At 38.2% G+C, this 279,793-nt stretch overlaps 5 protein-coding genes and 1 non-coding gene across 13 annotated transcripts; 2 read left to right on the top strand and 4 right to left on the bottom strand.

Annotated features, from left to right (window-relative positions):
• Nucleotides 1–16,519: 16,519 nt before the first annotated feature.
• Nucleotides 16,520–20,021, top strand: MRPS14 (mitochondrial ribosomal protein S14). Its single transcript, XM_070940931.1, has 3 exons — nucleotides 16,520–16,598; nucleotides 17,496–17,654; nucleotides 19,649–20,021. The coding sequence occupies exons 1-3, from the start codon at nucleotides 16,524–16,526 to the stop codon at nucleotides 19,829–19,831; spliced, it is 417 nt and encodes a 138-aa protein (XP_070797032.1). The 5' UTR covers nucleotides 16,520–16,523; the 3' UTR covers nucleotides 19,832–20,021.
• Nucleotides 20,022–23,083: 3,062 nt separating this feature from the next.
• CACYBP (calcyclin binding protein) lies at nucleotides 23,084–31,710 on the bottom strand. The gene is made up of 6 exons (XM_070940930.1): nucleotides 31,585–31,710; nucleotides 30,647–30,842; nucleotides 26,507–26,603; nucleotides 25,679–25,778; nucleotides 24,722–24,816; nucleotides 23,084–23,411 (listed from the first exon to the last, which is right to left on the bottom strand). Exons 1-6 carry the CDS (start codon nucleotides 31,708–31,710, stop codon nucleotides 23,252–23,254), a joined length of 774 nt encoding a protein of 257 aa, XP_070797031.1. The 3' UTR covers nucleotides 23,084–23,251.
• Nucleotides 31,711–41,882: 10,172 nt separating this feature from the next.
• RABGAP1L (RAB GTPase activating protein 1 like) lies at nucleotides 41,883–248,758 on the bottom strand. 8 transcript variants are annotated; one of them, XM_070940921.1, is made up of 25 exons: nucleotides 248,618–248,758; nucleotides 238,987–239,170; nucleotides 236,667–236,877; nucleotides 234,921–235,095; nucleotides 231,970–232,130; nucleotides 231,047–231,157; nucleotides 221,674–221,740; nucleotides 220,234–220,336; nucleotides 219,723–219,889; nucleotides 210,448–210,592; nucleotides 210,045–210,138; nucleotides 208,598–208,748; nucleotides 141,567–141,680; nucleotides 130,849–130,923; nucleotides 129,764–129,889; nucleotides 129,237–129,380; nucleotides 121,268–121,309; nucleotides 95,397–95,525; nucleotides 67,569–67,661; nucleotides 52,593–52,703; nucleotides 49,935–50,039; nucleotides 48,714–48,797; nucleotides 47,720–47,791; nucleotides 45,780–45,974; nucleotides 41,883–43,277 (listed from the first exon to the last, which is right to left on the bottom strand). In XM_070940921.1, the coding sequence occupies exons 2-25, from the start codon at nucleotides 239,168–239,170 to the stop codon at nucleotides 43,122–43,124; spliced, it is 3,015 nt and encodes a 1,004-aa protein (XP_070797022.1). In that variant the 5' UTR covers nucleotides 248,618–248,758; the 3' UTR covers nucleotides 41,883–43,121. The 8 variants fall into 8 exon arrangements, with proteins under 8 accessions (XP_070797022.1, XP_070797023.1, XP_070797025.1 ...); XM_070940922.1 differs by having other exon boundaries at nucleotides 248,622–248,758; XM_070940924.1 differs by lacking the exons at nucleotides 238,987–239,170; nucleotides 248,618–248,758 and adding an exon at nucleotides 237,357–237,491.
• LOC139316065 (U6 spliceosomal RNA) lies at nucleotides 164,002–164,106 on the bottom strand. The gene has a single exon (XR_011600319.1). It is a non-coding gene; the product is annotated as a U6 spliceosomal RNA (small nuclear RNA).
• On the bottom strand, nucleotides 184,413–185,498 carry GPR52 (G protein-coupled receptor 52). The gene has a single exon (XM_070939222.1). The coding sequence runs from the start codon at nucleotides 185,496–185,498 to the stop codon at nucleotides 184,413–184,415; it is 1,086 nt and encodes a 361-aa protein (XP_070795323.1).
• Nucleotides 248,759–272,009: 23,251 nt separating the features above from the next.
• Nucleotides 272,010–272,402, top strand: LOC139315022 (histone H2B, gonadal-like). The gene has a single exon (XM_070941045.1). The coding sequence runs from the start codon at nucleotides 272,010–272,012 to the stop codon at nucleotides 272,400–272,402; it is 393 nt and encodes a 130-aa protein (XP_070797146.1).
• The last annotated feature ends 7,391 nt before the right edge of the window (nucleotides 272,403–279,793 follow it).

The following is a 279,793-nucleotide window of genomic DNA, read 5'->3' as shown; positions in this document are numbered from 1 at the left end:
TTAATCCAAAACAATGTTTAGATTGCCCAATAAATTTTCCACCTAAAAGCACTGCTTGAGAGAAACTTTAAAAAACAATTATTAGGATGACCAAATATGCTCTTTTCTCTTCCCTTCTCATCTCACAACATACCATTCTTCTGAAATAGCTTCTCTTCACAGCTATCCTGTGGTTTGGCTGGCTACTTGTCATCAAGGATGACAAGTATTTTATTTTCCAAACTTTCTCTCTCGCCACAGAAATTAGCTATCTCAGTGTGCCTCTAATTCCTAGTTTATTCTGAAAAACATTATGCCAAAACTTTGGATCTAAACTGCCTAAATGATTGCAATAAAGTGTAGTAAGGATGATCCATGATCTTATTTGGCAGTGTTTTTATCCAAACTTGCCAATTACAACAAGTCATTCATTTTTTAAAATAAACCTCCTTCCTTCAGTTTTGCCGCATGAAGTGCCACAAGCGTGACTTTGTAATTAGAGTTTGTCAGGGCCACAAATTGATTCCAGCTTTGCTTGTTGCCAATCCATCAGAGTAAAATTGGGCCTGACTTGGGACAAAGACCTATTATATAATGAATTCATTGAATCACCAGATATGAATTAAGGTAGAACCAAGAAATCTATTATTAAAGGGATGTGTTGCAGTGAATAATAGCAGAAAAATTGTCTCTTAAAAAGGAGGCCTATTGGGTTATATGTTGGATAGCCTCAGCAAAGTTTCTTACAGATACCAAAGAAAATTAATTGTTCCACAAGGTTGGATATACATTGTTTGATGTGACTATCACAATTATAATTTATATTATAATTTTATGAAAGGGCCACTCTGAAGAGAGGAACATTGGATTGCAATGAAAATGGCAGGAATCTTTGCCAACATCTGTATTGTTTTCTTTCGAACTAAATTGTCACCATATGTATTCCCTGCTTACCTGCGTGCACACATGGGCCTCAATCTAAAAGGCAACTGGATTTACATGGCATAACCCCAGGAGCTGCTTATTGAGATAGGGGTGGGAGCAGAGGGATCTCCCTATATAGCACAGATCCAATTTGCATATACTGTACAGGACAACTGGCATCAGAAGAAAGAAGTTCCTAAGTTTGTTCTTTCCTTCTTGCAGCCATCTACGGGGGCAAGATTCAACCAGGTACATAAAGACGAGGCAGGACTTCAACCAAGTGGCCATGCCCATCCTTTTGACATTTTCAGCCATGCACATTCTGCAGATTTTTATTTATTTATTAAATTTTTATGACACCCATTTCACAACAACTGAGCAACTCTCAGATACCCTTAATATCTTCATTTTTCCTGATAATCACTAGCAAAAAACATCTGTGTGTGTGTGTGTGTTTACCTTTTGGTTTACTTTGCAAACAAATCCAGTATTTAAGTAATTATTTTCATCATACATCTCTGGACTGTTCTCTGCAACTTGCTTTTCTTTATGCATAGCTTTTGAACTAATTTACAGGTTTACTTACTTATCTTTTGAACTAATTTGCAAATTTCAGTCCTTAGGAGTTGCACTAAAAATGGAAATTGAACAATCTTTCAGCCAATCAAAATAAAAGATTGTTTTTACTAACATCCTGTTTCAAGGTTATAATTATCAGTAAATTTACACCACAGCCATTTTATTTGTGAAGCACTATTCAGCCAATAATTCCCCATATGAAGTTTTATTATTGGATCATCTGTAATTATCCAAGCTTTACTCTTGGATAAAAGAAAGCATCGGACATGGGAGAAATTATTTGTCCTCAATCATTCATGCATACTGCAGCAGTACATGATTCAAACTACAACTATAATATAGTGCTGCAGTTATGAAAGGAGAGAAAATGATACGTGCTATTCTCAAGTTTCTAGAAAACCATCCAAAACCATCTCTGAATTAGTAGCCAAAGTGACATATTAGCCAGAGAATTTATATTTAATAGGATACCATTTTTGGAATAAGTCCCATAGATTCTCATCTGCTGTTTCCTCTGCCTCATTTGAAATATGGAGTCTACTGCAGTTGTTTTATTTTATAAGGTTATGCACAAATTGAAGATATGGTAGTACATTCTTTTAAATACTGTATAAATATAAAAATCATCTGAAAATGAGGCTTACACTATGCTGGAGCAAATACATAAGAATTCAAACTATTAAGGTGGTAGAAAGTATATATGTGCCAAACTTATGATAAATTAGGAAAATTACATTATTAATTGAAATTAGCAAATTGGAAAGTAATGAATTCTGGAACTATTAGAAAAGGAGTATTCCAAACAGGTTCAAAGTTGTTGGTTTAGACTTGGATTTAACATACTAAAGTATACTATGTTTGAGGCTACTTTGAATAATAAATATATTTTTGATGCGATCTACTTTTATCCTTATTACAAACAAGCATACAGTGCTCCAATGAAATATTTAAAAATGTTTCATTTGTATAACAATGGTGCACACAGGCCCTACACCAAGATAGAGAGTTCTGAACCGATCTTATGCATGTTTATTCAGAAACAATCCTACCTTGTTCAACAAGAATAACTTCTGATATATTAGGGGGGGAAATGAAACAAGGCAGTCTTTTTTTTTTTTTTTTTTTTTGAGATGACCACTTTCAATCAAATGCATTCATGTTCAAATCAGAATCAGATAGCTACTTTAAAAAAAAAACCAACCTAAGGACCTGTTGCTTGAAGGCTGCATATTTATTCCAATATGATCAATATTATACTAATTTTAATGGAACTTTAATACCTGCAAGATATGCATGGCAAGATACTAAAGGCAAGAAATAGCAATGGAGTGAGAAAAAAATTGTAGATCATTGGCCAGGATGCTGTTATTAAAGTATATTCCTCCTTTGGTACCTACAACCAAACCCCAGATGATCACACAATTACTATCTCAGATGTTTTTATGCTGTTTCAATCAAAGTACAACTCCCTTTACACCTGGCAGTTTGTCCTTAGATCTGCAAAAAGAATAGATGCGGAATGACCAGATTATAAACTTTCAAAAGATGGATAGATTGCTTACATCGATGCTGACCCTCAAAAATAAGGAGCCAGATTTGAATGTGAGTGTGGGTTCAATCTTGTAAGGTAGAAGGAAGAGGAAGAGTTAAGGAATACTTCTTCTTATCATCCTTCTGTGTATCATAAACTGATACACAGGTCCTGAGGAAAAAAAGAGACTAGTAGTTCCCTCAAATTCTGCAGACCAGAGAAAAGTCTTCCTTACCTTGGAGATGTACCTTTCTTCCAGGTGAGTATCAAGAGCTGTCTGGTGTGGCCCACACTTGCCACAAGGAGAAGCAAGCAAAGGGTCAGAGAGGGATGCCTTTTCTCTTCTCTCCGCTGAAGGTTTAAATTTCTTTGGGAACAGATCAAAGAACCAATAGAGTTACTGGGTGGTTCCCTTCTGGGTTTTTTTTTCCTTTTCAGATGGATGGAGGTGGTTTGAGGGATGGAAAAAGGAATGAATGTTTCTGTTTTCCTTGTTAGCACTGAAAAAATTGGGCTCTGCAAATGGATTCAAGCCAGTGGTGAAATGTAAAATTTGTTACTAGCAGTTCTGTGGGCGTGGCTTGGTGGGCGGGGGGTAATATGACTGGGTGGGCATGGTGAACTATTGTTTTTTTTAACTTTTAAAAGCATTTTTTCTACAACCTCTTCGGCCAAAGAGGTTGCAGAAAAAAATGCTTTTAAAAGCCTCTGACGATCAGGCAACTCAGCTGGGATCATCAGAGGCTTTTAAAAGCATTTTTTTCCCCTAAAACCTCTTTGGCCGAAAAGGTTTTAGAAAAAATGCTTTTAAAAGCCTCTGATGATCCCAGCTGAGTCGCGCGATCATCAGAAGCTTTTTTTTTTTCTACTTTTAAAAGCATTTTTTCGGCCGAAGAGGTTGTTAAAAAAAATGCTTTTTTAAGAAAAAAAAAACAGCCTCTGATGATCGCACAGCTCAGCTGGGCATGGGTGGGTGGGGTTTGCAGGGATTTTTGCTACCGGTTCTCCGAACCACCCACTGCCATCGCTACCGGATTGGGTGATCCAGTCCAAACCGGGAGCATTTCACTCAATTCAAACAGAGAAATACAAGCATGATTTTGCCCATTTAGGGTGGACCCAGGGGTTTGAGCTGTCTCTGCCAAGAGGAAACCTGGAATTCTATCTCTACTAAAGCATGGGCTTTCTGGGAAGGTATTGGCAAAATCCTGCTTCTCATCCCATTTCATGGAAAGCGACTCCAGCAGCCTACCTGAAAAATCAGTTCTGAAGACACATAACTTAGCTATTGGGGTTCTTATGGCTCTTGAATCTAAGCCATAAAACTAGGGCAACCTTTACTTCTAAATTAAACATACCATTTCTTCCTCAAGAAATTGGTGCCTTAAGCTAAATAATCCTAACATGGCACAGATCACTTTTAAAATAGCCAAGTTTTTTGTTTCAATTACTATTTCTTGAAATGGAGCTTTATGCTCTAATGATACGTAAGGTGATCTTGCACATCTTGGTTGCAGTCATTCACTGTTGCCAGAAATGAAGTGGTTGGTCCAACTCTACGGGGAGAATGCAGTCTCAAAACTAATTTAATGGTAAATTACAAAGGGCTTTAAAGGTTGCACTTTAAATTGCACCTGAAAACCCATTGGCCCATGGCAGACATGTAGTATGCTGGCTGCCATATAGGCAGCTGCACCTAGAACCAGCTGAAGCTTCTCTCTTTAAAGACAGCCCCATGTAGAGCTTCCTACAGTAGTCCATGTGGGTGGTGACCAAGGCATCAACTACTTGCAGCTAGAAATCTTTGTATTTTTTTTTTCTTTTTCAAAAGAAAAAACAAGAAAGTCCAGTTGCCTCCTGAAAAAGCACCTTTGGCACTTGTAGCCAGATTCCTTCACCTCAAGTAAGATCACAACCAGCCAGAACTTGGCAAAGCCCCCCCACCCAGCCATGACTTCCAGTTGGTGTTTCAGCAGGAATCATGTATTCAGGAAGACCACCAAATTATGGGTGTTGCGCTCCCCCATAGATACCACTGGAGCTTTTATAAACAAACAATAACTCCATTTTGCTAGGATTTAATTCTCATCTGTTTTCTCAGATCCAGATCTTCACAGCCTGCAGGTCCAAGATAAGACTTCAACAGCATCTCCAGTCAGGGTAAGTACCATCAGTTTACTGATGGAATTAAAACAAACCATCAGAGGATTGTTCACACAGGCAGATGAAGGCACCAATAAAGTCTTTTATTGCACTGCTAAATCATGACAGGTGGCCCTCCAGGGGTGTTCACTTCACTTTTCCCCAAACCAGCCACCCACAGTCAATGTAACACAGTCCCACCGGCTCAGTCCAATAGTTACCAGAACCAAGCCCCTAAACAGGAAGAAATGTGAAGCCTGCAAACCCAGTGCAGGGTTTGTAACAAGGTCTGTAAGCCACAATCCAAAGTCAGAGTCCTCAAAGCAAGGTATGCAAATCCAGAAGCTGAAACATTTGTTGAAGTTCAGAAGTCGAGGTTTCCAAAGGTCAGGAGAGTGAATCCTGAGACAAATGGTTGTTCCCAATGAAGGCATCCCACTAACCTCTGGTTAAATCACCACAACCAAGTGTTCCTTGTGAGGAGGGCCAGGGCAGCCTCCTCATGAACAGCCTCTCAGACTTCCTGAATTTCCCTCCGTTTCATTCTCCATGCCCTCAGATCAGGTGGGGGAGGCAGCTAGTCCTTGTCAGAGAGGAATCTATTGTCTCTCATCACCACTTCCTGTTTGCAGTAGATACTCCCCTGCATTTATGAAGGCAGGCAGTTCCTGTCCGGTTGACCACTTCTCCCAAGGGAAGCATTGTCGTCAGCCCTGGACTCTCCATTCCCCTTGAATGGTCCCAGTTCCAACTTCTCCTCTTCCTCCTCTGAACTGGGATCCGATTGGGGCCATAGCAGAACCTTTCTAAGAACTCTCCCCAATCTGCATGACACCTCTTGTGCATTCCCTTTAGCCCCCCCCCCCCGATCTACACAACACTTTTTGTGCACCATGGATTGGGAAGTGTGCACAGGAGTGTAAAAGAGGTGCCATGAGGGTCAAGAAGAGTGTATGAGGGGGTGCCAGTCAAGAATGGTGCATATGAGTCACAGTGGTGTGTAAGACATGATGATCAGGTCATGTAGGGTGTGTGGTGGGGGGCAGTACAGGTTAAGAATGCATAGGGGTTGCAGGAGTTTGTGGGAGGTGCCATGCTGGTCAGGATTGGTGTGGGGGCAATTGGTGTGGGTTTGGAAGGATGCCTGGGGGTATTTAGGAATGTGCAAGAGGTGCTGTGTAGATCAGGGATGGCACGCAGGATGAGGAGCAGAACAGATTTGGAGAGGTGGGGGGGGGATGCCCAACAGGTCCACATGGAGATGGTGAAAGAATGCAGGATGCAGGTTGAAGAAGGTACATGGGGGATGCAAGAGGTGAAGACATGCATGAAGTACACAAGTTAGAGAAAACCCATGAGAGGCAGCGTGGTTTGGGGAAGGTGCACTGCTGCAGCCCAGGTCAGGGAAGCATGCAGGGAACTGGCTTAACCGGGAAGAGGATGCAGGAGTTCTTTTCCTCCCACTCCCTCCCTCCTTGCCTTTTCTTTCCTTTCCAGCAGGAAGGTAAGTGTTGGATGTGGAAGGGAGAGATTGTGAGACTGGCTGGGAAACTGTCATGGAACTGAAGATCACATGCCTTCAGCAGCAGCCCAGCAGTACAACAGCAGCCAGTAGTAAGGAAGCAGCTTTCCCAAATGTAATTCCTTCAAGAGTCATGGCTCCTGGATTTTGGACACATTTTGAAAATTAACCCATTTAAAGTATCTTGGTTCAAAAATTGATACACCATTTTGCCCAGTTGAGTTTCTGTAATATATAGATGATAAATTCTAAAACCTCATTGACTTTAACAGAGTTAAATTTGATGCACATATACAGTCAACTAAGAAATGTGTTATGCTTTTTGCAAATTCCTGTTGGGCCCAAATAAATGTTGCTTGATACAAAATCTTCTGTAAAATGATCTTATTGGTTCATATACTGTTTTTCTGATGCAAATGAGATGAACCATGTTGTTGTCATTAATGCACTGACAATTGAGATAGTGGGGGGGGGGGAATTGTGATGGTACTGGCAGCAGCATCATGGATTCCATAGATCATCCTATGGATGGTCTTTCACTATGAAAACAAGGATTTCACTTCAACTCACTATCTTGGTTCCCTCCATTTGTAGTACTGAGCAGTAGCAGAGAGTCAAGACCATGGCAATATGTGCAAAGACACAGATGCAGCTGAATTCCAATGAAAGTCAGATGAAGAACAATTAAGCTAAAGTAAAATTCATAAAATCTTCCCAATCAGTTCTCAGGCATTCCTGTTTGAAAACCCAGCTTTACCAACCTTTTCATCCTAAAGGAATCACATTAGTTTAGTAAGGAATAAAGCTGTAATCACTGAATGTAGTAGGGCGCACTTTTGAGGAAATACATAAAAGGTCACAGTGCATCACACTGTGAGAGGAGAGCATAACAAAAAAGTATAAAACTATAAAGGGAAAGTTGACAAAAAGAAATTGTTCTCCTTTCGTATTGCTAGAATGAAATTGCCAGCAGGTGCAAAGCAGAGAAAAGAAAGATGCTTACTCAGTGGAAAGGCCACAAGAGTGAAGCTCTCCCACTGTCCCATTCAAACCAGGCACTTACTCAGAAATGAATCCCTATTCTGATGACTGTTTCATCCTCTACTTGGCCAGGCTTTTGGCAAATCAACACTTTTTCCCCCTTCCATATCTTCCATAATCATCAAGCCAAAAAGGGAATAAAAAGACCCAAGCACCTCTCCACCAGCAATCAGTACCAAGATGAGCATAGATTAACTTCAAGATTAACATCAGACCAACAATCCAGTAAACTATACCCAAATCAAGGAACTGCCAAACAAGCCAATAGTAAACGGCCCAAAGAACCTCTAAGATGACCAACACTGACACAGCAAGCCACTAGAATATTATAAACTGAGAGCAAACCCCACTCCTTATTAAAAGTGATGATGTTACATAGCTTAGGCAATGAAACATCTGCAAAAAAACAACCAAGTTCAGAGAACACCAAGGACTCCTCAGAATATATAGTGTAGAGAATTTTGCTCTTCCTCAAGGCCAGGATGGAAGTCATAACCATAGAATAGAATAGAATAGAATAGAATAGAATAGAATAGAATAGAATAGAATAGAATAGAATAGAATAGAATAGAATAGAATAGAATAGAATAGAATAGAATTCTTTATTGGCCAAGTGTGATTGGACGCACAAGGAATTCGTCTTGGTGCATACGCTCTTGTGTTCATAAAAGAAAAGATACATTCGTCAAGAATCATAAGGTACAACACTTAATGATAGTCATAGGGAACAAATAAGCAATCAAATCATATTAGGAAACAGTCAATATAAATCGTAAGAATACCAGCAACAAGGTTGCTGTATCATACAGTCATAAGTGGGAGGAGATGGGTTATAGGAACGATGAGAAGATTCATAGTAATGCAGACTTAATAACTAGTTTGACAGTGTTGAGGGAATTATTTGTTTAGCAGAGTGATGGCATTCGGGAAAAAACTGTTCTTGTGTCTAGTTGTTCTGATCTCCAGTGCTCTATAGCGTCATTTTGAGGGTAGGAGTTGAAAGTTTATGTCCAGGATGCAAGGGGTCTGTAAATATTTTCACAGCCCTCTTTTTGACTCGTGTAGTATATAATTTAATTTAATTTAATTTAATTTAATTTAATTTAATTTAATTTAATTTAATTTCCAATTTATATACCGCCCTTCTCCCTGAGGACTCAGGGCGGTGTACATCCAAGATAAAAACATAGAATACAAATATTAAAAAACAGTTAAAAATATATATAAATTTTGGCCCGAAAGTTAAGAAATCACAGACTGATTAAAAGAATTTAAAAATTTCTTCTTAAGCCAACCCGGCTTCCTGGAAAAGATGGGTTTTAAGGGAACGACGGAAGGCATTGAGGTCATGGATATAGGTCCTCAATGGAAGGCAGGTTGGTAGTAATGGTTATTTCTGCAGTTCTAATTATTCTCTGAAGTCTGAGTCTGTCTTGTTGGGTTGCAGAACCAAACCAGACAGTTATAGAGGTGCAGATGACAGACTCAACAATTCCTCTGTAGAACTGTATCAGCAGCTCCTTGGGCAGTTTGAGCTTTCTGAGTTGGTGCAGAAAGAACATTCTTTGTTGTGCTTTTTTGATGACGTTTTTGATGTTAGGTGTCCATTTTAGGTCTTGAGATATGGTAGAACCTAGAAATTTAAATATCTCTTCTGTTGATACTTGTTGTCTAGTCTTGTAAGAAGTGGTAGTATGGGAGGGTTTCTCTTAAAGTCCACCACCATTTCTACGGTTTTGAGTGTGTTCAGTTCCAGATTGTTCTGGTCGCACCATGAGGGTAGGTGTTCAATCTCCTGTCTGTATGCGGATTCATCATTGTCTCAAATGAGACCGATCACTGTTGTGTCATCTACGAACTTCAGTAGTTTAACAGATGGATCATTTGAGATGCAGTCATTGGTATAGAGAGAGAAGTGGAGAGAGCACACAGCCTTGTGGGCCCCCTGTGCTAATTGTACATCATATATGATGTGATTCTGCTTAGCTTCACCTGCTGCTTCCTGTCTGTTAGGAAGCTTATGATCCACTTACAAGTGTGGTCAGAATTTCTGGAATGATTCACTGATTGGCAAGGTGCAAAAACTCTTTTGCTTATATTTTTCACAACGGAAATGAATATTTTACTACAATTCACCATCCTGACAGTCAATGCACATGATATGAGGAGGGAAAGAGTGAGGTGTTCAACAACTTGGTGGTAGTCATGTTCTTCTCCCACATCTTAAGACTGCATCACTCCTCAAGTTGGGACAGAACTATATTGTGCATGCTTAGAAATTTCCTGTATGTTTTGACAGTTTATTTGGAACTCCATTCTTTATTCCTTACATACATTGGGAGAGAAGACCAGAAAGGAAAGAGGACAAAGCGGGTAATCGCAGTTTTCACTTTTTAGTGTATGGTATATAATAATTGGACTAGCATTATATATTAAAATTTCACCTATCAAACACAATAAAATATGTTAAAAAGATCTATGTTCAAATACCAATGCCTAGGTCAGGTGTCAAATCTGATCGCATCGCAGACCGTATATTGGGCTGTATCGTGACATATTGGGATGTTTTTTGCCTTGCAGAGGCCGGGGTGGGTGTGGCCTGCACAGGCCGGGGCCACCAGTTTGACAAGCCTGGTCTAGGCCATCTAACCATTGAAGTGCAGCATTGTTTATATGAAATAATCACATACTGGACCAGCATATGCCCTCAGTTTATAGCCAGTCACAATGTGATCTAGTTTGATGTGGACCTTGCACTCATAGGATACTATGCCCCATTTATACAGTTCCTGCAGATGCCATGTGACATACAAATCTTATTCAGGATTGTCCATTGTGACGTAATTCATAGCCTGATCTCTTTTTTGTGGGCTCAAAGTGATCAATTAGGCTTTCCATTGGGAATCAGTGTTAAAGTTGTTGAATAGATGGTGTGCAAGTGCCAGTGGGGGCTTCCTGGATTTGAGTCTTCTGGTTGATGTTGATGTGTACTGGTAGGAGTGAGTTGTTCATAATTTTTCCGTATTCTCTCACTAGTGCATCTTCACTACCCTTGGCTTTAATGAGGAAGTCCTGTGATCCATAATTATATTTTCCAAAATGATTGTGGTGTAAGAAATCAATTTGTGGAGATTCTAAGTGGAACAAAGCTTTTCTTTTTTTTTTGCAGTCGTTTTTTAAGTGTGGATTACTTAAAAAGTGTAGATTACTTGGAATTCAGCAAAATGCTTTTATTATACAAGTACATCCGACCTGCAATCCACAAGAATTTTTGTTATACATATTAACTATATTATGTATTTTATATGTGACTCAAGACAATTCCTCTTTACTCAGGACAAAAGTTTGAACAACCATGTTATACACTCACCTGTCTTATAAGACCAATATGGTATAAGGTCAGAGTTGTAACTCCTGCCATATTCTGCCCATGTGGGGTTTATGTACTGAACTTGTGGTGGCTTGCCAGTTCTCTAGGTCCTGATTTATGCTGTGTCCTACATTCAGCCTTCCAGAATGGCCAAGACAGGAGCCAATGAGATGGCAGCTTTCCTTAATTTTTTTTTTAAATTGGTAAACATGGCTTTTAGGGACTGCTTGGTGCCATTTTCATATAACTGTTTAAGTTTGTAATTCCCCACCCCCCTTAATTTGATGTATTTGCTGTACCTTATGATTGGCACTGCTCTGTAAATAAATCATTACCTATTTATCATTTTGTAGAAAAATCATGAATGTTTTTAGGACGAAGTACCACATGCTCAATCATGATCATGAAGGACTGAGAACTATGAAATGCTGTATTTGTAAACTGAGTTGTGGGCATACAGATAGGGATTTAGAAAAAAGAGGGAGGCTAATGGAGAAAGCAAATGTGCTATAATTATAGAACTGGAAGAGACATTGATGTCAAGGAGGGGAATGACCACATTTGTGCTTTATTGTGAACATTCCATAGTATCATATTTTCCACTTGGAAGTCCATCCCACATGTTTTTTATGAAAACTCCCATCCCAACCACCAGACCTCTGTGGTGTCTAGAAATCCTTACTTGAGGCTTTTGCAATTTCTACTAGCAACTGAATTCAATATAAAGGCATTTATTTGCACTGACATCAGCACTGGGATGAAATCCCTGTACATCGTAACCTATCATAATAAGTATTTTTTCTCTCATTCCATGAAGATGCTTTGAAGAATTTCCTAGATTTATGTATGTAAAGGATAAATAATAACATAATACTTTATTCTGGAATTTAATGTGTCTAGTAAGAGGGATACAGATTTTACATATTTTCCAAGTTAGGTTTACTCAAGTCTGGAGATGAATTTAGAACTGACTTTAGAATCCCAGTTTGTAACCTTGTTCTTTCAATTTGTAAGTTTCTTCTTTCTCATTGATTTAGCTATTCTTTTCAAATTAAAATTTGCTTTATTTAAAGAATTTATATGGCGATTTATCCCACAAAGTGATCCTAGGCAGCTGACAACTAATAAAAATAATAGAATTATAATACAATAAGTAGAGAATCAGAAGGGCCTTCTCTGCCATGGCTCCTGCCTTTTGAAAACTTCTTACCCTGAGGTATGATCAGTTCCCACCCTTCTGACCTTCCATAAGGGCCTGAAGACTGGCTCTGCCAGAGGGCTTGGGGCCCCAGTGGGGGAGCATCACATTGGACTTGGCTGATGTGTTAAGAGGCAATCCCACCTCTTCCTTCCTGTACATCCTACTCACTCACTCCCCATCTTTAACTATAGTTCCATTTTTATTGTAATTTTCATTCTCATTGTTTTAAAATCTCTTGTAATTTTAATGATTTTAATACTATCCTGTTTCCCTGAAAATAAGACATCCCCTGATAATAAGCCCAATTGGGCTTTTGAACGCATGCGCTAAAATAAACCTCCCCCTGAAAATAAGCCCTCCCCAAAAATATTTAAACACAGAGCTGGAAATCAGGTAAGACGGCAAGAGCCCCCTCTTGCTCCATGCGCCCCAAAATAATAAGACCGCCTCGAAAATAAGGCCAAGCGCTTATTTCGGGGTTCAAAAAAATATGAGACGGTCTTATTTTTGGGGAAACACAGTATAAGCCACCCAAAGTTATTTTGAAACAAGATGGACTGCAAATGGATATCAATCCTTCTTACCAGATACTAAAACAACCAAAGTATTAACCTTCTGACTAAACTCTTATCCTAGCTCAGTATTTAGGGAAGAGCCAGGTCTTTATGGTTCTCCATAAATAGTAAGTACACAGTATGTTCAGAACTGATAGCATTAGAAGGCTTCCATCTGGAAACATCTGGAGATTTTTTTTTATAACCCCTGTGTCTCAAAGTCAAGGCGGCTATTAACTCAAATTGAAAGAAAACAAATAAAGGCTTTGATGCTTATGCTAGTATTGGGTGAAGGGAAGATGTTTTACAATTTGGAGGAGGATATGTAACAAGACAGTAATTTTTCAAAACCTATCTTGAAAATTGTCTTTTTTAACATGTCCCAGTTAACATGGCAATTAATAGAGGTCCTAGGAATCAATTTTAGGAGAAGCTCAGAGAAGATAATAGGCCATGGCTAAATGTTTAATATTGAAATGAAGATTTCATAGAAGGAATTCTGCATTACAAATGGAAATAAAGTTTTGTAGAAGAACCCATGATGAAAATCAGGACAAACATCGGCTCAGAGTTTAAGAAGTTCTGCTGTCTATGAATGCACAAAGTATTGAAAATAAAATGATTTTAATGTCTTATACTAAAATGATTTTGGAAGTATAATTGAGGTAAATGGCATTACAGCAACTGAAGTATGTAATTGGTTCGAAAGGAACAGACCAATGCAGAAGAAAGCTGCAAAATATCTACACCTGCTTAAAAATGCAAAGGAATTATTTTATAAATGTTGAAAGCATCTAGGTTAAAGTATGGAAAGGAGTCCATAATAGCAATCCTATTGTTGGTATACTACCTAATGTAATTTTCTAATCGTTCAAAGAAATATCAAGTAGTAGGCACAAATTACACTGCCATTTGGTGGGAGTTCCAGTGCATTTCTTCACCTGTATCTAACTATAGTACACACATATCCCAGCAACCTCTTTTATTTATAAAATTTATTTGTTCTCCATCTCGTATCCAATGTCTTTGGGTGGAGTCCAGAGTCTTTACCTACCTTGTCTTCAAGTCATTGTCTTGTGAGCTTTCCCCTTTATCACACTTCACCAACTATTTTTCCATGGATTTTTCCATGGAAGAATCTGTCACACTTCACCAACTATTATGCCAGAGCTGCAATCAGGTGACCTAATGTTATCTATTAGCCACTTTCTGATGGTGTATGTCCCTTAGCTCAGCTCTTGTCCTTCATTTGGATAGAAGGAAGATGCCACATGATTCTGTCCTGGAAATAGTATTCTTTGTATTTTTATTAATGATCTAAGTAGTAGATGGAAGGAATGCTTATCAAGTTTGCCAGTATAGATGGAATTTGGGGAAACAGTAACAACACAGACAACAAAACAACATGCAGAATGATTTTAGGAGATGAGGGAAATTGATATTTCATGAAAATAAAAACTTGTACATTGGGGGGGTGGGGGTGGAATCAAACACCCAGATATTGAATGGCAGCTATCTAGCTCAGTAATATTATGTGTGAAAAGATCCTGGAATATAAATGGATCACTAATTGAATCTCAGCCACATGACATACCTGCAAAAGAGACAAGCACAATTTTAAGATGCATCAACACAAGCATTGTTTCCAAATGACAAGAAAGGTAGAAGATGAACATCTATCTGTTGCAGATTCTTTAATCTAAATTCATGAACCAAATTGATTGGGCCTGATGACTCTTATGATTTTGTGGTTTAATGATTCTATTTTTGGCAGTGATGGAATTGAAATGATTGCACCAACCCTCTAAAAATTCCCTCTTACATGTGAATACACACTACTTCAGCTACGTGAAGTCTAAAAGTCAGAAAACTGAGATTGTTAGTTATATAGGCTGATATAACAGCACTTTTTTTAAGTCACTAGCACCCCCTAAAGTACATTTTGATATTAGTGCCACAAGACTTAACTAATTTGAGTTAAGTCCTCTAATCATCTATATTCCTTGGAAAGAAGCAAATGTTCTGCTTTGGAAAAAAGTGTTCTATTGCAAAATATAATTAGCTGAAAAGGGAAGGAAGTAAAGTTTCATATATATTTAAATGTAGGTGGCTGAACAGACATCACCTTGACAGCAGAGTAACAAGGTTAATCACTTCTCTGATTAAAGCATAGTATCTGTTTCATTGAAATGATTGCAGTTATATATCTAGAATTTTTTCTTCCTTTCAAAACGATGGGGTGCTGCTGTTGCAACCTGAAGCAGCTCATGATCTCTGACGGTCTCTGCAGAAATCAAGGCTTTCTCAGCCTCCTGAACTGATCCTAAGGATGTCACTTCATCTTCTACTTTCCAGAGGAACTGCGGCCAATACAAGAAAGAATTTTATTGACATGTAAACGCTACTCAATTATTATCATATCCATTTTTGTGGAACATAGTCCATCAGAGACCCCAGAAATTTAACCTGAGAATTACACCCAACAAGTGGTGGGAAGGAAATGGAAAAGAGAATAGTGAAAAATAATCTTCAGCTAAATGAAGTTAAATGTGACACAGATTCTTACACCAAATAGGTAGCTATGTTAAGAATTGTGAAGTTTCAGCCTTAGTTTTATCTATGGGAAACAGTATCCTGAAAAACTCAAATCACCACTCATTTTTAATATTGTTATATTGCAATTTGTCTTACTGCTGGCTCATCAGGTCTGTCCATCAGCTCCATAGAATAACAATTTCCCAGCTATAGAAATCTTACTAGACTTATCCTTTTAAAGTTTATAGCTAGTTTTGTATAATCATTGTATTAATGTAATTATACTTTTCTAGTTAAACTTTATTTGGCCTTTAGTTTGATCTAGCAGTGTTACCTTCTCAATTCCCTATACCCGAGTGCTGAATTGTGTCAACTTCAAAAACAAGCATACAAACAAGAAATCCAGAATTCCATTTATGTATTCTATTAGTACATCGTATTAACTCACAATTATATGATTCTAGATTTGCTTAATTAATCTAGCTGTTTGGGTTGAAAAAACACCCTGGATGGTTCTTGAAAAGTAGCCACCCACATTTAGTTTACCAGTGCAGTTGAATTTTGTGAATTCAGCCCCACTGAGATTTGTTATGGATTGGTCTCTCAATAAAAGCTTCCAAAGAAACAAGACTTTTACCTGCTGCAATCAAAGTAGTCCTGTAACATCTGAACCACCAGGCAGAAATCTTAACACACAATTATTTGGGAACGCAAAGCTCAATCTAGCCTTGAGGATGTAACTTAATCCTATCTATATGTTTGTGCAAGTTGTGTGTAGATACGAATATACATACATACATACATACATACATACATACATACATACATACACAGTATGTATATATACACGGTATGTGTGTGTGTATATATATATACACACACACGCATATATTACTATACACACACGGAGAGGGAGAGGGAGAGAGAGAGAGAGATTCTATGGAAATAGTACAAGCTCCTACACTCACCTTTAAAAAAGCTAAATTCATAACAGCCATATTTTGTTAAATTTTGCCGCCCATTCCCACAAACCTCGCTCGCTACTTCCTCCCCTTCGGCTTCCCTTCCCTTCACGCCTTTTCCGGCATTTTCATGCCCCGACGGGGTTAACTCACACGACCTTTCTGTCCTATTGCGAGCAACGCATGCGCAGTTCAAATAGCGTTGCTATAGGGAAGATGGCGGCAGTAGCTTTGGCGCTGCGTTCGGCTCTTCGGCAGGTTAGAGTCGCGGCCGGGAAGGGCTGCTTTCCCTCTCGGCTGCTGTGCTCGTTGCGTCAACTTCGGCTTCTGCCCAGTGTTTCACCCCCACCCCCACCCCCACCAGTCGCTCCGAGATAAGCCCAGCCTTAAAATCTGGAATTTGAGGAGAATGAAAGGCTATGCACAACAAGCCTTGCCCTGTCGACCTCCCGAGAGTCCTGTGGCGGATTGGTGTTGCCTGCCCCTTTTCGGCCTTTCTAAAGTTCTTATATCTTGCTCATATTATGGCATTCTGCTAGAACTCGTTAACGGAAGGTGCAGCGGACAGGCTAAAACTAAAGCGCTTCTCTGTAGGCTTAGGTATTGCTGAAGTGCAGTCCCTGCCACTTCACATCATTGGCCATGGAGTCGTTAGTTGTAGTTGAACGACTTCTGGCGGTTCTCCGTGTATGTTTAAACTTTCTCTGTCTTTCTCCAACTTTTTTCTGATGAAGAAATAGTAGCAAATTGTTCTGTAAAACTCCTCTGCCCTTATATAACAGAAATAAGAGTTGGAAGGGACCTTGGAGGTCTTCTAGTCCAAACGCCTGCTGAAGCTGGTGACCCATCATTCCAGACAAGTGGCTGTCCAGTGTCTTCTTAAAAGCCTTCAGTGAATGAGTCCACAATTTCTGAAAGCAAGTGGATTAATTGTTCTCACTGTTAGGAAGTTTCTCCTTAGTTTTAGGTTGCTTCTCTCTTTGATTAGTTTCCATCCATTGTTTCTTGTCTTGCCTTCTGAAAAATAGGTTGACCAATATGATTGCTTTGCTTTTTTTTAAAGATTTCAAACATTAATACTTGGCATCAGTCAAGATTTAGACATGCATACCCATTTGCCTGAACAAAAAGCTGATTGTAATTTCTTTTTATTAGTTCTTCCCCCTGCCATGTGCTGGTCAAATAAGAAGTTATTATGTGGACTGGAGGATGGTACGTGATGTTAAGAGAAGGAAAATGGCTTTTGATTATGCAGATGAGAGATTACGGCTGAATTGCATTAGGAAAAATAGAATTTTGCCTAAAGAACTCCAGGTAAGAAGCATATTATTTTTGTCAAGATATTATGAAGTGAAATAACGAGAAAACATATTTGAAAATTTATCTCATACGCTTGATTTTGGCCAATTAATAGTGAAAAACTAAAATTAAACTAGCATCAACACCAAGTGTTATTTAATATTTAATATAACCATGATCAAGAAACAGGCTATATCAGAGCCCCAGGCTTGATGGCAAATCTAAGATTGTAATGTTTTGTGAAAGGCCAGCATGGTTGAGGCAAGTTTAATCTCTAATGGGATGTTGTTCCAGGGGCTAGGCACCACAGCAGCATCTCTTCCTGGGCCCCACCAGATGACAGTCCCTTGCAGATAAGTTTAAGAGCATGTCTCTTTTGCTGTATCCAACATGACAGGTAGACATCTGTGCATGTTAACACTAAATATATTTTCTATAATAATAATAATTTATAATATATAATATATAATAATATAATAATAATAATAATAATAATAATAATAATAATAATAATAATAATAATAATAATTTATTTCTATACCGCCCTTCTCCCGAAGGACTCAGGGCGGTATACAGCCAATTTAAAACACAAGACAAAACAATGATTAAAAATTAAAATAATTAAATAGATTTGGCCCGGTTTAAAACCCCGAAAATTTAAAATACCCCAATTTAAAATTATTATGTTGATAGCCCGGCCTGGCGGAACAACAGGGTCTTCAGTGTGCAGCGAAACACCCGGAGGTCCTCTTACACTAATTGTATTTATTGGGAATGTTATATTGTGCCATTCTGTTAAAGAATCTCAAATGTTATAAAGATAGATTGCGATGTTCAGACAGTTAAATTGTAATTCTTTTTAAGTTTTAAAAACTTATTTTCCTGCTTTAATTTTAATTAGTAGTATCTTTTTAATAATAAGTCTAAGCACTGAAGAATTTATGCTTTTGAGTTGTGGTACTGGAGAAGACTCTTGAGAGTCCTTTGGACTGCAAGGAGATCAAATTAGTCAATCCTAAAAGAAGTCAACCATGACTGCTCTTTGGAAGGACAGATACTGAAGCTGAAACTCAAATACTTTGGCCACCTAATGAGAAAAGTTGGGATGTTGGGAAAGATCGAAAGCAAAAGGAGAAGGAGATGGTTAGATAGTGTCAACAACACAATGAATATGAATTTGAGCAAATTCCGGGAGACAGTGGAGGACAGGGGGTCTGGTGTGCTATTGTCCATGGGATTGCAAGAAATCAGACATGATTTAGCAACTGAACAAAGCATCCTTTTTAAAATGTTTTTTATTTATTTTATTTATTTATTTATTTTTATATGCCGCCCTACTCCGGAGACTCAGGGCGGCTTACAATGCGTTAAGCAATAGCCTCCATACTATTCAATATTTTATACAAAGTCATCTTATTGCCCACACAAACCGGGTCCTCATTTTACCCACCTTAGAAAGGATGGAAGGCTGAGTCGACCTTGAGCCTGGTGAGAATTGAACTCACAGTAATTGCAGGCAGCTGGATGTTAAATGCTGCCTTAGTAGGAGGCATTAGCCTCCTACGCCACTCAGGCTCCTATTTTCTATTTAAGACACTTTAAAAGTTGGTATGTGTAGGCTATGAAAAATGCAAAATGTATTTTTTGTTGAGTAGCCATCTGTATATGTAATTAGAAAATTCCATGCAAAAAAAATCTAATTATTCAGAGATACCTTGGATATTTTAGTTGATAACAATAGTTCCACTTCCAATCTAATTCCTATTGGACTAGTTAACCAGTAGGATTACAGGACCTCATATGAAGAATTCAGTGTATTTATTCAGGGAAGAGAATAAATACAGATAAAAATCTTGTGATCCCAGATTCCCTACCATGTCAGTTTAGGATTGGCAGTTCCAGTTGAAAACAATCTGAGATTCTTCACTCTCACTCCATGTGATATAATTGTACACATTTTTGGTTAAGTATACGAGGGGAATTTTATATTTTTAAAAAACTTGTTCCAGGAAATTACCGATAAGGAGATAGCTGATCTGCCCCGAGATAGTTGCCCTGTGCGGATCCACAATCGATGTGTTCTGACATCCCGACCTAGAGGTGTGAAAAGGAGATGGAGGCTCAGCCGAATTGTCTTCCGCCATCTAGCTGACCACGCCCAGCTCTCTGGGATACAGAGGGCAATGTGGTAACATACAAGCAAGTAATCTCTTCAAACATGACAAAACTGTCCTAATTGAAAACTCCTGAACATGGAATGGAAGAATGAGAGATGGTGAATGTTAAGTATGTTGGCAAGAATGTCAGTCTGATATTATGAAGATGTGAACCTACTCTTGCAGCTCAGGAGAAGACATGAAAAATAAACTGTGACAGATTTGACTCTGGTTCATTTCTTGCATTTGAAGTAATTTTTTAACTTTATCATTACATTTTTAAAAAATAACACTGCATATTATAGCCTAGTTTACATATCATAACTACTTACAATAATTTCCTGACTTTTATAACATAAGAATAAGACTTCAGAAAAGATAGAGTTCTAGAAGAGTAGAATAGTATATGCATGGCCCAAAATAAGTGTTTAGAAAACTTGGGATTTAAATTGAGAGTACAAGTTGAAAGTAATGTATACTTCATCCAGTGCCTGCTCCTGCTGAGTTGGTGCACATCTCCACTGAACAGACATCTAGTCCATTTGAACTCCTCCCCCAGCAAGGGAGAATCCCCATTGGTTTTAGGCAGACTGTTCCATTGCTTAGCTACTGTTACTGCCAGAAAAATCTTCCCTCCCAACATATTTAAAATTGTTGATCTTTTGCCTGCTTTAATGTGACACCCATAAATATTTGTAGACCTTTATGAAATCCCCCCCTCCATCTTCCCTGTTTCAATATAACCACTTTAACCATTCTTCATAGGGATTGGCTCAACCTTATTCTCAAAGGTGAATGTGTTCCAGCTTCTTTTTTGTCCCTTTTATTGTGGTGCTCGGAAGTGTTCAATTTGCAGTTCAACCAAGAGTACAGTGACATCATTTGTCCTGAGACCTGGAGTGAATGCTTCAGGAGTCCCATTAAGAAATCCTGTGATGTACTTACTGTTGGTGGTCCCTGGTACACCTAGGTTTTTCTCACGTGCAGTGCCAAATGAGGTCATAGAATCCAACTCTTCGGTAGAGGACATCTAATCCAAATTGTCATTGTCCCTTTTGAACTGTGATGCCTGCAGCTGAACACAGGACTGCAAGTGCGACCTGACCTGGCTAGAGTAGTGTCTATATTCTGGACTCAGGGCGCTTATTAATGTACCCCAAGATAGCAATTTTTTTTAACAATTAGATCACACTGATGGCTTTTATTTATGGGCATTCAGATTCTTTTCACATATATTCCCACCAAGTCAAGTCTCATGAATTTTTTTTTCTGCCTTCCATTTTTCCTATTCACATGAAAAAAATTGTTTTGCATGTTAAATTCCATCCTTATGCCTACTGTTGAAAAACCTGTCTTTTTGAATTTTCTGTCTAAAACATTAGCCACTCCTTCCAATTTTGTGACATTTGCAAATTTTGTAAATGTCTCTCAACTCCTTCCTCCAGGTGAGTGACAAAAATGTAAAAAACAGCAGAGGTCCAGGATGGAGCCTTATAGCATTCCACTCAAAGCTTCTCCAAGCTGCGATGGATCTATTAATCACTTGAGTGCAGTCATTAAACCTACTGTGAGTTCATCTAACAGTAGCTGCATTTAGCTTGTATCTTACCATTTTAATGAAGGGGAATGTCATGAGGCACTCTCAAAAGGTTTTGCTAAGGTCTATGTACCTCTGTTCTTCGATACACTAAAGTAATTATCACAAGAGAGAGTCTAGTACCATGAGGGCAAACCTATGGCATGCATGCCTGAAGTGGCACACGGAGCCATGTTGCTTGGCACACGCGGCGTCACCCATTCCTCTTTCAGGTTTCTGGTGTGCATGCGCATGCAACGATCAGCTGGCCTTTGTGCATACAGCAGTGCCGGAAACCAGAAGAGCTGGTCTTCCATTTTCTGGCTTCCATTTTCTGGCTCATGCACGCCGGCCAGCTGATTGGTGTGTGCGCATGCGCGGCAGTAACCAGAAGACTTGCTGGCCTGCGCGCATGCACATGCCAAAAACCAGAAGTACCTTATCTGGCGCGCACATGCCCCCTGGGCAGCTCCTTTTCCTGATCACAGCCTTGATGAGCACGCACAGTGTTCCCTTTTTGGCACCTGGTGCTGCGCGTGTGCACATGTGCTCCCTTTTCGACACTTGGTGCTGAAAAGGTTCACCATCACTGGTCTAGTACAATTTGTGACAAACCCATGCTGGTTCCTCTTAATTGTACCCTATCTAGCCAAGTGCTGATAAGCATGCTGCCTGATCATCTGTTCAAGACTTTACCAGTATAGATGTCGAACTGGCAGGTCTAATTTATTGAGTTCTCCTTCACCCTGCATGTCTTTTTAGAGAGTTCTGCATGTATCAGTGCTGGCTTCAGATTTTTCTTGTTTTTCCTCATAGGAATTGTTTGCAATTGTTATCTTTATAATCTCATTTCATAGCTTTTCCCATTCTTCCTGAATACATCACAGGGAATTTAAACCACTAGAGGAGTCAATCTAGCTTCCTCCGTGTTTGTCAAAATCAGTTCTTTTGAAGATAGGTGCTATAGATTTGACATTTCTCAGCTCCTCCTACCCAACTCACCGTCTTCCCAGCCGCTAGCACTGGTATATACAGTAAGTCAAAATGAAAGCATAAGGATCTTCTCGTCAGATAGGGAATCAATTTTATATAATGTAGCTAATTTTCGTGTAGCAACAATCAAAATTTGTAGTTAATGAGCAAATACACTGAAAAATCTTTTTAATCATTACTGTCATTAAGCTGAACTCTTTTCCTCTAATTAAAACCACTCATCAGTTTATCAGCCTAATATTGCAGTAATTTCCCCTCATTTGTTGACAGTCAAACTACTAGTTTTAGCTGAGTTTTAGTCTTAGCCTTTAAGAATAAACTTTTATATTATATTTGTAGTATAGTATACTAGATCCAAATGTTCAAGAGCTCACATAAATTTGGTATTAACTAGTTTGTATTTGTTCTTCTATTGTATTGTGTTTGTTTGGTTGCTGTTTTAATCTAGCGATTGACTAAATAAAGGAACACACGACAGGATTTTGTATTTATAATTGTACATCATCCTGATAAGCCTGACCCAAAATTCAAATCTATTGCTTTCACTGAAACTGAAGGTTTCCTTTCTAGGCTAACCTCATCTGAGGAATCGGTATTTCAACTTTTGAGAGACTGGAATTATATACTTACACTTATTCATCACTGTGTACTTGAATATATACCAGTCTGGGAATTGCCAAGATGTGTTGGAAGGACAAACATTTAAGGAGACAGAGAAGTTTTACAGCATATTTTATTTCCCATCTCCAATCTGAAACATAAATTTTGTAGTTTTTGCTTTGAAGATGGTTATATAAAAAGCACATGTTCTCTGAACAGAATATTGCAGCAGAAACCTCCATAAATCAAATGTAGATTAAATTAGCAAGCACAATCTTCAACACTTGTTAAATGTCTAATGGCAAATCATCTTTGGATTGTTTTTCTCGGCTCTCCACCCATGCTTTGTTAATTGTTCTCTTCATCTCATCATCTCCTTCTGCATACATCTTTTTCAATAGATTCATCAGTCCTTCACTGGGGTCAGATGTATCATAGGAAGCTTTCCTAAAGGATATACGTGGACAGGAAATTATGCTGTTATGTATTGAGTTTGGTATATTCCATAACATGAGCCAAATGCCCAAATATTTAACATTCTAATCTTATGGTCTATGATTTATTTATCTATCATTTCTCTATCTCTCTGTCTGTATGTAAATGTATATATGTGTGTGTCAGTCCTGGAAGTCATCTTTTACTTTGGATCTTCAGGGTGCCACATTTAGTGCGTGGAAAATTGGAAGGGGGGATTGTATGGAGATATATAGCCATAACAACATTCCTTTCTTTGAGAGTCAAGGACATTCTGCTCTGCACTTGGAGTGGTATGATTGGGAGGCATCTCCAGTTGGGACGGTGCATTGATTGGACCATGTGATGGGCATGTGGGTCCTGGGGCAGGAACTTGCACTTTTTTTGGGTGGGGAAAACCTGGAAGCTTTCAGATTTGGGTTTTCCCAGATGTGCCAATATGACATCTGTAATAAAATGGAACTTTGAGGAACTTCTAGCCTCGGAGTCTTCTTTCGTTGGGGGTGTTACTTAGAACCCTGATTGTGTGTGTGTGTGCGTGTGTGCGCGCGCGCGCATATTCTTTTGAGAGCAGGCATCAATTTCATTTTTTAATCTGTGCCAGTGTGTTCACAGAAAAAAGGGACAATAAAGCTTATTTTGAGCACCTTTGCCTGATACTGAATTTGATATTTGAAAAAATAATTTGATTAAAATAAACATCATGGAATTTAACTACAAAGCCTATATTATTTTTCAATGCCTAACTTGTTTTTTCTCACAAATCTTCCAAAACCAAACTAATATAATAGCTCTGGAGATCTAGTAATATACATTAATTCATATACATTTGGTAAGATTAAAAAGTTCATTAAACTGTTTTCTGTACATTGTAATATACCAAAAGCTGCTAAAATACAACCAATGATAATTTAAATAATATCTAATTATAGTTTTCATTTCGGAGCAGAGTTCCAAAATGTCATCATGTATCACTCTGATATTCAATATAGTATTCAGTATAAAAATTGCCTGGTATAAAAGTTTTGGGTTTTTTAGTGAACATGTTTTAGCAACTGGCCATAAAATGCAATTTCAATAGAAATCTGGATTATTCTTTTCCCATAAAGTTTAAGAACCATAGTGAGCAAGAACAGGATAAGTATAAATACTTAAAATCTGTTCAACCTCCATGTATTACATGGATTAAAGGAATCTTGGTTTATTGAATTTTAGCTTGCAAACCTTTTTCAATAGTAACAGTAATATCATACTGCTGGAACAAGCAGATCATGTACACTTACTCTTTTTCCTTAGTCTCTTTTTCAACCTGCGTTAGGCATTCCCATTTTTCTTCTTGCTGCTTCTTACATAATATCAAGATCATATCTGTTTTGATCTGTAAGGAGGAAGAAAGTAGAGTTCAAAATAATGCAAGAAGCCAGAATTACCAGAAAGGAACTGATTTGGATTATTTTCAAAACCCAATGCAGATATATTAAATTATTTAAAATAACAAACTTACTTTTGTAATCTAATCTTGTAGAATGTTTCTTTTTTAAAACCCAGAGCTTAAGAAATTTAAATCATAAATGCTGTTCATAAAATTCAAAACCACGAGTTATTTATCTTCCTAAGATTCCCTTCTATATCTGTCACTGAATTTAACAATTGCAACATGAAAGCATTAGCTACGAGTCTCCATAAGTGATGATATTGGATTGATAAAGTTGTTCTAGACAGAAGAGATTTCCTATTTTCAAATCTGAAATTACATTTTCTAAGAACTCTGAACCTGGATGTGATATGAACTATTTTAGATTTTTTTTTTAATACCTTCGCAAGGTGAAGAAAAGTCTGCCAAGGGAAGCAGTACTCCAAGATAAGATTCACCAATTCACTCAGAATTAGGCCTATATTTAGCAGCTGGTTCCCTCTTACTCGGGACAAGAAAAATAGAAATGCTCTTTGGGAATAAGAACTGCAAAGACAATTACCAAAGTAAAAGACCATCTAGTGCTAAAGCTAATTTATAGGAAGACACCAGAAAGCTGAAACCAACTTAAAGGCAGGGTTTTGCCTCATTATAAAGCTTGGTTTCTTTAACCATTAATCATTGTATAAATCACAAATGCCAAGCTTGCACACCATTTTAAGCCAAAACCAAACAAAATATTTAATGAATAAATGTAATGAGTAGAAAGCCAGCCAAAGCATTTGTATGAACAGTATTAAAATTGACTACATCAGATAATACTGACCTTCCATGAGCTGCTTTTAGCTAAGATTGGTTTCAGAAGGTTGTTGAACGTCATTGTATAATTTTTGTTATTTAAATTTTTCACCAGCAGATGAAATGAACTAAGAGGATAAGAAATTGAATCAGAATTCTCTAATAAACAACCACATCAAATAAACATCAAGAAGAAGCCACCTTAATAGGAAAAAGGAGAAAAAGCTGTAGATTCATTTGGGCCTAAAATTTAATATAGCTGAGTGTTTGAAAAAGTCTTGTTAAATATGGATGGATAAGACCTCGGCAAGGATTGCATTGCTTTAAGACATCAATTTGAGTTGCAGTCACGCATTTAATCTGTTTTATATATAATGGGTCTATCAGAAATAAATTAAAAAGAGTTTGGGATAACCTAGTATCAAAGGAGACACGATCCTGGTCTTGAACAGAATTATCTCATTTCTTCTGGTCTTGTATAATGGCGCTCATGTAACCAACAGTGATCAGGATTATGTTAACTAAACAGTTGAACAAAAATAAAAATCAGTCATATAGCTAAGCTACTAGGATAGTTGATTGGTTGCTGGTAGTAGGACTCCTTTATCATGTTGCATGATGCTGGCTTTGTGGGTATTTTAGCCATGATTATGACTCTTCTGGCATTGTGGGCAAATATCTTAACCATGGTTATCACTAGACTAAGCTTTGTTTAATGAGCCAGTATACCTTTAAGAGAGAGATTATCTTTTTTCCTTTTTATAAATGTTAGCAGCAGCAGCAGGTACATGCTATCATTTCTGTAAAACTGTAACGGGAACAGAATCAAATCAACAGGATCAAAAACAAAACCTACCTTTCTGTAAAGTGCACCTGAATATTCTCAGCTGGCAGATGTTGAACACCACTTAATGTGACATAGATTTTCACAAATTTATCAGACTGATCCCATGCTAAAGGAATGAAAAGAAAGCATTTTGGATATTAAAAAGTGAATACCAGTTTTAAATAAATTATAACATTTCAATATGTTTATGAATAATTTGATTTGTGTGCCGCCCATCCCATCTAGATCTTGTGTCTAAATCAAGTTCTTCATTTTAATTCTGAAATAAGCTTTAAAATCCTATTAGGCATGAAAATAAAGATTAGAAAAATAACGGCTACCATACCCACAGAAATAGGATGATGTAAAACTTTGAAGAGATTGTTTTTTTCAATTAAGGTCCTTTCAAGGTTACTCTACAAAATGAATCACAGCCCAGAACCTATAAAAAAATTGAATAGCTCACATCACATTTAAACAGACTCTCTGGAGCTATCCTGTTCCACGCATATCTATCAGAAAACGTGTTTTTTATATACCTGCATTTAACAATTTTCACATTTGAATTGATGATTTAATTAGCCAGTCAATATAGTCAAGGCATATAGTGCTTTGTTAGCTGCGCTGGCTTGCAGAAGATTTCAAGGTTCAATTCAAACAATTTAATGTTTAGCACTTCTAAGGACAAAGTATAAAAAAGAATAAATTCCTCATGTGATTATTTTTCTGTAGGACACTTCCATTTTGGAAGACCTTCCAGTTATCTCTTTTCCCATGCTGAAACTATCAAAAGCAGACTCATGGATAGGTCATAGTACTGACAACCTATTCACTCATACACTTCACTCTTTACAAATCCTTACAAACTGGAAAAGGTCAATTTCAGGTTAATTTACAAGAAAGATAAAATGGATCCAGCAAATTATTACACAACTGATCACCTAAGCATAATAAGTAGATCATAATCAAATCATATTTATTGGACATACTGGCTGATGCAGGACAACATTCAGTCACTGTATTATGTCCCCCCCCCATTGGAAAAAATATTCTAGCCATTCTATAACATCATTTTTATCAATTTAAAAGCAGCATTTGATTCAATACCTAGAAATAGGGTATGGATAAAACTAACAACTAAAGTTATTGACTCTGTTTTTCCCTTTGATTGTGAAGACTGCATATCTCAATGCAGATTAGATATGTCTCTAGTATTTCAGTTACTTTTCTGTCCTAAATCCCATTTAAAAAGGATTTAAGATTACTAGCTTGCTTCAAAATTTTTGTATCCATTCTGTATTTCAAGCTCTGACAAAAACAGAATTCTCAAAAGCATGTTTCAGTTCTCTTTTATAGTGACAAAACAACCCTATCTATCACATAAATAGGCTTATATGGAGCCTCCAAACCCTTTCCTCATACAAGTAGTTACAAAGCCTTTTTATCAGCTTTGCCCAAACAAAAATAGTGGTTTTCATTTACAAGATTTGCAAGTTGGACCATTGCTGGAATATTTTTTTAATACAGAACACATCAAGGCATTTAAATATTTGTAAGTATATCCTAAACATAAGCCTTGAGGGGAAAGCCAATAATGCTATCACACTTCTGGCTTTTAAGATTACCAAACTATTTTTGAATTTGTCAACAGCACAGGCAGTAATTACGTTCTTGCTGCTATAACTACCTTTATAGAGTAACTGTTACAACCTACCTTTTCTATGACATGCAGTATTCTCACTACAGAGATCCAAGACCTCAAAGATCCAGTCTAAATTTCTAAGAACTATGGTATGAGCATCCTGGGTTCTTTTCTACTCCAACTATGTTCAGAATTTAGTCAAGCTTTTTCTGATAACTATTGGTTTTTTTCTTGAACAATAATTCTTCTAATTACTCCCTTGCCTCCCTGATCCCACAGAATATTTTTCAAACATTTTGGAAGAAAGATACAAAACTGAACCTACAGTTCTATGACTTGATGTTGAAAGAGAGCTGAAATGTTGTGTTCTTAGAACTGATCTTCAGAAATACCCTAGTACAACTCACACTTTTGTCATGCTGATTTTCTTGACTTTTTGTTCCATATAAATAGACATCAGACTGTGCTTTCTATGCCAATGTCAAGAAAATTCAGTAATTTCACAAGTTAGCATTAGCATAGCATGTATGACTGTTTCCAATGGAAAAAAAACACACATTTTATACAGTTTTAAGGTATAGATGTAATACCACTCCTATCTAATCTGTACTGGATTCAATACAAGTAGCTCATTTATCTTCAAAAAGCATTTTGTAACAATTATTAATCTCAATGCAAATCACCCCTGGATTGAAATGTAGGTTTGATTCAAGTTTCTAATGTATTCATTTCTCTTTCCCCACTTTCTTTCCAATAGGCACATAAGCTAATTTTCTAGAGGGCAAAGGGAAGAACGTCTGTTTGGATAAAAGGACACAAATAAGTATTTTTCTTCTCTCCCTTTGCTTCTGAATAATCTAATAAGTATTATATTGTCAATAGGGAACTATTTATAAGTATGGTCATATATGCTCAATTCTAAAAATATGCACATACTAAACTCAGTAATATGCATTATATTATACATAAATGTTACATGGTTTTTGCTTCATTCATTCTACATTTACTGGTCAGAGAAGCTAATACTGGAAGCAAACTTGAATTGTATCACTGTTCTTACAACCATAGGAATTAGCAGCTCCATGAAGCTGAATACTACGAAGAATTGTTTTCATTTACTTATATGTTCACAAAATACACTATATTACACATAATCCTGCCTATGACATATGCAACATTTTCTTACTGCTCCTGTAGATATACACAACCAACTTTTTCAATATGTGCTAGCTTGTGATACATGAGTGAAATAAATGCTGGATACTGGAAGTTATATCCTCTCGCCCCTCCTGTTCAACATTTATGTGAAGCCGCTGGGTGAGATCATCCATGGTTTTGGGGTGGAGTTCCATCAGTACGCTGATGATACTCAGCTGTACATTTCCACCCCAGACCATCCCAATCATGCCTTGGAAGTGATGTCCCAGTGCCTGGAGGCCGTGCGGGTCTGGATGGGGAGAAACAGGCTTCGACTCAACCCTTCCAAGACCGAGTGGCTGTGGCTGCCGGAGTCCCGGTATAGCCAGCTGACGCCATCGCTGGTTATTGGGGGCGAATCATTGGCCCCCACGGAGAGGGCCCGCAACTTGGGTGTCCTCCTGGATGCGCGGCTGTCTTTAGAAGAGCATATGACAGCCGTGGCCAGGGGGGCTTTTTGTCAGGTTCGCCTGATACGCCAGTTGCGCCCCTTTCTGGACCGGGACTCCCTACGCACGGTCACTCAAGCACTCGTCACTTCTCATCTGGACTACTGTAACGCTCTCTACATGGGGCTCCCCTTGGGGTACACCCGGAGGCTCCAACTGGTGCAGAATGCGGCTGCGCGGGGGATTATGGGAGCGACGGGGCGCTCCCATGTGACTCCTCTCCTGCGTGAGCTGCATTGGCTTCCGGTGGACTTCCGGGTGCGCTTCAAGGTGTTGGTGATCACCTTTAAAGCGCTCCATGGCTTAGGGCCAGGGTACTTACAGGACCACCTTCTGCCACCAATAGCCTCCCACCGGCCAGTTCGCTCCCACAGAGAGGGCCTCCTCAGGGTGCCGTCGGCCAGACAATGCCGGCTGACGACCCCCAGGAGGAGAGCCTCCTCTGTGGTGGCACCTACCCTATGGAACAATCTATCCCCCAGAGATATGAGTGATCTCTGACCTCCGAATTTTTCGTCGGGCCCTAAAAACTTATTTTTTTCAGTTAGCCGGTCTGTCTTGATTTTAGGGTTAGTTTTAAAATTTTAATATTGATTTTAATTGACAAGTTTTAAATTATGGGCCAAATTTATAAATTATTTTAACTTTATTTTTAACTGTGATGTTTGTATAGATGTTTTTATCTTGGCTGTTCACCACCCTGAGTCCGAAAGGAGAAGGGCGGTATAGAAATTTGAATAATTAATAAATAAATAAATAAATAAATAAATAAATAAATAAATAATATAAATAGATGTTTATGCAGGTTTTTGTAGTACTGTGATGGCTACGCTATTTTCTTCTACTACATTCTGTAATGAGGGAAAATAAATCCATTTCTACCATAATTGTTGATTTTCACTGTATATCCAGTGACTGTTGGTTTTTCTTCTTCAGATCCTTCAGCTTTTAGCTTGAGTGGTTGCCAGTTCTTGATTTCCCTCTCTATTTTGTTTTTTTCTGCCAGCAGAAAGTCATATACTCTCTTTCTTGTTGTCATTTTCAAAAGCTCCTTCACTTCTTCCAAATCTTTTTGTAGCTGCACAGAATACATTGAGTATACAAATTAATTAGCATTTCTATCAAATGTTCTATCAGCATCTCCTTGAGGGGCAAGCTTATAAAAAGTTAACAATAAAGATCAAATCACAGAGACAAACTAGGCTACTGACATTTAGAAAGAGTTACAAGAGCATTCTAGCTGCTTAAATAGAGCATAGCAACCTTGACCATTGTCTTGTAAAAAGAGAATTCACCCACAGAATGAAAGACTATGACAAGGAGATGGAAGTGGTTTAAGCTCACCTAAAATCTGAACCAGAGAGCCACTTTGGTGTAGTGGTTAAGGCACCAGGCTGACTTAGACACGAAGCCAGCTGGGTGACTCTTTCAGCCCCAGGAAGGAGGCACTGGCAAATCACTTCAGAAAAACCTTACCAAGAAAACTGCAGGGACTTCTCCAGGCAGTGGCCAGGAGTCAAGACTGACTGAAGGATTGGGGGGGGGGGGGGGAGTTAATAAAAATAATTCTGAACTAGAAACATTCTGGTTCTATCATCTATATAAATCGATATAAATTCTCGTGGCTCCACCTCTGCGCAAGAGCATCCCTCCGCTGACTTTTGCAGCATCCCAAGCCCTGCTAGTGCCCGCTCCTAAACCCAACCTCCAAGACAACCGGCCCAGGCCAGTGGAGGGTTGCTGCTGCTCCCCATCCCGCCAGCTCGGATCTGGGTCTCCCTGCAGGGACAGAACCGCTTCCCTCCCCTTCCCCTTTTCACCTCCTCCATGTCTGCGCCGAGCACCGGCTTATACGATGGTGAACTTCTATTCCGGGTCAGGAGTTGGCGCAGGCGCAGAGATTCCCCTCTCGAACTTTCCCGACGGTTCTGCCGGGCCTCCCGCATTCGTCAGTATTGGTCTGCTCGCCCAGCCAATAACGGGGCGCTTTCCTAACGGAAGCAGAAGAAACGCGAATTTAGCAACAAAGAGCTAGAAAAGTAAACACGAATCTCTCTCTTTCTTGTACAGCTTCCGGATTGATTGAAAGGTAGAGCTATTTAAACGGGTGATAGAGATGAAGTCTGAAGATTCCTGTCTTGCTTCCAAAACAATAATAAGGGTACCGAATAAGTGTATCAGCATTCGAGATCAGCGGCAGACATCCTGCCACCACAGGAATCAAAGGATGTTGTCACAATCGTTAAAATTAGGGCAGGAAGTTAACCTGGAACTTCGGAGCAACAAAGAAAAGGATGCTCACCTACATGAAGCAGAGGCCACCTACTCCTCTACACACCACAGGCCTCAAGCATCATACCAATGCCAGGACACTCACTGCCTCCCCTCCTCAACGGTATGGCACAAGCTGGCCTAAAGCAGAAGCACCAGGCAAGTATGATTACACACCACACTCACTCTACAGCAATGTGCCACCATCTTACCCATCCACAAACCAATCCACCTCAGATCTTGCCTAGTTCCTTGCTGAATATGACCTGATCACTAAAGGACTTGGGAGGTTTGACGATTGGCCAGAAAGTTACAGAGCCTGGTGATCATCCTTCCAAAGTACAATAAGGGATCTTGACTTATCATACACTGTGGAGATGGACCTCTTAAACCAATGGCTTGGGAAAGACTATGCTCAGCACACTAGGAGGATCAGGAACATTAACATAAAATGCCCAGAAACTGGTCTTAAGATGATCTGGGAAAAATTAGAGGAGTGTTACGGCTCAGCAAAGGCAATTGAAGATGCACTGTTTAAGAAAGTTGACGATTTCCCTAAGATAACCAGCAGGGGGTACCAAAAGCTAGAGAACTAAAGGATTTGTTGCAAGAGCTACAAGCTGCCAAAGCCTTTCTTGGATACGACCAGGGGGATTAAACCCAGTCTTGAAGGTACCTCCTGACTGACAGTAAAAGTGGGTTACATACAGGTTTAAGCATAAGACAAAATCCAAGCTGCCATTTCCACCATAGAGTGTGTTTGTAGACTTTGTCTCAGAAAACGAAGGTCATGAATGATCTCGGTTTTGACCTCACACTGGCATGCACCGAACCTCTTGATTCCAAGCTGAACAGATCACCGGTGGCAGTACATAAAACTAATATCTCCTCATCAGATTCTCCTTACAGATCACCAAACTCCTCTCACCCAGAGGGCAAAAGCGGAGACCCTGAGAAGCTATGCCTTCTACACAAGAAGCTGCATCCTTTCCTGAAATGTAGAGGTTTCAGAGAGAAGTCTCTAATGGACCACAAAGCCTTCCTAAAAGGGAATCACATCTGCTTCAGGTGCTGCTTATCCGTGTCATACCTCACCAGGAACTGTAAGGTTAGTGTATCATGCACGGAGTGCAAAAGTACAGACCACAGCATAGCACTACATCCCAGCCAAGCTCCTTGGTCCGACAAGACAGCTGATAATAATAATAATAATAATAATAATTATTATTATTATTATTATTATTATTATTATTATTATTTTATTTCTATACCGCCCTTCTCCCAAAGGACTCAGGGCGGTGTACAGCCTATTTAAAAACACAGAACAAAACAACAATTAAAAATTTAAAATCATTAAATAGATTAGGCTCAAATTAAAATCCCAGAAATTTAAAATACCCCAATTTAAAATTATTATGTTGATAGCCCGGCCTGGTGGAACAACAGGGTCTTCAGTGCGCAGCGAAACACCCGGAGGTCGGAGATTATGTATTTCCGGGGGCAGTTCATTCCACAGGGCTGGGGCTCCCACAGAGAAGGCCCTCCCCCTGGGTGTCGCCAGCCGACATAACTTGGCCGATGGCACCCTGAGGAGACCCTCCCTGTGGGAGCGGACTGGTCGGTGGGAGGCTATTGGTGGCAGAAGTCAGTCTCGAAGGTACCCGGGTCCTATGCCATGGAGCGCTTTAAAGTTGGTAACCAACACCTTGAATCGCACCCAGAAGACCACTGGGAGCCAGTGCAGCTCGCGCAGGAGGGGTGTCACGTGGGCGCAACGAGTTGCGCCCATAACCACCCGCGCGGCCGCATTCTGGACCAGTTGGAGCCTCCAAGTGCTCTTCAAGGGGAGCCCCATGTAGAGAGCATTACAATAGTCCAACCGGGAGGTAACAAGGGCGTGAGTGACCGTGCGCAGGGCGTCCCGGTCCAGAAAGGGCTGCAACTGGCGAATCAGGCGAACCTGATAAAAGGCTCCCCTGGCCACAGTCTTTCATATGCTCTTCTAAAGACAGCCGTACGTCCAGGAGGATGCCCAGATTGCGAGCCCTCTCTGTGAGGGGCAAAGATTCACCCCCAGTAGTCAGTGATGGCACCTGCTGACTATATTGGGGCGCCGGAAGCCACAGCCACTCGGTCTTGGACGGGTTGAGTCTGAGCCTGTTCCTCCCCATCCAGACCCGCACGGCCTCCAGGCAGCGGGACATCACATCAAGGGCATCGTTGGGGTGGTCTGGGGCGGAGATGTACAGCTGAGTATCATCAGCGTACAGATGACACTTTACCCCAAAACCACGGATGATCTCACCCAGCGGCTTCACATAAATGTTGAACAGGAGGGGCGAGAGGACCGACCCTTGCGGCACTCCCCATGCGAGATGCCTCGAGGTCGACCTCTGTCCCCCTGCCAACACAAACTGCGAGCGGTCGGAGAGGAAGGAGGAGAACCACCGCAGAACGGTGCCCCCTATTCCTAATCTCCTCAACCGCTGCAGCATGATACCATGGTCGATGGTATCAAAAGCCGCTGAGAGATCTAATAGGACTAGGACAGAGGAACAACCCCTGTCCCGAGCCCTCCAGAGATCATCCACCAACGCGACCAATGCCGTTTCTGTGCTGTACCCCTGCCTGAAGCCCGACTGGTACGGGTCTAGATAGATAGCTTCATCCAGGTGCCGGGGAAGCTGTCGTGCCACCACGCTCTCAACAACCTTCGCCACAAAACGAAGGTTGGAGACTGGACGATAGTTGGCTAATTCAGCCGGGTCCAGGGAAGGCTTCTTGAGGAGGGGCCTCACTACCGCCTCTTTCAAGGCGGCAGGAAAGGCACCCTCACTCAAAGAAGCACTTATAATCCCCTGGAGCCAGCCTCGTGTAACCTCCCGGGAGGCCAGCACCAACCAGGAGGGACACGGGTCCAATAAACACGTGGTGGCACTAATCTTACCCAGAACCCTGTCCACATCCTCGGGAGTCACAGGATCAAACTCCTCCCAGATAACATTCTCAAGACCTACCCTCGTCTCCTCCCGCGGACTCATCCAGTCGGAGTCCAAGCCATCCCGAATCCGAGCGACTTTATCGTGCAGGAATTGCACAAAATCCTCAGCACGACCCTGCAAGGGATCTTCCCGCATTCCCCCCGAAGAAGGGAGTGGGTCACCCTAAACAAGGCGGCTGGGCGGTTCTCTGCAGATGCGATAAGAGCGGAAAAATGGTTAGATTTTGCCGCTTTTATCGCCACTAGGTAGGTCTTGATATAAGACCTCACCTGTGTCCGGTCGGAATCGGATTGACTAGTCCTCCAAATGCTCTCTAGGCGTCTTTTCCGACGCTTCATCTCTCTCAGCTCCTCAGAGAACCAAGGAGCCAATTGAGATCGGCATCGGGTCAGAGGCCACAAAGGCACGACGCGGTCCAAAGCTCCAGTGGCCACCCTTTCCCAGGCGGCCACCAGCTCTTCAGTTGAGTCGTGTGTTAGAGTCTCAGGGAACGGCCCAAGCTCCGTCAGGAACCTTTCAGGGTCCATCAGGCGCCTGGGACGGAACCATCTGGTCGGTTCCGTCTCCCTGTGGCGGGGGAAGGCAGTAGGAAAGTCTAATTGGAGGAGCGAATGATCTGTCCATAACAAGGGTTTAATATCTAGGTCCCCTCTACCAAGATCATTCAACCACTGACCAGAGACAAAAATCAAGTCCAGAGTGTGTCCCCCTATGTGAGTGGGGCCTTGAACTAACTGGGTCAGGTCCATGGCCGTCATGGAAGCAATGAACTCCCGAGCCGCCTCTGACGCCTCACCTGCGGATGGAAGGTTGAAATCCCCCATGACAATAAGTCTGGGGGTATCAACCGCCAACCCGGCAATGACGTCGAGTAGCTCGGGTAGAGTCGCTGCCATGTAGTAGGGAGCCAGGTATGTAGTCAGCAAACCCATCTGCACCCCACGGCCCCACTTCACACAAAGGGACTCACATCCGGCTATCTGAGGAACAGTGGTCTCCCTCGGACAAAGTCTTTCCCTAATAATCACCGCCACTCCCCCATCCCTCCCCTGGGCCCTTGGCTGATGAAATGCACGGAAACCTGGCGGGCACATCTCGACGAGGGGGACCCCCCCCCTCCTGGCCCAACCAGGTCTCCGTAATACCTGCCAGGTCCGCACCCCCCTCCAAAATAAGATCACAAATGAGGGGGGCTTTACTAACCACCGACCTGGCATTACACAACATCAGCCGTGGACCCTGGGCCTGAGACTCTACACAACCCAGGACACGAGTCACGCATTGGGGGCCAGAGTGCGCAATCGCTCGGAGACAGCGCATGCACACCCCCGACACTTGATATGACCCCCTGCGCCCATCATACCTGCCCCTCCCACTCATTATTTCAATTTCACAGCCCTTCCTGTCATCCCCCTGCTCCCCGGTTAAATTTCCTTTCACGACCCCCCTGCCGCAACTAATCGACCCATCATCCCGCTCAGTTGCTATCTGGACCCCCCCAGGTCCGCTTTTACAACCCCCTCCCTCCCTCCCTCCCGGGTCCCCTTAAAATTTTCCTTAAACATTTGGCTAAAAAAACCCCTCAACCCCCTCTTCGCTGCATGCCATCTCTCGGGGTTGATAGGCCCTCGATAACGTGGAGGGCCAGGCCTGCGAGAGGGGGGAGTCTCGCAGCACGAGAAGGTCGGCTTTTTGGAGCATCAACCGAACCAAAGATGGGAAAGGAAGGCCAGTCCGGGAGTCTATCATAGTCCAAAGGGATAACTGAGCATAAAGGGTCACAAAATATCCATTTATAGAGCTGGACTCCACTGTCCTCTCACGACAGGGAGAAGGTCCAATGTTCTTTTTCTCCAACGGAGGCTAATAGCCAACCATCCTCTCACGACGGCCAGTCCCGTTTCTAAAAGTTAACGGGAACAGTGTTCTATCCTCTCCGTTGGGATATAGAAAATCCCTCAGTTCTTTCAAATGGTGCTCAGTCTCTCCTACCAGCGAGGGCGTGAATGGAACATGGTAGGGGGGGTCCAAAGTGTCCAGAGTGTAGCAGTTCGTAAACCCCTCCCCCCATAGAGGAGGGTGGGAGGCGGGGAGAGGGAGGAGGGGAAACAGTATCCCCAGAGGAGGGTAACATCTTCTCTGCCAATCTATAAATCCAGGCCTCCTCACCTCAGCTTCTCCTCTTCACTCTCAGCAGACTCCATTGCAGTATTCTGCGGCAGACGCCATCACCGGCACCAGTGTCACCCCACCCCCACCCCAGCACCATAAACAGATGCATCTGAGGGGGGGGCAACCAGCACCGCCAACTGGCCTCCACTGCCAGCACCGCCTTGGCTTTGTTGCTTTGAATGTGGGGGGGGGAGGAGGGAGGGCATTGCCCCATGGCCGTTCGCACTACCGCCGGAGCCGCCATCCCCCTCCAACCCCTCTTCTTTGATGGAAGATAGAGACCGCAGCCAGATGACTCCCTGCGGCCACACCAAGCTGCTCCCACCATCGCTGCCACCGCTGCTACTGCTGCTGCCGCCGCCATCGCTGCCATTGCATTCTCGGTGCCCTCTGCTGTTTTACGGCGCCGTCATCGCTGCCATAACCTCGCGGAGCTCCAGGCAGTTCCGCAGTGCCCAGAGTGGTTCCACAGCGTCGCCGCCGCTATGAATTCTGCGGCGTTCCGTGGTGTCCTCAGCACTCTCCAGGGCCTCTCCCAAACCGCTAGCCCCTCGCTCCAACCACGATGTCACAGAGGGAGTAAGAATCCTCCCCAGGTTGGGCAGGGGCTCTCCTCGCTGGGGCTCAGGGTCGCAGATGGATTTAGCGACCCTACACCCCCCGAAAAGACCTAATAGCCCCCATCGTCAGACCGGGAGCTAGCCCGACACCACCATCTTCGAGCATGCGCAGTGATGATGCCAACGGGCAGGATGGGAAGCAGAAAAACATTGTTTCAAACATGCCAGTTCAAACTTTGCATACCTCTCAGTGTACGGTATGCAAAGATCCTGCAGGTGGAAGGTTTGCTCAAAAATCTGTCTAGTGAGAGTGTACCCAAAGGGCCAGAGGAACAAGGCCGTCAAAATGTATGCTGTTCTAGATGATCAAAGCAATGTCTCTATAAGACTTATTGTCTATAAGTCTAATAAGCATCAAGGCTGGACTCCCTCAGGACCTGTGCAGGCATTGTTGAGACGGGGAGGAGACTACTGCCTTCAACATAGAATCCATAGATGGCCATACATCTACCCTTGCCTACCTTAATCGAGTGCATCCAGATTACTGGGCAAAAATCCCCATGCCAGATGCAGCAATGCACCAACCACATCTGAGATGCATAGCCCATCTCCTATCAGAATATGATGAGTAAGCCCAGATAACCCTGCTCCTGGGAAGAGAGCAGGTTCACAAACTAAGAGAACAGATTAACAGTTCCCACAACGTTCCTTATGCTCAGAGACTTGACCATTGGTGGGTCATCATAGGGGATGTCTGTCTGGAGACATACACAAACCCACTTCAGTTAACACCATGTTTACCAGCAAACTAGATAAAGGACATCCTTCTCACTTCCAACCATGTCCCAACCACTTCCTCATAAAGGACTTGCCAAATAGCACCCATGTACCCTGTCCCTCAATACCACCTAGGGCACCATCTGTCACAGAACAAAGGAAAACCAACAGGTGGCAATGTCTCTGGAGGACAGATTCTTTCTACAAATAATGGAATAAGGAGTAGTGAAGGGAGAGTCAAATCATTGGATTGTACCTTTCCATTTGAGACCCCGAAGACAGCATCTGCTAACAAGGAACAGGTGTTTAAGCGGTTTGTCTCTCGCAGACACAATTTCCTGAGAAAATCGGAAATGAGAGATCACTTCTTTGCCTTCATGGGAAAGATACTTGAAAACAATCATTCCGAATTAGCCCCTGCACTTAAAGACAATGAGGAATATTGGTATCTGCCCATATTTGGGACATACCACTCTAAGAAAACAGGCCAGATTAGAGTGATGTTTGACTCCAGCTGTAAGTAAGGTGTGTGTCAGCCCTATCCTAGCTTGGATGTTTAGGGGAGAAAAATTCTGACTCCATTTGTAAAGAAAAGGTATGCTTTTACTAAGGCCAAATGGTTACAGCATAAGCAAAGCCAGATCTGACTATTCTGATGTAAATTCAGTTAATTTTCTCTTCTCCCAGGACCTCCCCCCTTGATCATCTAGTCAGTGTCCAATAGTATTCAAATTAGCTGTTTTGGTAAGAGTTCTAAGGTTTGGCACCTCTTTGATGGGTGTTTGCATTCCATTCTCATGCTTCTGTCTCCAATTGGCACCTCTGGTTCCTGCAATCCCCCGTGTTCCCTTGCCCTACTCCCCCTCTTATGGCAGGATGCCATCAATGCGAGGCAAAGCTAACATGGTGTAATGGCAGATCTGACAGTGTTGCTAAATGACGTCTTTCTCTCCTTAATAACAGACTCATAGGAGTACTCTTCCGCTTCCATATTCTGTTGCATTCATGGCAGACATCCACTGCTTCCTCATTAAACAGGAACAAGGCATTTCTTGAGATTCTTCTGGTTCAGAGATAAACAATCCTTCCAAAGACATTATGGAATACTGCATGAGGGTGCATATCTTTGGCAACAATCCTTCCCCCGCAACTATGGGGTCAGACACTCAGCCAAGAAGGTAAGCCAGTTTATGGGCCAGACATCAGACACTGTGTAGAGAAAGAATATTACGTAGACGATTGCCCCAAATCATTGCCCACTAATGATGCAGCAATTGGTCTCCTTAGGAGAGCATAGGAGATGCTAGCCTGTTCAGACTTAAGGCTCCACAAAATTGCTTCTAACAGCAGAGAATTGATGGAGGCCTTTTATGGTATGGACATTTTGAATGATAAAAGGGGAACTCAAATCTAAACAAGAATTGATTAATCAGGAGGATCGATTTAGTATGGTGGCCATATGTGCAAATACAATCAAGGTATGAGAAAGATGCAAGAATGCATGGTTTCTATAAAGAACCAACAGAACTAGACCAGATATTACTAGGGACATATGAAAAATTACCGGTAATTTAAAAATTTATAGCTACTTAGGTAAAGGTTCCTCTCACACATATGTGCTAGTCGTTCCCAACTCTAGGAGGCGGTGCTCATCTCCGTTTCAAAGCCAAAGAGCCAGCACTGTCCAAAGACGTCTGCACGGTCATGTGGCCGGCATGACTAAACACCAAAGGCGCACGGAATGCTGTTACCTTCCCACCAAAACTGCTCCCTATTTTTCTACTTGCTTTCAAACTGCTAAGTTGGCAGAAGCTGGGACAAGTAATGGGAGCTCACCCCATTATGTGGCACTAGGGATTCGAACCGCTGAACTGCCGACCTTTCAATCAACAAGCTCAGCGTCTTAGCCACTGAGCCACTGCATTCCAGTTAGCTACTTATTAAACTACTTATTGAGCTACTTATTGAGTATTAAAATGGAAGAAGAACAAGTTTAAAAATCAGTGATAAGATGGGCTAAAAACTTTGGTTACTCAATAGAATTAGACAAATGGCAGAAATTGTGGAATAGAAACTGTAAATTAATAGTGTCAATGGCCTATAAGGAAAATCTATACAAAATGTTTTATAGATGGCATTTACCACCAGCAAGGTTAGCAAAGATGTTTGAAAACTTATCAGTTAAATGTTGGAAGTGTAATCAGACACCAGGTTCATATTATCATATGTGGCAGATATGCCCAAAGGCAAAAAAAAATACTGGACTAAAATACATACTTAATTAGAAAAAATGATATAACAACACATAGATTTGAAATATTTCTGCTGGGGATACTACCAGAACAGGTAGGAATACATATTTAATTTTGCATGTAGTAGCGGCAGCAAGAATAGTGTTTGCACAACAATGGAAAAATGATGAGGTCCCAACAGATGAAAGTGTAATAAAAAAAATATTACAATCTGCTGAGATGTATAGATTGACACTGAAGATAAAAGAAAAGGAAGAAACAGAATACTTTTTAACATGGGATATATTTTACCAATGGTTAACTAACAAACAGGTTAGAATTTAAAAAGAATTCAAAGAGATAATAAAAATTTGTACTGAAAATATTGCAAGGTGGACAAACTGTTTTATTATTTTATTATTAATATTAATATGTTTATTAAGATTACTAGTATGATTATGGTTATTGTTGTACCTTTACTTAAAATTAATTATGCTCAGACAACACGCTGTTTAGATAGAAATGGATTTTTTTGTTTTTAATGAAAAAATGTACCAATAAAACATATATTCAAAAAAAAAATTGATGGAGGCCTTTACCTCTCAAGACCACTCTAGACTTGGATTCCGATTTTCAAAAGATGGAATGATCTTAAGATTCCCCTGAGTCAAACCTCAATGTGTTGCCAACCTCCCAGTATCACTAATGCAACACTGCAATTCAAGCATTTGAACTGGGCCTCATGAACTATCTAAAAGGGGCTCCAAAATTCCTTAGGACCCAGAGATATTTTTTTTTTCAGAACACCACAGCCAATAATTTTAGTTAATTTATACTTATTTCTAAACCTTAAAGCGGTTGGCTTATAACATGGATATTTCAGATTCATGTAGAAATCAAAACACCCAATCTTGTATTAGACAGCCACAAAAAGGCCCAACTAGATTCTAGCTTGGCAGTGAGTACCTCAGATCACTTGAGACAGAAAGTCAGCAACAGTTAATTGGCATTAGCAGTTCCTTTACCAGATCATGGGGAAGGCAAACTTTATGGTAGTCCTTAGAGTTCATATTTGCAAATTATGTCTAACAAAGAAGCACAGAACCAGCATAGTTAAACTTTATTTTACAGAACTGACTAAAAGTCTATTGCATTAATTTGGATTAAAATGAATAGAACCTTGGAACGTTTTTCATAGCATGAAAACCAAATACACAACTAATAGTCATTTGGTGGTGATATTAACCTGCAAGATATTATTATGCACATTATATATAATTTTTAAAAATCCATCAATTTAAGCAATTTAATTCTCCATGAAATAAGCAATTTTATAAACATTTTATGTTCAATTCAAAAATGTAACAAATGCTTTTTTGCACTTTAGAAAGATACAAAACAAGTATGATTTCCAGAGAGACACAGGAATCATTTCAAAAATTGCTCTACCAATCATAAATTAGCTTTTCTTTATGCACTTTGGACACGTTTTACCGTGAATACTTTCTGTCTCCTGTACAAACCCTATTAATATTAATGGAAACAGTGCAAGAGCACCATGGGTGCAATCCCCCATTAAAATTTACCTATTTTATTTTGTTCATTTGAAAGGTCACTGCTCATAAAAACTTTTGTTAGATTATGCCCATAATCTGCAGATTGGCAAAAGATACGGTATTGGGGTGGGGAGAGTAGTGGCAATATATAAGTAAATTATGGAAATCTTAAAGGCAACATATGAAAAGAAACATGGTTTTACTGCATGTTCTTATTTAGTAACTTATTTTTTTTCTTTTTTTCGAATTTGTTTTCCCACTTATATTGTTAATGTAGCCTGAGAGTCAAACCTTAAAATAACAGCTGCATTTTTTGCCAGGAGGAATGAGAGATGTAAAATTGTTCTGAGATACCAGTGTAGGAAGTTAGCACCCAGAAGGATGTTTCTTCCAACACCAGCAAACTGTGACATTCTGACAAATTACACCTTGCTCTTTTCTTCTTTTGAAAGATTTAAAAAATATAAATAATTTTAGCAATGTATGGAACAAGTAGTTCTAAATTATCCATGTTTCAACATCTAGATCTACAAAATGACATGTAAAATATGACAGAATTGAGATGGGGCTTCCATCAAGGCAGCTGGGAAGAGTATTCCACATGAAACAGAACCGTTATAGAACTTCCCTCTGAAAGGGTCACATTAAAACAAATGAAAGACACAGAAGGAATTGGTTTCCCAGCTGGGTCCCCTGCCTTCCCCTTTGTACAAGTTCTCTGGAAGAACTGCCAAGGGGCTTCAGCTGATTTAGTCCATTGTGCTCTTTTGCATGGGGTGCAGCTGGAACTATGTGCTGCTTTCTTTAGGTGATGATGAGAGTTGAGGCTGCTGTAGAGGCTGTGTGCCTGTTGCTGTTTTGATAGAGTTCAAAGTTTTGCTGAACCAAGAGTTTTTGGCAGTCTGAATTTCACTCATAAGTGCTCCTCTCTGGTGTTCCAGTTCCTAAGGAAAGAGATGAATTAAGTGCTGATAAAAGAATGATTTAATATAGCAGAATAATCTGAGCTGGTATGAAGAACAAATGTAAATAAAAATGGCATGCCTAACATGTGCCCCTCCTGATTCCCATTATCCTTCTCTGTTGGCCACACTGACTAGGGATGATGAGAGTTCCAAATTCAGAGTGAATTTCACCTCAACCTATCTCATAAGAATATTGAGGTGATAAGATAAAAGGAAAAGAAATCCTTACATTTTACTTTGAAGTACTAAATGACCAAATAAGTAATATTGTCAGTTCTGTCATCGTAATCGCTTCAGCTCGTTTTGCTTCACTGGCATCCTGCTATAAACGCAAAGAATGGGGATGTAGGGAGGAGGATTGACAGGATGGCAGAAACCAGAGGTGCCAATCCAGAAGAGATCAGCAATTCCAAGGATACGAGAGTGAGAGAATGGAATGCTGAAAGTCCACCAAAGAGGTGCCAGACTCTGCAGTTGTTACCAAAACACCTAATTTGAATACTATTAGACACTTACAAACTGGTCAAGGAGATAGGGCCTGGGAGAAGAGGGAAAAGGCAGGTTTTGCGTGGGAAAATCAGATCCAGCTTTTCTTACGCTGTAACCACTTGGCTGGGAATGGGATACATTGCCTCGCTGAGGGACAATTTAACAATTCTATTTAATTATTTTAAATAAATAAATAAATAAATTTTTGCCATTCACATTTCATGCTGTCCTCCTTTTGCATCTTTTCTTTAATTATTCTACTCCACCATGTCTTTGATAATAGTGTAACTCTTAGCCCGCAGCGAGTTGTCCTGCGGGGAGTTGGCCACAGCGAATTAATTGTCATAGACCTCACTTGGTTTTAGTTAAAGTATACTTTTCACTACAAATAGAGTCAAGGGTCTTTCTTTCATAAGTGTCCAAGCTGGGACAAACCTGACAGACATATTCTGGGTCAAGGCAAAAACATATCCCAAACAGATATACTGTATGGTGAAAGATTAGAGGCCTCTTCTGCTGTTTCAGAACCAGGCAAAGCTAGTTCTCCTAATGGACCAACTGATAGCCCAAACTTGTTAAAAGCAGCTGTTGTTTCTGGAAATCAAATTTTCACTCGTCAAATTTTCCACCAAATTTAGGTGAGCATAAGTAATTAGCCACCCTTGCCTCTAATGCTGATACAAAAACTAATGCAGTATTACTGTAATACAGGATTTCTTTGTTAAAAGATTCTAACTACAAACTGAAAGAAATATATTCTCTATTCTCTAACTATACTTTCTATTGCATAAAATATCTTCAACTTTTCTCAAATTTGTTGTGTTTTTCATAGAGGGTCCATAACAAAACCTACAGAGCTTTCATAGAGGGCCAATGCTCTTCTATAAAAGAGTAGGCCCCAATTTTTCTAAATCTTGCTAAGGCATTATTTCAAACCAAACCAGCACTGGAACATCCCTTGCAAGATTAAACTATTTCTAGACAAAACTTCTAAACTGAATAGACTTAACAAAGCATAATAATTAACATAATTATCTTGGGATGCTTCCAAATAAGGTATTATGGCATACTTTTATTATCTTAATCATGGAATGTTATGGAGGAATCAACATACATTTTTCATCTTAATCCTATACTGTTTTCCATAGCTTTTTCTGTTCTCTCCAATAATGATCTTTTGTACTTAGACATCCACTTTATAATAACTTACAATAATTATGCAGCATGCTGCAGGTATTTAAAGCTATCCTTATAAAGATAACAAAAATATATTATACAATTGGGTTAAAATGTATTATGAGTGATCTGAAATGACAACACATTTTGGTTGCTGCCAATCAAATCTAACCTAATCTCTGCCCTACTCAGAAATATTGTGATCATGAATAAATCTCTGAAGTATAAACAAATTACAAATTATAAACACAAAACATTTAATCAAATAATTAAAAAGATAAAAGTAACGGTATATGAAAAGCAGTATTTGTATCTTCTTGAACCAAAGGTGGTGCTTGTTAGGAAAGCAAAGAATATTTCTGGTCTCCCCAAAGTCATATGCATATCATGATACATCTATAAGTAGCCATGGTGACGCAGTGGTTAGAATGCAGTATTGCAGGCTAATTCAGTTCACTTGCCAGGTGTTTAATCCTGACCAGCTAAAGGTTGACTCAGCCTTCCATCCTTCTGAGCTCGGTAAAATGAGAGCCCAGATTGTCAGGGGCAATATGCTGGCTCTAAACCACTTAGAGAGTGCTGTAAAGCACTATGAAGCGGTATATAAGTCTTAAGTGATATTGCTGTTGGCTACCTTATCACATGAGGCCTACAAATAATACCTTTTTGTTAATAAAGGCTTTGATAAGGACAGCCATTAACTTTCAAATACCATCATGCAGGAGAAAAAACAAAATCCATTCTTTGCATGTTGAGGGATGCAATGAAAATCGGTACATTTAACAATGTTAGAAAACACTTCTAAAATTACATTACCTGTATTTTGCATTTGGCTTCTACAAGTTGCAGCTTAGTCTGTGCCAAGTCCAGTTCCATCTCTCGCAGTTGTTTCTTAAGGGCATCTTTCTCATCATCTGTGTCTTCTCCTGACCTTTCTTTAGCAGCAGGCACTTTTAGTGTTCCTTCTTTACTGAAAATTTCACTACAGTGTTTGCAAGTCATCACCTTTCCCTGAAATAGTCAATTACAGGACCATGATGCAAAAATAAAAACAGTAATGTCCAGCCATATTCACTATATCAGTCTGATATTCTGGTAACTAATCACTGAGCAAATGAAATCAGATGGCCTGTGTTCTTCTCAGCCAAGAATATTGTCTAATATGACATGACAAGTAAATCTATTATAGACTATGAGTATCACTAGGTACGAAACATATCTTACTATATATCATACATATCATACTACATACCTTAGTATATTTTAATACTGCAACATGCTGCATAAGGCTTCTTGCTGGGATTATTGTAAAATTATATAATATAAAGTTTATTTATATTTAACATAAATGTAATAATATAAGGAATGGAGGGTTAGTGACCTAGGAAACACTTTTTTTTCCCCTTTCCATTAAAATAAGATCTTCTGGAGTTTTTATTTTGGAAATGTTCCCAATCCACACTTTTAAAAGGAAGAATATATAACAGTGTATATATTCACTATATATATACACACATATATATAGTGTACACAGAATGTGAAAGCAAAGAGTTGTGGTTCTCCCTGTGTCAAGAAGCAACACTGAATAAGGAGAAGTATCTGCAAACCAGGCCAGACTAAATAATCTAGTAGATTTTGTTCATGTTGCCCCTTGATAGGAGAACAGCACATTTACTAAAACTGCAGCAGTATTGTCACTTCATGTTTTCTAAAAAGTAGCCCTATGTGTTACTGGGAAAATGACTGAACAATGAAGCATCCTATATACTGTGCTTCAGTAAATGAAAAAGGACAGTTAGGTGAGAGAGCAGGTAAACTGTAGCACAACGGAGCAAGAACAGGAGATAGGAGAAAATGTTCACAGCAGAGTTGGCATCTGATCCATTGCTAGCTCTTCAGTACTAATCTTGGGATCATGTGTTATTTTACAAGAGCTGCTCCAATTGGCCTACTATCCTATGCGCCACTTGGATTGCATGTGCAAAATAAAAGACAAAGTTAGGGCCCTCTGATGAGATATGTTCCCATTTCTTTGTTTGTAATATGACTTAGTTTAGGTTTTGTTAGAACCTGCTAACAAAGAATCTAACTTGTATTGTACTGTTTGCCAATTTGATGGACATCCCTTAGTTGTGATTCAGGAAGTAAGATTAATTGTTCAATAAACCTTGTATTATTGATATGGTCAGTAATGTTTTGGAAAACATTATGACTGGGAATAACATAAGATTGTGAGTCTACTGTTTGAACCAGTTAATTTCATTCATTTTTAAATTCCTGCTTATTCTGATTACTAGTAATGTCTGCTGACAACTCCTACATCTGTTTCCCAAATCCTTGGATTTTGTGTGCTTTTCTCTCTCTTTGTAATCAGTGTCAACTGTACTTGGAAGGTTACAGATGACATTCTTCTAAGTATCAGTGATGGTTATGTAACAATTTGGCCTTGGTTTTTTGAGATTTTTTAAAATTAGTTTTATCTGGTGATTTTGATGAAAAGGCTGCTCCAGACTAGACATATCAACATTCCTTTGATTCAAAGGTTGCACATGATACATGAACATGTCTCCCTTGCAGTAAGTCCATTATACAAGAAAATTTCTTACACCAGTTTAGAGCTCCTAAATCTTTACTGGTCATAGATACAGGTTTGCAATATGGTTTCAGGCTGTGAAATTGCCTGTTCCTCCTGCCTATCACTAACAGTCTTTAAATTTAAAGTGAGGCATTATAAGCTGAGAGAAATCAATTCTCACCTTTACAACTTCAAGTTCTTCTTTACTGGCTACTTGTTGTCTTTCTAGTCTGCTGCTCAACTGCGAACAAATCTAAAAAAAGGTGGAATATTTTAAATGGGACCTCCTTTTCAAAGAAATTTCAAAAATTAAGCATCTTTTCATACAATAGCAACATGTTTAAAATGAATCAGTATATCAGTTCCTTACAATGTATCAACTCTGTCAAGGGTCATTCACACCCAATTGAAAGTCTTCAAAAGAAAAAACAAGAAAGTCCAATTGCCTCCTGAAAAAGCACCTTGAATGGTATTTCCAAGATTTATTAAAACTAAGATACCATAATTATTGGTATGAGGGTCATGATAAGCAATCTATAATATGTCTATAGCAAGTTTTGAACATGGAGAAAGCATGTTTGTTAACTAGATTTTGCTAGTTGATGGCTAAGAAGTAAATTTTAACTTGCAACAGGTTGAGATTTGTCCTAGGAAGTAATAACTATGTGTTAGTATTTTCAGTTAAAAATACAGAAGTACATACACTAACAAAATTTGGATTAGGAATTATGCATTATACAGAAATAAAACCCTAAATATATTATCATGGTAAAAATAAACATATCAGAAATGAAATAAAGAACATGTGCTACAGTTTGAAACCAAAACAAAGCTGGAGAAGACCAAATCATAGGTGCTAAAACCCCTTCAAATTGCTTACAACCTCAGCAAAATACATCTCAGGTTCACACTTTTTAAAATGTTCTTTGAGAGGTCAATGGAGAAGTTGCTAATCTTCATTCTATTTTTAAATTCCTAATATTGGTTGATTTCATGTCAGGTACTTAAATATCCAAAGATTCCACGTACCTCTGTTAAAACATCTGGGCCATACTATTTCAAACTTTTACCTAGAAATTAATGTACTTAACAGAATCTTTCCTCTCCACGTTATATAAACTTAAAAGGGAACTGAAAACGTAACACCTGTCCCCCCCCAAAATCAACATAATTACTTGTTTGTATTCCGCAATGATTGCACTTGTCTTCTTTATTTCAGATTCTGCCTTCTCCAACTGCTTTCTGAAGATCTCCTTTAGCTGCGTAAAGAAAAAAAATCAATTAACACTAATCTTCGTCAAACAACTAAACAATCTAGGGAACTAGAAAATAACAATTTTAAAACATATTTTTTGTCTAAAAAAGCTACTGTTCTATACTACCATTTCATATCTTTGGTATGTTGCTGAGTGTCTTTGCAGCAGAATAGAAATGTGGACATAAATAAATAAAACTGAAAATGCTGATCTATAACTTATTTTAGGAGATTAAATTATCTGTTTAATTCCTAGAATAACAAAATATTGCTATCTTTTAATTAAAAGTCAACTGGATTTTCATGATATAAAAGTATGCCTTATTGTGAAATTCCTGAACAAGAATATAAGAGATAACCTTTATTGTCATTTTTTACTGTGAGCATACTGGCACACATTAAAAATGAAATTCTGTTGCCCACTTTCACGAAGTTATTGACTTGAGGATCTCACAAATTTTTAATCCTGCAGTTAAATTAATTCCAGTGTGTTGACTATCTAGAGTGATGAATTGGCTATTAATTAGCTGTAGTTAATTTTAAAAAATCCTTTGAAACATGATTTCTTATGCTGACATATATAAATAGTGTTGACTCTGATTTCTCATTTAAGAGATGCAAGAATTCAAGGATAGGTAATAAAAGGAACAAGTAGGAGATGACCAAGCTGAGCCCAAGGGTAAAGTCAAATGCAACATCAGTTTGGAATTTACACCCCCATAAGAGACCTAAGTCCAGCACCCCTTAAAGTCTGTTGGCTCTTATCTAACACCTATCCACCTTAAAAGTTACTAGTTCAGATTCTTGGATATAGATAGTATGAAATAAACTTTTAATACTTTTGAACTCTATCCTGGCTCCGGACTTCGTGCACCTGACAACACATTAGCTTAAGCATCTTAATGTTCTTGCTAGTTATGCTAATTTGTTTCCTAATATGACTTTCAAATCTGTCTAACAAGTTTAGGAACTATTTCTATTAGTGATATTCAAAGATCAAATACCTCCAGGAAAGGTTGTTCTACGTACAAGATACACTAAATGGTTAAGAGAATCAACATTTCTTTACATTAAGAGAGTGGTACTTTCTCTGTCCCCTTCTCTTTGGTATGACCTCATGAATCAGTGGAACCCATTTTACCTGCGCTGTTTCTTCTTCCTGTTTTCGCTTCTCCTCTTCAGTTTCCACTAGTTTTTGTTTGGTCAGGAGCAGTTCCTTATTCAAAACATCTGCTTTATCTTCAGCCTGGGAATTTCAGAATGACATGGACTGAGCAATGAGATTCCCTGAATAAGCATGGGCAGTTCAGGCATGGGTCCATAAATAATATATGGACATAGGTACAACTGGGGTCTATCTCCCCCCCAAATTCTGGAACTCGGGGGTTGTAAACGATTCTCTGTGATACATATATCTATATTGAAAGATCCAAAGCCAACATTTCCAATCCAATTATTTTTATTATTCTGCCAGTAGTTAACATATGGAGCAAATTATTTATGCTTGTAACATCCAAATATAACACTTAACTCTGCTTTTTACAGTTCATTTTATTAAGCTTTAAAGTTATCAATTCTGTAAAACTTTTCAATTTTAATATTATGTGTAATAATATTAGCTAGTAGTATTACTGAATAGTAAATGATTATACACTTTAACAAAGAAACCATTATATTAAAAAATCCATGTAGTGGAGGGGAAAAACAAAAAAAAAATAAAAATCCTATATTAAATCCCCTAGATAAGAAAGAAAAAAGGGCCCCAGAAAATAAAGAGAAAAGAAAATACAACCTTCAGCAATATTATATTTAATTGTAGTTTAAACAAGAACCATTTTAAATAAGAAATCAAACTACTGAGGACTACATTATATGATGCTCTTTAATGTAATCATTACAATTCCACTTTTAAATAACAAGTTACATCTAAACCAGCAGTCACCAACTGGTGGTCCACGAGAAAATTTTGGTGGTCTGCAGAAAAATTATTTGCATTTTTTATATTGCACTAAATCAGGGGTCCTCAAACTATGGCCCCTGGGCCGGATACATGCAATGAACATTTGTGTTGCTGCAGAGAGTCTCCCCCTTCGGGATCTTTTTGTGTGTGTCAGAGAGGGCAGAAATTTTCACTCGGGGTCTGCTTCAGCCTCATGATACAGGGCTTTGGACGAAGACTGGAGGAAAGCGCTGCTGGTGGCGAAAAGACGGAGGGCCTCATTCCAGTGGGACTGCATCATGACCTGGAACTGGATGACCATCTCAGCCCACTGAGCCTGCAGGCGCCAGTATCTGGCCTTGCACTTCCACAGGTCTTTCCTCTGCTTGGAAAGCCTATGCTCGTAGTCCTCAGTTAGGTGCTTCTGCTGACCCTCCTTCTCGGCCAGATCCAATTTGAACTGAGCCAGCTGTTTTGCCAACTCTTTCTTGTGGTGGCTGCTTAGCTCCAACAACTGCTTCCTGTTGGGGGCCTAAGGAGCCTGGGTGGGGAAGGGAGGAGTGGCTGGGAGGGGAGGGGCAAGTACAGGCAGCCAGGCGCCCCTCGACATGAGTGACATCGAGTTGGCCATGCCCACCCAGTCACATGCCCACTTAGCCGGTCATTAGGCAGATCATATTAGTAGTCCGCAGGATTTAAAATTATGAATTTAGTGGTCCCTGAGGTCCAAAAGATTATTGACCCCTGATCTAGACCATTTCAAATCATATTTTACAGTCTTCCTCTCCATTGTTCAAAGCTATTTCAGAGGCAGGGATCTGACAATATCTGTTTAGCCAATGTTTTACTCTGGAACATAACCATTCTTCCCTAATCATATTTTCCCCATGTTGATAAATCCAAAATTCCCCTTTGATAGAGATTCCAGAGTTTTTGGACTATGATTAAAGACAGCATTAACATATTTAACTTTTAACAGCCTTCCAAAAGCCTTGTTCAGCATAGTGATTTTTTCTAACAATAAGAAATTAAAAGATGACCTATACAAAACTTTCAAATGCATTTTATGTCCAGCATAGAAACAATGAGAACCAAACTTTTTAAACCATTCTTTGAATACAATTCTGAACATTTTTTGCTAAAGTAATTTAAGCTTTTAGGTTATAAGAAATAATTAATGTTATTAAAGCCAGAAACCATTAATTGGGAAATATAAAATATCCAAATACTCTATTCCAAATGTCTTTCATATTAGCCAAACTTACTTTTCTAATTTTTATTTTTATTTTTATTTTCAGTAAAGGCCTTCTACAATATATTGTGTCTCTAGAATGTCACAGACCCCATGAAGACATTATGACTAAACAATGTACATAACAAGTTTTTGTACTGTGTTGCTATTCTGTATTTTTAGATAAACTGTATTCTTTTTGTAAAATCTAAAAAGTTGTAAGAGTTTTGTTTCTTGATAGTAAAATAAAAGTAATGATCCCATTTTAAAAAATACATTTTCTCAGTCATCTTTAAATAATAGTGCTCCAAAGTCCTAACTTCTCATGAGGAAATATCAATTTGAGTTTTCTGATCAATAAGACCAGATAACTAATTGCCTTTCATACTAAAAAAAGAACTGAAATTCTACAGTAATTTGAACCAACAGTTCTCCAGGATTGCAACAGTAGTAACTGTCTTGTTGAACCCACTAAGTATTATGTTTATACATCTATCTCAATTTCCACACATAACCAATGCCAAACATTAAGGGATTATTAGGTTTTCTATTTTGGTTTATTTGTTTCTTTGTTTTACCATTGGACTCTGATTTCCACAGAAATTTAGTTATAGAGGAAGACTTCATACCTGGTCCAAGTCATTTCGTAGAGCAATTTTGCTTGTTACAAGTTCATGAGCAAGATCATCATTCTCTTGCTCAAGTCGCATGCTGGCTTCCTGAAGCCTGCGATTCTCCCTCTGCAGAAAAAGAACCAACAAGCAGAAAGTTAACAGAACAGAGAGAAAAGAGAAGGTGTATCCATTTATACTTTAGAAAAGAAGTTTAGAAGTGTTGCTAATTTACTGCATCCATTAAAAGCTAGGCAATTAATGATATAATGATACGTTGTTCATTAGTCAACCAGATTAGTCAACCAGATTAAGCTCAGGTACTCAATGTCGTCTTGATATTGTATTCTATATGTAATGTCATCTTTCATCATTATTCCCATAGATCATGTAAAATACTTATTTTATCTTGAATACAAAAAGCATTCTATCCCTGACATATTATGCCTTGCCTTAAGAAATACCCACAAATAAGGAATATTGTTGACAGTTTACTATGTTCCCCCATGCCTTATTCATTGCTGTTACTCACTTTTTAGATCTTTTTAGACCTTTTTTACATTTTTAATATATTTCTTAGTTTGTATATGTAATTTTATTTTATTGTATTATTTTTTATTTTTGTACCCTACCTTCCTTATGCTGGTTTTAATAGTAATAAAGATTTGATTTGATAATGAAGTTGAATTATTAATACCCAAAGCATGCTAAAATAATGTGTTTTTGTGTCTCTTCAGCAGGACTTATGACATAGGATTTTGAAGCTGCTAGCTTAATTCAATCTTCTCTTCAAAATGTTACTTTCATTACTTCTACCATCTTGATTTTTTTAGATTCATTGAAGCAGGAATCGGACTATATACATGCAATCTCTTAAACAGGAGCAAATGTAAAAACAAAACAGGCTTGCTTGAGATATAGACAACAAGAGTTGTATGTTTATCTATTCAAAGTAAAAAGCAAAGTTATTATTAAGGATGAAGAATTTCCACAAAAGGGATATATTCAGAGTATTCAGTTTTAACTTTGGAACTGATCATGACAAAACATAGATATGTGCATGGTTATGCATAAAATAGGAAACATATTTTGTTTCAAGATCAGAACAAAACAGCCCTAGTCAAGTGTTCTGTGTTCTGAGGATGGAACAGACTTTGAATGTACCACATTTTCTCCATCTAGAAGAATAAATTCAAGAAAAGGATGCCCTTCATGCCCATAGTAATATACTTATTGAAAGCCTCTTGCACAATGTGGTGTGAAATCTTTCCCCTAAGTTTTCCGTTCCATTGAATAGAAAGAACATGAAAGTATTTTGGCCTAGCTTTTTGCCAATGGCCACACATGGTCGTATTGGGACTATTCCAGTCCAGAAGGCTGCTGCAATTAATGCCTGACTATATCATGAGGTGGGTTCCTGGAGAGAAGAGTGCACTATAAAGCACAAAGGTATCCCCTCCCTCCTTTTTCCATAGCAAAAAATCCACATACAAAAATTGAACACACACACACACACACACACACACACACACACACTACAGCACTATTATGGCCATTTCCAGGTTCTGAAAAAAATTGTCAGCAAAAATTGCATGTAAATAATATTAAGAATGCTACAATAAAAAAAATACTACTTTTCAAAATAGGAAACAATAGTGTAGAGAGTATATGTAACAAAGCCCAGTAAAACAACCCAACAGAAAAGCCTTCATTTTTAATGTCTTTTGAAAGTTCAACATGAATACATACAAGAGATTTTAGAGTGCATGCATTAATACACACATCATATTTGAATTAGCAAAAATGCAACCAACAATGCATTTTTAAAATGCATCCTGAAGCTACGTATCAACAAAATAAAAGTCAAAGCTTAACCAAATAAATAGTGAAGACATTGTGAAGAGACTTTAAGTTGGTTTGCTAAGCTTTGGTGTGCATGTATAGTGTATGTGCACTCTGTGCATTTCCTCATGTCTTGTTGTCCACCAGCAGCCTGCGGAGCTGGCAGCAGAATTGGACAGTGAGGAGTCTAGGGAGGAACATGGGCCAATCCTGGAGTCTGGGGAAGGCTTGGATGAGGGCTCTGCATCAGAGGCAGAGAAAGGGCCATCTAGGAGGTACGTGCTGCCTCCGGAGCCTCCAAAGTCAGACTTCAGCAAGGAAGAGGAACAGGGGGAGTCTGTTTCCAGTGTGCGCATGCGCAGAGCTGCCAGATGGCAAGAACAGTTAAAACAAAAGGGACAACTTGGGAGTAGGGCTTGGAGATGATTGGCCCCCTCCCATAAGATTTAAAAGAGGAGCAAAGGCATTTGGGCCTTTGCAGGAAGCAACATTGTTAATTCTGTGCAGTTTAAAGTCTGAAGCTCAGTTTGATTCTGGACTCCATGTGACTTTGCCAATTAGGTCTTTGGTAGCATGCCAAGGGAGATAAAGGTGGGTGATTATCAGCCTTATCCCAAAGGACTCTTTACAACTATTTGGGACTCATCTGTGACTGAACAGAATTCACAGCTGTTAAAATAAACAGGTTTTTGGGACTACTCGTGTGTTTTACTGACTCAGGAAGCCTAGGTCAGAACACCATGCATAGAATATAAGACATATTCAAAAAAAAGTTACAAACCCATTCCAATATGGTACAATGTTAGTAGTTTTTCTATGTATAATTGATAACAACTGTTACAACATTAGCAACACTTATGTGTGAAACACCATGGTTCATGCACATAATACAAAACTGTATTTACCTGCCTTATTTTATCTCCACTCAACTGCTTCTTTATGCGGGGGCATTGGCATTCTGTTGATGGCATTCATGAACTCTAATTTCCCTACAGCGAACAATGTTTAAAAAACAATTTACTTACCCAATTGACAGACAATGACATAGTTGCAAGTGATCCTCTTCTTTTCTCTGGCCTGGAATCTGTTCTGCTGTGATCCAGAGAATTGCCTCCATGTGCATGTGCTTTGAATGGTATGGGGCCTCTTCAGAGTCACTGCACCTTGACTGACTGGGACCTAGCAACATCCTTATGGGCTGTGTATGAAGGAGGGGGTGAGAGTGGGTGGGAGAACTTTGAGAGAAAGCTGGCATAATACCATTTTAACTTAGGTGGGGCAATACATAGATAGGCCCCAGTACAAATTACTCAGGTGATCCTCTTTGTAATGTATATACCTCAGGGGAAAGAAGCTAAGGCTCGCCCTAATATGAAATTAATGCTTTAATGCATGGGGTGTGTGCTGACTCCCTGTATAAATGGAGAAAGACACCTTCAGCACAATGTGATTGCGGGGCCCCTCGACAGACTATCCAGCATATAGTGAGGGAATGCCCTAACAGAAGGTATCCAGGAGATTCTAGGGACTTCCTCTGCATAACAAAGGCAGCTACTGACTGGATCTCCAAACTCGACATTAAACTTTGAAATGTTATTTCTGTTTTCCTTTTAGGTTTTATTACTGCTTTTTTATTGTTTTTATTGTTTTTAACCTGTAAAAATGAAGTGTTTTAATACTGTGTGTGACCAACCATACGCTAAATAAATAAATGCTTTAGAGAGGCAGATCAGCTGCTATTAAAGGGATAGCACTCCCCAGTGGAGAGCTGGCTGCCTGTGATTTGAAGGATGAAGTAAGGGGTTATCTTTCAATTTCTCGCCAATGGCTTCATGAAAAGAAGGGGTTTGTACTTCCCAGTCAATATTCCATGTGGGAACAATGGGATATCACAGCATTACTTGCCTTGGGTCTGTCACTCAGGGTGCAGGAACTTGCTATTGATCAACTTTTATCAGGTAGGGCAGTCCAAAACAGGTGTTTTTCTTATCTTCTTCAAGCTCACATAGTGACTTCTGTTATTTTGGCAATGCAGCAAAGATGTTATCCCAAGATGAGGCTGGTATGCTTGGGCATGCCAAGAAAATTCCCAGGCTGTCTGCTGCTACTACTATTGAACCTTTCTTCTCTTGGATACAGCCTTTTCTCCCTTACTCCTTCTGAGCCTCATCTGCAACAAGGAGCTTTGTCCACCAGGGGAGAGATCCGTTCCTGATCAACTTTCCTTCACCTTTGGGTCACTTCCTGGAATTACTCAAAGATTTTTTAAAAAAACGAACTGAAAGCAAAAACTGACTCATGCAGTATAGCATAAGTATAGAGACAGCTTCAATTATTTCTCTACTCCTGGGGATCAGAGAGACATGCATTCAAGTGCTGAAAGGTTCACCAGCCACATTCGCAATATACATAATTTCCAATCTGATGTCTCTGGACCATCTTGTTGTTTGCTCACAAATGACTGCTTCGCTTACTGCAAGTTTCCTATTGCTGCTACTAGTAGCTGGATAGTTTTCTATCAGATATGGTGTAGTAAATCCTTGCAGTGTGTAGATGTAGGATTCAATCACCTCTTAGGCACCTTCCAACTCTATGATTCTATGACAGTAGAAGATGCCCAAGAAGGTGCTTAAGTATTCATGATGTTGAGTAAACATTGTGTCCTCACCTATTGCAACAGTTCAGAAGAATAACATGGGTCTTAAAACTGCAAGGTTAAAGTGCAGCCATACTACCTGTCCAGATGGCTCCTCCCCTACTTTGCTGATGATAATCTACTGATTCCTCTGCATCACCTCTATTACTATTTGTGATCTTCATTCACAGGATAGGGTAACTCCTCATTCCCCTGTCCCTCAAACTCAGCTTCTGGGCTTCTAAGGGAGGGTAGAGGTACTCACTATGACTAGTGGTACCCACTGTTATGACAATTGATGCCACTATTTCTGCTGCAAGGAGTATTACCAACTGGCCTTTTATCTGATTATAATTTCCAAGTCATCGATTTTTTTAAAGTTAGGATGTCATGGAAGGGGGAGGGTTATATAGCCGCCATCTAACTATAAGAATTATTCCACACCCACCTGAACAAATAGGGGTAGAGTAAAAGAGATATGTCTTAAGGAGAAGATAAATTTAAAAACAGAGAAGGATGATATCTCTCTTCTATCCAACACTCAATATTGCTTTAAAGTTCACTAATAGGATAAAATGCCCAAACTTGCTTCAACAGTGAGATGGAGGGAGGGAGGGAGAGGGGGAGAGGGAGAATGGGATGTGGGATTGAGGCAAGCAGGCAGGCAGGAAGACAGATACTCACTTGGTGAGCCAATCAATAGTAGCAATATTGGTACTGTTTGTGGTGGGCCAGTCAGTGGAAGGGCAGTTAATCTCATCCTCCTTCCCCATTGGCAGAGCAGAGTCCCTCATGGCTCTTTAGCCCTCAGGCTTCTTTATAAGGAATTCTACTCTGCCTTAGCATTTCATCCCCAGAACACCCATTCAGCCTAAGCCAACCAATACAGATACACAACTGGCTAGACATGGACAAATATGTTAAAACAATAATCATAAAACCCAACATTGAATTCCAGAGCAAGGCACAACACTGAGCCTGTCAACATCAGTTGCCTGCAATTACTGCAAGTTCAAATCCCACCAGGCTCAAGGTTGACTCAGCCTTCCATCCTTTCGAGGTAGGTAAAATGAGGACCCGGATTGTGGGGGCAATAAGCTGACTTTGTATAAAAAAGAATACCGCTTAGGGGGGCCTGAAAACCCTACTAAGCAGGTATATACAAAAAAGTATGAAGGCTATTGCTTAACACATTGTAAGCCGCCCTGTGTCTCCGGAGAAGGGCGGCATATAAATCAAACCAATAAATAAATAAATAAATAAATAAATAAATAAATAAATAAATAAATAAATAAATAAATAAATAAATAAATAAATAAATAAATAAATAAATAAATTGCTCAAAATGGGCAAGTATTGTTCTGAGTACAGTATGTTTTGTGCAAAGCTCAAAACAAAACTTTTGCAATCTATGTGTCTGAATTCAAATTTGGAATGCTTGAAAAGGCTGCATCAAGCACAGAAAGTTTTGCACATCCTAATGCTTGGTAGAATACAGAATTGCTATTGGATTAAATAAAAAAGATTTATATATACATTCTTATTTAACATGATTTTCACCTAGAAAAATAATATTCTGATGTTTAGCAATATATCACCGCTCAATTACAATATAAATATAATAGAAGTGTATGAAACTATGAAAGTATTACCTAAGTAATAAGGGATTTTCCGTATTTAATTAAAGTAACGTTAATGTATTTTGTTTTTATTTATTTTTCAAATACACATTGAAAAGAATGTGGTACATACAATTTTAAAAAACAAAATATGGCAGATGGTGAACAAATCTCAATCGATAAATCTAAAATATCATATGGCTAATGTATTCTAACACAATTAAAAACTTAAAATACTGTAACATTTTATACACAGTTTCTAGTCAGAACATAACTCTATTGAACTTTAAAAATACTTTGTCAATACAATTAAAATCAATAAGAGGAAAAAATAAAAACTATAAAGAATACATTTGTAAAATATGATAAATATGAAAATTATGTCAAATTAAAATATTCCATTTCTAGAAATGGTTTCCAAATAAGATTGAGTTCTGCATCAGATTTACTTCTTTAATATGAAATAATTCTAGATATTAAAGCAAAGTCCTATTATTTGGTTAAGTATTTTTTGATGTTAGAGAATAAAATATTTCTCGGAAAACTCAGAAATCGAAGACAAGAGCAGTCAGTGTTTAAGGTGGGCACAGATAATCCTAGGATTCATTACAACTACTTCTGTTACAAATTACAAGAAAAGGGCGGTAAAGCCATTCTGAGAAGGTTCAAAAGTGTGTTAAGTCTTTAAAACAATATTGAAACTAAATCTCTTCACATACAGGTAGTCCTCAACTTATGACCACAATTAAACCCAAAATTTCCATTGCTAAGCAAGATAGTCATTGAATTTTGCCCAATTTCATGATCTTTCTTGCTACAGTTGTTAAGGGAACTGCCGTAGTTGTTATATTAGTAACGTGATTGTTAAATGAATCAGACTTCCCCATCGACTTTGCTTGTCAGAAGGTCACAAAATGACCCTGGGCCACTGCAACCATCATAAATACATGCCATTTGCCAAGCGTCCAAATTTTGATCCCATTACTACTGGATGCTGAAATAGTCATTAGGTTTAGTGAAGAACAGTCACAAGTAACTCTTTTCAGTGCCATTGTAACTTCAAAAAGTCACTAAATAAATGGTTGTAAGCCGAGAACTACCCGTATGCACAAATTCTGTATTTCAATCACAAGATATGAAGTTTTCAGTTCCTTAAAAAAAAAAACCAAAATAATGGAGAAGCTGGCAATTCTCTTGCCTTGTGTTTTTATAAATTTGCAAATCTTTTATTACTTCTCTATTTCTGGAGACTATCTGACAGAAATGTGAATAATTCACTAAAGCATGCAAGCTCTGAAGGCATCCAGCCGGAACAAGAGTTGAGTTTATATTCTCTATTAAGTGCTTGCCAAAAAGCTTCAGTGTATGCAAAGCAGATAGCACAATGTAAGCATGAGATTTCTGGCTCTGCATTTACAGACAAGTGGGCAAGCAAGCTGTGTGGTAGGAACTGCAGTGTCCTCCTTCTTGTAATAAGAGTGTGCCAAATTTCAAAGGAAATATGTCTGATATATTTAGCGAATGATTTTTTAAAAGCCTGTGTGTCCAATTTTTTCGTAGCTTATTAAAGTCTTTTCTTCTGGAGATGAAAAAGAAAGGTTTTGTTATACCAGACTTAATCCATCTTCTCAACAAGAAAGAAGTCTTGCAATAATAGATTTAATTTTTTTTAAAAAAACAGTAATTAAAAATCACTTTAGTCCTGAAAAGCAGCAACATTCTCAGAGGGAAAGTCAGTTAAAGCATCTCAAGGAATAAGCAGACTGATTTTGTTGCCTCCAGGGAAAGTATAATTTAAAAAGAACCTAATTATTAACACTACTACACAGAAGATAAAGTTTGTGCACTGCATATGCCAGCCAAACTTAAGATAAATATGTAAACAGAAGCACTTTTTCCACTACTATATTATCTGTAGTCTAAAAATAAAGATTGTAACATCCAAATACAGTCTCAGGGCTCTGCATCATCAACTGAAAAGGTGAGGGGGAGAATTCTCAACTATCAGTTAACAAGGAGGATACTGCATTTCCAAAGACACCCCCCCCCCCAAATCAACACCGTACAGTCAAATAAAACTTACCTCCAGCACTGTCACAAAGCAACTACCGTTTTCAATCATGGATAAAAAGTTGAGAAACAAAAAGAGAAGCAATCCAATGAAATTTAAAGGCAAATCAACAATAATTAGGAAGGGAACAAAACCCCACGTTGAGAATTCTGCATGGAGGTCCAGGGCTTCGTTTTTGAAAGATAGCTTATTTCCTACTATGGCCTATTAAAGCAAATGTTTGATTGAAAGGAGGAAGCTCAGACTTGAAAGGCAAGTCCTAACTCACAAAGCTGTCAGCACTACCCAAAATGAAGAATAAACAACTACAGCAATTGGTCCATTTAAAGCGAGTAGATTTCACTATTGCTTGTAAACTGGGTGTGTCATCTTTCACCTATATACATACATGTCTTTTTCAGTTTTAAAAAATCTGATTTGAAATGTAGAAGAGAGCTTTTGATATTGGTTAGTTTGGAGTTTTAAAGTTTCATATCCAAATGAAAAAAAAAATAAACGCATAATAAATTATTGCAAACTACTTTAGCCTTTATGGGCTAAAATACTTCATATTTTCCACTGGGTTTTCTGCTGCTATAGGTAATTTAAAAATACAGACTGAATTATTCATATAAGTCACAGTTATAATAATGGCTGATATATATTCTTACATATTAGTTATATTAATATGTAAGAATATATATCAGCCATTATTTTTTCTATTTTTCTGCTGAAATACATGGACTAAAAATCTTGCCAGATAGAAGAAAATTCTGCATTCCTAATTCCAAACCCATTAACCAAATGAATGTTTCAATTGGGAGACTTATTACTGTAACTGAGCTTCATCAAAGAAATTTACCATGAAAAGACTATATATAACCCTTTCTCTTATTAATATGATGTACCAACAGCAATTTATGGCTGGGACATGAACATGCCTAATCCTCCTGTCTTCTGCTTTCCACACAACAACCCTGTAAAGTGGATTGAGCTGAGAGAGCGACTGACCAAAGTCATCCAGCTGGCTTTCATGCTGAGGGTGGGACTAGAGCTCATGGTCTCCAGGTTTCTAGGCCTGTACCACTACACCAAACTGCCTCTCTCTGATTTTTCTTAATGGATCAAATCAGTGTGCCTCCTGTATTTTCTGCCTTTATGCATAGATTTTCATATTTTAGTTATATCAGGGGTGGGTTCTACTTACCTTTACTACCGGTTCGCAACGGGACCGCACGCACGCTTCTGCGCATGCACAGAAACTTCCTGATGATGTCCGGGACAGTGGGCGGAGCCTCCTGCCAGTTTTACTACGGTTCTTGCGAACTGGTCCGAACCGGGGCAACCCATCACTGGGTTATATGTAATATTCAAAGTCCATGAGATCTTAAGTTTTAAAACTCTTAAGACTCAGACTTTGAAGGCAGTATCAAAGATCTTGCTGTCTGTCTAAACAAAAGGTTTAGAAATCTAGCAGTGTTGCAAAATATCTTTACTACTCACTGTTGAAATAATTGCTTAACAAACTGCAGTCCTGCTGAACAATGACGTTTCTATTAATATGAAGAAACAACCAGGTTTGGAAAATGTTTTTTGGGGGGGAAATCTTTGAAATGTGATTTAGTTATTCAGGGCATATGCTTTGTACTCAAAATCATATTATTTAGTAAGTTATTTAAATAACATCTAACTAGCCGAGTTAGCAAAATATAGATTAACATAAACAAAGGTATTTCAAGGCAACCTCTCCTGTATCATATATTTGCACTCTTCAAACTAAACAATAAAAAGGTGGTAGGAAAACACATTCATTACTGAAAGCTGAACTTTAAAAAAATATGCACGTATGTATATACATTACTGAATAAATATGAAATCTCATTTGAGTTAAATTCAAAACACAATAACTGCATTGACATATCCAGTATTCACTCCATACAGGCTGTCAAAACAGGGTCATAATGGGCACTTAAGTACAACAATTATTTTCAGTGTGTCTGATAAAGAGGACCACAGTCCAAAAAATGTATGCCACATTCATTAGATTACTATACTAACAAATTAACAGTTACTCCTATGGCAGCTATCATTATGACGCAGAACGAAAATCAGAGCTAAGTAAAGTGAACAGCAAAGAAACATTACATTTAAACTCAATGAAATATCTATACATCCATCCACACCAAACACTGGCTCTCTTATGAATGGGATACCCACAATTCAGGCATTATTATAAAAGTTGAACACTAATAATCCAGGGGATTATTTTTTTCAATGGTAATGGATTAGAGACATTTCAGAGGAAGACACAACTGACACAGGAACATGGCACTGAACAAATGATGCATCCAGTTCAGTAAATCTAAAATGATCAGTTGTCCACAATTTCTGACAAGAGCTTTTCCCCAACTGTGACAGACCCTCCAAACTTCCACATTATTACTTAGACTCAATAACATATATTTAAATATTCTTATTTTCTCTTAATGCCTCATGATGTAGAAAATTAAAGAAAACAAGCTTGATTTCCTGAGTATTTTGTTCCAATATTCTTTGGCACAGTGCAAGAATTCAACAAGGCAGCGTGGAACTAGAAACTCTTTCATTCAGTGATGCATAAAGAGAGAAGGGTAATGCTCAGCTGTAAAAAGGCTGTATGTGTTTATTGTGAATATATTATCAGTCAGGAAACAGTGGGAATTTTTTTACCCTTATCAGTGAATAAGCATGCATACATGCAGCACACTGAGTCTTTCAATATTTTTGCAAAGTTAACAAAAGGATTCACAGTATTATAAATGTTTCCAAATGTATCCAACATTCTTTGAATGAAGCAGTCTTCAACACTGAGAAACATCTCTTTTGATCATCCTTTAATCCTTAAGAAACAATGAGGAGATGTTTTTCCTCCATTTCCAAATTCCTCCTGCTTGGTTATCCAAAATTTCTTTTGGGTAGCAGACAACAGGTTTCACTTGATTATACTGAATCCTAACAATATCAAGGAAATAGTTTTGAACAGAATTCTTTCTTTCTACTTCTACTAATAATTGGGACAATCTGGACTCTTTTACTTAATGGATGTCAGTGGATAAGACTGATTCTGAAAAGAGCCAATGAGTAGAGCCACTCAATTTTAATTCCATTTCAGTGTTGACAAGACTGAAGCTGTGCAAGGAAAACTCATTGTTTAGAGCTGCCACTGATGGAGCTCTCTGACTGGTCCCTGAGTAAAATCTATACACTCTCAAGCTATAAAAGATTTCTAGAGAGGAAGCTGGGATGCCTTTCACTGTGTAGCCATCATATTAGAAGAGGTATTTGCTTTACTGAAGCACAAGAAAACCAGCAGTTGGTACTACAGATACAATGAATGTTGAGAGAAATGGTAAGAATACAATTATGTTGATTTGCAGACCAGGACTTTTTGGGGAGCATGAGGTGATGTGAGTTAAGTACCAGTTGATACAGATCACAAGTAATAATATATTCATTCTGAATTGGCAAAGCTTTTAAAAGATGGAGAGATAGATAGATATTTCCTGCAGTAAAAGACACCAAACAACGGTGTCTCTTTAGATTACCAAGCCAAATTCATTTGAAATTCCAAAATTTAAAAGCCTATTTGATACTATCAAGAAATCTAGAATAGAAACCAATCTAACAGCATATAATTTTTCTTCTGATTCCTGGGAAGAAATCAACTCGGATAAATATAATGCCTGATTTATCCAATCTGACAGGATAGAGGGCCATCTTTACATTGCTTTTGATTGAATATGGATAAAAGTCCTTATCAGACTTCTGGATATAAGTATGCAAGTAACATATTCTGATACTGGGTTGCATTCCTTTGGATGAATTCAGCCTATCCCTTCATGCCAGAGGTCCAGCCAAGTGCTATCTTAAAAATCAACAATTTATCCTCTCATTGAAATAGAGGCAACAGAGCTATGTCCAGGGGTCTACCCTCCCTGCTCTTAGGCATCATCCCTGCCCAAGTTGATAGATTCTGCTGCCAAACTGGCAATAAAGTCCCCAAAGCTAAGGGTGCTGGGGGATTTCAGTCTGCTGAGTGGTGGTACTGAGTCCAGGATAGCTCAGGAGTTTGTGGACACCATGGCAACCATGAATCTCTGCTAAATCCTCAACAGCCCAACACATACTATAGCTGCACGCTGATCTGACTTTTGTTTTAAGGCAATTGTGATGTGATCTGTAGTACAGAATTTTAATATCAGTCCATCGCCATGGACAGATAATTCTCCAGTTACTGTGCTTCCTCCTTATGAGAGACAGATTCTATTCCATCAGCCCACTGCCATCAGAGGTCTCGCCATGGGAGTTTGGGATCTTCCCTAGGGATCTGGCAGATGGTTCAGTTGAGGCTTTGGTGGCCTTTGAAATAGGTAGATTTCTGGGCCTTCGATCACATAACTCCTATGTGGTCATTGCCTGTACCTGGTTCTGGGTATATTTTGATTTATTAAAGAACTCTGGGAGACAAAGGGCCAAAAGATGTGGTAGATATGCATTGGAAGATGATTTGGAGTGAATGCAATCAAACATGAATAAAAGCCCATATCAAGGATTACCATATAGAAATCAGGATTGCCTCACAGGACCATTTCCCAGGCCACTGTGAGGAATATTTTAACTATTTGGAAGATAAATTTTCACTATGATAATGATCTGTCACTATTGTTGTATGTACATTGTGTTTTTAATTGGCTGTACACCGCCCCGAGTCCTTCGGAAGAAGGGCGGTATATAAATTAAATTATAAATAAAATAAATAAAAGCCTGTTCCAACTAGTGGTGAACAGAGGTTGCTCCCTAGGTCCTGTTGATTGGAATATGAACTAATCTAGTTGTAAGGCAACATTAAACTTCCATTAAACTGAAGAATGTTTGGGGAAGTACCATCCCACTATAACACATATTTAAATAGCAAATTACCTGTACAGTTATTGTCACAAAATATCCTGTACTTAGTGAATCAAATATGTAATCTATCCAGGCTCCACTCTGTGGACTTATAAATAAAATGTGAAACTATAATCATTAGCAGTTTCTTTACCTCATACATCTATTAATTTAAACTGAAATAACAGTTTCTTCAACATTATTATCAAATCATGCCTTTTGTTATAATCTACACCAGTATCGGTCTGGAATTCTATCTCTCCATTTTGTCTTTTGTCAATATTTACATTTTACCACAGATTGTTATAAAAAAGTGAATTCCAATTTATTTGGTACATAAAGTGAAAGTAAAGTAGTTAATAGCCAGCCCCTCAAAAATCCTTTAACAAAGTTATGTCTACTCTTTTTATCATTAAGAACATACATCATTTCAAAGAATGTAGAGCTATAAAAAATAATAATTAAACCCTCAAGATTTAGAAGAGCCTCTTGCTATCAGTAATAATCCAAAATCAAACATTTTAACAGAAAATCATTTGGCTTAAGAATTGCCTGCAACATTGCCATATTTGAATGCCTTGGCTATAACAATGAATCATTCTTTTGTATATAACCATACATATTTAACCCTGAATGTTTGAAGTCACAATTTTAACATCTTCAATTCTAATTCATCCCTCCTTTTCCTTTTCATTCTATAAAGAACCTCACTCTCATAGAATTCAACAGTCACAAAGCCTCAATACATCAGTGTTCACTTTGAGGGACAAAAATCTCTAAATTATATGTGCGTGCAGATATAAACCTTAAAATTATATAATCTGACATGTAACATGAACATCATGTCCACATTATTTTAAGCCAGAATTCAAATTCTGCTTTAGATCAATGTAATATATTAAAGATTCAATTTTCCAGATTACTCAAAATTTGGTTTAACTTGTCTAAAAAGAATTGGCATAAATTTGGGTATTTTTTAAAAAAAGTTTACCAGTCTAAGCCCCATATACATATCACGAATAACAATATTTCCAAAGGTCAAGAAACATGAAAGTAATTTGACCTATTAGTTTTACAGAGTGCAATTGTTCAGTCCTAATACTTAATAAAACCCATTTCAACAACTCAGTGGTTCAAATACATTACTGCAATAATCCTTACAACATCCCTGTAAGGTAGGCTAGAAGTATCATATGTATATAACATATGCCAACTGAGTGGAAGAACAGATTAGTGATAGAAATACTATTCAAACTTCAATTTCAGGTTGCCATTTTGTTCCATGCAACTAGTTATGGGAGTTCAGACCAAAAATGTAACAAAATGAATAAAACTAGAGTTCCACTTTACTAAGGAATTCTGTTTTGTTCTTGCTTGTAACCAACATAACATTGAAATGTGGTTCAATAAAATGAATTATTTCACCACCTCTGCCTCTCAGTCTATGAAATCGAGAATGTTATAAATATTACTAAATCATCAAGAGTATTTGCACCATAGAGGAAAAAGTCATTCATTCAGTGCAGCCAGTCAATTATGGAAGCATTTGCCTTCCAAAATGCATCTAAGGTAGCGAACCACACATAATTTTGTCTAACATATAATTCTTTGCCTCCTTTGCATGTCAGTAGAAGAGAATCCCTCATTCTTTTTCAGCATGCCATGCAGTTTCCCAGAAGTATAACCTACAAACATATAAACTGAGAAAATAAAAACATTATATGTTGTTCCTAAATAAAATAAATAAAAATAAATGGCTTCAAGTAAAACATAAAATTTAACAATAAAGAATTTTAAATAAGTCTCTTGAAATGTGCCACCAAAGGCATTGTGAACTCACTGCCAGATCTCTCCTTTCAGCTTGTAAAGGCAATCTTTTTCTGTTCTAATGGAAAATATCTGAGCACATGGCAACCCATTACCTTGTATCGATCCAAAGGGTCTTCCTGCTGCAGCTGATTCTCCCTCATCATTTGATATTCTCTCTCATATTTCTTCAGCTTCTTTGTAGGCACCTGTAGGTTAATAAAAATAAATAACAAAAATATTAAGGTTAACATTCAAGGTGAAAAACTACTCTAGCAAGACATATAGGGACTAAAAGAAGTAGGAGCTATTGTACACCATCACCATCACCATCAACAGTAAAATAGTCTCTTGATCTTACAAAGAACTGCCAGTACATTTCAAATGAAAGTAGATATGTTACTTCTCCCCAACAAGGCTACAGTGTTCTAATTATGAGGCTAAAAGTAGGGATTATAACTCAATTCACAATGGAATTTTATTATTTCTATTATTAAAGGGGGGGGATCACACTTCCCAGTGCTAAGAGCAGCAGCTAAGTACCCATCTCAAAATAAGATGGACTGGGATTCTTGGGGGGGGTGTCTTTATAACTGGCACTAATTTGGGATTTGGGACAAATGTGTGCGATTATAACTAAGAAAATTATTTTGAAAAACAGGTGGCTTCCATCAATATGAATTTGAAATTTCGGTTGCACCTCCTATAAAGACCCATAATATTTGTGTGGGAGTAGTGCTTCTCCCATTATAATATAAACCACACAAACTAAAGTATAATTGTTTTAATTACAGATAGGCAGTGGGAGTATGGCAAAATGAGGCTACAAAAATGTACACATCATGACAGTACAATATGAAGATAGGAAAAATTAATGAGAAATAGGACATACTTCAGCAAATGGAAATTTTAGCCCTGCTGTACACACATAACGGGTCTAAGACAAGTGCCATCTTGCCTCAGCCAAATTGCCATATTTATTTATTTATTTTATTTATTTTATTAAATTTCTATACCGCCCTTCTCCTGAAGGACTCAGGGCGGTATACAGTCAGAAATAAAACCATGACAATAGAAAAATTAAAAACAAGTTAAAACAATTAAATCAATTGGCCGAAAATTCTAATAAAACAAGCCATTAAAATAGTAAAAATATTATTATTATTTAGGCCAGCCCTGCTTGTTGGAATAGTAATGTTTTTAGGGCACGGCGAAAGGTATGCAGGTCGGTAATCCTACGAATCTCCCGGGGGCAGCTCATTCCAGAGAGTAGGGGCCTCCACAGAGAATGCTCTTCCCCTGGGAGTCGTCAGCCGGCATTGTCTAGCTGACAGCACCCGGAGGAGCCCCTCTCTGTGGGAGCGTACCGGTCGATGGGAGGCTATCGGTGGCAGAAGATGGTCTCGTAGATACCCAGGGCCCATGCCATGGAGCGCTTTAGCCCCCCTGGCCACAGCCATCAGATGGTCTTCCAGGGACAGTTGTGAGTCCAAGAGGACACCCAAGTTGCGAGCCCTCTCTGGGGGGGTCAAGATCTCACCCCCAATAGTCAGTGATGGAGTCAACTGAATATGACGGGACGCCGGAAACCACATCCACTCGGTCTTGGAAGGGTTAAATCTGAACTTGTTCCTCCCCATCCAGATCCGTACAGCTTCCAGGCACCAGGACATCACTTCAAGGGCATCATTGGGGTGGCCTGGGGTGGAAATGTACAGCTGAGTGTCTTCTGCGTACTGATGGAAATCCACCCCGAAGCCAAGGATGATCTCGCCCAGCGGCTTCACATAAATTTTGAACAGGAGGGGCGAGAGGACCGACCTCTGTGGCACCCCACAGACTAGGCGCCTTGGGGTCGACCTCTGCCCCCCTGCCAACACAGACTGCGTACGGCCGGAGAGGAAGGAGGCAAACCACCACATAACGGTGCCCCCCACTCCTAACCCCTCCAGCCGGTGCAGCATACCATGGTCGATGGTATCAAAAGCCGCTGAGAGATCTAACAGAACCAGGACAGAGGAACAGCCCCTGCCAACATACCACAGGACAACTTGCCGCAGAGAATTTCATGTGTGATAACTCAATGCGATGTTATCCACCACTGTTTCTTTGACATTATTTCCATTGACAAAAATGGAACTAATGTCAAAGAAACAGTAACAGATAACATTTATCATGTTGAGCTATCCTGCATGGAATTTTCTGTGGCAATTTGTCTCATGGCCAGTTGGCCACAGCGAGTTATCGCATAGCGAGTTGGCTGCAGCAAGATGGCTATGGTGAGTTGGCCACAGCGAATTGTCTCATTCTGCACAACAAAGTGACATGTTACACTATGTACAGAGTAAAGTAATGGGACAATGATAGTTGCTTGTATAGAAGCATAGAAGTATTTGGTACCTGTTCCAGGTACTAAAAACATAAAGGTAAGCTGAATCTAAGAAAGTAAAAGGCAATGAAGCTGGCCAAAATAGGTCAGTCTGCATACAGAGAATAATGTGAATGTTCAGGCTGAGGCAATCATGAGGCCTCAGTGCACTAGTAGCAGCAAATATGTCCTCCAAAGTCATCTGGCTGTTAAACAAAAAGGATAATTGACTATTAATTAAATCTCCTACTGGAACACCTGCTGTTTTCTCCTCTGACTAGCTGCTTCCTTGGAGCAGGAATGCTGATTTAGAAGGTTTAACCATCCACAGTCTTACCAGTCGGCCTAAAGCAATGTACACAGGTAACTTATCCAAAGTTCTAAATATTATTAAAATGAGTTCTCTTGATGGGAGGTCTGTAAACACAGTCTTAAAACTTGTGCTGTCCACTTCAAATGACTCTGATAACTGCCAAAACAAAAATGAAAAACTCCAAAACTTGAATTTGAAAAATTTCAGCTTTTATACAGATTAACAGAGTTGGAAGGGACCTTGTGGATCACCTAGTCCCGTGATGGCGAACCTTTTCCGGACTGAGTGCCCAAAGCGTGTGAGTGCAAATGTGTGTGCGTGTGCCTGAACCTCCAAAATGCAATGCGTGTGTGGCCCCTGCGCATGTGTGCGCAGCCCACCGCACATGCCCCTCTGCACATGTGTGGCAGAGACCCGATGACCAGCTGGCCGGCAGGAGGTGTGCATGCATGCGCAGCGAAGCTGAATTGGGGCGATGGCTCATGTGCCCACAGAGAGGGCGCTGTGTGCCACGCATGCCATAGGTTCGCCATCACAGATCTAGCCCAACCCCCCCCCCAAGCAGACCCTACACTATTTCTGACAGATGGCAATCCAGTTTCTTCTTGAAAGCTTCCAGTGATGAAACTCCCACAACTTCTGAAGGCAAGCTGTTCCATTGGTTGATTGCTCTCACTGTCAGAAAATTTCTCCTTATTTCCAGGTTGAATCTCTCCTTGTTCAGTTTCCATCCATTATTCGTTGTCTAGCCTTCAGGTGCTTTGGAAAATAGCTTGACCCCCTCCCTCTCTGTGGCAGCCCCTCAAATATTGGAACACTGCTATCATGTCTCCCCTGGTCCTTTTCTTCATGCCCAGTTCCTGCAATCATTCATCGTATGTTTTAGCCTCCAGTCCCCTAATCATCTTGGTTGCTCTTCTCTGCACTCTTTCTAGAGTCTCAACATCTTTTTTATAGTGTGGTGACCAAAACTGGATGCAGTACTTTAGGTGTGGTCTTACTAAGGCTTTATAGAGTGGTACTAGTACCTCACTTGATCTAGATTGTATCCCTGTTAATGCAATTTAGGATTGCATTGGCATTTTTGGCTGCCGCCGCACTCTATTACCTCATATTTAATTTGTTGTCCACTAAGACTCCAAGATCCCTCTCACAGTTACTGCTATTAAGCCTGGTTTCACCCAGTCTATATGTGTACTTTGGCTTTTCTTGCCTAAGTATAAGACATTACTTTTCTCTACACTGAATATCATTTTGTTAGATAAGGCCCAGTGTTCAGGTCTAAGTATATTATGTCCACAGTATTTTGCTGGTCTACTAATTTAGTTACTATGTTGAAAAATGAAATAAGATTGGTTTGGCATGATCCATTTTTAACAAATCCATGCTGACTTCTAGTTATTACTTTACTCGTTTCTAGATGTTGGCAGATCTGGTTTTTTATTATCTTTTCCAGTATCTTCCCGTGTATTGATGTTAGGCTGATTGGTCTGTAGTTTTTTGGGTCTGTGTTTTCCCCCTTTTTTGATGATGGGAACCATATCAGCTCTCTCTTTTTCCAGTCCTCTGGTAATTCCCCGGTGCTCCGGTGCACACTATTGTAGTGTGTTTCCTACATATGTTTGTTAGTTGGTTGCCAAAAAGTAAATCTATTTTTTCTGTTTGGTTGGGTGACCTGTAGTCTACACCTATGGCAATGTCATTCTTTTTTTTCTTTTATATTGACCCATATTTTATTTATTTATTTATTTTATTAAATTTTTATACCGCCGTTCTCCTGCTGGACTCAGGGCGGTGCACAGGCAAGAATAAAAAACATCCCAATACAAAATTTAAAATTTTAAAAGAATTAAACAAATTTTGGCTCAAAATTTAAAACCTCCCGACTAAAATCCATTTACCATTAAAAATATCTAAGGGGGGGGGGGGGTGTTACGCCAGCCCAGCTTGATGAAATAGAAGTTTTGAGGGCACGGCGAAAAGCACGGAGATCTGGTATCCTACGTATCTCCGGGGGCAGGTCGTTCCAGAGGGCAGGTGTTGCCACAGAGAAGGCCCTCCCCCTGGGGGTCGCCAGCCGACATTGCCTGGCTGACGGCACCCTGAGGAGTCCCTCTCTGTGGGAGCGAACTGGCTGGTGGGAGGCTATCGGCGGCAGAAGGCGGTCCCATAAGTACCCAGGCTCTATGCCATGGAGCGCTTTAAAGGTGGTAACCAACACCTTGAAGCGCATCCGGAAGACCACCGGAAACCAATGCAGCTCAGCAGGAGGGGTGTCACATGGGAGCGCCACATCGCTCCCATAATCCCCCACACGGCTGCATTCTGCACCAGTTGGAGCCTCCGGGTGCTCCTCAAGGGGAGCCCCATGTAGAGAGCATTGCAGTAGTCCAGGCGGGAAGTGACAAGTGCCTAAGTGACTGTGCGTAAGGAGTCCCGATCCAGAAAGGGACGCAACTGGCGAATCAGGCGAACCTGATAAAAAGCCCCCCTGGCCATGGCCGTCATATGCTCTTCTAAAGATAGCCATGCATCCAGGAGGACGCCCAAGTTGCGAGCCCTCTCCGTGGGGGCCATTAACTCGCCCCCAATAGCCAGCGATGGCACCAGCTGGCTATATCAGGACGCCGGAAGCCACAGCCAGTCGGTCTTGGAAGGGTTGAGTCGAAGCCTGTTTCTCCCCATCCAGACCCGCATGGCCTCTAGGCACCGGGACATCACTTCAAGGGCATCATTGGGATATGCATTCTAGGAGGTTTTCGTCTTTGGTTCCATGCATTTCTGTAGCAATGTAGTGGTCCTTTACATACAGTGCAACTCCACAAATCAGATAACATAAATGAAGCTGACACAGAAAATAGTTAACCCAGATAACCCCAACCCAGCAAGAAAGTTCAACGAAAATCCTAGATATTTTCACAAATTCCATTGAAAGCAAAATAGATGTCTTTATTTCTCACATATATCCAAACAGAGACACACACAATCCCCTTTTCTTTGTGTCCTTGGCTCAAAACTGATCACTCAAAAGCCAGATTTTGCAGGAATAGAAGCAAAGCTCACCAGAATGCTTTCTATTCTTTTTCTATTTTCCACTTGGGGACAGAGCATATTTGTAGCACAGTGAGTTGCTAGGATACCTCTCTATGAGTGCCTGTCTTGTATTCTCAGCTGTTTTATCACTATCTCTGATCAACAGAACCATCAGTAAATACAGGGAGGAAAGAATAAAATGATGAGGAACCAACTACCATTAAAGCGAATAATATGGTATATGAGATGGGGGGTGTAATTTATAGTGTTAATTCGCTGCTGAATAAATAACCATATCTTTAATAGCTTTTTATAAATGATACTACATAAAAATGAAAATGAGGATGATGCAAATATGTGCAAATATCAATTGGTGGATTATACATAAATATCTGTAATTATGGTGCAGGTTTTCAGAGGAATACTAGCATTATAGTTGGTTATAGCGAAACAACTAATTTTTTTTTTAAATATTTTCCATAAGGTACTGCCTACAGTACCTTACTGGATTTGGGAATGACTGAATAGAAAGGAATCTTGACGTAATGATGGACAGCTCAATGGAAATTTCAATCTCATGATTGGCTGCTTAAAAAGGACAAATTCCTATATCAGGAATTATTAGGAAATGAATGGAAAATAAAACAGCCCACGTAATAACATGAATTGACAATGTAATCATACTTTGCAATATTGCATACCAGAAAGCGGTTAAACTAGAAAAAGAAAAGAGAAAAAAAGATCAATTAAAATATTGAAATAACTAGAGCCAATGTTTCAGGAGAAAAGACTACAGCAATTGGTGTTTTTAGTGAAAGCAGATGAGGCAGGTCAGGCATGCTATGGAATATGCGAAATGATCAAATGCCCAGACAGAAATTACTTTCGGTCTCCAGCTCACAGTACTAGTGGAGCCTGTAGGGCATCCAGACAATGTCTAATGCAGAGGGGTTCGAGGAAAACAGGTCCTTTTTTGCACAATGTATAAACAGTGAAATTATCTACTATCAGATATAATGGACATCCTTTTAGATAATTTACAAAAAGAAATTCACAGAGAATAGAGTTTAACGATGGCTTGACTAAATGGTGCTATATTGTCTTCTGAATCATAAGTAGCATACTATATGAAATACTGGATTCTGGGAAGCAAACTTTCTAGTAAAAGAAAGGATCCCACTTTATGCCTGTGAGTTTCCCAAATGCATTCGGTTGGCCCTATGGAATACTGGGCTAACTGAGCTTTCTGACTGATCTGGCTGAACAATTATTTTAATGTAGTTATCTAACTCTTTATTTCCTCTACTGTTACAGCAAAACTGTCATACCCTCCAGATGGAGTGAACAAAACCTTCCTGTAGCTCTCAGTATTCACTATGCTGATGGATGTTGTAGAGAGAGCCTGGAGGCGAATATGACTATTTCTCAAACTATGATTCCAAATCTGTTAATTTGTTACAGAAGAAAAATATTAACAGAATATGTTATTTTCTTTTTAGAAATATTAAGATCTGAGATTATGAAGTTTCATTCAAATTCTTCATAACTGTTCAGTATTCGGCAACAATAAGGTTTGCAAACAGCCCACCACTACATTTTTAAGATACAATTGGAATATTTTAATTAATCTGCCTAACATAGAATTAGAATAGGATAAAAGAAAGATACCAGAACCTCACAGTTACTAAAATATATTAATGGATGGCTACAAAAAGTCAAATATTAAATTTTGCTCTGTTTTGGGAATATTTCTTCACAAAAAGATAAGTTAAATGAAACAGTAATAATATATATATATATATATATATATATATATATATATATATATATATATATATATATATATATATATTTATAAGATATTGTACCTTGTCACATGTAAATACAAAGCTGAAAACATGTGCATTGTTCAAAGATGGAAGAAAAGTCACAATTAAATATTAATAAGAAGCACAGATCTATTTATCTGTCCTAGAATAGAATAGAATAGAATAGAATAGAATAGAATAGAATAGAATAGAATAGAATAGAATAGAATAGAATAGAATAGAATAGAACAGTATTGAATTCTTTATTGGACACACAAGGAATTTGTCTCCGGTGCATAAGCTCTCAGTGTACATACAAGCAACAAGTGATAAATCATGATCATAATCATCGTAAGATACATTCATCATAAATCATAAGATAGAACACTTAGTGATAGTCATAGGATGCTAAATAAGCAATCAACATAAATTATATTAGGATACTAAATAAAACAATATAAATTGTAAAATACAAGCAACAAAGTTATAGTCAGTGGTGGGATTCGAGTAATTTAACAACCAGTTCTCTGCCCTAATGATTTCTTCCAACAACCAGTTTGCCACACTGCTCAGAAAGTTAACAACCGGTTCTCCCGAAGTGGTGCAAACTGGCTGAATCCCACCACTGGTTATAGTCATAAGAAGATAAGGAAATAGGTAATACAAAAGATGAGAAGGATAATAGTAATACAGCCCTACTAAGTAGTTTGAAAGTGTTGTGGGAATTAGTTGTTTATCAGAGTGATGGCCTGAGGGAGGGGGGAAACTGTCCTTATGTTTAGTTGTTTTGGCATGCAATGCTTTAGCATCGTCTTGAGGGAAGAAGTTACTTAAAGTTATTAAGCTATTTAAATTTTCTCTGGTACAGACAAAAATTCCAGAATTTTAAAATAAAAAATACAAAATCTCCAGGGAGATAAGGTTGAAATCAATGCTATTTTAAGGCCATTTCATATTCTAAAGTAGCGTGGAAACATGTTAATCAATTGCAGCTTCTCACACTGCTCTGATGCTATAGAGATTACTTAATCCATACAAAAATAATTCCTCTCTATTTAAAAACAAAATAATTTTAGAGCAGCAAAAACAACCTTTTCCTTTGAAAAAAAAAGTATTATTGAAAATGCCTACATACAGTACTTCTTACATTCAAAGTTATTGGTTTAACAAGAAAAGAAGCCACAATTATTTTGTGGTATCATAGCAATACATTCTTGCAATGTAGGATTAAAGGATTGTTTTTGTTAAAATGCCTTTTACCAGTCAATATTTTAATATTTCTAAAATATTATAGTCAGAAAAAGCATTTTAGCATTATATGAAGACTAATTTTCAAAAAGTGATAAAATAAGACCCACTACATTCACTAGCTTAACAGATCGCTGTCTTTCAGAAACAGATCAAAGAACAGCACTAGGAACCTATATTTGTAGACAAAGTTAATTTTTTTGCTTTGTTCCAAAATCAGGTTCTATGAGATAAGAAAAAAAATTACTTATCTTTCTAGTTATATGTACTGAATATTCTAATAAAGAACACAACGAATAATTCATTGGATAAATGTTAATTAATACAAATCCTCTCCATTATTTATTTTAGAAAGGAATTTTGATCCAACCTTTTTTTTAAAAAAAATCTATAGAAAAAGGCATCATTGTCTACATCAGGGGTCATTGAGGGCCACATCAGGGTTGTGTTTGACTTTGGGGGGCCAGGGTGGGCGTGGCCAGCTCGATGTCACTCATGTCAGAGGTGCCTGTCGTGGCTCAAGCGCTCTGTCAGCGAAAATGGACTCCTGACCTCTGTTTTTGGCTGCAACAGCTTCCTGAAACCCTCTGCCAGTAAAAACGGAGCTCCGTTTTTGCTGGCAGAGGCACCATGGGCTGGTCCTTTGCTGTTTCCAGGGTGGCCCCATGGGTCGGATTTAAGCATCCCATGGGCCAGATCTGGCCCCCAGGCCTTGAGTTTGACACCCCTGGTCTACATTCACAGTATTTCCTTTTTTTTCTTAAAGTTTTATTTATCCATTTTTTCCTTAAACATACATATGTGCTTAATGAATAGTGTATTGTCTGAGTCATTTTACATTTACAAATAATAATTCTGATATTAATGATAATAGTTGAAATAATAATAATGATCAATTTACTTTATGCTCAATACTAATGACAATAATAAGTATTCAGATATATCTGATAATAGTCTTTCAACTTCTAACATTTGCATCTACATGTTAATTGTAATATATTATATAGCAATATACCTAGTAATATTTTCCCCATTTCTAATTTCTACCTCTATTTTCTAACTTTTAATCAAGCAAATCTTATATTAAGAAGTATTCTATATCTATCCATCATCTCTTGCCCTTTTTAGTATTTCATCTCTTATTGGTTTTTTGACCAATCTTCCATAGTCCTCCTTGGTTTCTTGCATCTCCTTACATCACTCTTATTTAATCTAAATATTTCATCTGCCTCTACATCTACTTCTCGCTGTCAAATCTCCAGCATGCCCATAAATGACTCTTTCATCATTCCTGGGAGTTCTTTCTCTTTGTCCTCTTCTATATTTTGAGCTCTTAAAGCATAGTCTGCCTGCTCTGTTTCAGGAATTTTTACTATCTCTTCCTCATCTTTATCTGTTTGTATCATTTGTTGATTTGTCTCCTCTATTTCTTCCTCTACTCTTTCTACTTTCTCTATTTCTTGAATTTCTTGTACATTTTTCATTTTTCATTATCATTTGCGGAGAGTTTATGTCATGTATCAGTTCCTTCATCTCCCTATGGTTCCTTATCATAGCTTCCTGAATTTTTTGCTGCAGTTGTGGCTGGAAAAAAACAGGAAGAGAGACGGGTAAGCCCGATGGCAGAGGATCACTAGTATTGACAGTACAGATTGTATTTGAGGCAGTAGATGGTGTACTGTCCCATGATCTATCCATATTTGTAAAATATGCTCCCTTTCTTTGTCTATTTTAATTTGGTCTCTGACCGCAATAAAGCTTACTTACTTACTTCCTGAATACACTGAAGGATCAATAGTATTTCTTTTTGAGATGCATCTAATTCTCCCAGTTGTGACATTTTACTTTAATTTAATGGGCTAAGAATTACTCAATAATCTACCAAGATCCCAATGTCCCAATTGTCCATCACACCAAAAGGTCAATATTAGAAAAATGTACTCAATCCCGGAACTGTTCCTCAAAATACACAATGTTTATAGTCCTCAGGATCTGCCAAATTGCTCTCTCTCAATTTTCTGAATTTGTAGGTCTTGTTTAACTTTTCTTCTTTCACCTCGTAAGATGTTCTATCAAGCAGCATTTATAATCCAGAATGGCCCACCAGGTTTCCTCGTGTCTCATCAATCCACATAGTCAAATGTTCAGTTTCAAGGGCGATTTCTGTTGTTTATAGTCTTCAAAAAGCTCACCAGTTACCTGTGTTTTTTGAAGTAGGCCTTTGTATGCATTATTTCCATTATCTTATTAAAATATTTCGCTAATTGTTTTAGGAGATATTTCATTTTTAGGATGAAACATAGAAAACAGACTAGTTTGAACAAAATATCTTGTCCATTCACATAAAAATTGATTATATTTTGAATGAATTATATATACCATAGGATGATGTACAAAATATAATTTACTTCTGAGACTGCAGAATGGGCCCAGGAAACAATCTATCTGTGAAACGCCCCATGTTGCCTGATGGATGGGGTCTTTGACATTACAAAGGGATGAATATTAAGCAAGATTAAATGGCTAATTTATAATACATACATACATACATACATACATACATACATACATACATATGCATGTTTGATAGTAAAAGTCAAATTCCAGGACATTTTATAGAAGGTATTTTATTTTATATTTTGATATTTTATAAAATAAGCATTGCTTCATTTCCCTTGTTTATGATGTATTTCCTTTGCTATTGCTTTCCATGAATTTTAGGCAGATTAAATGAGAAGGGCAACCCTTCAGAATTTCTTTATGTAAATTACTGTCATATGATGGGAATTTTAATTTTCCCGTTTTCAACACTATCACTAGTATTCATCTTGACTTCTATTTTTAAATGGTATTTGAGGAACCAAGCGGAATTAGAAAGTTATTAAGCGACCTCTCTGACATTTCTCTTAAGGCAGTGGTTCTCAACCTTTCTAATGCCGCGACCCTTTAATACAGTTCCTCATGTTGTGGTGACCCCCAACCAGGGGTGGGTTCTAAATTTTTTTACTACCGGTTCTGTGGGTGTGACTTATTTTGTGGGCATGGCTTGGAGGTCATGTGACTGGGTGGGCATGGCTAGCTGGTCATGTGACTGGGTGCCATGGCTATGTGTATAGGGACTACTCAGAGGGCTGAAAAAAATCATTTCTGACAGGTCCTCGCACTTTTGACTGGTCCTCACACTTATGACCATCCTCACATTTATGCCCGTGCAGCATTCTTAACAATCATGACACTCATTTCACAACTGCTTCTCTTCACCATGGTGATAAGATAGGGCAAAAAATGTAAAATGTGAGGACAGTCATAAATTCGAGGACTGGTCAAAAGTGCGAGGACCAGTCAAAAACAACTTTTTCAGCCCTCTGAGTATCCATGTGCACAAAAGGACTACCCAGAAGGCTGAAAAAAGTGATTTCTGACAGGTCCTCGCACTTTTGACCAGTCTTCGCACTTATGACTGGCCATCATTTATGCTCATTGTAGCATTCTTAACAACCGTGTCACTCATTTCACAACTGCTTCTCTTCACCATGGTGACAAGATAGGGCAAAAACGTAAAATGTGAGGACAGTCATAAGTTCGAGGACTGGTCAAAAGTGCGAGGACCAGTCAAAAATAACTTTTTCAGCCCTCTGAGTAGTCCAGAATACATAAAAGGATACAGCAATAGAGAGGGATGAAGGAAGGGAAGGGAAATTAGAGTAGGAGTGAGGGTAAGAGAGGGAGGAAGAGAGGAGGAGAAGGAGAAAGGAAGAGGAAGTAGGGAGGAGAAGAAGAGGGGGGAAGAGAAAGTAAGAAGGAAAGAAAGAAGAGAGGTGGTAGGTTTGAGGAGAAAGATTGCTGTACAATAAAAAAGATGAAAGCAAAAAAACCCAACCCCAAACAAATATAAAGATATTAAGATAAAGAATGAATTGTTAAACTTTAAAGAATAAAAGAGAACAAATATGAATAAATAGCAATAATTAGAAATACACATACATACATACAATGTATTTTCTTTGAACAGAGTATTTGGCCGGTTCACAAATTTAACCAGTGTTTAGTCATTTCAATTAAATTTACAATTTCTATATTTCCTTTTTGCCATATTTATTCCTCATCTATTTTTTTTAAAAAACAATATTACCCTTCATCCTCATCTCTTATCTTAATCAAATTCAATTTTTCCCTTCTATTCTATATTATACTCCTTCACATTGTCATCTATTTTTATATCCATCCTCACATTGGTTAATTATGTAATTATGTAATACAGTTGTTTAATACAAATTCAACATTTTAATATAAATCAGTTAGTTATATAACTATCTTTTTTGTATATTAATCAATATGAACATAAATATTCCAATTATTTCCATGCAATCCAATTTCTTACAAAATTAAATTTCTTTAATTATATTTACCAATAATAATAAACCAAATAATTTCCCCATATATTCCTCCAAACCACAACTTAACCATTTCTGCTTTCAATACAATATACAATTAACAGTATTTCAATTATTACAATTCCCTAGTTAAATAGAGCTTTTTTCCTTTTGTGTTTTGCCCTAAATTTCCCATTGTTTGCAGTTTTGCACCTACCATTTTTGGTAAGGAAAAAGAAAAAGAAATCTCTCTCTGCCTCATTTTGTCACGTTGCTGCAAAGACCCTGCTTTACTTTCAGTTTTGCTTTTTCAGCATAGCTAGGGGGAAAAAAATCTGCTCCAGCTCTCTTTGCAGCTAGCAACGGAGAACAGACCCCTGCACAAAACAGCTGAGAGCAAATCAGCTGAGATTCGGGAGGCCGATCTAATCAACTTGTGGTAATTAACCTATGCTGAAGCTGAAAGGGGCTGTTTTTTCTATTTTTGCAGGCACCGTTCTACTCATTTGTTTTCTTTTAACACAGATCAGCTGTAGGGTGGCCCTTTGAAGCACCGTGGCAAGAATTTAAACAGGTTTTTTTCCCTCTAGCCATCAGCTGGGACTCAGGAAGCAGCAATAGATTGGGAGTGGGTGGGGTAAGCGAACAGCCAATGGCAATCCAGCAGAGGGTGAGGGTAAGTGAAGGCATGGGGGGGGACGAGAGAGGGCTTTGGCGACCCCTGTGAAATGGCCATTCGACCCCCAAAGGGGGTCACGACCCCCAGGTTGAGAACCACTGCCTTAAGGGCTGTCTCCCCTAGTTGGAATCTGCCTGGTCCATGTGTTCAGATAGGGAAGGGAACCAGAGGGTTCTATTCCTAGGAAAATGCACCTCATCTGGTGGCCTTGGAGACATACTTGGTATTGCTAACCTTCTGTTTGGCTGAACTTTGTCAGGTTAGGTCTTTTTGTTAATTAATTGGGTGAATATTTTTGTAACATATGCTCCTTTTGATCTTAAGAGGCAATTATTTCAACAAAAAAGCTCTCTTTCCTGTTTACTGAATAGCCAGAGATAGAATAGTTAGAGACTAAAAAACTTGATTATGCTGGAAGTGTAAATTGGATGAGGATACACTTGCTCACATGATACTATTATAGCCGGGTCTTGGTTTAAAATCTATACATTTGTTAATATTATGTTACAGACCTCTATAATGTTTACCATATTTTAAATTACACAATAAAAATGGAAATTATCATTATATGAAGAACTATGTAAACTATATGAATATTTACCAAACATGTGGTATAACAAAAAAAGAATGATCTTTGATATTGACAGTGCAACTCCAGGATTACAGTCTTGGATCAATGATATTTAATTTTCTGTCCTTGAACTTGTTCAACATTGGCATATGGAAAGGTGATAATACTATTCAAGGATGTCAAGTAAAGCTATGAATTCATTATTCAAGATTGTCAGGGCTGGATTTCAAAAACCTTGAATATAATATGATCGTGTTTTTTTTTACATTAAAAGTTTTTTAAAAAAAAAATATTTTACAAATTCCATATTGTACTCTGTCATTTGTATTTTAAACTGACTCCAAAAACATATTTGTTATGTTTTATTAGCACTGCATACTACTGTATTACAATAATAGTACTGTCAAAAAGGATACCGATAGTTACAGGCAAGGAGTGGTAAAATTAGTGTATTTGTAGGTCTAAAATATACCTAAAAGGGGGTTTTGGCACACAGTTTTCAGCTGATGTTTTTAGTAGTCAGATCACATGGTGTTCTACAAAAATATATGATTGAAAATATTTTCTTGAAAAATTCATAAGTCTAGCACTGGAAGACGTCAAGTACTAAACCCTTCACTAGCTGGGTTCAAGCCAAATATATTTCATTTCTTTTCTTTTTTTCTTTTCTTTCTCTCCATTCCAAACTATGCTCTATGTACAGTATCCCTCCATGACTGGAAGCTGATCAGCCATTTTTATACAGACTTGTAGTAAGAATTTTAATTAGTGGCTTTGGTTGCTAGCTTGCCTTAGTGCTGTCCAATGGTTTGAAGATTCTGCTTTTAATCATCAAGGTCAATATTATCAATCACACAAAAACTGAGGCAATGTCCTTTTGATACTATGAAAAAATAATTGATTCTATATGTAGAAATGAATGTCCTGATATGATGGTGCATGGGGAACTATTGGAAAATGAGGTTATATGTTTCATTTCATTCTTTTATTGAAATTTGTACTAAAAATTTCTCTGCTATTATATTCTAATATATAATAATTAAGAATATAATATGTAAGGTTTACAGTTCTTATTAAGTTAAGATTTGCCATGATGCTTTTATAGAAATAAAACCTTGTTTCTATTTTTTTTTTTATTTCTCTGAGTATATTTAATTGCTCCATCTGGTGACTTTTAAAAACAAGTGTTTACACATCTATATTCATGTCTGAATGAAGAATCAAAATATATTTATGGTAACATATTTTATATGGAAATCAAACAGCAGATTAGATGTTAGGTTTTCTGAGTTAAATAGATGAGGATGAAGGATGGAAAACATTGGAAACCAAAATAGGAGTTATATTTTTAATTCTTCAGTTTTAATTATGAATATTGATCTTTTTGGCATTTGCTTATATCTCCCTGTGCATAGTACTATCTCAGCATATCAGGCTATCCACCAAATGCATATGCAAAAATACTTACTTGACATGCAAATGTAAAAATGCTCATTTACAGCTAGAAGTGGCTTTTATCTGAAAGGCCAAAACGATTAACAAACAAATAATTTTGTTAAACTATTACACAAAAGAAAAAGATACAAGTCTGTATTCCACTTGATAGTTAAGGATAAATTAAATTTATTTGGAAGCACTCTAGCATAGTTTGTTTTATTAGGTAGTAAATATTTTGTGTAAAGCATTATGGTGAGGTTTGTGGTGAATGGAGATTTTGTAAAGTAGTTAAAGTAGTGTTCTGCCTCAGAACACTAGCTATAAAAACTGTGTCTTACTCAGCAATATACTTGCCCAAACAGAATGTGCTTAAATCATGATTATTATATACTGGATTATTCAGTATAAATTCTGTGCAGCTAGATATTTGTATAGATAAATTAAGGATTAACATTCCCAACATTCTCAAGAGTATAGTGGACTCAGATTCTATAGAAGCAACACAATAGCCAGACTTAATGCTCCAATGAAACTTTAACTACCACAGAGAAACATGAATTTCTTTAAAGCCAATTTTTTCTATGAAATTTATCTCCAATCTCTATTGTCAAGTGAAACAAAATAAACACACAAACACATGTAACACAATCACTCACATTCTTTTTTGTACCTTATGCAAACACAAACAAATAGAAAGATGGGGTGGAAAAGACTTCTTTTGTGCGTGTGCAATAAGCTCACTAGTCCTACAGGTTAAACAGCATGAGGTTAAATAAATAAACTAGAGTACAGTAATTTTAGGGTCTCTTATTCATGTAGGAACACTACAGATGAACTGTATAGCCAAATTCATGGGTGTTCAGAATTGTACACAAGAAAGAATCTGAAAGGTTTCAAAACAATATCTCAATCCGGAAACTGTTAAAACTGTTAAAACAGTGAAAGCTGAAAAACATAGAGGAAGAAGACTTTTTTCACATTATAGACATTAAAAATAAATTGAAGCAAATCATATTTCATAATGCAAACACCTACCACATATCTAGGTTTGCTGATTGCCACCAGGCTGGCTAGAAAATCTTCATCATACAGCTGGCTAAAGACATGAGAATCGTAGGCCGTCACAACAGAAATTTCTTCCATCATGTTGTCAGCAAACTGTTAGCAGTGACCAGCAATAGGACGAAGAATTAGCTCAGTTCAGCTTAGCTCAGTATGACTTTTTCACAGCAGCCACCTGAAGTGATTAGGCAGGGAGTGTCACCGAAGAAACAAAATATAAAAAAAAGGAAAAGGAAAAAGAAAAAGAAAGAAAAGCTCCCGCAGCCAATGAGAACAGTTCCTGGATGCTGCTTTTCCTTTGGGAGTTTTCTTGGTCTCTGTGTGGCACAGATAGATGAAACACCTGTTCATATGTCTATATGGTAACAGTCTTTCCTTAAGTTTTCTTCAACCATAAAGTAATCTTCCAACAGAAAAGTAATTCCAAAAGAAGCCGAGAGAAAGAGGAACAGTTCAGTCCACAGCGAAGATCTCCTATGTTCTCACAAAGCTTTCTTTAAATGCAATATTTAATCACACTAGATTCCTTTTAGTGGAGGAGTCAGATTTCTCAAGGCAAGTTGTTTTAAGCGTTTTCCAAAGATTTGCACAGTGGACATGAATAGCATTCTGTCATGATTGGGATTTTTCTGTATAACCTGCCAGATATTTCGGAAAGAATCCATATTTGCATAGTCGGATATGTTTTCAATTCACATTTGACTTTTTAAAAATTATTCTAACATTACAAAAATTAATTGGTATTTTTAAAATGGAGATTAAAACACAATCAAGCTTTCTTCGTTAGTCAAAAAGTAAGATGATAAAATCTTATTTAAATGATATTCATTCATAAGAAATAAACTATTTTTTTCCAAAAATGAAAGAAAATCCAACACACTTTTATATGCAACATCCCATCCTTTTAATGAAAAAGGTGTTGGTCACAGAACTGATAGATTGACCAACATACCAATAAAGAAAAACTTAAAAAAAAAAACTTTTAACATTGTATTTCCATCTATGTTTCTAAAATATTGGAAAACAGTGTTCTATAAATTAAAAAATAGAATATATTTTAAAAATGACTCATTCCATTGTGGTTTCCTGCAACATTCTCTCCTGCCTAGCCCTGTGATAAAAAGCAAAATGTCACCTTTGTCACTTGCAAAATGAATATAGAACTTTGCTCTGCCCTCAATTTCATTTTTCTCAGCAAGTACTCCCAAAATCTTTCATGGTCATTTTATTTGCACTTAAATAACAAACCTGGGAATACCTTTTGTGTTTTAATAAGGGAGAAATAAAAGCACCATATTATTGCTGTGAAACTGGGCAGAATTTTAATAGGTTTAAATAGAGAAAGCATGAAGAACAAATCCTTGAGATTAAAATATCTCATATTTAATCCAAAAAGCTATTTTAGTAATGCAGTTTGACGATGCTGAGGCTAATGTGGGCTTACTTGATTTCTTCCCAATGAAGGCAGCTCTGATCCATATTGTAAACAAGTAATTCTTCTTCTTCATCAGTGGATCGAATTCCTGCCTGTTATTTTAAATCCTCCACTTTATTCTTCAGATTATGTCACTGGAGTAGGGAATCTTTTCACAAAAGCATTTTTTAAAGTAAGATTTTCTGGCTTCAACTTCCTGGTTGAAAATCCTTGCTAGAATTGAAAGTACTCCTTCTCGCCTTTGTAGTTCTATCAGTCTGACTCAGCAAGGGTTGATAATGTGTGCAGAAGGTGACTGAACAAAGACACCTGTTGTAGGAGAAAGCAAGGAATGGAACTTCCCGTGATTCTTTGCTGCCTGGGAAGGTTTTCAAGAAGGATCTACTTACAACTGAGAAATGCCTAGGCTTCGAGAGTGCTTACCCTCTCATATATTCTGTGGTAAAGACCAAAGGATGAACCAGGAAATGGTAAATTTTCCCAAAACTAAGGGCATCTAGATAGTTTATGATTCAATCAAATGCATATGTAAATAAAAAGATACAAAGAATTGTTTTACCAAACCCCACCTTAGCCAAACTACATTTAAAGCAGACTTTTTATGAATTTACAAATAACACGATTCATTTCTGGATAGTAACTCAAACTTAATTTCTCTCTCATTTAGCCATCAAATATATTCTATTACTTCCTCTTTTTTAGTTTCTATGCAGCGCTTTCTAAAAGACAATCCAAGCATTGGATTACCTGGGAGGGCACTTATGACTGTGTAAGAGAGGAGTCCCAGAAATTATCTCTTTCCATAGAAAAAAATACCAAAACTGGGCAGCTATAATAAGTAGCTTGTTAATAGTTTGTGACTTTTCTACAGAGCAGCATAGCTATATGCAGACATGTTTTAAGATAGTTCAAGCACTTTTCTGCAGAATAATTCATTAAGAAATTAATAATATACTAATTGCTATCTTATCTCAATTTTTAAAATTAATGTTGTGGTATTGTATGAACATTCCACAATGATCTTTCAGTAGAATGTATGGCAAAATGTTTCTCATCCTCCTTCCTGTTTCCAACTTTCATGATACATTTCTACTAGTTTAAATAAATAGTGTTCAAAAACACCACTAATGTTAAACTTACTTGCATGCCATATAGAGTATCTACAGATATAGAAAGTACCGGTATGTGTCCATCCAGACTACTTCTAGGATGTCTAGTCCATCTCTCATTTAGTAGAGATACATTTCATCCACATACCCTTTTATCTCACCTAGATGTAATGGATAACCACTCTCAATAGTTTCAGATGTTAAACAGGGTAGGGAAGGGAAGAGGATAAAGTCATACACACACCAAAACATATCCAAGGGCCTGACCTCTATCAGCTCAACTGATTCTGTCCATCTGGCTTCCAACTCAGAGCAAATATGAGTTATTTTTTTCTATAAAGTGCTTAGACAAGTCATCATAATTTGCATTAATTTGTTCTTCTGGCCATTCCTGCCCTTAAGGGACACTCTCAATAGTATAACTGGCAAAGATTCTACAGATATAATAAAAATGGAGAATTAATCTGGCTTCACTGCCCTTATCATGACAAAATAGTTTTAACTTGAGCTTTTACCCCGTCATATCATATTTGCTTCTTGTTTTCCATGAGCATCTCTTCACTCATTTCATTTTTCAGAGTTCCTCAAAAAAGCAAGAAGCTGATTAGGAAAGTCAGGAAGGTCCTCCAGAAGCTAATGAAGTGTTCAATAGAACTGTCTTTTAAACTATTGGGTAAATCCCCAACTGCCATCTGAAAACCTGAATCCATCAGATGTCTGGAAAAGCCATTTTATTTGCACCCTTCTCCCTGCACAGGTTAGCAACTCCAATTAATGGAATAATCTATCCATGACAAGGGATTGATGAAGTGTCCCTCAGACTCCTAACTATGTAAGAGACACAACACACTTCCTAAGAAGTCTGAAATCCATTGGCAATCTCCCTAATAAACCTATTTTAACAACTATGTATGCTGAGTCGCTATATACCAACATCCTACATATTAATTTCAAGCTATGAAAAACATTATAGCTGATATCAACACAGCATATCTTGACAGTAGGCCTATTGCTTTGCACTCATCCAAAATGACTGCACCTTTGGTAATCATACACCTAGAAATCAGTGGCACCACTGATGCTTGACTCCACAATATTCTGACATCTTCTTAGCTGACTCAGAATGCTTTCTCAATTCTTATCCCCTAAAACTCCTCCTTTATTTGATATTCACTGATGTCATTTTCATAATCTTGGACCCATGAAAATGAATCTCTCTGAAAATTGAAATTCTATTAAGATCTCAACAACTTACATCCCACCATCAAACCTAGCCCATCTCAATCCATCTAACAAAACAAGTCCATTTTCTCAATATCACAGTAAAACTACCCAATGGACACATAAGCATTTCATACAGTAAATCTACATATCAGAAAGCGAGTTATAGCACACAAAAACATACACTTTTTTAATAAAATGTTTTAGTTTGGAAAAACTACTAGCTCTTCCTCCTTCTCCTGGGTAAATAATTGCCAAGTGATTTTCTTGAGTTCTCTTTTCAACATTCAACAATATTCCTGCATTTTTAACAAATTTTCCTTTTTTAAAAGTTCAATCATAAATATTTTTACTTATGTGTGTTAAGTACAATATCATATTCAAAATTGTTTTAACAACATTTACAACCTGTGTATCAGATCCTCCAAGCTGCAATGGTCACTTCATTCATTCATTTGCTTACTAACAAATAACAAGAACTTTGCAATGGGTGGTTCCATAATCAAGTGTTTGTTTGTATTGTTATGCTCTGAGTATATAACTGATGTGAGGGTAACTGAACTTACTAATTATTGCACCAAGTTTAAGGAAGTTGTTGCTTTAGCTCAGCTGGAATTTCTCGGAAGACCAGAAAAATTGCTCAGTCACTTCCTTAAAATTCTCCTTATGAAATGTTAAAATAACTGACAATTCTTAATATTTAATTTGTAGTATTTAAAAAAGTAATTAAAATTATGACTGCATTTAAGACAAGACAGTCAAAAACAAAACTTTTCATAATGAATTTGTTCATTTTTGTCATTCTGTGCAAAAACAAATTAAATACAGTAATCTGAATAATGCCTAAAGAGAAAACACTTGGATGAAGCCATGAAAATATAAAACCAGAGAGAAGAGTTACACAACTGTTTTGAAATTTAAGTTTTTTCTTTTACATTATGAACACATTATTTAAGCAGAACTTGAGTCTATGTATATAGAAAGATCTTACTATAAATTTTACACTGAAAACATTCTTCTAAATATGTAATTTAGGAATATATTAAATATCTTTGGAATATTTTGTACATTTTACTTAAGTAACAATTTTTCAAGAGCCCAAATCGTAACCCAAGTAGGACATTTGGATTAACTGGTAATAACTATATTCCCTCAAATTGTTTTCAACTTTTAATGGCCATTTATATGGCCATTCTCCATGATCTATCCCTAACCTGGTGTTTCAAGTCTTCCAATAGTAATTCATTGCCAGTGTAATGAGATGAGCAGCACACAAATCTAAAAAAATAAAAAAATAAAAAATAAAAAATAAAATAAAATAAAATAAAATAAAATAAAATAAAATAAAATAATAAAATGAAATGAAATGAAATGAAATGAAATGAAATGAAATGAAATAAAATAAAATGATAAAATAAAAAATAAATAAAATAAAATGTCCACCCACCTATCGGTAACTTCCACTAATCCTCTTCTTTGCTTTTCTTCTATCTTCCCCAGCATTAAGAGCCTTCTCCAGGAAATTATGCCTTTGCATAATGTGTCCAAAGTAGCATAATTTGAGCCCAGTCACTTGTGCTACAAGTAAAAATCCTGGGTTCATTTGTTCAATGATCCACTTTTCTTGGCGCTCCGTGGTATTCTCAGGAGTCTTCTCAGATACCAAACTTCAAAGAATTAATATTCTTCCTATCCTGGTTCTTCAAAGTCCAACCTTTGTTTCCATAGAGTGTTACAGGTAATAATATGGCTTGCTTGATCTTTATAGGTGCAGAGACATCATAACATTTGAATACCTTTTTTAAAGCCTACAGGGCTGCTTTACCACATGCTGGTAAGGGGTGTATTTGTGACTGTTCCATTACTGTTGATGGTTGATCCTAAAGGCAGAATCTATTACTTTGATATCTTCATTGTCAGTTCTAAGGCTGATTACTTTACCAATTGTCATTAATTTGGACTTCTTTATATTTAACTTTAGTCCCATTTTTTCACTTTGCTCATTGATTTTTATTTAGAGCTTGAGGATCCTTTCCATTTTCAGCTATCCAGGCACTATCCTTGGCATAGACATACTATTGATATTTCTTCCTCCAATTTTAAAATTATGCTCATCTTCTTCCACTCTACTTTTTACAAATTGAATAAAGGAAGAGTACACTGCCTTGTCATATTCTTTTGCCTGAAGCCAATTTGTTTTACCGTGTTCTCTCTTACTGTGGCTTCCTTATCTGTATAAGTTTTTTATGAGATCAATGAGATGTTTTGGCATACCCATGTTTCTGAACACATTTCATATATGATATGGTCAACAATGAACTTTAATCAATGAAGCATATAGTGATTTTTTTCATTGTTTGACTTTCTCAATTATCCATCATGCATCAGTAATAATATCTCAAGTTTCTCGCCTTTTCTAAAGGCATCTTGGACATCTGGGATTTCTTTATGACTACAAGACAGTGAGCAGGCATACAATGGGGAACACATTTTAAAGGAAAGTGCTAGCACTGCCTATTTGGCTAACGCCCTCCAGCCATTTGGAAGCAAACAGAAGCCCAAGGTGTAGAAGTGATTAAAGTCCTATCAGTTACAAGCAACAGCTGTGAGCTGACCAGTTAAGGTCACAGAACTGATCTTGTTAATTTGCAGTTAACACTTTTTAGGGACTCTTGTGCTGCAGAGAAAAACAGTTCCACAAGAGATTGCATGTTTCGTCAAACATTAGTCACAAAGTTAATTTTTCATTACCCGTGCAGTTATTAAATGAATAATACCTATAGTCTGTCACACTGGGGGTCTGGAATAAGATCTCACAAAATTAGAAGCAAGCAGCCTAAAACTGAATTAAAACTGGCTTACGAAAATAAGGGACAGTGGAAACTATTCCTCCTGCCTCCCAAAAATGTAGTTTAAAGTCTCTTGTACTATGCAAGAAAAGAATACAAGACTTTAAATCTTGATTTTACTAGAAACGGCTTGTGTTTGATACACAGTAGTTGGAATTCTTTCATGAAAGCTTCGTTATCTTTCTTACAAAAAACTTATTGATCACAGATATGCCTGCTTGTATCTGTTTCTAGTTCAAGTGTATGACTGAGAAAAGTTTGCCAACTGGAAATCTTTACGTGATCCTTTGCAACCCACAAAGATTCCTAGGTGTGCAATTATTGTGTGGTGTGGAAATTAAAGTAGGAGCTAGTGGCCACATTTGCATATGAAAAATTCTAATTATGAACCAACTACTTAGTTCCTCTCTCAAAAAAGCCGGGAGTTAGAGGACAAGAACAGACCATGGGTTTTCATTAGGATTCCTAACAGGCTAGTTAGGCAAGTAACCAAAAGAGATCCAACTTAGCATTGTAAAGTAATGACCGATGCTTCTGCTATTTATTATTGTTTAGCTGTTTCTGTTGACTGGTAAAACTAAGAGGGAGGGATAAAAAATTATGCATCAACATGTTGCTTGCTCAGTTTGTGTAGAATTCTTCACTATTCTGATCAACCATAATACAAAATTACAAAATACCTCCTAAAGTATTGAACTACAGATAGGTAATTTTAAAAATGTAGAAACATAACAGCATATGAATGTTTTCCTGAGATTGGGTCAATACCATAATAATAATAGTTGTTCTTTCATAGAATTATAATTGATTTAATTAATGATTAAATAAGTAACCTGGTCAAATGCGTTAAGCAATAGCCTTCATACTTTTGTATATACCTGCTTAGTAGGGCTTTCGCGCCCCCCCCCACAAGCGGTGTTCTTTTTTATACAAAGTCAGCTTATTGCCTCTACAAACCGGGTCCTCATTTTACCTACCTCGAAAGGATGGAAGGCTGAGTCAACCTTGAGCCGGGTGAGATTTGAACTTGCAGTAATTGCAGGCAGCTGGTATTACTTAACAATGCTTTAGTCTGCTGCGCTACCAAGGCTCATTCATGCAATCTCATAAAGATTTGATCATTTATGCAATCTGTATATGAAGGAATGTTATTGAAAGAAATATGATATGTTACTACGTTTTTTGCAATATACTTTAGAACAGCAGTCCCAACCTTTTCCAGCTCCGTGGACTGGTAGCAGTGGCGGCGGCAGCAGCGGGAGGAGATGGTTTCACACTCATGCATGCCACTTATGCAAATTGAGCTTCCCACGCTCGCCCATTGCTTGTGCAGCCCAGTTGCCAATGGGCCATGGACCAGTAGTAATCTGCAAACCAGGGGTTGGGTACCCCTGCCTTAGAAGATCCTAAAATAAGTGCATTTACTATAAACTGTAAAATGAGCCTCCTTCAGACATTATATTGCTCACTGGCAACCAAACCATTAAAGCTACAAAAAACAGACCAGATTTAAGAAATTTTAGAGAGACTGGAGTTGCAACTGGACAGAGACATTGGTATTGTCTCTGTCTATATAAACAGATGAGTAACTAAAGGGTTTAAGCCAATAGCACTTTAAGAAACAAAGAGACAAGACAGCCTTTCATTGCCCATATTTTTCCCTACTTCAGCAAAGGCTGATTGTTATTCTGCCAAACGCTCAAGGAACTAGATCGATGTGCCTTCAGAACAGTTTGCCATATTAAAGTTCATGTTTGCTCAAGTAAAATTTTTGGACCATGCAATTTTTTCTGACTAAAACGTTTCTCCACTTTATCATTAAAAATACCATCACAGTATTACAATTTCTCCTGAAAAACTGCTAAATTTGTTACTATATACCAATCTGGTGCTTAGGAACTTTTAAAACAATAGTATTCCTGAACCCCTGTCTTATTGATTCTGGTTTTTCTGCCATACAAGGGATTTACATATATTCTGAAGATATTGCTTTGTATTTGAATATTTTTTTCATTAATACTTTTCAAATATAACATCCCATCCAATATCTGACCAGAAGAGCTATGTAAGAACATTGTTCAGATGAGTAGAAATACACTACAGTAACCAGGAACACCGGAAAAAGAAACAGGCTGCCTATACAACATCTTACAACAAAATGGATACCCAGGTAATTTTATCAAAAAGTGCCTGACTACCTAACCCACTATAGCACAACCAATACAAGCTATGAAAAAAATAACATCTCTGAAATAACCAACAGATTATTACAACCACATGGCATCATCGTGGCACATAAACTCCCTTTTTATGATCCTGTAATCCAATGAAACTCTCCAAAACAACTTAAGTAAACCAAAAGACTCAGCAGCCCAGGAAGAAAAAACAAGAATCCTCTACTATATACAGTGTAAGGAATGTAACAGCTAATATGTAGGACAGGCAGAAGATTAGCAGAACACATCCATTAACACCATCTAGCAGTCAGAAGACATGATGAAAATGTCTTAATTTCACAATTTGTGGACAGAGTCATCTGGTTTCAACTGGGAAACTATGAGCATCTTAGACCAAACTAAATAAAAAAACCACTAGGGAATTCCTGGAATCTTGATATTCAGACAAAGAAATAAACCAAATATCCATATCACCCAATGATTAAAAGCTAAGAAGGAAACAAGACCAGAACACATTTCCTCCAATGGCCAACAACTCGATAAACATGGATTAACACTACACCAAAAAAAAAAAAAAAAAAAAAAAACAAACAGAAAACAATATCCTAATCAAGGAACTACTCAGCAAAAAATCAAGCCCCCATCAATACTGGCAGGAAAAACTACTATATATAAACAAGGTTAAAGGTCACACTCACTAGCACTGATGTTATCTAGTTGGGTTATGAGCAGTGGTGGGTTCCTCCCAGTTCTGCCCGGTTCCGCCGAGCCGGTAGCGGTGATGATATGACGTCACCAAACCGCTTCTCCCCCCCCGCGTTATTCTTACCTTTTATTTGGCCCCACCCCCAATCTATTGCTGCCTCCTGAGTCCCAGCTGATCGGCTAGAAGGAAAAAAACTGTTTAAACTCTTGCCGCGGGGCTTCAAAGGGCCGCCCTACAGCTGATCGGTGTTAAAAGGCAATGTGCTGGTAGACCGGTGCCTCCAAAAACAAATGAGTAGACCAGTGCCTGCAAAAATAAATGAGTAGACCAATGTCTGCAAAAACAAATGAGTAGACCTGTATAGCTCTGCAAGCAGTTAAAAGCCTGGTAGACCAGTACCTCTGCTAAATCCTAAAGAATTGTCACATGACCATCAAGCCACGCCCACAAAATAAACCATGCCCACAGAACCGGTAGCAAAAAAATTTAGAACCCACCCCTGGTTATGAGATGTCTGCAAGCAAACAGTCAAGCTCAGAAAGCACTAAAGACCCCACATTTCAACCTGAGCTACATATATTCTTTTCTGCATCCAGAGAGTTTTGAGAATATGGTGATGCTAGTGGGGAAGGTGAAACACATAAGACTTCTTTCTCCTTCTTTTTGGTTGACAATGAATCTGCAGATTTTGAGTGGAATTATTTTTTTGGCTTATCTTCCTGTGTTAGGAAAAGTAGTCTGGTTCACATCTGATTGGAACCAATGCCCCTGGTGCTGACATATCAAAAAGCTACATTGAGCTACAGTTTTGCCAGGATTTGCAATTGGAACAAAGTATGTATTTGATAAACCCGGAATAATTATTAGAAGTACAAAAGAGTGTTGAAAACCAAGAGATGTGATTGTTAATTTGATAAACCTTTTGGTTATATAGGCAATTCTGTCTAAGCTTCATCATGACATATAAGGTAAAGCTTCTGTCAGTTGTCATTCTTAAAGAAAAATGCAAAAATGGCAACAGACCCAAGGCTTTACTGTGAATAACCAAGAAAACTTAATATATAAGAAGAAAAAAATGTTCAAAGTAATCTTGAAGAAAAAAAGAAACTCTTTCCTAAACATTGCACGAATCAATAAATCTTTATTATGGTCAAAGACAAGCATAAGGAATGCGGGATACAAAAGTATTTGAAAACATTTAAAAATACACAGTGCGTTAAAGCCGAAGAATCCTTACACCCTGGGCTGAGCACATCCTGTCAAATTAGTCTATTCAAGAATTAAAACATTCTGGTGTGGATCTAGCTCTGTTGAGTACTGCACCAATTTGAATGAGCCCCAGAAAGAAGAACCAGATTTTCCATAAACCATTTTTTTGTCTAAGCAAACTGGGTGGTAAATGGTGATTTTTTTGGGTGGGGGGAGGGGTGGGTGGGGGGAGGGGTTGAATAAAAACTTAGCAAAGATATTCTTTTTCAATTATTGATTTCTCAAATTGTCAGTCTTTATATTAGCTTTATTTTATGTCAAAAATGTCCAAGATAATCAATCTTACCTTGACATTGCAGGCCTGTTCCATAAGCCTTCTAGCATTTTCTTCAGCTCTGTACCTTTTAGGCAGCTGCACTCTAAAAAACTTTAAAGCCCCTTCAAAATCAGCTTGCAGAAGATCCTCCTTGGAAGTCTGCAAAGAAATAATTGGAGAACAGGTGTAAACAGTGAATCAAAGTAGCTTTGCTCTATTTCATAAGATATAGCATTTATATAAGGATAAATCCAATCAATGGAATAGGAAGCTAAATAACCCTATTTTCTAAAAACAAGAAAATTAGAGTCAGCATAATGTAAGATATTGCTATTCTTCTATACTTAAAAGAAAATTGGAGAAGGGGAATGTGTTGGATATGTTCACTACCCTGAGTTATTTGTAAAATAATAAAGTTGAGAAATAAATACTTAAAAAGTAATGTTAAAATCATGCTGATAGCTTTTCTTTCTCAGACCTCTGAATTGTGTATCATTGTAGTATAAAGTTTTGAAAGCTTCAGAAATGGCAGAACAATGCAGCAATTGCCTTCATGGTTAACTATGTATAAAGGTAAGTAATATAAAAAAAAAAAACCATTTATAAACATATAAACCCTAGTTATAGCGAACACACCAAAATTAATATACCACAGATGAGGACCAACTTGGAATCTGGGTGTGTTGCCATTTTTTTTATGTTAATGATTAAACAAAGTAAATTTGCTATTGTGATAATTCCTCTTATGGAATTCCTCTTGTGATAATTCCTCTTATGAAAGTTAGTACTTCTAGAGTAATAAAGCAGAAATTTATCAATATTCTCATTTCAGCATCTGTGAAAAAAATACACTCTCATCCACATTCCCATGGTATATAATTTTGTGATAAATATTTGTCTGCATTTTTATTTAGGAAATTAAAATGTGAACTCAATAAATTGTACTCACACTCTCATTTTCACTATCTTACTGGGTTTAATTGAACCCCAGATCAGCTTCCTAAAAGACCTGAAAAAGGACAGGCCTCATGGCCCTCCATCTTCTCCTTGTTCCTCAGTGATACACTGCAAATGTGGCTGGTATGTTGCAATGGAATTCTCTTTTTACATACATGTAAGAATTATAGTTCTTTATTTTATGTATACATATGATAGCATATATGCTCACACACATATATTTAGGTATGTTTGTCTTATCAAACAGGAAGGTTATAAATGCATTCAAATATTCAGGACAGAATTTAGCATACAATGATAAATTTTGGCTTTCCTAATGAGAAATACTTGACTTACAGCCACAATTAAGCCCAAAATTTCTGTTGCTAAGTGAGACAGTTATTAAGTGAACTTTGCTCCATTTTACAAACTTTCTTGCCATACTTGTTAAGTGAATTACTGTAGTCGTTAAATTAGTAACACGGTTGTTAAGTGCATCGGGCTTCCCCATTGACCTTGCTTGTCAGTAGGTTGCAAAAGATGATCACATGACCCCAGGAAACTGTACCTGTCATAAATATGAACCAATTGCTAAGCATCTGAATTTTGATCACATGACCATGGGGATGCTGCAACTGTGATAAGCATGAAAAATGGTCATAAGTCACTTTTACAAGTTCCATTTGAAGTGCCGTTGTAACTTTTAACAGTCACTAAATGAATTGTTGTAAGTCAGGGACTACCTGTAAAGGGAGAAACTAACTCATATATTAAATCCTTCAAATTGAATATTGACTAACATAAGACAGGAATATGGAGGAAATCCCTCCTTAGTGGAATCCTATCTTGATATGATGAGATATCAGTAGATGTAGATGTGAGAGAACCTGAAATTATAAGAAGGTTTGGGTCGGGCAAGCATCATAATGCAGGTGATACAGTATATTAACAAAGCTTTGTGACCAGAATTCTTTATCTGAAATAATGTTGTCTGAAACTCCTGTTTCAGACAACATAAATACAGATTCCACAAATAGACATCATCACGGGATGGACAACAAAAATATGGATTGCATAATAGGAAGGAAGAGAAAGAGGAACATTTAAGAGACTGCTAATAGGTGGATGAAAAGTTCACACAAGTTCCAAACTACCCCTTTTAAAAAACAATCTAAAGCAGTTAATATCTGTAGTATCTAACCGATTTAGTTCATTTAATTTATGCAAAAAGGATCTAAGAAGCTGTAGAAAGAGGAAAGAGACAATTGGGAAAATTGAATTGGAAGAAGAAGACCAGAAAAAAAAATCTTCCAAAATATCATCAAGAAGCACCTCCAAGAAGCTTCTGAAACAAATTATCATGCTAGTTAACAAAAGACTTCGGGGGTGGGGGGTGGGGGGAGGAAAAAGTCTTGGGGAATAAAGTTAAAAAATAATTGAAGCCAGACATCAAGCAAGAATAGACATGGCAAGATATCTTGAATAAGAATGTCAACAAATTGAAGGAACGAATGAAAAAAACATGAAAAGCATATTTATGATCAGAGGAACGTTTTAACTAGGTTAGGGCTATTCAAGTGTACAAGTAGTCCTTGCTTAACGACCAGTCACTTCCCATTTGAAGTTATGACACACATACACACAGAGCTACTTACAACTCAGTTTGGAGTTCTGATGGCCACACACACACACACACACACACACACAAAACCACATAATTGCATTTTGGGCATACGGCAACCAGCTCCCATTTATGGCAATCTGCAGCATTCCAGCATTTTTTGCTGGTTTCTGGGATTTACTTCTGGTTTCTGGCAGAAAAAACCCCAAAAAACCGTCCACTGAAGAAAATGGGTTTGCTTAACCACCACAGTATTCATTTAATGACTGTGGCATTCACTTAACATTTGTGACATTTGCTTAATGATTGCCTAAAAAAAGTTGTAAAATCTGGAGCGGTCACATGGTAACCTACTTAATGCACCACCACGCCTTACAACCATAATTCCGGGCTCAATTACAGTTGGAAGTCAAGGACTACCTGTAATCATGGAAGAGGCTCTAATTGAAGCAAATTAAGTTAAAGAAGATTAAAAGACTATTCTAAAACCCTTTGCAAACAAGATTACAGAAAAACAGAAACATTTGCCAAGTCAGCATATGTTCCGGAAGCAATTCCCTTAGAAAATGAGTTTATATAATAACAATAGATCAGATGAAATACAACAAACTATATAAATTATTTATTGAACTTTTAAAGATGCATGAATAAGGACATTAAATGCCAACACTCCATTCCAACATATATGAAACAAGACTGTGTCGCCTAGAATTTTCAAAAATTGTTGTACAATATATAGTTATATAATAATGAAAAGAAATACAAGATAAAATATGAATTATTAAACATTTGCAATAATTCACTTGGCAAGTAATCTAATGACAATACAGTCATACAGGCAGGCTGAAACCAAAGACAATGAGCCAATTATCAGAAAAGGCAGAGGATCATAAAGTTAGATAGGTATAGATGAATAATAGAGGTAGAACATAGAGTTGAAAGGGAGGGACCTTGGAGGTTATCTAGTTCAATCCCCTGCTCGAGCAGGAGACCCTATACCTGTGATGGCAAACCTGTGGCATGCATGCCACTGTAGCCATGTCAGTGGGCACACAAGTTCAGTTCCGGCGCGTGCAGCTGATTTTCGGGTCTTCTGGGCCACCAGAAGTAGGGAAACAGGCTGTTTCCTGCCTCCAGAGGATCTTGGGGGTGGTGGGGAAGGCCCGTTTTTCTCTCACCTGGCTCCAGAGCCTTTCTAGGAGTCTGGGGAGGGTGAAAACAGCCTTCCCCTCCCCAGAGGTCCTCTAGAGGCCAAAAATGGCCCGTTTGCCAACTTCTGGTGGGACTGGAAGGCCCGTTTTTTGCTGTTCCCAGCCTCCAGAGCCTCTCTAGGAGTCTGGGGAGGGTGAAAATGGCTTTCTCCCTCACCCCCGGAGATCCTCCGGAGGCCAAAAATGGCCCGTTTACCAACTTCCAGTCCCACCAGAGGCTCTGGAGCCAGGTGAGAGAGAAAAACAGGCCTACCGGGCCATTGTGTGCCAGGAGCAGGGGGAGCAGGGCCGGGTCACACGTGCATGCACGGGGTGCATAAATTATGGGTTTGGGCACATGCACGCGTCACCCCCCCCCCACGGACCCCCTCTCTCCTGGCACGCGATGGCAAAAAGATTAGCCATCACTGCCCTATACCATTTCAGACAAATGGCTGTCCAATCTCTTTTTGAAAGCCTCTAGTGATGGAGCACCCACAACTTGTGAGTGCAAGCCATTCCATTGGTTAATTGTTCTCACTGTTTGGAAGTTTCTCCTTAGTTCTAGGTTGCTTCTCTCCTTGATTAGTTTCCATCCATTGTTTCTTGTTTTGCCTCCAGGTGCTTTGGAAAATAGCTTGCCCCCCTCATCTTTGTTGCAGTCCCTCAAATACCAGATAATAGATAATTTTATTTTTGCTTTATTTATTTATTACATGTATTTAATTACAGCAAAACATCATGCTAGAATCTGGAATACAAAGGGTATATTAGATACAACAGGATGGTTCCTCAGTTCTTTCTGTGGAACACATATAACTTAACTTGAAGGTACATTCAAAGGGGAGAGGCACTTGAAAAGCAGGTTTGCTATCAGAAATGGATAACTGGGCAGAGAAAAGAATACCTCAAGCTTGGTCCAATAATAAGGGTTGCAGGGCTACTGAAAAGACAAAAGAGCTCTAGAGTTTCAAGATCCAGGGAGAAGAGAAGAAAAAAGGAAGATTGTGCAGAATTGGAGTACTACAGGTAAAACAATTCAGTTAGTGGATTGGCAAGCACAGAAAAGCAACAGTAGTCCCAGTAAATCCAGCTGGCACATTGGCCAGCAAAAGTTGGCAAGGGATCCAGGCAGTTGGCCAGGAGGTAGGAGGTTTTGCTTGGCAGAATGCCTAGAAAAGAGGAATCCGGTATGAAGGAAGCTTCTGCCATAAGATTGCCTGGAAGCAGAACCTTGAGAAACCACAGAAGTTAGGTAATGGTTGGAGTCAGGGCATGAATAGTGAGAAAAGCAACAGTGAGAAACAGTGGGTTTTTTGCCCAGCAATTCGGTTATAAACAGAATGTAATGAATAAGTGGCACCATTAATGGCACCATTACACCAGACCAGGATGGAAGAAAGAAGCTGGATGGGAGTCAAGCTAAACCTGGACCCCAGTCAGAGTGGGTACATCACTTCTATTCAACAGTAGCATTAAGCCCACAGGTGTCAAAGAAGTTCCAGATGGGACAATGAAGTTCAAAGAAAAACTGAACCCCAGGTATAGCTACAGCAAGTGGGACTCTGGACAGGGATAAGCATCAAGCAGCCTCAGAAATTCTTCTCTCCTAATACTCTTTACAAAGAACCTCTTAAAGAGGGAGGAAGTCCTGCACCAGACCCCCAGGAGTGACAAAGGCTGTTTGCAAAAGAAAATTAAAGCATAAAGTAGGTTAAACATCTATACTGCCTTGGAAATCAGCCAAGATCAAACCAACACTGTTTTAGATTGAGATGATTTGAGCAGTGGTGAAATCTAAATTTTTTTGCTACCAGTTCTGTGGGCGTGGCTTGGTGGGCATGGCCTGGTGGTAGTCATGTGACTGGGTGGGAGTGGCCAACTTTTTTTTTACTTTTTAAAGCATTTTTAACTAATAAAGAATGCTTTAAAAAGTAAAAAAAAAGTTCTGATGATCAGCACCTAACCAGCCTGACCCACCCCTCGCCAAGCCAGATCCAATGCCTCCTAGCCCCGAAGATTGCAAGCCTTTCCACCTCAGCCACCCAGTCCAGGAGATGATTGGGGGGCGGAGAAACAAAGCACTCGGCTGCTCCCCCTTTTCACTCACCCCGAGCTTCCTGCTGCGGATTTTCACACCTTGCTTCACACGCCCGGGATTGTCGCCCTTGTCTTCTTCTTCCTCCTCTTCTCCGTCTTCCAAGTGGAAAACGCTGCTCGCTAAAAACCTCACTAATACCGCTTTGCACACGGCTTGTGTGTGTGTGTGTCTTTGTTCCTGGTCTTTTGCAGCAGCCTATGCCCGATGTCCACACATACATACACAAGCCGCGTGCACAGCAGTACTGGTGAGGTTTTTAGCGAGTAGCGCAAGAAGCCAGACTTGCCTTCACAGGTACAAAAGCTTTCTTACAAATGGAAAAACGCCAGGAGAAAGCAAGCGATTCTTTTTGCACTTGCTCCTGGCGTTTTTCCATTTGTAAGGAAGCTTTCGTACCTGTGAAGGCAAGTCTGGCTTCCTGCGCTAAAAACCTCACCAGTACCGCTATACACGTGGCATGTGTGTGTGTACGTTGGGCATGGGCTGCTGCGAAAGACCAGGAGCAAAGACACACACACACACAGAGGCTTTAAAAGACCTTTAGAACGACTCGGGGGTTCCTTCTGGTTGGCCTCCAAAGACAAGAGGAATGAAGGCGGGGGTGGATTGGAGGAGTCATTTCCCTCCCCCTCCCTGCCTCTGCATTGACATTCAATGCAGCTCATGCACGCACGCGCGCACACACACACACACGCACACCCACACACACAGAGAGGCTTTAAAAGACCTTTAGAATGACTTAGGGCTGCTTCTGATTGGCCTCCAAAGAAAAGAGGAATGAAGGCAGGGGTGGATTGAAGGGGTGAATTCCCCAACTCCAGTTCAGTTGGCTGGGGACGGGACATTGGGCACGGGACATTGGGCACAGGCTACTGCAAAAGACCAGGAGCAAAAAGACACACACACACACACACACACACACACACACACACACACACACACACCATGTGCACAGCGGTACTGGTGAGGTTTTTAGCGAGCAGCACAGGAAGCCAGACTTGCCTTCACAGGTATGAAAGCTTCCTTCAAATGGAAAAACGCCAGGAGCAAGCAAGCGCTTCTTTTTGCACTTGCTCCTGGTATTTTTCCACTTGGAAGATGGACAGGAGGAGGAGGAAGACGAGGGCGATAATCCCGGGTGCCTGAAGCAAGGCATGAAAATCCGCAGCAAGAAGCTCGGGCTGAGTGAAAAGGGGGAGCAGCCGAGCGCTTTGTTTCTCCGAAACTGGTAATAATGCTTTAAAATGCTTAAAAAGTTAAAAAAAAAAAGTTCCAACAATCGTGCATCGCTCAGCTGATTGTTGGAACTTTTTTTTTTTAACTTTTTAAGCATTTTTTTTACTACCGGTTGTCCGGAAGTAAAAGCAGGTAGTAACGACAACCGGGCGGGTGGGCAGAGCCTCAAGCTACCATCGCTACCGGTTCTCCGAACCACTGGCTGTCATCGCTACCGGATCAGCCGAACTGGGCTGAACCAGGAGCATTTTACCCCTGGATTTGAGTTGAGAATTCTTTAGAATCTTGCTAAAAGAGAAATTGGAAAGCAGATGTCCCTGACAATTAAAAGAGTGAAATCGGAAAACACTTGTCAACTGTCACCCACCACAATGAAATATCTGCAAGATTAAATGCTTAATTGTTACATCTTAGACTCATAGAATCATAGGGCTGAAAGGGAACTTGGGGGTATTCTAGTCTAACCCCCTGCCCATGGCAGGAGACTTTATATCATCCCAGACAAATGGTTGTTCAATCTTTTCTTGAAAATCTCCAGCGGTGGTGCTGTGCATTACTTTCCTATTAACAAAGGGAAGGGTAAGTTTTTTCTACAAGGAACAGATCTGTGTGCCTTTGAGTCTGTACCATTCCAAATACCTGTGATTCCTGGACATTAGAGTGTTCTTTTGAGAAACTTTTACAATGAACAAAAAGTTATGGTATTGGCTGAAATTGGAAAAATTGAATGGGTTAGTTGCATTCATTAAAGGAATAGCAAAATTAGAACAAATTATAGCTGAAATCAAAACAAGAGATTACAATGCAGATATTTCTTGTACAGAAAGAAGATTTAAAAAGTGAACAAAGAGGAAAAAAGTTACCACCTTACAGCCGATAATGAAGAAATTAGTATTATTTTTAGCTCAAAATAGATATGATAGATAATAGACTTCAAAGGATAGTTAGAACTGCAGAAAAAAAACAATTGCTACCAATCTGTCTTCCATTAAGAACCTATATACTGCACGAGCCATAAAGAAAATATCTACTGACCTCCCTCACCTCCTGGACATAAACTATTTCAACTTCTTCCCTCTAGACAACGCTATAAGGCATTGCATGCTAAAACAACTAGACATAAGGACAGTTTTCTCCCACGCCATCACTCTGCTAAACAACTACTTCCCACAATACTGTCAAATTACCTAGGCTGCATTACAATTATCCTTATCATCTTTCCTATTATATATTTCCTTATCTTATAACTATAACTTTGTTGCTTGTATCTTCCAATTTATATTATTTGTTTTATTTAGTATCCTAATATAATTTATGTTGATTGCTTATTTAGTATCCTATGACTATCATTAAGTGTTGTATCTTATGATTTTTGATGAATGTATCTTATGATTATTATGATCATAATTTATCAGATATTACATTGAAAGCTTATGCGCCGGAAACAAATTCCTTGTGTGTCCAATCACACTTGGCTAATAAAGATTTCTATTCTATTCTATGTTCTAGAAAAGTAAATACATTAGTAATCCTACTGAGAAAAGCAGTCACAAACTTAGAAAAGAACATGACAAGTAAGAATTTTTTATCTTTCATATCCCGATAGGGAAAGCAGACATATTTTCCAATGGTAATATGTGTAAAAATTGGACATAGAGAAAAATTAATGAAATAATGCCTTCAAAGCAGGGGTGAAATTTAGCTGGTTCTATCCGGCTCAGGCGAACCGGTAGCGTGGCTGTGGAAGGCTCCCGCCACCCACATGGATGTCATGATGTTGCTTTTTTGTGACATTTTAAGCCTCTGCGCATGCACAGAAGGCTTTGTGCATGTGCAGACGATGGCGCACGTGAACATTTGTGAACTGGTAGGGAAGGTAAGTGAATTTCACCCCTGCTTCAAAGTATAGATTTTGTGGGTCCCACATGCAAGAAAAACCTATCAATGTGTCCTGGAGTAAATATTTTTAGGTCTGTCTTGGACGAGAACTATCAAAACGTTCTAATTTTGAAATAGTGTTTAGAAATTCAGATAACTTTTCAGTTTCTGATGCAAAGTGATTGTAGACTACATAAACTGTTGGAAATTCTGAGAACTAGAAAAAGACAATGGATAAAGTATTTGAACAGGACGAAACAGATTGTTTGAATGTATGGCTTTAGATAGTTTGTGATCAAACCAAACTGCATTTCAGATATTTTCATCTGGTTGTTCGTCTACAGTAGCAAAAATTCAGGAGGAGTCTGGCAACATCTTTTCAGATTAACACATTTTATTAAAAGGCACACATTTTTGTGAGCTTCAGCAGATGCGTGAATTGACTAAATTAATATCTGATTAAACTTATTGCTCATGAAAGCTTATGTCTTTTAATAAAATGTGTTTATTTGAAAAGAGCTACCAGATGGTTTGATCTGTACATGATAGCAGCTGCTTTGCCCCAGATATAGAACAAAATGTGGTTGTTTTAAGGCAGAATGGCTGGGGTAGAGTAAGAGTGGGGGGAAAGCCAAGGCTTTCTTTGGTGATGGGTATGTGTGGACATCATAGTGGCAGCTGAATGGATATATGGGGAGGGGAGGGTTTGGATCAAGGAAATTAGAATTAGGAAGGTCAGTGAGATGTGCCAAATGAGATATCAGCTACAATAGCCGAGGGGAGACAGAATAGTAGGAAGAAAATGTGATGAGAAGTTCAGGAGGCATTAATATGATATGCCATTTATACAACCTATAAAACCTTCCTTGACAGTGTTCTCAAAAAGATTCATGGGATTATCTAATAGACATTACATATTGACTAGTAGACTTTACATATATAGGGCTAATTTTTTTTTTTTGGGGGGGGGTCAATAACTTTTACAAAATTGTAGTAGTTAAAAGGCCAAGAAACAAAATTAAATTGCTAAAAAGAAATGTATGATAGGAATCACCTAATAACTTATGTAAATGAGAGAAGCTACTCATTTCCTATTTGTATTTACTTATTTGGATTATATTCTGCCTTTCATTCAGGAGCTCAATGCAGTGCACATGGTGCTCTTTCTTCCTATTATCCCTGCAACAATCCTATAAGGTAGAGTATCGGCCCAAAGTTATCCAGTGAGCTTTTAGGCTTGATTGTAGACTAGAATCTGGTCTTTTTGCTTCTGATCCAACATTTTAATCATTATGCTATACTTGTTTTTTGGATTAAAACTAATTGATCTTGTTAATTTATTTCAAATGATTTGGATGTGGTGTGATGAAAAAAATGACAAGATGAGATAAATGTGAAAGAATACAGCCATGAGAAAATTACATACACTGAAGAGTTATAATTCATATCAGTAAGTGTAAGATATGGGATAAGATACTGAAAAATAGGAGAGAAAAATTGGAAAAAGTAAAACCATGGAGGCGTCTGTTAAAAAAAAGAAGCAAAAAATTAAATTATAATTTCATTATATAAATTCACACATTTGTCTGCATAACTCTGGTCCCTCACCTAAAAAAGAGGACAATAAAACAGTGTAGAAAATTTTAAATGTTAAAGACAGAAACCAATACATAAAAATTATGAATGGTGTGTCTTTTCAGTTATTGTTCATGACAATTAAATAGAATTACTGTTTCCAAAGACAGCACACCTTTGCTTTAGCTAAATATGAGACGTTGGTGACAAATTGCAGGAAATAAAAGCCACCCCCAGTATGTTCTATAGACAGATACTGGAAATAGTATACCAGATCGAACATTCCTTGATCTCACATCTGAATTGATACATTTACTGTAAAAAAAATTTGAGTATCGTTTATTAAGATTTACAAGGGTGCCGAATTAAAAAAAAAGAAGTGGCAATTTCTCTCTCATGTCAACAATACATACAATTTATTGAGGGATGATAGCAGGATCACTTACTGGTTACGGCAGTTGAACTGCTAAAGTTTAGCCACATACATATACTGCTTTTCTAGAGGCAGCAGTTACAGCTTAACAGAGTCTTAGCCATTTTAAGGACATGTTAATAGAGAAGAAACTCTTACGTTTATCACTGACTCTGTATTGGAACAGCTACAATCCAGGACTAAAAGGCACTGCATAAAATATATTGCTATGAAACCTGATTTGTTTAAGGACATGATGGATTATAAATTAGATAATGACAAATCTTGGAGTTAGACAGATCAAAAATTTAAAAATAATAGAAATGTTTTATCTTTTGATTTTGATAATATTTATTCACTATAATGATAAAATGTTTTGATGGTATCTTGTCAATTTATTAAATAAGCTGATGGGCCAGAATAGTGCAAAGAATTGAAATTCAGATGCATCCAAAGAGTTTTAGAAGAAAGTTTGGCTACCTCAAACTTGTATTCTTTGCTTGTCAAATAGGATCTCCATATTCACCACCAAATCAAGGACAAGAATATGTGTATATATTTCAGAATCACAGTTCATTAACAATTATATTTTTATTATTTAATAAGACATTGTTATTTTCATGCCAATATCCTTATTCTAGAATCCATCTCAGACATGATTGTTTGCTTAGGACAACAATTAACAATTGACAACCAACAAAATTATCCTTTGTATCTCAGTAGAAAGACAGAATAAGAGGATGTTCTCAGTTTTAATAGCAACAAGTCATACAACATAGGGTTTTTAAAAAATGACATTAATTTACAATTAACAGGTTTTTTTTATTTTCATGCTTTTGAAAATTACATAATGGAGCTTTAAAAAAATAAAAATCAGAGATTCAGAACAGAGAAATAATGTTGGATTCACAAAATAGTGGACAGTTCTTCCTTCTCACTATCTAAAACAGGCAGAGCGATTTGGGACCAGAATACAAAACTGCTCCAATCATCATGACCAATAATGTAATATGATGGGAGTTGTCCAAAATAACAGGAGGACACCACGTTGCCTATGCCTGGCTTTGAAGGAAGGTAGCTAAGTGCCATTGCTTCCCAACTCTAATGACTAAAAGAGACAGACCCTCTAATGAACCACTAGATGAACTGGGTATGTGAAAGCAAACAGACAGTAGACAAGAATGACAGATTTGCTAGACACCCGTTTTTGCAAAACAAGGATCTCACCGCAAGAAGACGAGGCACAAACAGGCGATGCCCCATCCCCAGAAGTTCCAGCACTCGACAAGCATACTCATTCACAAGCTTGCTTCTCTCATCGTGAATATCCTGGGTCCTTCTGATGGGTGGCGCGAGCTTGGGAGCTGGGGTTGGGCAAGACACCCCTTCCTCCATCAGCAAAAAACTGCAAGTATCCAGAATGAGAAATGCTGTCTTCTTAAGCCACAGTTTTCCACTATAATATTATGGGAGCCAGATTTAGGTCTCTTAGAAACCAATGCTTTTATTGTCCACAACAGGGACAACCAAGTATAATATTTTTAAAAAAAATCCCCCCAAAACATGTTTGGAGGAAGCACAGAAGAAGTCGGTATTCCAAAGTACAGCTGCAAATATAAGCTGAAGACTTGGATCTAAAAATGCCCGAAAAAAGAGAAAAATGGCAGAGAATGATGCAGAAAAAGGGCTGCAATGGCCCAGCTTGCCTAGAAGTGCGTGTAAGTACAAGGAGGAGAAGCAGAAAGAGCAAAAAGCCAAGGCTGGTTGTAAAGCTGCAAAGAAAAAAAGGATGAGCTCATTGCAATCCCTGATTCGTGACAAGCGTGGTTAGGCGTCTGCTGCTGCTGCCGCCTCTCTCTGTGAATCGGTAATGAAGTGATAGAAAAGGTGGGGGAGGGGGGAGGGAAAGGCGGAGGCAGCTGAATGAGCATGCAGAGGATGCCTCAGAGGAGAATGCTGTCATAAGAAGCCAATGGTGAGCGACCCTCCAAATCCGCCTTCCTTCCATATATGTTAGCTCCCCAGCACACAGACAACCTTGTTGTCTCTTGCTTAGGCAAGTCAGACTGAAATTCAACCATAATACTAACCCTGATAGATGAAGGCTTTCAAATCAAGATTTAATCCTGCCTAGACATATGGAATAGAGAAAATAGGGAGGGAAAACTTGTCAGTCCCACCCAGATTGCTGCATGAATGCAAGACAGATGGAAAAATAGAACAGCCGAGTGCTAAAACTGTGAAATGTCTGAATTTGTGTTGTTTGTGCAACACAAATTCTACTTTTCAGGACAGACAGCTTTATGTAGGTAAAATTTCAGAAATTCACAAAGACCAGTCTAAATATATCAAATAAGCATTCTGAGCCCAGAACAATATTAAATGCGGGATGTAACTGAAAAAGTGTTTGACACAAAAGATAAGTTATATACAAGACAACATAGAAATCTTTTTTGTATATACATCTGCATGAGGAATATTTAACATTTTTTCTCCACATGACCTAGCTTTATACTCTCTGGCCTTGGCAATTATTGTCTGCAAAATAATTTCCACTGATTTTTCCCCTTCAATGAATCTAGTCCATTCTTTGTATATGGTACATACCATGTTTCCACAAAAATAAGACCCTGTTTTATATTATTTTGAACCCTGAAATAAGCGCTTGGCCTTATTGCCATGCGCTCAAAAGCCCGATTGGGCTTATTATCAGGGGATGTCTTATTTTGGGGGAAACAGGGTATGTGGCCATGTCATTTTATGCATTCTATGAAGGTGACTGAACTTGCTAGCATGAGCCATTTATGATTGTCCTGCTATAGCTTTTAGTGTGCCTAGGGTCAGATCAGATCTCTCTGCTGCTTGACAGAGATTCTGCCTGATTTGTTTACATTAGCAATAGCACTTAGACTTATATACTGCTTCACAGTGCTTTACAGCCCTCTCTAAGCAGTTTTAGAGCATCAGTATATTGCCTCCAACAATCTAGATCCTCATTTTACCGATCTCGATCTCAGAAGGATGGAAGGCTGAATCAACCTTGAGCCTGGTGAGATTTGAACTGCCAAACTGCAGGCAGCTAGCAGGCAGCAGAAATAGCCGGCAGTGCTGCATTCTAACCACTTTGCCACCGTGGCTCTTACTAACATTAGCTATCATTCAGGTTGAAACATTTTCAGTGATTTTTGAAAACTTTCTGGTCTGGTGTAGAAGATGCCAAGTAATGAGTTAATTTCCCAGTTGCCCAGGAAATTATAGACACATGACTTAAAATTTTGTCTCTAGGCTACATGCTGGACTTCACACACTTGAGTAGTCCATCAAACAAATGAAAAATAGGAAGAGGGAGCACCCTTATACAGTATATATGAGCATAACATAACTTGGAATCAATGTCGATGAAGATTCTCAGTCATCCAGGTAGAAGTATCTAAAAGTTGAGTCATGGCAACTGGACTTCTTTTCTTGTTGGTTGGAAATAAATAATAAATAAAATAATAATAATAATAAATATTCTGCTGTTTATCCAAGTAGCTTGGATAAACAAGCTACTTGGTTTTCAGCTTCAGCCTCAGCCAGTCTGAAAAAACTACTTGGGATAAACCGTGAAATGTTTCAAATCAACAAAACAAGTCCAGTTGCCATGACTCAACTTTCAGGCAACGTGGAATAAAGCATACCTGTCGTTCTCATTAAGGTCTATGATCAGCTACTGATGGACTGAGTTGAGGTTTCGATGCATTTGTCAGCCCAAACACAACAGAATCTTTATAATAAGAATCTAATGCTTAATTCTCAGTTTTGCATGATGACATATCCACAATAGAGGACATAGAGATTACCTGTTATCTGAGAGAATAGTAACAACTGAAACTTTGTGGGACAAAAAATTACCATAACAGTTATTCCTCCCTGCCCTTCCCCCAAAATAAACCACCTAGAAAAATGTGTTTACAGGTAGTCCTCACTTACAATTGTAATGGAGTCTGCCCAACACAGCAGTAGTCATGATGGTTATAAATCAGGTCACCCATATGACTGACACAATTTTACAACCTTTTTTGTGGTGGTCATTAAGCAAATGCTATGGTTGTTAATAAAATATGGTTCACAAAAAAACAAAAGTAAATACTGGCTTTTGGCAAAACAGTCATAAAATGTGGGCATGTAAATGCGGCCTGGTTGCAGAGCGTGACCAGAGTGGGAATTTTAGAAACAGAGTTTAAGAGTTCCTAGCGAGGTCTGTTGTAATTTTGAACCAGTCGTAAATTGAGGATTACTTGTATTCTATAGTTTAATTAAGGTATTAGGCATGGTCCATATGTGTGGGTGGGTGTGGTTTTTAACAAGTTATTTCTTTTTTAAAGAAAACAATGGGCAATGTTAGATATGACTTTGTTGTTTATTTGTTGTAACTTCCATGATTTCTTTAGGAATTCTTGGTAGTATCTGCCTGGATATTGCCAGAAATCACTATTTATTTAAGTAATTCTGCATTTATATAATTTATTTTTTCTTTCTGCCAACTTTTCTTCTACACTTATTTTATTAAGATACATCATGTAAACTAGTCTTGACATTTTTATTAATTATATTTCTATTCTCCTGCACTCACATAGACTCATGGAATCGGCTGGAACAGATGTTGGAGGTCTTCTAGACCAATGCCCTGCCCATGGCAGGAGACCTTATATCATCCTGGACAAATACAGTAGTGGCCAAAATTGTGGAAATCTTTTTGAGAAAAGTGTATTTTCTAAAACTAGCTAATAACACCACTTTTTTTTTTTGGAGTAGTACCATAAAACTACATATCAATGGAAAGATAATTTAATCAAGAATGTAATGCAATAACTTTTATGAAGGATTTGCTATTAGAATAGCAGTTACAGTATAAAGAAGAAAAGTGAAACAGGTAAAAAAAAATGAGATATACAAAAATTATCACCATAGAAAAAACGAGATATACAAAAATTATCACATCAGTTAATACTTAGTTGGGTAACCTTTAGCATGAATTACTGCCTTACGACATCTTCCCATGAAGTGAACCAAGTCTTTTAGTTCTGCAGCTGTTTTAATGTGAAACCAAGATTGAAGGATTGCTTCTATTAACTGGGTTTTATTGCTGGGTCGCTTCTGACAAACAAGTTTCTTTAGTCAGCTCCATAGATTTTCAATTGGGTTAAGGTCTGGTCTATTCCCAGGCTATTACAACAGTGGAATATGATTATCTTGAAACTCCAAATTATTAGCCATCAAACCTCAAAAATACGCTTTTCCCAAAAGGTTTCCACAATTTTGACCACTACTGTAGTTGTCCAGTCTTTTCTTGAAAACCTCAGCAGAGGTGTACCGACAACTCCAGGAATCAAGCTTTTCCACTAATTGTTCTCACTGTCAGGAAGTTTCTCCTGAGTTCCTGGTTGAATCTCTCTTTAACAAGCTTCCATCCATGCTTCTTGTCCTCCAAAGTCAGGAGCTTTGGAGAATAAGTCAACCCCCACCTATCTGTGGCAGCCCCTCATGTGCCAGAAGACAGCTATCATGTCACCCCTATTCTTCTCTTCATTAGGCTAGACATACTTAGTTCCCTTAACCATTCCTTGTACAATGTATCCTGCAGGCCCCTTATCATCTTAGTTGGACTTCTATGCACTCTTTCTAGGGTCTGAGCATCCCTCATCCCTCAGAACTCTTGACAGTTTTATAAGAATATGCAACCTTAAAAATTCACAATCAAAACCAAAAATAGACCCCACAAAATATTGGGGAACAGACTATATTGTAGCTCCTTTGGATTTCAGGAATTATATGTAAACACTGGTTAACATTTAGATATCAGTGTTATGGAATTATAGATGAAACTAAAGATAGGGTATGTCTCATATACCAAAATAACCACCTCTGTTTTCTATAGCAGCTTAATTGCTGTCTCTTTTTGGGTCAATCTGTTCCAAAGCTGATCCATTGTTATTAACGAATAGCAGAATCAATTTTAAAAATCCAAATGGCAGTATTGTTGCTCTGTTAAAAACAAGGAAATTTCTGACAAATTAAACAGTATAAAATGTGTTATGCTTTGTGTTATGGTTCTGTGAGCAGGAGTTCACTTCTTCAAATGCTGCAGATAGTGTGTGTGTGTGTGTGTGTGTGTGTGTGTGTGTGTGTGTGTGTGTGTGTTCATAGGCAGACTGTGGAAGAACTGTACACAATGATTTCAGGAGGAAAAAGAAATGGGAAAATTTGGTGATGGCTACAATAATTATTACTGAGCACTTCTGGGAAAGAAATGGTGAACTGCAAAATCGCTGTCTCTGGCAGGTCTAGAGCACTAGGAGAAGAGGGAAAGCCAACACAGCCCAAATTGTGGTTCGACACATTTAAAAAGACACAGACAGGGTTCACATACTTCCTTTCTTAATCACCTTTGTAAATTACTTATTGCTTTTTTGATATTAGGAACATGTCAGACTAAGGAGAACAAGAAAACATGGAACAGTTCAGCCAGAGTCAGTTCTTTATTTGCCTACACATAACAGACAAGAATTTTGCCAAACTAAACCCTCAGCCTAACAGATTTACCCTGGAGATTCTAAGTAGGGGGCATTCTAACTCTCTCTGTCTTCTGTCAATCTTCAGGCTGTGGGGCCCCTTGTATCTCCCTTCTTTCTGGAATGTGCTCCCTCTTTCCTGGGAAACTGCCTCCTCACTATAGTCTTTCACACCAGCTCCCCTTCCGTGGTTATCATCTCTCAGAGAATCTTCATAAAGGCAAGTGTATTATATTACATGAATTTCCTTCAATCCTTAGCAAAAGAAATTTTATACAAGTTTAAAGATTTTTTAAAAAATCTCTGTTATGGAATAAACAGCAAAAGGATAATTAGAATGTTGATTTTGGAAAGTTATAAACAGACTAGTTCAGGTGGATTTGAAATAAAAATTTAAAACTAATTATTAAAACCTTTGCCATAGGAAAATGCTGCTGTTTTGATTACTTAAACATTTATCATAAGATGGCATTTTGAATGTTGAACATTAGAGGAAACCAGATGGAATTAAAAATTAAGTTAAAGGAGAACTTAACTTACTAATACAAAATGGAGTAAAGACACCCAAATGTTAATTTTAAAAATGTCTATCATTATATACAAGCTGTGTTTGGAAGATTATGGGAAAGGACTATCTTTACTAGATAGGATTGAATCTGATTTGAAAGTGGATCTAAAACAATGGACTATGGGAATGATGTGGAAGAAGATGCTACATTGGATATACAAATGAAATTGAATGATGCCTTATCAAAATAAAAGAGTGACAAAAATAATTTTCTTATACTGAATTTATGAAAGAGACTTGTTAAAGTTATGAAGAACTTCATGAGAAGAAATCAGGTTCCAGGACTTGAGAGGATTAACAAATAAGATTGTTGAAAGAAAAGGAAAGGAATATAAAAAGTTCAAGATTGTTAAAAGTAAAAAAGAAGGAATATAAAGTTAGACTACAGTAGACTAGACTAGACTAGACTAGACTAGAATAACTTTGTCACTTTGAGTGTACACTAATCAGCATACATTAAAATGAAATTTTGTTGCATACAGCTCTCAAAGGGTCACCACCTCCAATATACACTACATGAACATAACAAAGTAAATAAATAAATGCATTCAAAATTATGCATATACCCACATATAGTTGATTTTGCTGATCAGGATTAAAATAGATATGTTGTTTTCTCTGGTAACCCTTAGTGGACTTTTGCTGACCCAGCTAAACAATGAGACTTTAAGGATTTGTTTACGGAGAAGATATGAAATATGAGAAGAAATCATTTGTTGTATTTTAAAACAATAAGTAGTAAGTTACTAAAATTGTTTATTTTTCTTATTGTGATGATGGAATCATATATAGAAAAGGGGGGGGGGGAGAATATGTCTGTCATATTGTATCAGGATTCAGCATATTCAGTCATTTAAGAAACACTTATTCTTTCATAGGTATTTCATCTGAGGGATCAACAGTAGCTATGCATTCTGTATACTTAATCCAATCTGTCATTCAAGAAACTCTAAGACCAGTGTCTGTTGGGCACTGCTCTCTGGTGTTCAGAAGAGATAGCACACCAAATATCCTTACAGTATTTTAAAATGAAATCAAGTCTGAATTAAAAAGAAAAGATGGAGAAGTCAGGGATTAATGAAAGGAGCAAATAAACATCAGCCTGTTCCTACAAATTCATTTACTCTTTAAATAAATAAATAAATAAATAAATAAATAAATAAATAAATAAATAAATAAATAAATAAATAAATAAATAAATAAATAAATAAATAAATAAATAAATAAATAAATAAATAAATAAATAAATAAATAAATAAATAAATTTCTCTACCGCCCTTCTCCCGAAGGACTCAGGGCGGTGTACAGCCTATTAAAAGCACAAAGACAGACATCAGTTAAAAATAATTAAAATTATTAAATAATTTTGGCTCAAATTTAAAACCCCCAAAATTTAAAACACCCAATTTAAAAATCATTACATTGATAGCCTGGCCTGGCGGAACAACAGGGCCTTGAGGGCAGAGCGAAATACACGGAGGTTTAAGAGAGTCCTGATGATCTTCTCAGTAACCACAGGTTTCCTAGTTCTGGAAATGCCTATATGACAGCATGTGCTGGCAAGGAAAGAGACTAAAGGGAGTTTGTCATGCATAAACCAGAGTTGTGTTTTGCTTGTTCAGTTTTTGTTGATGCTCTAATTCTGAAAAATTATTATGGCATCTACAGGTAGACTGTCGAAGAACATCTTGTCAAAAAGTTTTATCTTCTTCGTGACTTTCCATAGAAGTACTATATATAACAAAGAAAAGGGTAAGTTTTGTTCTTGCTTTTTTTTCTGTATTAATAAATACATCATGGCTCCTTTTCTCAGTTGTGATGTGCTTTGTTATGTTTTGTGACAGGAGCAATTTGTCTTTTCATTTCCTAAAATGTAGGTCTAAAGCTCTGTTTGCTAATTGGCCATTCCTTTGCAGATTTGGAGCAAAATCCAAGAACAGGGGAACTGTTAAGTCATAAGTTTTGCCCTGAGAAATGGCAGAAAAGCATCAAATCTTGGGGCCAAAACCTAGAATCTCTATTTCCTGTTCTTTTAGCAATAAGAAGAAATAATATGTTGTCGGCCTCTTCATCCCAGCAAACTGAGAAATACTCAGTCACCATATATGGCTGTATCCTACAGTCGCCAAAGAATTCCACTCAACACAGGGATGTTGAATTATTGTAAGTAATTCAGCACCTCAATTTAGCTGAAAAAACTAAAAGACTGAATAATCGCATCACTCTGAAGAAAACAATCAACACTATCTCAATGGTACAATATCTGTCAGGCTTACCAGGTAGAGGAACCATAGCCATATAATTATACTTTACTGTAAAGTACATTAACAAACTCTTGCAAGTTTGAAAGTACAATTCTGCCACTGTCACCTTTGCAGCCCATAACTTAGAGTGGGTCCCTCCTGATCCTTTTGCTCTGTCTTCTATACAGTTGTGGCTATACCCTTTTACCTGACCATTACCTAAGCAGCATCTCTTTGACTGGTCCCAAGGCCATTCCAATAAATCATTACATTATCTCATTAAAAATGATTTTAAAAAGGCTGCTAAACTCAAATAATATATATAGCATAAATACAGTAATTCTTACAGAAAATAATGTCACAAATTTGCTTATTAATGAAAATAGATGTCTTAAGTGTTTCTTTTTCTAACACAACTCTAGATCAGCATCAAGATTTAATGAAAAATAATTTATTTTTTACCTTTATATCTTGCCAGAAGACTCCTAGCAGTTTACTCTCATAAAATAGCAAACAAAATATTCTTTAGAAGCCAAATATATTTGCTGAAAATACCCACAGAGAAAAGTTTGAAAGCAGTGCCTAAGATATGCATACAAACGAGGTTTTATAGAAAAACTTACTGGCTGACTAAATTTACACAAAAACTGTTCAGGCAAAAAAAACCTGAAGATGTTTTAACAATGGCTTGTTATATAAGCCATAATGTGAAGATGCACACATGTGAACCACATTATGGCATATTGTTGTGCATGAACCAGGCATTTATGTGACAAAGTTTTTGAAAATGGAATTAGTTTGATAGATGATCTCAAAATTATTCTTTCATAGTAAAGTAATTCCTTGCCAACAGAGGAAATCTGCTAGAACAGATTGAACCCCATTCACTTAAAACTATAATCAAGGAAACTCCAATCTGGCTGAAGTTTGGTGTCCTGGAAGGAAAATCATGACCTACTCAGAAGAACAATTAGAATTTCTAAGATTTCATGTTATAAGTGCTACCTATCATCTAGACTCAACTGCTGTATTGGTAGATATACAGATATACTTTTCATAGGTGATGTTGATATATTTGCCGTTTGTCACCCTAATAGGTAACTTAGAACCTAGAACCAAGGTGAAAAATTTTAAAGTATTTGGGAATGGATCAAGGAGGGATATTTATTGAACTATAATGCAAGGAAAAAATTCTGATTTTTATCTGTTTGAAGATCTGGATCCCAATATTCCATTTGAGATTGTCTATTATTTTATCAGTGCTGAGAACAGCTAATGCCAAGAAGAAAAGTCACAATAAATAAGATCAAAAGTGATTTGTCTACTTAAAGAAAATTCAAACCTAACTAATAATATAAAGTGAATTAAGGATGTTCCCAGATAATTTGCTTCAACCATTATATGAGATAGCATTAACTAAGATTGTTTCCAAATGAGATGACCTAATTCTAACTAAATATAAGAGTAAAGGGTGAAATAAATATTACGTTTTGTGAGCTCCTTATGAGCTTGCTTGAAACGGCTACATACTTAAATTGTGACCTACTCAATTGATCTTCCAGTTTATTAGGAATCTGGAGAGCTTTCTGGAAAATTCTTGTAATTATGCTTTGTCATTCATAAAATAGCTTTATGCTTCTGTACCTTAATAATATTTTTAACTGTATATAGTATATAGGCTTTGGCCATAATAAAGTGTTTTATGAATTAACCTCAAGATGTTTCCTATGGCAATAAAAAGATAATGCTTCAAGATATCTACACATACTCACTTGGGTCATGGAATCAGTAGCACAGAGAAGAGTGGGAATGAAGGTCATCTTATTCAAACTGATCCTAAATGATGGGCTCATGATCATACCATCATCATGCCTTACTACCGAAGAAAAATTGTACTGGATGTCATCACAGCAATTGTGTGAAAAGGCTTGGCAGTATCTGTTGTTCTGAGCATTTTTTCAAAATGAAGACTTACTATAATCAATCTATTTAAGTGAATAATTAATGCTGCTATTAATATTTATAGCAGCAAGCCTGGGGGCAAAAAATGCCCAACTGAAAGCAAAAAGACTATTATGAGAAATAAAAATGCAAAATGAAAAGAATAATTGAGTTGATAAGCAAGAAACGCATTGTAAGCCGCCCTGAGTCTCCGGAAAAGGGCGGCATATAAATCGAACCAATAAACAAACAAACAAACAAACAAACAAACAAACAAACCACAACATTTAAACAAAGAAGAAGAATAACAAACAGAAGAGTAGAAAATACTTTAGCTGTGTTCCTAAAGTACTACAGCTGTGGAAGGTGACAAAGAACAAAGAACTTGCTAAAGGGAATGCACAGTGTGTAAACTTTCCTGTTAAGGAGCTTCAGACAAGAGATTTTGGGCAGGCACAAATTCACAGCAGTGCAAGTGAAGAAATCTTGAGACATATTCAAGAAAGGAAGACAATTATACAAGCAGGATAGATACTACGTTATTGTACACATTCTATCACTTGCTAGATATTTCTATCACTTGCACACCATTAGCAAGTCACATATTTGCTACTTTTAAAATAGCATTGTAGCACAATAGCACAATTTGTTGTTCCAAGTTGTGCCAAGAAATTTAAATTCTTTCCATAACAGGTAAGAGGAAGCTTTGTAGATTGTTATAATGAGTTATAATCAGTTATAGTCGGGAAAAAAAACTGCAATTTGTTTATGGCCAACCATGTTCAGCTGGTGCCAATTACCAGAAACAAAATTATTTATTTGTTCATTCATATATTTATTTATTGAACAAATATATTTAGCCACTCATCTAAAGTATCTAAAGGTACTCTGGATGGCAGAGAGAAATAAAGAACAAAAGCTAAAATTCACAAACACCTAAAAGGAAACTTAAAATTCACAAACACTTAAAAGGAAACTTAAGGACTTGAAGCGCAGTGGGGCACGTGGTTAGGATGCTGGATTGGGGGTTAGCAAGTCCTCATTCAAGACCTGAGTGATGTTGCATGGCAGGGTGAGCTCCTGTCATTCACTCCAGCTCCTTGACGGGGACATGAAAGGAGCCCCCACAGGCATCCCCTGTGCAACAGTGATATCATCAGCTAATCCTTCCAACCCGGAAGTGCCTTAAACAGTGCCTCCAATATGAACGGGATAGGAGGACTCTGACAAAATCTTAACATCAATCCATCAGGCATATCCACACCCACAATTCCATTAAAATTTCAGTCCCATTGCCTGGAGGAATAACCAGATCATCACAACATTCCAGAAGATCAGAAAGATAGAGACTGTCCATATCTTAGTGGGGAAACTGTTCCATAAAAAGACAGACAGATTGACAAGCTTCCAAGGATCCACAGGTGACACTGCTTCAGCAGGGAGACTTAGAGCTTGCACACTTTGCCTGATCTAATAGGATGGGCAAAAGGCACTGGGAGAGACAGTCTAGCAAATATTCTGGCTTCATGTCATATAAGGCTTTAAAGGTGACATCCAGCACCTTGAAGGACAGCCAGAAGCCTACTGGAAACCAATGCAGTTCAAACAGCAGCGGTGTTACATATGCATACCAGGAAGTACCCAATACTGCTTATGCCATTCCATTATGGGCCAGCAGAAGTTTCCAAATGCTTTTCAAAGGCAGCCCAATGAACAGCATAGGTCCACAGCCCAATTGGAAGGTGATTAAAATCTAAGTGACTATAAGCAGTGCTTATAGTCTAGGATATGGGCACACTGGTACACAAGATAAGCTATCTTCTTATCTCTCAAAGACCTTCCTAGCCACAGCTGTAAACTGATTTTCATGCAGGAGCTGCAAGTTCAGGAGCCCCCGAAACACATCTCTGATTGGAGAAGCACTACCCATCCAGCATTAATGACAGAATATCACTAAATATTTCTTTGTTCTACATTGCCAGTATTTCTTAACTATGAAGTGCAATGCTCATCTTCAAAGATAATAGAAGTTTCTTAACATAGGAGAGAATCCCAGTATGCCCCAATGGCAATTTTAACATTTTCAGCTGGATCAACAGAAATGTAGAGCCAAAGAAATGTCCCTGCTACATAACTACCATATTTTTCGGTCTATAAAACACACTCCCCCCCCCAAGTGGGTGAAAATGTCTGTGTGTCTTATAGAGTGAATGTTGCCGAAGCCCTGCCGACCCACTGGCCTCCACGGCCTCTGCCTCCCAGCAATTTGCCTCCTTGCAGCAAACAGCCTGGTCAGCTTCAGCACAGCCTGATTTAGCACTAGCAGCTGATTGGCAGTTGGATCGGCCTCCCGGAATACTGCTGATCAGCTGTTCAAGGCTATGAGAATCACTGCCACCCATCACCATCGCCATCGCCGCCATCGATCACCACTGCCACCTATTGCCACCTCCGTGCGTCCTGTTTTTGGCCTCCGCGTGCCTCATTTTTGGCCTCCACGCATCCCGTTTTTGGCCTCCCCAGGTCCCATTTTCAGCCTCCGTGCGTCCTTTTTTTATTGTTTTCCTCCCCAAAAGCTAGGTACGTCTTATAGTCCGGAGAGTCTTATAGTCTGAAAAATACGGTATTTTTGGAATACTACAGCTAAATATGGGATAGTTAACTAAGGCAGGATATAACTTTGAAATCAGTCAAAGAAACATTCTTATGTAGAAATCACCTTGCAATGGGTTCTTATAATTATGAATATTGTCAGACCAACAGATTCATTTATTTGCTTGTATTTTTACAATTATTTACATCCTGTCCATTTTCTCAAAGGTCCATTTTCTCAAAAGTCTCAAGGAGATTTATCAAGGAACAACAAGCCAATAAAAACAAAAATCCCACCAACTCAATTAACTCAAGCAATTTTTATATTATACACCCTCTTCAGTGCCTTTTTTGAAGGCCAGAAGATTGAAGATATCTTTATTTTAGGAGACAGGGTGTTTGAAAGAGTTAGAACTCCAATTAGAAGGTGCTTTAGTAAGCCCCATCCCATTCATTTCTTGCAGGATGGGGATTCCCAGTGTACCATCCCTAAAGGTTTATAAGGAACATAGGAAAAGATGATTCAATACCTACTTGGGTATAGTTTTTAAGTTGAATTAGAACTGGAAAAAAACCAGTGATTAAATATCAACTAATAAAATACAGTTGAATATGCTACTCCCAGTTAACAACTGCATTCTGGATCAGTTGAAGCTTCTGAACTGTCTTCAAAAGCAACCACATGTAGAGCACGTTACTGTAGTCTACATCAAAGGTAACATGGATAATGAGCATTTGGACCTTTTACTTCCAAATTGTGTTCATATTAAGAAAGAGTCTAACAAAATAATGGTTTACTGCAGTTTTTTGGAATTAAAAATTAAAAGAATTACAAAAATTGCTCCACGGTCACTAATAAAGGATTTTTTAAAATAAATTAGATGAGAGTACATTCTCTTTTCTATTATGTTTTCCTGAAGCCAATTAATCAAAATAGTAAACAAAATTATGTGCATATAGGTCTTATAGTAACATTTATGGCACCAAGGTACTTCTGTGAATTTGCTGAAGTGAGTGAATACAGAAAGATAAGAATTTTACAAAATTATCTTACCTTTAAGAGAGCCAGGGCTACATTAAAGATAACATTCAGACCCTGCAGTGTAGAGAAGAAAGAAACAAAAAATAGTATTAATCCAGTTTGCAAGGGATTTAACTATGTAAACAATACTAATAATACTAGAGTGTCAAAGTTTTTATTGATAAACATACAAAAAGCAATATTTTAAAGGATTTATACAGTGAAAAAATAACAAATTAGAATTAAACATTTTTATTAGGAAAATTAGCAAAAGATCTAAACAATATAATAAAACTAACAAGGTAAAAATGAAAAAGTAGGAATATAATATTGTTTAATATTACCTGTATTTATAGATCTAAGAATTAAGATCACACATTTCTCCTCTCCTAATACATTATGTATAGAATACTATATAGTTAATGGTGATACCTTGTTTTCTATTACATCTGAATTCTTAAATTAGAATTTTGGCAAAACCCAGGACTATGATCTGTGGTTTAGCATTAGCGGAAATTAGAAGTTTTCCAATTGCTTTTCAAAAGCAAAAAATTAAAAGCATAAACAGATAAGAAAAGAGAAAGAGAAAGATTAAGAAAGAGAGAAGACAGAAGTGCCTGTATAAAAGAAAAAGAAAAAAGAATGACTTCTGATATTTTTGGTACCAATATGAATAAAAGAGTACCGTATTTTCCGGCGTATAAGATGACTTTTTAACACAGGAAAATCATCTCAAAAGTCGGGGGTCGTCTTATACGCCAGGTACCTGAATCTGAGTTGCTGGCGCTGACCGATGACGCTACGGGAGTGCCGACAACATTGAGGGGAAGCTGTGCCGATCTCAAGGCTGCATGCCGCTGAATGCTGGACCCAGCTGGTTGCTACGCGGAGCTTCCCCCGCCGTCCCAGGCATCCAGGGGGATATTACCGACGCTCCAACTTCCCCAGGTGACCCACAGTGATGGTGAGCCCCACCTGTCTGGGGAAGTCGGAGCGTCGGTAATATCCCCCTGGATGCCTGGGGGAAGCTCCGCTCAGCAACCAGCTGGTTCCAGCATTGAGCGGCATGCAGCCTTGACGAGATCGGCACAGCTTCCCGAATCTGAGTTGCTGGCGCTGACTGATGATGCTACGGGAGCGCCGACAACATTGACAGGAAGCTGTGCCGATCTCGTCAAGGCTGCATGCCGCTCAATGCTGGAACCAGCTGGTTGCTGAGCGGAGCTTCCCCCAGGCATCCAGGGGGATATTACCGATGCTCCGACTTCCCCAGACAGGTGGGGCTCGCCATCACTGGTGGTCAGCTGGGGAAGTCGGAGCGTCGGTAATATCCCCCTGGATGCCTGGGACGGTGGGGGAAGCTCCGCTCAGCAACCAGCTGGGTCCAGCATTCAGCGGCATGCAGCCTTGACGAGATTGGCACAGCTTCCCCTCAATGTTGTCGGCACTCCTGTAGCGTCATCGGTCAGCGCCAGCAACTCAGATTCGGGAAGCTGTGCCGATCTCGTCAAGGCTGCATGCCGCTCAATGCTGGAACCAGCTGGTTTCTGCACGGAGTTTCACAGCAGAGAGAAGAAGCTGGATTTTGCTTTCCATTGCAGACACCAGATCGGCCCCCTGCAAGCTCTTGTCTCTGGAGGAGCCCGACCAAAGTTTCCAGTGCCACTTCAGGGAGCGCTTCTCAAAAGATGAGATCTTGCAGGGGGCTGATCTGGCAAAATCCAGTTGCTCCCCGGACCAGTCACCATTTACCGCTCTGAGTCCCAAGCATCAGGAAACGAAGGCTGCCTTGCGCCGCAAATATATCAAGGCAGAATCCTGATGCTGCACTTTCAGCAGAGAGATGAGGACTGCCTTGGCCATCGGCTGGCGCAAATATACCAAGGCGAATGCTCATGCCGCACAAGTTCAAGTAGTGCTTCGCTCCCACACTTCTTCCGACCCTCAGTCTCTCAGGGAGATACTTGACTTCCTCTCAGCCCCAAGACACTGGCTGGCTATTGAGATGAGAGAGAGAGAATGAGAGAGAAAGAGAGAGAATCAGAATGAGACAGAGACAGAAAGAGACAAAGAATGAAAGAGAGAATGAGAGAGTGGGGGGAGAGAGAAGGGGAGAGAGAAAGAGAGAAAGAGAGTGGGAGAAAGAGAGAGAAAGAGGGTGGAGAAAGAATGAGAGAGAGAGTGGGAGAGAGAGAGAAAGAGAGAAAGAGAGAGTGGGGGAGAGAGAGAGGGGGGAGAGAGGAAGAGAATGAGAAAGAGTGGGAGAGAAAGAAAGAGAGGGAGAGAGAGAGAAAGCGAAAATGAGAGAGAAAGAGTGGGAGAGAGAGAGAGAGAGACAAAGAGGAGGGAGAGTGCCTGAAGGACCCCATCCTGTACTGGGAGTCCAGATGATTACAATAACAGTAACAATATTTAATCTTCCTGTATTTTTAAACCTTTTATATGTTTCCATCCCCTATTGCAGTGCAGGCTCCAACATGTTGTACTTACTATAGCCTTCAGCACCCATACAAAAAAAATTCATATCCCTGGTTTATGGTTAAGATGCCCAATTTATGGTATTTCAGCCAGAAGTAATCTGCATTATACCGGATAATGCACTTAAATTCAATTTAAACCTTAAGCAGAATGGCTTGCCTCAAGTCTTTATGACTAAGCATGTTTGCTTTAACCAGGCTTTATGCCAATACTATGTAATTGGAAACTGTTTTTAGTAAAACCCTAAAAGTGTTTTTTCCCCCTCTTTTTTAAGAAAATGGATGAGGAAGGATATAAGTACAGTGTGCTTTGTTGGCTGGGTAAAATCATTATTGTCTGAACCGCAAAATTTAAAATTATGAAGTTGGTGGTCCCTGAGGTCCAAAAGGTTGGGGACCCCTGGCCTAAGACCATCGGAAAACACATATTTTTGATGGTTTTAGGAATAACTTTATCGTTGGGGGTCACCACAACATGAGGAACTGTATTAAAGGGTCACGGCATTAAGAAGGTTGAGAACCACTGCCTTAGCTGCTTGCCTTGCTTCGCTTGCCTGAATCCATTCCATCAGCAAGCAACTCCCTGCCTGCAATCAAGCAGGCAGGGAGTTGTGGACTTCAACTCCCAGAATTCCTCAGCCAGCAAAACAAAGCTGGCTGAGGAATTCTGGGAGTTGAAGTCTACAAGTCTTAAAGTTGCCAAGGTTGGAGACCCCTGTTCTATTGGGTAAGTTTTTTTCCCCTTTGGGATCTTTAAAAAAATAGTTAATTGGGGGTTTTTTTAGTTGTTCTTTTTTAGACCTAGCCATTTAAAGTTTAGGAAGTTTTAAATTTAGCTTTCATATAAAAATAAAAATAAAATAAAATAATATTTGTGCAGCTTTCTGAGATTTAGTGTGTTTTTGTAGTGTTTCACTCTAACTACATAAACACACAAAATCTCTCAAAGCTGTATGTGGAATTTTGTGTGTGTAAAGTGTGAAAGTTGGGTTTTTGGGCTTTTTGTGGCTGTGTGAGGTTCCTGCTTGTTTCAGGGGCCATTTTGGGTCTAGCACAGCTGCTTTTACATTGTGGGTGAGCCAGTTGATGTTTTTTTAATTTTTATTTGGTGTGCGTTGGAAGAGGGGTAGTCTTATACGGTGAGTATAGCCCAAACCCTATATTTTAACAGGAAAATTCAGGGGTCGTCTTATACTCCCAGTCGTCTTATACGCCGGAAAATACGGTATATCAAACTCTTCCTCTAAGGTTAACATTTATCTACATTATTTCTATAATCCCATATAATATTAATAATCAAATCCTAAAACCATCACTTCATTTCTTGCAAATTGTTTTGTTCTTTAAAAGTTTGCTGTCACTGACTGAATAAATATTATTGATTGATTAATCATTTCTTGAAAAAAAATCCAAGTGTTTTCTAAGTAAAAATAAAATTGGCCAACATCTTTTTTTTAATCAAAGCTATCAATTTTGCCATCTCTGCTGATTCCATCAACTTCATCATTCTTCCATTGTAGGTATTTCTACGTCTTCCATCTTTGTGCATATAAAAGCCTTGATACTGTTATCAAAAATAAAAGAAAGTTTCATAAAATATTTTTATTTTATACGTGGAAGAAAGGGATGAAATTTACACTGATTATAATTCAATAATATATTTCAGAGAGATAAATTTCAGCCCTTCTACATATACTTCCATTGATTTAATTGCATATTATACCCCAAAATTTTTGCCTTAATCCTTTTTTTTCTGTTTATCATTTAATTTTTTTGTTTTTAAAAATAAATAAAGTTATTAAGTTTTCCAACTGCAGGAAGCAAGTAGAAAAGCAAGCACAAGAATCTTGGTATCCTGTGTGATTTAGCTTGTGATTTGTACATCCATTAAAATTTACAAATGTTGCTAGCATAGTACAGAATCAAATTATTAAACAATCCTATAAATAGGTTTTAAAATAATGTTTGGTAACAATCCTAAGGAAATTGCATTTCATCCACTAGAGGTCAGAACTGTAAAAGTAATAAAAATGAATGCTGAACAAAATTGGAACAATCACTTCAGAACCTCACAAAAACAATAGTCAAATATAAAAGAAGGAAAGCAATGACTTAAAGAAAGGCACAGAACCTATTGTTTAATGATCAGCTTATTTCTCTTTCCCATAAGAATTTGCAGTGTTCTTTTTAATAGCCTCTGGTGATTACAGAAAATGAGGCGCAAGGTCTACTTCACAGACAAAAGCCAGGAAAAGCACCAGGCCCAGACAAGATAACTCCTTCTTGCTTAAAAGCTCATTCTGACCAACTGCCCCCCATCTTCACCTGCATCTTTAATAAATCACTAGAGATGTGCTATGTTCCTTCTTCTTTCAAATGCTCTACTATCATCCTAGTGCCGAAGAAACCCTCCATCAAGGAACTGAATGACTTCAGACTGGTTGCTCTAACATCTGTAGTTATGAAAACCTTTGAAAGGCTAGTACTGGCCCACCTGAAAACCATCACGGATCCGCTGTTAGACCCCTTGCAATTTGCCTACCAAGCAAATAGATCGACAGATGATGCTGTTAATATGACTCTGCACTACATCCCACGACATCTTGAATCTCCAAAGACCTATGCAAGGGTCCGCTTTGTATACTTCAGCTCAGCATTCAATACCATCATTCCAGATATTCTTCTAACTAAACTAAATCAGCTAGCTGTACCTGATCACACTTGTAAATGGATCATAAACTTCCTAAAAGACAGGAAGCGGCAGGTGAAGCTAGGCAGAATCACATCAGATACCTATACAAGTAGCACAGGAGACCCCCAGGGCTGTGTGCTCTCTCCATTTCTCTTCTCTCTATACACCAATGACTGCATCTCAAAAGATCCCTCTGTTAAAGTACTGAAGTTTGCAGATGATACAACAGTTATTGGTCTCATTCAAGACAATGACGGATCTGCATACAGACAGGAGGTTGAACAACTAGCCTTGTGGTGCAACTGGAACAATCTTGAACTAAACACACTCAAAACCATAGAAATGATGGTAGATTTTAGAAGAAACCCTCCTATACTACCACCTCTTACAAAACTAGACAACACAGTATCAACAGACTTAAAATGGACACCTAACATTAAAAATGTCATTAAAAAAGCTCAACGAAGAATGTTCTTTCTGCGTCAACTCAGAAACTGCCCAAGGAGCTGCTGATACAGTTCTACAGAGGAATTATTGAGTCTGTCATCTGCACCTCTATAACTGTCTGGTTTGGCTCTGCAACCAAACAAGACAGACACAGACTTCAACAGATAATCAGAACTGTAGAAAAAACAATTGCTACCAACCTGCCTTCCATTGAGGACCTTTATACTGCACCAGTCAAAAAGAGGGCTGTGAAAATATCCACAGACTCCTCACATTCTAGACATAAATTGTTCAACTTCTACCCTCAAAACAATACTATAGGGCATTGCACACCAGAACAAGTAGACACAAGGACAGTTTTTCCCCAAATGCCATCACTCTGCTAAACAACTAATTCCCACAACATTGTCAAATTATTACTAAGACCGTATTACTATTATTCTTCTCATCCTTCTTATTACCTATCTCCTTCCACTTATGACTATAACCATGTTGCTTGTATCTTTATGATTTATATTGTTTTATTTGTTTCCTAGTATGATTTAATTGCTTATTAATAACCTATGACTATCACTAAGTGCTGTATCTTATGATTCTTGATGAATGTGTTTTTTTTCCTTTTATGTACACTGAGAGCATATGCACCAAAGACAAATTCCTTGTGTGTCAAATCACACTTGGCCAATAAAGAATTCTAATATTTATGATACTCACATGCTAATCTTAAACAGAACTGTTCTACACTCGCTATAATCATGCAAAATACAGGTAGTCCTCAACTTACAGCCACAATTGAGCCCAACATTTCTGTTGCTAAGTGAAAAATTTGTTAAGTGAGTTTTGCTCATTTTATGACTTTTCTTGCCTCATTTGTTACATGAATCACTGCAATTGTTAAATTAGTAACACAATTGTTAAGTAAATCTGGTTTCCCCATTGACTTTGCTTGTCAGAGTTATAAAAGGTGACCCCGAGACACTGCAACAGTCATAAATATGAGTCAGTTGTCAAGCATCAGGGCCTGGTGGCTCAGCAGACTGATAGCATTGTGATTAACACCAGCTGTCTGCAATTACTGTAAGTTCGAATCTCACCAGGCTCAAAGTTGACTCAGCCTTCCATCCTTTCTAAAGTAGGTAAATTGAGGACCCAGTTTGTGGGGGCAATAAGCTGACTTTGTATAAATATACAAAAGTATGAAGGCTATTGCTTAATGCATTGTAAGCCGCCCTGAGTCTCCAGAGAAGGGCGGCATATAAATCAATTTTTTTTTTAAAAAAGCATCTGAATGTAAATCATGTGACCAAGGGGTTGCCACAATGGTCATAAGTGTGAAAAATGGTCATAAGTCACATTTTTCAGTGCCATTGTAACTTCGAATGGTCACTAAGTGAACTGTTGTATGTCAAGGACCACCTGTAATTCTTCCTCTTTCCCTTTCCCATTCCTGCATCTGATGAATCCTGTTTGTTATTTTAAAGCTAAAATTCTTCAAATACCTGTACAGGATGCATTTAAAACAACATTATGCCTGGATTTTTGTAAAATCAGGATTTGTTGAACAGGCAATAGTGGCCTAGTTTGCACATTAAGGCATAGTTTTACATCACATAAAGCAAAAAACAAAAAAAATCACTGTGGGAACTCTATGAGTGTGAATCAGTCCAACTGATTAATCAAAGCAGGCTACATTAAGGAGATCAGATGAGTAATCAAAGCAGGCTAGACTAAATTATTTATTCTGTGTTGAATGCTACTGGAAATGAGACCAGTTTTGTACTAACTCTAAATTTAGCAGAACCTTATCTATTGGCTTGTTGAAACAAATCAGAATTATAAACTGGATGCATGGTTCATGCCATGTACTGTTCATGAATTATCATTTGCTAAATTACAAAGAAAGCATTGACAGTAACCAGAAGTTAAGGTAAAACTTTCCTTCCAACCAGCTAGGATAGGCAGTTAGGATAGGCAACTGCAATTGCAACATGTGCAAGTGCAAGACTTGCTCTGACTCATTCCTTTTGTGATATTTTTTTTAAATCAACCTTTGTACTTTTAACTACCTTCTAAACAATGAGGAGTTTATTTCAGACAACTGAAACCATTTTTATAGTAAGTGAAAGCCTTGAGTTCTATGAATTCATTCCATTGTCTAAACAGGGACATCAGAAAGATTTACTCAAATACAGTTTAAAAATAAAGATGATAAGAAATATTGGTGGAAGAACCTCTCACACTAAAACAGGATAAAAGAATGATGTGCAAGTGGCAGTACACCTCCATCTAATAAAAGAAGCAGTCATCCTTGTAACTATAAGCCCAAGAAAAATGACAATTCATTTCATGCAAAGCAAGCTTTTTTATGGATAGAAGGTAATTTTACCTCACAAAGTAGTAAATCAATTATGTGGAAGACCATACAAAGTGGAAACTTGGCAGTGAAGAGGGTGAGAAACCACTGGGAGGCATACATATGAGCTTCAAGATTCTGTTCCACAAAATGGTTATATAAATCAGGCAGCTGCTCCTATGGAGAAAAGTGAGAGACGAAGATGAATACAACTTTTCTTCTGTAAGACGTTAAATGCATCATCAGAATCTAAATTAACATGCATTGTTTTCTTATACTTCTGCTTATGAAATATATGCTTATATTTCTACTATATTTTAAGCCAATGTTAGGAAATATTTGTAGAATAAACACTTTGGTACTAAATATGAAGATCATATGTGTTTCATGTATGTTATGTATGTATACCCAAACACACACATACAGGTTGCACATTAACTATCAATACCTCAATTTTTATGGACAGTTAAGTATACCTATGGTAGGATCTGTTCATTATTCCCCCCCCTTTTTTTTTTGCATATTCTTTTTCTAAAACAAAGGAAAATTCCAGGTAATACCTGCATAAGTTTCTCCAGCTGATAAAATTTTCTCCGCAAACCTTCCAAATTGTTTTTATACAGCTCCCGCAGGCCATAGTCATACATGATCTTCACTAGGATACAGAAGGCTTGTTCTTCAGGCATCTGCATGGAGACCATAAGTATAAAGTGACCTCCAAGAATCCTTCTGTAGATGGGTTTATAATATGAGTACGCAAAAAGATAGCAAATAGCTTTCAGTCAGGATTTTGTACCTGCTGATTATTGTGGAACTGATTGGAATTTCTCAGGAGGATATAAATTTTCAGAATTTAGAATAACAGCTCTTCCATATATTCAGTGCATTCTTATAAATGTGCTTTTTTGCAAAAGTGAAGTGCTAAAAAGGAAAAAAAAATCTCTAATATTTAAGGATAGAACAAAATAAAACTTATCTCCTAAGTAATAGACTAGTCAATCACTAATCAAAACTATTTTTAATAGTATGTTGCTAATTGTGTATAAAAATACAGTGATTTAGAAATTTGTAATTTAGCAAAGAGCAATCCATCTTTTTTCCCCCTATGGTTTGCAACTATGTTTGAATTTCAAAAAATCCCTTTGCTTTGAGAGGCATATATTGTGTATAATATGCTTAATCCTCTCTTCTCAAGGGCCAGTTGAAAGCCTGTTCCATAGTGATCTGGCAATTTTCTTATCTGGGGCCAATCTACAGATTTCAAGTCAAGGCAAGATTATCTACTTTCACATTTAAAGAAGCAAACAACCTCACATAAAAGAAATGAACAGAAGTCTTATGAACAACCAAACAAAAGTCACTCCTGCCTTAACAGATAGAAAGCTTCCTTCTTTGACACAAATACACCAAAAGCCTAGCTAAAAGTTTAACATAATGGCTGAAAAGAAAAAATGTCTTTAACATCTACTCCAAGGACTAAATTTCCCTGAATTTCGAAGAGTAGGAACATCCACTTACTCTTGTAAGTGCCAAGATGAGATTAAATAAGTAGGGAAATGTACAAATAGAAATTTAAAAGGTGGAAACAAACATTTCACCTGCTTGTCTGATTAAACAACAGTGTTTCTTTTTGTAGTGTACTCACATGCAGCAGAAGAACAGCAGCAAGAAAGGAATGACCCTGACAATAACCAATTTCTTCATCATAAACTGAATATGCCTGAAATTAAAAAACATATTTGATTGTAATTGTGAATTATTAAATTTCATGGTCACAACTGAAATGACATGGCTCCCTATGAGTGACTTGTTTTTCTTACATTCTATCATAAAGATGGCAAATGCTAATCTGAAATATAAAAGCTTGAAAGTCATTTTCCCACGCAACAGGGAATTTATTGCTCTAAATTCACCGTGTGCATGTACATTCCGTGGTATAATTACAACACTTTAAAAAGCATACCATTTTGTCATTCATTTCAGACATCAATCACTTGAAACAGCCACAAATACACTGAAGGAAATCAGCTTTTAACTCCTTTTTAGGAGACAAGATTCAATTTTTATTATCTCCTAAAAATTCACTTCACCTTGTGAAAAGCATATGAAAGAGCTAGTTATACCCTACCAACACCACACATACAAATATGTGCTTTAAAGATGGGATCTAAAGCCCCAGAGAATCAAAACAAGCCTGGCATCTAAACATTAATAATGTTTAATAATAATTTCTGACAAAGGTGGAAGATTACAATCAGTTGGCACCCCTACTGTTGTCAGGCAGTGAAATGACTTTGGCAAGCGCTAAGGAAATAGTCTTTACTAAGGCAGAACGAGCTTGGAAAACCTCAGGAAGCCAAAACAATTCACTGGCTATCTTAATAGCATTCACAATACCTCTTGCAATTCATTGTGATGATGGGGGTGGAGGGTGTCTCCACTGGATTAAAGCAGAAGTGACAGCATTAAATCCTGCCAACACACTTAGCTCTAGAACATTCTGGCAGTGCTCTGAATATTCACAGGAAACCGTGAGATGCACAGAACTCACAAAAAAGCAGCATTTTGTGATTTATGGCATACAAAATGGCATTTTAAATTCATTTGAAAAAAACTGGCATTCTCAGAACGGGTGTTTTTTTTTTTTCCTTGTTTGCTGGTTTGTTTTACAAATAATATCATAGTAATAAATTATAAGCCACTGGTCACAGACAAACTGCGCTGAACATTTTTTAAAAGCCACCTAGATAATTTAAAATAATTATTTATAATTTATATATAAATTATAAATTATTTATAAATTTATAACTTATAATTATAATTTTAAAATATAATTTTTCCTTCTAATGGTATTCAAACAGAAAGGAGTGATACCTCAAACTGAGTATATTACTTGTACTGAATTATTAATTCAACTGTACAGATTCTTGCTCATTCATTCCTTCCTCGGTCCCATCATGACCACACATTATTTTATATAGTACCTTTTGTTCTTTAAATACCTCATCTTTCTGAGAATCTCATTTAAGTATGCAATCATGTCTTGTTCTGCTTTTCCCTTCACCTCAAGCTTTTCACTTTTTCTTTTATACCTCTTCCACACCCACTCAAATGCCTCTGTATCCTGCCCAACCCTTACCGTACCTTTCTTACATCCTCACACATTCCCTTCAACCTCCCCCAACCCTTGCCTGGACTCCCTCACACTCTGACAACCCCCTCATCTTTGCACACCAACCCCTATCCTTGCTGCACCTTCCTCACAATACAGTGCACCCTTGCGCATCTTCCCAACCTTCCTGGGCGTCTCCAGTGCATCTTCATGTAACCTTATGCACCCTCCCCCCTCACACAACCCCTTGCACCTTCATGTAGCCTTCCCAAACTACCTCTCATGTCCCCTCACACCCCTGCACACCATCGTTGACCCTCACCAACACTCCCTCAGACTTGTACCCTCTCCAACCCACTCTGTGCCACTCACGTACCCCTGTACTCCCAGCAACATCCCTGGTCCTTGCTGTACTTCCCTCGCACTCCATGCACCCTCGCTGCACCTCCCTTACATCATTGTAGACTCTATGGGTCTAACAAAAACTTAGAAGCTTTGTCATGTTCTTTCTCCCACTGTTGATTAAGAAGGCTTGGCCTGGTCCTTCACAAGGCTGTTGTTGCACGCACAAGGCTTTCTTCTCCAGGTTGTTTTTCTTGCACACAGTGGTTTAATTGCAAGACCCGTTGTTTTCTAGGTCAGCGATTGCCTCACAAAGGACCAAGTACTCCTTGTCAGCAGCAGGAGCAAGAAGACGGTAACAGTCAGCTGTAGTGCAGAATGCAGAGTGACCAGGGTTTTGGAGTGGATGGATGATATCAAGAGCAACTACAGCAGCCCTGTAGTGGGTGTAGTGGGCTGAAGCTTCCTGGGGTAGGTCTTGTTGCTACCCCAGCACTGCTGCACTGCTGGGCCAAGTTGGGACTGGGCTTCACACTGTACTGCAACTCAGGGAATTCTTGCAGCCTCAGAGCCACGGCACATCAAGAAGCCCCACGTTGCTGGGGCTTCCTGATGTGCTTCGATTTTGAACCATGCTGCTAGAGCTTCCTAGGCATAGCAGATTTGCACCATGCTGCTGGATTAGGATGGAGGGTGACGTTTCCGGGGTTGAGGTGGGGGTGAGAAGGGCATGGCTTCATGCTGTGGCTCAGGGCTTCTTGCAGCCCAAGAGCTACAATGTGCCAAGAAGCCAGGGACACAGTGTATTCTTTCCTCAGTCTCCCTGTACTCATACACATATCCCACATCTTCTTTATCCAGCCTCCCCGAGCTTGCATCACATTGTAGCAATCCCCAACTTCTGCACAGCTGTGCTGGGCCTTCCAGGACAGCACCCTTCCCTCCTTATCTGGAATTCCCTTTGCTTTCCCCTTAATGACCTATGCATCTGGAGTTACTATGGTAACTAAGATTGCCAGGCTTGTCATCACTAATCATGTGAAATTGTGCTTTACGATTGCTTAGTGACTGGAATTCCAGGCCCAATTGTGCTTGTAAATTAAGGACTACCTGTATTATCCTAGTAATACAGAACCATCTTCTCTAGGTAAAACTGATCCATCTTGTCTGTTCCTCCTGAGTAGGGATGTGAACCAGAAGACAAGGCTATTTTATTATGGCTGCCTCCCAGTAGAAAAGCCTATTCTCAGACATCCAGATGGCATCCTCCCTGATGATATTTAGGCAGGCAGTGAAGCCACAGCTGTTTCATAAAGCTTTTAATCTGTCATTTTAACCATGAAGTTCCTGCTGGTTAACAGACACTGGGTGGGGGGGGGGGGGTGTTGAATACTTTATTATAGTTATTGGGGGGGTTGATTATATTTGTAAACCTTTGGTAGTCCAACAGTGTACAGAAGAGTTCCCCAACCTTTTCGGCTTTGCAGACTCGGGGGGGGGGGGGGAGAGATGAGGAGAGGGGATGGTTCCGTGTGAATGGCAGACAAGCGCACTCACGCGCACAGTGGACAAGCACATGTGCATGCCCAGTTCCATTTGCATGAGCCATCGCTCATGTAAATGAAGCATGTGCACCCATATTTGCCTGCTGCTCATGCAAATGGGGATGCATACATGTGTGATCACCCACCACTTCCATGGCCTAGTTCTGAAAGGTTCAAGGCCCAGTAGTGGGCACGGCCCGGAGGTTGGGGACCCCTGGTATAGAGTACCAAAAGAGAAACAAATCAGCCAGTAAGTAGATATGTCTACATGGAAATATAAAACGTCTATATTCAGAATCTAGGCGCCCTTCTACATTCAGCATTTTCTCAGGAACTGTCACTTTTTTTAGTCCCATTTTATATGATACCACAGTATGTATTTATATGTATATTTATATCTTGTCTTCTTTAGTTTACTCACTAAATTTTTTCATCTTTCTTCTACCAGGACTTTTGAGGTAACTGTAATTCTGCTTCTTTCCAAAGAATAAAGTGCAATCATTCTTAAGGGTATTCTGTCTTTCTGGAAAGATGTGGTTTTATTTATTAATGTATGTGCCTCCCTACTATTTCAGTAAAAAAAAAAAACAACAACCATATAATGCTTAAAAAACAGTGTACAGCAGGGGTGTCAAACTCGTGGGTTGGATGCGTCACGTGCTGGCCGTGCCCATCTCTGGTTTAGCGAAGGGGGGAAAGTTGCAATATGACACATGATGACAACATGTCGCAAGTTTGACACCCGTCTGTACAGGTAGTCCTCAACTTGCAACCACAATTGAGCCCAACATTTATGTTGCTAAATGAGAAATTTGTCCCATGTTATGAATTTCTTGCCACATTTGTTAAGCGAATCACTGCAGTTGTTAAATTAGTAACACAGTTGTTAAGTGAATCTGGCTTCCCCATTGACTTTGCTCATCAGAAGGCTGCAAAAAGTGATCACGTGACCCTGGGACACTGCAGTTGTCACAAATGAGTCTGTTGTCAAGCATCTGAATGTAAATCATGTGACCATGGGGATGCTGCAATGATTATAAGTGCGAAAAATGGTCATAAGTCACTTTTTTCAACACTTGTTTTTGTAGTGTTGCCATTGTAACACTACAAAATCACAATAACATCAGCAACAGCACCAAATACAGCCGAAGTGCGGATACCCTCAATATCAATTCCTCATTTATTCATTCATTCATTCATTCATTCATTCATTCATTCATTCATTCTTTCATTCATTCATTCATTCATTCATTCATTCAATAGCTGACTTTTTACCGGTCTTCTTAATTTTTAACAAGGATGATATTTGTGCTAGTCTTCTATTTAGTGGTTAATTTACATAAGAAAGCGAAAGTAGCAGAATAAATTAGAACTTTCTGGTGTTTTGTGTGTTTTCTTTCTAAGATAGAAAACACAGTAGAAATCCATGATAACTATCTAGAATACTATTGCAGAAGGCAATCCAAAGCTCCTCAAAATGTTGCTGCCAAATTGCAATTTTCGGTGTTAATGAATAAACAATTAAATAAATAGGGAGGAATCATCTTAGTTCCATTTCATTAAATGTTAATTCAGCTAAATATACATTTTGGCCCAATCTATTTCATTGTTCTGCTGCTGCCTATTTGTAGTATTATGGACTCCAGAATGTCATCCAAAGGCCTGTTGTGTCTGAAACCTGAAAAGCTACTTGCACCCTAATCATAGAATGTAACAAGTCTGAAAAATCTTTACTAAAAGAAAAGCAAACAATTAGAGGAAGACCCTTAACATTTGTATTAACTTCCTAGAATTACATATTTGTTTAAAATGAGAAATTACTCTGTATGCTCAGGTCTTAGTCTCTTTTAATAACAAAACAATATCTCAGTGTGCCAACAAGAATAAGTGGTTAAAGATGAAGGGCAATCTTTTTGGTACTTTCAGATGTATTTTTTTTAGGTATTCAAAAGATGTAGAAATCAGGAGTGTAGTAATCAGTTATGTTGTAGCCAGGCTGAATTGGACTTTTGGGGTGGGGAGGGTTAGGTTAAGAGGCAAAATGGAAAGCAGAATATGGCTAATATTCAAAAAGTTATTTGTCTTTTTTTTCCAAAAAAACCTGTTTCCAAATAGGTTAGAACTATACTTCACTTTTATCTTTTTGATAAATTATTAAATAACTGGCACGCATACAGCCTACTAAAACATATTGAGGTTTCTCAATTATAACCACAATAAATTGTTTCTGATCAGCAGAAATCACTAACTTGTGAGTGTGAACAACGGGCCTCACATTAAACAGTTTCAGCCACAGGAGTCCAAGCAGCTGAAAATCATTACTTTCTACCAATTATTGTGGTTTCCTGAGGGAAAGGTATCTGTACTACACATGCAAGCAAGAAACAAACCAGGTCACCAATATTATTTCATAATGTAGTACAACACAGAAAATCAATAATTTTACATGATGGGCAAAAAGGCAACATTGCAGATTCCCCATTATGCTTTCAAAAAGGAAGACTCCATTTTCTAGCCTCTTCTAAGTGCCTGGATATGTTATGGGCACTTAGGAGTATTAATTAATGAAGATAATATTCAATTCCCTTTCCAAATTGACATTTGGCCCTGCACCAAAGCAATGGGCTCCAATGGGCTCCTTTCTATCCTCACTAACACTCCAGGGTGAATCTAGCATCTGGCCCTCACCTCTTAGATTAGAGTAGCAGTTTTCAAAATGTGGTTCGTAGATCCTTAGGGGTCCTCAAGACCCTTTCAGGAAGTCCACAAGGTCAAGCCTTGTACAATTGAACTTGCTGAATCTGGCTTGGTGAATAGTCACTAAAAGAAATCATAGCAGTGCCACTTGCTAATAATATAGTAACTTGCTGACTTAAAAACTTAGCTGCAGTTTTTAAGTCAGATGAATTTAAGTGAAGATGAATTAATATACATTTACATTACACATTTACATTGTTATACAAGATGTATACTCACTACTTTACATTGTAGCCAAGTATCATTTCCTCAGTGTTGTCACATGAAAAGAGGTACTTAAATATTTACAAAATGTGAGGGGCTGTACTCACTTCTGTGACATAATATGTATTGTCTTCAGAATTGTACTTTTCCATATACAAATGGATGAATCTATAGACATGGCTGGACTTGTTGTTTTACTTGTATAACTTATCTGATATCAGCATCAACTAATAATTGAAGATCTTCTTTTATGTGAATGCTTGGCAACACACACAACTGATGCTGAAATATTCAAAGTGCCAAATAACTTTTTTTTTGCATCTCATGCTTTATCCTGGAACAACTATGTGGACATTTGCACTGATGGTACAAAAGCAATGGTAGGGAAAACTGCTTGCACCCTAGTATAACAGAATAACAGATTGGAAGGGTCCTTGGAGGAGCAGGAGACCCTATATCATTTCAGACAAATGGCTGTCCAATCTCTTCTTAAAAGCTTCCAGAGAAAGAGCACCCACAGCTTCTGAAGGCAAGTCATTCCATTAGTTAATTATTCTCACCGTTATGAAATTTCTCCTTAGTTCTAGGTTGCTTCTCTCCTTGTTTAGTTTCCATCCATTGTTTCTTGTCTTGCCTTCTGGTGCTTTGAAAAATAGATTGAGCCCCACTTCCTTGCAGTAACCACTCAAATATTGGAACACTGCTGTCATATCTCCCCTAGCCTTTCTTTTCTCTAGAGTAATCATACCCAATTCCTGCAACCAGTCTTCATTTAGCCCTAATCATCCAGGCCCCTAATCATCTTTGTTGCTTTTCTCTGCACTTTTTCCAACATCTTTTTTATAAAACAAGGCATAAAACAAGGCAATTGAAAAGACTGTTCAAATACTTCTCTCTTTTCCAATAACATATTTGTGTGAAGCAGAGTTTTCTTTGTATACTTTAATGAAAATAACATATTGCAGCAAATTGAATATAGAAGTAGATATGAAAACCCAGTTGTCTTCTATTATGCCAGACTAATCTTATTGCATTCTTTGACAAAATGACAAAACTAGTGGACCAGAGGAATGCTGTTGATATAATTTACTTGGACTTCAGTAAGGCATTTGACAAAGTAGACCATAACCTACTACTTGATAAAATGGAAAAATGTAGGTTAGACAGCATCACCACCAAATGGTGTGATGCTGTCTTTATACTTTTGTATAAATAAACAAAAGTATGAAGGCTATTGCTTAACGCATTGTAAGCTGCCCTGAGTCTCCGGAGAAAAGCGGCATATAAATTAAAGCAAAAAAAAAAAAAAAGGATTCGTAACCGGCTGACCAACTGCACTCAACGTGTAGTCCTCAATGGAACTGCATCTACATGGAGGGAGGTATGCAGTGGGGTACCCCAGGGCTCTGTTTTAGGCCCAGTACTCTTCAACATATTCATCAATGATTTGGACAAGGGGATAGATGGGGAACTCATCAAATTTGCAGATGACACCAAGCTGGCAGGAATAGCCAACACTCCGGAAGATAGGCTTAAGATTCAGAAGGATCTTGACAGACTTGAACATTGGGCGCTATCTAACAAAATGAAATTCAATGGTGAAAAAAGGTAAGGTTCTACATTTAGGCAAGATAAACAAAATGCACAGGTACAGTATATGTGGTACCTTGCTCAGTAGTAGTAATTGTGAGAGGGATCTTGCAGTCCTAGTGGACAATCATTTAAATATGCGAGCCAGCAGTGTACAGCAGCTGCCAAAAAAGCCAACACATTTCTAGGCTGCATAAACAGAGGGATAGAATCAAGATCACATGAATGTTAATACCACTTTTTAATGCCTTGGTAAGGCCACATTTGGAATGCTGCATCCAATTTTGGTTGCCACGACGTAAAAAAGATATTGAGTCTCTAGAAAGAGTGCAGAGAAGAGCAATAAAGATGATTAGGGGACTCGAGGATAAAACATATAAAGAACGGTTGCTGGAACTGGATATGTCTAGCCTTATGAAAAGAAGAACTAGGGGTGACATGATAGCAATGTTCTGATATCTCAGGGGTTGCCACAAAGAAAAGGGAGTCAAGCTATTCTCAAAAACACTTAAGGGTAGGACAAGAAGCAATGGGTAGAAACTAATCAAGCAGAGAAGCAACTTAGAACTAGAAATTTCCTGATAGTTGGAACAATTAATAAGTGGAACAACTTGCCTCCAGAAGTTGTAAATGCTCCAACACTGGAAGTTTTTAAGAAGAGATTAGATAACCATTTGTCAGAAGTGGTGTAGGGTTTCCTGCCTAAGCAGGGGTAGAAGACCTCCAAGGTCCCTTCCAACTCTGTTATTCTATTCTATTAAACCAGATATTAAAGAAACTTGTAAAAATGTAAAACAGTGCTACTGTTCTTATTAAATGCGTATTTGTTTTGGAAACTAATTATTTTTCATTAAAATGTTATTTAGGTTAACATGTAATGGATTTATTATTGTTATTGTTAAATGAATAAATATTTTAAAATTGTATCAATTTTCATTTCTGTTATGGTTAAATACAGTATCAATAGATATAACCTACATTTTAATAAAGCTCTTTGGGATCTTTAGTGGTTTTTAAGGATGTAAGAGATCCAAAAACTAAAAGAGATGAAAATTGCTAGGCCAGAATACCTATTGATTTAGTGGGTATTAGACAATGTGTCCTCTGTTGGGTGATTATTTCAGAGATATTTCCTTACTTAAACAGAGAATCAGAATTGCCACAAGTGGGCAAAAAAGCAGTGAAAGCGAGAGCAACTTCTGACTTCCTCCTGGTTTTCCCATTGAATATCCTTGTGGGAACCTGGCAGGGAACATCAGAAATCTCATTAACTACCTCCTTTCTGTCCTCTCTCGAATTCCTGCTGACGCCCCATTTACTTTCCTTGTGGGAAACTTTCAGGAAGAAAGTTAAGCGGAGAAGCGGGTAGGAAATTGTAAGTCCAAGGCCAGCCAGCAGATAAAGTAGCTGTTGCCAGGTGGAAGAGGGAGTGAGGAAATGTGCAAGGGTACAGGTTGGGAAGAGTATGCTGTGTGGGTTTGGAAGGGTCAGGTAGTGGGGAGGTGGGTAGTGGGGGTCAGGAAGGATACACAAGGGTACATGGGATGGGATCAGCAGCAGGAGGGATGAGGTGGGTTGAGAAGGATGTTGGTATCACATGGATATACAAGAGGTGCTACATGGATCAGAGTGGGTGCTCAAGTCAGGGACGATACACAGAGGGGTGAGGCAAAAAGAGTGTCTGGGGCAGGGGTGGGTTCTAAATTGTTTTACTACCGGTTCTGTGGGCGTGGCTTATTTTGTGGGTGTGGCTTGGAGGTCATGTGACTAGGTGGGCATGGCTAGCTGGTCAGAGTCATTTCTGGAAGGTCCTCGCACTTACGACCAGTCCTCGCACTTACGACCCGACTCATTTGTTTGCTTTTAACACTGATCAGCTGTAGGACGGCCCTTTGAAGCCCCGCGGCAAGAGTTTAAACAGTTTTTTTCCCTCTAGCCATCAGCTGGGACTCAGGAGGCAGCAATAGATTGGGGGTGGGACCAAATAAAAGGTAAGAATAACGTGGGGGATGGGAGGGCGGGGGGGGGGAAGAACCGGTTCGGTGACGTCGGCCGAACCGAACCGAACTGGGAGGAACCCACCACTAGTCTGGGGGTATGATAGGTGCTATGCAAATCGGAAGGGCGCACAGGGGTTCAGAAAGATGCCACATGGGTTGGGGAAGGTGCACACAGGGGTAGTGTAAGGAATTGTGTTTTCCTTCCTTTTCCTTCCTTCCTTCTTATTTCTCCCTCCCTTTCTTCCTTCACCTTGCCCTTCCTGGCAAGTAAGTGACTGCTGCCAGGTGGGGGAGGGGGAAAGTGACTGAGAGAGAGGCTGGGAAACTATCACAAGACATTGAAAATGATCACACGACAGCAGCCGCAGCTCAGCAGCACTGAAGCATTATCAGCCTGGCAATACTGAAACAGCCATAACTTCCACAAATTTCATTCCTTTGGGAGTTATATGTCCTAAATTTTCGACACATTCTGTAAGTTAGCCCATTTGAGGTACCTTGGGTCAAAAATTATTACCCTATGATGCACTATTTTGCTCAGTTGAAAGTTATAGAAATGAGTGTTTTAGTAGTATATAGATCCTGGTGCAAGCCAAACCTTATTATTTCCTTGCATTCTCTACCAGGGCCTCTCCATCTAATCTAAACTGCAAAATCCTAACATCTGGTTGTTTTCAGTTAATGTTAGGTGGGAAACCCAATCTAATCTGATGTCATACTATTGTAAAACTGTTTGTCACATAAATTAGGAAAACGTATGCAACAAACCTGTGTAACTTCTTAACAAAACTCCAAGACATTTGAACAGCTATACCTTACAAATCTTATATAGAGAATCCTGTCCATCTCCTCCAGTATCTTTAAAATATTCGTGTGCTGGAAATGTACGATGAATATCTCGTGTAATGACACTCTCCTGGGAAGATTCCTGCAAAAAGAAGGTAAAGAGAAAATCCAAACCATATTAAATTTGGGTAGCAGAACACAGTTAATATAAATCACATGCTTGGCAAATTTTATAACCACTATATTAGTATTTTTAAAATATGTTGACAATCGGAGCAGGATGGGATCCAGATTATTCTACTTTATAATGCATGCAAACTAAATAAATGTTTGCTTCTTACAAAATAAAAAGCATTGCTTTTATTGTCTTATGATATATCCTGGAAGAATCTGCTTTGGTTAAATTATTGAAAATAATTCCTGCTTGAGTCAGAACTAACAGAAAATTACCATAGCTGATTAATAAATTGTTAATACAAGTTGTAACCTACATACATTTCCATTATTAATTATATATAAATAGAACTTTTCCTTTTTCCTTTTTTTCTTTTTCTTTTAATATACAGAATATATGTCTGGAGCAACTAATTTATTAGTATGCGTTGCTAGTTGTTTCCAATTCCAATGCATCTTAATCTACCACAAGAGAGTTAGACTTCTAAATTATTTTTAAATTTAAGAAAAAGAACATCTTGCTGGTTTCAGAAATGGAATGGTACTGGGAAGCTAATATTAATTTAAAATGTGAAATGTTAAGTTTGAGTTATCAAGCAATTACGAATGAGGCACATGGCTTTTATGTTCTACTATTTACTATGACTCCTGGAAAACTATGCATGTATTAAGAAAACATCCAGTCTCTTGCAAAAAATATAAATATTTTAATACACAATTCAAGCAACCTAAATTCAGATATATTGCCAAGATAATTTTCAGTCTAATTTAATTGCAGAGTGTCATAGCAATTTTCACTTGTGGACATAGATTCAAATAAGAATAATTTTCATACCTGAATCTCATTCAATTGCTTCATAAATTTCCAGTATAGAGAAAGATCATTGTCACTTAAATCATGAATGCAATAACAAAAGCCTGTTTGGGTTGCTTCTTCAGATACCAGCTAATGGGAAATCTGAGGATGAAGGCAAAACTTGTCCCCTAGCTTCAGTTGTTCCTGTTGTCTATTTTCATTGTTTTCAGGAATTATCCTAGTTTTTAGAGTAAGCATCTACAACTTTACTAGGTCAGTGATTACATTTGGAATTTTGAGAGTATTTTAAGATCATTTTCACGAAGTCCCTTGGTTGATATATTTAATAACCAAACATCAACCAAACCAAGCCTTGTCCAGCAGTTTTTCCTGTGGATATGAAATTGGAAAGGAAAGATCACCGGCCTTATCACCTACTCATCAATTCTGCCTGAAAATAACCATGGAGAAAGTGGCGAACCACTGCATGTCATGTCCTCCATTCATGATCCTACATTCAGTCCAGAAGGATACTATGATCAATTCAGTGGTGGAATTCAAATAATTTAACAATCGGTTCTCTGCCTTAATGATCGGCTGCATGGGCATGGCCATGGTGGGCGTGACAGGCAGCACTCTACCTCCTGCATCCCCCTGGAAGCAAAAACAGGCCGTGGAGGGGGATGCGGCACCCCCTGTACCCCATTTTGGGCCTACTAGGCCTCCGTGCAGCCTCCTAGGAGCAAAAACAGGCTGTGGAGGGCGTGCCACCCCCATGGTCTGTTTTCAACCTAGAAGGCCTCCCTGAAGCCTCCTGAGAGTGAAAACAGGCTGCAGATTGACAAAATTTCCATCTATCAGTTACAAAAGGCCATACTCATTGTATCTCCACATATACTATACCAATACATTACAACATTGTAGGTTCTTGGGAAGAACTCAATGTGTATGAAAGTCAATGTTAGCTTAAAAAACTGGCAGCTGTGAATAATAACAACTATTATTATTATTATATTATTATTATTATTATTATTTCTTTTATTCATTAAACGTGAAACTCAGTCAATTGAACATTTAAAATGTATCAGAAATAGCACTGACTGGTGCTGATGGTTGATACGGGTTGCTGCCAGCATCCTAGATATCAACCAAGTATCTTCTTAAAATGTGCAATGTCCCGAGTAACACAGTTTTTTGCAGTTCCACTGGTGTTATTGCAGGAAGCTGCAATTTTTTGATGTATTTTGTAAAATTCTTGGACATGGTACTAAGTGCCCTGATGACAATGGGTATCACTGTTACATGTATAATAATAATAATAATAATAATAATAATAATAATAATAATAATAATAATATAAATAAATAACACAAAACTGGGATACCAAATCTCAAGCCAACATGGCAAGATAAATCATCTACTATACATGGATGACTTAAAAATGTATGTGAAAAGCCCCACTGAATCAATACTCAATCAATACTTTCCAGCAGTGTACTGTTTTTCCAAACACCCGGGCCAGGCCAGGCAGCAATTCCCAGGGAGGTGCCCCGATCGAGGAGGCTCAGGCTGTATCCTGCGGCTTGCATAAACTGCTCCCGCCCCTTTCAAAACAGCCACCTGGCGCTTATCTCGTGTGCCCAGGGCTGGGAAGTGGTTCTTCTTCCGAGAAGGGGGGGAGAGGCAGGTATGCCGGCGGAGATGGGCTTTGGCTGCTCATTCTGCTCCGACCCCGAACCCTTGCCTGGGCTCCTCCCCGCTGGGTGCTGGGCTTCCTGGGAAGCCCCCTGCACCTTTGCTGCCTCGGTCGGAGCCTGATTCCGGAAGCGGCCCAGGGAAGTGTGGAGGTCGGGACTCAGTTGGCAAAGCAGGCGCTGCACAGAGGGCATAAGGCAAGGCTCAGGGTTCCAAGTAACACCCCCAATGAAAGAAGACTCCGAGGCTTGAAGTTCCTCAAAGTTCCATTTTATTAGAGATATCATATTGACACATCTGGGAAAATCCGAATCTGAAAGCTTCCAGGTTTTCCCCACCCAAAAGAAAGTCCAAATCCCTGCCCAGCACCCACATGTCAATCACATGGTCCAATCAAAGTACCGTCCCAACTGGAGATACCTCCCAGTCACACCCCTCCAGGTGCAGGGCAAGATGTCCTTGACTCTCTGAGAAAGGAATGTTGTTAAGACTATATATCACCTTCTGCTCCATACAATCCCCCCTCCCAGTTTCCCACAGCAGTAAATGTGGCAGGCTTAAAGGCCCAATGTAAAAGATGGCTTCCAGGCCTGACACCCAGCTGGAATCATTAACTGGACTTTGTCTGAACTGGAAAACTTGGACCGGAAAACATGCAAACTTTTGAAACTTTACCCCACTTTACATCCACGAAGTGACATCGACAAGTTTTACCTGCCAAGAATAGGGGGCAGAGGGCTACTACAAATCCATCAAACTGTAGAAGAAAAATGTCTTTGAATGACTATGTGAATCAAAGTACAGAAAAATTGCTACAGGCTGTGAAAATGGAGAACAGTATAAAAATGACAAAAGCAAACATAGAATATAAGGAAAAATAGCTGAATGACAGATTAAATTGATGGAAAACCAAAACTTTACATGGACAGCACTTGAAAAACATTGAAGGAAAATGTGATAACAACTTGATATGGGCATGGCTTAAGATGGGAACCATCAAGAAAGAAACGGAAGGTTTAATACTTACTGCTCAAGAACAAGCACTACAAACTAATGCCATGAAAGCGAAGATATAAAAATCCACTGACAATCCAAACTGCCGACTTTGCAATGATAAAATTGAAACTTTCACATTTAATATGTGAGTGCAGCAAAATCGCACAAACTGATTACAAAGCTAGACATGATCGAGTTGGTAAATTAATCCACTGGTCATTATATAAAAAATATGACTTACCTGTATCCAAAAAGCCATGGGAACATAAAGTAGAAAAAGTTGTCAAAAATGAGAAAGTTAAGATCTTGTGGGACTTTTGAATACAGACGGATTATCATTTGGAATATAACACACCAGATACCATGGTTGTCAAAAACCAAAACATACAATTTATTTATTTATTTGTTTGTTTGTTTGTTTGAAAAAAAATATTTTTGAACATAACAAAACATAAAACAACCATCATCCATTACAATCACAGTCGATCGGTTACAATTCTTTTGTGCTTAATCCCATATCCAAAATTTTCAAGTTATTTTAATTTCTCTTATTTGACAATTTTTTTATATCCCTTTATGCTATTATTCTCATTCAACAATTATTTAACAATGGCTTGTCTCCCATAAAAATCGCTTCATATATTTTATCATTACATTTATTTCATATTTCATACTTCATTTCCATGTTTTATTATCTAGCCATTGATAAAATAAATCCCGTATTATATAATATTGTTTGTCTTCCTGTTCTCTAATTTCAAACGTCAGTTTACTCATATCAGCACATTCCATAATTTTCTTAATAACTTCATCTTCAGTAGGTATTTTCTCTTTTTTCCAATTTTTAGCAAATACAATTCTAGCCGCTGTTAAAACATTCACAATTAAATTTCTCAATTCTCTGTTATACGTTTCTGGTAAAATCCCTAATAAAAATATCTCAGGTTTAATGTGTTTCTTTGTCATTTTTTCCAAACAAGTGTGGATTTTAGTCCAATATCTTTTAGCTTCTACACATGTCCACCACATATGGTAGTATGATCCTGGAGTCTGATGACATTTCCGACATTTCCAACATTTCTCCGATTTGTTCTTGAACATTCTGGCTATTCTCGTCAGGGGTAGATGCCACCTGTAAAACATCTTATACAAATTCTCTTTATAAGCTGTAGACATTGTCATTTTATAATTTTGCAACCACAATTTTTGCCATTTCTCTAAATCAATCCCGTGACCAAAATTTTTCCCCCATGCTATCATTGTTTCTTTAACTTGTTCTTCTTCCAAATTTACCTCTAATAAATAACCATACAATTTTTTAATTACATAGTCATCAGAACGCATTAAAATTTTATCTAAATTAGTCAAGACATTATAGAAACCTTCTTGCTTAGAATCTTCTTCATATCTAGAACGTATTTGCAAATAAGAAAACCAATCCATCTTAAAACCTTGTTCTTCCAGTTCTTGCTTCGATTTAAGTTCACACTTTTCATCCATTAATTCACTATATCTAACAATTTGTTCCCTTCTAAATATTACTGAATATGAAAATGCTTCAATCGTTGATACCCAGGCTGGAATTTTCAAATGTTGTTGTTTTTTAGTCTTCTCCCAATTTAATAACAAAGCCTCACGTATATGATGTCTTCTAAAATACCCCTGTACTTTTGTTCCCTTATACAATAAAAAAGCATGCCACCCCAACAACAAATCATGTCCTTCTAAATTCAATAATCTAGTATTTCTTAACGTTAGCTATTCTTTAATCCACATCAAACTTGTAGCTTGATAATAAAGTTCCCAGTTAGGTAAACCAAAACCCCGTCTCATTCTAGCATCTTGTAACAACTTTAATTTTATCCTCACCTTCTTTCCCTGCCAAATATATTTTAACACAATTTTATTCAATTCTTCAAAAAAATCTTTCCCCAATCTAATTGGAATTGTCTGGAACAAATATAAAATTCTAGGCAGAATATTAATCTTAATAGTTGATATCCTCCCAATCAATGATAATTGTAAATTTTCCCATTTCGCCAAGTCTGTCCCTATCTGTTGTTTAAGTTTGTTATAATTATTTTCTTTAAGTGTGCTACATCTTGTTGTCAAATATATCCCCAAATATTTAATTTTATTTGTGACCTGCATCTTTGATATATCCCCCAATTCTTCTTTTTGCTTTACCAACATATTTTTAGTCAGAATCTTCGTTTTGTCTTTATTGATGTTCAAACCAGCTACTTTCCCAAACTCTCCTATTTTATTTATCAGTGTAGTTATTGATATTAATGGATCTTCAAGAATGAAAACCAGGTCATCTGCAAACACTTGCAATTTGTATTCTTCTTTTCAAATTTTCATTCCTTTTATATCTTTTTCTTCTCTGATATTTCTATTTAGCACTTCTAATGTTAATATGAACAACAGAGGGACAGTGGACAACATTGTCAGGTGCCTTTTTTTATCTCAATAGAATCTGTCAATTCTCCATTTATCATTACTTTTGCCGTTTGTTTATAATATATGGCTTCAATTGTTTGGGTAATTTTTTTACCAAAGCCCATCTGTTCCATTTGAAGCAACATAAATAGCCAATTCACATTGTCAAAAGCTTTTTGTGCATCTAAAAATATCAAAGCTTTTCAGGATAGACTTCATAGTATTCCAAAGTGTCCAGAATTATTCTCATATTGTCTCTAATTTGTCTTTTTGGCAGAAACCCATTTTGATCTGAGTATATAAAATTGTTTAAATATCTTTTAAGTCTTTCTGCCAATATTGAAGCAAAAATTTTATAATCTGAATTTAGCAGGGATATAGGTCTGTAGTTTTTGATTTGTTGTGGGTCAGTGTCCTCCTTGGGAATCAATGTAATATATGCCTCTGACCATGACTTGGGTATTTCCTTCTTTGTCATCACTTCATTCATAACTTCTAAAAGTGGGAGACCCAAGGATTCCTGCAATGTCCTATAATATTCCGCTGTCAATCCATCTGGCCGTGGTGCCTTCCCATTCTTTTGTTTTTTAATTGCTTCGGTTAGTTCCATCATCATTATATTTCCCTCTAGCATCTCCTCAATATCTTTAGGAATCCGAGGTAGATTTGCATTTTGGAGATATCGTACTACATTTTCCTCCTCTATATTTTCCTGCTCATACAATTGTCTATAATAATCCTGTATAATTTTTTTTCTTCTCCTTGTTTCCAAATTTACTTTGTCCTTGGTCATCGATTAGTTGTATTATTTTTTTTTATTCTCTCTCTTTTTTCAATTTATATGCTAACCATCTGCCTGGTTTATTAGCATTCTCAAAGTAATTCTGTTTAATACTTCTAATTTTTTGGGCTAGTTCTTCTTTCTTCAATAACTACATTTTATGTTTTATTGTATCCATTTTCATTTTAACATCTTTCTTGAGTGGACATTTCTGAAGGTCTTTTTCAAATCTCTTATAATCATCTTCCAATATTTTATTAGTTTGTCTTTTCTTAATATTTCTCTTCCTTGTATAGTCTATTATCAAACCTCTGGCATAGGCCTTCATCGTATCCCAAAGATTTTGCATTGATGTGTCCTCTTTCCTATTCGCCTTGAAAAAGAAAGCCAATTCTCTCTCCATTTTCTGCACAAAATCCTTTTCTTTTAGTACAGTGTTATTTAAAGTCCATCTGAATCTTCTCCTTTGTCCTTTCCATTTCACTGTCACTGGATTATGATCTGCCCACGTATTTGCTTCTATCTCAATTTGTTCTATATTCAAAGTCAGTTCCATTGTTGTCCATATCATATCTAATCTAGACCAAGATGAATGTCTGTCAGAATAAAAAATATATTGTCTGTTTTTCCCATTTCTGTCTCTCCATGCATCTTTTAAGTTTACTTCCTCAATCATCTTGAAAAAAGATTTCGGTAGTATCTTTCTGCTATGCCTTATTGTTTTATGTGTTTTATAGTCCAATTTCTCATCCACTATACCATTAAAATCTCCCATCATACAGATATTATCATATTCCAATTCAATTATTTTCATATGCAATTTCCAATAGAAGTCATTTTGATTGTTATTTGGAGCATATATTGCTATTAACAGAAATTTCATATTATTATCTATTATTTCCACCACCAAAATTCTTCCTTCATCATTTGCATATATTTGCTCCGCTGGTATTGTATTTCTAATATATAAGACAACTCCTCTTTTTTTACATTGTGGCAATGATGTAAAAAATTTTCCTAATTTTGAATGCGCCAATAACTGTTCATGTTGCTTTTTAATATGTACTTCTTGCAAACAAATTATATCAAATTTTAATTTCTCTAATTTGTGAAATACCTTTCTTCTTTTAACAGTTGAATTAAGTCCATTTATGTTTATTGAAATCAATTTTTTCTCTTCCATGTTCATACTTTATAGGATTTATTGCTCTAGTTGTTCTTGGTTCACGCTGTTCTTTATATTCCACAATCCCCCCTACTGCTCCTTCTGCTTTTTCAATCATTGCTAATTCCTCTTCTTGCAGTTCTATTGGTACCACTGTCTTTTGCAATTCCATTTCCATTTCCTTCTCCTTGAAAAATTCTGCATAAAATGCTTTCGCTTTGTCTATTGTATCTATTCTATATCTCTGTAGTTGCCACGTTAACACTAATCCTTCTGGTATCAGCCATCTGTAGAATTCACACCTTTTTGAAGTAGTATTTTAGTCAGAAATTGGTATTCTCTCCTCGTCTCCCTCACTTTTCTTGGTATTTGCTTCAGAACCACAATTTCTTTCTCCTTGTACTTCAATGCTTTTTCTCTGGCAATCTGCAGTATTTGTGCTTTAATTGGTTTCTTAGTAAACCTTATATGTACTTCTCATGGTAATTTGTTGCGCATTGCATATCTAGTATAAACTCAATATATCTCATCTACGCTGTCCATCATCTTCTCCTTGGTAATTTCTAGTGCTTCTGCTAAAATTCCTATCATTATTTCTGCCAAATTCTCTCCTTTCTCTTCTTCTACATAAGATAAAATTCTGATCTGTCCATCTCCCATCCAATTAATCCACTCCTGTCATGTTCAACTTCTCCCAATCTATTGTCTATGTCTTTAATTTTTCCTTCTCTTTGCTCCTCATTTTTCTCAATTTTTTGCAATCTATCTTCATATTTCAACATCATGTGCTGTATACTCGCCACTTTTCATCTGTCTTTAATTGTTGTTATTCAATCTTCTGGACTACTTGAAGAATCATCTGTAATGTCGTCTCTTTCTCTCTTTCTTTTTCTTTCTCCTCCTCCTGCTGAAGCATCGTCTGACTAGATCACTGTCCTCCAGATGGTGACGAGGAAGGTGTAGTTGAGGCGGAGCCAACTGCCATTACCTTTCTACTCATTCTATCAAGTAGTCACCAGCAGCCAAAACAAAAAAAGGAAAAAGCCAAGAAAAAAGAGAATAAAAGAAAAAAGGGAGAAAGAAAAAATTAACAATTCTTCAGGTTCTTCAATACCCTAATCCACTTTAAAAAGGGCTTAATTTAGTCCCAATGTCAATAAAATATCATCAAAATCAATTTTAAAAAATGAAAGAAAGGAAAACAAAACTGAAAAATGAGAGGCCAAAAAGCCAACCTAAATAAATAAATAAATAAATAAATAAATAAATAAATAAATAAATAAATAAATAAATAAATAAATAAATAAATAAATAAATAAATGTCAAAAATCAATCTTCAGGCACTTGTACACCTTAATCCAATTCAGTTATAAATGAGGGGGGGGAAAGGAAAAGTTTCCTAAATCCATTGAAAATGTTTAAGCAGGGGAAGAATACAGAGAGTTATCACTTAGCAGAGAAAAAAAATATGATGAAAGGTGAAAGAAAAAAGGATTCGTTTTTTCTACAATTCTCCTTCCCAAACAACAACAAATCTCTCTTGTTCAGTCTCAGACTCCTACTTCTGATAGTTCCCTGAAGAACACATGAATAAACAATGCAGATAATTCCAACTTCCTCAGATGTACTTCCAACTATCTTATCTGCAAGAATGTTCAGAGTCCTTGAGTTGTAACAAAGTATAACACAATTGTTTCAATTTACTACTTGAATAAAAAAGAGTAACAAAGTTTCCAATCCAGTAGATGGCAGTATTACACACTCTTTCTTCCCCGCTATTGTAAACCAAAAGTTCTTTGTCAATAAAATGGAGAATTAAAACAATCCTCAGAGGGAGAAAAAAAAATTAAATCCCTCCCCCCCAAAAAAATTTTCAATAAAAGGCACAAAGGCATATAAATGTAAGACAGCTCTCAGTTCTATTAGTCCTTTTCAATCCAGACCCGGTCAAAAACAAAACTATGATTTATACCTCCATCAATGCAAATGGTTTAAAAATAAGAAATAAATCCAGCTTAATTTTGCCACTTAATTTCCTTTTATCTCCAATTTAATTTTCACTTCAGTCTCAGGGTGTCCTTTTATATTGGTTTAAATTGAAAGTCTCTCACCGCATCGACTCACTGTCCTTCTAATCTTCTTCTGGAGCTGTTCCAGCTTCAGCAGCTACAATGGCTGCCGCCCCGCCGGTAGAAAAAGGGCTTCTCCCAGATCAATCAGGGACTTTGCGATGTCCCTGGGATTGTCAGGATGTGCCCTCCACTATCACAGTCAAAACTAGACTGTGAGGTCCAAGAAGGACCATCTAGCGGCGGGGTTCTCAGCAGTGATCCTGGAGCCCAGAAATCCTCCGATGGTCCCGTCGCGACGTCAGCTCCTCCCTCAAAACACAATTTATTGATATCGCTGTACCAGGAGAAACCAGAGTCGAAGAAAAAGAACTGGAAAAAAATCACGAAATATCGTGACCTGGCCATCGAAACTACGTGATTATGGATGAAACATATTTATTTATTTATTTATTTATTTATTTATTTGATTTGTATACCGCCCTACTCCCGAAGGACTCAGGGCGGTGAACAGCCAACAATAAAATACATAAATACACAAAATTTAAAAACCTGATAAAATCAAATTAAACTTTTTGGCCCAGACAAATTAAAATACCCCAATAATTTAAAAACAGATTAAAATTTACATATTTAAAAAGGGAAGAGATCAGGCCAAGCCCGCTTGATGGAATAAAAAGGTCTTCACAGCACGGCGGAAGGAGCGCAGATCCGGGATCCTCCGTATCTCCGGGGGGAGCTCATTCCAGATGGTAGGTGCCCCCACAGAGAAGGCCCTCCCCCTAGGGGCCGCCAGTCGACACTGTTTGGCTGACGGCACCCGGAGGAGTCCCTCTCTATGAGAGCGTACTGGCCGGTGGGAGGCTATTGGTGGTAGTAGGCGGTCCCGTAAATAACCAGGCCCTAAGCCATGGAGCGCTTTAAAGGTGGTAACCAAAACCTTGAAGCGCACCCGGAAGACCACCGGGAGCCAGTGCAGCTCGCGCAGGAGAGGTGTTACATGGGAGCGCCATGTCGCTCCCATTACCACCCGCGCGGCCGCACTCCGCGCCAGTTGGAGCCTCCGGGTGCTCCTCAAGGGGAGCCCCATGTAGAGAGCATTACAATAGTCCAGGCGGGAGGTGACGAGGGCATGAGTGACCGTGCGTAACGAGTCCCGATCCAGAAAGGGACGCAACTGGCGAATCAGGCGGACCTGATAAAAAATCCTCCCGGTCACGGCCGTCAAGTGCTCTTCTAAAGACAGCCGTGAATCCAGGAGGACGCCCAAGTTGCGAGTCCTCTCCGTGGGGGCCAATGATTCGCCCCCAATAGTCAGTGATGGCGTCAACTGGCTATATCGGGACGTCGGAAACCACAGCCACTCGGTCTTGGATGGGTTGAGCCTGAGCCTGTTCCTCCCCATCCAGATCCGTACGGCCTCCGTACGACAATGATACCCATTGTCATCAGGGCACTTGGTACCATGTCTAAGAATTTTATAAAAAAAGATCAAGAAATTGCAGCTTCCTGCAATAACACCAGTGGAACTGCAAAAGTGTGCTACTCGGAACATCGTACATCTTAAGAAGGTATTTGGTTGATACCTAGGATGCTGGCAGCAACCCATATCAATCATCAGTGCCAGTCAATAATATTTCTGATACATTTTTAACCATTCAGTTGACTGAGTTTCATGTTTAATGAATAAAAGAGATAATAGTAATAGTAGTAGTAGTTGTTGTTGTTGTTATTCACCATTGCCATGTCAGCTCTGTCAGAGAGTTATCCAGAAATACAACAAATGCATCTTTGTACTGAACACAGTCATGAAACTCAACTGAAAAGGATCTAAATAATTTGCTTCCTCCATGAGTCACCTTCTCAATCACCTTCCCAAAAACAGATTAGGGATGACTTGAAATTATCTTACACTACTTGTCCAATGATGTCTTCTTGAGAAGGGTTCATACTACCATTTCTTTCAAGCCCAGCATTATCACCCTCTCACTTGAGAATGAATTTATCATCACTTGGAGCCATCTCCATGTTGTTTCTTGGAGGCTTTTTTTAATCAGCCAGCAGGAGCATTGATATAACTAATAGATGGCTAGATTCACAGCCCTGAGAACCTTGTCTATTTCTTTCAAGATTTGGAGGAATCTAAAATTCCTCCAAAATAAGAGGAGTATGCCTTCAATAGAACTTTCTCAGCTGGAATTTAGTCTAAAACAGATCTAAGCATCATGAGATGCTTAGAATAATCCTTACCACAGCCTTGCAGATAATTTGTGATGCTTTTCTTCCAAAAAGGGATCAAGCCAACCTAAACAGTCAGCAAGCCACAGATGTATGAAGAACAGAAAATCAAATTTTGCTGCTCTTATTGTAATGAATATCCAACAACTGAAAGAAGCTGTGCTTGATGGGGTAGCATGGAGAACATTTGCCTTATAAAGTCACCAAGAATCAGACACAACTGAATGGTTAAAACAACAAGTAGTCTCTAATGGGGCTCTTCAATGTGATTGGTCAGACTCATTTTTTAATCTTCCTCCAATAGCACTCTTTCTTCTGCTGTTTCATTTCCTAGAGCTCTTCAGTGTACACTAAGGTTGTTAGGGGTCTGATCTAACATCATTATTGTACACTCATTTCAAGGCAAACTGCCCATCAAATCCTCAGAAAAAAATACAAGCTCCCTTTGAATTCATTAGTTGCCAGGAATGAACCAAAATAATAGCTTCATCTTCTTTGCATTAGGGGGCATAAAATTCAGAATGGTCAGAGTTGATTGAACCATGAAAAATGACTGATGGTAATGCTTTTAACTCTCAAATAATGTTGCAACTACCTTAAATTAAAACCCAAATCTGATGAGTGTCCACTAGCCTATGTTGGCCCTTGGTGATCTGGATCAGGTCCATGATTGCTACTTCACAAAACTCTTGAGCTCTTTCGTTTTCTACTGTATAGAGAAGCAGGATGAAACCTCCCAAAGTCATAAATCTAGATGACTCCGCTGTCAATCCTTCAGCGGAATCAGGCAGCATAGGGAAATCATATGTAAACATTTGCAGCAATCCCAAGTGTTCCTTAGAACCTAACTTCAACAACCTGATATCCAATTATCTGTGGCGTAGTGCTTCTGAAAGCTGCTAGATCTTCCCACATAATACCCCCATAAAATAATAGGGCATAATGCAACAAATTGTTATCAACAATGCTGCAGAAATCTCTGCTTCATTTCAAATTTTATATACTTTCTGAAAAAATATTAAGTCCACATATGGCATACATTTCTTAAGTCAAAACTAATGAAATTGAACTTTACAATACGCTAATCGATAGAATACATTCTGCTCTCATTTCAGTATAAGAGGTTCTGCAGTCCACGAAGTCATAATAAATTATAAAATGTGAATGTAATGATAATATATATTCTACTTTTAACAATGTCAACATATAACTGCATTATCATAATAAAGGTACAAGTTGTTTCACAGTTAAAAACAAAATTCAAGAGATTTATTACAAAGTTAAGGCGTGTAGGTTTTAAAATGCAACTAACAGCTTGCTAATCAAGATGTTTAAAAATATTTAACAGCAAAGAGTAAAACAAATTAAAGTAGAATTAACATTGGCATTTTGACTATTTAAAACGTGTTTACTATAGTTTGTGCTTTTTGTTCAATTGGAAGAACAAAAGCAGCATATTAAAAATAATTTAGGTGATACTTTATACATCATTTAATATTGCTTGAATTAGAAATAATTAATATTTAACTCTTTCTTTTCAATAAAGTACAATAAAGACCTGGAAAATTATTATATAAATATTTATTCATTTCACATCATTTATTCCCAAAGGAAGGAGAGGGGTCAGGATAAATTTTTTTTAAAAAAATCTGTGTTCGAATGGTCTCCCTGTACACATTTAACTATAGATGCTTCTATGTAGACTTTCTGGGTTTTAATAAAGTGTAGAGCATAATAGAATTGGACTATGACTGATGACACTTAGATTAAAATATCTGCAGCCTGGAATCTCAGGATCAAATCAGTAACTATCCTTTGCTGTTTACTTCTCTAACAGGTTGAAGGAAAATAACATTGAAGAAATAACCATGCATTTTACTTTGAGTAGCTTTGTAAAGAGGCAGAGTAGAAATTTTGGTGAAAGCCCCACACTCCATTATTACAATTTATATACTGTGTGCTGTTTCCATTAATCTCCTTTGTTTCTTAGAACAAAGACAGATGCCTGAAAACTGACAATGGTGAAGCACCAAGAGAGAAAGGGGTTTTGTGTGAATTCATTGATGCCCTGATGAAGGTCCAGATATACAGTTAAGTAATAAATTCTTCATTGTGGTTTCTGATTCAAATCAACAGCAACAACTTGGAGATTAATAGGGACCACATCACCAGAGAAAAAAAATGCATCTCTAATAACGCATAATTTTGGGGGGCATGAAGTTCAAATCAATAGTGCTAATTGATGGGCAAAGGATTTAATCAGATTGCAATTCAGAGTCTTAGTTCCAAACAAAGGGATATCTGAAAGAGGCCACTGGTTCTGGTGGAACAACCTCTCCTGAAAAATGTCAAAGATACTTTACTCCCTCTCCATACCAGGAGGCACTGAGGCTAAAATTTTCTTAGGAATTTTCTTAGGAGTACAAAATAACAGTTGCTCATCCCTTTAGAATGGACAAGTCTTAATAATAATTATTAATAATTTTTATTATTATTATATTTTTATATAATATTCTTATTGTTTTTCCCATTAACTATTTTCTTATTAATATAGTATATTTATAAGACAAGATAACAATTTTTAAACAGATTTAGTAATGGAGTAAAAATTCTTTTCGCCTTTTTTGTAAGGGGTAGGAAATTAATATTGCGGTATTATATTAATCAGCATTCAACTAAGGAGGAGGAGTATATGTGTTAGTATATGTATTAGTCTTTTTTAAAACACTTATTCTTTTTAATACCTTGCTTGTTGTGGGGTGTGGGTTTCTTTTTTGGTGTTTTGTATCTTAACGTCCCTTGAATAAACTAAATATTATTATAAAAAAGAATGGACAAGCTATTGCTCTCCTGGTGCTCTCAGTATGCCACAACTGGTTCAAAAATCTTGTGTTATTTTTAAAAAGTTAATAATGAGGACCCGAACTAGATGAAAAGATAATACACAATTTGAAAGAAAAGATAGATCAGGCACAATACAATGGCTGTGGAGTGCAGTATTTTGGAATGAAAGATGCTGTGTTCGTTCATAAGCCAGGTGAGGAGGTAGAGGGCTGACTTATTTATTTTATTTAAATTTGTATACCGCCCTTCTCTTGGTGGACTCAGGGCGGTGCACAGCCAAGTAAAAAACATCCAATACAAAATTTAAAAATTTAAAAGAATTATACCCTTTGGCCGAAAATTAAGAACCTTACGACTAAAACCCATTAAACAATTAAAAAATCTAATATCTCAAAAACGTGGGGGGGAGGGGGGGTTTCACCCCAGCCCAGCTTGATGGAAGAAAAAAGTTTTTAGGGCGCGGCGAAAAGCCCGGAGATCTGATATCCTCCGTATCTCCGGGGGCAAATCGTTCCAGAGGGCAGGTGCTGCCACAGAGAATGCCCTCCCCCTGGGGGTCGCCAGCCGACACTGCCTAGCTGACGGCGCCCTGAGGAGTCCCTCTCTGTGGGAGCGTACTGGCCGGTGGGAGGCTATTGGCGGCAGAAGGCGGTCCCGCAAATACCCAGTCCGATGCCATGGAGCGCTTTAAAGGTGGTAACCAGTACCTTGAAGCGCACCCGGAAGTCCACAGGGAGCCAATGCAGATCGCGCAGGAGAGGTGTCACATGGGAGCGCCCTCTCGCTCCCATAATCCCCCGCGCAGCCGCATTCTGCACCAGCTGGAGACTCCGGATGCAATTCAAGGGGAGCCCCATGTAGAGAGCATTGCAGTAGTCCAAGCGGGAAGTGACGAGTGCCTGAGTGACTGTGCGTAAGGAGTCCCGATCCAGAAAGGATCGAAACTGGCGAATCAGGCGAACCTGATGAAAAGCCCCCCTGGCCACGGCCGTCATATGCTCTTCTAAAGACAGCCGTGCACCCAGGAGGACACCCAAGTTGCGAGCCCTCTCCTTGGGGGCCAATAACTCGCCCCCAATAGCCAGCGATGGCACCAGCTGGCTATATTGGGATGCCGGAAGCCACAGCCACTCGGTCTTGGAGGGGTTGAGTCGAAGCCTGTTACTCCCCATCCAGATCCGCATGGCCTCCAAGCACCGGGACATCACTTCAAGGGCATCGTTGGGATGGCCTGGAGTGGAGGTGGAGATGTACAGCTGAGTGTCGTCAGCGTACTGATGGAATTCCACCCCGAAGCGCCTCGGGGTCGACCTCTGCCCCCCTGCCAACACTGACTGCGTCCGGTCGGAGAGATAGGAGAACCACCGTAGAACGGTGCCCCCCACTCCCAGCCCCTCCAACCGGCGCAGCATGATACCACGGTCGATGGTATCAAAAGTCGCTGAGAGATCTAATAGGACCAGGATAGAGGAGCAACCCCTATTCCGAGCCCTCCAGAGATCATCCACCAACGCGACCAATGCCGTTTCCGTGCTGTGCCCAAGCCTGAAGCCGGACTGGCGTGGATCCAGAAAGACAGCTTCATCCAGGTACCCAGGCAGCTGTCGTGCCACCACACTCTCAAAACCTTCGCCACAAAGGGAAGGTTGGAGACCGGACAATAGTTAGCCAAAACAGCCGGATCCAGAGCAGGCTTCTTGAGGAGGGGCCTCACCACCGCCTCTTCCAAGGCTGATGGCAAGACACCCTCACCCAAGGAAGCGTTGATAATACTCTGGAGCCAGCCTCGCGTAACGTCCCGGGAGGCCAGTACCAGCCAGGAGGGACACGGGTCCAATAAACATGTGGTCGCATTCAGCCGCCCCAGTATCCTGTCCACGTCCTCGGGAGCAACAGGATCGAACTCCTCCCAAATGACATTCTCAAGACCGGCCTCCATCATCCCGTCTGTACCTACCCAGTTGGAGACCATGCCTTCCCGAATCTGAGTGATTTTATTGTGCAGATACTGAACAAAATCCTCAGCACGACCCTGCAAGGGATCCTCCCACGCTCCTGAATGGAGGGAGCGGGTCACCCTAAACAGGGCGGCTGGGCGGTTATCTGCCGATGCAATAAGAGCAGAAAAATAATTAAATTTTGCCGCTTTTATCGCCACTAGGTAGGTCTTAATATGAGCTCTTACCCGTTTTGGTCAGATTCGGACCGACTAGACCTCCAACTGCTCTCTAGGCGTCTTTTCCGGAGCTTCATCTCCCTCAGCTCCTCAGAGAACCAAGGAGCCAAGTAGACTTAACTCTCCATTGATCAAAGGTTCTGGATAGGAGCATTACCAAAAGCTTCAGTTTGAAATGAGAGATTGATAGATACATTTAAACTGAATGAACGCTTTGACTAGACAATACATAGGAAGAACCAATGACTTGGAGAAAAGGCAGGCCTAGGCCACCCTGCTTCAGTTTTTATGTAGATGTGGTGAAGAGTGCACATAATGAAGCCAAGCTGTTTCAGTGAGTACAAGAAAATAATTCCACTTGGCTATATATGTCTTTGTTGCTGAAATATACGTTTTGTCTGACAAAGAATAGTCAGTTAACTTCAAATCCTCTATATATCATTTGACAATGTAAGAGAAGAAGAAGAAGGAGGCAGATCTTGTCTCTGTGTGGAGAAAGCAGATCTGTTCCTTCTGGGAGAAGATATTTTCAGTGCAACAGAAAAATGAAAATCCTGAACTGTATCAATCAGGGTCACCAAGTTGTTGTTGTTCAGAAAGTTACCAGGGAAACAGATAAAGTTTGTCCAGAGGAAAAGGAATCCATACCCCAGGTTCTAGGTCTTGGATCCCCCTTTTCTCTTGTACAGCCAGAGAAAAGTATACAAGTACAGAAGCCATCCAGGGCCTACACCAAGGGTGTCAAACTCAGGGCCTGTGGGCCAGATCAGGCCCGCGGGGTACTTAGATCTGCTCTGCAGGCCCTCCCTGGAAACAGTGAAGGACTGATTTTTATTTTGCTTCCCTTCTATTCTTCCTTCTTGAGATCTCTTAAGCATATTTGATGTTGATATTATCAGTTTGTTTCATAAGGGTTAAATATAATTTTTGCTCTGTTACAAACTTTCTAGTGTAATTGATTTATTATTTACTCTAACATCTAATACACATTCCATAATCTCTGAAAAATCTTAACTGTGTTTTTTAGGAGAGGTTATGGAATCAGATTTGTAATGTTGATACTATGAACACAGTGATTTTTTAAAAAATGATGAATATCAAACTGTTGACTAATTGTATAAGTAAAAGATTCTATTCTTTTCATTAACTTGGCCTTGTGCTACTATTACCTACAGCTGCTGGAGGTGCAGCACATGGGTGACTATCAGTGAAGCATAAACTCAGTGCTAACTCTGAAATAAAAAGACAGATGGCAGAATGTGCTATTTATAGTTCATTCCAACCTGCCTCAGGCAAGTACTGCAGAAATGGTTACAAGAAATACTGTCAGTTACTAAGGAGATGAAGCAATGCTGTGGACAAAAAGTCTAAATTTCTAGTCTTAAGGAAGATTTCTGAACACAGGAAAATAGCTTTGGGTATGCATGTTCTAAATTCATTCTGGGGGAGGGAACCATAACTCTCACTTTCTTTGCTGAAAATGAAATCAAAGGAAGAATACAGCATTTATTTTTATTGTGTAGGCCAGGGGTGTCAAACTCAATTTCATTGAGGGCCGCATCAGGGTTGTGTTTGACCTCTGGGGGACTGGGTGAGCGTGGCTAAGTGTGGCCAGGGTGGGCGTGGCCCATGAGCTCCGTTTTCGCTGGCAGAAGGCTGCAGGAGGTTGTCGCAGCCAGAAAAGGGAGCTCCCACTTTTTCCCCTCCAATACTAATAGAAAATAATTTGATTTTTTAAAATTCATTTTTATCTCAGACCAAGTAACACCAGCCGTACCATTATTTTTAAATTCTTTTCTTCTTATCCTAAATTTGTCTCTGTTGAAGTATATTTACCTCTTATTAATGCAATAGTTTAATAATGTTAAGTTTCTGCATATAACATGAACCAAATGTATCTAATTTCTCATAAACTGACTTATTAAATAAACTCTGATATAAAGGTAAATACTTATGAACAGAGTCAATTCAAATATTTATTACAGCCATAAGGTCAGTATAATACAACTTCTTTTTTTAAGACTTTTAGATAATTAAAACATGGTAGTACGCGCTATTTTGTTTAAGGAGTTATTTTCAGGTTGACCTGTTCCTAATTCTCAACTCTTGATGATGCATCCCCTTTCCCATAAATGTCTAATTGATTTGTTACTAAAAAGCTCAGGTGCAGTGATACTATGCAGCATTTATTTTTGTTTGTATCACCTTAGCAACTTATTTCTCTTGCTCTAGGAAAGGCTGTACAGACAAGAGGTTCATGGCTGCTAGGAATAGGAGGATCAGTATGTCAGACTATCTGCCCTTACTGTTACTGCAAACAGTAGCAATATTACTCTTGCAATTTAATCAGATTGATCTTCTGTTGCACACTAAACATGGAATTCTTAGTACATGGAAATTCTTTTCAGTACATGCTAATATCTTCTAGAAAGTCCTTTCCCTAAGCACTTTGAGGATCTTCATAACAGGATTCTTAATGGCCAACTACACCATTATACATCATGGGCTTCATTATTAGAGTATGAAAATCAAATTCCACAAACCAAATGATAGTTTAACTAGGAATTACAATATTTGGCTTTCCCAAAATATTAAATATATTCCTCCTGTTTTCTTTGGAATTAACAGAATAACAGAGTTTGAAGGAACCTTGGAGGTCTTCAAGTTCAGCCTTCTGCACTAATAGGAGACTTGTATCATTCTGGACAAATAGCTGTCCAAACTCTTCTTAAAAATCTCCACTGATGGCGCACCCATATCTTCTGAAAGCAACCCATTCCACTCGTTAATTGTTTTCACTGTTAGTAAATTTTTCTTAGTTCTAGATTGGTTCTCTCCTTGCTTAGTTTCCATCCATTGCTTTTTGTTCTGCCTTTTGGTGTTTTGGTAAATAGGTTGACCCCCTTCTTCTTTGTGGCAGTCCCTCAAATACTGGAATATTGCTATCATATCACCCCTAGTCCTTTTCACTAGACTAGAATTACCCAATTCCATTCTTCAGCCTCCAGCCCCCTAATCATCTTTGTTGCTCTTCTCTGGACTCTTTCCAGAGTCTCAACATTTTTTTTTATATTGTGACAACCAAAACTGGATGCAGTATTCCAAGTGTGGTTTACTGAAATATTATAAAGTGGTACTAATACTTCACATGATCTTGATTCTATCCCTCTGTTAATGTACCCTAGGGTTGCATTGGCTTTTTTTGATGGTTGTGGCACACTACTGGCTCATATTTAAGTAAATGTCCACTAGGACTCCAAAATCCTCTTGCAGTTACTGCTATTGAGCCAGGTTCTACCTATTCTAAACCTGTACTTTTTTTTTTTTTTGGCACAAGTGTAAATCTTTACTTTTCTCTGTATTGAATTTCATTTGTTTGATATGACCCAGTGTTCAAGTCTGTCAAGATCCTTCTGGATCTTGAACCTATCTTCTGGGGTGTTGGCTATTCTACCAGCTTGGTGTCATCTGTAAATTTAATGAGTTCCCCTTCTATTCCCTCATCTAAATCATTTATGAAGATATTGAAGAAAATTGGCCCTAAAACAGCACCTTGGGGTACCCCACTGCTTACTTCCCTCCATTTAGATGTAGTTCCATTAAGGACTATACGTTGAGTGTGGTTCGTCAGCCAGTTACAAATCCACCTGGTGGTGATGCTGTCTATCCCATATTTTTCTAACTTACCAAAGAAGTAGGTTGTCGTTTACTTTGTCAATGCCTTACTGAAATCCAAATATACTATATCCAGAGCATTTCGCTGGTCCACTAATTTAGTCACTTTGTCAAAGAATAAGATTTGTTTGGCATGATCTGTTTTTGACAAACCCATGTTGGCTTCTGGTTATAACTTTGCTTGCTTCTAGGTATTTGCAGATCTGTTTCTTGATTATCTTTTCCAGGAGCTTCCCAGGTATTGATGTCAGGCTGACTGGTCTATAGTTTCCTGGATCATTCTTTTTTCCTTTTTTTAAAGATTGGAACTATATCAGCTCTTTTCCAGTGCTCTGGTAGTTCTCCGGTGCTCCAGGATCTTTGAAAGATATGGTTCAATGGTTCCAAGATCACATCAGCCAGCTCCTTCAGAACTCTGGGATGTCATCCATCTGGTCCTGATGATTTGAATCCGTCCAGAGTAGACAGATATTCTCTTAACATTTTTTTACCTATTTTAATTTCTATTCTTATTCCTAGTCTGTGTTTTATGGTTCTGTTTTTGGTAAACTGGACTTTTTCTTTTTGCGTGAAGACAGATACAAATAATGAATTAAGCAGCTCTGCTTTCTCCCTGCTACCCATCACTTCCTTGCCAACTTCTCCCATTCGTGGACTGATTGTTTCCTTAACTTTTTCTTGCATTTTACATGTTCAAAGCAGGGTTTTTTTCCTCAATTATTTCTGACATTTGTTGCAAGTCTTAGTTCATTCTGAGCCTTAGTTTCCTGTTATATTATGTCCGTTATGTTATAGCCATTATTATGGCTATAACAAATTAGGTTATATCCACTCATTCATAACATAATTTGGAGGAACATTTTCCATTGTTTGTACATCCAAAAAAGGATTAAAAGACTGAAGGAAAAGGTTGATTATATGATTGATTTTGGAAAGTTGATTTTGGATTAAAGATCCAGATGGATTTGAAATAAGATTTTGAAATTAATTGTAAGAAATCTTCCTGTGAGGAAAGCTGTTGTTTTGAACTCCTTTTAAAAAGCATGATAACATGGAACTCTGAAGGTTGGATACTAGAGGGAACCAGAAGGAACTAATGATTACAATTAAAGAAGAACAACACTTAACATTCTTAATACAGAATAGAGTAAAATATTTTAACATTGGACATATTGAAGGATATTTTCAAACAATGGACCCAGAAGTTAACTTTAAGAGTATTTTTCCCATTTTCTTTTTCTGCTTCTTTTTTTTCTTTTTAATCTTTTCTTTTTAATTTTTTATTAATTTTCTTTCATAAGTGTAATTTTTAATAAAATTACAATTTTAAAAACAGAAAAGGATTAAGAGCTGAAAGAATAGTATTATGAGATATCTGAGCCTTTAAGGCTGTTCAAAGCCATTCCAAATAAATAAATAAAGGACACTTCAGAAATTTGAATGCCTTCCTTGCAAAGAGGCTATACTAATCTTCCCTGTATCATTTCAATTTTAGTATATACTCTGCCAATGCAAGCGGAAACTGTTCCTGAGGATCTTTTTAACACTGACAATGCACAATTCTGCATGACAGCTTGCAGCATCCATCAACCAAAGGTTATTCTATTCTATGCTTCAGTGAAGTACATAATACAATCGCTAATCATAGCAGAGCAGTTCTTGTGACATAGCATGAATCAGTGTGTGGGAGGCTGTTCCTTTAATTTAAAGATGCGAATACAAAAAATGGATTGGCAGGGTGTCTGTTATGCTGATTTCTCACAGGTCTTTTATTCTCCCCAGTTTTCCCCATCTTCATCTCTATCATCCTCTCCCATAGCCTACTGCTACTTTTTACTGCATCTTTCCAATATTCTCTACATGCTTGATGCCCCTATCTGCTTTCCCCTTTCCTCAGTATTGTGACTCACTTGCTGTTTTCCACCTCCTCTCCTCTACCATTATTATATGTCAACCAATCCCCAACCCCTTGCTCCACATATAGACCCTTTTCTGTCTCACATTTCTTCTGCTGAAGGGTCTTACTTATTTTTCCCCCCACTCAGTATAAAGAATTACTTTTTTTTCCTGGTTTAGAACCTCTGCCTTACAGGGACCTGGATTTATTAGACCTCTCTAAGCAGAATGATTTAGATTTGTCAGTTTCTTTGGCAACTACTTAGTCAGACTTTCTCCATCCTTTGAAGTGGGTAATAGCTTTTGTTTATCTTTGGTTCCTTTGGGAGAGCTTAAAGAAATCTCCCAAATTGTTTTGATCCAGACTTGAAGACATTGGTGAGTAAAAACTGATAATTAGCAAAAAGCTCAAATGTTTCTGAGTGGCATTACATTGGTAATCATGGCTCTTACTTAAAACTGAGTTGAGAACATGAATCAACTAGCAAAGAAGTATGAGAAACTCATAATCCTTATATGTTTCTTTTACTTCTTTTCTCATTTGTAAAGTCTGTAGAGAAAAGAAAAAAGCTAGGTGGTTTTGATTTGGCTTGGTCATTCTTACAGGCATGATAAAGAACTGTAGAAATCTCTCTGATGCCACTGTTAGAACATGTTTTTATTTTTGGTTTGTTTATCTATATCTAAATTTATGTAACTGCCCATCTCAAAGAAGTAACTGGGCAGTGCATAGTCATTATTGTAAAGGGGCAGGTGTGTGTGGAGAGAGAGAGGGAGAGGGAGGGAGGAAGAGAGAGAGAGAGGAAGAGAGAGGGGGGGAGAGGGAGAGGGTGAGTGAGAGAAGCAGGCAGGCAGGCAGAGTCAATATTCCAAGAGGTTCTCATGCAAAATGTTAATCCAGTCTAACAAGCCTTCTGCAACTTCCAGGTCCTTGGCCCAGGAAAATGTGCAATCTCTTATTTTAGAACTCTTTCAATGACTTGATCTGTAAGGAAGTCATGGATATCTATTAGCGCGACTGCTAGTAAAAGATTTACAACACTGTAATCATGAGATTGCAGTCCCATGATTACAGTACATTACAATAATTTTCCATTGTATAGAACATCATTACTTTATTCTTTTCTTTTTAACTTGCTTTTATTTATAATTTCAATTTATAAAGCAACCTATCTTAAATTCAAGACTCTGAGAAGCTTATAGCAGTTAGAAACATCATTGTCTGGTCTTTGTAATTGCCACTCGTTACAGAGTAATACCTATTTGAAGCAGGGTAGATAAAAATCAATGATTTTTTTAAAAAAATCAAAAAAATCAGATTTTTTTTATTTAAATCGGATTTTTTTTATTTAAATCAGATTTTTTTTATTTAAATCAGATTTTTTTTATTTTTATCAAATTTATTTTAATAAAAAACTTTTGGGGTAAAAATCTATCGTAAGATCATTTTTTATTTAAGATACATAAATAATTTAGTTTATTCAGCATGAAATGGAGCTTAGTTATGTAGCATGAGGCTGTATATTCTGCAACACTGGGACCATTGGTGAGTCAACAGTGGGTCAAAGGAGTAGCAGAGATGACAGTTGCTCTTTAAAAATTATGATTTAAATCGAGTTGATTTAAATCAAGCCTTTTTACTAGTGATTTAAATCATGATTTAAATTGTGATTTAAATCAACTCGATTTAAATCAAATCCACCCTGATTTGAAGCAAGAAAAGGCCAAAACACTCACATTAATGTGGTGCAATCAGGGATCAATGTAACATTTGATTCCTTGCTCTTGTGCAACAATACACTTTTTGAGACATGCATAATCCATTATAGGAACTATAAAGTTCCTAGTGTAAAAAAGCACAATATAAATCACTATTATTCATGCTTTATCTTTCTCCTACACTGAGACCTGCTATTTTTAAATAACCCTTTTCTGCACAAAAGCTATAATTACCTTTTTTCAAAATAGATTGTGCTCAGCCCTACTTATAAAACTCTTCATATTTTAAAACGATCAATCAAAGTTAAGGTCTACAGTAGAAGTTCTGAGTACTCAAGATCATCATCTTTGAAGGTCAGTAAAGTGTTTTACCATATACCCAACCAAATACTGGAGCAATAGTAGGGCTCTGTCTGCTCTTAACTGCAACTGCATCCAAAGGAAGTTGCTCATGGAATAAAGCAGGGAGTAGAGGGAGTTTTTTAGAGGCACTGAAGCCATAAGAGGAAAGAGGGATTGGTAAAAGTCAGCTTTTCTACATTGGAAGACTCCTCTCAAGCACTTATGATGTCACCAGATCCAGAATAGTTAAACGTATTGGCAACATTATTGTGCAGTTTCTTATTTAGGTTGTTGCTCTGTTTTGCATCTGCTAACAGAGTCTTGCTATCTGCTTGCTTATTCCCCTACAAACGTTCAACCCTTGTCCATATTAAGAGGTATAAATATGCCACTAGAACTGCCATCACTATTACACCATACCTTTTCTCCCTTCCTGTTTACATACTAAACAGACTATATGTTAAGAAAAATAAACTCAATTTCTCAATATGCTTCTTTCCTCTGCTAGGATCACTTTTCTCTCAATTCCACTTTGGCTGCAGCCTCCAACAATTGTCACTATTGTATTACTTGGGGCTATGTGGACTATGGTATTATGCTCTCAGGAAAAAGAATGTGTCAGAACTGCCACCTCAGTCGCCTTTCACCTTTGCTTTGGTGCCAGTCTGCCATGAGCTATGGGGGGGGGGGAGCCAAACAGGAGTGGGGTGGGAGGATCCCAGTTCATTGTTCCTGTCGGAAACTTAAATTCAAGGACAACCACCTGCGAAGGAATGTAGCCACATACCAAGAATAACTGTTTCAACAACGGTTCAAACAACATCTAGTTTGAATATGATTGGACAATCAAGGGCTAATGGGGTGAGAGGATCCTGGGAAGGGGGAATTGTGCTTGGGAATTTGGCGCATGAACCTCAGATCTGGCTTTGCCTTATTATAGTACACTTGGCCTTTAGTAAATACTATCTTTTTCCTAAAATGGAGTCATAAATCGTTCTTGTTTAGGGTTCAAGTCAAGTCAGATGTGACAGAATGACTACATAGAAAGGAAGTACAACAGGAGAGAGTTTTATTTGGATATGAAACTAGCATGCGCATACATTATCAGTGTGTGACAAAGCATATGAATGAGCATATTGCTGATAATGAACAGACAAAGTGCTACCAACCAAACATATTGCAAATCTCTGCAGGTCTCAATTTCATTACAATTGTTTACTTATTACATAATTTGCACTATAAGAAAAATGCAGGAATTGTTCATAGAATAAAAGGCACAAGCTTGCCATTTTGCCTTACCTGCAGCATAGAGGGTGATTTGGTGACAGCTCCTGTAAATCCTGCTCAATCCTTGCCAAAGGAGCGCCAAGTGATCTTTGCTGCTGCAGTTAACAAACTTATGCAAGGCTCCTCACAAACTGCAAGGCTCAGGTTTAATGATATGCAAATATTATTACTATGGATTTGTCACACAGTCAGTCAAATTTCAGACTGGATTTAACATTTTTACCCACCTATTGAGTCCTTCCCAAGTGTATGTTGATGTTTGATGGTATTAAGGGTTTTGTCACAGGATGTAAGCTGTTCTGAGTAAAACTGTCTTTTGCAAACGACTAATGGTAATTGTGTCAATACCGATGGGGTTCAAGTGGTGCTCTAGTTGTTTTGGGATTGCATCCAAAGTGCATATTACTATTAAAATTTACCTTTGCTTTCTTTTGCCACAGTCGTTCTATTTCTATTTCCAGGTATTTTGTATTGTTATCTTCTCTAGTTCTTTCTCTTCTATTCTGCTGTTTCCAGGTACTGCCACTCCACTGTCCAGATTTTTTTCGTCTTTCTTATTGACAATTCTTAAGTCTAAGGTGTTGTTAATGTCTATGTGTTTATTTATCTTCTGCCTGTCTGTCCTACATAGTGGTTGTAGAAAAACTCCTGGTTTTCTTCTGGGGTTGCTGGGTCTTTTGCTTTGCTTAGGACAGTGATGACTAACCTTTTCCAGACCGAGTGGCCAAAGCCTGAACCCCCAAAATACAATGCGCACGCGGCCCCTATGCATGTGCTCTGCCCCCACACATGTACGTGTGGCCCACTGCATGCATCCCACCCCTGTGCGTGCGTGCCCCCCACACACGCCCCCCATGTGCGGCAGAGACCCGAAGACCAGCTGGCCAGCATGCGTGCATGCACAGCAGAGCTGAACTGGGGCAACAGCTTGCGTGCCATCAAAGAGGGCGCTGCGTGCCACCTCTGGTACACGTGCCATAGGTTCGCCATCATAGGCTTAGGTCCTTAAAGTCCTTTCGAAGGAGTTTAATTGGCTTGGGTGCTACTCTGATTCCATGTGGTTGTAGTAGTCTGTTGGTGGTTTCTGAAATATTTGTGATGTATGCCAGTGTAATTCTTTTTAGGGTTTGTGTTGGTTGTGCTGTATTGGGTTAAATGGTCAAGGACAAAAAGACCTAAGCACCTCTCTACCCACAGTCATACGCAGATCAGCATAGATTAACTGCAAGATTAACATCAGACCAACAATCAAGTAAACAATACCCCAATCAAGAAACTGCCAAAGAAGCCAGCAGTAAACAGCGCAACCAAAGAATCTCTAAGACCACCCCCACCAACACTTGCAGGGCAAGCCAGTAGAATATATACTGACAGTTGAAAAGTGGAACTTAACCATTGCCAGGTCTTATTATCTGCTCTGTCTGCTATTTTTTTTTAGTGCACTGGCCATGTAATATTTTGTCTTCCCATTTTTCTTTTGTATTCATTTGTTCTTTTTTTTTGTAGTATAGTTTGATCTCTGCAGTATTCAGTACGCCTTTCTGGTGTACTAGCTTCATTGCTTCTTCTTCACCGTCCTTTAGATATTATTCAAATGTCCTTTTTCTGTTTCCCTATGACTATCATTAAGTGTTATACCTTATGATTCTTGACGAATGTATCTGTTCTTTTATGTACACCGAGAGCGTATGCACCAAGACAAATTCATTGTGTGTCCAATCACACTTGGCCAATAAAGAATTCTATTCTATTCTATTCTATTCTATTCTATTCTATTCTATTCTATTCTATTCTATTATTCTATTCTATTATTCTATTCTATTCATCGCTGTTAATATTGTGGTTTGCTGCATTACAACCCAGATGTTCAGACTGAATCTGGCATTTTTATCTACCTACTGAGTGCTTCCCAAGAACCTGGGATAGGCAGATGCGGATGTTTGATTGCATTATTATTATTATTATTTAAACTTAATTTTCCGTGCTCAACTTTTTGTGTACTGGCTGGAGAACCCTCGCAGTTGATGTTCATCCATCTTAAAACTGCCAAGGTTGAGAAATACTGGTCTATAGAATTATTATAGCATTTAATTATTGTTGTTTATTGTCAATTCTTTTCTACTTCTGAAATCATAATAAAAATGTTCAGCTTTCAAGGCCCAAACATGTAAGGAAGCAAGAATTATGTAGACTTTAATCTTAGAATTAGAGGTAAATACTGACTCATTGAAGCTGCAAGAGGTATTTACAACCCTCATTTATTAGTAAACTCATCAAAGCAAAATATTTTGAATCACTTCTTCTAGCACTTCTTGCTACCTGTAATCAGTTGCCATTTTTGAGATAAACTAAGCAGATTCCTTCTCATGTTTTGGTTGTTTATGTTCTTTCATTGCTTTCCCAGCCTCCTTATCAGTGGTAGGTTGCTACCGGTTCACCCTGGATTGGGCGAACAGGTAGCAGCAGCAGCGGGAGGCTCTGCCCACCCGCCCAGACATCTCTGTGCATGCGCAGAAGCATCATGCGCACACACGAGCGTGTCCATGAGCAAACTGGTAGCGACGGGATTTGAAACCCACTATTGCTCCTTACCAATATCTCATCCCAATGATTTGAATTGCATTGGAAACACAACAAACAAAACTTTGAAAAGAAAGTGGAAGAAAGTAAAAGATAGTAATAGAATGATGAAACTCAATGGAAAACCTCAACTACTAAGGGCTCCTATAAAAATATTGCCATTAATAAAGGATATTCTATTATTACTTCCCAGGATTTTATAGATACTACATACCTTGTCACTAATAAGAGACTTAATTAATCCCAAACTGCACAAATGTAACCACTACTCAATTTCTTTAATTAAACTAATCTCCTAATTACTCATCCTTCTTCCTCTTGGAGCTAAAACTTATTTTGCTCTAATGAGATTACAGCCAAGAAAAGCAATGCATGTTAAAGTACATGGGAGAATAATCTATTTTTAGAAAAACTGCATTTCAAAATGAGATAAATTAATAAAAGTTTTCATGAGTTGATATGGTGGCAATAATCACATTTTCGTGTGTGTGTGTGTGTGTCTAAACCATTATTCAAATATAGTCAAAAGACTATAACCTTGTTGCTAGTATCCTTAAGATTTATATCAATTGTTTCCCTATGCCTATCATTAAGTGTTGTATCTTATGATTCTTGACGAATGTATCTTTTCTTTTATGTACTCCGAGAGCGTATGCACCAAGACAAATTCCTTGTGTGTCCAATCACACTTGGCCAATAAAGAATTCTATTCTGTTCCGTTCTGTTCTGTTCTATTCTATTCTGTATGAAGTTGTACATTTTTTTCTATTTTCTATACAAAAATACAGCTACACATCTAAATGTAAGTAGGTATCTGAATATACATATTTCAGCACACAATTGCAATGTCTTCATCAGCTTTCCTAACCTGATGTTCTCTAACTCTTATAATCACTTAGCCAGCATTATTTTCTGGTACTGAGAAAGTAGCATCAAATTGGGAAAAGTTAATGAACTACAAACAAATGTATCTTCAGAAATAGTGCATTCTAAATGATCAGTAGGATATTACAGGGGGTACCCAAACATATTCAAACATAGCACTAGGAATTTGTGTTGAATAAATAGTTGAAAATAAAATTCATTTAAATTAGATTTAAAATGAATACTAACATCGTATGAAATAATGTTTTCTACCTTTAAAGAGATGTGATTTAAGAAAAACAGAAGCCATCCTGTTTAATTCAGATGCTATAGTTTATGTAGGATTGTTGCCTAAAAGTTATTCTCTTTATCCAAATTCTTCCACTCATTTTGCTTTTGTGAACAGAAAATTATCACTTATTATCACTGACATTTCCAGCTTATATGAACTAATTCTTTACAGGATCTTACCCTTATTTTTAACCAAATTTCTCTTAAAATACTTCCAACATTTGCATATTGATAATGTCTCAAGATTAATGAGCCTTGTTATCTCATTAGCAACTCATGTAACTAAAAATTAATAATATAATCTTCAACACATCTTAGGTAAACCCGTCTTTAGTCCATTTCTTAATATCATGTGCTTAACAGGACAAGAAATGCCAGGAAACAGAAAGTTAAGGATGATGTGCAAGATAGGAATTAGAGAGAGGGGGGGAAAAGTGAAAACAGCTATCTCTAGTGAGAACCAAAAGACCAAAACAGAACCCTCTACTCTATCCTACATACTCCAACACAAGCCTAATCATATACATCTTTGTAAAGGCTACTCAGCACATTTTTCCTAATGCCTGCCTAAGCCTTGTCCTCTCTGCCTACAAAACATCTGTCTTTCCATGGCAAATAACTCTGCTGTAAAGCCAGAGGAATAGATGAACCAAGTATAAGAATCCAAGGCGGCAAAATGCTGGTGACCCAAACTCTTGATTGCTACATGAGACAACCTGTGTTACATCATTTGCATCATACTTGGCATGTAGGGCCTCATCTACAAAAGGCCATGGAGGAAGTGTTCAAAGCAACCATCATGCTTTTTTGAATGCATATTCTTTTTGAAAAGGGAATAAGGTAAAAAACTATGTATTCAACAAAGCATGATATATTTTTCTATATTTTTTTCTCATTCATATATGCTCTTTCTGTAAAAAAAATCAACCAGATGGAAAGTATTCCATGAAGTCACTATTCTAACATTCTCCTAACCAGGAAAAACAACCACCTGCTATCTGATTTGTAAGACAAATGCCTATAGAGACCCAGGACTCATGGCCAAAAGGAGGGATCTGACTCATAGTGGGTGAATTAAATGCTTCAGGTCAACATCTCCCTGAAGCTCTTCCTCCATGTGATACAGAGCATTCCCCTAAAATGTTTTATTGCTTTTTCTAATGAAAACACCACATTCCTGGATCAGTGTGATCTGGTTTTGGCAAGTAACCTGGCTCTACGTGGGGGTGGGTGGGGGGTGGGGGTGGGAGAGGGAATAGTTCTCCTCAAGTGATGTCTGCATATCCCAGATTATTCCAACCTCCAGTTTTAAATCTGTCTTTCAATCCTATTATTCTTATATCTGCTTTACAAATAAAAAAATATGGAGATTATATACATCCTTGTCTATGCCTTTTCCTATTCTGGACCACTTGGTTTTCCAAACAAATGTCCTGATTTAAAAATTGACTTTTACACCTGAAATCTAAATTTAGATATATTAGATACAGAAATACATATGACTTTTTTGTGTGCCACAATTGCCAGCTTGTCCATGCCCACTAGCACCTCCCCCCACCAAACTAGCAAAGCTATAGGGCTTAGTACTGGAAAGGGCAATCACCATGAAAACGGTACTGGTTATAAATGGTCCTGCCTATAAACAGGTGTGCCTATGTTTTTAGCAAATTCACGTAATGATTCTTCTAAACTTTGAAATTCATAGTATTTGCAAACAGTATATCAATTATTCAGTGGGCTAGAATATGCTTGATCACTTCCACTTGGTCCAGGATTACTTTAAAAACTTATTTTTGTTGTTGTTGTTGTTTTCTCTTTTTTCTTCTTTTTTCTTCATTTTTTATTATTATTTTTTTATATTAAAAAGTTTTTATTTTATAAACACGCATACATACAATATATAATCAATCAGTGTATCATCTAAGTACATCTTTTTTCCTGATATTATTATTTCATTTGTTGTAACATTTTCCCCACAGTTATCAACAATTTTATCCCAACCCAACCCTCCCCACCCCCCCACCCCCGACTTCCCAGAGCAAAAACAGGGTATAACATTTAACAAGCAAAAGCTAAAATATACTAACCTACTACAAAGTTTAAAACTCCCTCACACTCTTTAACTCCTCTTTTGCTAATTCATCAACCTCCCTTTTGTAAATTCTCAAAATCAGTTAGATTATTTATTTATTTTTATTTATTTTATTCGATTTCTATACCGCCCTACTCCCGAAGGACTCAGGGTGGTGCACAGCCAGGCAATAAAAACACATCCATACAAAATTTAAAAGTAGAATAAAATCAAATTAAATAGTTTTGGCTCCAACAAATTTAAAACCCCGAACTGATTAAAACCAATTTTAAAATTGAATATATAAGATACTAAAAGATATTTAAAAATTGAAAATCTTTTATGAAAGGGAGAGAAAATTAGGCCAGGCCTGCCTGGTGAAATAATAAGGTCTTTAAGGCGCGGTGGAAGGTGCGCAGATCCGGGATCCTCCGTATCTCTGGGGGGAGCTCGTTCCAGGTAGTAGGTGCCCCCACAGAGAAGGCTCTCCCCCTGGGGGCCACCAGTCGACATTGTTTGGCTGACGGCACCCGGAGGAGCCCCTCTCTATGGGAGCGTACCGGCCGGTGGGAGGCTATTGGTGGTAGTAGGTGGTCCCGCAAGTACCCAGGTCCTAAGCCATGGAGCGCTTTAAAGGTGGTAACCAAAACCTTGAAGCGCACCCGGAAGACCACTGGGAGCCAGTGCAGCTCGCGCAGGAGAGGTGTTACATGGGAACGCCATGTCGCTCCCATTACCACCCGCGCGGCCTCACTCTGCGCCAGTTGGAGCCTCCGGGTGCTCCTCAAGGGGAGCCCCATGTAGAGAGCATTGCAATAGTCCAGGCGGGAGGTGACAAGGGCATGAGTGACCGTGTGTAACGAGTCCCGATCCAGAAAGGGACCCAACTGGCGAATCAGGCGAACCTGATGAAAAATCCTCCCGGACACGGCCGTCAAGTGCTCTTCTAAAGACAGCCGTGAATCCAGGAGGACGCCCAAGTTGCGCGCCCTCTCCGTGGGGGCCAATGATTCGCCCCCAATAGTCAGTGATGGCACCAACTGACTATATCGGGACATCGGAAACCACAGCCACTCGGTCTTGGATGGGTTGAGCCTGAGCCTATTCCTTCCCATCCAGATCCGCACAGCCTCCAGGCACCAGGACATCACTTCAAGGGCATCGTTGGGGTGGTCTGGGGTGGAGATGTACATCTGGGTGTCGTCCGCGTACTGGTGGTACTTCACCCCAAAACCACGGATGATCTCGCCCAGCGGCTTCACATAAATGTTGAACAGGAGGGGTGAGAGGACCGACCCTTGCGGCACCCCACATAGGGGTTGACCTCTGGCCCCCTGTCAACACAGACTGCGACCGGTCAGAGAGAAAGGAGGAGAACCACCGCAACACAGTGCCTCCCACCCCTAACTCTTCCAGCCGGTGCAGCATGATACCATGGTTGATGGTATCAAAAGCCGCTGAGAGATCTAACAGGACCAGGACAGAGGAGCATCCCCTGTCCCGAGCCTCCAGAGATCATCTACCAACGCGACCAATGCCGTTTCTGTGCTGTACCCGGGCCTGAAGCCCGACTGGAACGGATCTAGATACGTCGTTTCATCCAGGTGCTGGGGGAGCTGTTGCGCGACCACACTCTCAACAACCTTTGCAACGAAGCGAAGGTTGGAGACCGGACGATAATTTACCAACATTGCCGAGTCCAGGGAAGGCTTCTTGAGGAAAGGCCTCACCACCGCCTCTTTCAAGGCAGCGGGAAAGATTAAATTCTTTCTTCCTGAATATAAGAGCCTTTTTCTTGGTATTAATCCAATAACTTTAACAATATTACAAGCATTAACAAACATTGATAAATTTCATTTTCATCCCTCAAACACCTTTCTTTTTCAACATTGCTCCATAATAAGATTCTAAATTAAGCATTTATCCTCTTTATTCCTTCATAAACCAATTATCAATTTCTAACTATTCAGCATTAAAAATTCTAAATTAAACATTTTAAAACTTTAAACATTTTATCACCTATACCTTTTAAAATAATATAATCTTATATTAAACATTTTAAAAAACCTCTTAATACATCAATAAGACCTTCTTAGTTCATTCCTCAAAATATAAATTTCAAAACCTTCAGGAAACTATCCCTTAAATTTTTAATTAACCATTTCTATATTTTTTCCAGTCCTTCTTCCTCAATTAACATTGCTCCCTAATAAAGTTCCAAATTAGACATTTATCCTCTTAAAATACTATAATCTTATGTTAAACATTTTAGAAATCTCTTTAATACATCAATAGGACATTAAGTCATTTCTCAAAATATAAATTTCAAACCCTTCAGAAAAGTGTCCCTCAAATTTTTAATTAGCCATTTTAATACCTCGATAACTCTTAAAAAGCTATCATTTTTACCTCGATAACTCTTAAGAAGCTATCATTTTTATATCCAGAACCAATTGTAATAACACACTTCCTTTATATTATTATCTTAGAATAAACTTTAAAAATACAAATTTAATTAAGCCTCTCAACCTATTGCCAAAATCCTCCCCAAAAAAGATTAATCTTCAGTTCTTCCCTTCTTTCTGTATTTTTTCCAGTCCTTTTTCTTCAATAATTCTTTCTTCTTCAGCATTGCTCCTCCTCCTGCTTTTATTTTCGAGAATTTTAAAATTTGGATTTGAGGTTGATGTCTGTTTAAAATTTTTTGTCTTCTTAAAGTTATTTCATTTAATTTGAAACCCCCATAAATCTCTCTCAAGTCCTCCTGATTAAACTCTTCCAGATTCCTTTGCTTTCCCCTCTTGGTCTGGAAAGCATCCTTTTTGTCCAACGTCACATTAAACTAAGGTGACCAGATTTTAACATTGGTAAAGAGGGACATTGTGGGCGTGGCTTATTTTGTGGGCGTGGCTAGCTGGTCATGTGACCGGGTGGGCGTGGCTAGCTGGTCATGTGACCGGGTGGCCATGGCTATGTGTATAGGGTAAGGTGAACAGATTTTAACATTGGTAAGAGGGACACCATTGTGGGCGTGGCTTATTGTGTGGGCGTGGCTTGGAGGCCATGTGACTGGGTGGGCGTGGCTAGCTGGTCATGTGACCGGGTGGCCATGGCTATGTGTATAGGGACTACTCAGAGGGCTGGAAAGTCATTTCTGACAGGTCCTCACACTTTTGACTGGTCCTCACACTTATGACCATCCTCACATTTATGCCCGTGCAGCATTCTTAACAACCATGTCACTCATTTCACAACTGCTTCTCTTCACCATGATGACAAGATAGGGCAACAATGTAAAATGTGAGGACAGTCGTAAGTTCGAGGACTGGTCAAAAGTGCGAGGACCAGTCAAAAATAACTTTTTCAGCCCTCTGAGTAGTCCATATGCACAAAAGGACTAACCAGAGGGCTGAAAAAAGTCATTTCTGACAGGTCCTCACACTTTTGACTGGTCCTCACACTTATGACCATCCTCACATTTATACCCGTGCAGCATTCTTAACAACCATGTCACTCATTTCACAACTGCTTCTCTTCACCATGATGACAAGATAGGGCAAAAATGTAAAATGTGAGGACAGTCGTAAGTTCGAGGACTGGTCAAAAGTGCGAGGACCAGTCAAAAATAACTTTTTCAGCCCTCTGAGTAGTCCATATGCATAAAAGGATACAGTAATTGAGAGGGATGAAGGAAGGGAAGGGAAATTAGAGTAGGAGTGACGGTTAAGAGAGGGAGGAAGAGAGGAGGAGAAGGAGAAAGGAAGAGGAAGTAGGGAGGAGAAGAAGAGGGGGGGAAGAGAAAGTAAGAAGGAAAGAAAAGAGAGGTGGTAGGTTTGAGGAGAAAGATTGCTGTACAATAAAAAAGATGAAAGGGAAGAAAGCCAACCCCAAACAAATATAAAGATATTAAGATAAAGAATGAATTGTTAAACTTTAAAGAATAAAAGAGAACAAATATGAATAAATAGCAATAATTAGAAACACACATACATACAATGTATTTTCTTTGAACAGAATATTTGGCTGGTTCACAAATTTAAACAGTGTTTAGTCATTTCAATTAAATTTACAATTTCTATATTTCCTTTTTGCCATATTTATTCATCTATTTTTTTAAAAAAACAATATTACCCTTCATCCTCATCTCTAATCTTAATCAAATTCAATTTTTCCCTTCTATTCTATTTTATACCCCTTCCCATTGTCATCTATTTTTATATCCATCCTCACATTGGTTAATTATGTAATTATGTAATACAGTTGTTTAATACAAATTCAACATTTTAATATAAATCAATTAGTTATCTATCTTTTTTGTATATTAATCAATATGAACATGAATATTCCAATTATTTCCATGCAATCCAATTTCTTACAAATCAATTAATTATACTTACCAATAATAATAAACCAAATAATTTCCCCCATATATTCCTCCAAACCACAACTTAACCATTTCTGCTTTCAACACAGTATACAATTAATAATATCTCAATTATTACAATTCCCTAGTTAAAAAGAGCTTTTTTTTCTTTTGTGTTTTAAAATCTTGAACTCTCCTCTTTTGCCCTAAATAATTTTCCATTGTTTGCACTTACCTTTTTTGGTGAGGAAAAGGAAAATAAATCTGCTGCCTAATTTTCCAACGTTGCAAGCAAACCGCAAAGCCAACAGCCTGTTTTACTTTCACTTTCGTTTTGAGCTTGGTTTGCACAAAGAGAAAAAAAAACCTGCTGAGCAATTTAGCCAGAGCAGAGCCCTGTGCAAATCAGCTGAGAGGGGGAAGCCGAGCTAATTAACGTAGGGCGGCTCTTTGAAGCCCCGCGGCAAGAGTTTAAACAGGTTTTTTCCCTCCAGCCATCAGCGGGGATTCAGGAGGCAGCCGGGAACCAGGAGGCAGAATGAAAAATCGGGACTTTTTTAAAACGCCGCGGGACACGGGACAAATTGCTCAAAAGCGGGACTGTCCCGCCAAAAGCGGGACGTCTGGTCACCTTACATTAAACTGAATTTCTGCCCCATCTTGTTCCAACAGCTCACTGCTGTCTAACAAGCCTTGAAATGATACTATATTCTCCTTTGTCTCCATGTTGTGAGTCAAAACAGTTTCTTCTTCCTGAGACCTTTCATCAAAAAAACCTTTAAGACTTTCCAGTATAGCAGTGGTTTGTGACTCAAAAATTTCATGTATTATAGCTCTTATTTGTGTATTTGCTGGTGTGTGTAATAATAGTCCTTCAGCACTTTCAAAGGTGCCAGCCATTTTCTTTTTTTTTTCAAAGTCCAATTATTTTTAAATTTGTTCAGCTATCAGGTCAATAAATCCAATAATTTTCCACACAATTTAGAAGTATAGAGTAGTTAAGATCAATACCATAGTCTTTTTCATTTCACTAGCACTTTAAATCTTTTTCTTGCCACATTTACAATGTTGCAGCTTTAACTATCACTTTCACTTGTAATTTTCGTTTTAAACGCCCTTAAGCACCATCTTTTTTCCTTTTTCTTTTAAACGGAGTTAAAGTTTAATACTTGCATTTCCTGTTCTCCTGATTTGCTCTGCCAGCATCCAGATTCGAATTTTCTCATAATCCTTAAAATTGCGCTGCTGGTGTGGTCGCGACCCCTTGTTCTGCTTAAAGCAGAATCGTCCCGGATCCGGAGCAATGAAGGGCTTTCAGGGAGCTCTCACCCTGCAAACCCCAGGCTTAAAAAAAAAAAGCCTGGGGATCTAGGGGAGATCTACCCAGACTCTTCTGCTCTTCTCTCCCACTTTTTCCCTGGGGGAGAGTTTTGAGCCGCTAGAACAGCTGATTTTCGCTGTTCTAGCGGCAAACGGAATCACGGGGCTGGAGCTCCTGAAGGAGCGTCCATTCGGGGAACGCGGAGCCACCGGAAGTCTTAAAAAACTTATTTATGGCAAACTGCTATGCAGGGTCCTCAGGTTACTAACCAATCCTTTAAATTCTTCAGACAGAATAATAAATTTAGCTTTACTGTATATGTAACATACTTCAATTAGTTTGCCTATTACCTTCATTAAAAAAAAATACATTTCAAGGGATTACTAACACTTTCCCTCACATTTCCTAGCTGAGGATTTAAACTAATTTTCACTGTTTGAAAAGAAGCATCATCCCAAAAAATATCAGAACTGAAGGCTCAGTTTGGGATTCCCTTTTGCCCTGAGACGGACATGTGATACTGTTAATTCATGGTAGTTATTTTAAGATGACATCTGTTTGGATCTTTGCAAGAAGTCCTAAGCTTCAGTATATTATCTGATATTTTTCCTGTCATTCAAGATTTCTTCCTCTTCCTCTTGCAATCTAAGGTTATGGCCTAAGAATCAAAAAGATTTGGTGGGGAGGAGGGGAAGAACCTCTGAATTTAATTTCCACAGCAAGCACAGAAAACTTATTTTTTAATCAACACTTAAAAAAATAAACTTCAACTGTTAAGTATCAGCAGAGTATCAGCACACATATGTCCGACGTGTTATTTCTCTCTAAATAACTCCCAAACCTTAATTATGTTAACAAACGTCTAAAAAGATGTCCGTAAGTTTACCCTTTTAACCCCTCACCTCCTTTTCAAGATACATCATTTTTCAAGCAGGAACAAGTTGCTTGTTGGTAAAAAAATTAAGCCTCAATATTTTAGAGCATTTCTAGAATTAATAAAACTTCCTGCTTTCTTGTGACTATAATTCAAGCCACAGGATAACTGAAATAGTGGTAATATTTGCTCACAATATTTTAAATAAAAATTCCAAAAATTAATATTGGGAATGCTAGGCAGATATTTCTTTTTTTTTATAACAGCAAAAGCATTTTTATCCTATCCTAGTCTTCAACCCAAAGAGTTCCTAGGCTACCTTGCAAAGATCAGAAAGAAGGTAATTCCTGCCCACAGGCTTACAGATTAGTAATTGCAAAGAAAAAGAAGAGAGGGAAAAAAACAGCTAAAAGTTCAGCAGGTAGTAATTTAGTAGATAATGGAATTGAAGCACAATAAAGATCTGCTGATTTCTTTCTCTCTGGTAGCCTCAAGTGGTAGTTGGAAGAAATGCTCTATCGATACACAATGGAGGTTGCTATTTTCCTCCTATTTCCTCTCATTCTGAAGGCATCAATAATAGAAACTGGCAGCTAGAAACTTTATTAAAGCTTCTTCTATAGATGCTTCAGGACTTATACTAGCAATCTGTGTTTATCTGTCTGAACAGAACTGATATTACAAAGGTTCTAGTTTATAGAAAAGATATTTATAATTCTATAGAACATATCACATTTTAACCTATTTTGTTAATATAAATTATTTAAATGAAGTTTATCTACAAGCTAGTTATCATGTTCTTGAATAGAGCAACACTATTTTCATAAAATAACATTAAGAGTGAAGAAGTTCAATTAGTTACTAATTATCCTGGCAGTGTTTAACAATTTCCATCATTCTCTAGAGCAGGGATGTCAAACTCAAGGCCCCGGGGGCCAGATCCGGCCCAAGGGGTGCTTAGATCTGGCCCGCGGGGCCGCCCTGGAAATAGTGAAGGACTGGCCCATGGCGCCTCTGGCAGCAAAAATAGAGCTCACAAGGGCTGTGTGTGTCCCTCCCAAGCTCCGTTTTCACTGGCAGAGGGTTGCAGGAGGCCATCACAGCCGAAAACAGAACTCGGGGCCCCCTTTTCACTAGCAGAGCACTCAGGCCACCACAGGTGCCCAACACAAGTGACATCATGTTGGCCATGCCCACCCTGGCTACAGCCACTCCAGCCCCCAGAGGTCAAACACAAGCCTAATGCGGCCCTCAATGAAAGTTTGACACTCCTTGAGCTTGTTTCTCCTGGGAATGGTAAAGAAAGGGCATGGAAAGGAAAAGGTCCACCTCCTAATACACATAACTACAACTGCCAGACTGGCGTACGCTCAATACTGGAAAAAGAAAGACCTACCACCAGATGACCTTATAATTAGCAAAATATTAGAGTGTGCAGAGATAAGTAAATTAACATACGAGATAAGTGATGATGAAAATTCAGATTACGATATGATATGGGGAAGATGGTACGAATGGATAAATGATAGAATCAAGGAAGGAGTTAAAGGTGCAGAAATTAATTAGAAATGTATAGTATAAATGACACCAGATATTTTTTCATGTATATATGTACAAACACTGCGAATCCAATGTCAAACAAAATTGCTATTATATTTTATTTGTCTTAAAAAAAAAATCAATAAAGTATATATATATATAAAAAAAGAAAGTTTGACACTCCTGCTCTAGAGTTAATAAATTAGCAAAGCCTGCAGAACATGGTTTCAAGAATTCTTTCTTTTCTACCTATAGCCATAGAAGATACAATTACTGTATTTTCCTTCGGATAAAGAATTAACCTGTTGAATCTATGGGGGATGCATGATGCATCTCTGCTTCCCCTTATGCTGCAGCTGTGTGAAATAGCAAGCAACATAACACCTTCTTTGCAGGGCTACATTGGTGGTTATTCCTCTGGAATATTTTTCTCTGTAACGCCTGGCTGGATCTATCTCATTTACAGGCTTCCTCTACCAGACCAAATTTGGTTCTGTGCTTTTCAAAGATATATCCAGCTGAAAGCAAAGTCCTGAGCTTTTCTTTCCAACATTCTGTTGGATTAGAAAAGAATAAAGAGAGAGAAACAAAACTGACCAGTAAATGTATATTAAAGCAATGATGGCACAAACAGCTGAAGATACTTGATCAAGCACCTCTTTTCAATGAATAACTCAAGAAGGGGATCATGTAGAAATGGTGTTAGGGAGAAATCCTACAGGGAATGTCTTAACGGATTCTTTCCAATCTTTCAACAGCCGCTCCACTTTGGTCATGTGACTGGAGAGGGCTTAAGACACTTAGCCATATATCAAGCTGCTGCCCTGAATGAACCAGGGGTTTTTTTGGAGGTTTTCTCCCCCACTGCTTTCAGCTGGAACTCACCCATTTTCAAACCTGATCCTCCTTCTGCTGGGCTCTCTACAGTGTCAAATTTAATGCTGCTTTCTTCTCTTTGGGAAAGTTATCCTGCTGATATGCACTCAGACTGACAAGAGTTCTAAAACGCTACACAATTCTTTTCCAACATTTGGTTGTATGTGAAGAGACTAAAAAGTTAAGAAAAACATTACTTTTTTATTAAGATTATAATATTATAACAAATTAACAATTTTAATAATTTGACTGTAGTATATTCCACATTAATCTCACATAAGGGTGGGGGTTTCTACTTAATTCTACCTGGAGATTCTAGGAATCACATTTTCATATCGGAACTTGAACATGAAGCCATTGCACCCGAGTGAAAACTTAATTAGTCTCCAGACAATTCTCAACTCATAAAAATCACAAAGATAAGCTAAAGTAAAACATCACTTGCCATCTTTTAGTTCTGAGGTTTAAATACAGCAAATATCTTAAGTAAATTTAAACCCATGAATATTATTTCCACTCCATGAATCTCCTTTGGCAATAGGAAAACCATTGTCAAAAAGATATTGAGAGCTGTCTCCTGTAGGAACAAATTCTGTCTCCCAATTTCTTTCAGACATATAATTTCACATTCATTGATGCATTTTCATTTTAAATATCCTGTAAAATTATTGAAAATTAACAAAATGCAGAGCTTTATTCAGTACATATTAGACTTTGGCCTTTGGTCTAGGTTTCTCTGAAATATTGAGTTCTGAAACTTGTATAATTTAAGAAAGCAACTTCGTTTTTCTTTTACTATTAGCACAACATCTTTACTGCAAAAGTTACAAAAAGATTTTCACAGGATGGACTGTCATGAAATAATAAATTACAATGCTGATATTAAAAACGTGGGCCACATGTAAAAACTCAATAACAACTTCAGCTAAGATTTTTAATATGGTTTACTAATATTTTTGGAGCAAACCCTATACAAAATGAAGCTATACAAGTCACACTGGTTTTAGTGAAATTAAATGAGATTATGTGTTCTCAATTGTTCTACAGAAATCAAAAGACATTGCTATATTTTAGTTGGTTCCTGTCCCAACATTTTTAATATCCTTACATTAATTACAGAAATCTAGATAAAAATGCCTTTTCTCTGAATTTCAGAATTTGCATACTATTACATAGCAAAGTACTAAGACTTTGACTTGCATTTGGCATTAATGCCTTTAGAACCTGACTAGGATTTTTTCAGGAAAAAAAAGGTCTTTACAGTCAATTGAAAAATTATTCATTCCAGTGTTAAACAATGATTTAATAATAGTTTAGGAAAACCACGATACAGAATACAAAATGTACATTTTAAAACCGTTTCATATACATGCTAAATGCATGCTCTGCACTGAACAGCAAAAAGGTGCCCGAACAATTGGGTCACAGACTCCAAAAGGACAAAAGAAAATTAGTTCGTCTTTATATATTACATTAGGAGAAAAAATGTATTCCTCCACAAATAAGCATTTTAAAATAACATACAGTACTTATATTACTACCACAGGTTTTGTTTACATATTTGTAAGTGAAAATTTTGTTATTAAAGATGGCCTGGGTTTAAGTTCAGTCTGCTGGAAGCTTTGCTTGCATTTACTAGTACCCCACTCATCATCTTTCCAGCAATGTTTTCTTACTCTTGCAAAATATAATTCGTGTTTACAATTAATATTACTTCTTCAAATTTTATGCTGGCAACATACAGATATTATAAAGCCTATATATCGGATTGTGCATGATTGCCTATTCTCCCCCCCTCCCTTACATAGAACAAGAGTTAGCCCGTTTTCTAGGAACAGGCTCTTGAAGCACGCTGTCTTTTTTACATATACAAACTGAGCATATTGTCTCTGACAATCTCCAAAGTCCCAACCTAAAAACACTATTTGACAGACTATATATTACACAGTTACAAAAACTATTGCTAATAGCAAGCCAGGTTGTTAGAAAAGAGAGTGCTGGATTTTCCAGCACCTTAGTGCTTTCTAGCATGAAATATATAATGTAGGGCAGCCAGAGCACATAAAACACACTGGTTATACGAAATAAAACCATAGCATAGCGGCTATCTGGGCTATGTCCAGTTTCTGCAGCAGTATCTACTTCATGACTAGGAAACCGAGCTCTCCTGTCATTTATCTCTTTGGTGTGCTGCCGGCAAATTTTGAATATGTGGAAATATGTAAAACAGATTATAAAGGCAGCTGGAGCATAGAGTAAGCACACAATAAATCCAGTAAAATAGGCGTTGGTGAGCCAAGAAGCTGCACACCATTCAAAAATGTCTCCATGATAACCTGGCTTTCCCCAACCAAAATAGGAAGGCAGGAAGATAAGTCCTGAGTACAGCCAAATCAAAATAATGCAGATCCTCAATCGACAGGGGGTGACCAACTGGTTATAGGAGAGTGGTTTTGTGATTGCAAGGTAGCGATCCACACTAATGAAAGCAAGGCAGGCCATAGAAACACTTTTCAGTACAGAGATGACATACACAAAAATTTGACAAGTTAAGGACTCATGAACACCTACAGAATAGTGAAGCAATGACAAGGTAGGAATTAAGCAACTAATCCCAACAAAAAGATCAGCATATGCCATAGTCTGAATAAAGTAGCTGGTGGTATAATGATGCAAAAGTGGAGCACAGTGGATGACAAAAATTACTGTTAAGTTACCAGTAATAATTAAAACTGTTAGTAAGATAATAACAATAGTCTCAAGGATGCAAATGTCAATGGCATTATAATGTCCAAATCCAAAAGGGCAGGATAGATGCTCAGATACATTCTCATTACTATCATTCATATTCAGATTCTTCCATTCAGTCCATGTGAACTGGTTCATAGTTTGTAATATTTGACAATATAGTCAGAATTCCAGTTACTAGCGATCCATTGTTCACCTGCTAATTTGTTTCTGTGCCTCAGTTTCTCCATGTAAATATTAACATTGCTTCTGAATAGTCAGCACTGAAATCTAGAAAGCAGGCAGAAAGGCCACTATCCAGCTTCTTCCTGTACTCCTTCCTTTCTCAGCAAAGCCCAAGGCACTTTTAAACAAAGCCAATCATTCAAACTACATTTTTGAAAGGCAGAAATACAAAAATAGCAGGGTGGGAAGAAAAGAAATACACAATGTTGCAGTTAAAAATTCTAGAAGTACATTTTCCTGGGGAAGGGAGGCATTTAAAAAAAGGAAGCCATGGTAAAAAATGCTCCATATATCATTTTTGAAACCAAATAACAGTAACAGTAGGTTTAAGAACAATATGACTAAGAAATCCAGTAAAATGTTTATTCTGGTATATCATATCTTTTGGTTTTCAGATCATAATGTTCCTTGTATCATCTTAACCTGCATTTGTATGGATATTGTTCTGAGTACATGAATGCAAACTAGCTTCATTAGTCTTTGGTAATGTGTTAAGAAATACAGTTAAGTAATAACTGATATATGGAGACTCCTGTCATCCCTTTGATGAATTAGATCTTCTCCGTTTAGTTAAGAAGATAAAATACAATAAAGAAAAGGCACACACTGGCATAGTGTTAGAGTTTCAACAGCCAATTCAGTTTGAAACACGCTGCTGACCTTAATGTGAAAATGTCAGCAAGATAATCCAAGCTTCTCACAGAACACAAAACTGTCTTGCATTTAATGTCAGGAAAAACAAAGTGAAATCCTTGACTTCTGAAATAAGGCTACAATTGCAACAACATAGGATTATTATAGTGAAGTTCATAGCTCTGTCCCAGTCACTTTTCACCTCTATAGCAATCTCCATATTTTTTTTTCATATGCTCAATACAATGCTATCATTAACTCTCATCTGCATTTTTCTGAGAAGCTAATGAAATGTTGATTTAACAAGAAAAGCTGTCATGGTACAGTATTATTCCATTTATTTTCTGGATTCATTTTCTCAGTTGCTGTGTATGTATTTTCTTTAGTAATTAAATAACCATCTGCTTCCAAAAGGCTTGTATGATGTGGCAAAACATTAACATATTCATTACATTTGCAATAATGACACATCCATGGGTTACAAAAGTTCTTTCAATACTCACTAATAAGCAGGCATTCGATACATGCAGCAGTCTTACTTTCTAACCTATCTCTATACAAATCAAATGCATTTTTAATTAAAGATCCAAAGAAAAGCAAATCATCCAGTCTTAAGAAAATAAAAATCCAAAGTAACTTCAATTTTATATTAAAGCTCAGGTGAAGGGCTTTTTTTTTTCCTTTTCCTTTTTAAAATCCTGGAATCACACTTGTGCTATTTAATAGTCCACGGTGTGGAATTCCTTTCATGAGAGGGAGAGTAAGTATTTTCTCTGCTCCTGCTGCAGCAATGGAATAGAAGACATCCTTTTCTAAGTTTCACGCCTCATGTTCCTTATCACCACGAAGTGCTGAAAATCCTTGTTTTTAATGCCATCCATAACATGTTGCCTGTGATAGGCTTCCGTAAGCAGTCCAAACTACTATAAAATTAATACTGATTGCATTCTCTTCCCGAAGCAACAAGAAAGTGTATTTGGTAATACACTAGCTTTTGTCTCAAAATGAGGTACAGATGCTATCCTGTTTGCTGAAAGAGTGCTCTTTCTATTCCTTACATGCTTCCTTATGATATTACAGTTTTCACCCTAAGTCTGCCCCTCCTCTTCATCCTTAGCTGATGCAGAAAAACTCACCATTAGGAAGGTGACTCGGTCCTTCAGTCCCAGTCAAAAGCACAGCCAATGGCTATTACAGCTGAAGCTGTCACTAGGTAACAGTTGCCAGGCACAATGCTAGCTTATACCCTTCCACAGCAATCCAATCCATGAATAAGGATGACAAGGGAAGATAATGAAAATGACCACCCAAATTAATATATTACAAACTGTAGGAACAGAGGCGTTTTTGTCAGCTACGTTCTTCCAATTAACAAACCATAAAATATTCATTGGGGTAACACTACAATGCTCCATCACCAAAACCATTTTTACTGAACTATACAGGAACAGCACCAGTTAGCAAGTCAAAGTAATTTAATTCTTACTGACAAGAATTGTCTATTAATTATTAAACTCACAAAAAGGGTAATAAAAAATTCCTGTAGTCAACTGGCATTTCAAATTTGGGTCATTATAACAACTATAATGAAGGCAAACATGTAAAATGTTCTATAAAAACACCCATTCATTTATTTCCATGAATGCACATGGTAAATAATGATAATAATCAAATTCTCAACGCATGCTACATTGCAAACTTAGATTACTATATGTTACCCAAATCTACAGAATCTTAATAGCACTATAAAATTGCTATTAGTGTAATAGCCTAGTAATTCCATCATTAAAGATCCTAAAATTATACCAAATGCAGGATTTGTTTGTTTTCTTGAAAGAAAATGCTCTGATGTTAAATAACTGTATTGTTTGCCATTATTGGGTTGCTAACATCTTCTACTGGAATACTTAGCATTTTATAAATAGGCTAAATATGAGTGAATTGCTGTGTTCCAAATACTACATTTATTTTATTTCTATTTTTAAACAATTATTAAGGCTAACCATCTTACAACAGTGACTCCCAACAACAAACCAGGATTAAAACAACATGGTCCCTGACATCTAAGGTATACAATATGTCTCAAACCGGAAAAACACGTCAACAGCTCACCTAACCATCTGGCCCAAATACCTGGGAAAAAGCAGGTCTTTAGAGCCTTATCAAAGGTTAACATGGCTAGGATCATCTGCATCTCCAGGGGAGAATGCTATTCCACAGGGCAGGTGCTGCCATAATGAAGGCATGACTTCTAGATCCAACAAGGTGGTTTTGTTGGATTGAAGGGACCCAGAGCATGTCCTCCCCAATAGATCTGATGGGGCGGGCAGAAACAATAGGGACAGGTCATATGCTATGCAGGTGACTATTGACACCTTGAAACATACCTGTAAGTCTATATATTGTATGGTTTTGTGTCACATACTTTGTTACCACTTTCATCATCCTCAGCCTCTTTTCCCTCGACCTTAGACAAAAACTTCACCTACAATATTTAAAGAAAATCCTTTGGTCTAGACCAGACTTTCCAGGAATATACCCTGCTTAAAGGAACACTCTTGTGGTCTGGAAAATGTGTTATATAGTGTTTTTCCCCTAGGCATTCCAAAGTTTATTCGTTTTGCTTGAAAACAGTATATCCTCAGTTATCTATCTTTTTATCACTTTTTATAAGTTTAATTTTAAGATTTGTTTTATTTTAACCTAGTTTAATTTATGAAATTTGTAGCTTTATTTTATGGTCAGTAAGTTTCAAAGGAATTCAGTTAACAAAGCATAAAACTTGATTTTATGTTTTTCCCCTTGAGCTAGCATCCTCAAATAATATTTAATGTTTAGGGTCTATAGGCTGAAAACATAATCCCACCATATATATTTGACACTTGTTAATATTTCAGGGTATTTTGATAGACAACGGTATTACTGATTAATATAATTCAACTACAACTCTGGAATGAAAGTTATTTAGCAACATATATTTAATTAAACTTGATGCCAGAAATGAAAAATGCCTTTTGTACCCTTTAGAAATCCTCACTACACATAACCCTAGAGAACAGGCAGATTAAAGATTACATCTTTTTCAACAAGTAATGACATCACTGCATTTATATAAAAAAGGCCTGTGTAAATATTTATGTTGAAGAAGCAGTGCAATTAATAATTTATTTAAACATTTTTCTACAGTGTCCAACAACTGTTCCATTTAGGAAAGATGTTACCTGTACTACCTGCACTAACTCAACTTTGAGATTTGATATATTCAGATGTTTATACTATTTTAAAGTTTATCCTATCTCATGGGAATTGGCATCTGGATAAACAAAGTAGATATTTACTTACAGTTCAGATATGTCACTCAGCATTAGAAAGAAAAACATGCAGTTCCAATTAGTTAATGGTCTGCAGAATTGATCAATATAGCAATAGCACTTAGGCTTATATACCTCTTCAGTGCTTTATAACCATCTCTAACCAGTTTACAGAGTCAGCATATTGCCCTCAATAATCTGGGTCCTCATTTTACCGACCTCGGAAGGATGGAAGGCTGAGTCAACCTTGAGCCTGGTGAGACCTGAACTGTCAAACTGCAGGCAGCCGGCAGGCAGCGGAAGTAGCCTGCAACACTGCATTCTAATCACTGCGCCACCATGGCTCATATATAGATATAGATAAGCTATGGATTATTGTAACAAATTATGGCCTCCTTTCATTAAAGGGTTTATTATACAAATTTATGTATGTATGCATGTATCTGAATACATGCATACATAGGTTGTAGGTTTTTGTTCCTTTTTTCTTTTATAACGTTGCGTATTCTTATGGGGGGGTTGTATTTAGTTAGGGTACAGTAAAAAGAAATTCTAAATTGGTGAATTCCTTGTAACAAAGAAGTATTTTAAGGCATGAACCATCTTACACCTTACGATCATTTGATGGTATCAATTTGAGCATTTAGAGAGACTTGTAAAGGAGCATATTGTCTAGATTGATGCCGTATTACTTATTATATGTAATATAGGGGGTGTTATTGTACAATTCAGCTACAACAAAGCTTTCTGGCACTTTAAAGATTCAAAAATTGATTAACGCATAGGCTGGACTACATTACTATGCCCGCATTATGTGCACCACATTACCCGCCTTGATGTTCCACCGTAAAGAAAAGGAATGTTCATATATTCCACAGGACAATATTCCATGCATCTTGTTCTGTCCCCGTCCCACACACGCACCCGTACAGACGGCCCAGAGTTAATAAGCCACACGACAAAGTCTTTGAAGATAAAGCTGGCAGCAACCCAGTGGCTAGCTGCCAATTCAGACTTTACTCACACAAAACAAAGATTAGACTGCAAGCATTCCGATAAAGCAGGCAAAGTTTCAGCAATACAAGGATTAGTCCAAATGCAGTCCGACAAGGCAGGCAGAAGTCCAGTAACGCAGAGATCATGGATTATTTCTAGTTTTTGCTTGTCACAAACTGAACCGGCCACCACACCCACATTTATTCTCTGTGGGGTGTAATCCAGTGACTCAGCTAATCTCTGGCACGCCTTCCCCTCTGCTGCGCATGCTTCTCCCTGCGCCACTGTCGAGGATCCAGCCAGCACTTTTCTCCTTCGTCGCTGTCCATCTGTGGCTGCGGGGACGTGCTTGGCTCTGGGCCTATCTCTTGGCCTTCGGTGTCCTCCGGAGGCATTGTCAGAGAGGAGGGTCCTGGAGAGGGAGGCTTTGCCAACTCCTCTCCCTCACTCTCAGAGTCTGCATCTGTCAATAGCCCAGACTCAGGCAACGGAGCCACAACACATCTGATGAAGCTTTCATTGCACAACTGCTGTACCAAAGATATAAGTTAAAATATATCTCAGTGGGCAATTATTTATTTTCATTTTTTGAAAATGGTATCTTGCCAGTCTGAAAATATAAGACCAGAAAAAATGCTTCTAGGTAGGAGAGGCTAGTCTTGTTGATTTCCATTTCCAGAACATGTTGTGTCAGAATTCTTTTCACTTGTTCATATCCTAAGGGAGGAAAGTCTCCTGCAAAAAGGCATAAAAATATATTGTCCTCGATTTACAACCACAATGCAGTCCAGAATTTTGGTCAGAAGTCATTGCAGTTATAATTTGAGGCACCACGTGACTGCACTCAATTTTATGATTGGTTTTTATGACAGAAACCCGTAAAAAAACTCACATCTCAGTCACATGCTCCAACCAGATATAAAAGCAGTCATGTGATGGAGTGCAAGTTGTAATTTCAAGGACGGGTCATAAATAATTGTTTTATGTGAAATGTGTTGTAACTTCTAATGATCATTAAACAGCTGGTATAGGTCAAGAATTACCTGTACAATTTGTCTAGAACAGAGTTCCCCAACCTTTCTGCCTTTGCAGACTGGCGAGGGGAGAGGGATAGTTCCTCTTGCACGTGGCCAGCAAGTGTGTATATGCATACAGATCCATTTGCGTAAGCGACGTGCAATGTGAGCCCACCACTCATGCAAAAGGAGTAAACGTGCATGGGCTCACCTGCTGCTTGTGCAAGTGAGAATATGCGTGTGTGCTCACCCGGCATTTCCACACCCAGTGGCAAACAGATCACAGCCTATTAGTGGGCTGCAGCCCAGAGGTTGGGGACCTCTGGTCTAGAAGAATATTATCTTCTAATCTTACAAGGGGGGTGGGAATAAATCCTATGTTGATTCAGTCAATACATAAAGATGATTAGCTAGATTTTCAAGTTGATCTTCATTGTCTGTTCCACAATGGAGAGCATTAGAGGCACGGGATCAAATCTGGAGCACATTTCTGGGGGTTCTCCACAGTGGTGAAATGTAAAATTTGTTGCTACCGAATCTGTGGGTGTGGCTTGATGGGGGGGAATGTGACTAGGTGGGCGTAGCTAACTTTTTTTTTTTACTTTTAAAAGCATTTTCTCTACCTCTTCAGCCGAAGAGGTTGTAGAAAAAAATGCTTTTAAAAGAAAAAAAAACAGCCTCTGATGATCACGTGGCTCAGCTGGGCATGGGGGGGGGGAGAGATTTTTGCTACCGGTTCTCCAAACCACCTGCCGCCATCGCTAACTGATTGGGTGATCCAGTCCGAACCAGAAGCATTTCACCCCTGGTTCTCCTGGACTCACGACTCCTACTCGAAGAGCAGGTGACAGTCGCGGCCAGGAGGGCCTTCATGCAACTGCGAATTGTGTGCCAGTTACACCCTTTCCTGGACCAGCAATTGCTACTCACAGTCACTCATGCCTTAGTCCAGTGATGGCTAACTTTTCTGTCATCGTGTGCCAGGAACAGGGGGGACGGGGGGGTGTCGCGCGCATGTGCCTACACCCATAATTCTATGTGCCCACTGGAAGTTGGCAAACGGGCAGTTTCCGGCCTCCGGGGGGGTAGGGGAGGCCATTTTCACCCTCCCCAGACTACTAGAAAGGCTCTGCAGCCTGGGGACAGAAAAGAACGGGCCTTCCCCACTACCCCTGAGACCCTCCGGAGGCAAGAAACAGACTGTTTCCCTATTTCTAGGGGGCCCAGAAGGCCTGAAAATCAGCTGACCGGCGTGCACATGACAGAGCTGAACTCGCATGCCCACTGATATGGCTATGCGTGCCTCTCCTGCGGGAGCTGCATTGGCTGCCAATTTGCTTCCGGGTGTAATTTAAGGTGCTGGTTGTCACCTTTAAAGCCCTTCATGGGTTGGGATCAGGTTATCTGAGGGAACATCTCCTGCCGGTCACATCTACCTGACTCATTAGAGCGGGGAGGCAGGGAATGCTGCAGGTCCCATCCCCGAGAGAGATACACCTAGTGGGACCCAGAAGAAGGGCTTTCTCCGTGGTGGCTACCTCTATCTGGAACATCATTCATATATTTTGAATGACATATATTTTGAATGGCAGCCATCTTGGTTTCAACGAACTTCAAAAGAGAATGGAGCAGAGCCAATCAAAACGCTCAGTTCAAAATTTCTGGCGCGAAAAACGCTATCAGACGACGAAAGTGAAAAAGAAGACTCAAACTCTTCAGAAGAACCAGAATCAGAAAGTGAAGACGATTTAACAAAGTCTCAAGTAAAGTCAGCAATGAAAACGCTTTTTGCTGCTTTTGGGCCAAGATTGAAAATTTCCAAGGCACCAACGAAGAAGCAAGAGATCAAACCGACAACTCGAGACCTGCACGATCCCATCCTGACTTCGAAGGCGACGACACCTGAGCCCAGAGAGCCATGCCGATTCCGTCCTACACCGCAGACCGGATCAAGTGCCAACGCACACGAAAGAAAGAGAAGAGCTGTCGCCACCACCAGAACCCCTAAAACCGAACCAGAGACCGACTCATCTGAAGAGGAGCGGAACGAGAGAGCTGAAATGGAGAGAACCTTCCACGACGACGCCAAGGAAGAAATGAGCAACGCGCATGTGCAAAGCTACGTAGACGGCCCCGAAAGACTTGAACTGGCCAGAGAACCGCGCAGACTCGTTGCGAGCATCCCCATGCCGTTCTGTAATTTCCTGCACTTGCGAGACCACGGACTGCCTCAGGTTGTAAGTAATGGACAAAATAATGTGGGGAACTTACCCAGTGACTTCCCAAAACTTAGAATTGATGGCATTAATTTACAAGAGTGGTATCAACAGCTTCAGGTTGTCTTTATGAAAGAAAATTTACTATTCTTTATAACTAGTCCTCCAAGAAGACCTTGGACTTTAAAAATAGATTGTTTACATCATAGAGCATTTTTCATAATAATATCTAGCGTATCTCCTGCAATGTATCATAGCATCAAATCAAACCTAACTGTGTCAGAAATAATTCAATGCATGTTTAATCTATTTCACAGCGATAGCGTAGCTACAACTACAAGAATGTCTAAGGATTTCTTTTCTTCTAGAGTGAAACCAGGGGTTTCTATAAGTGAGCATTTGATATCTCTAAACAAAATAAGAGCTGAGCTGCAATTGAGGGGGGAAGTGATTTCAGATCAAACAATGAAAAGTGTTATTATCAATTCACTTGATCCATCATGGGATAGCTTTATGTCACACTTAGATACTATTAATTTAGGATATTTAACCATAGAAAGTCTATCTAACAAATTGATAGCAGAAGACAATTCAAGAAAAAATCGTTCCAGTAATCAAACAGAACACAAATCTTTTAGGAAAGTAGCTTTCCAAGAAAAATATAATGAAGCCTTTAGATGCCACAATTGTGGGTCCAGGGAACACAGTAGAAGAGACTGTCCCAAAGTCTCAAGGGAGAGACATAGGCCAGAATATAGGAGCAAATACAATTATAGACAGTCTTCCACAGATAGACACAAATATAGAAGCCCACCAAATTACAGAGAAAGTAGAGGGGGTAGAGAAAATTCAAAAGAGAGAAAATCTGGGTCACTAAATGGACTAAACAAACAAGAAAACACCAAAACACAACAAAATGAGAACAATAATTGGCTTATTGATTCTGGTGCAACCAATCACACCACTAACAACAAAAGTATATTATCTTCATTTACAGAAGATAAGTTTGTGATAAAGGTAGCTAATCAAGAAAAGGTTCAAGTATTAGGCAGAGGAAATGTGACCTTGCCTGGTTTAGGTAAAATAGAGGGGGTATTATTAATCCCAGAAATACCTCATAACATACTAAGTGCTATAAAACTAAGCAGAGATTCTGACATCAATATAGTTTTCTCAAAGGGGAAAGCAACTTTAGAGAAGGACAAAACAAATATAGGCACTGTGATGATAAAAGGAGGTCTACCCTATCTGATAACGAAAGAAAGATGGTTACATAACATTGATTCAAATATGGAAGATTGTATTGAAGCAGATGATGAAAATGTTAGTAACAGTGACAATGATGAATGTAAAATATCTCATGATCACAAAAATACACACAATGAGAAGAAACCAAAAATAGGTAAACCAATTCATGATGAGTGTGCTCACATCTTACATAGGAAGTTAGGACATGCAAGCTTTCCTGTAGTTCAAAAAATGACTGAACACGCAGAAGGTGTCAAAATAAAAAATTGTGAAAATTATTTGGAATGCTCAGTATGTAAATCCACCAAACTAAAAACCAGTCCCAGACCAAAAAAATCTAACAGATCAACTAACAATATTTTTGACTTAGTACATATGGATTTAGTTGGTCCATTAACTCCATCAATTACCTATAGAAAACGTTACTTTCTAACAATAGTGGATGATTATAGTCGCTATGGTTTTGTTTACACATTAAAGCACAAGGATGAAACCTTTCAGAAATTTAAGGAATTCTACAAACGCATAGAAACACAACATAATATCAGAATAAAACAAATTATGACAGATAGGGGATGTGAATTCATGTCTAAAGAATTCTCCCAATGGTTAAAGGATAGGGGAATGCTACATTTCACGTCCAATCCATTTTCTGCGTTTCAAAACGGGATTGCAGAGAGAAAGAATTCCACACTACAAACCATGATTAGATGCACATTAGAGGATGCTGGTTTAGGCAAACAATTCTGGTCAGAAGCCCTACATTATTCAAATTACACTCAAAATAGAACCTGGTCCAGTATTGTGAATAAGACACCGTATGAGGTGATGTACAATAGGAAACCTAAATTAGCACACATGCACATATTTGGAGTCACTGCAGATGTGCACATACCTAAGCAGTTGAGGAGAAAGGGAGAAAACGTATCCAGAAGATTAAGATTTATGGGATATGAAACTGGAACCAAAGGGTACAGATTCATTGATAATAATAACAAATTTATAGTCTCCAGAACAGCTGTGTTTCATGAGCAGGCCAATTGGTCTAAACTGCACCTTAATGAAATATTTCCAAATAAATGCAAAGATGCGATATCTTGCGAGGAAGGGACAATAGAAAATCAAAACATTAACAAAAATAAGAACAAAACCAAAACTTGGACAAATAGTCAGCATAAAATAAAGACAGACACATTAACAAAAAAGGAAGCTAGATATTTGCACGACAACCATAGCAAACCTGAAAGAGCTATTAGAAACAATAGAAATCAAATACCAAGTAAATACAAAGATTACATAATGCATATGAATGGAGAACAAATAACACCTAATACATATGAGGAAGTATTAAAACTCCCTCGTGAAGAAAGAGAAAAATGGGAACTAGCTATGAAAAAAGAGATGGAAAGTTTGCAAGGATTAAATGTATTCACTCCTGCGATCGCACCTAAGGATAAAACAATTATAGGTACCAGGTGGATTTATAAAATTAAGAACCTAGAAGGAGGCAATACTTTATACAAGGCTAGACTAGTTGCACAAGGTTATGCACAAAAATATCCAGAAGATTATACGGACACATACTCCCCCACGGTGAGGACAGAGAGTGTTAAAACTGCTCTAGTAGTAGCATCTGCACTCAATCTGGACGTATTTCAATATGACATACAGACTGCGTATTTACACGCAAAACTAGATAAGGAAATATATGTAAGAGCACCACATAGTCAATACACTAATAAGAATGAAATTTGGTTATTAAACAAGAGTCTATACGGATTAAAGCAATCTGGCAAGAGATGGTACGATTGCTTGGTAAAAGTACTAAAGACCATGGATTTCAACGCTACCACTGCTGATAACTGTTTCTTTGTAAAAAAGAGTGATGATCACATTGAATTTGTATTAATTTATGTGGATGATATTTTATATATAGGAAAACACAAAGAGAGCAGAGAAATCTTTGTAAATAAGTTAAACGAACATTTCTCGTTGAAATCTCTAGGTAAAGTGAATAAATACCTTGGTGTACAAATTAACAAAACTAGAAGGGGATTCAAACTTACTCAGAAAGATAAGATCATTGAACTTCTAAACAAATGTAATTTAAACAATGCCAAAACCTGTGACACTCCTATGCAAACTGATTTCCTTAGAAACACTGATGAGTCTTCCCCTGAATTTAAAGATAATACATTTTACAGATCAGTTATAGGCTCACTCCTTTATATATCTAATTGGACCAGACCAGATATTGCATTACCTCTCAATTTATTGTCAAGATATGTTAGCAAACCAACCATGTATCATTGGGAAGCTGTCAAAAGAATTTTAAGATATTTGAAAAGTACATTAGATTTTTGTTTAGTATTAGAACCTAATAATGACAAAGAACCAAAAATTACCTGTTATGCGGATGCAGATTGGGCTGGTGATACATCATGCAGAAAGAGTACTTCTGGTTATATTTTTCTATTGAATGATTGTCCAGTTTACTGGTACACTGGTAAACAAGAACTGGTAGCCACTTCAACCACAGAAGCGGAATATGTTTGTTTATCCAAAGCTGCAAATAACCTTGTATGGTTCAATGACTTGATCTCAGATGTTTGGAAAAAACCTGCATTACCTTTTGTTGTGCATGAAGATAATAAAGCAGCCATTGAAATATCCAGATCCGATGCCATTGGACAAAGGTCCAGGCATATTGATATAAAATTTAAGCACGTGAGACAATTATCTCAAGATGGATTCATCAAAGCAATACATTGTGATACTTCTGAACAATTAGCTGACATATTAACGAAGCCTTTACCTTCTAAACAGCACAAATATTTAACTTCTAAATTGTATGTATTATATTGTCCTGAATCTGAATGTAATTGGTGTTGTATAGCGAACCGGCATTTAGAGGGGGATTTGTCAGATGTAAATGCCTTATTCTCTATTGTGTAAATAATGTATATATGGGACATCAGGGGTTAACTTATTCTTTGGATTTTAATGTATTCATAATTTACCACTCCCATTCCTGGCTCCACCCCTTGTATATATAAGGAGCCACCATCACCATTTTCCTCGCTTCTATCTTGAATATTCAGCGAATATAGAATGCCTATTATTATTAAAGAGAAATATATTTAAATCTCTAATTCTTATTATCTTTATTGAGTCTGATCCTGAAAATATTGCAACAATACCGTTTTCCTCAAAATAAGACATCCCCTGATAATAAACCCAATCGAGTTTTTGAGTGCATGGCAATAAGGCCAAGTGTTTATTATCAGGGGATGTAGAATCACATCCACTTGATTCTGGGCTTTTTTCTTTTCTAGCAGCCAGCAAGCTCTTCCTGCTAGGTGGGAGACCTATATAGGTCTATTTCCAGCTCATTTGCTTTCATCAGTAGGCCACACCCAGATCCTATGTATCCTCCCTGTAAAGGTATAGTATCTATTTCCTTACTTCTTCGTAGGGTTTATGTGTGTTTTTCCTCTAGCCAGGTTTTCCCTATGGAAAAAAGCCCAGAATCGAGTGGATGTGATTCTACTGAGCTGGGCCTGCAGAAAAACCTTAGTTACGTAGGGAAAACACATAAACCCTACGAAGAAGTAAGGAAATAGATACTATACCTTTACAGGGAGGATACATAGGATGTGGGTGTGGCCTACTGATGAAAGCAAACGAGCTGGAAATAGATCTATATAGGTCTCCCACCTAGCAGGAAGAGCTTGCAGGCTGCTAGAAAAGAAAAAAGCCCAGAATCGAGTGGATGTGATTCTAATGAGCTGGGGCTGCAGAAAAACCTTGGTTACGTAGGGAAAACCTGGCTAGAGGAAAAACACACACACACACACACACACACATACATATATATACATACATACATACATAAGTATGTATATACTTATATATGTATTTATATATGTGTGTGTGTGTATATGTATGTATGTATGTGTGCGTGTGTATATATATGTGTGTGTGTGTGTGTGTGTGTGTGTGTGTATATATATACTGTATATATATATACTGTATATATACACTGCTCAAAAAAAAAGGGAACACTTAAACAACACAATGTAACTCCAAGTCAATCACACTTCTGTGAATTCAAACTGTCCACTTAGGTAGCAACACTGATGGACAATCAATTTCACATGCTGTTGTGCAAATCAAATAGACAACAGATGGAAAGCATAGGCAATTAGCAAGACATCCCCAATAAAGGAGTGGTTCTGCAGGTGGTGACCACAGACCATTTCTCAGTTCCTATGCTTTCTGGCTGATGGTTTGGTCACATTTATTTATTTTATTATTTTATTTTATTTTATTTTATTTTATTTTATTTTATTTTATTTTATTATTTTATTATTTTATTTTATTATTTTATTTTTTTATTTTATTTTATTTTATTATTTTATTTTATTTTATTTTATTTTATTATTTTATTTTATTTTATTTTATTTTATTTTATTTTATTTTATTTTATTTTATTTTATTTTATTTTATTTTATTTTATTTATTTTATTTTATTTTATTTTATTTTATTTTATTATTTTATTTTATTTTATTTTATTTTATTTTATTATTTTATTTTATTTTATTTTATTTTATTTTATTTTATTTTATTTTTTTATTTTATTTTTTTATTTTATTTTATTTTATTTTATTTTATTATTTTATTTTATTTTATTTATTTTATTTTATTTTATTATTATTTTATTTTTTTATTTTATTTTATTTTATTATTTTATTTTATAATTTAATTTAATTTAATTTAATTTAATTTAATTTAATTTATTTAATTGAATTGAATTGAATTGAATTGAATTGAATTGAATTGAATTGAATTGAATTGAATTTAATTTAATTTAATTTAATTTAATTTATTTAATTTAATTTAATTTAATTTAATTTAATTTGTATACCGCCCTTCTCCTAGTGGACTCAGGGCGGTGAACAGCCAGAACTAAAACACAAAAGCCGATCAAAATTTAAAATTGTTAAAAGAATTACATAACTGGCCCAATTTAAACAATTCAATTAAAACCCCATGACAATTTAAAACTAAACAACTAAAAAGACTAAAAAGACTAAAAAGACTAAAAAAGGGGGAGGGGGTTCACGCCAGCCCTGCTTGATGGAAAAGAAAAGTTTTCAGGGCACGGCGAAAGACCCGGAGATCCGATATCCTTCGTATCTCCGGGGGCAAATCGTTCCAAAGGGCAGGAGCTGCCACAGAGAAGGTCCTCCCCCTGGGGGTCGCCAGCCGACATTGCCTGACTGACGGCACCCTGAGGAGTCCCTCTCTGTGGGCGCGTACTGGTCAGTGGGAGGCTATCGGCGGCAGAAGGCGGTCCTGCAAATACCCAGGTCCTATGCCATGGAGTGCTTTAAAGGTGGTAACCAACACCTTGAAGCACACCTGGAAGACAACTGGAAGCCAATGCAGCTCACGCAGAAGAGGTGTCACATGGGAGCGCCCCCTCGCTCCCATAATCCCCCGCGCGGCCGCATTCTGCACCAGTTGGAGCCTCCGGGTGCTCCTCAAGGGGAGCCCCATGTAGAGAGCATTGCAGTAGTCCAGGCGGGAAGTGACGAGTGCCTGAGTGACTGTGCGTAAGGAGTCCCGATCCAGAAAGGGATGCAACTGGCGAATCAGGTGGACCTGATAAAAAGCCCCCCTGGCCACGGCCGTCATATGCTCTTCTAAAGACAGTCGTGCATCCAGGAGGACGCCCAAGTTGCGAGCCCTATCCGTGGGGGCCAATAACTCGCCCCCAATAGCCAGCGATGGCACCAGCTGGCTATATCGGGATGCCGGAAGCCACAGCCACTCGGTCTTGGAAGGGTTGAGTCGAAGCCTGTTACTCCCCATCCAGATCCGCACGGCCTCCAGGCACCGGGACATCACTTCAAGGGCATCGTTGGGATGGCCTGGGGTGGAGATGTACAACTGAGTGTCATCAGCGTACTGATGGAACTCCACCCCAAAGCCACGGATGATCTCACCCAGCGGCTTCACATAAATGTTGAACAGAAGGGGCGAGAGGACCGACCCCTGAGGCACCCCACAAACAAGGCGCCTCGGGGTCGACCTCTGCCCCCCTGCCAACACTGACTGCGACCGGTCGGAGAGATAGGAGGAGAACCACCGCAGGACGGTGCCCCCCACTCCCAACCCCTCCAACCAGCGCAGCAGGATACTATGGTCGATGGTATCAAAAGCCTTTTGAATGCTGGCGGTGCTGTCACTCTAGTGGTACCATGAGATGGAGTCTACAACCCACACAAGTGGCTCAGGTAGTGCAGCTCATCCAGGATGGCACATCAATGCGAGCTGTGGCAAGAAGGTTTGCTGTGTCTGTCAGCGAAGTGTCCAGAGCATGGAGGCGCTACCAGGAGATAGGCCAGTACATCAGGAGACGTGGAGGAGGCCATAGGAGGGCAACAACCCAGCATCAGGACCGCTACCTCTGCCTTTGTGCAAGGAGGGACAGGAGGAGCACTGCCAGAGCCCTGCAAAATGACCTCCAGCGGGCCACAAATGTGCATGTGGCTGCTCAAATGGTCAGAAACAGACTCCATGAGGGTGATATGAGGGCCCGACGTCCACAGGTGGGGGTTGTGCTTTCAGCCCAACACCGTGCAGGAAGTTTGGCATTTGCCAGAAAACACCAAGATTTGCAACTTCGCCACTGGCACCCTGTGCTCTTCACAGATGAAAGCAGGTTCACACTGAGCACATGTGACAGACGTGACAGGGTCTGGAGACGCCGTGGAGGACGTTCTGCTGCAACATCCTCCAACATGACCGGTTTGGCAGTGGGTCAGTAATGGTGTGGGGTGGCATTTCTCTGGGGGGCTGCACAGCCCTCCTTGTGCTTGCCAGAGGTAGCCTGATGGCCATTGGTACAGAGATGAGATCCTCAGACCCCTTGTGAGACCATATGCTGGTGCGGTTGGCCCTGGGTTCCTCCTAATGCATGACAATGCTAGACCTCATGTGGCTGGAGTGTGTCAGCAGTTCCTGCAAGACAAAGGCATTGATGCTATGGACTGGCCCGCCAATTCCTAAGACCTGAATCCAATTGAGCACATCTGGGACATCATGTCTCGCTCCATCCACCAATGCCACGTTGCACCACAGACTGTCCAGGAGTTGGGGGATGCTTTATGTCACGAGTGTTTCCAGGATTGCTGTGGCTACTTGCCTACTCACAAACAGTATGGTTTTAATCAAGCCATCTCATGTTTGCAATTACCTGCAAGCCTTCCCCGCCCTAGTTAATTGCAGGTTAACTCCCCATATAAGCAAGGACCTTTTCGCTTGCTACTCAGGCCTAACGCTGTTTTAGGCCTAGATGCAAGAGCTTTTGCTGGAAGCTGCAAGCAGAGCTCAGTGCAACGTCGCAGATGGGAGAAGAAGCACAGATAAGGACTCCAGACGCTGTTGCAGAGAAACTCCTACGGATGCTTGCCTTTTGCTGTTTTGAAGCACGCAAGCTATCATCGGGACTGCTGTTGCTGGACATTCTTCCTCCCACAAACTTCAAGCTACGTTTGCTGTTTGAACTGTTTTTACTTCAGGTGACTTTTAGCTGTGAAGTTTGTGCTGCCGCCCTTCTATTACCTCGATGATGTATCGATGCCGAAGCTGCTTATCTTCCTGTTAGCTTTATTCTCTTGTATACTGTTTCGGTATTGTGGAGAGGAATCTAGGGAGATAGCTTTGCTTCACATAACCAAGATAAGACTTTGTTTTTAATGTGCTTTTTTAAAGACATGGTGCTTTTTAAATGTTTTAAAGTAAATTATATTTTTACACAAGACGCCTCTGTCAGATTTATTTCAGTCTCAGTGTGTTTGCTCATGAGCTGGTTCATGGTCCGGGGTACCCCTCAACCCCATTCCCTAACACTTTAGTCCAGGTGTGGGAGGAGATCCCTCAGGAGACCATCCGCCACCTCATCAGGAGCATGCCCAGGCATTGTAGGGAGGTCATACAGGCACGTGGAGGCCACACATACAACTGAGCCTCATTTTGACTTGTTTTACGGACATTACATCAAAATTGGATCAGCCTGTGGTGTTTTTTTCCACTTTAATTTTGAGTGTAACTCCACATCCAGCCCTCCATGGGTTGATTTGATTTCCATTGATATTTTTTGTGTGATTTTGTTGTCAGCACATTCAACTATGTAATGAACAAAGTATTTACTAAGAATATTTCATTCATTCAGATCTAGGATGTCTTATTTTTCTGTTCCCTTTATTTTTTGAGTGTGTGTGTGTGTGTGTGTGTGTGTGTGTGTGTGTATGTGTTTTCTGAGGTTTTTGCGGTGTGAACTGATTGGATGGGAGCTTGGCTGTGTTCTGATTGGGTGGAGGTGTGTTCTGATTGGTTGGGGGCTTGGCTGTACTCTGATTGGATGGGGGCTTGGCTGTGCTCTGATTGGATGGGGGGGTGTTCTGTTTGGGTGGGGGCTTGGTTGTGCTCGGGTTAGTCTGAGTTGAATCAGTTCACACCCCGACTAGCAGTTAAAAGGAAGAAACAGCTGCAATCACACATTGCTCCTAGAAGCACGAAGCCGAAAACACTAGCCTGAAGATGACGAATGAGACTTTGTCGAAACATCGCCAAGACACTTCCAATTTTACGTGGGAGAAAACCCGAATAACCAAAGACCTACATACAAACACCCGCGAAAACCTCAGAAAACATACACACACACACACACATACACACACCTCAAAAAAATAAAGGAAACACAAGCAGAAGACATCAGAGATCTGAATGAATGAAATAGCCTTATTAAATACCTTGTTCATTACATATAGTAGTTTTATGTTCCCTTTAGTTGTTTGAGCAGTGTATAAACTACTGTATGTAAAGAACAAAGTATTTAATACGGCTATTTCATTCATTTCATTCATTCAGATCTCTTGTGTTCCCTTTATTTTTTTGAGCAGTACATACATACATACATACATACATACTTGGGTGGGATTTTGGAGGTCTACAGTAAAATATTAAAATATAAAAACAGAATATAAAAATTAAACATTTAGAACATTTAAAAGGAGGCAGGGATGATTACAATTTGTTAGCAATTCGTTTAAAAGGTGAAGGGAGGGCTTTATTATAGGAACAGCAGGAAAGTTCATGCAATGATGTGGCAGTGGAAGGGGGGAGGAAATCAATGGCAAATTTCTAACACTGTTGGATTTTGAGCAGCTTTAAATTGTACAAAGAATATAGCTAGGGGGAAAAAGACTGAATAGAACAAACATCAAAAATATGTTCACATTTTACCTCATGAACTACAATCTATGTTTCAAAGCACAGAAACTCAGAAAAAAGCCAGAAATTCTGGATTGTTATCTGAAGACAGTAATTGCCATGACACAACGAAAAGTCCTTCCACTTTCAGGCACCAGTGAGCTATCTTCTTAAATGAAAAAAAGGATAGAAATTGCAAGCTCTAGGATGGTATGTAATATCCTCTAATGAAGCTAAAGATCATTAAATCTATACTTACGTCACATAGATTACTTCCACATAATAAACAAAGGACATATTTTTATGGCTTCATTGAAAAAGTGTCCACTTTATATAAAGAAACTATACCACCCAGCTTGCTTTTGTCAGACTCTGCATGAAAAACGTCTCAATTCTGGGTACTGCAATCCAAGGATATTGGTACTGACAAACTGGAATATAGATAAGGACGATAATGATGGCAATAGCAATAGCATTTAGACTTATATATCACTTCATAGAACTTTACAGCCCTCTCTAAGTGGTTTACAGAGCAATCCCAACAATCTGGATCCTCATTTTACCGATCTCGGAAAGACGGAAGTCTGAGTCAACTTTGAGCTGATGAGACTCGAACTGCTGGCAATCGGCAGTCAGCAGAATTCGCCTGCAATACTGCATTCTAACCACTGTGCCATTACAGCTTGTGATAGGCACAAAGTCCATGTATGTGGAATAGGACCAGGAGGAATTTGGTATGTTTATCTTGAAGACATAATGAAGAAAAGCAATCTTATAGTAATCTTATGATATATGAAAACCAGTTTGTATTATTTTTTTATGCCTCACCATTCTCACATCAAACTGCTCACTAATAAACCTATTACTAAATTTATTAAATTACTAGCAAATGTACTATATTCAACTTCATCGTTAAAATATGTTATTAAAAACAGTTCACAATAAAAATATGGTTATGCTTCCATTTTCAATTTTTCAGCAAAAATTTCTGTGATGAGTCCATTTTTTTTTATTGAAAAAGTTTTCAATTACAAATTTTCCCCCTTTTCCCCCCCTCCTCCCTAACCCCCCCTCACCACCCCATCCCCCGTGACTTCTTCAAAATAAAAACCTAATACATAACAGATTATATAATATTTTACCATCCCCTTACTCCCTCCTCCAAATACTGACCCTTACTTCTAATGATATTATTAATATTATTACTTCCCCCTCTTACCATGCACTTCAAAATAACATTCTACTATAACACTGTATAATAACTTCTGATTTAACACAGTAATATTATTATGACTCCCAATTTAGCAATAATCTGCCCTTTTTTTCCTCCCCCATACTTATGTCTGTATATTAATATAACATTTCAAAACAACCTTCCACTTTAAAACTATATAATAAATCCTACTTTAACATTTAATCTTTTGTGTATATTAATATAACATTTCAACGCAGCCTTCCCCATAAATTCTAATTTTACATTTGTTTTGCTCTATCCATTTCCTCCACTCCCATAAATATATCTCTTAAACATCCCTTTTCTTAATCTATACAATCAATACACTAGCCTGTCTCCACCCACCTTCCTACAAAATTACCATGCACAACAATTCTTAATATCTTTGTTCTTCTGCCCACCCTACTAAAAAATATTCCCTTATATAGATAAAATCAATGACTTTAAATTTATAATCCATATAATATCTTCTTTGATGTCTTTCCACTGGATTGCTGACTCCGTATTAGGGTAACATAACACCCCCGTTGCAACAGAATATTCAAAATCCTCAGTTATCATCTGCCCCCATCAATAATGAATATCTTCGTATATATAAAAAAAGAAAACAACCACCCGAGTGACTTTATAATTGTATTCCATATAATATCTGTAATAGTGGCTTTTTTCAGGATTATTAATTCCCATCGTCATAATGGGGTAACAGCCAGATCTTCTGCATGCCCCAGCATAGCTCTCTTGCCTTATAGCTCAGCATAGATATAATACATTGATCAATAAAAAGAAAACCAAAAATAGATAATTCCAATCCAACAATTTAAGGCCCTTTTCACATCCCAAAATTACGGCATTGCAAAGGTCTGTCACTCTCCTCAGGAAAATATTAAGCACTACTTCGCCTCAACCATCTTTTCATATATTCAGTCATGTATTTTTAAAAATAACTGGCTTCGCTGTTGCTTAATTTAGAAATTTTTATTTTTGTGAGACCTGTTTCTTTTTTTCCTTTCTTTTTGTGGGTTTGATCTCCATCCTAATTTCCTTTCTGCAAGTTGTATATCAACTGATCGGTTTTCATTCTGATTTATGACTTGATCTTGTTGGTTTTGCTTTTGTGACTCATATTTCTTTTCTATAAGTTGTGTATCAATTAGTTGATTTCCATGGTTGTCTGTGACTTGGTGAATCATCACGACTCCATTTTTATATGATAGTATTCTGTCTAGTTTTGATTTACAGAGCTCAAGCAAGTTCGAATGACAAAGAATAAACTTTATCTATTTATGGTTCTAGCTTGTTAAGAGAGGAATAAGCCATTTCACTCACTTATTTTGGCCATGTTATTCAGGAGAATTCACTCAAGAAAGCAATTATGTTTGACAGCGGTAAAAGGAAACAAGGCCATCAAAGAACATGGTGGCTGAACACCATCAAATTGACACCAGCCAGAGAATAGAACAACTCGAAGAAGTAATTCAAGATCGGAAGATGTGGAGAGAACCATCCCATAGAATTGTCAAGAGTCAGACACAACTGAATGAATAACATCATCATCATCATTATAAAGTCAATTCACATATAATATTAAGCAAATCATAAATGGGGTTTCCCAGCTTGTTCAATTGATTTTCATGGTAGGGAAAACAAGGAAGAACTGACGGAACAGCATGGTAGGGTGGTTGCCAAAAGACAAAACAATTAGAATTCTATCTTATTGTTATATAACAATTCTATTTCTATTATATAATCCTTCTGAATATATTCATTAATGTTCACGTGCCAGTTTGGAACTAAGACACAATTATGTCATTAATGTAAAATACATTCATTTCAGTGAAATGTAAGTAAGTTTAATTTACAATGTTCAATTGAAGACTTCATATTTAAACACCCACAAAATCCAATGGGAAGAGGTTTTTTTTAGTAAGACAAGAATGACAGTCACATTCATAAATTGAACGTTATTGTTATAGAAATTGGCTTACTAAAAGGAAGGAAGGTAGGAAGTTGTTAAGCAACAGTAACATTAAAAGAAACCAAAAGCAGAACTAAATGTCAGCCACCCTCAAATGTACTATCTATAACTCAACTTTAAAAAAACTCAGATTACTATTTTTTATAAAATCTTCTCGACAGCACAATCCTTACATAAGTCTTGAACACTACATAACATTACAAACATCAAAGCACTAAATAAGTAAATAAAATAGTTATTTTGACTGAATCACTATGGAATTCTTGAAATTTTTTCTGTTACATGCTAAGCTTCATTCTAGGATTCATTATGTACTCTGCTCTCCAAACAGGTAAGATAAATCAAATTACATTAGAGCTATAAAACAAGGTATTCATTCATTCATTCATTCATTCATTCATTCATTCATTCATTCATCACCAGGCTGCAGACTACTTTTCAGTGGCTAACAATATAATATAAAAATAACAATCTACATGAACCAGTTAACTGATGGCAAATCTAGACAACACATAAAGCAGAAATCATACACCTAGCAGGAGCTCCATCCATTCTTGCCCAAAGCCTAGGAGGACAAGAGGCAGGTATTTAAGATTTCCAGAATGCCATTAAGAAGGGAGCCACCTAGATTTCAAGAGGAAGTCCACTTCAAAGGACAAGAGCCACAATGAGAAAGCATCCTTCTTGAAAAATGAGGGACTCAAAATACACCCATCCTATCAGTCCAAACAGACCAGGCAGGTAACACTGAAATGGGCAATATCTCAAATAACTGGTTCATATGAATATAAGGTTATAGAGGCCATAACCACCCTAACTACTCAAATATTCTCTTAAATAATGTGCAGTGTTTAAAACTAGAAAAATGAAAGATTTGGTATATAGTATAGAATACTAGTATAGAGTACTAGTATATTATAGTAATATAGTATAATCATGCAACTTCAAACATACATTCAGAGAAGTGCCATTCCTTACTGAAAGGCTCATAGCAGACAGCAAAGTATGCCTACCATAATTTTAACCTATTTTATTTGAAAAACAAAATCACTGCTTTAAAATATATAGCCATAATGTATTAAAGAAAACAAGACACTGACCTTTGTGATAAGAATTCTATATTTATCCAACATCACTTGATTATCATGACATCCTGCTAGTAACTGCCATACTTCAGCTCTCAAAGCTTCTGGTACACCCCTTTTCACCAATGAAGATAGACCTTTTGGTCGCACGTCCAGATTATTATGCCTAGATAAAATAAAGATATTTTTTTCCAGTTCAATTTTTTTCTCTGTTTCTTATATTTCTATATGTGATATTGAGTCTGCTAAAAAAAATACGAAGGACTAGGAAGGATGCTTTATCACCATTTTGATCTTGCTAAGGTCACATTTAAGTATAATTCATACCATCTCAATACTATATCCCAGCCTGAAACCCAAGGGATCCATTTCCTCCAGGTCCTTCTGGAGCTGCAAGCCTAAAAATAGAAGACTGGAGTTAACCTAAGCAAGACTATGGGACAATTATCTGTGGACACCATGACACTGGGAAAACGATTACATTTTGCTGCTTTTATTTCCACAAGGTCACCCTAAGAAAGGCTGTTATCCATGCACAATTAGATTCAACATTTGCTTTCTCCAGCACTATTTTAAACATCTTTTCTGTTGTTCCATCTCCTTGAATTTCTCAAAAAACAAGCAAGTTCTCCAGTTGTACCTGTGATCCAATTCAAAGCCATGGCTGTCCCTTCATTCTAGGTAGTGACAAGGACTTGGTTGAATTGTACCTAAGAACTGCAGGAAAAGTAAAAGTTTTCTCTGAAACTCAACAGGGTCCATTAGACACCTGAAGAGGACCCACTGAAGGGAAAACTGGTTGCAGGCAACTCTGTGGCTAACACAAAATGATTTGACCAGTGACTGTTCCCACTATATCAATAGCAAATGATTTTTTCAATGAAATCTAGCCTACCAAAAATATAAAAAAAAAATTAAAAAGCTTACACTCCAGACAATTGCATAGATCTTTTTAGATATTTTTTCTTCCATTAAGTCATGTCCATTTCTCACTCCCTGCAGTTTTCTTGACAAAATTTTTGTGATTTGCCATTTCCTCCTTCCTAGGGTTGAGGGAGAATGATTGGCCCAAGATCACCCAGTTGGTTTCATGCCTAAGGCAGATCCTCCAGTTTATAGCATGATGTCTTAATCACAACACAAAACTAGATTATACTCCTCCAAATAGGCAAGGCCAGAACAAAGTAATTTAATTTAAATTTCATTAGAATTACATACTATTTCATTAAATAATTAATAATATTACCCTCTATTGATACAATAATTTTCCATTTTGACTTTTAAAATTACAGTTTGGTGAAAATAGGAAGGATTCCACAAACAGCTTTCAACGCTAGGACTGAGAATCTGCATATTTGAGTTAAATACTTCTAAAAGAAAGCTTATTAATTTTTTCCCTGGTCTGCAGTTCTGAAAGTTTCTTTTAAAAGTTAGTTTAAAAAATTTTCTCATTAACTCTTACCATCGTCCCAACAATTCTCCCCAAGAATACAGTATCTTCTCTGGGCAATCTTTAGATACATCACCAGTACCACTTGAGAGTTCATTATCGCTTCCTGCAAGAGAGATCAAGAGCAACAATATTGATCAATGTCATAATATATCCTTTATTTGAGTTAGGAATAAGCTAGGTATGCTGGCGGTATATTGCCCATCCTGCTGCTCAGCAGCATCTTTACTCAAGAAGCTTGACCTCATTCCCAAAATGGGTATAGTCCCTCCAGATGCTAGACTGGGAGACTTCAGCATCCATGTCTGGGTGGGGGAGATAGAACAAGATCAGCTCATGATTTTAAGACATCCATAACTAATAAACTTATCCTATTATTATGGAACGAATGTATATACATTCATTTTACTCTCACCCTCTTCAGCATCATCCTCTTGCAAAGAAATTTGATCAGCAAAGCTTAATGGACTAACTGCTTCTTCCTCTCTTTCAGAATTGCAATGTAGACTCAAGACTTCGTAGATTGCATCTCCAGCATTTATACTGCCTTTCCCTTCACACTAAATATAAAAGACAAAAAACATAATTCAGCCCAAGCAACTCTAAACACTAAAACGATTGTTCATTTTTTTCCTGTATAAGAATGAAAAAAACTAATGGATAAAACAAATTCTATTGGTTTGACTACATTAAGCCATTACTGTTGCTTGCTAACACTGTAGCTAATTTAAAGTTTGATATGCTAAAAATACAAAAAGAAAGAGTATTCAAAGTCCAGCTCCCAGGCAGCCATTCAATGCAGTATTACAAAGTATAATGATGGCTAACTCAAAATAAAGAATATATCAAGTTAGCTCCAAAAATCTAAGTATATCAGACTGCCTGACTGATGCCTAAAAGGTAACAAAAAAGGTGCTAGATCAGAAGTGTCAAACTCGAGGGCTGCAGGCCGGATGCATCACATGCTGGCCACCCCCACCCCCAATTTATCAAAGGGGAAAAAGTCACCATACGTCACGTTGTTACAACGTGTCGCCGCGAATTTGACACCCCTGTTTTAGATGAATCTTCCTTAAATGGAATTTCACAATTCAGTTATTCATTTAAAGGAGATTATATAGCTCTATATAGCATATCCTATACATGATTTATGGGTATTTAATAGAGGGCACATGGACACAGATGGGTATTTAACAGAGGAAATTCCAAGCTATTAAATTACGACTTTGATGCAGTTTGCTTTCTCTAGCCTTATAAACATGTCCAGATTTTTTTTATTGCCATAATCCCAGATCACTATGCCATTCATTTTACTTCCACTTATGAAAATTGCTCTTTGAGGCAAAAGCATTTTGAACCTTCAATGGTTGGACCTGTCTTGCTGGAAAACTAGAATGTCATTTCTGTCAATCTTCAATCTTTTTTTTCAACGCTAAAATTAATGTTTCAAAAACCCTAAGTATAAAATATTGCATCCAGTTACCAAATTTTGAATTGTTATACCTGTAACAGAATATATTGAATTCTGAATTGAAAAGAAGTTTCACATATTTTTCTCTCATCTGAGGAGTTTAACTAAGCTGCTATATTTTCTCAGGGACAGAACCCTTATTGTAGACAAGCCTCAGTCATGCTTACAAGGTCCTTATATACTCAAGACTCTTTCATTGTTGTAATTAAAAATTTAACATGCTATTGCTCAATTTTCATATTAATTGTATACTTGCTGCTTTAATTCTGTTGATCTGTTACAGAATGAGTAGCATACATACAAGTGAAACAAACAAAGCCCTTGACTGCAGACCCAGCAGGAAAGACTCAAATCCTTACTTGCCATATCTGAAAAAGTTTTCTTGAGCCAAAACCCTCTTCTGGTACAGGACCAGGGGTGAAATCTAAAATTTGTTACTACCAGTTCTGTGGGTGTGGCTTGGAGGGGGTTGTAATGTGACTGGGTGGGCGTGGCCATTTTTTTTTTTAACTTTTAAAAGCATTTTTTCTACAACCTTAAGAGGTTGCAGAAAATAATGCGTTTAGAAGCCTCTGAAGTTCCCAGCTGAGCCACGTAATCATCAGAGGCTTTTTTTTAACTTTTAAAAGCATTTTTTTTGGCCTAAGAGGTTGTAGAAAAAATACTTTTAAAAGTAAAAAAAACAGCCTCTGATGATCGCACGGCTCAGCTGGGCATAGGGGGGGCCCAGGGATTTTTACTACCAGTTCTCCGAACCACCCGCCGCCATCGCTATCAGATCGGGCGATCCGGTCCGAACCGGGAGCATTTCACCCCTGCACAGGACATACCATCATGAGTAACATAAAGTCAAGTCTTTCAACTGAGGACATTTTACATTTTCGAGATGGATCCAATCATGCACTAATAAAACTTGGTTGGGGGGTGGGGTGGAGTTCAACTTCATGACAGATCTTGTGAACAAGCAGCAAAATGAGAGAGAACAGCCCAAGGACACAGTCTTTTTCAGGACAGGCGCTTAACTGCCAGGGGGATTAAGGATATGGAAAGGCTAGGAGGTGAAATTGCCAATCAAAGGAGGACAAGACTCCTGGCATCTTATGCAGCAGCAGGAGAAGGGAACTAAGAGAGGACATGTGGGAACTGAAGATAGAAGGACATGTCTTAGAGCAGTGATGGCGAACCTTTTTGTTGCAGGTTAAAACCACATGTGGGATATATACTAATTGATGTGAATTTATTATTTTCCTTTTGGATCTGCTAGCCGAGGTAGTTTTTGTGTTTTCTTTTTCTATTTCAAAGTAGACAAGCAAAAGTCCATTTATATGAAGAGATTGGCATACTTTGTCAACACTGTGGGCTCTGACTTCACTTACCCAACCTGAAGTAAAAGGAAATATCTGTGAATCTGTTGTAATTGCACTTAGAAACCTACACATCATTCCTTCCTATTTCTCAAAGCATTCCCTAGGACAGTGATGGCGAACCTTTTTCTCGTAATGTGCTGGAAGTGCCAGCACCCATAATTTATTTATTTCAGATTTCTATACCGCCCTTCTCCTTTCGGACTCAGGGCAGTGAACAGCCAAGATAAAACATTTGTACACAAAAGTTAAAATAGATTTAAAATAATTAAATAAAGTTTGGCCCATAATTTAAAACATTTCAATTAAAATCAATATCAAATTTTAAAAACCAACCATAAAATCAGGACAGCCCGGCTAACTGAAAAAAATAGGTTTTAATGGCCCGACGAAAAGTCCGGAGGTCTGGGATCACTCGTATCTCTGGGGGTACATTGTTCCAGAGGGTAGGTGCCACCACAGAGAAGGCTCTCCCCCTGGGGGTCACCAGCCGACATTGTCTGGCCGACGGCACCCTGAGGAGGCCCTCTGTGGGAGCGAACTGGCCGGTGGGAGGCAATTGGTGGCAGAAGGCGGTCCCGTAAGTACCCTGGCCCTAAGCCATGGAGCGCTTTAAAGGTGATCAACAACACATTGAAGCGCACCCAGAAGTCCACCTGAAGCCAATGCAGCTCGCGCAGGAGAGGAGTCACATGGGAGCACCCCGTCGCTCCCATAATCCCCCGCGTGGCCACATTCTGCACCAGTTGGAGTCTCCGGGTGCACCCCAAGGGGAGCCCCATGTAGAGAGCGTTACAATAGTCCAGACGAGAAGTGACGAGTGCTTGAGTGACCGTGCGTAGGGAGTCTCGATCCAGAAAGGGGCGCAACTGGCGTATCAGGCGGACCTGATAGAAAGCCCCCCCTGGCCACGGCCGTCATATAATCAATGCAAACCCTCCCACATTGGCATGCGTGCACAACCCCCCCACTCCCCCCATACATGCGCCCCACATTGCACATACACTTCTCCCCCCCGCCCCCTGTTTTGGGCCTGGAAAGTCGTTATTCTGAGAGCGATCCGGGGCTTCCCTGTCTCCCCACTTGAGCAGGCTTCTGGCATAGTCCCAGGCCTCCAAGGGGAGGGAGGGAAGCCCCAGCCTGCTGCTCCTGCCCCTGCCTCCCTTTGCCCCCAGCAACAGCAGTTCTCATGCTGCTGCTTCTCTAGCACCCCCAGGAGCAGCTGGCAGGGCAGAGAGGGTGGGGGCAGGCTGTGGCGGCAGGCCATTCTCACCAGCTAAGAGACAGGCTGCTCCTGGAGCAGCCAGAAGGAGAAGCTGCCAGAAGGGAGACGATACCAGATCTCGCCTCCCGCCCGGCCAAGAGATTCTGCTTTCCTTGGCAAAGCGCACATCACTACAGTGTAGGAATGCGCATGGCGCCAAGGTATCTATGCCGCTACTATCCCGCCCCTCCTCAGCCTCGGTCACGCCGCGAGGCTCCTCCTCAAGGAGAAGATGGAGGAAGAGGGGGGAAAAGTCCAATCTGCAGCTACCTCGAGCAAGCTGCAGCGCTATTATACAGGGCTCCAAGTAGTTGGAGAAGAGGCAGAAACAGCAGCTATGGCTGCGCTTCCAGCAGATAAGTGGGGTTCCCACTTGCAACGCCGCCTCTGCCGCGAGGAACTTTGGAGAGAGAGGACGGGGGAAGGCTGTGGGAGCAGCCTGTCTCTTAGCTGGCGAAAACAGCCTGTTACCACAGCCTGCCCCTGGCCAGGGCTTCCCTCCCTCCCCCCAGAAGCCTGAGGCTATACCAGAAGCCTGCTTGGGCGGGGAGACAGGGAAGCCTCGGACCACCGATCCTTGCCACCGCCCTCTCGCCCCCAGCGGCAGCGGTTCTTGCACAGCCGCTTCACTGGCAGTGGTAGGAGCAGCTGGCAGGGGAGAGAGGATGGCGGCAGGCTGTGGCAGCAGGCCATTAGCGCCAGCTAAGAGGCAGCGGCGGTTCCTCCTGCCAGCCTCGTGCTCTGGGCAGCGTCCAGCCAGCCATACCTGGCCTCCCCCTGAGGCAGCCCATGTGAATCCCAGGCAGCGCAACTTCGGGGCCTTTCCTCATGGTGGCAGTGATGAGGCAGGCAGGCAGCCGGGCACAGGGAAGTGACTGGCAGCAGCGCTCCTGGCTGGTAAAGGGTGGAGTCCTGGGGCTGCATGTGGGCGATGATGGCATGACCGGTGCGCATGTGCACTAAGACGTTAAGGCCAACTGATAATCACGCGCACATGCGCACCGGTAACCAGCAGACTAGCTGGCTGGTGCACATGCATGCCCTGGAAACCCGGAAGAGGAATGGGTGACGCCACGCGTGCTGGGCGACATAGCTCTGTGTGCCACTTCCGGCACGCGTGCCATAGGTTCGCCAACACGGTCTTAGAGAGATTCATTGTTCAAACCTGGGACTACCTCCCCCTTTCAGAGAGGCTAAATTAGAAATAATTTTCAAACTGGGATATGCTAATATGGATGGGGGGGGGGGTTTACAGATAAACTGTACAAAGAAATTACCCTATTTAGCTATTACATAATAGCCTGTTTTCCTTTATTCCTATATCAGCCAACTTTCTCCACTATCCTATTGCTCTGAGTTATGTTAACGTACAGATCTAAACCTAAACCTTCAAAGATTTTAGTGATGAGGACAATGAGATGCTAAGTCCTAAGTCCTACCTATATTAATTTCCTTCGTTCATGTCCATGTTCATATTCATACCTGCTATCTTGTACATGTTTGACAAACTAATAAATAAATAAAATAAATGGAAGAAAGTAAACCTAAAGGAAGGTGTGCAACAGACCAAGGCAAAAAAATAAACTGGACTTAATTTATTTTAAGTGGATTTAATTACAGTAGTTACCTATAATGTCTATTAGGACTAAGCCTTGGCTTATCCACATCCATTCTCTAACTACAGGAAGTCCTTAATTTATGACAATTGAGCTCAAAATTTGTTGCTAAGCAACATATTTGTTAAGTGAATTTTGCCCAATTTTACAACCTTTCTTGCCACACTTGTTTAGTGAATCATTGTAGTTGATTCACTTACTAACATGGTTGTTAAGTGAAACAGGCTTCCCCATTGACTTTATCAGAAGGTTGCAAAAAATGATCACATGAGCCTGAGACACTGCAACCGTCATAAATATGAATCAGCTTTGAAGCATCTGAATTTTGATTGCATGACCATTGGGATGCTGCAATGGAAGTGTGATAAACAATCATAAGTCACTTTTTTCAGTGTCGCTGTAAATTTGAATGGTCACTAAATGAACTGTTGTAAGTCGAGGACTACTTGTATTCCCTTCCAGGAACATTCAATCAGATAAGGCAAAAATAGCTCAAATCACTTTCCTAATCAGCCATACATTCCAAAAAGATATTGTTACGAAAGGTATCATAACAAGAAATCCTATAGAACAAACAGAAATGGATTTCCTCTGTCCCATTAGTGGCGCAAGTCTAGCCATAAAAGCAGTAAAGTTAATTTTGTCTCCCACTCAGGATTGACCCTTTTTTAAGTCGTGCATTTGAATATGCAATTTTATTATATTTACTAGGAATCCTAAACACCTTGTTAAATCCTTGTATTAAAAATAATTTTTTTTCTTCTGCTATGTCTCAGTTCTAATAGAGTATGAATGAATAAAGATAAGATATAGATGGAAAAATAATTTTAAAAATCAATTTTACCTTCACCATTTTTGTTTAGCATAACAAAATTCTGATAGCTTTTAGACTATCTTCTTAAGACACTGAATTATTTCATTAAAATTATTAAATAAACTAGCAACTCTTCTGAATGAGAATTGTTAAAGAACCCAAATTTCCTATTAAAACATTCACAAACTTTCAAACTAAGATTCTATAGTTTAGCATTTATTTTCATAAGAATACAGCCTATGTTATCAGTCAGTCTAGAAATAAAAAGGTTGAAATGTTCTCAGATGTGTAGGTTTTAAAGGAACGTTTAGTCCTTGAAACTCTTTCAGAATCTGATAAAAGGAACTATTTTTCAGATATGGTAAAGTATCAAGGTGGCATCAAAAAAGCTATAAATAACTGCATTAATAAAAAGAACAGTATGCTGCACTTACTCTTGACACAAGAAACAGAATTTCCTTTCAGCAATAAAATTTGTAGAGTATAGTCTCACCAGTAAAAAAAGGGGATTTGATGAAACTGGCTCTCTTGAATCTTTCAAAGCAAACAAATCATGTCACCCCTAAAGCAGCAGAGTAACCTACCAGAGATTTATTGCAGCTATTCTTATGAACAAAAATTCTCTACCCAACTGCTTTCCAAACAATCAATCTCCCAGTTCATATACCAAACGCTAAAATGAAAAGTCTTCATACACAATAGGATTCCATGAAGTAAAAAAGAAACACACAGAAAAAAATAATGAGTATAGAAATTAGTGCCTCAAGAATATCACTGTTAATTCCTTTTCAAATGCTCAGGTTTGATAAATAGAAAACTGAGTTTGTAAATTTAAGTTATGTTAATTAAGATGGCATGCAGCATGGGCTAAGAAAGCTGCCCAGAAGGATGGGGGAGAATGTCCATGCCCTATGTAGCATTCTTTCTTTCTCTTACAGACTGGAAGCAGAATACTGAAAAACAAATGTTAATTTTAACAAAACTTTCAAATACACGTCCATTAACCTGTTCGCAACTTATCTCTCTCTTACTGTAACAAGGACAATAAACAAATACAAATGATAACTGAATAATAAACAAACAAATAACATCACAAAGACATATGTTTGAGTCATAAAAAAAATTGAAATTTGTCTAGCTGCCATTATTCAAAGATGTTCAGGTCTCATTGAGTACAATGCAATTTATTCCCGGGGGGAGGGGGGGCATGGAGAGTGCTGACATTCCATGGAGTATGTTTCTGACTCTGCAGATTTGGTAGTGCAATCAAATAGCAATAGCAATAGCACTTAGACTTATATACCGCTTCATAGTGCTTTTACAACCCTCTCTAAGTGGTTTACAGAGTTAGCATATTGCCCCCAACAATCTGAGTTTTACCCACCTCGGAAGGATGGAAGGCTGAGTCAACCTTGAGCCGGTGAGATTTGAACAGCCGAATTGCAGCTAGCAGTTAGCTGAAGTAGCCTGCAGTACTGCACTCTAACCACTGCACCACCTCGGCTCTAGTGATCCCATGTTCCCTGAACTGAGGGCTGTGCTTGTTCCTTTATAGTTTCTTTTGATGCTATCACTCTTTGTTATGAAGCTTATCACTATTGCAGAAGTGCAAGCAGAGTGTGTGGAGCTTGAGTTTGTCATCATTTGAAAGCAAAAGGATTACTGACTGTTGCAAGTTTCTTTCCTAAGGAGGATTTCCCATGACACATGCTGCTTTCATGGGGATGCTGCCTATGTTTTGACTGTGTATGAACATTGATAAGTTTCTCTTAGTTCTCTTACAAGTTTGTGTTGAGGTTGGGATGAACTGTTGGGTGTCTGTAGACAATGCTGGATTTGGTTTCTCTGAGGATAAGGAGCCAGTTGTTGGTGCTTTGAATAGTAGGAATGATTAAACTGGTGGCATAAGGGAGGTTATCTGAAAAAATGTTTTGTGGCATACCATTATTTTTTATTTACTGGAAAATTTTGTGTTGGCATATTACGATACTCATGGTAACTAGACATTATATCAGCAAATTCTAAGTTTTAGTCAATGTGTCATCATAGTACATTACATAATTGTAATTATAATATGAGCTCTCTGTCTGTATTGTTTAAAATGTGGGCTGCTGCAATTGGAAGAAAGTGAAGATGGTTGGTCTTCTTCAAAACCAGACCCCCATATAACTTACTACAATATAGACTTGGAAAGTTATCAGTATATTAATCATCTAAGATATAAATTTTTGCTTGCCCAAAAAGCATATGGAGTTGGTCTGTCACATTCTCTAAGAATTTGCCTAAAATCCTTACATGAAGGGTGATTCAATAATGTTAGTTAGTCCTCGCTTACCAACCACTGATTCAGCAATTGTTCAAAATTTTGATGATGGTAAGTGAGTGGCACTCACAACCAGAATTCAAAGTTGTGTCTGCAGCAGTGTCCCCCTGGCAGAGTTTGGGCACTTCACAACTCTTATGTATTTGCAATGGTTGCCGGGTTCCGTGGTCACATGATTGCCATTTGCAACTTTCATAGCCAGCTTCCAATGAGCAAATTCAATGGAGAAGCCACTAGTGGATAAATTATACTGGTTGATTGTTATTGTTTTTGTTTTTGTTTGAGATGATGGTTATATAAATTCCATAAATAAATAGCAAGAAGTTGCAAATCCCAGGCATATGATATTATGCTTAACAACCCATGGTGATTTGCAGCCAGAAGTGATAAACTGAAGTCAGGTGCAGTCATGTGACTTTTTACTTTACAACTGCTTCACTTAGCAATAGAGTTGCCAGTCCTATTTTGCAGTTGGTAATAGAGAACTACCTGTATTATTATTATCCTTACCCATTTCCTCCTGGGTAATTTACAGTTGAGAAGGGCAGGGTTTAAAAATAAAGATGAACCATATCCAACAAATCTGCAGTTATGTCACTTGACTAAGGCAATCAATCCTCCAATTCCCAGCTCTCAGAGAAACTTGCCAAATTCTCCAACTGAAAAAGGCATTCCTCCCTATTTATTTTTCTTATGTACCATTGATGGCCAGGTTCCATTTGCCTATAAACTGTAATCCCCAACACTTAATTTACATAGCATTTTGCAAAGTATATATAGACAATTAAATACTTTTCCAACTCATTAAATTATTTCTTCTCTTTTTATTAAAAATTACCTGTTTTAATTTCATATAGAATGTTTTTGTGTAAGTTTTCCTGCTGAAGTACCAGAAGCGTTCATTGGCTGGATACACTCGCACAAGTGTCTCTAACAGAAAACGAACTGGCTCTACCACTTCTGTGACTACCATATCTACTGCCACAGTCATGTATACACGCTTATCTGTAACACACAAAGAAAATTAAATTTCACATTAAATGGCAATAACAATAAAGTATACTCATATGCTTGGGAGCTTATGATTTCTACTCTACTGAGATTCTTCTCTTGTATAACTCCATATTGGTATTTCATAACATTGCCCTCTCACCTACTCTTCCCTTTTCTCTCCAAAGTCCCACTTTTATGCATCAGATCTGACTTTCTTAATGCAATATCTATTGCATTATAAGTAAATGCATATTGCAGTTCATGAAGAATGCTATTAAAACAGAAGGCTAGATACAATATATTTAATCCCTTTCCAATAATGTGATCACAGAATAGCATTTTAAATGCATGCTTACCCTTAGGAGTTTCTTCATTTAAGACTAAAAAGATAGGTATATTAGGATTCCAAAGGCCAGTTATTGCATAAGCTTTACCATCTGAACTTTTCCCCATAGACTCCTAAGAACAAAAACAGGATTTTTCCAAAATTACTTTGCAGTTTTCGATATTGTGTCTGTACAACTAAAAACCATAAACATTTTAAAACAAGTACAATCTTTAGTCTTAATTAACAACTGAACAATAGTAGAGATAATTCCTTTAAATTGTTTTTAATTTGCCATTTGTTTTAATAACAGCTTATGTGAGTATAGGAATGTAAAACCACAGAGCCAAACAAAGCACATTTAGCTAAAAACTGCAAATTTATGTGGACATTATTAGATCTCACATCTTACATATGATACATCAAAAATATTCTATATCTTTATATTATAAAGATTGGATTATGCCCATGTACATATAAATAGTCATATCTACTTCAATTTTACAAAGCTTTTTTCTTGCCAAATTTCCATATTCTCAATATTTATGTGAAATACATATCCAAGTATTTTGGACAAATATATTTGGACCAACGGGTTAATAAAATCATTTTTTATTATTTTTGAAAGCCTGCTGGATTTGGTATATTGGAAATTATTTAGGCCATCTCATTTTGTACCATTATTAGTTTTCTCTATAGGAGGAGGAGTTGAATTTGGTTCTTCTGCTCTCAGGTTGACAACATTTTAGCTAGGATTGTCCTAGCTAATCTACATAAATTTGATAAGATGATGAGAGCTACTTGAAAATCACCATTACAAATCTCTTAAAAGTTTTTTCTAAGAAACCATCTCTCCTGGGTTAGCGCACTCCATTTAGATCTCTCAGAGAAGGGATGATGCAAATAAGATCAGCTAGGGACCTACATCTGGTGGCTCCCAGGTGGGTGTCTGCTGTGGTCCCTGCCTTACATCTTTCCCTCTGAAATTAGATTGGCCCATCCCTTTTGATTTTTTGAAAAGCCTTCAGGAGCTGATTATGCTGATAGGCCTGGGGCTCTGAGGGAATCTGAGATTTGATGGCTTTATTGCTGAGAGAGCCATTTTTATCTTCCCTTTGCCCAGAGTTTATTATTGTGACTCTTTAGATTAGTTTATTGTTTTATTTATTGTTGTATAATGCCTAGCATCCCCCTTTGGGGAAGATGGGTGGCTATATCCATTTGATAAATAAACAAATATGGAATCTAGCAATCAGCAATTAATGAAGGCAACTATACAACTACTACTGAAGAATATTCTAGAAGCATAACCATTTTCTGCCTTCATGAAAAAAGAAACAAAAATATTTCCAATTCTGATTCCAAAAGGCTATATTTCGGATGAGAACAATGGATTTTTTTGACAGAGTCATTAAATCCAAAATGAGTATTATCACATAAGCTTTTGCCAGTTACACTAGAGAATTATTACCATATCCAGTAAGTGCATGTCACTGTTTTTGACATTTCGACCTGGACTTAGCAGCATTCCAAAGCACCTGCAATCAGGATTAGTGAAGACAAGAAAAAGTCAAGTTTAAAACACTGAATTGTATACTGATATTACAGAGTATCATTTTCAATTTAAATAGGGAAAACCAGTCTAATCCAGGTCCTATCAAGATAGTCATTTTAGTGACTGTAGCCTGAGGAATACATAAAATGTTTGGAACAGTGAAACTTAATAAGTTGTCTGTTTGACACTGACAATACCATGGGTAGGAAAAAGTGGAATAATTAGCCTGACTGGCTTTATCTAGTAATTAATCTTGTTGGAAAGAAAAGTAATTAAATTCAGAAGTCAAATTTACTCTGAGCTTCCATTTTGGTTTGCAGGCAAGTAGAATACACAACAAAGATTTAAGCCAGTTAAATGCTAGTTAAATACAAAGCTAGAAAAAACTCTATATCCGTGTTGGCGAACCTATGGCATGAGTGCCGGAAGTGGCACACAGAGCCATTTCTCCGGGCACGCGAAGTCTCGCCCATTGTTCTTCCGGGTTACGGTACGCCGGTCATCTGGTTTTCATGTGCACGGGCATGCCGGAAATTGGAAGAGCAGCCGCCCATTGCACATGCGCACTCCAGGAAAACGATCTTCCTGTTTCCACAGTGCGCATGCGCACCGGCCAGCTGGTCTGGTTTCTGGCGCGCACGCGCACACAAAGACCAGCAATTGGCGCGGGTGCCAAAAGACGCAGAGAGGGAATCCCTGCGGTCACTTCCTAAGGGAGCAGAGCAAGGTAAGCCAGGAATTCCCTCCTTCCCTGCCCGCGTGAGCTACTTGTGTGGTCCCAGGCGGTCCAGACCACCGGTGGACCAGCAGCCTTTTGCCCATGCTGCTCCCCCAGTCAGAAGGGGAAACACACGAGGCCGCAGTTGCTGCCAGCCGGGCCCGCCCGCCTTTTTCGGTTGGCAGGCGGCTGAGGCTTGCAATGAATGGCGCAAGCAGGACTGCAGCTCCGCCCTCGGGCTGTAAATGTGCCTTGCGGGAGCAGAGGCTTGGGAGAGTCGAACCCTCCTGTCTGCCTTACAATGGGCTTTTCCAAGGCAGGGCTGGGCTCTCCAACCTTGGCAACTTTGAGAACTCTGGGAGTTCTCAAAGTCCACAAATTTTAAGGTTGCCAAGGTTGGAGAGCCCTGTTCCAAAGGGCGCCTGCAACCCGCAACTGAAGGAGCTGGAGTTGTGGCTGTGCCGGCTGTCCTGTCCCGCGCCACCCCATTCGGCTCCCTTCCCCTCAGTCGCCCCCTCCCGCCATCGGGCTCGGCGCCTGCAATCACACCAGTTGGGAATCGTCCGCGCTGCTGGCGAATCCCGGGTTTCCGCCTCGCTGCGCTCCGAGGGACCCAGCAAGGGAGCGCCAGGACCCCGGCCGTGCTGCGCTCTCCCCCGAGGCGGCCCCGCCTGGACCGCTCCCCGGCCTGACGAGCAGAGAGTGAAGGGGCGGCATCTCCTGCCGGCCCGGCACCTGCTCTCTGCTTGGAGGACCCGCTGCTGTCTCTAGGAACGGTGCTGAGCTGAGCTGCCCCAGGAGCAGTGGCCGCGAACCGGCGCTGCGCTCTTGGTCTCTGAGGGAGTCAGCCCTCTCCGTGGGGAAACCCACAGCAACACACGGGGAGAGGCAACCCGATGCAAAGCGGCAGCCCCGAGGCTGGACTCAAAAGGCCTCTGCTGGGATGGGTGAATGGGGCGCTGGCGAGTTGTCAGGCAGGGCCGAGAGCGCTGCCGCCGGCTTGGGAACAGCTATCTTGCTAGGGTAACTGGTTGTCCTCCGGTAAGAGGCGCGCCGGCCCTCTTGGAAAAAGTGGGGGCGCATGCGTATACTTCCTCAGATTTTACTAAAAAAAGGTGCTACCAAACAAGGAGAAAGGGAAATACGGTACTTGTTTGCAGCTTATTAAAGCATCTGTATCTAGTACTAGGATTACAGAGCTGCTGTGAGGCAGCTTCCATTGTAGCTACATGGTTCTGAAAACCAACAAAGTTGCTTAATTAGCTGCAGTTCATATTTTTAATTATATATTTAATTTATATGCTGCCCATTTTATCAACAGCAACTCTGGGCAGTTTATAAATACAGAAGTACAAACATTACAATATTCAATAAAGCAAAATTAAATAACAATTAATTTGTATTGGATTAATCCTTATAAAATCCAAAGCGCTGCACAGTTCTACCACTTACTTATCTAACAAAAATTGCAAATGCAAACTTCATTTTGCAGTTGAATCAAAAGACAAACTGTAACTGTCATTTCCCTTAAATTTTCATTTTAACTTTGTAGAAATAATAACACCACAATTTTTGGGCCATGGGAAAACCATAATTGGGGTACTGAGGGGTTGCCTATTTCTGCAAATACTGACTTTGGATTTTATTTTCTGACAGGTCACTGACAGTTATTCTTGCTCTACATTTGCGCTGGAATATTCTATAACTGATCTTCCAATACAGCTGTGTATACTGATGAAGAATAGTGTAAACCAAGGGTCTCCAATCCCCAGTCTGTGGACTGGCACAGGTCCGCAGCATGCCAGCAACTGGTCCGATAAAATAAGTGAAGCCCCATCCACAGGATACAGGCAGCACAAAAAACCACAACCCCTCTATTCCCCAGAAAAACCTTTCTCCATGGACCCGCCCTTGCTGCCCAAAAGGTTGGGAGCCGCTGGTGTAAACTACCTGAAGGACTGTATTTTCAGAGAGTTAATCCCTTCAAACCACTAGATAATATTTCACTTTTGCTTAGATTACTGTCTTTTAACATAACATTCAGAGTTACTCTCTGATGTTACAGATAGGCAATGCGAACTAATGCCACAACATCTTAGATAAGTTACAGCATTTACATGATGACATCATCATGCCCTTGTCATTTGTTTCCTTCCATGTCTATTCAGTTTTCTTTCTTTCCTGACCTCTAGTAAGTAAAGGAGCCTTTGCACCTTGTTGCAACTGAGAAACAGATTGGCTTATGTCTTTCGGTTTTTAAAGCTTGGGGGAGCCATCTTAACTTTGGACCTGAATGTTAGATGAAACCCAGCAGCAATTGCTGATGAATTCATTCAGTCTACAAGTATCCCAAATTGTGGAGGTTTTACTGTTGTTTGATGGATCAATATGGCTACTATCACAACAGGAATATCATTAATATCTATATTAAAAACTTAGACATCTTAAGACTAACTTGCTTTAAAATTTGCCATTGCAGCATATTCAATATTCCAATTAAGCTCAGCTGGGAAATTCCAGCTTGTGACCCCATAGTAGATCTGGTTCATAATGCAGTGGCCAGCAGCAAGATCTTCCCAGTGGTGGTAGATAATTACTAATTATCAAGAGATGCTTAGCTGACAACTACTCCAGACCATAATATATTTTTAATTTCCTATTTTGATTTATGTTTTTAGTTTTAAGTATTGTTCTTTCAAGCTGTTTTCTTGCTCTGGACACATGAAATGAAATGAAACAAAATGAAAATTGTTGCATCTACCATAAAAAAAATCCCCCTTCTAAGATAGAGGTGGGTTAGTCTACTTACTATCCCACCAGCTAACCAAAACAAAATTTCAGAATAGGCTCAACTTCCCATTTGGTGCTGGAAGGTAGAAAAATAATATTTTACTTTCCAGGACGGGAAGAGAAACAATCCATATTCTTACAGGATTTCCTTCTATAAAAGTTCAGAAAAACTGTAATTAAATAGTACTACGGTATTACACATGATCCTCATTTACTGGCCACTTGTTTAGTGACTATTTGAAGTTATGACAGTATTGAAAAATAACTTTACAGCCGATTTATGACCATTAGCAACCTTCTCAGTGTCCCTCACTCACATGATTGCCTTAATAGTCAGTGTACACTATCCTGTGGCTGCCGTTTTTTTTCCACCCCTTTGCAAAGCAAAGAGATTGGAGAGGAAGGGGTTGCAAGAAAGTAAAGCTGTTTATCTTCTACATATCAGTGGTGAAATCTAAAATTTGTTACTACTGGTTCTGTGGGCGTGGCTTGGTGGTGGTGATGGGGGTAATGTGACTGGGTGGGCCTGGCCATTTTTTCTTTTTTTTACTTTTAAAAGCATTTTTTCTACAATCTCTTCGGCGAAGAGGTTGTAAAAAAATGCTTTCAAAAGGCTCTGACAATCCCAGCTGAGTTGCCTGATCGGCAGAGGCATTTAAAAGAAAAAAAGTCTCTGCCGATCAGGCAATTCAGCTTGGATCATCAGAGGCATTTAAAAGAAAAAAAGGGTCTTTTTCTTTTAAAAGCCTTTGAGGATCCCAGCTGAGCCGCGTGATCATCAGAGGCTTTTTTTTTACTTTTAAAAGCATTTTTTCCGCCGAAGAAGTTGTAGAAAAAATGCTTTTAAAAGTAAAACAAAAAGCCTCTGATGATTGTGCGGCTCAGCTGGGCACGGGGGGGGGGGGGGTGGCAAGGGATTTTTGCTACCGGTTCTCCGAACCACCCACCTCCATCGCTACCGGATTGGGCGATCCGGTCTGAACCGGGAGCATTTTACCCCTGCTACATATTACATGCACCGGCAGCCCAGGTTGGGAGCAGCAGGAACTCTATGCAAACAGGTTACTCTCTTGAAATCCCTTTCTCCAGTTTCTACACTCTAAAGGGGTGTGTCAGATGTGAACAACCAGATCCATACTTGCAGAGTTCAACTATTTTATTATGTTCTGCCAATAATACAGGAATCTCCCCAGTCTGGCAGCTCTCCCCTGGGAACAACTAGATAAGATTCCAAGGAATTCAGGGAGGACCGGTTGTGGCCTTTTTATGGTTGCACAGTGACTCTAGACTTGCACCATGCTTCATCCCTACTAGACTGAATACTTCCCCAACATTGGGGAGAAAAAGAGCATGTAATTTCTGTAGACAATCTCTCCTTTGCCTGACCATTCTTCCCATCTCCAGAGTGGAAGATTGGAGAGGAAGGGATTGCAAGAGAATAAGCAGTCACTTTGCTTAGCAGCAGAATTGTTGATCCCAATTAGTCATTAAGCAATGTCTATCTATATTAAAAGTCAGGGGGAATGAGTTACAGTTAAATACAATGACATTAATAACTAGGCTCCTGAGGTTGTTGTTCAGGAAGGAAGAGTGAGAAGTTAAAATAATAGTTTCCTAACAAAAGAGCCACAAAAAATTATCTCTATGATTTTTTGCAGATTGTGTTTGTGCAAAACCTCCCCAACAGAAATAGGAAAAAAAATAAGGAAAAATTAACCAACTTATAATTTGTAACTATCACTGAATATTAATTTTTATACAAATATGAGTATGGGTACAGACAAACCTGACCTTAAAAAATACATTGTTAATAGTCCAGATTTATGCATAAACAACTATGACAATCATTTATCAAACAGGTTTTCTGACTGCAACATTCTTGAAAAAATTAAGAGAAAAGCAGTAAGAACCTAATATGAAACTAAACATTGATTTCAAATCTTATGGAAAGGCTGCCATCTAGAGGAGATTGTTTTTAAAAGCAACATTTTTGTTGCTTTGAAAATGTTTATTTTTTTTAGTAGACATGAATTAGGAGCCACAATTTTCAGATAGCTTTTTATTTCCTTAATAATAAAGCAATTTTATTCAAATTTTATTTTATTTTACAAGAAAGCAAATTCAAACTTTTTCCATTTCAAGATTCCATCTTGGAGGAAAAAAGGTACCTTCCTCAGATACCTTCACCATTGCTAGAATCTAACACATTCAGGATCACACTACACAGCTATTTTTATGAAAAATAGAACAGTGAAAAATTAAGTCATAGATCTCACATATATTAATTTAACCAGGATATAATCTGCATTAGAACAATTATCCAGAACAGAAGGAACATTTTTAAAGTCAAAAATCTATCTTTAATAGTTCTTTATAGAATATGAAAAATGTTCTAATAAATGCTGGATGAAATGTTGGATCATATTTCGAGAACTCAATATTAGCTATTGGCTATTATAAAACTTTCATAAATAAGCTGTATACTAAAATGTATTTATTTCAACCTTATCAACCCCAAAACATTTCAAGATAGCTTATGATTTTTTTTAAAAAGCATACAAACACTTTAAAATATAATGAATAAATCAATAGAAAATATTAAGGACAGACAACAGAAGTTGGTGGACAAAGCTATTAAAACAGCTTGCTGAAGAGAAATGCTAGTTTGGTACTCCAAATTAAGCTTTCATGTGATTTGTTTAATCTTGGTTTAGCCCAACACGTGAACTTAGCCACTATAATTTGTAAATCATAGTTTATGATTTGTAAATCATAGTTGATGGCTTGCCTTTGTATGTGAACCAAACTGCTTATGCCTATTTCAGCAATCATGGATTACAGTAAACTATATTAACCTAAATTGTTAACCAAGCATTTGTAAAAGAACTAAGTAACAATGTAAGTGACATTATTACTATCCAAATACTAAAAATTCAATAATAGTGTTACACTTAATACAAAAAAAGAAGAATGAATACAGGAATTCCAAGATACCTTCATAACAGACAAAATATTACACAAACTGCATTTTAAGTTCTGTATTCGATACACTTTAAATGATGCAACGACTAGTACTGTATTATTAAACTGAAAAACAAAATCTAATAATATGTAGAGGAGAGAGAATCTGTTGATAAAATCCATGATTTTTTATGCTCGCCCTAGGAGCCCCTAAAGAGGTTTTATTTGTAGAAAAAAAAATTTACAATGTCTTTTAAATCAAAAGTTATACAAGACAGGGGACTTCCGTTGGCACCGCCGGTATCGCGGACGGTCTTTTTGGACCGCCAGCCCCACGATTCCGTTGGAGCCATTCTGACAGCGCTAATCAGCTGTCAGACGGCTTGAAAACCTCTCCTTCGGGAGAAGAAGGAGAGGAGAGCCGGTGGGTGAGGGCAGAGCTCCCCGGGAGCCCCTGGATTAATTCCAGGGGCTTGGAGGGTGAGAGCTCCCCGTTCAGCCCACTGAAGCTCCGGATCCGTGGCAACTCCATTTAAACGGAGCCAGACGCCGGTGACCAACTCTGCTTTCAAGAAGAAGATTAATTGATTTCAAAAAGAAGACAGAACGGAAGCAGGAGAACAAGCTTAACTCCTGGGATACATTGTTTCTATTTGATTTTGCTGAGCTGGAGCTGGAAATGGCGTCTTTGTTGTGGGTGTGAAAGTGAAAGCAGGAAATGAAAGTGCTTGTTAATAGACTTGTGCTTAGAGACTGGATTTAAACTGTTGGATTTGAGAGCTGGATCTAGAAAAAACTATCTTGCTTGATAAACTACAAATAAATCTGAGAAAGCTGCTTGAGAGACTTTATGGTTGTGAAAAGAAAAATTCTTTTTAAATAATATGGCTTCCAAGGAAGGAGTTTCTGAAAGTGGAGGCTCTTTAATGGCGTTAGAAATGACACAGAGAACTGAAACACAGAGCCAGGAGGTTTTTTTTAGAGACTTTGCAGAATTTATAAAAGAAGCCATGAATAACCAAATTGAAATTATTAATAACTTTACAGCAATCATGGAACAAAAATTTACAGAATTGGTGGTGGATAAAAAAGCAACTGAGGATGTTTTTGAAGGAAAGCATAATGACAATGTAGGAGACATTTTGACAAAGAAGTTGGAACTGGCTGATCCTCAAGAATCTTCAAACCCTCTTCCTGCCCTTTTGGAATTAACTGACAGAACTTTTCAAAAATATAATTTGGAGCAGAAAGAAGAAGGAATTGATCAGCTCTATGAGGTTTCGGATAAAGATGATTTGGCAGAGGCTTTCACACAATTAATTGAAATGCAGCAACTGGATTTTTCTTTGCAAACTGATCGGGTTAATTCTTTGTTCTATGAACTGACTGTCTATACAAGCAAGAAGAGTCGATATGGGGGCTCTAAATCAGAGGAAATGGTTCCGAGAAAGGGACAAGTCTTAAAGATACATCAACCCCCACTTAAAATTCAAAACCTCCTCAAAATAAAAGAAGGAGGGAGGAAGAAAGATTGGAAAAAATACAGAAAGAAAGGAAGAAGGGAAGATTAATTTTTTCTGGTCTAACTATTGATGTATTAATGATTAACTACAATGATTAACTAAATGAACTGAGAGTTCAATTAATGATTAATTAAGATTTAATTATTGTTAAAAATATTTGAATATTGAGCACAAAAGCAGGAGGAATAGCCAAATGATTAAGTATGTATTATCTACTAGTGTTTGTTATTGGTTTTTTAAAAAATTCTTAGGGCTAAAGGATTATATGTTATTTTGTGTTTAAAGGGAGGTTGATGAATAATCTGTAGAAGGGGAGTTAAGGGGTCTAGGGAGTTTTAATGTTTTGCATTAACTTAACATATTTTAGCGTATGTTTGGTAAAATCTATACCCTGTTTTTCTTCTGGGAAGTCGGGGGAGGGGGAGGGAAGGGGGGGTTGCACAAATGTTTAAATAGATAAGAGATTTGTTTGATTTGCTTGAATTTAAAAAAAAACAATAAAAAAATTTTGTTCAAAAAAAAAAAGTTATACAAGACAGCTTGGAATCAGTGGCTTGAATTTTAAAACAATGCAAACTATGGCTATCCAAAATTAAGAATGAAGCAGCAAATAGAACATATGCTTACTATTAAACTTTTCAATAAAAAGGATATAAAAAGCTTTTTTTATATATATAAAAAAAAGCTTCAGAATATATTCAAGAAGAAATATTGCATACATTTGGGATCCTCAGCTAAACGTCCTGTTCCTATTGGCCTATGAACTGAACTTTCCTGGTGTGGGCCAAACAAGGTTAAGCAGGTTCATACAGGTGAACAATCCTTCATACAACTTAGACTCCAGGTTCTCCTTGATTTATGACCAAAATTGAGTCCAAAATTTCCATTGCTAAGCAAGGCAGTTATCGAGTTTTGCCCCATTGTATGACTTTTTTGCCATAGTTGTTAAACGAATCACTGTAATTGTTAAGAGGTCGTTATGATTTTCCCCATTGACTGCTTTTCAGAAGCTGTCTGGGAAGGTTACAAATTGTGATCCTATGACACTGGGATACAAATACATGCCAGTGCTGAATTGTGATCAATTGTGAGTATATGCTTATATGTGAGTATATACGGTAAGCACTTTCAATTGGGATCATTAACAAGTCAGCAACGGAAATGATGAAACACTGGTGCAAAATTCACTCACCCTCCAGTTTTTAAATTATGTTTTTGTGGAAATACTATTTTGGAAAGACACTGAGATTATAAACATTACAAAGCACTATTAATGACGGATGGTAGCTATTATTACCTTTCAATGGCCAATTCTTTGTTGGAAATCTGCTGTATAGTGATGACAACCTTCTTCTCAAGGCCTTGCTTTAGTTTGAAGTAAAATTTCTCTCTGTCCTTTGGTACTGGACTAAAGAAGAATAACGTTCTATCAAAATCTGTTCAACAGCAAACTCTAATAAAAATTCTAATAAAAAATAAGTTCATCTACCTCATTAAAATCAAAGAACTTCAAAAAGGCACAAAATAAAATGTTTTTACATATTGTAGGCAGCTCACTATTAAAAAGACTGTCTATTCCAACATTGCCTCTGGTTTCTAAAATCTTAAACGTTTGGGAATATATGATCTAGTGGTGAAATGTAAATTTGTTACTACCAGTTATGTGAGCATGGCTTGGTGGGGGGGTAATGTGACTGAGTGAGTTTGGCCAACTTTTTTTTTTTAACTTTTAAAAGCATTTTTTCTACAACCTCTTCAGCGAAAAGCATTTAAAAATGCTTTTAAAAGGCTCTGACAATCCCAGCTAAGTTGTCTGATCGTCAAAGGCTTTTTTTTCTTTTTAAAGCGGAAGAAAAAATGCTTTTAAAAGTAAAAAAAAAAAAAAAAGCCTCTGAGGATCACACGTCTCAGCTGGGCATGGGGGGGGGGGGGCAGGGATTTTTGCTACCGGTTCTCTGAACCACCCGCCGCCATCGCTTCCAGATAAGGTGATCCGGTCCGAACCAGGAGCATATCACCCCTGATATAATCTATTTTCTAAACTATGATAAACTGCTTTACTATCCATCAATCCTTGCATTCTGTTGTTAATATGTTCATTTTGAATTCCTTAGAGGATGGTTATGAAGCAATCTGAACAAATAGACAAAATTAATTTACTTTCACAAATTTAAATTATTTAGGTTTTTTTCCCTCTATGTTGTCATTTTTTTCATTTACCTGAAATTCCCTTTACCATCATCTTCTTTGACCTCTAAAGAAACAGTGAATATGAATATATCACTGTCAGGACTTGAAACAATAGCATCCTTCACATTATCTGATGCCTGTTTGGAGGAACGTTTGAATGCTGTTGAAAAACTATACAAAATTCGGCTAACCTAAAAATAAACAGAGAATGAGAGAAGGGCGTAAAAGATAATTTAGGGAGAACAGAGAAAGTTTAACAAAACCAATAATTTATAATTGCAAAATCAAAATGTACAATACTTATATATGTAACTAATTATTTTACATTTTACATATTATTAATTTTCAGAAAAAAACTAATTTGCAAATTTACAGTTTGCTGTTCTTTAATAAGTCTTCCGATACTTGAACCTTAAAAGAACAACAAAATGTATTTTATCAAATATAAGATGCCAAGCACAGCATCTTAATAATCAATAAACCATATCTATTTGTCAGCAAAAAAAAACTGTTATCATAAACATTCTTGAATATAGTAACCTGAATTTAGGAAACATATACTAATTGCTGATAAATGGTGATGCCAAAATTATCTTTTGTGAACCTCTTTTAAAGCAACGAAATACTTATATTATATAACTATCCCAAAAATTTGAAGGGCATTCACTTAGTATGCTACAGTGTTCTTCCCATAGCAGTTTTAGAGGGCCGATACAAAAAAATACCATATGAACTGAGATTGTGCCCCTGCGGACAAGGGCTTATGAAACTATAGCTCATGTCCTACTATCTTGTATCTTCTATAAGGATTCACATTATAATACGTACCCTAATAAAATTTCTGGGAAATACTGATCTCTTCTACCTACGACTGCTGTTATCAAATCAGTATTAACTAGTTTCTTTAAATGTACCCAAATTTTGCTATACTGTATGCAAAATGAGGCAGACTCTAAGTACCCACTGATAATCCATCACTAATCGTAATATATTATTTTGTCTGTTTTTATTTTTTATTTTTATTATTAGTATTATTTTTAATGCTTTTATCTCTAATGCTGGTCTGTGACCGTATAAAAATTTATTGATCTTTGTGACTAATAATTCAGGAAAACCTGAAGAACCACAGGTCACTCATTCAAATCCTCAGTGAAAACAGTAAATTTAACTTCTGAATGAAGATTTTTAATATCACATTTATTTAATATCACAATTATTCAAATGATAAAACTCAGTTTTATTCTCTGTTTTTGAAAGACACTGAAGTAAAAATCAGCCCCCTTTGGATTATTTGCATTCCTTAAAACATAATGGAAGCCATAAAAAAATAATAATAAAAGGTGCATAGAAGTTAAGTAATTGATTAAATTCTTGCCAGATAACATTGAAGTCACTTTACAGGACAAATGGCATCTACTTGGTATTACATCCAGAGCATGCCCTCCTTAGATGAAGCACTGGCTGTGTACTTGAATGTGTTCCCAGTTGGGCATCCAAGTCCCAAGAATTAACTTTGCTTGCCCAATGTTTTTTCCGAGGAAAATGGAAGATTTAAAGCAAGCTTCTGCTTTCATCTGCTGCCTAATGAGATGATGGAACAGAGATACAAAAGGGAAGAGAGGAACAGAAGTGGTTGGGTTCATGTGATGATTAAAGTTCTTTGTGGGAAGGAGTATTACCATCTGCCTTATAGGAAGCCTTTCTGAAGATGCCATCTTTGGACCCAACCGTGTTGGATAACTTTCATCCAGTCTCCAATCTTCCCTTTATAGAGAAGGTTTTTAAGAAAGTTATTGGAGTTCAACTGTAAAGGACCTTGGATGAAGAGGATCATCAGACTGGGTTACAGTATTAAGACGGTATTGGTTCTGTTTGTGGGTGCTCTTTAGAGAAGACAGTAGTGGTACAACCAGCTTGGTCTTCTTGGATCTTTCAGTAGCTTTTGACAGCATTGGAAGTGGGAGGCACTGTTTTATAGTGATTTTCCTCTTTCCCCTGTGGTTAGTTCTAATTAAAGTTGGGGAAGGGGGGGTTGTCTAACTCTAGGCCCTTGCATGTGAGTGCCTCAGGGGTTAAGTCTCTCACTTCTCTTTAACAGTGTGAGATCATTTGATAGTGTCAGATGCATTATCATCATTGCTTAAGGAGGAGGTAATTGCTCGACTGGGAGGGGGGCACATGTGCAGATATCCATCTCCTGTGCACATTCCTGGACCAGCAAGTCTTGCTCATGGTCACTCACAGTTGAATTATTGTAATACAGTATATCTGAGGCTGCCTTTGAAAACCACTTGAAAATTACAACTGGTCCAGAATGCAGCAGCACACACAATGTTGCCCCCACCCCCATTTACCAGATTACATTGATGTTACACGAGCTGCACTGGCTCCCAGCTTCTTTCCAGGTGCAATTTATGATGTTAGCTATCATTTTTAAAGCCCTATATGGCTTTATGTCAAGTTATTTGCAGGATTGTCTATCTCTCAGGCATCTGCCCATAGCACCAGGTCAGAAAGGATGGATGTGCTTGTTAGGTCAATTCCCTCAAATGTTACAATCTAGTGGGGCATAGGAAGCGTGCCTGGCAACAGCAACAGTGCCTTTTCTGTAGCAATGCTGGTTGTGTAGAACACCTTTTTCCTGGATTCTGGCATGCCCTCATCCTTTTAGTGTTCTTTTCCTCCAAGAGTTGGAACAGGACAAGATTGGAGTGCAGGGATTTTATTGGTGGATGTATTGGAAAGTGTTGGTTGAGATGCTGGGTTTTGGTTTTCTCTTCTTTGGTTTTCATTATGGTTGTGAACTGCCCAGAGTTATATTACGTAAGAGGGGTGGTCATATAAGTGTGGGGTTTTTTTTTAAAGCTGTGCTCACATTCTGCAGGGAGATGCAACAATTTAGTGAATCAGACATTTCTCATCCATAACCTATTATTTCAACAGAGCTTTCTGAAACAATAATACTTATTCTTTCTACTTACTGCCTCTTTAATTTCACAAGAGAAGACATGAATTTGAAACTCCTCAGTGCCAGAGTAACTTTCAGTAAACGCAAAGCAGTCACATTCCAAAGTCCCATTTTGCCCACGGACACAGAACAACACTTTGTAGATTGGGAAAGAAGCAATTTCTGTACTGTTGGACTGATCTATTATTCTAAATGAAATGAAGAAAATTAAAAAACCTTTGTAATTCTGGGAGAAATAATAATTTCTTTGCTATTTTTGATATCTGTATCCACTCTGGAAAATGTTTAAAGTGTTCACAAAAAGGTATTTGCAATTTTAATATTTAAATGCTATTAAATTTCACAATACTGTAATATGTTATGTTTTCAGTCACATGACAATATGCTGTTGTTCAGTTTTGTCACTTATATTCTAAATAGATTTTAGATCAATAGAGTGCACATTTATTATATGTAGAAATACTTAACAGTATCTGAATATTCACAATTTCATCACAACTGCTTTCTACATGCATTTCAGCATTAAGTACATTTTCACAGTATACTTTTTTAACTTTTATTTCTTTTCTTTTATGCTTCAACTAACTGTTAAAACTACAGGTTGTTTGGATACAACTAAGGATAAAATTTTAAATATATAATTAAATAATTATAATCTGTGAAATCGCAACACGTCATAACTATTATATGGATTGGTGAGATACTGGAGTATATAAATAACACAACCAAAATCTCCATTAATTTCCCTGAAAATGTTTTATGTATATTTGAAGGCAAGATATTGAGTTTCACCATAATTGTTTTAGACTAGAGTATATATATTATATTATGCCTGATACCAGTAGAGACAGAGGTAGATATGAAGAAAAAGAAAAAATACAGAAAAGAAAGAAAAAGAAAAGGAAAAACATAGAAATGTAATTCCTTTCCTTCAATTTTTGACACCATAGTTCCTCATGAGATTTATCAGGGAGATCATATAGAACCGTCCTCCAGCATATGCATGACGTCCTTGTTTAGTCGCTGGTAGTACACGAACAGAAAGAAAACTTCAATTGGATGAAGCCAAAAGCCCCATATAATCCAGCACCGCATGTCACATTCAGAATTTATAAGCATGGCGAAAAAGAGAACCAGCTCTCCTGGTAGCAACTAATAACTAATATATATAACATACTCCATAATTGAATAGGTGACATAATGTCATCAAGCCCCATTGTTGATAATCCTCTCCTTTGTAGTTTTGTCCAATTTTTTCCAGTTTCAAATCCATCAAGTGATTTCACAGTAAAACAAATATCCATAGAAAGGTGGATATTTATCTATCCACACATATTATTTTCAAATATCCTATCTTAAATTTCACTGTAGTTCTTAATCTAGTAAAAATGCTCCTTGCTTAGATCATAAACTTCAAACCAAATCTGAAAAAAGCTCTGCTCCAAAAAACGCCCCACTTGAGCTTATAAAGCTGCTACAAGTGCCAATACCCTTTCGCGTTATGTCTAGACTGGAATTAAGGCACCTGCTTTCCTAATCAGCTATCTGCTATCAGCTATACACTGCAAACATCCAGGCAACATTTGAGGAACTTGAAAGAAAGATGGGAATTAGATATGATCTTCAAAACACAAAACAATAGATTTTACTGAGCAACTTGAAGCTCCTACAGGAGGAAGCAGGAATCCATTCCTGTCCTGTTCTTAAACTTATTTGGATACCTTGCTCAATAGATACTCAGTAGAAACATCCAGCTCACCTAACAGAACCATCTGGGATATTTGGAACATAAAGAGTTACAGGAGATGGAGAATGATTTGAGTTTTTCAAAGTTGCCATGGCACACAAGGCCTCTGCTTCACTGCGGGGAGCAGAAACTTTCATACATCCGAGGTATAACAATTTGTTGAATAATACACTATCCTCGTCTGAAGGTACAGTGAAAGAATGAGATGTTTGCGATGAAGATTCTGAAACAAACACAATTCAACAATTAGCCAATATTCATTGCAAAGTGTCATTCATAATGACAGAATCATAACCACAACAATGTTCTTGGGCCGCCTCTGAAATCTGTTGCAAGATTATAGATGATTATTGTTATTTTTTTTTTATTTTTTTTTTTAATTTGATTTATATGCCGCCCTTCTCCGGAGACTCAGGGCGGCTTACAATGCTTTAAGCAATAGCCTTCATTCTTGTTATATTAATATTCCTAAACTCCAAGTGCATAACGACCACAAAAGAGTCTTATAACAGGACTGCAGCACCCACACATTCATTTGCCCTTATGACCAACTGCAGGGATGCTAAAGCAGAACCACCCACCTATCTTCCCTCCTACCCTCCCCCCAGGGTCTCTGCAAACATTTCCCTCCCTGAATGGCTCCCTGCTAGCTTTAGGCCTGATTCCCACCCCACCAAGCCCCACACACTCCTCCTCACTTACCTTTTGAAGATCTGAAACTTTCCATAGCACTGGAACAAGTCATCTTGTGCTCAGCCACATGGCACAATTTTGGAAGCAGCTGTTATGTATCCAGGGCCCAAATTGCATTCTGGTAGCTGTAAATATCGCTGCCACTTCTGGAATCGCACTATATGGTTATGCAATTAAGTGATCCATTCCAGCACTCTGGAAGGCCTCAGAGCTCTTCAAAAGAAGAGGAGGAGGATGTTTGACCTGTGGAATGGGAATCAAGCCTCAGGGGACTCAGTGGCAGCTGGAAAAGGTGCGTGGGGAACCAAGGGGCAGGAATCAGAGCATGGGATCTCTCCAGGAATGGGGAGCCTTGGGAAGATCCGGGCAGGCTGGCCTAGGCCTGTGCTAGTCTTCCAAGAGTCTCCCCCATCCCTAGGCAGGCCATGCTCCATTAAGTGACCTATACGTTCATTTAATTATTATACTGGAGAGAGCAGGGATGGGGAGAATCAAGTTACATGCATTATTTATTATTATTTATTTATTAATCTAATTTATATACCACCCTTCTCCCAGGAGGACTCAGGGCAGTGTACAGCCAAGATAAAAACACACAGATATAAAATTTAAAAAACAATTTAAGAAATATTAAATAATTTGACCCATATCTATTAGGATAAAACAACCCGTTTTAAAAAATTAAAAGTTAAAAATCAAAAGATTAAAAATTAGGCCAGCCCGGCTTGTTGAAATAAAAGCGTCTTGAGGGCATGATGAAAGGTGTGTAAATCGGGAATCCTCCGTATCTCGGGGGGCAATTCATTCCAGAGGGCAGGTGTCCCCACAGAGAAGGCTCTCCCCCTGGGGGTCGCCAGCCGACATTTTTTGGCAGATGGCACCCGGAGGAGCCCTTCTCTGTGGGAGCGTACTTTACTTAATGGCTATCACAAAATGCAACCATAACAGGTAAGCCCCATTACAGTCATATCTCAAGAACTACCTGTAATTTTAAAGGTACTGACAACTATCTGCAAATATGTTTCAAGCAGCTTCCCTCGAATATTTTTCCTTAAAATATGAAAATGAATGTTAAAATAAATGCAAAATTCAGCAATCATTATACGAATAAGAACATGCATTATGAATGTTTTTATCTTTTCCTAAATATCTCCTTCAGTATTTACACAATTTACAAAGTATTTCTGCTATTACAGGTAGCCCTCAACTTACGACCACAATTGAGCCCAAAATTTATGTTGTTAAGTGAGAAATTTGCTAAGTGAGTTCTGCCCCATTTTAGACTTTTCTTAACAGATTTGTTAAGTGAATCACTGTGGTTGTTAAATTAGTTAACACGGTTGTTAAGTGAATCAGGTTTCCCCATTGAATCTGCTTGTCAGAAGGTCACAAAAGGTGATCACATGACCCTGGGACATTGCAACCGTCAATTGCCAAGGATTTGAATTTTATTCATGTGACCATGGGAATGCTGCAATGGTCATAAGTGTGAAAAATGGTTATAAGTAATTTTTTTCAGTGCTGTTGTAATTTTGAATGGTCACTAAACAAACTATTGTAAGTTGAGGACTACCTGTACTTAAGAGTCATCTTCAAATGGGATCAGCAGTACACAAATTTAATAAACAAACAGACAAACCTGCGGTGGGAGAATCAAGTGGAAGATGCATAGAGCTTTGGTTCACAGAAACCTCTTCAAAAGATTGTTGGCAATTGCCACTCAAATCCACAAAATCAGAAATACTTTCTTGCGGGCCTTTGTCAAAATCTTCCAGTACATTTTCCATGGTTTGTGTTATTTGTTGTTCTTCATCTGGAAACATCTAGAAGAAAAAATAGAGGAAAAATATTTATCAGTAAAGGTAAAGGGTCCCCTCACACATATGTGCTAGTCATTCCCAACTCCAGAGGGTGGTGCTCATCTCCATTTCAAAGCCAAAGAGCCAGCGCTATCCAAAAACGTCTCCATGGTCATGTGACTAGCATGACTAAACACCAAAGGCACACGGAACGCTGTTACCTTCCCATCAAAGATGGTCCCTATTTTTCCACTTGCATTTTTACGTCCTTTTGAACTGCTAAGTTGGCAGAAGCTGGGACAATTAATGGAAGCTTACCCTGTTACACGGCACTAGGGATTCGAACCACTGAACTGCCGACCTTTCAATCGACAAGCTCAGCATCTTAGCCACTGAGCCACCACGTCCCTCATCATTTATCAGTACAGTATTACAATTCCACAAGCAACAGTATGTCTTAAACTTCAATAAATACCTTCATATCATAGTCAAGCTATTTCCAAATAATCAATTCCTGAAAACAGATACCTTATTTAATTCCGTTAATATTTTAGCTGTTTATTACTATATATGTTTATTTCTCCATCAGTTTTTGGTCTGAGGACAATGGAAAATCTTTTCACACTAATCTTTCTGTCATGTCTGTCATACAAAGTGATTCTTGTATTAGTGTATTATTCTACTACTAATTTAGATATATTTTTATGACAGGGTTACTCATCTGAAATGAAAAAAATTCAGAAACTAATAAAAATAGGAACTAATTTAAAAAAAACAAGGGAAGTTTTATCATTGGATTTTAATGGACTATTTTTAAAAGAAACATTTTCATGAAATTGGATATACCAGTTATTTTAAATGAAAATTTAAAAATTTTATTTAATTAAATTTAATTTATTTAATTAAAATAAAAAACTCCATTTTTTATTTTAAAAAATCATTAAAAAATATGAAAAAAAAATGGAAAAGAAGAGTCATACCCATATACAGATATAGATAATGTATAAAAAAGCGGCTTTCAAACTTCCTCTCAGCAGTTATACATACAATTCTAATCAGACCTCTTTCTCTAAGATTACATTGTAATTCCCTTTTCTATATAAGCTTTTATTTCTAGTCATCATACCAAAATCCGTCAGCAAAATGAAGTCCATTTCAAAATTCAAAATTCTAATTCTTTTTGCCATAAGAATCAAACAGCAAAATTACTTCCAATTAGTTGTTATGTATGTATCTTTTTATTGCTAAAATCTTTTAGATCATAATCTTCTACAAGTTATAATTTTATAGTATCCAAAACTCCAATATTTGAAGATAAATGGAAAAACCAATACATCATACTTTATGAAATACAGAGATTTAACAAGTTCAGAAAACATCTACAATCTGCCTCTCGTATGCGATACTGACAATGGTGTGTTATTCTACATATAGCTGCATTCTACAGAATGCATGTAAAGCCTAGGAACAAAATTAGAAAGTTTGCATATTATTTGGTGATTTCACAATTTAGTAAATATGACACTTTAGAACTATCTTTTTTATTTACAATTTTAAATATATAGTTGTTCTTTCAAGCAGCAGCTTTAAAATTCAAATGAGCATTAATAGCTATGTGATTTATTAATAATGATGGATTAAAAATTCAACTTCTTTACTATATTACAAATTACAAAATAGTCTACTAAATCATTCCAAGCTACAAAATCTTTATAAAAATGTTTTAAACAAATACACACTATGGTACATTTACAGTACAACAAATTTACTGATTATGTGGCATGTTCTTCAACCAAACAAGCAGTTAGAGAGCATTAACTGTATAAATATATTTGGGAATGAATATTAAATGTTGTTCTCCTTATAAAGCAATGAAAATGTAAAAATAACTGTTATACCTTTGGATTAAAAATAGCAGATGCTTAATGCTTCTTTTAATTGACCTAGATACAATGCAAGATATGAAGCTATTGTCTAAGTCCTTCTTAACATCCAGAGAGGTTAAAAAAGCATCTATCTATCTATCTATCTATCTATCTATCTATCTATCTATCTATCTATCTATCATCTATCTATTGAACAAGAGTGCTAATGCATGGAAAGAATAAAACTGATTACACAGAATAAAAATAAAAATATTGCATTTGAAGAAAATAAAACACTATGTTCCAGCAAAAGCAGGGCAATGTGAATAATTGCCTCAGGATCTGGAGAACTAATCACTCAGGGAACAACTGAGTCTGGATTCTGTCAGCAAATTCCATAGGAGAATGTCAAGGTATTTGTGAGGTGAAGCTTAAATAAATGTGAATAAGGTAACATGAGAACTAATAAATAAATTTATAACCAAATGGCTGAAGCAAAAGACATTTCATTTTTTTGGAATGTTCTGACCTTAGCTCAAGTAAAATGTTGTGGCAAAACCAAAGTAAGCAATTCATACAAGACAGCTCAAAAATACTGTATCTTAAAGAGGAATGCATCAAAATACTTCCAAACCAATGTGCAGGATTGATCAACAAATTCAGGAAACATTCAATTGAATTTATTGCTGCTGAAACAGGTACCAGCAGCTACCAAATCTAAAGCCTTGGGGAATTCCATCAGATGGTGATCACTGGCTCAATATGTTCAATAAAGACATGACATGGTATATTGTTTTGAGTGTGGTTTGCGCAATCTCTTTACTTCTTATAGGATTAAGATTAAAGTCAGATTATGGATAGTTCTAAAGGTATTCATAAACTCTTTTTACCACTGTATATTGATAATCTTTTACAGGTAGTCCTCAACGTAGATGCATAATTTGGACCAGAATTTCTGTTTCTAAGCAAGGGGTTGTTAAGTGAATCATACCTGATTTTTAAACTATCATTTGCCATCATTTTAATACTATATTGAAAAATATCTTCACTATTCTATTTTTTTCTAATGCGATTTACTTATGTTAGCTCACATATGGGAACCAGGACTTGCAAAAGGTATGTCATTTTTTAATTAGTTCCTGAGGACTACAAGAGCATAATTTATGTGTTTAATAGACAAGCCAAGAACCAAAGAAAGTGAAGAACATCACAGAATCACAACTGGCTGACTTCTCTTTCGGATCTCCTCTCTTACTTCATTCCCCATTTATTATTCTCCTGAGAGCAGTCAGGATCCAAAGAGAGATCTCACGTTTAAATTTACAGTTCCAAATTCTATTCTTAGACCAAATGGTTTTAGCTCCAAGGTGCCTAATAATGTATCAGCAGAGCTCACTCACTATCACCTTGAGCACAAGTTAGTCAGCCAGTTAGAATCAAAAAATTGCTGAACTAGAAAATGGCTGTAACACTTGTATTTCCCCCTAAGCTATGAATACAAATTATTTCTAATTACTGTACTTACTGAAAATTATATTTAACTGGCAGGGCAGAAATTTAATATGAATTGCTATTATTCAAAAAGACACCAGAAGAGAGGCTCAAATAAATATAGAAAACACCTGATAGAAAAGTGTTCCAATGAGGAGGTAGATATCTGTGTGTTTGTGTGGGTGGGTGTGGAGGGGTGCACACAATTGCACACCTTCAAGTCAGTACTGACTCCTGGCAACTGCTTGAATAAATCTCTGCAGTTTTCCTGGCAAGAGTTCAGAAGTGGTTTGCCATGATTTTCTTCCATAACTGTCTCAAGATTATATAGTTGGTTTCGGGACTAGATGGGACTAGAACTCATGGTCCCCCAGTTACTACAGTAGGAATCTTGGTGCCTTAACTGGTTATACCAAATTGGCTCTCAAATGCCATTATTATGCATTATGCATTCACAATGATTCATTGACTATATAATGGCACAAAACCTTGCACATTGTTAGCCTTAATAGTGATGAAAGGTTGAGTCTCTGCAGCTCAAGTTTTTAATTTTTCTCTCCTTCCTCCTCAGCCAAGGTTGAATCCCATACACTTCCATCTCATGTTTATGGATTCCAATCACAGGAGGCAACAAGTGCCCTATCATTTTAAAGATTAGACACACATTTTTCTTGCCTTGATGTTTAATTTATCATACCAAACAGTCAAAGCAACAGCACAACTTTTCGCTGTTTCCAGGTTCTCTTGATTACTTTCCAGAGCTTCCCTCAAGACTTGACTGTTTCTTTAAAGACAAGGAAGTTGCTGCATCTTCTTCCAAGTGATTTGGAAAATTTCTCACATATCACAAAATATGGTGAGGATCCATTCTATCACCATCACCATTCCCACCATCATGCTTGACTATCTCAGACTCCCATGACACTGTGGGGTGGGGAGGGAGATCACTGGGTTCAAAATTGAGCTACTGGCATCCAGGCACTTATGTTGGTCATCCAGTTATATGCTTCATCCCAGCATTCTATACTTTCTCATCAGTGGCCTTCTCCCCACCCACCCACCCACACCCCATGTCATTGCTCCTGAATCTTTTTCATAACACCAAATGTCACTACGGCATGTGGGAGAGAATCATCTTATAAAAACATGATATCCGCCATCATACTAACAATAAAAAGAGATGCAAAATCCTGCATTCTCTGCTACCTCAAAGACAGATATCTTTGCTTTTGAAAGAATAGAAAAATGAAATCAATAGATTTTCAAACAAAAGTGTAACTTCATATGGTCACAATATTAAAAGCTCAATACATATTTAGATATTAAATTTTAGAACATTGCCAGTGTTGTCTCAAACATGAAAAATAAAGCATATTAATTATGCAAATTTAATTATCCTAATTAAAGAAACATAATTTAAAAACCAGCCTAGATTCCTACTGACTATATAGGCTAATCCCATCAACCTGATGTCTCCATTAATAAGTTATAGTCAAGAGTTGTGCAAAATGATGTACTTAAAATTATTCCTGTATAGATAATCCATTGTAAGGAACATCTAGTGTTTCAAATATTCTGAATGTTTAGAATTTGGAACGCCTAAAGATTCCTAAATACTTGAAGCAACATGCTTTATATTTGAAATAATGGTTTCACAGGCAGAACATTTCAAACCAAAATGTTTAGCATCCCATACTTGAAAAATTTTTCAAGAACATTCCGTTAGCCTCTGATCTTAGCCATTCAACATATCCCTTTTTTCTCTATTTCAACTTTATTAAGCATTGTACTTATTTTTCTAAATCATCATCCATGCACATCAAATAAGTAGAATATGTAATTTTGTATTTGCTGATCACTATCTCAAGGGCCTCTCAGCCATTGGGCCCAGGATTGACTGACTGGCTCTTCCTGAAGTCCACAATATTATTAGGGATCAACTTTGAATTTATAATTTCATAATGGGCTAGTTTTTCACTCTAACTGTTCATCTGTCATATATTACTGCTGGGAAGCCCATTAACAATACAATGTGCTTCCTTGATATTGCACTTAGCGCCTCTTGCAATTTGCTAAATGATTTATCAATGTCTTATGGTAAACAGTGATGTTCACTTTATATCCACTAGCTATAATGGCATGATCTTATTTATTGAGATATAACAATTATTGCTATTTCTTTCTGTGGTCTCAGGCACAGATAGTAAACTGTGCAATTATCTGGACTGAAATGTTCCATTACACCCTAAGCTCATCTATTCCTAAAACATACAATTTCTTTTTTTTAACTTTCCATTCTGACAATTTCACATCATCTTCGACCCGTCATATTTTCATATCTCGTGTTCCAACTGAGCCTGTCCTTGTGAAGCAGAGGTTCCCAAACTGGTCTCTCTGTTCATGTGTGTAAAGACATTCTGTCAAGCTTCAGCTGGCAAGACAGGACTGGAAAAACACCTGGTAATTTATTTTTACTGTAGAAAATTGTAAGCCATAATGAAAGAATGCTAGCAACTAGAGTTTCAACCACAAATCCTATTTATAGACAGAATTTAAACCTTTCAATGCCTTTTCTTGTGCCTTTCCTACATAATGAACAATTTTAGAGAAAATGAAGACTCTCTTTCTGCAAGATGAACAAAATGGAAAGTGTGGTGCTTTGTTATCATGTTGTTCTTTGTGAGAATTTTCACAAATTTGTTAGGCCACAGTGATAGAAGCATCATATGAATTGTGGTTATTCAACAGTAAAATAAGAAAACATCAGTTGAGAGGTACATGCAGTTTGTTGACAGTATAAGAAAAATTACACCATGCTTATTAAAAATTAGCTTTGTGTTGTTTCCTTCTATTCTGACCAAATCTGAAAGCAAGCCATAATATCGCAATGTGGTGGGGTTTTTTGGGGGGGGGGACTAAATATGCAAATTTATCTTCTGGTAAATTAGGTAGGACCTATGCTTTCTTTTGGGGATCCATAATTCACATTCTATAAAGAAAGTAGAGGAGACTAAGTTTCCAGATCAGTCTATTCCTTCAGATGTTCAGGATAAAATAATGGCTGCTAGTTGGAGAATTTTACCTCCATTTTTCAACTCTAAGCCCACTACCCTACCCTTCTACAATCTTAATTCCTACTCCTACACCTTTTCTTTCCATCATACACACACTTAAATTCCTTCCCTCTGTTAGTTCTATTCCTCAAATAAAATAGGAGAAATAATAGTATATTTTGAAAAGCTCATATAGTAATTTCTATACAGTATAGCAAAGAACAGGACAATATTTTAAGCTGCTCATTGTCGGCTACTTTTTCAACTCTATGTTCCCACCATTTTTATTATTATTTGATACTTTTACAGATGTTCCAGTGAATCATTTTGGTGACTGTCTTATGTCATTATTTATATAACCAGTCTGCTATCTTCTTGCACAAGTTGAGTATATATAATTATTTATTCTGCTTTTTCTTCTATCCTACCTTTTTATATATAAATTAAGGTGGTGAACATACCTAATATTATGGAATAATTACAAGAATTTCCTTCCAAAATAAAATGTATGTGTTCAGGATTTTAGAGCATTAATATATTTCCTCTATGCTAAAATATCTCTAATATATAGCCTCTCAACAATACAGAAGTGTTTGGTTTAAAAAAATATTTAAAATCAATTCAGATATTTTTATTTCCCACTGAAATTGATTTGTTTTTATAATCTGTTGTGAATTATTACAGAATTAGAAATCAGTGAAGTAACAATATGAAATGGTTTTGAAGTAAGTTTTTAGGTCTTATGCAATATTTTAAAAACCGTAAATGGGGGGAGTGATTGCTATTACAAATGGCAAAGGTTACTCTAAGAAACAGGCTGCTACAGATTACAAACATCACAGTACACACTGGACTTTAAACTATCACAATGCCATGTCTTATTCTTGATCCACGTCACCAGTAATAAATTCTTATATATTATGAACTACAAACCTGCTACATATTTTAAACCTTATTTATAAATGTTGGTAGTGGTACATTTGCTTAAAGTTAACTTATTAAAAATTAACTTCAAACACTGAAAGCATGCCCCACAACCTCAGTATTTACCAAATGAAGTTGAACACTTTTGGCAGAAGATAGAAATGTACATATATTACACAATGAATATTTGAGCCAGTCAGTTCAATACTACTTATCCTCATATGGTTCTTCAAGGTCTTAAATGGAGTATTTTCAAATGATTTCAATGACTAGAAATCATTTACTAGAAATATCAAGGAAAAAGCATGAATCTTCCATTTGAAGCATACCTTCTAATGTTCAACTAGCACATTCAATTAAGGCTTTATTAGCATTTACAACCATTCCATTGCATTCTAATGCAAGATACTTTATTTATAGTGGGAAAACTGCTCCAGTAGATTTTCCAATTCATAACACCACAGTATAAATCCTATTTCTTTTCAACAGTTCAACAAAACTTTTAAATATAGCCTTCTATAACCTGGCAGCTCTAAATGTGTTGGGAATGTAACTCCCCCGAAATCCTAGTTACTTGCTTCAATAAATGTTCTTCAGAACCAACTTATCAGGGCTATAGGTTCCTATTAAATTATTAAATTATTAGATTTTTGTATTTACACACACACTCAACTTAAGGCGATGAATGTACTTAATACTGTACTTAATATTGTTGCGTCGTTTCCCCACCACAATCCTGTGAGGTGGATTGGGCTGGCTCAGAGTCACTGGGCTGGCCTTCAAGCCTAAGGGAAACCTAGTATTCGGTCTCCTGGTTTCTAGGCCAGTCCCTTAACCACTACACCAAACTGGCTATCTCTTCATCATAAAAGTATCCACAGTGTGAATACTTCTCTAGATTCATTTTCAGAATGCCTGCTTCAAACATATTTCTTAGGATTATTTTCATGCCATTTATATTTTATCACTATAAGAGACTATTGCTGAGTTCACATATATGTGTTGGCTAATTATGGTTCATTGTATTGTGGAAACTCAGGCAGCTAATTCGATAAATCAATGTGTCGCCTTTGAAATGAGTGTTCATAAAAATCTTGACCAATCCTAAAGCCTGATAATAAGATTTGTCTTTAAATGCAATTATACAAATTTGGGTGACAACTGTTCATTAATATTTTAAAATATATTAATTCGCAGAACTCAGTCCACTCTGAAATATTGGCAAAGTCCTGCTACTGGAGTCTGACTTTCCTATCATAATTTCAAGGCTAACATGCATGTAAATTCCAGTCAAAGCAAAATTAACTAGTCTTACCTATTGCATTTAGATCCAGTTTATACTTGTTTAATGTTCATTTCTCTGTTGTAAATGAAGTTTTACACAGTTCAACTAAGTATACCCAAGATTTGTTAGAACTTTATTAAACTTACATCTTTGGATCCTTACAATGTATTGCAATATAATATCTAAAGAAAATCGATTTATTTCTCTACCTCAACCATCTACTTTTTTTAAAAACCCACTGCTTTTTGCATGGGAAAAAAGGCCTGAACCACATCCTTCCTCTCATCACGCATTTCCTATATCTCACTAGACTAGAGCGCCGCTCAACTTCACCTTAAAAACGCCCCGATTCTGCCCCCCTCACCCCATAAATGCCTCCCTTCTCACGGATCCCATCCACCGCGTTTTGTAGCGGACTCGCTAAGCCGCAAGAAAAGACGAGCATCACCGGCAGCCACGCTCCATCCTTAGCCAAGTCCTTTCTTTTTGAAAAGATACGTGACCAACTTAAAGCAGCCCCAAAAGTTCATTTCGGCAGCCCACGCACTTTGAGCTGCCTAAGGTCGCCACCCTTCAGCTTGTTCGGACAGCAATTACAAGGCCAAAGAGATTTCGGGACTGGGCTCCTCTACGGCTGGACCTCCTTCTCGGAGGCAGACGTCAACTCTCCACGAAGTGTTTACTTTCACCTCGCGCCTGTCCGGTGATCCCCCTAAAAAAAAAAAGATCTGGAACTGGGAGGAGAGGAAACCTAAATTCCGGACCTGGAGCCAGAATAAACTAAAGGCAACTGGACTCAGCCGCCCCAAAGGCGTGAAAGCTCGCCAGCGAGTCCAAGCTGAGGTCTACTCACTCACAACGCTCCTTTTCTCTCTTTAGCACATCATCTCCACTTCGCACGCCGGGCAAGACAGCGCCCCCGGCGGGAGAGGGAGCCTCGCCTCCGTCGCCCCTCACCCAGAGTCGCTCCCTCGGGAGGGTGTTGCTGCTGCTGCTGCTGCTGCTGCTGCTGCTGCTGTTGTCGTCGTGGAGGGAAAAGAGGAGGCGCGCCTCTTCCGTTCCTCTCTCCCGGCTGAAGGCGGCGGTGACGAGGGCGATTCCGCGGAGGGGGCGGAGAACTGAACGGCGGAGCAAAGCCGGCAGGAGGAACCGCCCCAGCCTACACCACGGCAACTGCGCAGGCGCCTCAGGGCCGGTGCAAAGGCGCGCTCGACTATCCTGGGGTGACTGACAGGGTGGAATCCAGCAACGGAGGATGGAACGGTAGCAGTTGGGACGACCTGCAGAATCGAACCCCGAAAGTTAACCAAGGAACGAGACCGCGGCTCCATGCCCCTTCCTCATTATCCTTCCTTCCCTGCTCCGACACGACTCGATTTGTTAAGTCTCTGCCTCGTTCCCGTGTCGTCCCCGGAGCTAAAGTTCAGAATACAATACTGCTCTTAGCTTTCATTCCTTCAAACACTCAGCATCTTCAAGCTGACTGAAGTAAACCAGCTGAAGGAATGATTAGCATTCTCACTAATCTGGAGTCTAAATTCAAGGGGATGTAATTCGCTTTATTAAGAAAAATATTTTAATAATCAGAACCAAGGAACAAACACTATTTTCCATTTGCCACCAGCCAAAGATCCAGGATCATATTTTTATGTACCGGTATTTGTTAATGTATTCAATTTGTAAGACTGCCTAATCATCATGTGACTCAAAGGGGCAAAAACTTAGATCTGAAAAATTTAATCTCTTACAGCTGGTACCTGGATTGATGAATGGTGCAATTTTTAAGGATTTTTTTCACTCAGCCAAAATTAATCTCTTGATATAGCCTTACTACTGTATTTTAATAGCCTTATTATGAAACAAACATGGTCATAGTAATCAAAATTAATTTTCTTTAAAATCACTTAAAATTGCCAGCTGTGTAACTTAATGTTTTATTGCTTAACGCATTGTAAGCCGCCCTGAGTCTCCGGAGAAGGGCGGCATATAAAAAAAAAATGTGTTCCTTGAGTTTTCAGGCCCCTGAATCTCTTCCTTTCTCGAAGTGCATTGTAAAACCGTAACAAATTCAGTCTTCCTATGCAATATCCATCATCTGAGTTTTGTATCAAAGCATCATTACATTCGTATCTCAACAAACCATGAACAATTTCCTTATGTACCTGTCAAGCTGTATCATCTGGTGAAGCAGCTGAATAGTCCAAAGCCTTAATGTGTACATGATATGGTCTAAGATGTCACTTCTTTATAGTGTTTCCGGTGTGTCATTAGAATATAGAATTATTTATTGTCCAAGTGTGATTGGACACACACACATACACATGGAATTGATTTTCAGTTTACAAGAAATTGATTACACAAGACATAAAGTCTGTTTATGAAGATGAACTCCAGCTTAACGCTGACCTGGAACAAAACAAAACTGACCATATTGCAAGGAGCACGCAGTACCCCTCCCCCTAAATATATTGATAAATACTATTTACTATGTTTCACCTAATGGTAATTACCAACTCCCTTACATCTAATGGAAGCTACATCCTGCTAATTAGCTTTGAGACCAATAATTATTATGGTAAAAAAGGAATTTTAAATGGAAGCTGTTATCTAATTAAAACAGGCGTGCCTCTATTTGGCCTTCCCATTGTTTTAATAATTGCATCAGATATGGCCCTTGGATTAATCATCCAATAACTCTTTTTATGCTCCTCAAAATGTAACACTTTTATGTTCCATATTTGCTGATTACAATTTCCAGCAGGCCCAGCCACATGGAAAATTGTAAGTATGTATTCTTCTGTATAGTGCCACAGTACAAAATAGTTTGGAAAGCAGCATGCAAAGCATTAATGTACCTATTCGGCATTTACTTACCTGTATGTTGTTTGTTTATTTATCACATTTAGAAACTGCTAATCTCCCTCAGGGGAACTCTGGGTAGTGTACAAGTAAAATGTTAAAAACATAAAAACTAAATATAAAATTTAAAATACAGGTAAGGATAGTTAGTGGAATTAAGTTAATAAAAGATGGGGGGAGTTTTCAGGATGCGAATTATCCCCACAGCTGTGTGATATTTTTGAGACTAGGAGAGTGGGGGCACCCCCTGCCTGTGGGGGAAGAATGTTCCAAAGGGCATGGGCAATAACAGAGAAGGCTCTCTTCCTGGACCCCATCACTTGGAATTCTTTAACTGACAGCATCTACAACTTGCCTTCCCTATCTGCCCTAGTGGGATGGACTGATGTGATGCAGCAAAGACAGTTCTAGCCCCATGCTATGTAGGGCTTTAAATATAACCAACACCTTGAACTGGATCCAGAAGCAGGCAGGCACCCAATGCAGTTTGTGCAGCAAAGGTCTTATATGCGTCATTCTTTGGGCACCTAAGATTATCCTCATTGCTGCATTTTGTATCAGCTGAAGTTTATTGTTGACTTATTGAAATTCATAAAAGCTGAGAGCTTGCTGAAATGAAAATGGGAGTCTAATCAGTGAACAAGAAAAGGACAAGCCAATACCTTATATTGTGAAAGAAAGAAACCAGAAACAGGTTACCTGAAAATAAGGTTTTCTACCAGGGGTGAAATTCAGCAGGTTCTGACAGGTTCTGGAGAACCAGTAGTGGAAATTTTGAGTAGTTCAGAGAACCGGCAAATACCACCTCTGGCTGGCCCCTGAGTGGGGAGGGAATGGAGATTTTGCAATATCCTTCCCCCAGGAGTGGGGAGAGAATGGGGATTTTGCAGTATCCTTCCCCTGGAGTGGGGTGGGAATGGAGATTTTGCAGAATCCTTCCCCTCCCATGCACACCAAGCCACACCATGCCCACCAAGCCCCACTCACAGAACCGGTAGTAAAAAAAATTGAATTTCACCACTGTTTTCTACTAGGAAAAAAAATGATGATTAAAAACGTATGTATGTCGGTAGGTTACTCTTGTTCAGCTGAATGTTTTCGGACATTCAGAATTATGTGCTATCAAAATCATTTTGAAATTCTGGAGGTTCTTGATTATAAGTAGAATTCTTGTTTGAGCCAACAGTGCATGGCAGCAGCCAAAAAAGCCAATGCAGTCCTAAACTGCATTAATAGAGGGATAGAATCAAGATCACATGCAGTTCTAATACTGCTTTACAAAGCCTTAGTAAGACTACATTTGGAATACTGCATCCAGTTCTGGTCACCACAGTACAAAAAAACATTGAGACTCTGAAAAGTGCAGAGAAGAACAAGCAAGATGATTAGGGGGCTGGAGGCTAAAACATAATGAATGGTTACAGAAATTGGGCATGTCTAGTCTAATGAAAAGAAGAACTAGGGGGGACATGATAGCACTGTTCCAATATTTGAGGGGCTCCTACAAAGATGAGGGGGTGTTACTATTTTCCAAAGCACCAAAAGGCAAGACAAGAAACAGTAGTTGGAAACTAACCAAGGAGAAAAGCAATCTAGAACTAAGGAAATTTTCTGATGGAACAATTAAGCAATGGTATAGCTTGCCTTCAGAAATTGTGGGTTGTCCATCACTGAAGGTTTGTATAAAGAGACTGGACAACCATTTGTCTGAAATGGTATTAGGGTCTCCTGCTCGAGCAGGGGGTTTGACTAGAAGATCTCTGAGGTCCCTTCCAACTGTAGTATTCTATGTTCCCTGCAGTTTGCAAGTCTAAAATTGCAAATACTCCTGAGGTGAGCAACACCTTGCTCTACATGCCTTGCAAAATCTTTCTGGGATTTTTCCAGTATTTGTTTTGGCCAAACTAGCTAATCCAAAGGTATTGACAGAACTCCAGGACAACTTTTTTTTCCTTTTTAGGGTGAAACAAAATACTTACAAGATCCCTTCCAACTCTGTTATTCTATTATATTCTACCTTCCTTATCTAGAGCAAGCATAACACCAAAGATTTTTTGTATTTTTGTGCTGCCATCTAGTGGTCATTTCCTTTTTTCCTCTTTTGCGGTTCAGGTATAAGAACTGTATTTATAAAGGGCCATGCAGCTCCTCCAGTCAAGGGCCAGGCCAACAATTAGAAAACTAAGTTACTCCAGTCTTCAGCAGTACAGCTGAAAGGGCTCAGTGCACTCCTTTTGGAAAGTATCCACAGGGGATACCTATAAGATTGCTGAATGCCAAAAATGAAAAGAAAACCTGATTACTTTGCAAAGGAAGGTGGAAGTTTATACCTCTGAATTCAAGTATACCACAGAAAAGAAACTCAGTGCTCAGAGCAACATTTTCATGCAGCAAGCTTTTGTGACCTTCCTGAGTTCTGTCTTTTGATATTCTCTTTCACAATTTTGCAATATTTTAAACCATGCATCAAATCTCCTGAATTTGATATTTTACTGAAAAAATATTTAATTGTAGTGAAGCTGTTTTAAGGTATTATAAGGCTCCACAAATTGAATAAATAAATGAATCGGGGGTCCAGTGCAACACCTGTTTCAGAAATCTATACCCACATTGGAGGTAAATTCATGCAAACTGAAGTGTTAAAACTATATATTCAAACTGAATATCAACAAAATCTAAATAAAACCTAAGCATCAATAAAACCTAAACTAAAAAATTAAGATGTATCTAAAAGAAATATTGCATACAAATCAGAGATGCTATTTATTTATCTGACCGTTATTTAATCCTTTGTCCTCCAATAAAACGTGTGGTTCGTTTTGTTAATCCATACCTGTGACTACAGGCTCAGTTGAAAATACTGTATATAAGAGTGTGCATATCTATGCATGTGCATGTTTGGACTGCATATTACAATAGTCAGAACTTGCAGGCATCCAGAATTTTAATTAATACACATAAGCCACATGGGTCTTCAGAAAAGTCACTGGTTTTTATATCATTGTAACAACAGAGGGCATAAGTATAGTATACATAATTTTGTTAATCAGATTTCTTAATTCCTTCTGAAATTTTAAATTATCAATTTGCAATCCATGTAACTGTTCTTGTCCACCAAAATGATGTGGGCAAAATGATAAAATGTATATCATTGGTAAATAGCTATTTGATATAAGAATTTCTTATATCCTACAATCTTTGTCACTAGCTTTTTTCCTAATATTAAAGTTAAAATAATAATATGGAAAAGTTTTGCTTAGACACAATAACTCATACAGTATATTTGCAATTTATATTATTTTTGCCAGGAAGCTGAATTTATTACATAGTGCAGCAGATTTGCTGGTAATGCATGCATTCATATCCATCATGCTATTTCTTTTTTGCATAAGCAAGATCCTGCAAGCAGGAGTAAAGCTTAACTCTAAGAGTATTTTATTTTTATATTTAGACTGCTACAACCAATTTGGAATGTCTGAAAATGGACTTGCAATTTAGATATACATACATATCTGTAATGCCATATAACCTTTTGGAGAAAGCACAATTATGCAAAGTATAGTAAAAGCATAATATAAGTAGTCCTTGACTTACAACCATTCATTTAGTGACAGTTCGAAGTTACAACAGCACTGAAAAAAGTGACTTATGACCGTTTTTCACACTTATCACCGTTGCGGCATCTCCATGGCCATGTGATCAAAATTCAGACCCTTGGCATATCTCAGCAAATTTCTTAGTAAAGAAATTTTGGGTCCAAATATGATTGTAAGATGAGGACTACCTGTATAGTAAGACAAAGGAAGAAAGGTATCAAAAAAAGAAACAAAAAATGAAATCTGACTTAACCAAACCATTCACAATAGAGTTTCAGGCAAACCATACTTCTTTCCACATTTGCATTTTCTTCCTTAAACTTCTCAATTGCTTTTGAGGTCTCATCCAATTATGACTTCCTTAGTTTTCTGCTACTCTCAATCCATTCCATTTTCCTTCATACATTCATTTTCTCTCTATCACCCAATTATCTCAATGTTTTCGTTGGTACTGGACATTCACTTTTGTATTCAGTCTACATTCATTCATCATCCATTAATTCCTAAAGGTATGATTTGGTACATACACATCCATACCTACACCTACATCCATTACATTCAACTTACATTTATGCTTATGACATACTCAACTCTCAAAAACGGCAGAAACACACACTTATACACAGCCAAATCCACTTCTTTTAATAAATATAATTCCTTGTGTATTTCCTAATCTGAAGTTTGGAGTAAATCTCAGGTATCCTGACATACTTTGGTTTAGCTTAACTCCTTGGTTTAATTTAAGACCATTAAACATGGTTTAGTGAGATTACAATATTCTGCAGACAGGAATGTAGCTACCATAAAGTATACAGGTAGTCCTCAACATATGACCAGCAACTGTTTGGAGTTATGGACCCCCAAAAACCTTACAGCCCAGTTTCAAAGATATGACTGTTACAATGCCCACATGGTCATGTGAACAAAATTCCGGCACCTGGCAATCCATTCACCCTTACAATAACCACAAGGATGTTGCATCACCTCTACCTATCTCTTCCTAGCTCACCCTGCCAAGTCTGCTTCTCACTCCACTGAATCCCACCCAGTCTTCTCCACACTCCATCAGTGATTGATTGATTACTTACTTTTCACTATAGTTCTTCTGAAAGCCCTGGAAATTATATTGGGAAAGGAAAGCAAGTCACTCTGCTCCTTGACCTCCCTACAGGCCATTTGAAGTGGGTGCAATTTCAGAACATCACGATTCATTGCAGCTGCTTCCATAATGATGCCCACTTTCAGGATGGCACCAGGCAGTTTTGAGATGCCAAGGCCTCATTTCCTTCTCCAATACTAGGCCTTCCAGGGTCTTCACCACCGAGGCATCCTAGGCTTCGCTTAAAATCACATCTGGAAGAGCAGGGAAGGGTTATTAAGTGAGGCAATAACATGGACACCTTGCTTGATGACCATCATGATTTGCAACTATGATGGGCAGGTTGTATTATGCCTATAAGTCAAAGACTACTTGGATGCAACAACTGATTGCCAGCTGTCAACGAAAAGTGGTAAATGGTTTTTATAATTTCAAAGATTCAAGACCATGGACTTTTCCTTGCACACTTCTGAATAAAATAACATAGACTTGGTGGCCTTGAAGTCATGCAATAATTGTATATTTACTGTATATACTGTACAATGGTCAACTATGGTGTGAAAATAAAAATTTTGGAAGTCCATGTAACAAATACACTTCAGCAGATTTAACAGAATTAAGCAAAACAGTAATGAAATTATCTGAGATAAAACTCAAGTGAGAAAATGCCAGAAATGGTATATTTTGGAGATTTATATGGGAATGACACTGATATGACTATGATGATGTTGACTACATTATTGCAACACACTCTACACTGAGCTGCCTTTAAAGATCACCTGAAGCTTCAATTGGTATAAAATGTGATGGTCTGGGTGCTCATGTGTATTTGCCAGCAGACATTTATTACACTTCCTCTGCATTGGATTATTAGCTTCTTGGTGGTGAACTATAAATTTAAGAAACCCTTGATGACTTGGCATCAAGTTGCCTGAAGGTCTGTCACTTGAGTCAGCCCAAGCACCTTGATCATGCATGTAGTAGCTGGCATCTCCTCACTAAGGGTATGGCAGAAACCAGCCAATTTTCACCAAAATTACTGTATTTTTTCTGCCTTTTAAATCTTAATAATTCTGTGCATTCTAACTACATTATTTGAAGCTTTTCTCTCTATACACTTCAATAATATTTTTCTCTAATCCTTTTTTTTCTGCAGATATTTCTTACTTGGGTAGGTAAGTAAGTAAACTATTAGAGTCTTTGACCAGCATATGTACCTATTTTTGTTCAGTTTTACCCTCATGAGCTCCTACAGATGCATCATCTGATTATGATGGAGCTAGTTTCTGTTGTTCAGAAATTATTTTTCTATGCCTGCCTGACAGAAAGAGGAAAACATTCGAAGGCATATTGCTTACGCCGATCACATTTGCTGTATCCTGTGGTTATGCAGAGATAGAAATTAACCATTTCTGGCTCTTGAAGGCTGCGCTGAGGATGCAGCAAATAGCTTAACAAAATGACGACCGAATTCTGTGCGGGTTTATTCAAGAAGTCTCCTTCTTCTCCGGGAGGAAGCACCTTATATTCAACAGGGTTAACTATCTAGTAGGTATGCAGGGGACGATGCTCTTAAAACACTGTCGATTGCACGTCGTTTCAAAATGCGGGAAATGGCAGGCGTTTTTTTTCTGTTCATCCGCCTTCCTCGGTTAGGGCATAAAGAACTGAGCTTTCCAGGTCTAATTTCCTCCCGCTTCCCCCTTTTGGGAAGGAAGGAAGCGCCAGGAGCGAGCCGGGAGGATGAGTCTAGGACTGCTCCACCCCTCCAGGAGCAGAAAGGGGAGGCCGACTGACCCAGCGAGCAATTGCATTAGCAGTGACGCCTGTTTAGGCGAGGAAGGCTTTGCTGCTGAAGCAAGCAAAGAGGCACCCAAGATGGCCTCTGCTGCAGGAGCGGCCGTGGCAGCAGCAGCAGCAGAGGGCCAAAGGCTGGGGCAGGAGGCCGCGGTCGGCCGGCTCTTGATGCTGGTGAAGGAGGAGGTAGGCGCGACGGCCATGGCCGTAGTCCGCAGCTGAGAGGAGCTGCTGCCGCCGTCGTGAGGTGAGCTCTCCTCGAGTAGGGAAACAATAGGGCGGAGGCTGCGGCCTCCTCCTTCTTTCTCGAAGAAGGAAGGAGGAAAGAAAGAGAGAAACGTCGATGCCTGATTTTCTGAGAAGGAAACTCGGCTTTCTAATGCGCCTGAGAGACGATGTCTATTTCTCTGTTCTGCATCTCCCCTCCTCCATTTTTTTCTTTCCTTTATCTGGGTCTGTAGGCCTCAGGCTTCCACCGTTCTCGATTTCTGTCGTTCGCCGCTCTGGTGCCTTCGAAGCCGAGCAGGAGAAACTCTCCGGTGTTGAGACAAGCCTTGGGAGGGGAATGTCTTTGCGCATTTCTCTGTATTCTGGGCCGGAGGATGAAAGAAAAGGGTTCTTTAGGAGAGTACTATATTTGTTATATTATTAAAATGATAATCCTGGCCAAGTTTGCTTGGGCGTTCACCTCACAGACCTAAGCGAGAAGTGCTGGTGCTATAAATCAGTTCCTTGCCTCTCTCTTCCTATTCCTAGGTTATACGTGCTAGGTTGACTAAATCTTGAAATCTAAATCTCCCTGCATGTGTCAAGTTCCGTGCTTGGAACTAGGAGTAGCCCCTGTTCCAAGAGTCAGAATTTCTTTAGTGTAAAGGGTCAGGATTTATACCTGTACAACTTGTCATTTTGTGTACCATAGTTCATTGCTGTGGGTAGATTCGTTCCTCCATCAATCCAATTTTCCAATTTTGTTTAGTTAGTACATACAAGGAAGAATGTGAATTTCACCACTGTATATTTTAAAGTTCAAATAAACATTAATTTTGATCCATTTTTTGCTTTTCCTAAGATCTGAAACTTAGTTTTGTTAATCAGTTTTGCAGTTTACTGAATTCTATTTTCTTCCCCACATATTTTGAAGACACTCTCAGGTAGATTGAGTTTGTGTAACCAGAAAAATAAGTGATGCATAAAAGTGAAATGGAATTTTAAATCTCTGGAGAAGTGCTGCTTCTTTGAATTTACCAAATATATGTTGTGGTTAAGAAAATAGAGCAAAAATGTATTTGACTGGAAATGAGGGATACAGATTTAAATAGTCTACTGCCTTTATATGTAGCAAAAACAATATTTTTTAATGGGAGAGTAGCAGGAAATGACATCTTGAGAATAGTTCATACTATTTTGTACATAATGTACAAAATTAAATATTTTCTCTTTTTTCACCATATTTTCTGAGAATGGATTTAAATGAACAATTGTTAAAAATTAATACATTCTTGTATGCTTGATTTTTTTAAAAAACGAAGTCTTAAAGCTTAAGAAAGCTATATCAATTTCCCTTGTGAAAACTATAAGTTTAAAAGTATATGTTTACTATAAATCTCTACAGGTCTATAAAATTTGTTTTATGGTTACACAAACTCTTAATTTTTCCCCATTTTTAAAATGTGACTTATTTTTTGTCAAAATTTATATAGCCACCTCATACGAAGAGACTTTTGTTTTATGAAATTGGCTGTCAAATAAATGTCATTGAAGCCATAGAAATAGGTTATAAGGCTCAAACAGACATTAATGATATAATAATAGAGTGGAAAAAATCTCATTTCTGATTACATTAAAAATTTAATTTAATTATGGACCACCTTAAGGTGTTTTCTGTGGGACCTTTAAAAGTTTCAGGGCTACATCTGATATAATTCCTGAATATTTATTTGTATTCTGCCTTTATTATTTTTACAAATAACTCAAGGCAGCGAACATATTCAACACACCTTCCTCCTCCAGTTTTCCCCACAACAACCCTTTGAGGTGAGTTGGGCTGAGAGAGAGTGAATGGCCCAAAGTCATTCACTTTACCCATGGGTTTCATGGGTAAAGCGGGACATGAACTCACCAACTCCAACTTTCTAGCCAGGTGCCTTAACCACTAATTATTATTTACATAATTTAAACATTTAGATGCTATAAGATACTTTCTAACATCTTAGGTTGGAGGTATGCTAACTGTAATTGTATATACATTTTACAAATAAATATATTAGAATTGATGGACTAACATTGATGGAAAGAAGTATCTCCTGTAGTCAGTAAAATTTACACCAAGTACTATGAAGAATGGCCTCAAAAAAGAAGGTGTTGACATGCATGTTCTCAAGCACGTTCTTGGGTCCTGATCCAAAACACTGCTCAAAGCACTTTTCAACATTTTAGCTTCCAATTATAAAGAAAACAACATGAATCTATTATATGATACTGTATCATTTTATACAGATCTGTACATAATTTTATTCTGCCATTGTACAGTACAAGTTAATTACTAATTTTACCTTAGGTAGTTATAATATGAAGGAGATTTTAGTTTAAGGTAAATAAGTTTTATAGAAGTCAATAAATCAAAAAGTAGTTGGAATAATTTGACACATACACACATGTTAAGACCATGAATTCTAGTCCCACCTTAGCCACGAAGTCAGCTGAGTGAACTTGGGCCAATTATCTCAGTCAGCCCTAAGAAGAAGACAATGGCATACCACTTCTGAAATCATGTCAAGAAAACTGTAGGACCATTCCAGGGAGTTGCGAGGAATCAACAATGACCTGAAAACACAAAATCATTTTAAAATGAATTAAAGAGAGGTTGGGCCCACCTTGATAACCACCTTGATGCACATTTTATTACAGAAATATTCAGTTGAAACTAGATATTTCCTGAATCTTTTGACTCTGTTTCTGCATAAACTTGAATTTTTCACTCTAAGACATTACAGATGTAGTAATTTAAAAAATTTCAATGTTATCTGTGGTTATATAGTATTTGCTGATTTAAGTGTACTGTTAAGAGCTAGCAAAATCAGAACCAAACTTTGTCACAATTTTTTTTTGCCATTTAATGCAACATTTTAAGATTTTCAACCTTCTTGCATTTAGCTTTGCTTGTCATTGTCTTTTCAGTCTCCCTCTCTAAACTTCCTATCCAATAAAATGTGATATTACTGAGTTTATAATTATCATAATGACTAGCTTTCTTCCACTTAGCAATTTCTTTAGGTTCATGCACTGATCTTTTGAACTTCCTCTGAGCTTCTGAATTTCCTAGTAAAACAAAGAAAAAAAAAACCATCCATTTTACCACCAAGAACAAAACACAAGATGGCTGAATAGGCAATTTACAATGAGGAAAATTTGTCTTCATCAACTCTTTCTCTATCAGTTGTTTATTTAAATGATCTTATTTTTACTCATCTTTCTAACTTAAAAACAGTTATATGATTTGGCTGAGGGAATCTGCTCCAGATATAAGTAGCCTCAGCTTGGTAGACTACTGTATATGCTTGTATTATATAGGCAGAAAACATTTGAGAACTGAGCATAAGACTTCTTTGGCCATGATACAAATTTTTAAACAATACTCTTTATTTAATTACCATATAAAAGTGTCATAGGGGCTATGTTGAATACCCATCTATTAAGTTTGACATTGGGAAAAAATAGTCACTGATCCACATGGTTTATTATTATTATTATTATTATTATTATTATTATTATTATTATTATTATTATTATTGTTTATGTCTCACAGCTATTTATATTTTACAACTAGATGGTCAATACTCTAATTATATAACTTTGCTTCTCAATTTACATAAAATGTTAATCTACCTGATGGAGAACATGGCTTAACTTCAAGTTCTCTCAACAATATGATTCTTAATTTTTATGCACAATATCAGCTTAACTAATGTAGCTTGGCATGATCACAAGTATTAAAATACCTAATAATAAGCAGTGTTACATTTTTGTTTTTAAAATCCCTGCTGCGTTTCTGTTGTAATGGTGGTTACATCCATGCGTTAAACCAAATTCTTTAGATTATTCTGGTTTGTTCTAAATAAATATTATGAACCTATAGCTCTTTCTCTGTAAGTGGCTTTAACTTGTTTGAATATAACCGTACTCCCATAATTTAATACAGGCTTCTGATTCATTCCTCCCCTATTTGCCAGGCCTTCTAAGTCACTAGCCAATATTCTGGCTTAATTGGGAGCATTTGTCAGTATGCTGCATGTACCTCTTAATTGACAGATATAGGCAACTATTTCTTTGCTTGCAAGATTTTCTCTAGGATTAGGTTTCCTAGCTTAATGTAGGACAGCATTCTGATTCTGATAAAACTGATTTCTCTTTTTGCAAATTGGCCAAGATGTGTCAAATTGCCAGTTACCTTTCTTATCTTTATCAGGGAAAACTATACGTTATATGGGTATAACTATGTCTACTTTACTAAAAATATAAAAAAACATTATTTCAGATAATGGGATATAATAATGATGGGAAACAGATTTGTATCTATTGGCCGCTCTGGTGATTGCCTTCGCCCATGGAAGTTCATTATTTGAAATGTGGGAGGAGAAAATTGTAAAGACTGTGAATTAACAAATAAAATTCAAGAAAAAAATAGACATACTGGGTTTGGAGTTACTATGAATGAAAGGGCAAATGAAAGAACCAGCAATGAGTTTTGTGAAAATTATGCTTTGTTTCACAGAAGAAACAAATATTCTGTTAGGTGAATGATATCAGATAAGAAAAGTAATTGGGCTGCTTCACCCAACATGAATCTGAATAGTGACTGGTAAGTAAGTATCTGCTTAGAAAAATGTCTATTACTTTCAAATACATAGTTTAAATATAAATCTTTATCATGGAAAAGGAATTAATCAAAAAGCATAATTGGTCTGCTTGTGATGAAAATTGGAAAACATTAATAAAGATACAAGAGAAATGAGTGAATGTAGGATAGACCCATTTTTGATTATTGGCAACAGTTACAATGAAAAATACCCATGGGGAATTAAATAGAAAAATATGACAGAAATGAGATTGTAAAAACAAGAAAATAACACTCCTGTATGAAAGATTGTACATCTGTTTGAAGATAAGAATTATGTCAGACATAATGAGATGTGAACATAAAGAAAGAAAATATAGAAACTGATTGGAACTAACTAAAAATAATCAAATTACAAAATGCCATTGTAGCATTTGAAGTTAAATGGTAGGAAATATAAGCGAAAATTCTTCTCGTGTGATAAAGAGGTTGTAGGTTGGGAAAAGTACATATAAGAAAATGCTGCAAAAATGATGAAAAAAGATATATTAGCTATATATTTAAAAAGCTGCAGAGAATGTAATCAAAGAGCAATAAGAATTTAAAGGGGAAGAAAAAATGCTGAATGATTTTAATGGAAATGGAATACAGGTCCTCAATTTAAAACAATTTATTTAGTGACTGTTCGAAGTTACAATACCACTGAAAAAAAGTTATTTATGACCATTTTTCATACTTATGAACATTGTAGCTTCATGGTCACGTGATCAAAATTCAGAAGCTTGGCAACTGACTCATTTATGACAGTTGCAGTGACTCATGGTCATGTGATCCCTTTTGCAACCTTCTGACAAAGTCATTGGGGAAGCCAGATTCACTTAACCGTGTTACTAACTTAATTGCAGTGACTCGCTTAACAACTGTGGCAAGAAAGGTCATAAAATGTGGTAAAATTCACTTTAAAATGTTTTGCTTAGCAACAGAAATTTTGGGCTCAATTGTAAATTGAGGATTATCTGTATTGTTTTGGAAGTGAAAAGGCCTAAACAAAAGCTTCCAATAAACTTACTTGAGCTATTGGGACATGCAGTTATGGGATTATACTGATGCATTGAAAAATGAACTTAAAACAAATACTAAAATGCAGTGTCCAAGAATAAAAGTAATAAAAAATCATAAATGCTCTGGGAATGTTGAAAAAAGTTATGTGATATATATATAGGGATATCATTGATTTAAGTCTCCTTGGGAAGGCATTTGGCAGAGTTCTGATTCTTAATCTTTTCAGTGAACAAAGCTTGCAAAATGCTGTACAGTTTTATGCAGTTTATGATATATATAGATCAAGTCACCTTTAGCAAATATTTGAGAAATCTGTGAGAACATCTGATTTCCCTTTGGTTGTTTAATATATTTATTGTATGAATAAATTTACAAGGAATGCTTTTGACATTAGAACTATATAGCGATTATAAAGTGTTTGTACTAATTTATGCAATTGATAACTGTTTTTTGGCTGAAAATATAGTGAACGGTTCCAAAGTTTTACACAAATGGCAAAATGTAGTGCAAGTATATACAGTAAATAAATTTGTTTACTTTTATTTATTGTTTACCAAAGATGAGAAAATAGATGGAGAAATGTCAAAATTTGGAAATGTTCATAGAATAGGTAACATTTCGGGGAACTTGCAGGGTAGAGCTGAGGATTTTGGACAATTCCTGCATGATAAAATCGCTCAGATTCGGGCCAGCCTGGACTCCGATTGGATAGCCTCGGACAGGATGACGGAGGTGAGTCTTGAGAGTATCACCTGGGAATAGTTTGACCATGTGACTCCTGAGGACGTGGACAGGATTTTGGGGAGGCTTAACGCTACCACATATTTACTGGACCCGTGTCCCTCCTGGTTGGTGCTGGCCTCCCAGGAGGTTACACGAGGCTGGTTTCAGGAGATTACCAACGCTTAATTGAGTGAGAGGGTCTTCCCATCCGCCCTGAAAGAGGCGGTGGTGAGGCCCCTCCTCAAGAAGCCTTCCTGGACCCGGCTGTATTAGCTAATTATCGTCCTGTCTCCAACCTCCGCTTCACGGCGAAGGTTATTGAGAGTGTGATGGCGCGACAACTTCCTCAATTCCTGGATGAAGCTGTCTATCTAGATCCATGCCAGTCAGGCTTCAGGGCAGGTTACAACACGGAAACGGCATTAATCGCATTGGTTGATGATCTCTGGAGGGCCCGGGACAGGGGTTGCTCCTCTGTCCTGGTCCTCATAGATCTCTCAGCGGCTTTTGATACCATCAATCATGGTATCATGCTGCGTCGGCTAGAGGGGGTGGAAGTGGGGGGCACCATGCTACGGTGGTTCTCCTTCCTCTCTGACCGTACACAGTTTGTGTTGTGGGGGCAGAGGTCGACCTCGAGGTTCCTCACTTGTGGGGTGCCGCAAGGGTCGGTCCTCTCGCCTCTTCTGTTTAACATTTATGTGAAGCCGCTGGGCGAGATCATCCGTGACTTTGGGGTGAAGTGTCAACTGTATGCCGATGACACGCAGTTGTACATTTCTACCCCAGGCCACCCCAATGATGCCCTTGATGTGATGTCCCGCTGCCTGGAGGCCGTGCGGATCTGGATGGGGAGGAACAGGCTCAGACTCAACCCCTCCAAGACTGAGTGGCTGTGGCTCCCGACGGCCCGATATAGCCAGCTGACACCATCGCTGGCTATTGGGGATGAGATCTTACCCCCCCTCAGAGAGGGCTCGCAACTTGGGCGTCCTCCTGGACTCACGGCTGTCCTTGGAGGATCATATGACGCCGTGGCCAGGGGGACCTTTTATCAGGTTCGCCTGATCTCCCAGTTGCGTCCCTTTCTGGATCGGGACGCCCTGCGCACAGTCACTCATGCCCTCGTCACTTCCCGGCTAGACTATTGTAATGCTCTCTACATGGGGCTCCCCTTGAGGAGCACCCGGTGGCTCCAGCTGATCCAGAATGCAGCCGCGCGAGTAATAATGGGAGCGACCCATCTTGCGCGAGCTGCACTGGCTCCTGGTGGTCTTCCGGGTGCGCTTCAAGGTGTTGGTTACCACCTTTAAAGCGCTCCATGGCTTAGGACCTGGTTATCTACAGGACCGCATTCTGCCACCAATTGCCTCCCACCGACCAATGCGCTCCCACAGAGAGGGCCTCCTCAGGGTGCCGTCAGCCAAATAGTGTAGGCTGGCGACCCCCAGAGGGAGAGCCTTCTCTGTGGGGGCCCCGGCCCTATGGAATGAACTGCCCCCAGACATACGAAGGATCCCCGACCTCCATGCCTTCCGGCGCGCTCTGAAGACCCTATTATTCCAGTAAGTTGGACTGACAGGATAAAGGTTTTTAAATTGGGTTTTGATAGGGGTTTTAAAATGATCTTAGTTGGATGTTTTAAATTTGGCCGAATGATTTAATTATTTTAATAAGCTTTTAATTTTTGTTGTACATTGTTTTTATCATGGCTGTTCACCGCCCTGAGTCCTTCGGGAGAAGGGCAGTATACAAATATAATAAACTAACTAACTAACTAACTAAAATTGAAAAAGGTACAAGGAAATAAGAGTTAGTATGTTGGTATGTTAAAAGGAACGTGGAAATTAGAGTTGGTATGGTAAATATGTTAAGAAAAAAAAGTAAATTGCATGCTGTGAGAATGGATCATTGAAGATGGATATTATATTAAGGCAATGTCAACTCTTTAATAACCACATAGATTTTTTTTTCAAGATCTGTTCTGAATCTGATCTTTCAGATAGTTCAATAATGCAGCTATTGCCACTGCTGGTGGTTGTCTTTCCTCTCTTTCCTTCCACCTTTCTCAGCATTGTAAAATTCTTCAGAGCATTAGGTCTTCTCATAATGTACCTGAAGTATAATAATTTGAACCTGCTTATACCTTGAGTGATTTGTTTGATTATCATTATAGTTGTTGTATTTGCTACCTACAGTATTCATGGAGTATTTTCCACCTCAAAGATCAAAGGCATCAATACTATTTTTGCTTCCATAAAGTTTCAAAAGATAAACCATTTTCTGATTTCTATTGATATACAAACTTTCTGATATCTGAATAATCTTTCCAAAGACTTCATGGCTACTCTACCGAGAGTGATAGTCTATGGTGTATTTCTTGATTGCAGGATTCTTTCCTCCTGATAATTGATCCTAAACCGCTATCTTACCACTTCAGTATTTTCATTATCAGTGCTAACGCTGATTGTTCTACCTGTTGTCATTGGTTTGGTCTTCTTCAGGTTAAAATTTTAATCCCATTATTTCACTGTGCTCTGACTTTCATTACTGTAGCTCACAAATCGTTTGCATTTTCACCCACTCTTTATTTTAGATCTCATAGCAGCATTTTAGATAGCTACAGTTCAGACTAGAAAACAGTACACTTCATGTATTTGCCAGTGCAATCCATCTACTGCCATGTGCCCTAAAATCATATCCACCTATTTCTCTTTGGTGAGAAAGGCTAAAAATCTTCCAGACAAGGTTGCAGTAGCACAAAATATGAATAAAAAAAATATAGCTTCTTAAAGGGATTGTGGACCTGGTGGTCTCTACCACCATGTAAAGCTCAGTTTTTGTGAAGAGGTTGTCAGAAAAAGTCATCTATGAGCTTATTCAGTCTTGCACATCTTATATCTAGTTTCCTTTGTTCTAAATTATCAATCCCTAATCCATATTTCTAATTCCTCATACTCTGCTCCAATCACTATATTTTATTATTTTCAGTTTACTTTAAGTTCCTTCTTTTCTTTATTCTGGTTCTGATCAAACAAGTATGAATTGAAGAATTGAATGAAGTAGAAATTCCTTACTGGTAATCTTTGATTTATGACTGATTATGTACTGATGGTTCAAAGTTAAGATGGCCTTGAAAAGGGTCAGTCACTTCCAGCCATCTTAAATGTTACCTGCATCCCCATCACATGACCACATTTCAAGCAGTTGGCAACCTGTTTGCACTTAAAATGAGCTGCCTAGTGTCCTGTGAACATGTGATTGCCATTTACAGGGAAGATGGCAAGCTATTGCCCCCTGCTAAGAGAACTCCCTGTCATTTTTGGACACTCAGGGAGCTCATCCTGATAGAGCTCAGCCACACTACCAGGCAGCAGAAACATGACTCAAAACTCAAAGTTCAGTTCTTTTTCTGGGCCTGGTTGAGACATTCTCTTCTGCACCCAAAAGGGCTCAGCTCCTGCTGGGCTGCAGAAACAGGACTCACATCCCAAAGATCTGAGCTCCATTTATGCAACCTGAGGCATTCTCTTCTGCATGCAGAAGAACTCTGGAAAGCTAGCAAACACTATCATTCAGAAGGTGCTCACTAGCTTTCCTTGACTAGGAAGGGTAGCAAATGTGATCATTCTTGCAATCATTTTGAAGGCCAGCTCTGTGATTTGGAGAAGGATTCAAATGATTGTGAGACTGGGGTGCACTTGCAGGATAGAATGAAGCAGCCTCAATAGTAAGGCCAATGCTCGCTAGTGCACCTGCAGCTGTTAGAAAAAGGCAAAATTAAGTTGACCAGGGTGTGGTGGATTGGAGAGGAACTTATCCTGGCACTCCACTTAACAATACATGTGATGACTTAATGATCACAGCTGGGAGAGCTAAGATTGCAGTTGTTGAGTAAAGCAGTCACAACATCTTGTTTAATTACTGCTTTGATCAACCCTCAAAATTCCAATGCCAATTGTGGGCATAAATTGAGGACCACCTTACAATAATTTACCATTTATGAACATGAATATCCCTATCCAGAAATGAGCATACATATGACCTAAAATGCAATCCATTTTCTATACAAGTCTTAAATAGATAAAGACAACTTAATTAAGCAAATGGGTTAAAAGTATTGTGTGATCCAAAACTACATATTATGTGGCAAAAGTATGTGAATCTTTGCTTTCAATAGTTGGGCAGAAATGATGACAGCTAAACATTTCCAATAATTGTTAATTGGCCCTACACATCAGCTTGGAAGATTTTAAGTCCATTCCTCCTTATAGGAAAGCTTTAACTCAGGTATGTTGGTGCGCTTCCTCATATGAATTGCCCAACTTAGATCCTTCCACAGTATTTTTGTAGGATTACAGAAAGGATTGGACTCCATTCCGAAACATTGATGTTCTTCTGCTTTAATCATGCTTTGATTGTACAACCTGCATATTTTCTTGCTGCATGATGTTTGATTCTCTTAACCATGGCAAAAAAAGTCATAAAATCAGGCACAACAATAACAATCGGCCTTGCTTGGCAGCAGAAAAATCTGATCCCAATGGTGGTTGTAATTTGAAGACTACCTGTAATCTAGTTATGGTAGCAGAAGCATTGTTGATAGTGTGGCTAATTTTTGACTACTTTTTTCAAACATTTATTTCAGTATTTTCATTGTTTTAATATTTTACATTTTGGAGTATGCATTTCTTTTCTCTGCCTAAAATCTTTAGTTCTCATTAGTGTCCAGTTTTTAAATCACAAAATTGCTTGTCTCCGATATTTCTTTCAAAAACCAAACCAGATCTATTTCCCCATGAAGTAGTTTATTTTTTTATAAATAATTAAATTGGATAGTAAATGTTTCAATATTCCAAATTTTTCTGGATTATGTTTATAATTTTCTAAGATCAAAATATTATTTAGCTTTTCCAGTTTATTTCAAATTCTTTTAAATTCTTAACCTTATAATTATTTTTTCTTTCATTCAGAATTGAAGGTAAACTCACTGGATGAAGATTTTCCAAACCTATCATTTCAAAGGTCTCTAATGGCTTTAAAATGATTAATAGGCAATTTCCTGAAGTGATTAGAAAGTGAGGTTCCACTGCAGTTGCAAGCAAGATGGTTAATCTCTTCATCTTCCAGCACTCAAACACATGGAAAACCACTGTCCTGTGGTCTCCTTGCAAGGAGCATATAGGACCATGATGGCAAACCTATGGCACATATGCCAGAGGTGGCACTCAGTGCCCTCTCTGATGGCACATGAGGAGTTCAGATCCACCGCGCATGCGTGCGCGCCTCCCGCCGGCCAGCTGGTCTTCAGGTCTCTGCCGTGCATGCACAGGGATGGGCGCATGCGCGGGGGCCACACACACATTGCATTTTGGGGGTTCCGGCGTATTAACACATGCACATGCACACTTTGGGCACTCGGTCTGGAAAAGATTAGCCATCATTGATATAGGAGATCTCCAGTTCTCTCCTTACCCGGAGCGGTGCCAAGGATCTTACTCACAGATTCTTTGGTTTTTACCATTGTCACCAGCTCCACTTTTGCAGAACTGTCTTCAGTTCTCCATATCTTCCCCAATAGTCACCAATACACAAGAACTAAAGAGGCCTTTAGTTCTTTAAATGTCACCCTGGGATTCTTTGAGAGGCCAGAGAATTACGCAGCTGCTTGTTGATGCTAAATGGTTGGTTGACCACTCCTGAAAAAGTTAACAATGGTGTTGAATTGCCATTATTTGCCTGACAGTGGACTGGTGAAGTCCAAATATTTTGGAAATAGGTTTGTAACATTTTCCAATGTAGTAAAGCATCAATAACATCAATAACATTTTTTTGGTTCCAGCCATGACAAATTTCCATATGCTTGTGTTGTAAAGATCAGACTTCGATAATAAATACCCAGAATTCTATTCTTTAAATGAGGCTAGACCTCCCACACTTAACACTAATTACAATTCTATTGATTGGAACAAATGGTTCTCTTCCCTTTCGAATGAACTGATAGCTTTGCATCGTTTTCTTCAATGACTCATATTTAATTGGTTTCTTTTTAGTTTTGGGATTTGTGTGAAAAGATCCATTTTAGGTAGCATTTATGTAGAAATGGGACCGCAAACTGCAAGCACTACTCTATATACAATATTTCAATAGGATCTGTATATGTTATAAACTAAGGGGACTGATTCAAATTATTTTAATACATTTATTTTTTTTAAAAAAAATTGATACCGTGTTTCCCCCAAAATAAGATCCTGTCTTATATTTTTTTGAACCCCAAAATAAGCGCTTGGCCTTATTTTCTGGGAGGTCTTATTATGGGGCACGTGGAGCAAGATGGGGCTCCTCGTTGTCTTAACTGATTTCCAGCTCTGCAGTTAAATATTTTCGGGGATGTCTTATTTTCAGGGAAACTGTATGTTTCCATTTAGGACAAATGTTCTTATAGGGTGGCATATGAAACATTTAAAATGAAAACCTTAAATGTATTTAAACAGGCTAAAATATACTGTATATAATGTATACAGGTAGTCCTCAATTTAGAACGATTTGTTCAGTGACTGTTCAGAGCTATGGTGGTGCTTAGCGAAGAGACTGGTCACTGGAGTTATGACCATTACAGTGCCCCTGCAGTCATATGATCAAAATTTGGGCACTTGGCAGACCACCTGCATTTATAACAGCAGGGGCACTTCTAACTCCCCCTACCCACCTATCTCTCCCCTTTTGACTCCCTGCACTCTGTGTCCCCTGATGCCTCAGCTGAGGTACACCATCTTCTTTCTCATTCTTCTGACCAAGCATGCTCAGTCTGGCCTTTTGCCGGGCAGCTGCTGGCTATACCAGGCTTTTTTCCCCAGATTGAACACAACGTTTTTCTTACAAGACCTGGAGAAGATGGCTTCACATTTACAGCAGCTGCCTCGTAAAGGGCCAGGATGGGTCCACCTCATCAAAGTGGGAGCAAGAAGACAGCAAGTCAGCTGAGGTGGCAGAGTGCAGGGCAGCAGGAATCTTGAAGTGCAGGGTGTGAGGGCATCTGGGATACGTCTTCATGTGCACTGTGCTGCTGGGCCACACTGGAACTGGGCTTCTCACTGCCCTGTGGTTCAGGGGCTTCTTGCAGCCTCAGAGCCACCACGCCCCTTTATACAACAGTGTTATCATTTTGCTACTACTTAGTGCCATCTAGATTCTTCAGCCTAAATATGGCAACCTGTGTAAAACTGAGTATAAAATAAATAAATAAAAAACTAAATCTTATTCTCTATTCCATCTACCACCACAATCCCGAATGCAGCAAGGATATCTACTCATTTCATCAGGGTATCTAATTTGATTTGGGATTCAAGTCAGAAGCAAGATTCAAAAATCTAAAGCATTTTTGTATCAGAATGCTAACATTTCTAGACATGGTATTCTCTCTAAGAAAATAAAGCCTAATCAATTTATAAACGGTAAATGCAGTTTTTGGAGCTAAACTGATTTTACATGAAGGACAATTAAAACTCTGGTAATGAGTATGCATCTGCTGCATATATAAACTTATTGAGCTTGCTGTGAGCTTTATATTAAAGCTGCTTCAGTATACGGAAGTGTACGGTACAATATTTGTTTCCCAGTCTTCTTTATACCCATTGAACAGTGAAAACTTAAGGAAACTAAATAGTGACTTGCTCAAGCTCACTTAGAAACCGGATCCAAATCTATTATTATGATCTCACTTCTTGAACCTTTAGCCCATACATAATTCAAAAACCCGCTCCTGTGGGACTGTTTTAGAAAGGCAGAAATATGGCTTGTTGTCTTATTTTTTAAAATGTCTTTTTTCAAAATGCTTTAAATTCACAATTATATAGCTGCTGTATGCTCTACATACCTCACTTTGAGAGGGAATAGTAAAGACATTAAATAAAAAATGCAAATAACTATACACAAAAAGATTGCAGGGAGAAGTTATTTTTATTATGGGTATGCATGATCTAAGAATAAGAATCAGTTGGAATCATGTAGAAGATAGTTTACTGTAATTGATAAAATATCAATCCAACATATCTTGCGTAATGTTACTGTTATGTCCATTGCATACAGCAGTAATGGATCATAGTTAAGTCATTATGAGGCGGTTAAGTTGGGCTTTGTTCTTATTGGCCAATCACCTGACTTGCATGTGGTACTTATTTGAATAGTCAGCCTTATATAAGAATACATCAAGGGACAGGACATCGGCATTTTCAGGCAGGCAGGGAGTTTGGGTGTGTAAGCTTAAATTCAAGCAATGGCTGCTACCACCTGGAGAAGCAGGAAAAAGAGACAGATATACCGGAGGCAAAGAAACAAGGCTCAGTATAGACAGAGAAAGCCTAGGGTTGAAAAGAGAAATGCAAGGCATGTAAAACGTGGCTATGGAAAGAAAATTTCCAGAAAACCTCCCAGGAAAATGCAGAAGATGAGGCTTGACAGTGTCCGAATGACCAATGAGGCACAAAATATCCTACATTTTTGTGTGCATGACCTCTACAAGAAGGTGTCCTTGGCAGCTGAGCGATTGAGAAAGAAGAAGCGTCATGTCTCTATTACTGTCTCAGATGTAAGAAATGCCCTGAAAAAAATCATGCCAAAGAAATATGACAGAAAGTCTGTATCCTCCATATCGTGCAAGTGCCATTAGAAAATAATCTCTTTCCTCTCCTACAATAGACTTAGAAATGAAGGAATAAAAAGGAAGGGGGGGAATCACCAGTCTGAGATAAAATCAAATGCTTTGCCTGCCTGAAAAAACAGTACCTTCAAATTTCCAAGCAATCCTGTGACCTACCTTTTATTACTAGATCAACATCATTACTAGTAATGAACTCAAGGATAAACAGAATCTAGCAAGATGATTATCGTATTGCTGTTGTGCTGAATTAGAGAGATAACTTACCAGTTGTCAGAGGAAAATTACTTCCAAAAGTTGTGGAATACCAAGGACTCTGATCAGCCATATGGAACATGTGAGATGTACCCTGAAGGGAGATATATTCCCTTTTTCAATAAAACAGGATTTGTGCAGGATAATACATCTTAGTATGTGTCTTTTATATTGGGGTAATGATGGCATCTTTGTCAGGCTGTGTTTGCATTTCATTCAGTCTCCAGAGCTTATAACTTTGATCTCTGACAATGTTCTGAATGCAACACTAAGTTGAAATTGACTATGACTGCTGTCTTCGTAGAATTTATAGAATGCAATATAAGTCATTTTGTTGTTAAATTTGTCTATTACTATAATTTTGATTTGTCTTTTTAAATGTGGTAGAAAATATGCTTTCATGCCATTCTGTTTTAGAGACTTATATCCAAGTACATGTTCAAATTGATACATTTATTCAGCAAATATATTTTAAATATTGATCAGATAATAAATGTTATATTTGAAGTGTTTGTCCCTTCTCCAGTGTTCCCACTATATCTTCCATTAGACAAAATCACTGCAGATACATAGTTTGAATTTGAAGCGTTTACAATTTGAATGCTTCATGTATGCTAAGCAAATTATTCGTTTAGGTGTCGTGAAAATTTGATATATTAATATTTTAAAATTTATAAATTATGGATTCAAAAGTGTCTGACTTAATATCTAAAAAGCATTTCAGTTCATCTCAAAGTACTACTCCAAAACAGGTTATAAAAAGTTAGTGTTTTTCTCTGTCCCTAAAAGGTCTATTCTTAAGTATTTTATTCTTCTCTGCAGAATGTGCCATCTTTTGTTTATTTCTCATCCTTCAAAGCACAAAATATTGTAAAAAAGAGTACAAAAGTTTCCTCTCAGCCCTTCTTCTTTGAGTGTCAGTAGTGGAGAGAAAAAAGCAAATAGACCTGAGGAGCTGAGAAAGATTGGAGAGGTGAAATTATAAGGAAAAGGAACAACTGAGGTTTGAAAGTAGCACTTAGAAATTGCATGATAAATCAATTACAAATTGAAACATTGCTTTAAAAGTAACCAGTTGTTAGAATGAAGCAAATTGTTTAAGAAATACCTGGAACCATATATTTTCACTAGAACTGGTGGAAGCAGGTAAGCTTTAAAAATAGCTGCTTCTGAGATTCAGGAAAACAGCAATGAGAGGCGGTGGGGAGCAAAACAAGACATCTAAAAAGCATATGATGAAAAACAAAATTGGAATAATCTTTGTGTTATGATCGTGTTGAATGACTGGTCCTTACAACCGATTCCAGAAGTTCCAGCTGTCTCAGGGTCCGTGTGCCCACATGATCATGAATTGTGCGCCTGGCAACCAGTTTGCACTTAACGATTGTTGCAGCATCCCACAGTCACATAATCACCATTTGCAACCTTCCCTGCCAACTTTCCACAAGTAGTCAATGGGAAAGCCAGAAGGGAAGGTTGCAAGTCACTCTTGTAAGTCCCCCTGGTCTTCCTATACTCCCATTGGTCCTTGGCTTTCCTGTGCTTGTGCTGCACCATATCGTCCATCCAGCCTCTGCTATCATGCAACATGCAACATGCAACAAGCCTTCCATGCCTTCCCCCAAATCATGCACACCTAGCAACAACCTTCTCAGGGCCTCACCTGGCATTTCCAACCCCTCTGCAGTACCCCTGCATTCCTTATCTGGGACTTCCACCATTTCCCATTTAATGACCAATACATTGTAGGTTATGATAGCAACTGGGATTGTTGGGATTGTTGTCACTAAGTGATATACTGACATGATGCTTTATGAATGCATAATTTAGCGATGGCACTCCTGCTCCCAATTGCCATCATAACTTGAGGACTACCTGTATTGTTACATTATGTATCATTTCTTTTCTGTGTCTTAACTAAATGATCCTATTGTTCTAAATACATGCAAATTTAAAAACCATGCATGTTATTTGGGATTTTTATATACAATAAGTCCTATGACTAGTCTTTTAATGACTATTTGAAGTTATGACAGCTTGCTTTCCAATGTTTTATGGTCTGTAAAACTCTTCAAGCCATCGTGCCACCCTTCCTTCCCCCATAGTTACATGATCATGTTGTGGGTGTTTGGCAACTTGTTCACACTAATGAATGGTTGTCAAGTGCCCTGCAATCATGTGATCGCCATTTACAATATTCTCTGCCAGCTTCCCAAGAAAGTCAGTGAGGAATCTGGCAGGGAAGCTTGCAAGCTGCTGCGGTCTGCTGAAGAATTTCCCTTTCCCATGTGTGGGGCAGGTGGAAGTAGAAATCCTTCTTCAGGCTGCAAAAATGAAGCTTTGGGGTCCCAGTTTTGTTACTCCAGCCCAGCCCAGAAGTTCCCTTCAGCAAATCCTGTAATAGGCTGGTGAAACAAAACAGAGATTGTGAAAAAATTGAAAAGGTTCTTAACAAGCCTTAAATGTTAAGGAATTGATATATGCTCCACAGATGTTGAACTTGTTCTTATTCTTTAACTTATACATGCAATTAACAGAGGAGGTGATTCATAACATTCATTCATACCATTTGTCTACTCTGAGGGAACTATTGATGATGTCATTTAGTAACAGTCCAGATGAGGAGTGATGAAATGAGACTTCTCTTGATCAGAAGTTGTATTTATTTAACCACCACAAAAATTACTCTTGGCAGCTCATATAAAAGTACAGTATAAGACAAACTTATATAAAAATTGGAAATACAACAACATTACCAAAATAAAAGATGGCAGCAACAGCTCAAATTCGGGGAAGGCTCTCTGAAAAAGCTCAGTCTTCAGTCACGAATCTTGTGAAACGTGAGGTACAGATTTTGATATGGATGGGTTTATATTTTCCTGAAGAATTAGCTCATACGTCTGTATTCCCAGATGGAAATATGTTGGCCATGAAATATTGATAAGCAGTCACATTAACCCATTAAGAAGCCAGAATGTAAGTGATTATATTTGCCATGTTGCATGATTTGTACATTTGGGAATAGCTTAGTGTATTTGCATAGGATCTTAAGATATAAATATTATGATAGATTGAATTACTTTTTTTAATGTTTCATTTCTCTTTAGCCAGGTTCTTCCTACGTAAACCAAGATTTTTATGCATCCCTAGTTCAGTGAAATACCAATCCACTAGAGAAATACACATAAAGGCCTATGAAAAGAAAAGAAAACAAATACTGTACCTTTACAGGGAGGATACATGGGATGAAGGTGTGGCTGACTGATGAGGGCTTATAAATCCGAAATAGATCTATCTTAGTCTCCTTAGTCTCCCAATGGGCAGCAGAGAGCTTGCTGGCTGCTGGAAAAAAAAGCCTAGAAACTAGTGGCTTGGGATTTCACTGAACTAGGGCTGCATAAAAATCTTGGTTTACATAGGAAGAACCTGGCTAAAGAGAAATACACATAAAGGCCTACGAAAAGAAAGAAAACAAATATGTATGTATGTATGTATGCATGCATGCATGCATGCATGCATATATATGTATATGTATATGTATATGTATATGTATATGTATGGACAAAATGGTAATGAAAGAACCACATACTGTATGAGTTTTGCTGGACAAACATTCTCTATGATTGTGATCTAGGGGGAAAATGTTAGCAACATGACAGCTATATAAAAGATTACAAGGTCCAAAAATCTGATTGGTCTATTTGAAGAATGAGAGTCATTCCATTGGCATCCTTCGGTCTCAAGAGACTATGGTATCGTGCTCTGGAAAGAGGTCCTAAAACAGCATCTAGTGTGACTAAAAAGGCCAATTCGAGAGCGGCAATCCTTTCCACACTGACGGCAGATACATTCTGTCTCCTGCCCAGCCCCCAGATTTCACTGGTTCCAGGACTGCCTCTTTGCCTCAGCCTGCCGAACAAGTGTCTCTTCAAATTGGAAAAGGCCATGATGCGTCTTTAGCTTCCAAACTAAACGATCGGAGGTCAAGGTTTCCCAGTTGTTAATGTCCATTCCCAGGGCCTTTAGGTCCCTCTTGCAGATATCCTTATATCGCAGCTGTGGTCTCCCTGTAAGGTGCTTTCCCTGCACTAATTCTCCATACAGGAGATCTTTTGGAATCCAACCATCAGCCATTCTCACGACATGCCCCAGCCAGCGTAGACGTCGCTGTTTCAATAGTGTATACATGCTAGAAATTCCAACACGTTCCAAGACAGTGCTATTTGGAACTTGGTCCTGCCAGGTCCTGCCAAGAATTCATCAGAGACAGCGCATATGAAAGATGTTCAACTTTCTCTCCTGCCGTGCGTAGAGGGTCCAAGACTCACTGCAGTACAAGAGTGTGCTCAGGACGCAGGTTTATAGACCTGGATCTTTGTATGTTCCGTCAGCTTCTTATTAAGCCATACTCTCTTTGTAAGTCTGGAAAATGTGGTGGCCGCTTTACCAATACATTTATTCAGCTCAATATCTAAAGAGAGAGTGTCAGAGAGAGTTGAGCCGAGATACACAAAGTCATGGATGATCTCCAGTTCTTGTGCAGAGATTGTAATACAGGGAGGTGAATCCATGTCCTGACCCATGACTTGTGTTTTGTTCAGGCTGATTATTAGTCCAATCAGGCAGGCCTTGCTAAAACTGTCCATAAGTTGTTGAAGGTCTTCAGCAGAGTGAGCAGTGACGTATTGCAGTGACATAGCAGTGAGTGAGCAGTGATGTAAATGTTCAGATAACTGAGCATTTAGTTAGAAAAAAGGTTTCAATGTTTTGAGATAAATGAATGGATTTGTAGATGGTGTCCATTAGTATGTACATAGAGAAAAGTATACAGGATAAGATGATGTCATATTCTGAACGTTATAGGCATTTGTTTAGCAGTGTTGTGTGGAGTAGTTTCTACTTTTTACTAGTTAGAAGAACAAGACAAGAATGTCCACTTTTACTCTTGCTTTTTAATATCTGAGTTGAACCTTTGGGTTGTGCTATTAGACAACATAGAGAGGTCTTAGGAGAAGTATATAACTGGGTCGAACAGATTGGTTTTGTTTAATGTTATTCTTTTGTTTATTTCTAAACTTCACATGGTATTTTTTTAAAATATTTTTTTAATTTTAAATACAAATAATACAAACAGTACATATACATCTACATACAAAAAAAGGAAAAAAGTTACAAATATTACAGTGCACCTCCACCTCCAGAGACCACTTTTTTTTTCTTATATTTCTTCTTCTATAATAACTAAAAGATATACAATATATTCCAATTATGCCCTTATCCCCTCCAAAACAACATATATTCTTGAGTAGGTTTATTCCCTTTGTCTTCTACCAACACTGTTTTTATAAAATCTCTCCATATTTCATAATTGTTTACTTTAATCATCCCTTTTTTAAATTTAATTTCTGTTAATTTATTTGTTGCCATACTCCAAATTTCATTATACCACTCATTTCTTTGAATATCCCAATTTCGTCCCCAATATTTAGCCATTAGTAATCTAGCTGCCATTTTCAAATTTATAATCAATTCCTTTTTTTTTTTTCATTTATATCCTGGTTTTTCACCAGCAACAGTAATGTAATTCTCGGTGACATATCTAAATTTATATTCAAAAGTGGTCTAATTTCTCTAAACACCATGTCCCATATTTTTGTGCACTATCACAATCCCACCACATATGTTTATATGTTCCGATCTCTTTCTTGCACCTTCAACAAATATTTGTATGTTTACCATCTATTTGATTTAATTTACGTGGTGTTAGGTACCACCTTCATATCACTTTATATCCATTTTCCTTAACTCTGACATATTCTTATATACTCTTCTATTCCAAATATTTTTCCAATTATTATCATTTATTTCTCCTAAATCTGATTCCCAAATTAATTTTAAACCTTTTGCCTGCTCTTCTAATTCAGTTAATATTCGATATATTTTCCCAATTCTTCCTTTACCTATCGTGTTTCCCTGAAAATACAACATGTCCCGAAAATTAGGCCAAGCCTGATTTTTGGGGTGGGCGTATACACCCTCCCCCGAAAATAAGCCCTAGTGACCGGGTGGGTGTGGCCAGCACAGGAGGCAGCCCTTCCCTTCCCTGGTCACCTCAGGGCTTCTTGGCCCCTTAATCGGATCAGCTGAGCTTCGGCTGCCATTCATGAAACAGCTGATTTGCGGGTGCTGCTCAGGCCACCGCCTCCAATTGTAGCTGCAAAAGAAGCCGGAGGCCAAGCGATGCACGCCTCACGCCTCACACCCTCCTTAACTATGACAGTCACAGCAGGCAATTCCATCCACAGAACAGGAAAGGAAGGCATGGAAATCCGTACACCTGGGACATCGGAAGAAGCCCTTTGAGGAGACGCCGCTGCCGATGTGCAGGAAATGTCTCCCCTCCCCACCTGTAGATCGTTCTTTCAAAGAGGAGTTTCACCAGGATGAAGAGGTGGCTGGAGGCAGCATTTGCATTGGGTTGGGCTTTCTTCGCAAGGGGAATGATCTGGGGAGTGAGAGATTTAGGAAGCCTGGGCTGGCGTGGAGCAGTTTCTCCAGTGAAGCATCTGATTTATCCCCAGGGTTGAGCATCTTGTGGGCTGGCCGGAGAGGGAGTGTCTCCGCTGAGCTTCGAAATAGGGTGAGAGGCAGGAAAACCCTCCCTCCCCATTTTCAAGCTGTTTGCAAAAACGCCCCATTCTGAGCCTTCAGCATATTCCAGTATTGCAACATTGAAGGCTCGGAATGGAGCGTTTTTGCAAAAAGCTTGAAAATGGGGAGGGGGGATTTTGCCTGGGTGCTGAGCTTCAGAACAGGGTGAGAGGCAGGAAAGCAAAATAGTAGGATATTCTAGTCCAAATCAGAATTGATGCCAATAGGTCGAAAATTGGATTACCCATCCATTTAATATTAATTCGGTATTTGAATCAAATCAATTAAATATTTAGGTATGTATATACCAAAGGATATTTCTCAATAACATACTGTAATATAAATAAAACAGAGCCGTTTCTTCAGATATTGATAGATGGGAGTCATTAAATCTTTGGGGAAAGGTAACCTTCCAAAATGGACATTATTCCCATATTTATTTACATTCTGAGTTGAATTCTAGTTTATATACTGTATCTGGAAAATATTTTCAGAAA

The sequence above is a fragment of the Pituophis catenifer genome, unplaced genomic scaffold (assembly GCF_029215685.1).
Source record: "Pituophis catenifer annectens isolate HBS135680 unplaced genomic scaffold, rPitCat1.0.hap2 SCAF_3, whole genome shotgun sequence".
Classification (NCBI taxonomy): domain Eukaryota; kingdom Metazoa; phylum Chordata; class Lepidosauria; order Squamata; family Colubridae; genus Pituophis; species Pituophis catenifer.
The sequence above is the reverse complement of the archived record's forward strand: the minus strand, read 5'-3'. Positions and strand labels throughout refer to the sequence as shown.

Coding starts and splice junctions, on each gene's coding strand:
- MRPS14 (XM_070940931.1), top strand. CDS start 16,524: ATGCGCAGTTCAAATAGCGTTGCTATAGGGAAGATGGCGGCAGTAGCT. Junction 16,599..17,495: donor TGCGTTCGGCTCTTCGGCAG/GTTAGAGTCGCG, acceptor TCTTTTTATTAG/TTCTTCCCCCTGCCATGTGC. Junction 17,655..19,648: donor TTTTGCCTAAAGAACTCCAG/GTAAGAAGCATA, acceptor AACTTGTTCCAG/GAAATTACCGATAAGGAGAT.
- CACYBP (XM_070940930.1), bottom strand. CDS start 31,710: ATGCGGGAGGCCCGGCAGAACCGTCGGGAAAGTTCGAGAGGGGAATCT. Junction 24,817..25,678: donor CTAAAAGCAGCTCATGGAAG/GTCAGTATTATC, acceptor TCCTCCTTACAG/ATCAAAACAGATATGATCTT. Junction 23,412..24,721: donor AAAGAGACTAAGGAAAAAGA/GTAAGTGTACAT, acceptor TATATCCTTTAG/GAAAGCTTCCTATGATACAT.
- GPR52 (XM_070939222.1), bottom strand. CDS start 185,498: ATGAACCAGTTCACATGGACTGAATGGAAGAATCTGAATATGAATGAT.
- RABGAP1L (XM_070940921.1), bottom strand. CDS start 239,170: ATGTTTCCAGATGAAGAACAACAAATAACACAAACCATGGAAAATGTA. Junction 236,878..238,986: donor ACTTGATTCTCCCACCGCAG/GTTTGTCTGTTT, acceptor TGTTTGTTTCAG/AATCTTCATCGCAAACATCT. Junction 47,792..48,713: donor TCATTGCGGAATACAAACAA/GTAATTATGTTG, acceptor ACCTTTTTTTAG/ATTTGTTCGCAGTTGAGCAG.
- LOC139315022 (XM_070941045.1), top strand. CDS start 272,010: ATGGCTGCTACCACCTGGAGAAGCAGGAAAAAGAGACAGATATACCGG.